We start from the raw sequence: 240,920 nt of genomic DNA, 5'->3' as shown, positions 1-240,920 counted from the left end.
CCTGGCCCGGCGAATGTGTGCTCGTCCGTCTCCCTGTGAATTACCTTCCTCCCCTTTCGAGTCCCAAACCCCCAACACCCTCTTTTGTCTTTGGTTGAAGATGGTGTGTTAAGGGAGGGTTTGGGCCATTTTGGTGAGCGACTCAGTTTTCCTGGGGGTCTCCCATGCATTCGTGTTATTAAAACTTGAATTTTCTCCTGTTAATCTGTCTCATGTCAGTTTAATTCTTAGACCAGCCAGAAGAACCTAGGAAGGCAGAGGGACACGTCTTCCTCCCTGGCAGGTGCTAAGGCGGGAAGTGCTCTGGAGCAGAGCGCCGTGCCCCCTCTCCCTGGGGCCCCGTGGTCACCCTGTTATCTGGGTCGGGCACATGTTGGCTGGAATGGAAGTGGACAGAGCCTGGCTGGCCACCATGCAAGTGTCATCAGCCCAGGTTCTCTTCCGCCGTCTGGCCCTGCGTGTCCTCTGTGCAGGGGGCCGGGTGAGAAGCACGGGGCCAGCCGCTCTCATAACCCTCCGGCGCCACCTCCTGGTACGCGGCGTCCACACACACTGCCTGCCGCTCCTGCCGGAGACCAGGTCTGGCTACTCAGCAGCCTGTGTTGGGCCCTGTACCCCTGAGTCACCAGTATCATGCAAACAGAGGCCAAATGACCTTTTGGGGGATGCTTGTCCCATGGCATACCCCAAATTCTTCTGTACTGCAGTTCACGGGAAAGCTCCGCCCCCTGGGCCTGGGGTCAAGGACATCCCCGGGCGCTTGGTGAACCACAGTAATGGTGACTGTATGACTGCGCCTGGCCGGCCTTTCAGACAAGAGAGGCTGTCACCTCCGGATACGGCAGGGGACATCCCACAAGTTCCGAGCCAACGTGGGGCTGAGCCTCGCGCGCGGCTTTCCTCCTTGTGCCTGCGGCTCCTCACGTGGGCTCAGAGCACTTCTTAGGCTGTAAGCAACTCCCCCCACCAGCTTCGGAGACTGGGGACAGACCATCCCTTCCGGCCCCAGGCCGGGTGGGCACAGTGACAAGTGTGAGTCCCGAGGCTCCAGAGGGGAGGGGCCCAGCCAACCCCGCTTCGAACACTTAGAGAGCATTTCTGCCTCCGCCCGAACTGGGACAGACGCTTCGCTCAGGGGCACAGGTCGCTGGCTTCCCCGGTCGGCTCACGGGACACGCCGTCTCCTCCCAGCGCCCCTGACCACACCCACTTCACCTGCCCCATTATCCTTTACTCACTCTTCTGCCTCATGTAGCTGGGCTGGGCGCCCCAGCTGCTCTGGCCACCCTGTCCCCCTGGAAACCTACCCAGCAGAGAGCAAAACAACCGGCTGTTTTGAAAGAGGAGCTTGGCCGGGAGGGGCGGCTCCGCCTGGACCCTGAGATGCTCCGGGGACGCTCGCCCTCGGGGGCCGAGTTATTCGGAGGTGCCGGCGCTTTCTCTCCGCAGCTCGTGGCAGAGTCGGGGAGGCACGGCTGCCCGCGGGCAGGTCAACTAACTGGGAGCTGGTGCCTCTGTGCCCATAGCGAAGCCACTGTCCCCCCACACGCGGATTTTCTCACGGGGACCCATTTTACACGGCAGGACGGCAGGACGCCCACGTCCCCAAACAGCCCTCGGTGTCTTCCCAAGACCACAGTGGGTCCCGGCCCTGCGCTCTGGGCCAACGCTCTTCTCCGCGGCCCCAGAGAAGGTCCTGGAGAGCAGACATCGTCCACCTGTGTCCTCGGTGCCTGGACTCCACTGAAACACCGGGTCCTGCTCAGGTGGCCCAGGATACCTTGGGGGTCCCTGGTCACAGGTGGGAGCCGAGGCCAGAGAAACCCATCCCCCCGGGCCCTGCCCAGCGTCTCCTACACCATGGGGTGCACGGGTTTTGGTGCTGCCTTTGGTCTGGTGAGGGGTCCCCTTCCCAGGCCAGGCACAGAAGACGGCCTGCTTCCCCAGCACGTCCAAGTGCAGCCATGTGGGTGGATATGGGCTGACCAGGCAGGAGGGGCTGTGACCACAGATGTGCTCAGACCAGCCGGTGACCCGGGGCCCAGGGGAGAGCAGAGGCCCAGAGTCCTGGGGAGGCCGTCCAGCTCCTGCCTCTCCCCAGGCAGGGCCCCTGCAGGAGGTGGCTGTGCTTCTAGGGCCCGGCCGGTCAACGTGAGAGCAGAACCGATGGAAGAGACGCCACCTCGTCCGGTGGGCACAGCCAACGGAGTCTCTGCCTCAGGTGAGCCCCTTCCCACACCCGCGGCCCAGAGCAGCTTGGGGGTGCCGGCCACGCAGCTCACGGCCCCGGGGAGGAAGGGCTCGGGGCTTCACAACCACCGAAAGTTGTACAGGGAGATTCACCCCAACTCCTGTGCCGAGAATTCTGAGGCCGGCTCCGGGGGCGATGAGAAGCCTACCTTCCACCCTCACAAAGGCTTATTGAGAACTGGCCGCGTCCCAGGTGCCGTGTAAGTACTAGAGATTCCGGGTGGACAATTTCAGCTCTTATTAGAGGATAACTATCAGACAAAAATATAGACAAAAACTATTTGTGGCAACTTTTCCTTTTTTCTTGCTGATTGATAGAGCGTCTAATTCCATAGGTAGCCATGTGCCCATCTGAAAACTGACACTTCTCAGCCCATGCTGCAGGCGGGAGCGGCCGTGAGCCACAGTGCTGGCCAGAGGTGGAAGTCGAGTCCTTGGGGGGGTTTCCGTGGAATGTCTTCAGGTGGGTCTAATCCAACCGGCAGCCTCCCATTTGCCCTTGGCCCTTGCTTCTTCCTGCTGCTCGGAACACGTGACAATGGCAGCAGCCCCAGTAGCCACTCTGAGCGCGTGAGGACAAGGGCCCCACGACGCGATGGCCAAGCAGAAAGGTGGGCCCTACACTGCCCACCGCCAGACGTCCTGATTTATGAGAGAAAAGCAAATTCCTGTCTCTTTGAAGTGACTCTTATGTAGGTTTTCTGCTGTCATAATCCACTCTCACTGGGAACCCAGCAGGTGGACTCCATCACCAAGGCAACACAAGAAAACAAATGAATCGGGGAGACGTTCAGGTCGACCTAAGTGCCCTGAAGAACACTGACAAGGAGACGAGGCCCAGTGGCAGGAGGAAGATGCTCTGGATCCAGAGGTCGGGGAGGGTCGAGCTGGGCTGCTCGGGACGCACAGGACCCGCCACACAGGCTGGCTTTCCAGGCAGAGGCTGCGGCACACCCGACATTTGAGTCGCAGAAGGCAGCCCGTCCAGCTGGAGGAGGCGGGGCGGGAGGCAGTGTGGACGGACGGCACTGAGGGGCCGGGGTGCGGCGCGTGGCGTTGGGAAGGGCAGGGGGTGAGCGAGAGCCCTGCAAGGCCGGGCTTCCAGATCACAGGGCAGAGCTCAGAGTGGAGCGCTCCCCGGAGGTCGCTGGACAGAGTTTGGGGCAGATCGGGGGATCTGCCCCGGGTCTCTGCCTTCTGCCCAGGACACTGGGGGCTGCTCTGGGCTGGGCAGTGTGGCCAGCAGCACCCTGCCCCCCCCAGATGCCCCTGTCGTCCCCAGGCATCGCCCGTGTTCCAAGGTTCAGAACCAGTGCTCTACTGTCCCGTACGGAGGGGACAGGGTGCAGGAGGGCAGAGTGGAAGGGGGAGACAGGAAAGGAGGGCATGAGGGTCCCCAGGATGCAGTGGGGACAGGCCACATGCCTGGAAAACCTCTGGCAGACATGCTGGTGGTTGAATGGCCCCCGCCGGGCACAAGAAGGACTCTGCTGGCCTGACTTGTGTATGTACCGGGACAATCGAATGTCCTGGACACACAGGACCCCAGCTCCACCCCATGGAGGGGCCAGGACCACGGGGAGGGCTTTCTGTGAGAGCTGCCAGACAGGACTCAGAGGACAGAGGACGGCACGGCTGGGGAGTGACCTCCGCCGGTGATATTGGTCTTTAATCTGCTGCTGTGGGTGCCGGACAAGGGCCCCAAGAGTGCAGAGCGTCACTTGTGGACTCAGGCCTGGAAAGAGGCTGCGGACAGTGGTACTGTCGCTGGGAAGGGGAAGCTGGGGGCACAGCGGGAGGATCCGATGCTTCCCGGGGACTGCTCTCAGATGTCCTGGTGGAGACCAGGCAGGCAGGCGACCTGAAGCCTGGGGATGGCTCTGAGCTCCAGAAACACTTGCAGGAGACTCGGGGGAGGTCAGATGTGTCTCCAGGAACTCTCACCTTCAAACAAGGAAACCTGTCTTGGCCGACACCGTGAGGGACCAAGGCTCTGTCCAGCTTGTTGGTTTTTCTGCTGCAGGTACTTTAGGACGTAGGGACACCGCACACGGGGGGAGAATCCAGCAAACGTTACCCCTGGCCCGACGGCCACTCTGTCCGAAGCAGAGTCTCTCGTGGCTCCCTGGCCTGGCAGCAGAAATTCCTGCTGACTCCTGCTGGATGAAGGCCTCAGGCTGGGAGAGAGTATGGACCAGAACCTTGGGGGGTGAGATGACAAAGCACCTGGAAAGGACCCGGCCCAGACAGCACACACCAGCGACTCTGGGATTGATTTTAAGCACCAATTGTTCCAGCTTTTGCCAAACACAAGGAGCCCTTCCAAGAGCCCTAGTGCACAGCCTCCCAACAGAAACAGCACTGCAGGTCCAGCCAACCCTGGCTGGAAGATTCTAGAAGACCTGGGTGGGACCAAAGCCATCCACTCCCAGTTTACGGACAATTCATATTGCTAACGTTTTCCTGAGCATCAGTAATTACAATAATTCCAGGAAACCAGAATTCCAGGAAGGCACTTAGGGCAAATCTGGGGGAAACATCTTAAGCTTTGTAAGAGTCACTGACAGTTGCCCTAAAAGACGGAAGAATACAAAAGGTGGAGGGAAGATAATAAACGGATGAAGTCTGAGTAGTTGTTACTTGTCCTGATAACAGACAACTGTTCACATGGTTACTTTCCTGTAAAGGACCTGTGCTCCCTTGGGGTTAAAGGTGCGACTGGCCCACGAGGGACCCTGACACAACTGTGATGGGGGACTTGCAGTCCTGGCTCCTCTGAGTGTGACTGGCATGCCCACCACCTTCCTGAAGACCCCGTCTTGCTGCGAGGGGGGCTCACCCTCCAGGAGGTGGTTTGGGCTTGAGCGGCCATGTCCTCACAGCCCACGGACACAGCCCCAGAGGTGGGCACTGCCCCAGACACCCGATCACCACTGTTCACCGGGCTGTGAATGGGGGTCCTTGTCTTTCTGGGGGTGAAGCAGCTGATGCGACCCTGGATGCCACCAAGATCCAGGTCTTCCACTGAAAGGTTACAGCAGCCTTGAGAGGGAAGTGGAGATAGGAGCTCACACGGGGGTCCTGCTTCCTTGGGGCGCAGGTACACCCACGTTACCATGTGCCTCGCCAGCAAAGCTCACATTCTCTCTGGGGGTTGAGCTACGTTTTTGTCATTGGCAACAAGAGTTCTGACGGATCTAAGTTGTAATTCTGGGACTCGGCGATTCATCTTTCGAATTTCAGCCAGAGGGTGTCAGCTCAGCCTTTGAAGATGTCTCCTCGGTGACAGCAAAACTCGGTGTCTGTCTCCAGGGCTGGAAGGAGAGAAGAAACCCACACCTAATGCTGTCTTACTTTATGAGGAAGGTGTTCTTTCTCCTGTCTTACATGAAGAGAAAGGGAACCCAGATAGGTCAGGCAACTTGTCAAAAGTCAGGCAGGTGGCACGTAGGTGTCAGGGGAACTCAAAGCACTGGTTTCCACCCCAGCACGCCGACTCGTACAGTGACCAAGAAGGAAAGCAAAGAGATCTCTTCGAGCCCAGAGATGAAAGGGTGGCCCTTACATCACCCTAACTGCAGCTACAGCAGGAAGACGTCCCCAAGAGCCGCTCTACGACCCCACGAGGCTGCAGCCATGCCAGCAGGCGGGTGAGTCATATGCGGGAGAAGGATCCAGAAGCCGACAGCACCTGGGCTCACACGGGCCCCTCGGGGCCCTGGGGCCTCATCCAGGGCCAGGAGGGGTGAGGGAGCGGGTCGCAGAGTCAGACGAGACCGAGACGTGGCCAGCTCAGCATTCAGTTCTCCCCACTCGCTGACCAGGGTCCAGCTGCTTCCCCAGATTCCACAGCTGTGGCAAGTCTGCACACCCGTGCTGCTCTGGACATCCGCTCAGGGCCTGGACTCTAGGACAGTGAGACCTGTGCCTGGTTGCCCACTGCGTAGATCGGAATTTAGAGTGGACTAATTAATTTATAGGGTATAGAACAGAAAATTGGGTTTATATGGCTTTTCCTAGGCCTGAGAACGGTATGTTTAAGAGGAAATAGATAACGGGGGGGGGGGCTGTTTTGACTCATTTTTATGAAAACCAGAGAAACCCCTGCATGACTTTCCTGGCGTTTCTCTCTTCTCCAGGGTTCTGTCTCCACCGCTGAGAGAAAGCAGGGGAGGAAGCCCATTCCCATCGGTTCAATAAAGGGCAGTGAGCCCCACCCATCTTGAGGAGGCCGGTGGCAGAATGGGGACAGAGGCGGAAGGTCACCATCACGCCCTCAGGACGGCGGCTGGTGGCCAGCAGCGAGGCTGCCCTGACCGTGCTGTGGTCACGCAGCAGCGGGCAGCCCTGTACCTGCTCCCCGCACCCCCAGACCCACGCCTCAAACGCTGTACCAGCGACTTCGCTGTCTCACCTGTCTCTTCAGATACGCTATCTGCAAAAATAAGATTATTACAATCAGCCTCCAAGTAAAGATCTCCACCTTGAAGAGCGACGGGGCTGCTGCCAATGAGACGTGAGCACCAGATCAGCAATTTTTATTTTATATAGGGGTGTAGTTGATTTACAGTAATAGTTTCAGATACAGCAGTGATTCAGTTTTATATATATATATATATATATATATATATGTATATATATACATCTCTTCTTTGCCCATATAGGTTATTACAGAATACTGAGTACAGTTCCCTGTGCTATACAGTAGGTCCCTGTTGGGTCTCTATTTTATATATGTTTTATATACTATATATTTTATATATAGTAGTGTGTATATGTTAACCCAAGACTTCTGATTTATCGCTCCCCCAACCTTTCTCCCCTTTGATAACCGTAAGTAAGTTTATTCTCTATGTCTGTGAGTCTGTTTTTGTTTTGTAAATGAGCTCATTTGTATCACAGTTTCGATTCCACACATAAGTGAGATCCTATGGTATTTGTCTTCCTCTTCCTGACTCACTTCACTCGGGATGACAATCTCTAGGTCCATCCATGTTGTTGCGAATGGCATTATTTCATTTTTTAATGGCTGAGTAATATTCTCTTGTATGTACGCACCAAGTAAGAATTCATGGAGATAAAGGTAAGAAGGGGTCACTAAGGAGTCTGTAACATGGCCAGGACGTAAGAGCTGAGCGCAGGAATGATAACGGGTGAGTCCGCAGAGCAGCTCAGGCCGACGGGCGCCCCGCTCCCACTGGTACTTTCTCGGAGGTCGGCCGCCAGGGGCTCAGGTGGTCAGCAGTGGGCAGCGGGTGCATGAGAATAGTTCACGTAAGGAGGATAAGGACAAGGGCAGACACAAAAGCAGGAAAGGGGCACGGGGCAGGGCGGCGGGCTTCAGTCACACGGGAAGGAGGCTGGGGGCTGAGGCTGTGTCCAGGTGTATCCCGGCCTCTGCAAGACCTTGGGTGTCAGCCGTCGGCCTCTCGTTTCACAATATTCTGAGTCCAGTGAGGGAGTTTCTCATGCAAACTCTGTTGCCTTTAAATTCACGCAGAGCGTATGAAGCATTTCAGCACCCTCTTCCTCCTTCCTGTCGGCATGAAAACACAAGTCACTGCTTATTGTTATTTTGAGAACTAAATGTGGAACCTGGGGGATCGGAGACGTCTCCAGGAGCACAGCTGTGCCCAAGTGGCCAGAAAGAGAACCGCACTCCTACGGCACTTGTGTTAGAGCCTGGTTCTGCGCTAGGCACTTGATATGAACCCCCCAGCCGTCTGCACAGCAGGAACAGGTGGTGTGAATTAAAGCGCACACACACACACACACGCACACAGCACACGCACACACGCGCACACACGCATACGCACACACAGTACGCACACGCGCACACACGCATACGCACACACAGTACGCACACGCACACACACGCACACACACACGCGCACGCACACACGCACGCGCAGCGCGCACACACACACACACACGTGCACGCACACACACACGCGCACGCACACACGCACGTGCGGCCCCGAGCACAGTGTCTTCGTAAGCGAATGAAAGCGTGGTTAGGCTTGTAGTTCAGCACCAACAGGAAATCATACTTCAAGCGTTCAGATTCCCAAAGTTACAGAATGTCGTCCCCCCATGTGAGGAACATTCAATGAATTAGGCATTTCTAGCAGCACCTTGGGTGAAGTATAGCATGAATCAAAGTGTTAATTCAACGTAGGTGTTCATTTTCTCTTAGTTTGGTGAAATGAGAAAAGTACTGGCCTCAGTCAGAAGAAGTGGGTTTGAGCCTTGGGGCCACGGGCAGCAGAGGCGAGACCCAGCCCGGCTGAGATGTTCCGCGGACACACGGCCAAGGCGGCGCCAGCATCCCGTCCCCTCTCACTTTACTCACGCTGAATCACGATTACAAGAAATGGTGACCGTGGCTATTCTCTGAGTTAATTTCTGGTGCCGTAATTTTTAAAGAACACAAACACCAATGTTTTCCAGGGACTTCCTGTGAGAACAGCTGCAAATTAAGTCATCCAGCAGAGGCTCTGTTTGTGTACCCTGATTTGTTTTGCTCAAAGATAAAACAACAGGAGAATTCGTCTGGGTGCCAGGAAGGATGAAGCTAATGGGAAAAGCATGTAACAATGACGTCATGCAGCTCCGAAGTTTAGGGCTTTCAATCGAGGGTTAATAACCATTACAGAGAGATTCGATTTTGATAAAACACATCAAAAATAACATTTTCCATGATACTTAAGATTATGCTCAATGTTGGAAAAGGAAAGAAGGTTATAATGAAAATCAGAAGATTCCTACCCTTCTCCTTCCCCAAACCTCCCGCACAGAAAAGCCACACCAGACTCACTGTTCTACCCTTGAACAGTCCCTGCAAGCGACAAAGGGACAGTCCCCTCCCTCCCCAGTAACACCAAAGTGTCCATAAAGAAGCTATTTCTGAAAAACGGGGCTTCCTGGCAGAACCGACGAGACCAGCATCAGGCTGATGTTCAGAGTTATAATGGGAAAAAAGCCTGACTTCGAGATCCCTCTGTTAAGTTAGGGAAACGTTTACGGCAGGAGGTAAGGCTGCCGTGGGAAAGACCACGGAGACGTTCTGGCGGGCTTCCTTCCTCTGGAGACCCCGTCTCTGGAGAAAGAAATCCAGACACTGAAAGAGCAAATGAGCCTGAGCTATTTTTCACAAATCCCACAAACATTGAAAGAGGCACCACTAGAGCCTCTGGAACCTTCCAACTTCAAACATGCTGCTTCCCTGTCAACGCCTCCAGGTTTTGGGTCTGAGAGTATCTGTTACCATTAGCATAAAAGGCGGCAAATCCACAACTAGAAGATTTCAAGCATGAAACCTTAACACTCAATACCTGAGGAAGCAGGAACGTGGTCTGCTCAGGGCCTTTGCCAAAGTAGCCGCTTAAAGAAAACAGGACGGCAGCCCAAAGGGCCGCACAGCGGGAAGGAGCCTTTTCAGAGGAGCCTACGGGACAGCACAGACACAGGCCTGGGATAAGCTGGCTGCAGGGGGCCCCAGGGCTGCCCTCCACTTGCGGGTGGCCTGGTGCAGGTACCCCGCCTCTGGGCCCATTTCCCCTCTTCTGCAATTACAGGACAACCCATTTAGCTGTTCAGGCCGAGACTCCCAACCGTCCATGGTGGGCATTTGGGACATGCAAGGCTCTGGTGGCTTCGGGGACAGAGGACTCCGCACCCCGATTGCTGACGTGCTCGTCCTGCTCCCCCATCTGTCTCCAAGGTTCTAGGGTCTCATGGCTACAGCTGCGGATGGTGATGCGGTGGTGAAACCAGAAGAAACACACTCAGGTGACTTCCTGAAACTGTCAGAAAAGACTTTTTTCTAAAAAATGCTTTTGGGTCATTCTCTAAGCACAAGGAAGAATCTTTCTTTTTTTTTAAAAACATCTTTATTGGAGTATAATTGCTTTACAATGGTGTGTTAGTTTCTGCTTTATGACAAAGTGAATCAGCTGTACACACACGTATAAGGAAGAACCTTTTGGCAAATCACTTGGCAAACAAAACACAACTATTTATGTCACTGAGCACATAATTTTGCCCACAGGAAACAGGTGTGAATATTTTAAGAAGGCACAAGGAATGTTTCCATACATTCTCCTCATTTTTCCTTTAAATAAGACTTTAGTTTTTTAAGGGCAGTTTTAGGCTTACAACAAAATTGAGAGGAAGGTACATATATCTCCCTGCTCCCCAACTGTTAAAACTGCTTAATTTTTAAATATCTTTCTAATGACTTCAGATTTTTATTATGAAATAAAATACACAAAAAATTACCTAAAAGTAAACTGGCAGCTTAATAAATTATTGTAAAGAAACTCATGAAAACCACCAAGATCAAGAAATTAGGTTTTACCATAATTATCTCAGAATCCCTCTCTTGATTGTTTTTATATCGATCTCTCTCATTTTCTTTTTTTCTGAAGTTTATTTTTTTATACACAACGTTCTTATTAGTTATCTATTTTATATCTAATAGCGTATACATGTCAATCCCAATCTCCCAGTTCATCCCCCCCCCCCCACTAGCCTCCCCCGCCCCGCTTTCTACCCTTGGTGTCCATGTTTGTTCTCTACATGCGTCTCTATTTCTGCCCTGCAAGCCGGTTCATCTGTACCATTTCTCCTCTCCTCATTTTCTAAAGCAAGACACAAACGCTTTTGCCAACTTTACATCGTCCACTTCGTTTCAATTGAAATGGCACAGGGTGCTGGGCGCTGTGTTGACCTGGGTCAACCTCTGACCAGGAAAGCGCCTCATTTAATTTGTCTTTTGTTGACCGAGGGGTGGAGAGCAGGTGAGCTGCAGGTGGGCCAGGTGAGATGAACCTCTGCACCTCGGGCCCCAGCCTCTGGCAGAGGCGGCCTCCAGCCGAGTGGGATGGACTGTGGACCCTGGGTCCCCTGGGGAGGGGGTCGGGGCACCGTGCCTGCTGAGAATCTGGCCGAAGGGGGACTGCTCTCTCCCACCCCCCACCTCAGACTGATGGTCCTTCCATGGGCCAGGGGGCCACCATCCATCCCAGGTGCGGTCAGCACGCCAGGTGTGGCCGGCACACAGCACAGGTGCTGGTCTTGGGGGAGGGAGAGGAAGTCCAGGCAGGCCTGTTTCCGGGTCCACAGCCTGGCCTCCACATCGTCCAGTCTTTCTATCAACCTGCGGCCCACACGCCCTTCTGCAGCCACTCTACCTGGGTACCTGCTTCCCGAGCTCCAGCTCATGGGGTCCTCAAGCACCCAACACTACGTGGAGAAGCTTATTCACGTTACACAAAAACGTACGTAACACGACATCTGTCACTCGAAGAAAAGACAGCTGCTCGAGTCGTTCCGCGCAATCCCTCACCTTCCCGTGACCAGGGCGAGCTCCCCAGGACAGCATCAGAGGACAGGCTCAGTATTGCCTGCAGTGAGGCAGGGTCGTGAAAGTTCAAGTGTCTCATCACAAAGTTTGAACTGATTTGGCAAATTCAAAAACTTCAGTACTGAATTTTTCCCTTTCAAGTTTCTTCTTGTGATAACTCCGTAACGAGCCACGATTTTTCCAGCTCCTGCAAAGACACCCTCACATCCCTCCAGGTCCCTCAGGACGGCATCCTCTCTCCTGCCTGGACCCAGGGCACCAGGGGCTGGAAAGCTGTCACACGGTCACATGTTTCTGGCCACAGAGCCAGAAACCTCGGGGGTGGGGTAGGGGCTGGAGGTTTCCCCTGGGAGCTCGCCCCCAACCTGCCCGAAATTCACAACACGGAGGTCAGCTCTGTCCACAGGACAGCATCCCAGCCACGGGGGAGGACAGCCTCCATTTAACTAATCCCCTTGTTTTTCTTCCTTTTTCACTTTTTTCTATGAATGGTGGTCCATGCAGAGACCCTGGGCTCCCCCGGGGACCCACCTCTGGGATCGGCTCATGAAAAGAAGAACACCCATTCTCCGTTTGAAAATGTGGCCCATTTATTGGAACTGAAAGGCGTCGTTACATAGTGCAAACGGCTCTTTGGTGACGGACTGATTACAATGAACAGAAGAAAGGCACTTGCTCCTGGCAAAGGGTTAGAAAAGTCAGGGAATATGTACACGCAGCTCCCCACGGGGCTGGAGGCGTGTCCAGGCCCCTCCCACCACCTCATCAAATGGCCGATTCTGCAGACGTTCCAACTGCAACCGCAACCGCAGAACTTCTCTGTGAATCACAGTCAGCCTCCCGTCGGGCTAGACAACGCCGTGCTAGGCTGCCTGTCTAAACCCACCCTCTGCGTGAAACCACAGATAACCCCCCCGGGCACCTTCAGACACCAAAACACTCCAGAAGGCGGGATTTTATACCTGAGCAACTTACACAGCCATCAACTTTCAGACAAAGTTATCCATTTTCTGCTTAGAGAGACTGGTTCCAAGATTTGGTTATTTATTCAGTGTGAGTTATTAGTTCAGAAGAAGTCCCGTGCCTGTGAAACACTGGAGTTTTTACTGATCACTTAGTGATGTGTGAGGACAGACTTCAAGCCGACCGTGTGTAAGCTGCTGTCGAGTCCTCGGGCTGGAATGTTAGCAGGGCAGGCACTGGGGTCTCCTGTGGCCGGGAAGGAGGCCTGTGCTGGGCCGAAACCAGGCTTTCAAACTGCCCACTACCTGCTGGATGCTGGCGGGAGCCCTGCCTCCCCTCCCCCACCCCGTGATGAGCTCCACACGGGCCACAGGCTTTGGCCCTCGGACCGAGACGGCCGGGGTCCTCGAGGGTCTCCTGTGGGAAGGGCAGGTGGGCGCTGTATCCGCGCCCAGCACAGGACCCGGTTCGCTGTGGACACTCAGGTCTGCGGAACTGAGCAGGACGTCCAGGGACATGTTTCTCAGAACACAGACCACTTTGTATTTGGAACAAGACGGGAGGTTTTTGGTCAGTTAAAAAGACGGAGACCATGAGGTATGGAAGTTGCTTTTCACTGAATCCTACGAGAACTTGTGCAGAGTGGAAATGGTTTTTCTGATGCATCTAAAACTAAGGCACGGGCGAAATTTCATCAAACATCACACGCTGTGAAAACGGAAACGAGGTATAGGGATTGGTCGTTTTTCTTCAATGCACTCACACAACCTGAAGTTAGAAAGGTCCCAACATTCGAACTCCTCCCGTTGGAAGAAGAATCTAGAGCACTGTGGCCCTCCCGTGGGCTCTGGTGGGACAGAGCACGCACTGGCCACGGCTAACGCTGGCCGCGCAGGTCAGTAGGTACCGTGGCGTGGAGCGGAGGGTTTTCACATCTGGTCCACACCAGCCAGCGTGCGTGCAAGTTACAGGTGAACGCAGACCTGTTCTAAACGCGGCTGAAAAACCTTCCAATCCCGGGCGAAGGAGTCGGGAGCCGCAGGATGGGCTGCTGCTCCAGGCGGCGGGGTCATCCGCCCTGTGGGTCCAGGTGATGCCCTGGGAGCTGCCAAGGGCCGGGGCTGGGGGGATGTGCTCACTGCCCAGACCAGTCACCCAACACGCTCCGCAGACACTGCTCCGTGTGCCAGAGACTGAGTTTCTTTCCAATCCCGTGTCCCTCCTCTGGCGGCTCCACTCTGCAAGCTCCTGGTACCAGAACCAGGCGGGACTAACTTTCAGTTGAGAAGAAACGGTGACATTAGGTGAAATCAAGTTAGGAGCCTCAATGATTTAATCGTGCAATTTAATAGTAGCACCAATTTTTCATTTAGAAAAAATTAAATAAAAACCTGAGAAGTCTAACATGAAGTTAGGACACGTGTCTGCTCCGTGGTCTGTTGGCGAGCACTCCGGCCTGAGCCCCCTGGGCGAGTTCCGACACGGCTCCATGCCGTGGCCCCGAGACGTCCCGGCCTCGCTGTGCCCTGTCCCCTGCACTGCCCGCTCCGGCCTCGCTCTCCAGGGGACGAGGGGGAAGCTCAGGGCTCAGAGGCACTCAGGGCTTCTTCCCCATGGAGTCTCCCGGGCAGACAGGACAGCAGGCCCCGCCGACCCTCACGGGTGCTGGACAATCGGCCGGCTGGCAAGTCTCCACGAAGCAGGTGACCTGCCCGTCCTGGAGGAGAGACGGCGCCCGAGCCCGTAAGTCCTGCGGACCCGGCCCCTGTATCTCACCCCACCCCCAGCTCTGACCTCCCACTGGGGACCCCGGGATCACATCCCTGGGTGTCAACCAGGAAGAGGTCCGGCTAGAGAGGAGCTGGGAGGACAGGGCTCTGCCCAAACCTGACAACCACCAGGGACACCGGACGGACCCCTGCTCCTCCAGGGCCAGGGGGCGAAGTGCCCTCCCCATGTGCACCGACCCGCCGCCGCCCTCCCGTCTCGGCTCCCAGCCCCGCCCCAAAACTCCCGCCCAGCCTGGGCAGCGGCCAGGCCCCTCTCCCCTGCGGCCACCACTGCCCCCTCGGTCCACTTGCTCCAGGACCGAGAACAGTGTGCACAGCCCCGCGCTGACCAGGGGCAGTGATGTCCGTGTCGACCTTCAGCAACGGCTCTGGGGGAAGGGCCCTGAGTTCTCAAGGGACGTGGGAGGGGACCCCACAGCTGAGCTCCCTGACGGCCCTGCTGCCTGCCCGGGTCCCCCGCGGCACCCACACTCACGCGGCATTCACAGACGGTGCAGGGATCCCGCTTCCATGTGGCGCCGTCCGCGCGCGAGCTGCCGTCTGCATCCACGCACTCGGTGCTGAGCCGGGACTCGAGTTTCTTTATCTGCGGCAAAGCAGAAGCGCTGGTCACCGGGACGCAGCGGGCAGCTTGGGTACCGCGCACCTGCTCCCTCACTTGAAACGATGCCTCACGACGAACGGGGACCGAGGTGAATGTCTAAAGCACTTTCCTGGAACCTCAGATTTACTCGTTAGGCAGCTGGTAGCTGTCTGTCCAAAAGCTCCATGACAACAGCCTGACCTCCGCCGTGTCTGAGGCCAGAAGTGCGGGGACTGTAAGGACGGTGAGTAGTCGGTAAAGAAGAGAAGAGAAACCTTAGAAAGAAGCAGAGAGAATGCCGACACAGGACTGGGTGACGGTGGACTGTAAGGACGGTGAGTAGTCGGTAAAGAAGAGAAGAGAAACCTTAGAAAGAAGCAGAGAGAACGCCGACACAGGACTGGGTGACGGTGGACTGTAAGGACGGTGAGTAGTCGGTAAAGAAGAGAAGAGAAACCTTAGAAAGAAGCAGAGAGAATGCCGACACAGGACTGGGTGACGAGAGCATTCTGCACCAGCTTCTCAAAGGAGCTCTGGGCTGTGACCGGCTGCTGACCCCGACGCACACCGGCCCCAGCTTGGGGCCACCCTCTTGCTGGGAGGGAGGCGCTGACGGGGTGGCGGGGGCTGGAAACGCTGGGGCCTCTGCACCGTGGAGGGTCCGGCAGCCCCGGCCCATTTCCCTCTGGGATACGTGAGAGGAAAGCAAACTTCCACCTCGTTTATTTAGCCCACCATCGTTCGGGTTTTCCGAGTCTCAGCTGACTCATGAACGAGGTGTGGGACGGGCACCGCCGGGCGTGGGGTGGCCAGCCTCTCACCGCCCCGTCCTGCATCCCCGTCTGGTCAGCCTGACCCATGTGTGCAGAGCGACCGGGCCTCTCTGCCGCTCCCTGTGGACTCTCAGGGATCAGGGGTCAGCCGTCTGGCCCTGGACACTCATCCGAGGGTGCAGCCCCACCCTGGGCACGCTGTGCGGCTAGCTCAGGGTCTGCTCGGGTTTTCTGTCTCCAGCTCCAGGCAAAGGGCTTCTTGTCCGGGCCCTGAACCCAGCGGGAGGCCAGCTGGGGCAGGCCAGTCCTCCCCCTGCCCAGCCCCCAACCGTGGCGAGTCTGTCAGCACCTGAGGCTGTCATCTCTGTCCCCAGACCCCTAGGCGGGAGGAGAAGCTACAGGGCAAGCGCAGAGCAGATGCAGGGCAGCCGGCGCGCTTCTCCCCGGAAGATACAAACGTCTTCCAAGCCCGCGGACTGAGACCCCCAGAAGCAGGACGTGGCCTGCACCACAGATCCCCCACTCGCAGGCCTGTCTCTGGAATGTTCCACAGCATGAGAAGCCCTTCTCACTGGGACCCTCTGCATGCATCCCATTAACCTGAGATCTCACTCTTCACTCCCACTTAGGTGACATCACGCTGAGACCCCCGCGCAGACACGGCAGGGGCGGGGTGCGGAGGTCTGCAAACCCTGCAGACCCCCAGGGAAGAGCCCCGGAGTACAGATGTGCCGGTGCCCTTCCGGCGCCCAAGGGGACCCGACCTCCACCAAAACCTCCTGATCCCCCCGGGAGCAGAGGCTTAACAGTCATCCCTGAAGAGGAGGCTTTGGGCAGGACTTGAGGTTTGAATTCTGCGTGGCCCTGACCCGGAGCCCCTCACAGCCAGTGTTCGGAGGGAACCCGCGCCCCTCACCCAACGCGCCAGTGGGCAGCCCACGGCCGAGGGTCCCCGGTCCCAGGAGGTCCAAGGGCAGCTCAATGCGGCCCAGCTGGAGCCAAGCCAGAAAGAAGGGCAGAGACAAAAGTGACCTCCCTGGAGGCTCCCGGGCCGAGGACCAGGGGTATGTGGGCAGCACCTTCCCTTCACCGTCACGGGAGAAACGCACACTGGGCCCAAGGGTGGAGAGGGGCCGGGCAGGCCGGGGAGGTGAGGATGGGGGCGCCCAACCTGCTTCCTGAGGTCCCTGATGGTCTTCTGCATCTCCAGGACAAACTCCCGGAAGTCGCTGGTCCCTGCTACTGGTGGGCGCTCAAAGGCGGTGGCCGAGGCGTTACTGGGCCTCGTCCCGGGCATCCCGGCGCTGCTTGGGAGAAGCAAGGGAGACTCAGGACACAGCCAAGGGTGTGCGGCTCCCAGGCCCGAGGGCGGGGCGCGTGGAGCGGCTGCATGGGTGCCCTTGAGGCACCCCCCCCACACCCAAGGGCCAGCTGGCAGGGTGCACGGTCCCAGGTCCCGGCGGGGCTCGGCCGTACCTTGGCATCTTCCCAGGCCCCGCATCCGTGGCTGGCTCGTCCTCCCGGTAGCTGAATTCAAGGGACCGCCTGCCTCGGAAGTGGTAGGAAAACGCGTTGAACTGTCCCCGGGTTCTGCAGTCTGCGGGCAAAGCGCAGACACGTTAGGGTCTCGAGTCCCACGAAGGGGACGTTAAGAACAGCTCGGCAAGTATCACTGTCCTTCCCGCAGGACACGCGGGGCGCTGAGGTCGGCAGCGCTGGAGGCACTGTCCCCACTCCCCTTCCCCTCCCCACCCCAGGTGAGCGGCCTGGAGCCCCCCGACCCCCAGTGCTGCCCCCCGACGACACCCTCCTCCGGGTGGGGCATGCGCCTGCTGTGCTGCCCACACGGGAGTGGTTGGCACTGTTTCAGTAACTTCTACAGTGATCTCAAAAGCGTGTGCATGTGTGTGTCTTCCTCTCCGTGACTCATCAGTCCTCACAGAGAGGCTGAAATTCCTAACTTTGGTCAAGAGAAAAAGACACGCATCCTCCCAAGGGCAGTTTCTTAGGTTTCTCACGTGTGCAGGTTTCGTACTTGGATTAAACAAATACACAATTAAGAGATGAAGGTTAAAGAAGTTTGGGTTAAGTGAGTCTTTTTTTTGCAGTACGCGGGCCTTTCACTGTTGTGGCCTCTCCCATCGCGGAGCACAGGCTCCGGACGCGCAGGCTCAGCGGCCATGGCTCACGGGCCCAGCCGCTCTGCGGCATGTGGGATCCTCCCGGACCGGGGCACGAACCCGTGTCCCCTGCATCGGCAGGCAGACTCTCAACCACTGCGCCACTGGGGAAGCCTGTAAGTGAGTCTTTTATAAACACTGAGGTGTCAATAACAGCTACCGACATTTGGTTCTGTCAAACCATAACTCTTTTTTTTCCACCACTTTTTAGATATGGCTTCTGGACTAAAATAAAAACAGATAAAGTTTATAGAGCATTCTTTAAGTTTTGTCAGCTGAGGGCTATGCCTGCTATTTCTAAGAGGAAAAGAATCCAGAAGAAAGGATGCTGGAAACTGTACCAGTGCCTAAGCCTCTGACTGTCCAGCGGAAGCAAGAAAAGGCTCTGGAATGAGGCACAGACGACGGAGCCTGGATCCAAGACTCAGGCTCTAGCTCTGGGCTGTGGCACACAGGACAGAGCCTGGATCCAAGACTCGGGCTCTCAGAGGACTTCGGGTTTCTGCAGCAAAACCCAGAAAACCTGTCTCTGTTCCTTTCTAAGCAGCTACAGGGAATCTATCTGGCAAAGTTATCAGAAAATGAAGATTCTGTATCTGAAAAGAAAGACTGGCTTTTTCCAATGATTTTCAAAGAGAACAACCGTCTGCAAACACAAGAATCAAATTCTCTGCCATGTGTGTGGAAAACTGTTGTGACCTTAATATACTAGTCAGAATATTTTTTTAAAAAAGCGAAAAAAAACACCAAGTTCCCAACAGCTATAAAAATCAGAAATTAATGCTTTGGAAACTTGGGCATGTAGCGAGCAAAATTTTAATTTTTATGTGAATTCTCCTACAACGTTGCAAATCGTATTCATTATATATATATATTTAACGTGTTATGTACCCCATGTATTAGTTACGTACATCATACGTACGCGCAGAGAGAAGCCACAGACACAGAATCACAGCAGACACACTCACTCACTCACAACGTGCATCGACCCAGATTTCAATACTTACTAACGAAAATAACAGCTCATTAAAATTAACTACTAGGGAGAACAACCTGGCCAGGGCTATTCCTGCGGAAGTAACGAGGTGCGAAAGAAAACCGGTTTCTGCACCTGGTGTCCATCGCCAGCCGAAGGCGGAGGGCCGGGGGCCGGGGCTCTGGGCCCTCCTTGCCCACCTCACCTGCAGGGGCTCTGTGGCCCGTGGTGTTGCCCCAGGCTCGGGGCCCCATTTCCTCACCACAAGAGCGGGGTTACCCAGAATGGGTCCTCAATGTTCCCCCCATTGCAATGTTCCCTGGGTCTCTGATCACAGTTGGAATGAAACCAAAATTATGTTCAAATGAGAACGTGCCGTCGAGGTTAGCTACGACCCGGCTCGGGAATGCTGCGTAGGAGCCGCCTGGACGGCGCATCCAGAAACAGCCGCGGCGGCAGGACAGGCAGCGCCGCCTTCACGGGCTCCCAGGTGCCTGGGTGAGGCCGCCACGCAGCTGCCTGTCACACTCTCCACTTCCTCAGGAGGGGATTTATGGCACGTTTCTCTGCTTACACAAGCTCTTCTGGACACTGAGAACACACAGCACGCAGTTTTAAAATTAAATTTGATGTCTGGCAAGCTTTGCGATCTGTTTCTTGTTCATATTTTATCTGCGGGGACAGACAGGCAGGCTATGAAATGCAGACGTGTGATAGGTTTTAAAGAAAAGCTGGGAGCTAAGCTCATTAAAGTTTTGCTGTCTGTTTCTTTTACTTAGTGGTTCTCATTGCTAACTCCTATCTCTTGGCATTACAAATTCTTCAAAACCATGACTTTAGTTATCCTCGGGTTCCACAGTACTGCTCGGTATGGACACTCCAGAATTTACAGTGACCCCTAGAGCCGCCCGTTTCGTGTTCTCACTGCTGTGCCGATTCCAGCCCGTGCGTTAGCGGGCATTAAGCTTCCACCCAAACTGTCGGTGAAGGAGGACGGACCCCGGTGAGCAGCAGGGCCCCGGGACGCCCACCTTCACAGCAGTCTTGCCACACGCGGAGGTCCAGCCGGGGGATCTCGTCACAGCTGCTGTACCCGTGGGGGAACTCGGCCACTCGGAACACGTCCCTCTGCACACGCGTGATGTTGTCTGAATTGTCGCACACGATCCGGGCCAGCGACGTCTGCTTGATCTGCGTGAGCTGGGCGGGGGTGAAGACCCCCGGGTTCTCATACCACAACCTGCGTTCCCCAGAACGAGAGCAAAGCTCAGGGAAAACACGACACGGAAAAGCCCAGGGGGCTGGTTAAAATATTCCCCACACTCAGTTTCGCCAGTGATGAGACGTAAGTGGCTCAATTAGGTTATCACTTAAAAATGGACTCAAACGTTACTGTGAGCCACTCAAAAAACGAAGACCAAGAAACCTGCACTAACGTCAGCAGGGGCAGCTCCTCTGATGGACCAGCACAGGCCACCTTCCAGAAACACTGCCGGCACACGGCCACCTACCGAATTACCTGGCGGCAGGTGCATCTGCATTTACCTGTCCCCGTCCCGTAGGCGCTTGAACTGCGTGCTCAGCAGACACATCAAGGTAGGCCCCAGGCGGCTGCCGGGGACCAGGTCCTCCACCATGAGGGCGGGAAACAGGTCGATGTTGAGCGGGGAGCCGTACAACCTACGAGACCAAGCAGAGCCTTCAATTCACTGAGCAAAGCCGTACCTGGTGAAGAGCACAGCAACTAGCGGAAGATAAAACCCTCGTGGCTTCTTTATCATTATTTGACGTTATTCAGGTCTTCACTTAGTAAAATCCACTTATTTCTTTAAAGCGTCTATCCATTATGTTTTAAAGAGGTGTTCCTATTTCCCGTTTATATACACATGATAAAATACACACACGGATATATTTATTATACAAACCTTAGAGAAGCCAAGAAAACACAAGGAAGGAAATTAAAACCACACCTTTCCTGCCTATTTAGAGACAACTTGACATTTACTGGAAACCCTTCCAGTGTTTTTGTCATTGATACATACGAAGAATAAGCTACATACACAGCTAAAGACACGTTTTCAAAACAATACTGGGATCCTGCCGTACACTGAAAACACACTTGCTGTGAAGAAACTACTCACTAAGTAGGAATCGCACAAAAGACTAAGACAGCAAGGTCTGAATGTCCAAGAACAAACTTTTTCATCAAATTCTTCCAATTCCTTAGAAATAAATGCTTCCAAGCAAAGAGCTGACAACTTCTCTAACATCATTCTTATCTGATCTCTCCCGACACCCTGGGCAGACGCTAATGGCTTCGTTCCAGCTGCCACCCAAAGCTCCACTGGGCCTTTTAAGTTCATCCTGTAACCGAGACGCCTTTTCCACCTGCTTGGACTAGGGGTGCTGACTGCGGACAGGGCCGTGCGGGCCGTCCTCAGCGCTCCCCCTCTCAGGAGCAGGGTGAGCGCGAAGCTGCCGGAAGGGCATTCAGTCCGAGGACACGCCATCCTCGCTCTCCCCAAGTTCAAGGATGTTCACACTGAACTTTATACAAGTTCGAGGACGTTCACACTGAACTTTAGTTCAGATGGAAACACAGTCAGAAAGAGCCTTGCGAGTTTGGTTCTCCGCCTGCAGGGGCTCTTCCCAAAGGAGACACCCCGTTCCTGGGCAGGGCCCCCTTCCGTCTGCCCCCCACCCCTGGGTGACTGGCCACACAGGTGGGCCCCGCAGACCCCAGACCGAAGCAGGGCACCCTCCTGCTCACAGCCCCCCAGCACAGGCCACACTTCCCCCTCGCTGTGCACCCAGAAATGGACAGATCTGATCAGATGCCACTAACACAGGTGCGAGCACACGCCCCCTTAAGCCCCGTCTAAAAGCCTCTCTTCCCTGACAGCGTCACTGTCCCACAGCTGGGACGCACTGTCCTGTGTTGTCACTCTGCCCGGGCACCTGTCTCATCCCCACTCGGTGAGTCAGGCCTGACGCAGAAGCGGGTAAGCGCGCGACTCTCCTGGGGGTGGATCACACTGACCACCTCCCCAGGGTCCCTGGAACTCGAGGTCCAGGGCCCCCAGCCCCCAGCAGCGCTGAGCTGGGGAGCAGATGGCTTTGACGGACGCTGGGCAAAGGAAAGGAACACCAGGAAAGTGATCTCGTCAGTCTGGACAAGAACAACGGAGGATATTCAAGCATAAAGAACACAGACAGTCCACACACCCTAGCTGAGCAGCCCGTGCCACAAAGGTCTCTGTACCGGGGCAGCGTGCGTTTACGTAGCGGGCAACCTGACACTGTTATGTAAACAAACACCGGAACATCTTCAACTGTAGAGCGTGACGCTCACTTAGTCACAACCTGCGATAAACTACGAGTAAGAGTCATTTTCTCCGGAAGGCGCAGGCCAGGCCCTAAAGAACACGCCTGAACCGCAGTGTCAAGCGTGTGACCGAAGCGTCAGCGATTTACCTCCTAGTGAGCAGGAGCGTCCAGAAAACGACCCACGTGGGCCTTTACAGAGAAGCATTTTTCCTTTTCAAAGCCGTTCTTTCAAATAGGAAAACATACTGTAAGTACACAGTGACCAGCGGGCTACAGGGAACCCTTGTGGGAAAACTCTAGTGAGTGGTTATTTCCATTAAAGACCCCCCCAGAGAGACTAGAACAATTAACGAGAAAAACAGGACTTAAGGAGCCAGGGCAGCCTGGACACGAGGGGCGGGGGCGGGGGAGTCGTGAGGACCCTGTCTGAGCAGCGATCTGGACGCAGAGATCCCGGGGAGGAGGCAGCCGCTACAGGCAGGAAGCCCCGTCCCGCCAGACGCCGGCCCCTCGTGGCCTGACAGGGCCGGCCCTGGCCTCTGCAGGCCCACGGAGGAGGGGCTGCCCGGGGGTCTCCAGGGGCCCTGCCCCGCGCGCTGGGCGTCCTCCACTTCCGTGCCCCCGGCCCAGTGAGCCCTCTCCCAGGAGCGGGGAGGCTGCTGCCTGTGACGGACGGGGGTGCAGGGGACGGGCGAGGGGCCCGGGTCTGGGGGATAGCGGGTTTAGGGAGAGGACTCCGGACAAAGCCTCATAGCTGGGGGCCCGCCCGTCCTGCGGCGCCAAGGGCTGGCGCTCCGGCTCCCAAGACTGCAGCAGGGTCTCTTCCCCGAAGCGCCCGCGGGCCAGTCTCGTCCTGCCCGACGATCTCATCCCTCCACACCCCTCCCATCAGGCCCGCCGGACAGGGCCCCTCATCTCTGAAGTCAAGCCTCAACCTGCCCCCTCCCCGTCTCCACGTGCCCCCCACCCCCAAGGCTGCACAGAGACTCAAATCCAGGGGCCACGACCCCCTTGGGCTGTCCCCCCACACCCACCGTTGCAGCTTCTCCCGAATCTCGGGGCTCCTGATCTCGTTCTTCAGGTCCTCGAAGGTGTGGGCGGCCGACAGGTTGCAGTAGACGCGGTAGTCGTGGTAGGGCGGGATGCCGTGGTCACGGCCGCGCTGGATGTTGATGGCGGCCAGGTCCAGCGCTACCGTGTGCGCCATGGAGAAGAGGCGCTCGGTGAGCTCCGTGTTGAGCAGCTGGGACGGCACGCGCATCTTGCCCGGCACGCCGAACAGGCCACGGAGCAGCGGGTCGATGCCGCCCTCGTTCACGATGCGGAACGGGGAGAAGAAGGCCTTGTGCAGCGGCACATGGCCGTGCGCCACGGGCTGGAAGTTCTCGTCCAGCCGCTGTAGCAGCGGGTTGACCAGCGTGTGCCCGAACCGGAAGGCGGCCGTGGCGAAGGCGTTGGAGATGCCGGCGTTGGCGCCCGGATCGTAACCACGGTACTCGCCCAGCATCTTCATGCCCACCTCGCCCAGCACCTTGGGCAGCCAGTGCCGGTAGGTGATGTGCTGCACCTGCGCCCCTACCACCTTGCGGGCCTCGTGGTAGACGGTGTCGCCGTCCCAGTGCGGGTTCAGCGCCAGCAGCTCGGTGGCCACGCGGTTGTGCTCGCGGAACCACAGCGTGTGCATGCTGGTCAGGCCGAGCTGCTCGTTGGCGCGGTGGTCGCCAGCCAGGAAGCAGGGGATGGGGCTCTCGTTCTCGTCGCGCATGCACTCGGTGGGCGGCCCGGCCGCGAAGGGCAGCAGCGGCTTGCCCGAGCGCTGCACGATGCCCTGGCGCAGCAGGCCCCGCTGGCTGGCCAGGTCGCGGATGGCGCGGGCCTCGTGCTCGGAGCTGCCGTAGACGTTGGAGGCGTCGATGTACGAGGTGAGCTGGTTGATCTGCTCGCGGGGGTACACGGAGTTCATGAGCAGCGACGTCATGCCGCTGCCGCACACCGGGCTGGAGCGCACGAAGAACATGCAGCGCGCCCCGCTGCGCGCGCGCGGGTCATCAGGGGGGATGGCCACCGAGAAGCAGGGCGGGTCGCTGCTACACGTGGAGCTGCAGTGCTGCCCGTCGGAGAAGCGGGCCTGGCTCAGGGCCACCACCGTGGAGTCCAGGTCGTGGTCCAGGAACTGGCCCCACTGCATGAGCATGTGGGTGAACTGCTCGTCCGGGGTGATGGCCTCGGTGCCGATGAGGGCCGTGGACACCAGGCGGGGCATGGGCAGCGGGTGCCCGTGGTAGTGCCGGCCCGGGTCGATGCCACGGGGCGTGTTGAAGCCGTTCTCGTACACGGCCTTGAGCAGGCGCTCGAAGGCGGTCAGCGAGGCGCCCCACATCGGGTGCTGCAGGTTGTTGCAGGTGCCGTCGTGCGTCCGGTACTTCTGGTGGAAGCACATATCCGAGCAGTTGTTGACACGCCTGTGGGCCGTGCAGCCCGACAGGTTGGCGATCAGGCTCAGGTACTGCGGGGACACGAGGTCGTTGTAGTGGTAACCTGGACAGAAGGTGGAGACACACCTCAGCAGCCCGGGCACCGGGCGAGCACGAGCGCTGTCCCGGGGCCCCTGCCAGCTGGGCCTGCCGGACCAAACAGCAGCGCCGGGACCCGGCAGAGAACAAGCAGGGAGGTGAGGAAGCTCCCACAGGGAAGCCTGGGAAGGACCTGGCACACCAGCTCCCGCTCCACGCTCCCCCAGACCCGGCGCCTGGGGCTCCACACGCAGGGCCCATGCTCCCCACATGGCCGCGGGGTGGTCACCACGCATCTCGCTTCTCCCTTCGGGACCCACGCCCATGTACGTTTAAAGAAGACAGGTGGCAGCTCGCCTCTGCAGAGGACAGCGTCCCAGGCACCCCCATAGGGAAGCAGTAAAGAGACGGAGGTGACATTTCCCAGGCTGGGGGAGCAGCAGTCAGACACGCAAGCGCTGGAGGCCTGCACGAGAGAGGAGCTTTGCAGGGACAGGACACTGGGCTGCCGTCGCCACCTGGCGGCGGGCTCAGACCCGAGAGCCTGGCATCTCCCGCTTCCCCAGAGAGAAGGGCGACGCTGGCACGCCTGCTCTGTCACAGCCACCCTGAGAAGTCCTGAACGGCTGAAGGGTCAGCAAGGAAAACGCTTCCTCCTAAACACTGTCTGGGCGCTAATCCCCCTCCGGCCCTGCAGAGGCTCGGGCGGGGCCCTGCAGCGGGCAGAGGAGCGGGTGGCTTCACCCTCGCCATCTGCGCGGCACCTGCTGGGGCTCCATCAGCGTCCTCTCTAACAGCCCCAACCTGGACCCACGGCCTCCGAGGGGCTCTCCTTGGTCCAGAGGCCCCGATGGTCAGAGCCCGGGGGCCAGGACAGCACGACCACCCGTGCTGAGCACATGTCAGGTCACCGCTGGGTCTCCCATCAGACCTGGGGAGCCACAGGACTGTCCCAGCTCAAGGCAACCCGCACGTGACCGTGATCATCACAGACCCCGGACCCGACAGGCTGGACGTCGTCATGGGGAAGGGATCTGCGGGGTGTGGACCCCGCCTGGGTACTGACTCGTTCCGTTCAGGTCCACCATCAGGCCGTGCTGCACGTGCTCCTGAATCAGCTGCAGCGCCCGCTCGAATATCTCCCCGGCCCGGGCCTGCTCCACAGTGTAGGGGTCCCGTGGGTACCGGAACAAGGCCAGCAGGTCGTTCGGGGAGCGGGGCCGGCTAGCGGGTGTTCGGGAAGAAAAGGGAAGAACGGAACAGATGACTGAGAACAAAGGTCACTCGCGCCCAAAGGAGAATTATCGCTCTTAAATATTTCTGTGGCTACGTTTCTACAGACACAAGGTATCGTACCTTACTCATCCCAAGCGGAAGGCAACAAAACAAACGAACAAAACCAAAAGACACTAAAAACAAATAATTAATTACGTCAGTAGAAAAAAACACCAATATACTATCTCAGTTCAAATGCAGAAAAAACACGCTAGAATTGCCAAGATGAACAAATGCACGAAGGGCTTAGGAAATACTTTGTTTTTGCCAAGTCACTGAGTAACAAGCCAAAATAATGAGTCAAAAAATGGTTTAAATGTTCTATTTGTGAATCATAGTTCAGTTTCTACTTGGAAAGGAGCATCTTTCTGTTATCTTAACCCCCAGCAAAGTTAACACCAACACTGTTTATTGATTTTCAAATTAAAACCGTGTTTTGTTCCCATCAAACCGGTGAAAACTGCGTCCGAGAATCACCCTCTGAAGCCCCGCCCGCCTTTGCAAATACCTGTCAAACAAGTGCGTCCGCGTGGAGTTTATGGCTCTGTCCACCGTCGCGATTGCTTCAACAATGGATGAGGCTACAAATGGGTCCCCGTTCCTACTGACATCGGGAACTAGGAAATGCGAGGTCGCAAGTCACCGGAAAACGTGCACACAAGTGAGTCAGAGAATAATGTCTAGCCTCTACGTCACTTAGACTGAGGCATACTTTTCTCCAATGTTATTTCTACGTTTCACACCGAACCTTAAGTTATGTCATCACAAATTCTACGAGAAGCTGTTTTCAAACTGTATGGAAGTTGCAGACGCTTAATTTTTTAAATCATGGGATGCCCCATAAAAGGACAAGGTAGTTGTAACTTAAAACACTGAAGTTCTTCTACCAAAGCATCGCCCAACAGGGGAGGCGCTGACTCAGGCCCACCCGCCAGAGCAGCTGCCCTGCTGGGCGGCGAGTGTGGTGCTTTAATTTCCGGTGGATTCTGTGTTCCTCCCATCAGAGGTCAACCTGCCTGGGTGCTGGATCTCTGCCCGCCCACCCTCCCGAGCCTCTGCTCTCCCTTCACCGTATCCCCCAAAGGAAGGATCAGACGTTCTTACACCCAGCATGTGTGCATGTGGGCACGCACACATGACCACATGTGCACACGCATACGTGGCCATATATGCACACACAACTATACACGCGTGCACGTATGTTCACGCGCACTCAGGCACACTCGGACACACCTGACACCTCTGAAGCTACGGCTCCCTTTCTACTTTCCTCTTTTCATTCCTTTTTCACTTAATACTGACATTTTTCTAGCGTTTAGAGTTGCTAAATAAAATAACCTTGTTCCAACCAATCTTTTATCTTTATTTTTCAAAATGTCTCATGCCAGGTCACCAACAGCATGCATTTTAATAAACGGTATCCTTTGCCTTCAAAATACTCGACCTTCTAGAAAACCTGACACGGCTGATAATGTCCTTATTGAAATGTTGCCTTCACTTGGTTCTGGGATACACACCCCTCCCTCCTGGAATACATCCCCCTCCAGACTGGGACATATGCCCTCCTGACACCGATCTCAAACAGAGCCCCAATTTACTAATTTTTAGAAGCTAGTATTTTTATGTCATGTGTTAGACAAACGGACAGAACAATCTTACGTAATTGTATTACCCTAATATTTCATTACTACCAATGATTTAAACTGACTTTGTTTTTCTTCAAGCAACGATCACAGAAAAATCATCCCAAAACACTTACTTATATGCCTTAGAAAAGGGGTAACGGAAATTCACTAAAATGTTCCGGGTGGTTATTTTTGGGGAGTGGGATTATGGGTGGGAGATTATTTTTAAACTTCATGTGTAACTAATTCATGTTAAAGTAACATTATTTTTCAAGTATAAAAATAAACATTAATTGAGAAAAACACTGTTTCTAAGTCAGGAGATTCACCGATTTAATTATAATCACTTCACACTCTAATATAATGGAAAATAAGGTCATTTAACATTTCCCCCCTCAAAAAAAAAGGTTTCCAGTTTCGCCTTTACTGCTGTCTGCAGGTGCCCACAGGCTCCAGGCACCGTGCAGGGAGTGTGGAGTATGGGGTGTGAGGCGTCGGCATATAAATTAACCAGACCCAGGCAGGTCTGAGGCTCACCAGTCCTCGGGGAAGGCAGATTAGGTGATTAAAGTGGAAAAGGCAAAAACGCACATGCAGGTGGAGGATGTTTCCTGCGGGAGGAACTGGGGGATCGTCCAGAGGAGGGGCCTGGGTGTGGAGGCTCTGTTACCCGAGAACTCAGGCTTTCTGTGCCGGGGGGTGGCAGGTGAAAGCGGGGCACAGAGAGAGCTGGAGACAAAGTGCAGGTCTGGGTCGAACTGTAAGACTTTATGCAGGGACTTCCCTGGTGGAGCGGTGGTTAAAAGACTCCACACTCCCAATGCAGGGGGCCCGGGTCCAATCCCTCGTCAGGGAACTAGATCCCACACGCACGCTGCAACTGAGAGTTCGCGTGCCGCAACTAAGGAGCGCGCGAGCTGCAACTAAGACCCAGCGCAACCAAATAAATGAATAAAATATTTTTTTAAAAAGACTTTATGCCAAGCTACAGGCTGTGCATTTTACCCTGTTGGCCCAGAACACATGGAGTGTCAGAAAGGTGGAGGTAACACCTGGATGGACCAGGTGGGGGGGCTGGAGGGGATGCCCTGGGTGAGCTCTGCAGGCCGGCACAGAGCCGGGGTCCACCTGGCTCTAGGGACACCAACCAGATCCAGGGAAGGGAACGGTCCTTGATTATCTGGGGGTTTAAAATGAAGACTCAATACACGCCAGGACCGCACAAGGCCACACACACCCAGAACAGAGAGAAACAGAGTGAAGGGGCCGGGATTCTTTCACAGCAGTGACTACGTCTGTGCTTTGCCACATGGTGACCGTAAATGACATGCTGTAGAATTTGAGGGGGTTTGGGTGACCACTAAACCAACCAGGAAACCCAGAGCGAGGCAAGATCGCCAAGGGCACGACCACATCGGCCTGCAGCGCCTACAGCAGCAGGAGGAAGGACGGCTGTGCCTCTCTGGACCCCGCCCACCTCCCTGCAAGGTTGGGCTGTGCTGTCTTCAGATAACGCCCAAACCCCCAAGCTCCCTGCTCTCCTCGGTCGCCTCCGACCGCGCGGGGAGCGTCGGTGCTGCGGGCTCACCGTGCACGCTGAGCACCGTGCTGACCGCCGCCTGCCCGATCGTGTTCCGGGCTGAGCACTCGTAGCGGCCGGCGTCCGCAGGCCCCACGTCGTGGATGGTCAGGAAGCCCTCGGGGCTAATGTGGAATTTCCCGCTTTCTGTCACCTGGACCCCATCCTGCAGCAAGATAAATGGAAGAAACGGTGGGGTCAGACTGCGGAGCAGAGGCATCTGCCCTGGAGAGGAGCACCACCTGCCAGGACCTCGCTCATGGGTCCATCACGGTGGCTGTGCTGAGACCCGCCGACGCTGGCAGGAGCTCACCCGACGCCAATTCAAGGGGATGAACTTCTCCCACCTGCTCGCAAAGGACCCAGAAGAACTTAAGACCTCACTCTGGGACGTCCCTGGACCTCTGGGGTGCGCGTGCCGGGGCGTGGCCACAGACAGCAACCTTCCTGGGCGTGTACGGCGGTGGGTGGTGCGGGAGAAGCCAGGATGCCTGAGCCACACCCAGCGAGGCCGAGGCTGCAGGGCCCTGCGACCCCGCACCTCCCTCGCGGGGCGCCACTGCACGACCTCCAGTGCACGACCTCCAGGGACAAGTTCCATATTAAAACGCTTGCTTGCAATGAAACACTGATATTCATTTCTTTACTGGGCTTAATAAGAACAACAGAGAGAAATGAAACAACAGGAACCTTCTCTAGTGATTACGGGACCAAGGATCCAACAAAAGGGTTTTCTTTGCTTTTGTCACCAAAAAGGACTCGTAAAGGAGCACGTCCAAAGTCTGTCTCATTTTGTTTACACCACGGCTGCCTTCCAGCTACGGGGGGTCTGGAGAAGCAGCGGGCAGGGGAGCCACACGCCGCAGCCCTTACCTTGTTCCAGGTGATGGCGGGCTCAGGCTCCCCCTGAGAGCTGCACGGCAGCTGCACGCTGCTGCCCACCTCCACCGTCGTGTCACTGGGGATGCTGGTGAACACCGGGGTGACTGCAAGGCAAGGGACACGGGCTGACACACGTGGAGAACCCGGGAGACTCCTGATTTGTTCCAAAAGCTTCAGGCGAGCAGAGGCCCCGCCTTCGGTCCGGGCAGGCCCAGGGCACGGAGCGCTCCCGCTGCAGCTGCCGGAGCCCAGGAGCCGGACGGGACCGAGGGACGGTCCAGGGCTGCCAGCCTCCACCTGCGCGGCAGCATCTGGTCTGTCCGCACGGCTCCGGTCTGCTTGGGGCGGCCTGGGGCTGCCAAGTCCAAGCCCCCCCCACCCTTCAAGAGCTGGTGACGGGAGAAAGCAGGGGACCAGCTGATGACCTCACCCACGGGCCGCCCACTGTCCTGCCTGCTCAGCACCGGAGCAGACCCAGGCCCCGACCCCCAGGGACCCTCTGCAGGCAGCCCCCCTCCGCGCCCACCCCCCAGGCCATCACCCCTCCTGCTTTCCTCTCCCGGCTCTCCACAGGGACCCGGGGCCAGCAGGAGGCAGAACCTCGCGTCCAGGAGGACATGGGGGCCTGTTCCCGGGTCAGCCGGTGCTGCTGGGTCCGGGGCCACCTTGCTCACCCCCAGGGAAGGCAGGGATGACACAGTGACATAACGTGACCCGTGTCCCACATGCTGCACTGTCCTCACTGTCGACACGGGAGAGACAGGCTACGACGACGGCCTCGGGATGCGCGTCTGGGGGACGGTCCGTCGCAGGGAGGGGTGCGGGACCACTGCCTACCTCGGGCCTGGACTGTCAGGTGCGCGGTGACACTCTGGGAGCCGATGATGTTGACGGCCTGGCACTCGTACTGGCCCTGGTCGTGCAGGGCGACGTCCGAGATCCGAAGGGTCCCTGACGACAGGACCAGGTGCCGTCTGTCCACCGACAGCTGGCTCCCTGCAAGGTGGGGATGCACTCTCAGTGCCAGGGATACACGGACACAAGCCTGGCCTTAGAGGTGGGAGACGGGAGCCTCAGGGTCAGGCAGAACCCTCGCTGAGGGACAAAGGGGTCGCAGAGCTCGTCTTCCCCAGATCTGGCCTGGAGTCACCGTCCCGGCCTTTGTCACACACCTGTGCGTGTGCGGCAGTTCAGGGACAAATAGCACACAGACCCGGCCCCCCCGAGACTCTCCAGAGAAGGAGCAAGGGGCAGGGACCAGGGGGTCGAGGGCTAAGTAAGCAAGAGCCGGGGTGGTGTGCAGACTTGGAGACAGGGGGAGGCCGGTCCCAGGCTGGGCACAGAGGGATGGGGGTGGAAAGGGGACGAGGGATGGGAAGGCGTCGCGGGCTGGGAAGGGGATGGGGCTGGAGCTGCTTGAAGACAAGCAGCCCCCCAAGTAGGAATGAGCCTCTCCTCCCGAAAACATGGAGCTCTCCTCTCGTCCAGGTTGCTCCCAGGATCCCTGGAAATGGCCCCTCAGGGGCGGAAGGGACGGTAGTGCCCTTTGGTCCAGCGCTAGTCACCCCCTCGATTCCAGAGCAGACCCTGATGGTCCACCACCGTGGGCACCTGCCTCTCCGCAGCCTTCCCGGCCAGGCTGCTGTCACCCCCCTGGGGTGACGGGCCGGGCCTTCCCCACATTGTGCGCCCAGCAGCTTCCCAGCTAGAGAAATCGGCTGGGGTCCCACCCAAGGAGTTAACGTGGTCAAGTCACAACACCTCTTGGGGAGCAGCAAGAGAACTCTGGGAATTCAAGTGAGAAAGTCATATATACGGCACATGTGTTCTACCACCAGTTTCTAGAAGGTTCTATCTGCACATTAGTAACTCTGCTCCAGAGGCTAATCCGGTGCACACTGAAGGCGGGACCCAGACTACTCGGGAGGAGACGGGCCCGACATCCAGGCCCTCGGTGCGGACAGGTCTCCTGTCCTGTGTGTGCGGGGGTGGCCCGTGACATGACGTGCCCGCAGCTCTGGGTCACGCCGGGTTCAGCCAGCGCCGGCCTGCCCGGGGGGTCCGAGTCCCAGGAAGGGAAGGACGGAGGGAGTGGGTCACCGTCCTGCCCGACACCTCACCTCCTTTCGTCCAGGCAATGACCGGCTGTGGGTAGCCCTTCGCCTCGCAGTGGAACTCAACTGTCTGACCCTCGATGACAGCTCTGTCTTGGGGCGTCACGGTGAACTGAGGAAGCGCTTCCGGAGGGAAAGACGTTGGAAACGCAACATTTAGGAGACAGCTTTGGGTGAAAACGCCATTTTGAAGGCACACCGCCCGCCCTCCAAGAGTCCCACCAGGACCCCGACTGTGGGTGCAGCACCCCGAGCAGAGGAAGATGCCGGAAAGTGAAAAGGAAGAAACCAAACGCTGGCGATTCTCAGCGTCACACTGACAAGCGTGCAGAAGACTCTTAATCTAACAGCACTGAGGCTACAACACAGAACACAGGTAACGACCCCCTTCAGCTCCTGGAAGGGGCCTGACCTGAAGAGATTCACCTCACTCCTCAACCTAAACTAGTATTTGCAAATGGTATAAAATGTCATCTAGTGCAACTGTGCATAGTGACAGGAGTTACTTTATTATTACTGGGTGGAAAAAATTACAGAGTAATATATGCAATATAATTCCATTTTTATAAAAGCAACCACCACAATCAAAAAAGGTAAAAACCAGTGACATGACTGCTTGGTCAGAGGTGCAAAGAAAGGGCCAGAGGACGGATTAAGGACCAACTTTTAGTGACGTGGCTTCCACTGGGGACAGAGGAAGCGGAGTGGGGGACAAAGGAAGCCAGTGGGGACAGAGGAGAAGACCTCATTCTCTGCATTTCACACTTCTGTGTTGTCCCAGCGCTTCTTAACCAAAGTCCCGCTGGGCAATTTATTTGAAAACTAATAAACTCATTACAGAGTCAATTAAGGAATTTGGAAACACACAGCATTAAGTCTTAAAACTATACATATTCTCAGACCCTATGTCCAAAAATTGACCCTAAGGAAATTCCAAGACGTGTGTAAGACATACTGATTCCGTACACGCAGGCCTTGGTGAATTGGCATGCGTGCCCACATTCGCGTGGGGAACACAGCAGAAAACTAAAGCTCTGACCACCTAAAGCCTGCACTTGGAAAATAAACATATCACCAAGTCCCACCGAAGGTCAGATGTGATGGGAGAGGATGAAGCAGGACCCGGGACTGGAAGACCAGGCGGAGCCCGCGGAGGGGCTGGCTTGAGGGCAAGCCAGGGAGGCTGCAGGGAGCCGGGGCCTCTGCGTGGACGCTCTCACCTTGGACGATGATGAAAGCCGTGGCGTGGATGCTGTCCACGGTGTTGGAGGCGAAGCAGGTGTACTCGCCACTGTCCTCCCGTTCCACGTTCTGGATGTAGAGGCCGCCGGACGGCGTGATGCTCACCCGCGGGTCAGCGGGCAGGGGGGTCCGGTCGCCTCTGGTCCAGGTGATCCTTGGCGGGGGGTGGCCCGTGGCGCTGCACTCCAGGGTCACACTTTCCCCCACCAGCACCTCCGTGTTCTGGGGTTGGATTACAAAAGCAGGGCGAGCTGTCACAGGAAACACAGATTCAGAATTAAAATCCTCCAGTGTAGCAAATGTTTTTGCTTGGCGTTTCTATTTTCATGCTATTCATTCTAGCTATTAAAGTCTAAAATAAGTAAAACAGAAACAACACAATTGCACACTTTGTCTCCTTTCCTTTTTCAAGAAATGTGCAGACCGCAAAGAGGGTCCGTGGCCTCAGGTCAAACCACCATCAGCAGCCCTGACTGACTGATTCCTTCTTCAGACATGGACCAAACTCTGCAGAAGTCTTACTTTTTTTAAATTCTAAATGTATATGTCAGTCTTTTCAGTAAACCTTGCTAGTAGTTCTTACTGGTTATAGAACATTGTTTTTAAAGGGTATTTAGAACATATAGAAATAACAAATTTCCCTCATTGAAAGAAAAATACAAATTAATACTCTAAAGAGATGGTTATAATGATGATTACAATGAGATGATTTTTCAACTCTAAATCCAGAAAAAAAACCCACACACTTATCACTGAGCTTCTGTGTCGAGCACGTGAAGAAACAGAACTCTCACACGGGGGTAGCACAAGTTGCCACGGTCCACCTGGACAGAAACATGGCCACATACATCAAAACTAAAAATGCCTTCACCCTTTTACCCAGAAATTACTCTGCTAGGAATGTACCCCACAGATACCTGGTTGGCCAAAAAGTTCGTTCGGGTCTTTCCATGTTACAGAAAAACCCAAACGAAATTTTTGGCCAACCCAATATTTTTTACTGGCTTGTAAAACAATATATGTACAAAAAGGGGTTTTTATTACTGTGTTGTTTCTTCAGGCTGACATCCTGACCCACAATTTTCCAATCCAAAAATAAAATATTTTTTCATAACTTCTTTCCTTGGTCTCTCTAGCACGAGGCTACTCACAATCTCCATTTATTCCGCTTACTGTGAACATCCGCTCAGTTTGCTACAGGATTTTATATACTGATTGGGTGGGGCATTGTCCAAGATTCTGTGATGGTTCAAGTCAGTAAATGGATTACGTACCATGTGGCCCTTCTGAAAAAAACCCCCAAGTTTCCACATTTCAAACCACCTCTGGCCCAAAGGGTTTTGGATAAAGAGAGGAGACCCGTGACATGTACCCCAAAGGGAACGGGTTACACAGATGTTTCGTCTGGATAATGGGATTCCATGCCACCACCCATAAAAAGGGCAAGAGTAAGGAAGTCCCTCATATGTTGAAATGAAAGGTCTCTAACATCCAGTAAGTAAGAAGTAGCCCTGGCCTTGCAGGCACTGGCAGTATTTTCTAGAAGGAGGGTGGATGGAGGTGGGAATTACGTGGACCAGGGAAGAAGACAGGAAAGAGACTTCTCTACATCTTTTCTTGTTTGTTCATTTTTATTTTTTATTTTTAAACTACTTTATTTTTTTCTTCCAGTTTTATTAAGATATAATTGACACACAGCACTGTATACGTTTAAGGTGTACAGCATAATGATTTGACCTACATCAGTGGTTTGAATTACAGTAGTTACCAAAAGAAGTTTAGTGAATATCCATCACCTCCTACAGATACAAAAGAAAAGAAGAAGGAAAAATATTTCTTCCTCGTGAGGAGAGCTCTTCGGATACTTTTGTTTATTTTTAAACCCCACTTATCACACATCTAAGTAACAGTGGATCATAGAAAACACAGAAGTGACATTTAATGTTAGCGTTTCCAGAGGATGGCAAACTGGAGATGTGGAGCCACGTACAGGGACAAGAACCAAAGGCGAAGCCCATCGTGAGGCATTGGCACGGCCCTGCAATTGTACATGTGGCTTGTAGGACCCTTAGGAGATGGAAAGATGAGGACACCCCAGGATGAGAGCCAGACAGAAAACTCTAGGACGGGTCCCCAAAATGCTCCACCATCAGTACGAGAAAGAGAAAGTCAGCTCCTACCCCCCAGCCCCCCGCAGGGACCTCTGCTGAGTAGAAGGGAGAAATAAACCTCATGTCAGCCTTTATCAACCCAAAGTGGGCCGTCATATAGGCCTGCTGTCTACTTCACACTACGTTAGGCAGAAGGAAAGTGACCTCAGTGGAAGAGCTGAGATGCAGGAAGAAATAAAAAGAACTGGAAGTGATAATTACACGGTACAGCTAGACAAACATTAACAGCACAACATAACAACCTTTTATACATTAAAAAAACAGAACTCAGCCTAGAAACTAAGGTGGGTAGTTATATTTGAGACAAACGTAAAGACAGTAACTGTAAACGTTGATAATTTAAGAATGCACTTGAAATTTCTCTAGAATAATCACTTACAGAAAAGAAATAAGGTATATAACTTCCAAACTAGAAGTAGGAAATAGAAGATGAAAAAAAAATATTTCAAAACAAGGCAAGAAACATAGAAAAGGTTGGATAAATTGTCCAAAATAAGAGGCAGAATTTATAAATCTGAATTGCTAACCACAATAAATGTATATGGACTCGTTTTTAAAGTCAGTGTGAGTTTTTTAAAAAAACTCTAGCTCTATGCTGTTTACAACAAACACCCAAAATATACTAATATAGAAAAAGCTTCAGAAATAGAGTCACAGGGCTTCCCTGGTGACGCAGTGGTTGAGAATCTGCCTGCCAATGCAGGGGACGCGGGTTCGAGCCCCGGTCTGGGAAGATCCCACATGCCGCGGAGCAACTGGGTCCGTGAGCCACAACTACTGAGCCTGCGCGTCTGGAGCCTGTGCTCCGCAACGAGAGGCCGCGATAGTGAGAGGCCCGCGCACTGCGATGAAGAGTGACCCCCCACTTGCCACAACTAGAGAAAGTCCTCGCACAGAAACGAAGACCCAACACAGCCATAAATAAATAAATAAATAAATAAAATAAACCCCAAAAACCTGTAGGTTATTAAAAAAAAAAGAAAGAAATAGAGTCACAGATATAAAAAACAAACTTGTGGTTACCAAGGGGGAAGGGAGGGGGAGGGATAAATTAGGACATTGGGACTGACATATACACACTACTATATATAAAACAGATAACTAATAAGAACCTGCTGTACAGCACAGGGAACTCTTTTCAATACTCTGTAATGACCTATATGGGAAAAAAAAATCTAAAAAAGAGTGGATATATGTATAGGTATAACTGATTCACTCTGCTGTACATCTGAAACTACTGCATTGTAAATCGACTATACTCCAGTAAAAATTTAAAAAAAAACGTAAAAAAGAAAGGTTCAGAGCAAAATGATGGGAAAAGTATAGTTGACAAACACTAATCAAAAGAAGTAGGTTGCATCCATATAAAATCAAACTAACCTTAAGGCAAAAAGCATTAATAATCAAAAGTTTAGTTCATGAGGAAGATTAAAAACTGCAAACTTATATGCCCCTAATAATAGCTTCAAAACAGATAGAGTACATTTAGCCCTTTGTGACTCATGGAGACTTACAAATGGGTCCATTATCATTACCTACGTCACGGTGTTGGCAAACCTCTGTAAAGGGCCACAGAGCATATTGTTTGGGCTTTTCAGGCCTAAATCTTTGCATGTGATTATGTTCCAATAAAAATTAAGACATTGAAATTTGAACTTCATATAATTATCATGTATTCTAAAATATTACTCTTAAGTTGTTCACATAAAAATGTAAGACTTTTTTTTTTTTGCGGTACACGGGCCTCTCTCTGTTGCGGCCTCTCCTGTTGCGGAGCACAGGCTCCGAACGTGCAGGCCCAGCAGCCATGGCTCACGGGCCCAGCCGCTCCGCCGCATGTGGGATCCTCCCGGACCGGGGCACGAACCCGTGTCCCCTGCATCGGCAGGCGGACCCTCAACCACTGCACCACCAGGGAAGCCCAAGACACATTTTTACTTCAAAGATCTTGGAAAAACAGGCAGTGGTCCAGGTTTGGCAGCCCCTAGTCTAGGCTGGCAGGCTGCCACTGGCTGACCCACTCACTCTGCAGTGACATTCCAGTCACGGACTGTAGGAGACCCTCCCTGTGCATTTTAGGGAGCAGTGCCGACATGCACAGACTAGTGCACTAAAGAAGGCTCTCGTGCCCGAGAGAGAAACAAAAATTCAGATCAAAAGGGGTTAGATTTGGAACTCTCCGGCCACAGAGAGATTTTAGTATTCCCAGCTAGGAATCAATTATTCTGCTAACACAGCAACTTTGCTAAGGATATGCACTGTTTATGCTCTATTACTCCCTTTTGTCCTCTGACATATACCTACAGAACTGCACCACTCTGTTCAGTATTTTGTGGGTTTCCCTGTGCCTGACAAATGAAGCGCAAGCCCCTCCTGTGACCGGGAGCTCCAACGTGTCTGTGGTAGGTTCACAGCCATGTGACTTTGCAAAGATGCTGGGCGCCGTGTCCCACTCGGGGAACATGGGGTTAAAGGGCTTTGATGTGGCTGCGATGTATGCGCTGCACTCCCCCGAAGGGAAACCCGACAGCTGGGAACTCTCACTCATCAGTAAACCTTGACTGTGCCTATGCTGGGGTGAACCAAGTGATACGAAGGTCTCGTACTAGGAATCTAATCAAAGAAACCCACAAACCACTTAGCTTGGGATTGAGGGTACTGCAATGCCCTGAACGATAAACCACGAGGGAAACACAGACCCTGGCCCACCTACACGACAATGACACAGGCCCATGGAGGCGGCCTGGCCACCTGTGCTCTTCCAGCAGCCACGGGGGATCAGGCCCACCCTGGGCTCTGCTCCAAGGGCCACAGCTCCTCTTCTGACCAAGGCTCCAAAAGTCAACACTTCGACAAGGGCGGGGTCTGTAACCTGGTGGGACCCAGGCCAATCAAGGCCACAGCCGTGCTGCCTTTGGCTCAAACAATCTTTTCAGTTCAGGTGCCAATATTTTAGACCTGGGAATTCTGCATACAAATTCAGATTTCTGGCTTCTTTTAAAACAGCCAAAGCCCTTAGCACAAGAGAGAGCCCACTGCCAACAAGTGAGAGGAGCCCCTGGGACCAGCGTGAGTGGGAGGTGTCGGGGGACGGGGCACGTGTCTGCCCAGGTGTCCACAGCTCCTCCGCACTGTGCTCCCAGCAGCGCCTGTCTCTACTGTCCACTCTGAGTGGCCGTCCTGGATCAGGGGTTGATGGTGGACCAGGGCAATGGTTGGGGGTCACCTATGACCCTGAGCCGACCCTGCTGCGGCAGCTTAAACGGGAGACCTTGGTGTTTGTCTTTTACCACCAGGTGCAAACAAAGAAGGGAGTGGACCGGGAAGAAGGTGGGCTCTAAGTGTCTGAGTGAGCACTCAACGTACCTGGAGACCCGAAGTACCTGAGGGTCACCTCCTGCGTCTTTACCTCTCCGGCCACGTTTTTCGCCATGCACTGGTAGATGCCCTGGTCTGTCTCCCGCGTGTTCTGGATCATCAGGGTCCCATCGTCCAACAGGTTCAAGCGGGAGTCCGTCTTCATGCTCAGCTCGTTACTGGAAAGACAGACCTGGCAGGCTCAGGCTCTGAAACAAGGAAACACCTGGTCCCCCGCGGCGGGCTTCTGTCCTGGCGCGGAGGCCCCAGCCTGGAGGCATGCAGCACCTGGAGATGCGGGGCCTTAACTCGCCTTCCTGGAAACTTTCCTTCCCAGCAGGCTGACTTACCGGCATTTCTGGAAAAAGTGTTTATGCACTGTGTTTATTTGCATCTGTGATTAACTCACATATTCACTTTTATTATTTACATGTTCAACCTACAAATGTTTCAAAGTGGTCCTCGTTCCAAAGGGAAAAAATGAACAGAGTGGAAAAAATTCGCAGGAAAACTTTCCCTTCGTTTCTGGCAAATCCATTCGAGGCAAAGGGGTAGAAACATTTAAGTTATTAAAAGTGGAAGATTACAAACGTCCCCAGAACAACACCGCCACTGTTCGAGGGATTTCCCAGGACCCCTCTCAGAATCCAGGTGCCCACAGGCTACAGACCCGGCCGCGGGAGGCGCTGTCCGGTTCCCCGCCCTCCTCCCTCGTGCTGTGCTCCACCTGCACCAACCACGCCGCCAAAACTGGCATCTCCGTCCTTCACGAGCACTTCCGGACGGAGGCAACAGGCCTCTCAGGCCCCATGCGTGAGGCTCTTCCTGACGTGGCCCAGTTTTCTCCCACAGACACCGTGAGCCCCGGGGGAGGCTGGGCTGCTGCAGATGGGCCCCGGGGCGCAGCCGTGCACCAGACGCCGGCCTGGGGCCTTGGGTCTCCCTCTGCCGTGACTGGCTCTGCGATGTTAACTCTTAGCATCAAAGTGTTGACTTACAAACGTGGGTGTGACCACTCACGAATGCAGGTGTGCTGGCCTTGAGCGAATCTGTGCTTCTCTGCCTTTTGAACGCACACTCCCCAAAGGAAGCTCTCCCGTGTTCGCTCTGTAATTTACCTCTTGCCACCCTCAGAGCTGTCCCAGATCCCAAGGCACCGGGGACAGGCCAGCATCTCACGTTCCCCACACAGCTCTGGCCCCGAGCCCAGCGTCAGCTGCGCTAGGTCGACGACGAAGTCAGGCCTAGAACCACTCCATGCCTCCGTGGCAGGTGCATCTCGGGTGACCCCCCAGGCTCGCTGCCCTGTTCTCCTGTGCAAACACCGCTGGACTCGAGAGCTGGTGTCAGGGGCCCATCTCCTCTCACCATCGCGACTAAACCCAGCCAGGGGCTCTACGGGCCACACTGAACCCACAGGAGGCTCTGTTGGTGAGTGAGCGCAGGCGGGGTGCTAGCGTTTACAGCAAGCACGGGGCAACGACGACAACGTGGCCTCCCGCGGAGGTTTCCTGCCCAGGACTCGGTTCAAAGCGGATGCGTGCAGGTGCCGCCCTTCAACCCAGACGACCCTTGGTGGTCTGACCCCCGGGCCCCGCGGGGATCTGACCACACCCCCCCATACCAAGATGCTTGTGGACAGAAGGCGAGGCCTGGTTTCCGGAGACTAATCAGGTGCACAGGAGCGAAGTGCATGCGTTCACCTCACAGGGTCTCCCTGAAGATGCCACCCGCAGGGAGGGCCCTCCCTCACCTCCTTGGGACGCAGGGACCTCAGCCCCGGTTCCGTCCCCTTCCTCTCCCCGGACGGGGGTAACTGCCCCTTCCGTGATGACCGGCCTCGCTGACCCGGACCAAGCCCGGCAGAGGGTGACTCGGGCCGTGCGCCTCGCAGAGGCCGGGATGTGCCTGGCGGCGACTTCAAAGCAGGAAGGTTGCCCAGAAAGCACTCCCTCCTCCTTGCCCTCCTTCCAGGGAGGAGGGTCAGGGCGGGCGGACTGGCCGTGGCTCACGGGCAGCTGCATGCAATGGGACCCGGCGCCCCCGGCGGCCCGTCCGGAGCCACTTACTTGTTTCGGAGCCAGATGATCTCGGGCTTGGGGTTGCCCTCAGCCCTGCAGGTGAAGAAGACGGTGTTGCCCAGGGTGACGTCTGCGTCCTGCGGCTCCGACGTGATCCGCGGCCTTTCTGCACCAAAAAGGAAAGCAGGCCTTCCTGGTCTTAAACCGTCACGTGACAAGAACCTAGAGCAAATCCCTTCTGTTCGAGACAAAACCACTCCCACGAGAACGGCGGGGGGCATCTCCACGGAGAAGATGGTGTTAGAGCCGAATTACACAGCATTGCCAGCATCTGAGGTCCACCCGCTGAGAACCCTGGCAACCGGTGGCGCTGAGCCTCTGACAGACAGAGCACCGGCTGACGACCTCAGTGGGCGCTCCCCCCGAGAGCCGGACACTCGTGAGCCAACAGTTTTAGGGAATGAAAGGACAGACAGTGGCACTTTTCAGCTGAAGCCGCCACGAAGGCAGAGGCTGTACAGGTGCGGCCAGGGGCTCCCAACCGCGGGACCATCTCAGTGTGGGGTTCCCACTGCAGTCCCTACGGCCACCCAGTCACTGAGCACAGAGAGGCATCCCTCCTGCACTCCAGCTGCTGGGTGACTGTCCTCTGTGTCCTCACAGCAGGCTGGACTGGTCACCTACTAACCAGGAAACTCAGACAGCTGACCCCTCTCAGCCCAGATGTATTCACTGACCTGCCACGTGCAAATGCGTGTGCTCCTGTGTGTGTACATGCGTGCACGTGCCTGCAAGTGTGTGCACAGTGCCTTCACAACACCTGGCATCTTAAACAGCCACAAAAGGCCGTCTGCGTGTCTATTACTGCACAGCGTCGACAGGAAACCCCTCGGACTCACCACCGGCCACATTAACCCCCCGAGGCCGCGCTGCTCCCGTTTCCACTCCCAGGCGCCCTGCTCCCCATGCCAGTCTGGACACTGCGGCTCCCTCTGCTGTAGCCGAAGGACCCCCAGCCCCACCGCTCATCCCTGGTGCCACACTCGCCCACTCGCCATCCTCTCTGACGTGCTGAATTCGGGAACGTGGAGAAAGCTCTGCTTCTCCATTCTGTCTCCAGGAAGAGGCAATGGTGCTGAAGGAGCTGGAGGAAGGACCACCCTCTTGAGCGCCCCCCAGTGACCCTGAGTGACCGGCAGCAACCGAGGACCTGCCAGGACACTGAGGGCAGAGGCATCGTCCCCAGGCGTCCCGCAAGGCCCCGGGAGTTCAGAAAGTTCAAGGCACCACCGCCTCGGTCACCCCAGCCTGGCCCCTGTTGACAAGGTCGGAGCTGGGCTGGGGTGGGGTTGAGGAAGGAAGGTCCGCTCCTCCCCCAGAAGAGAGGTGGGCAGAACCCAGGCCGACTCAGGAGGGCAGCCCCAAGGTGGGCACAGGGAAGTGAACCTGTCGTGACCCCCGAGCAGGTCCAGAGGGCAGAGGGCAGAGGGAGCAACCTCCCCCTCTCCACCCGTCCTTTGCCCAGGAAGCTGACCCTAAGGAGACAGTCTGGAGAACGGGGTGCACACAGCACAGCACTGCTGCCCACCCTGAGGGACCCCTGCCAGCAGAGCAGCCCTTACAAAGACGCGGGCACGACGCGCGGAGGCCACAGGGTGGCCCTGGGACTGAAGTCAGCCACCTGCACACACTAGAGGCAAAGGAGCCTGACTGTACGGGGATCGCTCGTAAAGTGTTACAAACAGCGACGAGTGAAGTTACATAACTGCGGGGGGGGGGGGTTACTGTGAAATGGAGTGACCTTCGAAGTAATTAATTTTGTTTTCAATATTTGAAAATAATAACGATGCTCTGGAGAACCTAATTTTAGCACCACCTCCCCCCACCCCCGCAAAAGTGCTAAACTTAAAAGAAAAGCTGGATTCCTTGGGCGTTTGTTTATCAGGAAGATGCGTCCGGCGAGATTTGGCTTCACTCCTTTTCTTGTGTTTCTTCGTGAGGCACTGCGTACGCGCAAGCGGTGCACAGGTGCGACAAGCCAGACAAACTCGGCCTACGGCCACTGGGCGTGGCCACCACCCAGATCCAGACCCAGGAGGCTGCCGGCTCCCAGCCAGCAGCCCTGCGCCCTCCCCCAGAAACCGCCCCCGCCCCCGCCCCCCAGCCCCCCGTGGGTCCTGCCGGCCAGGCAGCTGCAGCCTCTAAAGGCAGAGGCCTGGAAGGAGCAACAGGTAGTGGTGCATTTCAGGTGCCTATTTTTTTTGCAGGGAAACCTGAAAATTAAACCCAAGTTTATTACCAGACAGTTTCTTACAGGTACTACAGAGACGGGCTTTGTAAAGCAGGGTCCGGTCAGGCCCCACCCAGACCTGATCTGTGGGTCAGCCAGTGACAGCTGGAGACAGGGCTGCACACGCTATGCTCTCTGGACACCAATGCGGGCTTGGGTCCCGGGACTCACCACAGTCCAGCTCCTCCGGGGTGATGGCGGCCACCGACCGCCCCTGGATGCGCCTGGGGTATTCACAGGTGGCCGCTGCCTGCGCATTCCCCGACCGGGCGTAGCTCTTCAGCAAGTCCGCCAGCCACAGGATCTCACAGTCACAGTGAAGCGCGTTGGAGTCCAGACGCCTACGAGGAGGAAGCCGCCGCCAGTGAGACGGGGGATGGGCAAGGGCTGACCCGGGCCAGGGAGACCCGAACTGACCAGCAGGGACGGGGCCCGCAGACAACACAATCTGACCCGGTCCTGCCCGACCAAGGGACCCAGCAGAGATCCACACTCGGCAGAAGGAAAAGCCCGAGAGCGGGGGAAACCCGAGTAACGCAAATAAAGGGTGGGGAAAGGAGTAATCAAATACTGTCTATTTTAGGTTCAAGACCAAGGGACAGACACGTGCGGGACGAGTCCGGGAAGTTTCATGAAAAGCACAAGACAGGAGCCTTCGTAAAATCAGTAATGCAGAAATCCCCACCACCCGGAACTACTCCCGAACTCTCACCACCACTGGCGCTGCGCCATCATGTACTACCTCACTTAACCCTTAAATACGCCCTAAAGGACAGTCAGCCCACAGGGCGCAAACCTCAGCTGCTGAACTAAGTGCCGGGAGAAAGTGCCCCACGGGGCTGGACACATCCGTCCCAGCAAGCGGAACAGGCAGGGTGTCATCTCCTCCCTCGGAAACGATGACCATTTATGCAGCAAAGCACGAGGTAAGGAGTGTAACGGGGGGACGTGAACCAAGAGCGAGGAGGTGGCAGCAGGGCCGGCCCCGTTCAGAGGGAGCTCCCCGGGATCAGAGCCGAGGGGCTGCCCTCGGGCGTCCACTGAGCTCACACCTGCCGGCCAGTGCTCCCCAGGGAGGCGGGCCCGTGACGGCCCACCTCCCACTTGCATTTCTCCAGGATGCTGGCTCGGAGGGGGCAGCAGGCAGAACTGGCCCTCTGTCTGGACAGCCAGCTCCGATGAGCACGTCCCGCGGAATCCATAGGGTTCAACGCAGACATGACAGAACCTCCCCCCCGCCGATTCCTCAGGTCAGCAGGCCGTGGGGGACCTAGAACCTTTCCGGCACCCGCTGACCCCAGAGCCCCTCTGAATAAACGGCAGGACCTCTGTGCTCAGGACGGGCCCTAGTGACAGTGGATGAGCAGGTGTGTGACCCTGGCCAGCGGCCCCTGGGCCGAGCGGCCAGAGCAGGAAGCCCCCGACTGCACGCTCCCCTCTGCCGTCTGGTGGGGAGGGGGAGGTTCACTGGGGCCGAGAAACCTAGGGTTTCACAGGCCGAGCAGATGCAGAGGGCAGTGCTAGACCATGAAAAGGCCAAAAAGGAGGCAGAGACGGAGAAGGACCTTTCCAGCCTTCCGTAGACTCAGGTGACCCCTTCCAGCCTTCTGTAGACTCAGGTGACCCCTTCCAGCCTTCTGTAGACTCAGGTGACCCCTTCCAGCCTTCTGTAGACTCAGGTGACCCCTTCCAGCCTTCTGTAGACTCAGGTGACCCCTTCCAGCCTTCTGTAGACTCGGGTGACCCTTTCCAGCCTTCTGTAGACTCGGGTGACCCCTTCCAGCCTTCTGTAGACTCGGGTGACCCTTTCCAGCCTTCTGTAGACTCAGGTGACCCCTTCCAGCCTTCTGTAGACTCAGGTGACCGCTTCCAGCCTTCTGTAGACTCGGGTGACCCTTTCCAGCCTTCTGTAGACTCGGGTGACCCTTTCCAGCCTTCTGTAGACTCAGGTGACCCTTTCCAGCCTTCTGTAGACTCGGGTGACCCTTTCCAGCCTTCTGTAGACTCAGGTGACCCTTTCCAGCCTTCTGTAGACTCAGGTGACCCCTTCCAGCCTTCTGTAGACTCGGGTGACCCCCACGTGCCCTGAGCTCGTCTTGGCAACTCCTGGCAATTTCTTTCCTACCCTCTCTCATCTACCAAACAGGCAGTGTTTCTCACCTGCCACCCTAGAATGCAGTTTTTAGTTTGGCTAGGGATTTCTTTATCCTATAAAGAAAAAAATCGTAAATAGTGAGGAAACTGTGTCTTACTTAACTCAAGAGAGAAACAAAGGCCACTCTGGGCCCAGGCCTGGTAATCTGACTTTTCTATCTCTTTCTTAAGTCCAGTTCATTGTACACTCTCAGTAATACCTAACTGAAAAACAATGGCCTTGAAGAGCTCGGAGAAAAACACACAAAAGATGTCAGATAGCTTTCTCCATCAGCTATTATAAGAAATTACTCAGTGTAAAGATAAATTATTTTTGGAGATCTAAGAATGGACAGAATTCAGTTATGTGCATGCCTAAATAAAAGGAATGCAATACAGTTGGGATTAATTCTAGGCCAATTTTATTTCCACCAGTACAATGTGTAACATGGAATTAAAGATATATTTGAGGAATTTAAAATTGATTTTTAAAAACGTCTTCCTGTTGCCACATTCCTCCAAGCCAGCTCGGTCTTGGTTCGGCGTTCTGACGGCTTAATCCACCCTCCCTCCCTAATTCATATCCAGGCTGTGATGAACTCTGCTTTGAAATACCCAGTAAAAGGGGTCAGGTAAATGCATATGACGTGGAGAAATTATTAGTCTTTGCTGAAAAGACAGCATAAAGGGTTATTATACTTACAATCTTTTCATAGATTCCAAGTGATTAAATGTTCCCGGAACCAAATGTGTAATTCGGTTGTTATGTAAAAACCTGTTGAAAGAGGTGATAAACGACAGCAATGCTTTAAAATACTTTCCTAGACGTGCAGACAAGTGTACAAGCAGATAAATAACTCAGCTTTCAGAGAACATCCCCGTGACCGCCTTTGTTTCGTATACATGAATTTGAGAACAATGTTCTTTAGTACAGAAATAACTACATTGTTTTCTATTTTATCACTATTCCCACTTCTGCACTGTTAGAGGAGAGCACAGATTTCCTACTGAGACGTTTCCCGGTTGCTTGAACAGACAGAGGTGTTCTTTCTGTTACGGGAAATGGACAGAGCCACGGGCTCCAGGACCCGCAGGGAAAGAGGGGCAACCAACACCACTTACAGCCTCTCCAGCTTCGGCAAATGCTGAAATGACTCTGGGTCCAACGTTTCTATCTGATTAAAGTGCAGGTATCTAGAGGAGTTTTTAAACATGGGAAAAAGAAACAAATTTTAAACCATTTTATACTTTTTATAGATCTATAGGGTTTTGCGGAAAACATTTGTTCTCTAAGTCATTTCAAATACACACGTCAATAGATAACTCTCTAGATCTCCTACATTGTATGGAAAACAAACGCAGTCATCAAATAGGAAGATTAAAGACAACAGAAAACTGGGTGCAGACTTTAAATGATTGACTGGACAATACGACTAAGGGTCAAGCACACCGACCGGGCTTCCTCCCCACCCAGCGGGGAAAGCCAGGGACACTCAGCTCTCCAAATACATGGACCTTTCTAGAAAAAAATCAACATGATCTTCATTACACCACACACGCAGGTACGTGAATGCCTTCATTCCAATCTTTTAATTTACAAACGGATTCAGGAGACTTACACTTCAAGGTGACATTGGGTATATTGTTTTTCAGCTACAGAAACAGCAACTACAGAAGAAACCTGGCCCTGAGTTAAGCGAAATAATGTATTTCCTCAAACGTCCTTTAATTACATCGACCATCCAGAGCTTATACTTCCGTTTCTTTCCGCTTATACTTCTTTCTTGCCGTTAAGTTACACATTTTTTTGTAAAACTAATTTCTTCTCATTGTCTTGCATACCGCCTTTCCCACTTTGAAAATTGGTGGGCTTTTGCCTTAGAAATACACGGAAGCCCCCTCTAATCGGTGCCCGTGCACCTGCCACACAGGTGTGTGGAGCCCCTCCTGCCACACAGGGACCTGGCCCGACACGCCAGGCTGTGTCTTCACGAGACGCTGGGACCAGCAGGGTCACAGCACAAACCCACGCAAAGGAGAGCTCTCTCCACACTCCCTCCACCAGGTACAGCCTTTCACTGACTTTCTGAAATGATGGAACCTCAGGGTCCCTCGCCCTGTCCTGTCGGTGTCCGGCCTGCCCTGGGCCAGCTCGCCGGGAGAACCACCGTGGTGACCACGCGGCCTCAGAGCTGCCCACCGTCCTCCGCGGGCAGGCAGCCTGGTGGGGGCTGGGTCTGTGCCCACCGCCCTCCCTGCGAGGGTGGGGGCCTGAGGGCAGGATGGCGGGGGCAGAAACGCCCCGTCCTGACTCTGCAGGACATGCACTTCCAGCGGCCACCGTGGAGCAGCCTGGGGCCACCCCATCAAGCACAGACACGGGGAGCAGACGCGCTCAGCCGCGCTGCTCCGGAGACCGCGGGCCGGCCGGCCGGGTCTGGGGCGAAGCCAAGGGAGGGAGAGAAGGGAAGACACGCCGGTCCCAACCTGATGCTGCTTAAAAATCCACGTGCCGACAGCCAGGGGGAGGCTGACCGGACACGGGTGCTGCCTTGAGGGGCTCAGGGTTCACAGGCTCCCTGGGCTGTGGCCCCTCTACCGATGGTGGAGGAAAACGGGCTGAAGGCAGGAAGGGAGCCCCCAGCGCCGCCCACGGTCCCCGCCCCTGCCCGCGGCCAGCCTCTCAGGGAGCCCAGGTGAGCCTGCTGGACGGGGCGGGTCTCACGCGCGGCCTAAGGAGCCTGTCAGCGCCTCCGGGTTAGAGACCAGAGCTAAGGACACACTTTGGGCAGCCAGCCGGCCCAAGGCTGCAGCCCGTCACCAAGTGCCCTGCTCTGCATCTGCGCCTGTTCCAGGAGTCTTCCCCCAGCCCTGGGGCAGGGGGTGTCCACGCACGGCCGGTTGCTGAGGCTCTGTCCCAATCGATTTCGCTCAAATAAACTCTAAACATTTGTATAAGCCTCCGCTTATCTTTTAAGGCCTGTGAGAGCCGACGTGCTGGGCAGACACGGGGCTCGGGACCAGCCTCCCCACATGTGCCAGCTCTGGGCATGGGGGGTCCCGCAAGGATGGGGACCCGAAGCGCTCTGCACGCGGCGGGGGCAGATCTGAGCGCGCTCCTAGGGGAACGCTCCCCTCCCCCTCACAGTGCCTCCCTGAGGGGCGGGGACGGGTCCCAATCTCCCTTCATCCCTAAGTCTCAGCAGCAGAGACCCCTCCCTCCCAGCGCCTAATCCTGGGTTTGGAGGCAGCCTGTCTCAGGATGCTGTCCCGAACCCCTAGGACCTTGGTCACCAACTCCCACTCGGCGCTCCGTGGATGCCATTCCCCTTCCGTCCTCATTTCTCCCAGACTTTGCCTCTGTTTTCCTCAAAAATAACCCCGCTCACCCCCTCCCAAGGCTCGATGGGCCTCACTTAGTTCCACACCTGACAGCACGTGTAAATCCCAGCCCCAGATCCATTAAAACTGAGTCAGATGCAGAAACGTGTTCCGGGGACCCTCCCTCCACCTGGGGGCTCTCCAGATACTCCCACGGGTTTCTGTGATGATCTGATCCCTGTGTCATTCTCCCTGAAGCCGAGGTGCACAGCCCCTCATATACAGCTTCTTTCTAAATCCAGTCCACGGCGAGCACGGCAGGCTCGGGAAAGTGGCTCTCAGCTGGATAAACAAACGGGTATCTAAAAACAAGAGCCCTGCGTGTGCTTCGGAAGCTCCTGGTTCAGGTGAGGCCTCCCCAGCTCTGCCTCAAGGCCTCGGGAGATGTTTCCATGACCGGCCAACTGACAAAACACGAACCACATCCTCAGCTGCAGCACCCCCGTGAAAAGACTGCCTGACACGGGATGACTCCAGCCCATTGACGGACGGGTGACCGGCCAGGCAAACAGTCAGAAAATGCCTCTGACCAGGAATTCTACTTCAAATGGGCATGCTGACCTCACAGCAAAGTAGGACTTCCTTCACACGCAGCCCAAGAAACAACATCCAGCGTACTCTAACTGGAAACACATGGAAAAGTTTATTTTCTCCAAAATAATGACCTCGTGAATGACGCAAGTAAACCGGACGTGCAGATTCACAAACAGGAAATACTGTACGAGGAAAACAACTTCCTGGTCCCCGAAAGACCTCTACTTGCTCAGATCTGTTTACAAGTCTATCTTGTTAAACTGGAAGCACCATGGGGACAGGGGTCAACCGGTGTTACTGGTCCTTGCCCCAGGAATGCAGGGCACAGGGTGTGGGGTGGCTGCCCAGATGGGCGGGGTCAGAAGGAGGGAGGGACCACGGCTTTGTCATCTGCATGCACACAGCCCTACGCCCCCGGAGCACAGACATGCATCGTGCAAACAGCAGACTTGGCCTAGTTTTCCCTGCAAGAGGCAAAGGGCAGGTGAAATCTGAGACACCGCAGAGCAGAGGAGAGGCACTTACAGTTGCTCTAGGGAGGCAAGTCCCTTAAACGCTTGCCTGCCAACTGACTGGATCTCATTCTTGTACAGATAGCTGAAACAAGAAACACGGGAGGATTAGCACACGCACGCCAGGCCGTGACTCAGGGTGGAAGGAAGAATTCAGTTGGCACGTGGAGACAGTTTTCAAATTCATGATCGTATTAGGATACAAACAGAACGTTTACACAGTAGGTACGGTTCCTCCAAGGAGGCTCCCCTTCCCCTTTCTAAGGAAAACCTCCAACCGGAGATGATCAGACCACCGCCACGTCTTCAGGAAACTCACAGATTCTTGGAGGACAGCTTATGAGCAGCTGACAAAGCATTTGCTTCGAAGCCTGAAGAAAATAAAATCATTTCCCGAAAAACAGGTCAAATGCATTGAATATAGGCTCCTGTAACTGATAGTTTCAAAATGCCCAGAGATAATCTGGGGAACAGAAATTACGGACTAAATTACGAGGACTACATATTCTGTTTTCCACTCAGAATCCCGTTCTCCTGCAACAGAAGCAACCAAGGCTGAGCAGAAGGGGCACCCGAGGGGCCCACTGCCTGTTCCTCATGGCCTGTACGCTAATGGTGCTTATGTTTCTAAAGGGTTAAATATTTCGAAACTCATGAAAATCACGTGAAATTCACATTTCAGTGTCCGAAAATACAGTTCTGTTGGCACACGGCCGTGCCGACTCATTTACTGTGCTCTACGGCTGACTTTGTGCCCCATGGAAACACAGACGTATGGTCCTCAGAGCCTCACGCGTGTACTGCCCCGTCCTTTCCAGAAGAAGCTGGCCAGCTCCTGAAGGAACCCATCAAGGGTGAAGACTTTCACGCCAAAGTATCCAATTCCACCAGAAACACAAAACCACGTGTGTGGGGTCCACCCATCTGTCCTGGACTTCAGAACACATGTCTACCGCGGCCGTCTGGATCAGACGTGGAGACACCTGCCCCGGGCATTTCTCCATGGCTGATGTGGGCAGAGGGACGGATCGAAATCCACACCTTTCCTACAGTGTAACTCAGGCAGATCCTTCTCCACACACTGGATGCCCGGTGGCTGGGCTCTCACCTACCTACCCACTTAATAAACGACACCGCTTTGTCTCAACACTTGTAACGTCGCCTACTTCATTTCCAGGACATGCGTTTTACTTAATAATATTTGGTGCATGGCCCAGTCTAACAGGACCTGCTGTGCTGCCTTCAATCGCTGCAATCCTTCCAGGCGTTTTCCCTTCTCTCTCTGTGCAAATCTGCTGAGGCGATTTCAGCAAGAACTGCAGGCCTTAACACAAACCAGCCAGAATTCCCCCTGAAACTGAGGCCCAGTGCCTGAAAGAGGCCTGGCACAGACATTACTCCTCCAGGCTGCCGGGTCTGAGCCCTTGAACTGCCACCTACTAGCTGTGTGTCTTGAATAAGAATTAACGTTCTCTGCCTCAGTTTCTCCGCATGTAAGATGCAGTGAATAGCAGGACCTCACAGGATGACTGAAATTCAACAAATATATAGAGAGCTTTCGAACAGGGCCTCACACGTGCAACTCCTGTCCAGGTGTGAGCTGTTTCTCCTACTGCTAACCCTATAGGAGGGGAGTCTGAACAAAGGTTTCTGTGCCTGTCTCTTAAACACACACAAGCAAAACAAAGTATCAATACGGACATCACCTTGCATGCACTTCAAGAAGATGAGAGTAAAGGAATCCTGTCAAAGAGTACATGCAGTTGAACCAAGCTAGGACGTATGAATGCATGCTGGTAAGGACACTGGAGCGTAATCTGTTTTCCTAAGAATAACTCGGTATTGATCATGATCTAACAGTAAATCATACATAATTTTCTACTTCATCAGAGAGTTGACCCTTTGAATATAGTTCCAACTACCTGAAGGGTGAATTTTCATCATCCGGAAAGCTTAATGAAGGCAAAGGTATTCCTTACCAGAAGCCACTGGGGCTCCAACACGTAAGGACACTCCACCTCCAAAGATACACTTGGCACTGATTAGACACACACCAGGCTGCAATAATCAGTAAACTGTGGGAGCCTTCTTAAACATTGAAGATGCATACCGCACGGTCTCCTAAGTCAGTGCCTGTCAGGATGGACCCTCCCGACGTGGTCTGGGAAGTCGGAGGAGAAGGCTGGGTCACGGGACACCTTCCCACCACAGCTGCATCCCTGTCCTGGTGTCTGTTCTCACAGCGGTCCATCCCCCCCCCGCCCCCCCCACCACTGCTCAGCCCATCCCGGTGACCCTGGAACCTACCGCGTGGGTGTCTCGGATGAGTTCAGGTGCGAGGGGGAAGGGTTGGCACGTGGATGCCTTGACAGGAAGCCCGTCAACAGACGAGGTTTAAAAGTATTATTTTTGAAAACTGTCTTAAGTGAAAAATGAAGTATCCCTAACTACTAGGGTAAATGATAAGTTGCTCTTACGTAATTCAAACCAAAAAAATAAAAAATAAAGTAAAAAAATTTTTTCTTAGAAACAGACTAAACATGCACACACGCACTGCAAATACTGGCTCTCAGTTAACGGACTCTGCTTCTAAGAAATCCAGGCTTTCTTCTGGAGCTTACACAGCACTTAAAATCAAAAACCAAAACAAAACGTAAGTAAATAAATGAAAAGACCTTTCCCTCATTTCAAAAATGAGCAACAAAGCTTAGTGTGAACATTGTTAATGAAAAATTAATATACTGCATCAAAAGTGATGGAGAAAAGTGTGTAGACACGACACTTTCAGATTCTTTGTGGACGAAGATGTATTTAATAAAGAGTTAATGTTATCTCTTGCTCATAACCACTGTCTCACCTAAACTCAACAGGACTTGGAGACATCCAGGTTCGCTTAAGCCACACGTTTCCCCCCAAATCACTGATACCAATCCCTCATTAAAATGGGTCTAGCTGAACAGTCCTAAAATGAAGAGTAATTTCCTCAAAGCACATGATACTTACTTCTAATCTGTTAGAACCAGCAATGTATTCAGTGTTTTGTTAAAGTTTCCAACTTCAAAATAAGTGCCTGTGAAGGTATTGAACCAGGCGAGGTCACTTTCTAACTGCAAAAGTGACTTCAACAAGCAGATGTTTTAAATGCTAATAAACTCATTAATTCAAATCAATTTTTAAAGGTAGAATAAAATTTAACTACATAAAAATAAGAGGTGAAATCACTTGGCGGAAGATAGGGAAAATTAGCAGGAATTAGTGACATTCCAGAGGGATCTGTCATTCCCATCTCACATCTCGCCCACCCTGAAAGCTCAGATCCCACAAAGTATGTCAGCTGTTCACACTGGCGGCTGAACATAACTTACCACCTTCCATCTCAAGAAGCGTCATTATTACCCGAGGATGATTTTCAGGGGCTATAGTTTTTAATTTTATTCAACCTATTCTACTTAAGGCTTAGCAGATAAACACTAGAAATCACATAAGGTAGCACTTTATACTGATAACGACTCACTTTAAAAGTCCCAACCAAAGTTTCACTCACCTTTCGGAAATAAAACCTCTTTTTCACATGACTGTATTTACAATAATTCATGAACAGTACAATATTTAGCTCAGTGAGGAAACAGTCCGAATACAGGTAACAGACTCTGGTGTAAAGAACTGGTCATGACTTACAGGTATTTTAGATTCTCCAAGTCTTCAAATGACCCACCAGGTATACTCTTGATCTGATTATTGTTGAGAAGCCTGTGAAAGAAAGTCTCAGTAAGAATTTAAAAAACAACACGCTGCTGAATCGTGTTACGATTAAGCCACAGACCTAATACCGACGTTCGCTAAATGCAAATTAACACAAGCAAATTAACACAAATTAAATTGTGTGTGTTAACACAAATTAACACAATGCAAATTAACACAGCACTGCTGGTGCTGGATGCTCCCGGCTGCAGGTTTCCTCAGGGCGCTGGTCCATAGCAGCGCACACTGCTGCAGCTCTGCGTACAGCGGAGAAGCAATCCCCTCTCTCCTGCACAGAGACGTCTCTTCCGTCTCCCCACCAGCCAGCTGGGAGGCCCTCGCGGAGGTGCAGGGTGTCCCGGAGGTGGGTGTCTCACCGTGGAGCTTTCCTTTTCACAGGGAGGGAGCTGGGCCCGAGCCACCCGTGTCCCCCTCCCCCCCCCCACAAGGCTTACACAGCAGTGGTGAACGTTCCTGACCCCCAGGGCCTGCACAGAACAGTCACCTCCTGGGGCAGAAGGGCCAGAACCCGGCTCCGCCCACGGCATTCAGCACAGCCCATGGCAGCCTGGAGTTGGGGTCTAAACCCTGGGACACAGCTGGACAGCACCCCAACCCCACCAGGGCCCGTACTAGCTCAGAGGAGGGCCATCCCCTCGACCCTGCAGTGGAAGACGTGACCAGCACAGGCCTGGATCACACCCAGAGGATGGACAGGTTCACAGAGGTCAGATGAGACACACGGGGACAAAGGCCATGACGGCTGCCAATCCTGGGACCCAGTCCTGGCATCTTAACGAGCAAATCCCTCTGTCAGGCTCCACGGCAAAACTTCTCAGCCATGCCCACCCACAGCGGGCAATGGGGTCGACGTCCCTCAGCCTTCGGGATGTATCCCCAGGGGAAAGGTGTGATGATTTCTCAGAGCCCAGCCTCGGGATGTACCCACAGGGAAAGGTGTGATAATTTTTTTTTTTTTTTCGGTACGTGGGCCTCTCACTGCTGTGGCCTCTCCCGCTGCGGAGCACAGGCTCCGGACACGCAGGCTCAGCGGCCATGGCTCACGGGCCCAGCTGCTCCGCGGCATGTGGGATCTTCCCGGACCGGGGCACGAACCCGCGTCCCCTGCATCGGCAGGCAGACCCTTAACCACTGCGCCACCAGGGAAGCCCCTGGTGTGATAATTTTGATATCTCTTTTCTACCGGCTCCCAGTACAATGTTTGGACTTACAATGTGTTCAAGTTTCTCAGCCCCCTGAAGGCCCCCGGCTGGATCTCTCTGATTCTGTTAAAGCGAAGATCCCTGTGAAGAGACAAGAAATGCATTTACGGAGAGAAATCTGCAATTGTCACTAGTTGTGTGTCATCTTTAAACATTCAGTTTCCAAGCAGCAATAAGGCATTTAAGAAACTAAACCTCCCTGTTCATTCCTTGAATGCATCAACCCTGGGCCAAGGCTAACAAAGACATGAATATTTGTCTGAATGACAGGTGGACGCTCTCACCTCACAGAGTTTGTTTAAACAATAATTATGGGGAGGTAACAGGTTCCTTGGTCACCCATCCATCCGTCTCCGCCAGCCCACGGGAACGCTCAGGACTCAGTGTTAAGACAACACACAGGACGGATTTGCAGGGCCTCACGAAGGGAGTCACCCCTGGAGCAGGCGTGGAGACACTGGGGTTCCCTCCGGTAACCTCTGAGCTGGAACTCACTCCCCCAGTAAGGACATTTAGCCCGAACGCTCAGAGCCACAAAGCTCATTCAGCGTGCGAGCTGGAAAAACAAGGCTCTTTCACGTGTGCATCTTAACACGGTAGATAAAATTAAATGCACAAGTAGAAGAGTGGACGGAGGGAGGCCCTGAGCAGCCCAGGAGAGACCAGAGCCTGAGGCAGCAGGAGACGCGCGGACACGGTGCAGGCCTGCGGGGCTCAGGCCGGGGCCAGGAGTGCCGGGACAGAAGGTCTGCTGAGATGCCTGCTCCCACCCTCCCCCAGCTTGACTTAAAATCTATCAGTTGACCAAGTATGAAAGTCACTGACAACTAAACACAAAGACCCCTTTCTTGACCAAAGAATCTTAGAAAAATTAAAATTCCTTCCTCACAGGCTGAACCCCTTCCATCACAGCCCAACAGGGATCATGACGGGCTGAACTGTGTCCCCACCAGTTCACACGTTGAAGCCGGACTCCCAGGATCTCAGACCGTGATCTTATTTGGGGAGAGAGTCCTTCCCGAGGTGACCAAGTTCCAGTGAGGTCACAGGGGTGGCCCTGGTCCAAGACAGCCGGTGTCCTTGTAAAAAGGGGAGAATTGGAGACGGGCTCACGGGGGAAGGCCAAGGACCGCGGCAAACCTCCAGAGCCGGGCGGCGGACGGCGAGGCGGCACGGCCTGGCTCAGAATCCCCCTCGCGGCCACAGAAGGAGCCCGCCCTGCCAGCTGACCTTGGATGTCCAGCCTCTGGGACTCGGGGAGAACAGACTCCTGTCCTGTCAGTGGTGCTTCGATAGGGCGGCCACAGGAAACCCCCACGGGTATCCTGGTCCAGGTCACGCGTGGACAGCTCTCCTACGATACTTACTGAGCCCTTTCAGTGTTCATCACCTTTTCAGGAATCTGATTATGTTGACCTGATTCAACAGCTCTCACTGATGACAAAACTGGTCTGAGTTTGCGGTGGAGGCTTCTCGGAAAGCGCTTGTCCACCCTTGAGTGCAAGGCACGGCCTCCGGGCATTTGCTGCCTCGCTCTGGGTCAAGTCCTCGGGACCCAGGCAAACGGTCAGCACCTGACCCTCACCCGGGTTCACTCTCTTTCGAGACCCTGTTGCCCACCAGCATGCTCCCCCAGGACCCCTCTTCCCCTGCACAGACAGGCTTGTTTTCTAATAAAGAGTAATTTACATTCATATTCAGAACAGAGCGCGTGGCCCCCTTGGGGGGGAGCTGGGAAGGGGAGGGCAGATGGGGCCAGCGCCCCTGGGGACCCTAACACTGCCCGCACTTCCTGCTTTCTTCTCAACTTCAGAGGGCTAAGGTGGCCCCGTCAGCGTCTGGTTCTGTCCCCCAAGAGCTTAACCCTGGTCCTTCAAGCCCCCCTCATGCCCTGATCCTAGCGCACCGCCAGGCCCGTCCACGTTCCCCAGACAAGGTGCAACATCAAGTCCACCTCCTCTCCTCTACCACCAATGCTTGGCCAGGCCCGGCCATGTCTGCAAACCCGGCCTCACTCTTGGACTGGACGCCGTCCATGACTGCCCAGCCCACTGCTCCCATCACTGTAACAAAACTCCTGACCGGGACTGCGGCGGCCTTTCCGGTGGGCCCCGTCCACCCCTCCAAATGCTTCAGGCCCACGGGCAGCCTGCATGGAGGACCCAGGTCCCCCGACCAGGGATGCAGCCTGCAGACCTCTAAGTGGACCGTGTGCCCAACCCACTGCCAGCGCTGGGTGAGGGGCCTTTCAGGGCAGCCACGTGCACCTCCACGTGGCCCACACGGTGCATCATAGCCAGATAGAACTTTCGTTTCCATTTCCTGCAACACATAAACGGTTCCAAAGCGTTATCACTAATAAGTAATTAACTGTTCATCGAGGCGCGTCTGGAGGCCACATCCCTGCCCCTCACAGCTTCCCCTCCTCCCCGGTCGCTCTTCGGGGTTACTCTACCTCACCCTTCCACTGTTTCCTTTGGAAAATCTAAGCAAATAGAACGTGTGTCTATTTCCCTCCCTTTCTTGCACAAAAGGCAGCTCCCTGTGAACACGCTTCTCCTCCCGGGATAAACTGCAGAGCTTCCCGCAGCCGTGTGTGGACACGCCCGCACCTCCTTCCGGGCAGCGACCGTGGCCTGTGCTCGGGCCACCTGGAGGGCCGCTCCGAGCCGTCACGGGCAGTACCCGGGACTGGCTCTCTGGACCCATCAATTCACACTGTCGCTGAGGTATTCCCGGAATCGATTCCTAGAAAGGTGTGGCTGGGCCGAAGGATAAACAGGCGTCATGACAGCTGACATCTCTGGGCTTGCTAAGTGCCCATCACTTCCATAAACACACGCGGTCCACACACGCCACACGCTGTGGGAGCCCGGTGTCGCGCGGGAGCGGGTGACCTGCGGGAACCAGGCCCGGGCACTGCCTTTCATCCTCTGCTCCCAGCATGCGGCTGAGCAGTGAGGGCTCCAGGAGGACAAAGCAGCCCAAGGGCGACTGCACGTCCAGACCAGGCGGGCAGGCCCCCCAGAGCCCAGGGGCTGATGCAGCCCTCGAGCAGGCGGAGGCTAAGGGCAGGCTGTGCACAGCGGCAGGGAGGGGCACAGTCGGCGGGGGCGGCCCCAGGCCGAGAGGCGTGGCCACCGCTGATGGGAGGGGCCTGGAGGAGTAAAGTGACGGTAGGCGGTCCGGGGACAGGCCGAGGGCCCAGCGGCAGGCACACGCACCACGCTTCCGCGCTCACGTCCACCTGCCTAAGCACTGGGAGCCCTCGCCAACCACATCGCCAAGGGCTGACTCGGGTGCGTCCGTCAGAAACGCGCCCAAGCACGGGGTCTCCCAGGCCAGGTCTGAGCGGCGCGGATGTCAGTGGGACCGGACCTCACCCCGCCTATGCCTGCCAGCTATGCTAGGAAGGCAAGGCCGACGCCCCTCTTTCCGGGCAGACCCCAGAGCAGTGTCTGCAGGGAGCAGCCTTGAAGGATGGGTAATGCCACCTCCAGTCACCCTAATACTTGCCCACCGCTCCCCCTAAAAGGGTGGCCTCCCCAAGGTCAGTGCTTCTCTCCTCCGAGGGACGTGAGGGCTCAGGAACCAATGCCCTTGTCTTTGACCCCAGGCCCCAGGAAGGAGAGAGAGCCTGAACGTCACCCCCTCGACGGGAGCTGTGTCTCTAGGTGGTAAAGTGACGGGTCAGGCGTTTCTGGCATCACGTGCTTCACTGCAGAGTTGGGTTCACCTACGTTCATGACACTTATCCACAGGACCCACTTTTAGTCCCCCCCCAAAATCCTGTACTGATGCTGCTGATTTTTAAAATATAATTTAACTCAGGGCCTCCCTGGTGGCTCAGTGGTTAAGAATCCACCTGCCAATGCAGGAGACACGGGTTCGAGCCCTGGTCCGGGAAGATCCCACGTGCCACGGAGCAACTAAGTCCGTGCGCCACAACTACTGAGCCTGTGCTCTAGAGTCCGCGAGCCACAACTATTGAGCCTGCGAGCCACAACTACTGAAGGCCGTGCTCCGCCACAAGAGGAGCCACCGCAGTGAGAAGCCCGCGCACCGCAACGAAGAGTAGCCCCCGCTCGCCTCAACTAGAGAAAGCCCGCGCGCAGCAACAAAGACCCAACACAGCCAAAATAAATAAATAAATAAAATAAATTTAAATATATGTGTGTGTATATATATATAATTTAACTCAATTCAGTATTTACTGAGTAGCTTTGAAAAAACAGGGGTCATGGCTAGAAATCACAGAAGGTTGAGACACTATGATACATGTATTTTTATTGGTTTTCATCTCTTCCTCCTTTCACATAAAACAATAGAAGAAATAGCTAAAGGAAGGAGGGGGAAAGGAAACAGGACAGATGGAGAAGCAGACGCTGGCGGCGGGACACAGGTCTGGCTCAGAGTATCCCAGCCGCCAGTGCAGAGACAGCCTGATCAAGTACAGGATCATGAGCTCCAAAGAGCCCTCGGCACGCTGCCCGGGAGAAGTGAAGCTTTACCGACGCTAAGACACAGGCAAAGCTTCTCACAAACACTGGGCACGCAGGTGTACCTCCCAAGCACAAGCCTCGTGACTGGCTCTGCGTGTGTGCTGCCCCCTCCCCGTACGCACTGGCAGGACTTCAGCGTGTGATGCGGGCGAGCAGTTACAGAACTTCATCCTGTCCATCCAAGGGCATCCTTCCGGCCTCTGAGGCCTCCCTGGACCCTGATTTGTATCAAGGACTCACTAATCTTCCCAGGAGTGTGTCACCTACAGGTGTCATAGGCACACACTCTCCTTCTTCACTCAAATTACTGAAATTAAAAAACAAAACAAAACAGGGGCTTCCCTGGTGGTCCAGCCGTTAAGAATTCGCCTTCCAACGCAGGGGACGCGGGTTCGATCCATGATCGGGGAACTAAGATCCCACGTGCCGCGGGGCAACTAAGCCCGTGCGCCACAACTACTGAGCCCGCGTGCCACAGCTAGGGAGAAGCCCGCACGCTGCAACTAAGACTCGATGCAGCCAAATAAATATAAAAAATTAATTAATTAAAAAACGAAACAAAAAACCAAAACCAGAAATGTAGGTCAGCAAAGGAAAAAGCAGCGTCCGATGGTGAAGAGCACGTGGGTCCTGGTCAGTTGGGGAGAGGCCACACGGGGCCAGGTATCCTGGACGAGGGACAGTGACAGAACCTGCACTTGCACCCATCGCAGGGCGACAGCCCTGCTCCAGCGGGACCCAGGGCCTGGACACGCCATCTCTGCATGTGCAGGGTGCTCCCGGACACCGGACGGTCCAGCGTCCACTTCAACAACATGATAGCCCATCCCTCCCGAGGGCCCAGGGTGACCACGCGTCCTGGCTGCCCCTCAGCCCCACACCTGTTAAAAAGCGCTTTACTTTCAGGAGTGGAGCCGTCAGGGGCCAGGAAGTCCTCGCTGCCCAGGTTCCGCCCCTCGTCCTTCTTGTCGTGGCAAGAGGTGACCCACAGGCGGCCTGAAGGGACGAGCTCAGAAGAGTCACAGAGGCCAGCGGTTGACCCGCCACCGTGGCAAAAGGCCAGGTTGCTGGGTCTGCTTTTTCCTCCCACTGTGCTGTGGACTCTGTAAAACACAGAAAACGTTATGTCGTCCGACGTGGCAGCAGAGCCCAGTTGCCAGGAAAACGCCTGTACTTATCAGTGACAGAGCGGCCCTGTGCAGACGGCACTCCGGGCCTGGCTTCTTCGGATGACGTCCAGGGCACCAGAGAACAGGCGGGCCCTCCCCACACAGGAGACTCAGGGCGCAGGGAGAGGGGCCCCGGCGGAATCGTGCACCCCCCGAGGGCTGGCGCTCCCGTCGAGGGGAGCTGGCATCGGGGTCTGTAGAGAACTTCCCTCTGGAGCCCTCCCAGGAGGTGGGTAATGTGCAGGCCCCTGGGTGCCAGGGGTGCCGGGGGTGCCCGAGGGGCGAGTCCTTGATTCTCCAGAAACAGCTCTGAATTTCCTGCTGCGTCTGCTCTTCATCCAGAACCTCAGGTCCCAGAAAAAGGCCACACGGACAGAGGGACGTGGGTGCTTGCGACACAATTCGCTATGTGCTTCATCTTTTCGTCGTCTCCCCTTCCAGGATGTAAGCACGTGGAACCAGGGGCCCACCTCTTGGCTCGAGAGAACGGAACCTGCTTGGAGGGGTTCCCTCAGTGCTGCTGACGGATGGACCCGGGACGGGCCCTGAGCCGCTGCCGTCTCCGGGCCAACGGGTCCTCCTGCGCGGCCACCTCCCACTCCTGGGGAGGGGGACTAAAACACGGCTCGGGGGTCGGCAGCCCTTCACACGGGGCAGGGGACACACTCCGAGGGGCAGCAGCGTCCAAACTCTGCTCAGCGTCCTGAAGGTGGGGCCTGAATTAGGTCAACTCTTCCACAACCTTCTGATCAACTCGGTAAAGTCTGGTTCACTGAGTCATGTGTATGAATGAAGAGAAAATGGGAAGGCAAAAAAAAAAGCCATTGTTTTCTCCTGATAGAGAATTTTTAAAACACTGAATGGTTCAAAGCCCAGGACAGAAAACTACTTCAAAAGAAAATGGACTTTAGGAAATAAACCAAGGTATTGATTCATCCAAAGAAAGCACACATGGAAGAGCGTTTGCTCCGGTTTTGGTTTTACGTTTCGTACAGCTAAAAAGAGAGGCGAGGAAGAGCTCAGAGTGTTTTGCCAACTGGGAGTGAGAAGTGAGCTCCCACCTCGGAGAGGACCCTGGTTTCCACCTGATGGCCCGCACAGACCGCGGAACAGCCAACACGTCCGTCACCCTGAAAGCATCCCTGCGTCACTGCTGCTGACAACCGAGGGCAGTTCAGTGCTGGAGGGGGGAGCTCTGTGGACAGCCCTCAGCAAACAGCGTTCAAGAGATGCACTGCCCCTGCAACCTCTCCAGCCCGCCAGGAGTCAGCAGGGACGCTGCTCATTTGAGGACGATACGGTTCATCGCCTCGCCACTGCACTTGGACCGTTGGGTCATTTGTTAAGAACCTCCTTGGTGTCACCATCGCTGGGCCCCCAGGGAGCACTCGAGGGGCCCAACTCCAGCCCAGATCCCATCCCTCCCCTCCCAGAACCAGGGAAGGTCCCAGAGGAAGGCGCAGCTGGCTGTGCTCCAAGACTGGCCACGTGGGCCCAGGCAGTGACCCTGTCCCCTAAAAGGCCGGGCAGAAAGATGGTGGGATTCCATCCCACGCGGTCTCCATGGCAACCTCTCCACTCCGTTGTCACGGCTACGTAGCCGAAGGCGGTGCCACAGCAAGGGACCTGCTCTGATCATGCGCAGCTGTGATCACACCTGAGGTTTGAAACTCAAAAACCTACGACATCAGGAAGCACTACCTTCTGTTTTCAACTATTTAAAAATGTAAAATGCAGAGTTCACAGGCGCTGGCTGCTCCAGGTCTGGACAAGGGTAGGGTGAGGCAGGTGTCTGCCCACCGTCCCAGGAGATTGACTGTTCCTGGGCCTCCGTGTCAGGGGCATCATTCTGGGCCACGTGCAATGTAAAGCCTGCCCCCCACCGCCCCGCACCGCCTCACGAATGAACAAAATGTATCTACTGGTTCACGCACTGCAGGCTGCGTCCTCTGGGAAAAACGCCCAAACTTCTCCCATGGCTGTTTAAAAACTGAAATCAGCGTTTTTCTTGCTTTCCAGACCAAAAAATGGCCATAGCTGTGTACCAAAGACTTCTCTCTCCCAAGGCCCCTTCACGGCATCCCAGGACGCCCCCACACAGGGGGCGAAGCCGAAGACAGCAGTGCAATTAGGGCAAAAGGCCCCCCTCTGTCTCTCAAGCAAACGCAGAGCCGAAACAGCAGCCTGGACGAGCGTGAAATCCGTTCTGCCCAGCGCGGCGCGTCAGTGAAAACACGGTGGCCTGACGCCCTTCTAGAGAGCAACAGCCCAGGAAGCAGTGCGCACACACGCCAGCAGAACCCGGCCCAGGCGTGGGAAACGGAGCTCCGCTTCTGCCGGGGGACAGGAGCAGGTGCGGGTGAGCGCGTCTCCGCGTGGGCGGGGTCTCTGCAACACCGCAGCTCCCCTGTCCCCCGCAAGGGGTCTCGGGGTCTCTGCCAGGCCCGGCTTCGCGCTCCAGCCCGTGGAAGCCCGAGGGGCTGCAGGGGTGAAGACACGGGCCTGGGCCCTGGTCTCGCCCTGAGCGGCCACCGCGAGCCTTGCGCCCATCCAAGGGGCCCCGAAAGCCTTCTGTCCAGGTCTCACGTGGGACATGGGAGGAATCTGTGCATGTGTGCCCACGTGTGTCCACAGACACACCTCCTCCAGGACAGGGCGCCCCGAGAGCTGCTCTGCGTAGGTGGATCAGTTTCCGAGTCGGGCACCAGGCAGGTCCAGATTCAAATCCCTGCTCTGCTCTTCCCTGGCTGTGCAATCCTGGACAAATGCCTTGACTTCTCTGATCCTTCCTCAGTTTGCTCATCTGCAGGATAAGGGGATGATGTCCCTGCCTCTCCTGTGAGGACCACATGAACCGAGACCAGTGAAGCAGGAAATGGGCCGGGGACAGGACCAGAGAGGCGGCAGTGGGCGGGGGTGGTGGGCACAGGTCACAGGTGCACCGAGTGCGCGGCAGCCCGGAAAGGGATGGGCCACCTCCCGCTGGCGTGCGCGGTGAGCCTTCATCTTACACTCAGAGGAGAGGTTCAGAGAAGGCAGTTAACTGGCCTGAAACCACACAGCCCACCTGGGCAGCCTACAGGGGGGCCTGGGGCCTCATCCTCCGCGCCAAAAGCGTGTCCCCGAGACCCCCCTTCCCCAGGCACAGTCCCACCAGCCCCCATCAGTGTGACCTGAAGACATCAGAGCAGCACCCAGCTTCCACCTGGTGAAGATGCAGGTGCGGCTGGAAAGACTGGTGTGATTTCAGCACAGCATTTCTCTGGGGCGCCAAAGCCATCCCAAGTCCATGTCCAGAAACCCGGCCACGTGAGACTTCCCTCCCACTGCCCATCCCCCAGCAGGTCTCTACCCAGCGCGGAGTCCACAGCGCGTTCCCAGGTCCGACGCCCCCGGATCAGCACAAACACTTTCCGCCGCGGCAGGTGGATCCAACCAGTCTCAGCGGCTTTCCTGACTGGTAACCACACCAGCAAGAACAAGGGATGCTGGACACCACGGGGAAGACTCCACGGGCCAGCTCCGGAGACTCGCCTCATTTACCTGATGGTGAAACTGCTGACATGGGCAAGTCCTATTTGCAGCGGGGTCTCATGCAGAAGGAATCACAGAATTAGAACAGCAGCCCGGCTGGACAGGCAGGTCAGGAACCACCAGAAGAGACGCCAAAGCACCTGCTGACGGGCCTGGCCTCCCCCTGGCTCCGCACGCGCTCAAGGCACCATCCACGCGCATGGACCCCGACCCCGCGCCCTGCAGGGCTGGTCAGACTAAATGGACGGACACCGGCGGCCCAGCATGTCCACGGCTGCCACCTGCTGCCCGGTCCTGGCTCCGCCCCTGACCTGCCACCTGCCGGGCACAGACATCAGCCCACAGCCGTGCTGTGGCCTCACCTGGAAACCAGATGCTCAGTGAGTCAGGACGGAGACCGCGTGCCTGGAAGACGGCCACCTCGGGGTGAGCGGGGAGAGGCACACAGGGACCCACTGACACCACCCCTGGGTCACCAAGGTGATCCGGGCACAGAGGAAAGCTCACAGACGGAGAAGCAGATGGGACAGGTGGAGGGGGGGGCAGGGTGCACACAGGCACACAGGTGTTCTCCTCGCGGAGGGTCAGGAGATCAGTAATACAGAAGTAAGTCCACGGACGCCCTGGGAAGAGACAAAGTTTCTACGCCCCAAGGGTTACGGGATGCAGGATAGAAAGTATTTTTCTTTTCCTTACCGTGTTAAAAAATCTTAAATGAACGATCACGCTTATATAATAGCTCACAACTAAAAGATGGTTTTTCTCCTTTCCTTGTTAAATATAATTTTAAACAAAGTAATCAAGTTTTGGGCTCAAGCAATAAAAACTCATTCAACAACTTGCAGCCTCAACCAGGAACAGGGGCGCCACACCCACTGGCTCTTCTCTGAGTCTCTCTCCCGGGCCAGAGGTGCCTTCACAGGCGTCCAGCCACCCCCCTGCCCCACCTCCGCCCTCTCTGCTTCACTGGAGCTCTGAGCCTCTAATGGGCTTTCATGGCTGCCCTGGACCCTCACAGCACAGCCTGCCAGCCTCAGCTCCACCGCTGACTGTTTATTCCCTTAGTATTTTCTAGTTCCTGTTCCCCAGAGAGACATGTGTCTGAGCTAAGCCTGATCACAAGTAACCTGCCAGCACGTGGACTGACTGTCTTGGATCTGGTATCCACCTGGATCCAACCAGTTATGGCTGAGAGAACCAGGGTCACGCGACACTCGACACGGACCGGCATCAGTCAGGGTTCCCTGGAGAAACAGAACCAACAGGACGTGTGTGTGTGTGTGTGTGTGGGGGGGGGGGTGCGCTTGTACAGAGAGAGACTGAGATTGGTTTCTGTCAAGGAAAGACTTATTGTGGAGGCCGGCAGGTCCACAGTTTGCAGGTGAGCCTGCAGGATGGATCCCCAGGGAAGGGCCGCCATCTGCTCCCAGGGCCATGTCCTGCTTTTCTTCTCTTAAGTCTTTCCACTGATGGGGTGAGGCCCACCTGTGCCGTGGAGGGCCATCTGCTTACTTACTGACTTAAGTGTTCATCTCCTCTAAAAACACCTCCGCAGAAACCTCTAGAATAACGTTTGACCAAATATCTGGGCACTGTGTCCCAGCCAAGTTGACACATAAAACTAACCACCACAGACACCCAAGCGTGCTGAGATGTACCCTACTTGTTACAACAAATATTATAATTTACACAATTGAATGGGCTGAGTTTGTTCTTACAGAGACAGACAGAGCTTACTCTTTGAGTTCAGCAAAATAAACGGATAAATCATGTTATCCCACTGGGCGTTCGTCCAAGACTTAGCCAACTGGCAAGCGGACAGTCACAGAACCCAGCAGACACCAAGCCCAGGAAGTAGATTTCAGGCTCTACCAACAGATTGATTTTTGCCTGTTGCTTTTCTAACAGCCTCGAATCAGACTGCGCTGTAGTTACCACCACGGAGGAAATGGATCAAAAACAGAATCAACAAATACTGATTCCAAATAGTTACCCCCCACCAAGACGCTCCGGGAGCATCTAACCGAGGAGGCTTCCTACACACACAGATCTTGAGTTTTTAGGAAGACGGGACGTGCAAGCCAAGTTCATTACTGAATGAGAACACATTTCTAGGGTGTAAGTGATGTGGTTTCATCAACCAGGACGAAAGAAGTGGGGGGCAAATAATAAGCCCCAAGGAACTTAAAGCGGATGGTCAGAGGCGAGCCCTCAGGAAAGGTTCCGAGGGGAGGGGACACGAAACGGAGCCTTGTGACGGGAGGAAAGGTGGTCGAGGTGGTCCTTAGCCGACCACCTTAGCCGAGGTGGTCCCTCCTGAAAGTTCCCCTCCGCTTTCATTAAGGGGATCCCACGCTGCCAGCCTGACCCGCCTCGCCGGCCTCTCCTTGGCAGGGATGCTGGCGCAGTCCTCTCCCTGTGCCCTGATGTCCAGACTTCTTATGGTCTCACAGTCCTTCTCCAGTGAGAAATCGAGACGCCCTAATGCAGCGCCCACCGCATGTAATGCACTGGGTTCTCTCCAGCACCCAGGTACTAGTCCAGCAGGATCCTTGAAAGAACTGAGAAAGTAATCACTCTAATCATTTTCTGTTGGGCTTCCTTCTCTCACAACCCAGCTGAGAAAGGCTGCTAGACACGGAACTCTGAGAAACCACAGAAAAATGGGAAGAAGGCTTCTCTAAGACTAGGGAAAATTACTAGGAAGTTGGATTTTAAGCCAGTGCATTCTGAGTTTAGGAGGAAAGAGGCTTGGGTCTAAGAAAGTTCTTCCCAGGCGACCTCCTTTCTATAACCACCCCCTCCCCTTGCTGGGCTTCCGACCCCACCCCTGAACCACGGGGGTGGGACGGATTGGGGACAGGTCTGCATCAGGATAGAGGCGCACAGCCTACACCACAGACTCTGCCTCATGGCAGTGGGGTCTACGCATCTCAGCACCAGTGCCTGACACTTACCAAGGACACCAGAATGAGGGGGGGAGGGACAAACAGACAGGCAGATGGATGGATGGATGAATGGATGAAGCCGTAGGTGGTTATGGAAGGATAGATGCATGAATGGATGAATGGGTGGACAGATGGAAAGGCAGATGGATGGATGGATGGATAGATGGATGGACAGACAGATGGACGGACAGATGGAAGGGCAGATGGAAGGGCAGATGGATGGATGGATGGATAGATGGATGGACGGACAGATGGACGGACAGATGGAAGGGCAGATGGATGGATGGACGGACAGATGGACAGACAGATGGAAGGACAGATGGAAGGGCAGATGGATGGATGGATGGATAGATGGATGGACGGACAGATGGACGGACAGATGGAAGGGCAGATGGATGGATGGACGGACAGATGGACAGACAGATGGAAGGGCAGATGGATGGATGGATGGATAGATGGATGGACGGACAGATGGACGGACAGATGGAAGGGCAGATGGATGGATGGATGGGCGGAGAGATGCGTGGGTGAGTGGATGGAAGGGGTGACACAGGCATTGACCTAAGAAAATTACACATCAAAATAACACGCGCAAGGAAACAAATGCTCAGGATTAATATTTGGCCACCCGCTGCCATGCCAATACCAACATCCCGCGTGTCTGAATAAGTAACAACGATGACTAACTACACCCGCTTTAATTGCTATTTTTAAAAGCTGAAGTGCTGCTTAGCTGGTTATGGACTTTTAGAAATATTGTTTCACTCCAGGAAGTGACAAGCCTAATCTAGGCTCTTCCCCTAAAGGAAGCCGTGACCAGGAAAAGAAGCACAAATGTAACCAGCGCTGCAGATGGGTGCAGCCCGCATTCCTCGGGCGAACGTCTCCCTCTCTCGCACTCGTCTGCAATCTCATTTCTTTCTGAGTAAAGAAATCTCCCGCCTGAGGGCTGTGTTGGCCTCACTTTTCCCCACAGAAGGGAACATATCAATCCAAACGTTGCAGGGGCAAAATCTTCCCATCTTTACCAATCCCAGCCTTTCATTTATTTAGAGTGACTCTGAATTTCCACTCACATCCTTAATTCTTAGCAAATAATTAACATTAGATCTGGCAGGAACGGCATTTTAGAAAAGTTGGGAAAGGCAGGAACTCGATTACGGAGCGTTTCCTGGGTCCCATGAAAGGCACCTTCTGGGTGCAACATCACAAGGGGAGTTTAGACGCTTCTTGAACACTTGGGTTTGGCCTGGGAGAGAGAACGCACTGAAGAAGCACTGAAAACGAGCCTGGTGGTATTTCCTGTTTGCATCGCAAGTATCTGCTTCAATTAAAGGAGCCCCGGCGTCCTAGCTCTCTCCCGCTGCCTGTCTTCCCTCCCCTGGACTCCTCTGGTTCACGTCCGGGTCAATAAACCCAGGTGTGATGATAACAATAGCTTCCCCAGCAGAGCATCGACCAGGCAGGCTGTGTCAGGAGTTACACACGCATCCCCTTCCTCATGCCCGGGACGCCCCTGCAGGTGGGAAACCGAGGCTTCAAGGGGTGAGAACCCTGCCTAGGGGTGCACATCGGGAAAGCTGGGAACCAGCGCCCCGGCGGGGGCCGACCACACCCTGAGCTGCAGCCTGGCTGGACGAGCTCTCCTTCCCCCTCAGTGGGACGGGCATCTCCCACAAGGTCAGCCTCCGTCATCAACACCGTGGCTCTTACTGGCTCTGTCTCCGTGCCCAGGAGACCACAGCTTGGCCAAACCGAAGGCAGCCTTGTCCATTTCCACGCCCGGCACCTTGCCTGCAATATCTCCACGCAGGTTCCTCCTGGCATTTCGCAAATAATAATTAACGACTTTGAACTTGACAGAACCTCAAAGGCAAGATACTTTCTCCCCAGAGAAGATTAGGCAGAGACTGCTGAAGGTTAGAAGTGTCCTGCTGCTCTGGGGGGAACTGCCCGGCTCCTAACCAGCCACGTAAACCCTGAGACCCCACTCCGAGGAAGGTCTGGGGTGAGCGAGGGGAGACCTTGCGGGGCAGGCAGCGTGACGAGGCCCCTCCCCAGTCCCCACGCCCTGAGGTCACAGCGTCTCCACCTGGAAAACGGGAGGACGCCGTCCCGCCCCATCGCTCACGGATTCCGGATTCGAGAATTTTCCCAAAGTCGATCCTCGTGGTGTCTCTGTCACCATCGAGGACGGGCACAGAGATGACGATGATGTGTCCAGTGTCCTTTTCAGGGTCTATTTGGTGCCATGTTGCTCGCATTTTTGTGCCTTTTGTTGGTGACTCTGCTGTTTAAAACTGCCCCCGAGTGCGGTGCCGACGGGCGTCCGGTCACGGGGAAAACACGTGTGTGTGGGGTCGGCTTCCTCCCGGCACGAGTCTGTGCTGCCCTGAGCTCCACGTTGATGAACCAACAACAGACGTCAAGTAAGGTGTCTGTCAACAGAAGCTCACAAAGCCGGGTTGTGCCTCAATCGATGGATGACAACAGTGCCGTGACCTGCGCCGGGCTGGACGCTGACCCTGCGTCTCTTGGAAGCAAGGGTCCTGGGTCACTAACTCAGAATTCGCAGAGACTACGTAGAACACAGCCCTGCGAATAACGAGAATCAACCTTAAACTTCGCCTCCGCTGACAGAGATGGTGCTGAGCTGGGGCTCTCCCAGCCCCTCCCACCTCAGATCTCGGGGCCCGGCGGAGACATCCAACCACAGGGCAGAGACCACACAGGAAACTGGCCACAGACGGGGTGGCCGGGACCCAACATAAGCCAGGCTGCGCTGCAGCCTGGGGAGGGCCCACACAGGAGCTGGCACAGTCCTCAGGACGTGCTGGCATCAAAGCCCCCAGAGAGAAAACCCGGGACCACCATCGACGTGCGGCTGCCGAGGGAGGGCGCACAGGTGCGCGTGCCACGTCTCCACGGTCAGGTGCGAGGGGCGCCCTCGGGGCCGTGCGCCCGCATCCTGCAGACGATCCACAGAACGCAGCAGACGTAGACGGCCGACAGACAGATGGAGCGGCAGACACGGACAGACATGCAGACACCCCAGCATTCCGTGTCCACGTGCGCTCACATGACTGTTCGTGTATCTGAGGGAAAGCCCGGCAGGTTAACAGTTTCCTCTAATGATAGAAATGTGAGTCATTTATTATGGTGTTTTTATTTGTATTTTCACATTTTTCTGCCATGAACATGTACAGCTTGCATAAAAATATTTAAAAATATGTTGGAAAAGAAGAGTAAACAGGACAGGGCACTGGAGTGGGCGAGGGGCAGGCTCCACAACCTCCTGCTTGCAGCTGCTGGGGAGACGCTGCCCCCCACCTACCCCCCCCGGGGGCGGAAAGGCTGTCCCTCCAGCCAAACTCCACCCACGATGACCACCCCTCCAGGGCCTGAGAGAAGGCAGCCGGCAAATTTCCAAAAACCCAGCGTAAACCCAAATATGCCTCGTCCTGGCAGAAAATCTGGAGTCAAGCGCTTGGCTTCTAAGAAACCCGACTGTGATCTACGGGTTACCGCCACGGGCGGTTCAACACCTGCCACGATAATCACACGGCGCAGCTCTCTGTTGAGGAGGAATGAACAAAATTCTTGTTAGAAGAAGGAGCTTCTAGTTTTTAAGCTCTGTTTACCCATGATGGCCCCTGCTACAGCCCACAGTGGGACCCAAACTAACGGGGGGCTGGAGCAGGGGGCCGCCATATGGCACAGGACACGGGAAGCAGGGCCAACACTTCGCAGCCATCTCTGTTCTGCACATGAGGGGCCAGAGGTGCCCACGTGCAGCAGCAGCGCCTGGAGAGGACACAGTGAAGGCAGCTCGGCAGCCACGCACCGCCTGTCCAGCACGTCCGACACTCCCAGTGCAGTTTTCCTTCCCGGGAAGGCCCTAAACAACGTGCCAGAGACCGCCAGGCACCAGGTGGGGACAGGAGACCAGTGCCCCCCAGGCAATGTGCGCACAAGTGGTGTGTCCCCTCGGGGCCGTCGAAGCCCTGGACCCTCCTCTCGCTCACTCCCCCCTCCGCTTCCCTGACAGCCTGGAGGGCCAGGGACCAGGACAGCAGAGCTACAGGGTGGACAGAGCCTGGTCCCCAGGTCACTGGTAGAGCACCGTTACCTTAAAGGGCCAGACAGGAAAGGTACTGTCATGTCACAGCTACCCAGCTCTGCCTTGGCGTCAGAAGCAGCCGCAGCCACAGGTGGGTGAAGGGCGTGGCACCCAGGCCACGGCCCTGCTGGCCGGGGTCTGCAGGCCCCGGGCTGAGCGCAGAGCCTCCAGTGACAGCTGCCCAGCGAGGACATCTGCCCTGGGTTCTGTGTGAGGGAAGCAGGAGCTCACACTGCTTTAAGCCGCCGAGACCCTGCGACCATTTATCATGCAGCTGCAGTTGAACCCCCCCTGCCCGACACAACAGCCTTCCAAAGGCAAACGGGGAGCAGCGGGTTGGACGGTTTTTAGTTTGGGGCGTGTGAAAGCATTACGCTACTTGTTACTTTCTTCATAAGCCACACTGCTATAAAGCTGCAGAAGAATTTAATGAAGGTTTTACAGAATTACAAGAAGAGATGGGATAACAGGGGCCAGACCTCCTCCCGTCTGAAACAACCAAAAGCTGACAAAATACATGAAACAACTGTTTTCAAGATACCGCGCAGGGGTCAGCAATGGACAGGATCCCCGAGGGAGTGAAAACGAAGGAGGTGAGCACAGAACCGCCCCAGGTTGCTGCCCAAGGGACGGCGAGAACCCACAGGACGCAGACAGGACAGCTGGAGCTCCAGGGACAGAAACAGGACACCAGGGAGCCTGGAGCGTCAAGCGCTCAGCGCAGCCGTGCGTGTGAGGGCAATAAAGCTCAGAGCAGAGATCAGCAAAACAGAGAAAGGAAAAACCAAAGAGAAAGATCCATGCGTCCGAAAGCTGGGTTTCTGCAAAGGTCAATACAACGGAAAAACGTCTAGGCGACCGATCAGGAGAAAACGGGAGAGCAGACACGCGTTTCCGACACCAGGAACCAGAGAACGGACGTCCCTACACATCTTCAGACGTTCAGAGGGTAACGGGGAACTTCACGATGGACGGCTGTCCCAGGATCGTGCGACGTGGCCGAGCTCCCAGCTCCCAGGGCTCACTCAGGAAGAAACTGTCCCCAACAGCCCTGTGTTTACTGAAGAGTTTGAGATCACAGTTTAAAACCCTCGCAGGAAGCCCAGCCCAGCCCAGGGGCTTCCCTGGGAAGCTGGAGCAGACCTCTAAGCGGCACTAAGCCGCGTGCCCCCTGCTCTCCCCTCACACCCGCTCTGGGAGGCAAGGTCTGCCCTGATACGCAAAGCAGACAAAGACATTCCAGGACAGGAGAACAAAGCCCAGAGCCCCTGGTGAGCACAGATGCAGTCATGCCCAGTGAGGCAGAACTCGGGACGAAGGGCTGCCAGGGGCGCGGACCCCGTGGGTGAGGACGCTCCTGACTGTGGCGACGGCTGCACAGACCGGACACAGCACGGTCCCCCGAGCGCGCACCGCGAACACGAACTCCTGCTGTCCTGCCAGCGGAATCCCCACGAGGCTTCCGATTTTCCTCAGGGAAAATTCATCCAGACAGAGGTCGGAAAAGGGAATCGTCACTGGTTAAGCTTCCACCACGGACCTGACCGTAGAACAGAAGGGGACGAGCCTGCGGGCTGCCCGTGGGCCTCTGAGCTCCGTGGGCTGGGTGACAGCAGCCTGTACGCACCCAGCCGCCCTCCCGAGCTCCCCTGGGGCTGGGCATCCAGACGCCAGCAGGCACCATCCCTCTGCAATGAGCTGGTCATCCGGTGGGCACCCAGCTCCGAACAGACCACCCTTCAAGGGAGGCTGACGGAAACCAGACAAGGCCAAGGAGAGCCCTGGGGACACAGCGTCAGATCACTGCCCACCCAGGGTCTGCGGGGGAAGTTCTCTGCAGTCTGCGTCCCCTCGGAGAGAAAGGCAACAGTGTCCAGAAAAAAGAAACTGATCAAATCAGCAGGGGTAACTGACCCTGTACCCGAGCCAGGAAAAGGGGAGCTGAGAATTAAGTCCTGAAACAACTAACACGTTCTGACTTCAACTTTTTGCCAGTTTTGATTCAGTCACATGAGTCATCGTTGGACTGAGCGAGCCCGGGATTTGCTAAGTTTTCTGTGGGCTGGGAGCATCTGAAGAGAAACCAAGGGACCAGGAGAGGAACACGTGGGGTTTCTATTTTTCAAAATTAACTTCAAGGTAAAGAAAACATGAACCACTGGACTTACCAATTTAGAAAGATCCTAAGTTATCGAAGATGTTATTTTAAACACCAAAAGGCATCCCCTCACCCAGTGACACACGTGGGCTGAGTTTTGTGCAGGTGCTACATGAGACACGTAGTTACCAGTTCAAGTTCAAGGCCGACCCCAGGGAGCTGCCGGCCAGCAGAGACATATAGTAACACACGAAATGTCCCAATTGACTATTTAAGCATCAAATTCAGTGATGTTTAACTGCGTTTCAATTGAATTCACCCAAAACTGTATTTGCAAACAAACCATTTGCTCGTGTACCCCCAAAAGCACATGGAACTGTCACAATTCAAATGCTCGTTAAACCGGACGCTAAGCTGAGAGACCTGACGTCTCGGGCACTGAAGGCCGGCAGCGCCCCACCGGTGCACACTGGTGGAGGGAGACGGGAGGCTGGGCCCAACTCTAGCCCTGGGCGCTGCCCTCAGAGCTTGGCCGGGACCCCGAGGCCCCCATTCCCTCACCACGGCACCTACTCCAGTTTCTTCCTGTTGGCAAGTGCCCAGGAAAGAGCTCGGCATCTCCAGCCAACAAGACAGAACCTCCGACTCAGCCGGTGGGAACCAGCACAGGCGCACGGACCTTCCAGCGCTCACCCATTTGTCAAACAGATGACGGGCCCAGCTCCGGAGACTGGGATGCTGTCGCTGTTCTGTTGACACCTGACCGTGGCACCTGTCCAGCCTGCCCCCCTGCCACCTCTTCTAATAAAATGCCCGCCTTCCCCCAGGCAAGGAGCCCTCCCCCGCTTCCAGGCCACGCGTCCTCAGGCAGGGCAGGTCCTGTCCTTAGCTCCAGGGGCCGCCAGGCCCGGGCCTGGTGGGTATGACCGCCCGCTACCCAGGGTGTGCTGGGGACAGACAGCGGGTCTGTTCACACGATTCCCAGAACTCGGGCTTGTGACCGAGACTCACCTCCTGCACTTAGGCCATCGGAAGGGAAGCCGACGACAGCTGCCGGGCGTCACTAGCAGGGAAGCTGAGTCATAGCACTGAGGAGGCGGCCGGGGACGCACAGAGGGGAGGGGACCGCGTCCAGGCTGTGGTGTCCACACCCTGGACAAAGCGGAGCTGCCCCCGGATTCGCAGTCACAGGGCCCCATGTGCTTTCTTTTTACAATGACTTCCTTGACTCACTAATAACACAGTGAGGGGCGGGGGGTTGGGGGGGGCTTCTAGCTGCCCTGCTGCAGTTTCCAAGGAAGCTTTTCCAGATGCAGCTTCCAAAGGCATGTTTTCAAGAGTAAAGCTGTGTCCAAACTGAGCACGGCCCCAGGACCACTCCCTGATGGCTGACGTCACACACAGCATCCCAGGTGGCCTCTGGAAGCTTCCTCGGGTCACCGAGGTCTCCTCTCTGCGCACAGCACGCTGGGCGTTCTTAAAGCCGTGGGCTCGGGACGCCACCATTTTGGAAAAATAAATTACCAACATTCAGATACTTGAAAAATGTCCCTCTGGGCTGCTGTGAGAATGAAGACTTCGACTTCATCCCAACAGGGGTCTAAGAGCAGAACCTGCTCAGGTAAGCCACGGGCTGCAGCTTCAGGCCCGTTGTCACGGCCTGCACGGTGTCCTGCAGAGACCGACAGCCAGAGGCTGCTTTGCTGACCTCGTGAGGCCTCACCCAGGGGAGGAGAGGCCAGCCCTGCCTGGAGGCCGAACGCGTCCCCGCAGGACGGGTGGCGGGAGAGAGGGAACTCCCTGAACCCCAGGAAGACAGGGGAGGGGACGTGCAGCTGACAGCCTGCCCACCTCCCGGCCCAGGAACGCTCCCTTGCTCCAGCCACCTGGAGGCCATAGGCCTCACCTGGGCGCACAGGGAAGCGGTGGGAAGTTGGATCCTCCCGTCGGCCGGCTTCCAGGAGCTCCAGTGGAGGCTGGTAAGGGGAGACGCTGTGCCTTGGGGGGCTAGTCCCCAGGGAGCACCAAGACCTACTCCGAGTATGGGAATATGACCCCAAAGACGGGTGGTCACTCGCCCAGACCTCCAGAGGCACTGGCGCCCAGGGCTGGCCTCCTGCAGGCCCCCTCGGCCAGACACACCTGGATGGCCAGTTGCCCTCATCACAGGGCCGCAGGGCCTCCCTCCCTAGCACCCCAGGGGACCCGGGACCCTGAGCGGCGGGAACCGGAAGCTGGCCCAGGCCCAAACACACGGGTCAGCAGACGTCGAGGGATCTGAGGACAGCTGCCCGGCAGGCTGACCACGAGCCCAGGGGAGGAGCTCTCGCCAGCCCCCGGCCCCGGGCGCCCTCCGACGCCAGGGCTTCCTGTCACATGGACGGCGGCTTTGGAGCTGCCTGGACCGTGGGGTGGGAGCCAGCTTTAAGGAGGCGACCCCACGACCGCACAGACGAGGCCACGGAGAGAAGGACGGGGTCGGGGGTGGGGCGCGGAGGGCTCGCGAGGACTCATGAGGCGGGCGGTGTAGAACGTGTCCTCCCGAGAGGTCCCAGCGGAGGACGGAACCGGGCCAAGTAGACGGCACACTGCTTAGGTTTTAGCGCTAGCTGTTTCATCATCACCGTGACAAACGTCTCCCATAGTGCTGAGCAGAGTAAAATACTCAAAAACTAAACAAGTGTTTCTACAAAAGCTGAGCTGAGCTGAGTACCACACCCGCTGGGGAAGGGACCCGCTGCAGCCCCGGAGCCCGAGGACTCCAGATCCCAGGGCGGCTAGAACGCCGCTTTCTACTTTCCAGGGTCAAACCGGAATCCCAGGACACTCTCGGACCATGATTTCTGAAGCCCAACCACGCGGCAAAACAGTCCACTCTCGGGCCCCACCTGGACACACCCTAAAACGCCCCGAGCAGGACACAAGTCTGACATGCCCAGAGATTCCCACTCAGTCTTTCTGGGGGGGCCGAGGGGAGGGTCCCGAAAGCAAAGGGATGAAGTGATGGCTGGACGGCCCAGTTAAGTCTGGGGCCGGGTCTTCACTTACCCTCACATCTTTCAAGTCCCCAGTTGCCACCAAATCATTTTTTAAAAATAGAAAACGGCAGCAGATGCATGAGAGCAGAGACCTGGGAGAAAAGCTGCAAGTGAACACTGAATGTTCCTGCACAAGTGGAACTTGTGACATGACAGCACCCCAACGAGCAGCCCCCCAGGAACGCGCCAGACCGGACCCCGCAGCCCACAGGCGGCAACATGGCGCCCCCAAGCTGGTCTCTGTCTCATCATCACCGCCCCCCTGTGTCCCCAGCTCCGGGCCCCCAGTTGGGCCCCCTCCCACCAGGACTCAGCTCTTCCCCTGTCCCTGGTGCACACCGGCAGCGATGGGAGCTTCCTCCCCCTGCGCCCGTGTCTACGCAGCTGTCAGCTGGGTCTGTGTCCATGTCAGCGATAATCTGCTTGGTTCTGTGAGGGATCTGGTCAGCTTTGCACGCCCTGCCCCCTCACAGAATCAACGAGACCACGCAAGGTCATTTCAAAGCATCTTTAAAAACTATAAAACCCCGCGAAAGCATAAGGCACAGGAGGATTTCTGGAAATCTTGCCAGTTACCTATCACGTCACTTTCCCTGCCTACCCTCAGCTGTTTTACAAAACCCTATGAGGTTCTGTGGAGAATCTCACCGCCCGCAGGACGCTGGTGGCTCCATTTCTGTTCTACAACAACCACATTTTAAAATATTGTTCTTTTTAAAAAGCCATTAAGATGTGAGGGCAGAGCCCAGTACGAGTATTAGACTTCGGCCAGATGTGAAAAATGGCTTCAGGGCCCAGGTTTTTTCCACTGACTCACTGAAGAATTAAACGACTGCCTCCAGGACACCCTCACTTGGCCGGTTACGGGCCCCCTCCTCAGCGCCTGATGCCCTCCTGCTGGCCCGCCTCGGCTGGCTGGCCGGCCCTCCACACGGGAAGGAAGCCCGTGCCTGTCTCTCTCGGAGGAGCGGTTTCCAGGCTGCGAGGGGAGTCCCGCCGAGGACCCCGAAGGAAGCTGCCAGTATAGCCGGCGGCCGCTAGGAGAGTGGTCTGTCCGTGCACTTTGTTTTAAAAGTAGGAACACTGACCGCCCACTTCCTGAATAGTCCACTCAATATTTTACAACTTTCGCAGGCTCTTCGCGGTGCCAAAGTACTCTAGCTCAGCCGAGAAAAGTGGAAACTATTTTTGGCATTCAGAGGAGCAGCGGTAGGACGCTGAACACAGTCAGCGCCTGGAACGCAGGCTGCCTTTACAGATTTTGAAACTTTCTAATCAGAGGCGCAGCCAAATAGGCCTGCTGCACTCGGCGGCACCCGGGGCCGGGATCCTCTAGGGAGGGCGGGGGTCGGCCGGCGAGGGCGCGATGCGTCCTGCCAACCGGAGCGCCGGGTCTCCGACGGCACCACCAGGGCGCGCCCCGGCTGGAGATGAGGGCGGGGACGTGTCCCGGGAGCAAACCCGCTTGGACCCCGACTGTATCCACCCCCGGGCCGCCCGCGCTGCCCCGCAACTCGGGGACCCGCACCGCGGCGCCTCCCGGAACTCGGCCAGGCTAGCTCACGGCGCAGAGAAAGCCCCAGAGAACCGTGCGCCCCACGGGCCCCGGGACAACCCGGGCAGGAGGCTCTCGGCGCCCCGGCAGATGCGGGGACGTGAGGTCACGGAGGGTGCGCCACGGAGGGCCCCTCCCCGCCCCAGAGCCGGGAGAGGGGTGCCGCGCTCGGGGAGGAGGGGAAAACGGGGAGCGGGAACCGCCGAGTAGAAGGAGGGGGGAAGAGGGGGAGGGGAGAGGAAGGGGGAGGAGAGGAAGCCGGAGAAGGGGGAAGCCGGGCCCCAGGAGAAGAGGGGGCCGGAGAGGGACGGGAGGGGGAGGAAGGCGAGCGGAGGAGGGGAGCCAGCAGGACCGGGCCGGGCAGGGCGGAGGGCTTTCCCCGGCGGCTGCAGACAACTTTCCCGTCCCTCGGGGATGCCGAGCTCCGAACAAAGGCGGCTCCGGAGGCGGCGCGCGCTGCGCTCAGGTCCGCCCCCCTCCCGGCCACGGAGGACAAAGGCGCTGCCGCGCGACCCTCCCCCCGGCCCCCGGGACCCGGCCGCCCCGCGCGCCCACGTCCCCCGCGCCCCGCCGGACTCACAGGATGGAGGTCTGCGGCGCCACGGCGGGCACGGCCTCCAGCAGCAGATGCATGCAGCGCACCGTGGTGCGGAAGCACAGGCAGCGGCTCGGACACCCGTTGCCCTGCTTGGGGGCGACCGCGGCCAGTGCCCCCCAGCACGAGCACAGCACGAGCGCCAGCAAGCAGGGGCGCGCGGGGCGCGCGTCGCGCACGGCCATGGCCCACGGCGCGCAGGACGCTTGGACTCTGCGACCGACCGCGAGGGCCCGGCGTGTCCAGCGCCGCCGGCTGCGGCCCACGTCCCAGCTGCGCGCGGGGGGCGGGGGGCGCCAGCTGTGCACATGCGCGCGGCTCCTCCCCGCCCGCCCCCTCCTCCCCAAGGGCCGGGGCGGGGCGAGGACCTCCTGCCGGGCGTCGGGCCGCGGCGCTGCCCCGGGTGCGGAGCTCAGGTTGGGCCCCCGGGTTCCAGTCCCAGGTCTGCGCCCACGACCGGAGGCCTCGGCCAAGTTGCTCCGCCTCGCCTAGCCGCCGTTTCCACATGTGTGCAGTAGGGGTGGAGGTTGTTTTATAACACGCGTTCGCAGTGCTTAGCAAGCTGCAGTCAGGATTCCAAGCGCTTGCTGGAGCCCTCTCTCTGTCTCTCAGTCTCCCTCCCTCCCTCCCTCCCTCCCTCTCCCTCTCTCTCCCTCCCTCTCTCTCTCTCTCTCTCTCTCTCTCTCTCTCTCTCTCTCTCTCTCTCTCGCTCCCCCACCCCCCCCCCCCACCCCCGTCTCTCTCTCTCTGACTTGTACAAACACCCGCTGTAGCAGGATCGGAGCCAGGGGTCTGAGCCCGTGAGGCCCGTTAAGCACCCATGTCTTGGGCACTGCTGCCGCCAGGCCACTGTTGGGAGCGCAGAAGAAGTTTCCGTAGAGGCCTGGGCGCAGGGCTTGGCCAGGTGGACACTCAGTGTCCTTTAGTTTCCTCTTTTGTGGCCACACCCGGAAGAACCCCACCGGGCCTCCCCCAAGGGGGCCTTGCCTAGGGCCACCAGAAGACGCAGGGGTCGGTGGGAAGGAGGGGAGGCAGTCCCACGTTCTTCTGTCTGTCTGCAGCCCCATTCTGACACTTCACTCTCCAGGATCCAGGCTCTGCGTGTTACAGTTGAGGAAGTCCAGGCTGTCCTGTGTCCAAAGACACATGATCACAAAGTCCCAGCGTCAGAGAGAAGCCTGGGTCTGTCCTGACCTCCACACTGTCGTGTGACCAGTGGGGCGTTCTACCTCAGGTATGCTGCCGCAGGACTGGGGTGACAGGGCGCTTTCCTGCTGCTGTGTCAGTAAACTCCTGTACCTACACGGTGCCCCGCGTCTGCATCTGCGGGCAGCTGAGCTGGGGTCTGGCTCAGGCCCCTCCAGCGTCACGGACGCTGTCATCCCTGTTACCATAGGGAGAAGCCTTCCCAGTCCTCCAGCGACCCGGACCACGCCAGCCAGGGGTCCCGTGCTAACCAGTGACAAATCCCCCCAGGCCTCCACACTCCGTTACGAGTGCTGCCTGCTCGCCCCACAAGAATTTCAAACTTAAATGCAGAAACCCAAAACCTTACTTTCCCTGAGAGATGTCAGGTTTCTTCTGGATCGCTGATGTGATCCTCCAAACTGCTTTCTCAGACCCTCCAGCCCAGAAGTGGCCTGTTTGGTGCTCACCCACATGTAGGGAGTTGAGAAACCCTGTGGATTCCAGTTGTTCCTTGGGGCTCAGTCGATTTCTGTTCCTCCATTTTCCCTCTTATAACTGCTGACGGTCCTGGCCCTGCCCATCGCCCTGGACCACCGCCAAGACGCCACCCCACACCGGTCTACCAGGTCCATGCTCCCTGCAGCAGGCAGAGAAGGTGCCACTGCTTTGACCCTGCCCACCCCCCATCCGAATGTCTCTGGACCTCTCCTGTATAAGTGGGTAAATATCAAATTTCACCCACCACCTCGACCTCCGCCACCCCAGGTGCAGGCGTCCTGAGCAGCACACAGTCTTAGCCTCTCTTTTCAGTTCAGCACCAGCTGCGGCTAATTTGATGTGTCCAGTCTGCTGGGCTGTCACACCTCGTGATTTTCAACCACTAATCCAGGTGTTGTGCTGAAGGTATTTTGTAGATGAGATTGACATTGGTGAACTTGGACAAAGAGGAGTTCCCTCGTGAACCTCATCCCCTCAGTTGAAGTTCTTTAGAGTAGAAACTGAGGCTTCCTGGAGAAGAAGTTCTATTGCAAGATCTCAGCATCCACTCCTGCCTGAGTTTCTCATCTCCTGACCTGCCTGTAAAATGTAGGACCTGCCAGTGCCCACAAGTGCGTGAGCCACTTCCTTAAAATCTGTCTATCCCGCCCTCCTCCCACCTTTCCTCCTTCCATCCTTCCCACCTTCCCTCCCTCCCTCCCTCCCTTCCTTCCTTCCATCCCTCCATCCCTCCATCCCTCTATCCACCCATCCATCCACCCACCACCCTTCCATCCATCCCTCCATCCATCCGTGGTGCTGTCTCCCTGAACACGTGTGTCTGGTGCACAGCCCTCTGCAGAACTCCGGATGGAGGTGTGGCGGCAGCGGCCAGTGCAATGACTGATGCTCAGGCCTGAAGGAATTCATGTTTCAGGAACGAAGCTCTTACGTGGAGCTGAGTGTGCTTCCCGCACCTTTTGTGCAGCATCTCCTGCATCTGCCCTCTAGAGGCCCACGGAGGCCTCACACCTCCGGGAACGCAACCTTCCTGGGGAATCACGTGCAGACGTCAAAGCCACTCGAGTTTTCTGTTGCCCAGGGCCCTGATGACTCTTCCCATTTCTCTCTGATGACCACCCTCCATACCTCATTGTCTGCCCACAATCCTGTTATCTGTCCTACAGCAAACAGCCCTTTCAGGTGTGATTGTGCTGGTTGACAAGCTCTAGTTGTTCAGATGTGCAGACAAAGGAGCCAAGATTACCGCGATCGTCTGTTTTCTGTGAACAGTATCGCTGCGCTCTCCAGTGGATCAGGCAGACGTGGGGACATGAGATCCATCCTCCCGGTGTCTGAACACAGGCTCCGAGGCAGGGCCTGCTCACACCAAGGTGCACAGACACCTGAGCCTCGAGACGTTCCTGAGGAGGTGTTACTATCCTCATTTTGCAAATGAAAGCACCGATGCTCAGCAGAGAGAGTAACATGTCCCAGGACCTGTCACTCATCCAGGGAGGGAGGGAGAGGAGGGGACAGGAAGCTGACTGACCTGCGAGCCTCACCTGCTGCACTGGACGGGGCTGGGGACCCCCCCAGATGTCACTGGGCCCCTGCATGCCCCCCACCCCCCAGTGGCTGCCGACCTTCTCCGGAGACCTGCTAGGGCTGCGAGGGCTACGGGGCCGCGCTCCTGGAGATGCCGGGCACTCCGCCCCTCCTGAAGCCGCCTGCAGCTGCAGACACAAGTCAGCCCTCAGACTGCAGGGCTTCCTGGGCCTCAGGCGATCGATGGCCAGTGTCTCCCCTGCTCGGTAGCTGTCCTCACCCCGAGAGCCCCTTGTGCATCAGGCTTTGCTGAGAGGACACCTGCGTCTCCTCCGTAGTGCCACGGGGTCCCCCAAGGACAGGACGGTCGGCATTTTCTGCCGCTTCTTCTAGAGTGACGTTGCTCCTGTCTACCGGTCTGTCTCCCCATCTGCCTCTTCGAGGATTTATGAGGAAAAGAACGTGGGGTTTGGAACAAGGCAAGCTGGGAGGCAGCCTCCCCAGCTCTGTGACTCCTGGCGACTTTCTCGCCCTCTCTGGGCCTCGGTTTCCCGTCTGTAACAGGAGAAGACCAGTTCCTACTCGAAACGTAGGCTGTCGTGAGGACTGAGTGAGGGCTGTCGGATGTGCCTGCCTGGGAGCCGTCAGCCGCGCCAGGGTGAGCGTTCTCCTTGCTGGGAAGGCTTTCCGGGTCTGGGTGGCCCCCAGTCTGGAGGCCTAGGGGCCATTCCCAGACGGTGAGTCACCCCTGAGAACCTGGCTGTGCCTGAGGCAGCCCCCCTCCCCCCAGTCCCAAGGGCCTCTTCCTGCATCTCCCTGCCCTACGCCCGCCCTCTCGCTGGCAGCCCAGGGGAGCAGGGCCCCCGGCTGACCTGGGTGTAACTCCAAGAGCCCGTTTTGGGGCTGCTGCCACAAAGCATCACACTCGGGGGCCGTTGACCCGCAGAAACCTGTCCTCCCACAGTTCCAGAGGCCAAGGTTCCTTCTGGAGGCTCAGAGGGAACATCCGTCCCAGCCTCTCTCCGGCTTTGCCAGGAGGGCTGCAGACTGCCAGCCCGGCCCCGGTCCCATCGCCACAAGACCTTCCCCCAAACTTGTCCTCAGCCGGTGTTTCCCTCTCCTTATGAGGACGTGCTGGCTCAGGGCCACCTTAGTAATGCCGTCCTCCTGACTCTGGCTACGTCTGCAGCAGCCGCATTTCCAGAGATGTTCACATCCCGAGCTCGGGGCGGGACTTGGGTTCAGGGGGACAGAGACAGCAGGCAGCGGTGGTGATGAGCCCTGACCCTGTGGCCTGGGGTCCTGCTCACCTAGGCTGCTCCTGGCTGGCAGAAGGGAAGGGCCCGGACCTCTATTCAGCCAGATAAACTTGAAACTCTAGAATGCAGAGCTGGCTGTAAGGACCACAGGCAGACGCAGTGGCCCTCACACTCGTGCTCCGAGCCCTACCTCCAGATAAGCACGTCGGTGATGCTGGGTCCCCCTTCCTCCTTTCGCGACTGCCTGAAACCTCCATCCCAGGGATGAAAGCACAGCCGTGAAGACATGGTTTCATTTTATTGTCATGAACTCGGAGACAACTGCTCAGCCAAATGGGTCTGAGATCAGCTTTTCCCAAGTTAAAGCCGTTCCTGTTGACAAACGCCCCGTGTTTACTTGTAACCCCACATGCACCCTTTCCTGCCCCCACTTTATCTGCAGCTTCGATCAGCGGTTATACTGCTTCCCGTTAGATCAGCTAGAGCCTCTTTTTTTACATCTAAATTTTGAAAAGAAGGCAGATGACTAAATACACCCACTTAGAGCTGTTTTAGCCTGAAATCAACACAGCCGCGAGTGAGCTCAGCCCTGGTTCTCTGACCAGCCCTTTGGGTGCTGAAGTGGATGGAGGTACCATCCGGTAGGGCTGGGGCTCAGCCCTGAGCAGGCCACAGGGTGGCCTCTGTGGGTCCCGGCACCACGAGGCCCCGCCCACCGCAGCCCAGCCGGCCCCAGGCCCAGGTGAGCACCTGCCTGGCGGCGCATCCCCACTGCCCAGGGCTGAGCCAGGGCTGCTCAGAAGTGGGCCGAGGTCGGCTGCAGGTGAGCCTGCTGGGTCCTGGCTGCCTCCAGCCCAAAATAACCCACATGCCAAGGCGGCGCATTTTGGGGTGTCACGGTCTGCCCCCCTTCACTTGCTTAGGCAGGTCCTCCGACAGGAGCCACAGTATCTTGGGTCCCCTCCCCAAGGGTTTCAACGCCCAGGATGACTCCTGTCACAGGACTGGAGACGGGGCAGTGACCCCACACACAGACGAACAGTCACAAACCATCACCCCCCATCCCACCTCCTAAGATCATCTTTTCTTAAAGCTCTGCCCTCGGAGGCCTGCATCCTCTCCCCTCCTCAACGAAGACGTGCATAAACTCTCACGTCTCATTCGTGCTTATCCTGTGATGCCCCGTTCACGTTATATTAAAAGTTAACCGACGTCTGTGCCTCTCCTCCTGCTATAACCCGCCTGCGGTCCGTTCACTTCACAGACTGGCCATCAAAGCCAGAAGGGCAGAGGGCCTGGCTTTACTCCCTCCCCGGCTTTGAGCCAGGATGCGATGGCATCACAGGCAACCTGCTCAGAGGCCACAAAGCCGGGGAAACCTCAGCTCTGTGTGGCTGGCTGCGTACAACCCACTGCAGTCTGGAGTCTGGAGACCATAGGCCCATCTCCTCCCAAGGGTCTGGACAGCAGGTCTGGGCCCAGAGGGTCACAGTCAGAGAGACGCTCTCAGGACCTGGGGGAGCTGCCAGGAGGGCAGAGGCTTACTTTAGCCATTAGGAAGATGTACACACATCTGAAAAGGCCCGAGAAAGATTTCCGAAAGAAAAGGGAAGCGGGAAGTCGCTGTCTTCCACAAGGAGAATTTAGCCTCTGGTTCTGCCTCGGGTTCCCCTGACCCTGGAGCTATCACAGCACAGACTCCAGAGGGCTCAGCCCAGCGTCACTGGCACACCCAGGGGGGCAAGTGCAGCCTCCACCCCCTCGCCTACACTGAGTGGAAGCCCGATCTCTGGGTGGAAAGCATCATACTCCACCCTGCTGGTCACCTGAGGAATGTTCCAGAAGGAATGCCAGTGTGGCTGCACGGGGAAGGGTGGACGGAGAGCTCCCGCTGGAGAGCTGGTGGCAAGGGGACCAGGCCCAGGCCCGCGCAGAGCCCTGAGTGGGGCTGGAAGCCAGCCTGTCAGTCGGCCTTCGGGTCCTTCTGAGAAAACTCTGAACAGGGCTCAGCAGGGTCATCACCTGCTGCGAAGAGCCAGGGCTGGAGCAGAATTCCTCCGGCTTCGCCTTAGGCATCGCTTTCCCAGGCTCCCCTTCAGACTGCTGTTGACCCTGACTATTTCAAGGTCCCAAGCCACGGCTGTTCTTAGGACAATTCTCCCTCTGCCCTTCCGTTGCAGGTTCGTGTGCCTGACACACAGTGAGGCCAAACAAACTGAAATGTCGGAGTTCGGAGCCGAGAAAAAGGTTTCTGGCAGGACCACGCGAGGGGAACGGGTGGCTTGTGCTCGAAAACCCCAGACTCCCCAGTGGTTTTCGGGAAAGCGTTTTTATAGGCAGAATTCGGGGTGAGGACTGCAGGCTGTGTGACTTTCTTCTGACTCGCTGGTGGTGAGGTAGCAGGTGGGCCTCCAGGAATCTTGCGCTCAGCCTGAAGTTACCCTCCTCCACCTGGGTGGAGGCCTTAGTTCCTGCAGAAGAACTCAGAGGTACTGTTATGTATATTCCTTGTGGAGGGACCAGGACACTGCCCCAAGGCTGCACTATTGTTTGTTGACTGCCTTTCCGGTGTTTCTGCATCCCCTCCCTTCCTGGATTAGTAACTGTTGGAATCTACACTTTGGAACAAAGGGAAGGTCTGGGAGGCTGAAACCTTTTTCCTATTGTTACCGAGTCCAGGCTGCTCTGCTGGCCACACAACAGGCCAATAAATCAGGGGATGAGGTGTTGAGGCAAGGAATAGTGACTTTATTCAGAACGCTGGGCGTTCGAGAAGATGACAGATTAATGTCTTAGAGTACCATCTTATGGGGGGGGGGCTGGATGCCAGTTTCTTTGATAGAACAGAGAGGGCGAGGAGGTGAGAATGTAAAGTAAAAAGGCCTAAGTCTTGTAAAATATCTCCTGGCTTGGCCAGCCTCAGGGAGGGGATGTGTTAATTTCTTCTTTTCTGCAGCCATTCACAGGTGGGCAGGGTCGGGGTGTTTCCCTGTGAGCTGAACAAAGGCACTTTAGTTTAACATTCAGGCAGAGCGTCAGGGTTCTCCAAGGGAGGTCATTATGTGTGATTATAATAACAAAAGCAACGAGAAGCAAAGGTTAAAGTCAAAGAAACAGATCCAACATGGAGTCAGATTTTGTTCTTCCCTGTTACACTACAAAGAACTGGGGCACACGGAAAGGCTTTTGTACCCGGCGGGGCCCCACAGGGTCCTGCTTGGTTTTACTCCTGTGTTCTTGGCTGGGGGCCTAGTAATAAAAGACTAATGAACAAGAGAAAAAAAAATCAAAAGTTTATCCAAGGGTGTGCCTACTGTACTCAGGGGCGACACCCAGGGAAGTGAGCATCTCAAAGAGGTGGTTTAGAACTCAGGTTTAATCACCATCTTCAGCTACATCTGAGGAAGAAGCCTGTGGAGGCCAGTTACGGGAAGGGGACCCGAGCGGCAAACAGATAGGGCTGTCATGCAGACTTCAGTCAGGACTTCCCGGTGGATGAGGGTCTCTGGGGATATGGGATCATCCTTCTCCCCAAGCTCAGAGAGGAGACCCCCTTACAAATGGAGACTTCCCTTGTCAGTGAAAAACGTCACTGCCATATTAGTGAACAAAGGATGCTACAGCCATCCAGCCACTAAAGCTACCCCTATGCCCTTATGGTGGACCTTGAGGGAACTCAGGATGGAGACAAACGGACTAGGGATTATGGTTTATTGGGTGGACTTGCTGAGGACTTAAGCCCAGGACGCAGCCTCTCAGAGAGCGCTGAGGGACCGCTCACAAGAGGTCGGGGGGAGCCAGGATCTACAGGGGTTTTTGCCACAAAGTCCAGGCAGTCGGAACATCAAAGATGACTGTTCATTAAAGACAACCAGACATCTCAAGTTAAGGAACTTAGCACTTTTCTATGTATGGGAAGATGCAAGAGTCCAGGCTCATTGAAATCGTCCCTTCGATCTGCACGTCCGCTACCTGGGGCCAGTGTCCTGTGCTTTCCCAACCTGAGGCCCCGCAGGGGCACCGCAAGGGTGGCTGCAGCCCGTTTTGCCTCCATCCTGAGTCCTCTCAGGTCTCACCTTCAGGGCAGCCTGAGTGGCAGGATGGCTGCAGCGTCCTTTATTTACTGATACGGCAGCAACGTTTTTCATTCACAGCGCCACGAACATAGTTTTGTACCGGGGAGGTGAGATGCTGAGAACAAGAGCTGTGCTTCTGGAGCTGCTCCAGACCATTGCTCAAAGCCCGTCAACCCCCACCTTTAGATGGGGTGAACGTAAATCTTTAAGTTAAAGGGTCCAGAGACAAGAAAGGAAGCTACAAACAATTGAGAGAGAGAGAGAAAAAAAGCAGATGGAACTGTTGCAGAAAAGAGTGGGGTGTGAGAGGATGGTCATGTTCCAGGTCACGTCCTGGGTCTCCCGGGCACGGCCGCCAGGTGAGGGTCCTTGGCTCTGCGCAGGAAAGAATTCAAGAGCAGCCATGGTAAAGGGAAAGCAGGTTTCCTTAGAGAGACACACATTCCATGATAGAATGCAGCCCATCTCAGAAAGCCAGAGGCCCCCAAATATGGGGTGGTTAGTTTTTATGGGCTGGGTCATTTCATAGGCTAATGAGGAAGGAATATTCCAGCTATTTTGGAGAAGGGGCGGGGATTTCCAGGAACTGGGCCACCGCCCACTTTTTGGCCTTTTATGGTCAGTCTCAGAACTGTCATGGCACGTGGGGGGTGTCATTTAGCTGATATGCTGCAGTGAGCCTGTACTGAGGCTCGAGGGCCACGTCTTGGACTTGGTTGTTTCTAATCAGTTCATGTCGTGTCCTCAGTGGCTGTCATTCTTTTAAAGGTTGTGCCCTGCCCCCTTCCTGTCTCAGAACAAGGGCCCAGATGGCGAGGAGTCTGACCTCCAACAGAGCCCCAGTCTCCTTATACACTGATTTTACTACATTCGCATATAAATGACACACCTACAGGGTGGGACATGATCAGACAGAAAGGACCAGAAAAGGATAAAAAAGGGATGACGCCCCGCTCCCTTGTGTGTGGGGGAAGCCCCACCTCTTCCCCCGGTAGACTAATGCATGCACCTCCCCATCACCAGCCTCACTCCGCTTCCCTTTGTCTTTATTGGTTAAAGTGAATTCTCTGGCCAGGTGGGTGAGAAGCTTATCTGTGAATTTAGTTCCTCTTCTCCATATAGAGCTTGTGCTGTGTTGATCTCAACTTTGGTTTTGCCTCTCCATCCTGAAGGGAAAAAGAACCCTGTCCTGCTAAGGCAGGGAGCCTGGCTGTGGCCTGAGCAGGGTCCATGCAGATCAATTTGGTAACACATGGAGGACAGCTGCCAGAGGAAGGACCAGAGATTGGAGGAGAGGCAGCTTCCGGTGGGGCTAAGACACCAAACCCTTTCACGTATCAGAGAATGAGACAGATAAGATTCAAATCGAGACATCCAGAAAAGCTTTCTCATTCTGGAAAGCGAAAGGGATCCTCCCCTTATTCTGCAGGAATAAAAGAACTTTAAAAATGTGACCATGAGCTAATCTTTCATGCTTTGCATCAGATAAGCCTAAAGTATTTAGGAACATTTTCGAGTCAACACTTCATTGGGTTCCGGGAAAAATTTTTGGCAATACAGCAAATGATAAGATGTTAATTCACAAAGCAAGTGAACTGCAGAGAATTCCAGCTCTCCTAACACTCAAGATGGGAACGAGGAAGCCGGAGGTCTGGCTGCTTCTAGTGTAATCAACCAATCCGGTCACAGCAACGGGGAACCGGATGGAAAGCAGAGAGAGTCCAAAAGGGAGCTTCAGGGAGGTGCTCTGGGGGTCAGTACCGGCAGATACAGCTCCAAGGGAGCAGTAACACCTGCGGATATTAATGTGGAATAAAATTCGTATTTTATGGCAAGACAAGAAAAATTTAAACCTAACAAATGTTCTCTACCTTTTGGCCTCCTCTCTCCCCTGCCTGTGCACTGTGTTTCTGCATTAGGCGTCGACCAGACCTCGCCAGCGGGAGCAGTTCCTGCTCAGCCATAAAGAGCAGTGCTCTCCCAGCGTCACCTAGAGAATTCCTTGAAGATGGCATTTTTTCTTGATTTTATAAAGGGTCACATGACCCTCCTCGATGATGATGCTTAGATCTGATTATGTCGATCACACCTCAAGAAAACTGGGGAAAACAGAACCCTATAGAGAAGGAAATGAGCAAGGCTGGTAATCTGATCACATGGAGAGAATCTGTGTGATGGTTTTGGTGAATAAACTTCTGGATCTGGTGTAAATGCAAAAGAAAAAAGACAATGAATGAAGTTCGTTTTTCTTGATGTATATTTTAAATTGCTTAAGGCCCAAGGCTCTCCTGCTTCGCTCTGCATTGCTGAGGAGTCCACAGGGACTGGAGCTCAGGCTGTTGAAGGAGAGCTCTACTCATGGGAGCCCTGAGTGCAGCCAGGTCTCCCGCAGCAGAAATGGCCCCGGATTAACGGTGCAGGGACTTAGGACTTCGGGGAGCTGAGATGCTCTGGCCGTCAGTAAGGGCTTCTCCTGTTCCTGGAGAGACGACCTCCCGAGGAAGAGGGGCATCACTTTCCTTCCTGGAGACGGGGCTTCCCGGAGGAGACCGAGGACGGAACTGGACAGATCCCCCTTCCACAGGCTTGGGGGATGGCTGGACAGCGAGAATCGTGGGTCTCTCAGTCACTAACACAGGTGGACCTGGCCCAACCTTGCTGCCACTCAGCTGCTCCTTAGCGTGTTTTCTGTGCTGTTCACTGGCTTTATCACAAGCATCTTATCACTGAGTCTTCATAACCAGCATTTCTAGGAACACCATAGTGTTCCGTAAGGTCCATTTGTCATCAGCTGCTCAAACCTTCCTCGGAAATAGGACTTTATTTCAATGCATTTACAGTTGCTTTGGTGTTTTTAGGGGGACTTCTGGAATTACTGGGTCAAAAATATGAATTTTATAAGATCTTTGATACTATTGTTCAGCTGCTTTCCAAGATGTTTATCCCAATTCTCAGGCAAGGGCAAAACGGCTTTCGACAATCGAGTTGAAAGATTTCAGTCACTGCCAGCAGCTCCTTGACGCACCACCACCTGCTTTAACTGCGTTTGATCCTGAAGGCGGGGCTTTTCACAGAGGTGCACCCCAAGGTATGGAGAGACAGTTGGCAGGGTCCTAAAAGCATCCCTCCACCCTCCCCCTCCGTCAGCTCTGATGCAGCTGACCAAGCTGTTAGGTATAAAATAACAACAATGCTCGCTGGGAAGAGGGGCTCAGATGGCCTTGAATCAGCAGGAGACGCCACTGGGACTCTGTTTTGGATTTAACAAAGAGTATGGCGGGTCTCTTCCTCAAATTTTATATTTTGCAGGACCGTGTCTAGTACAGGTGAGTGTTTTTGGAGTTTTAGAGGGTTACTTTTACTAATGAAGGTGATGGGCAGCTGTGTAACTCATCGTTGTTAAATCATATTTGGAGGCTAATTTAAGGGTTGTGGGGGATCCTTGCTCATGGTGTGGAAGGAACAATGGTGACGATGCTCCCAGGGGACCAATCACAGGGCGAGTGGCCCCCGGAACCCCAGATGGGAGGTGCTGAGAAAGACACAGCGTCTTCCTTGGAACTGAACCATCAGACAAAGCTGACCACCTGGACACGTCTCAAACTTCTGTGTCCTGCAGACCCGGGAGGGCAGGGGAGTGAAGGGACCAGGGGTGGGAACGTGGTAACCGGAAGCAGCCTGTGAGCCCTCGTGACGCCAGATCTGGAAAAACCCGTAAAGGACGTTCTTGGCTCAAGTGGGAACTTGGGGACGCGGACGCGTGTTACGTAATGACGATGTCATATCTAGAGGGATAACTGTGGCAGTGAGGATGTCCCTGTTCTGGGGAGACGCCTGCGTGTGACGTGACCTTGGGGGAGAGAGTGGGGTGACGGCAGATGTGGCAGAGTGGCTTCCAGACAAGCTCCGCGCAGGCACCTCCTGAGCTGCTCACATCTACTCTCAGGGGCCTCGGAGTAGAGAACGAAACCTCCGGAAACGTTACAGTGAAAGCATCCGGCGTTGGGGAGAAACGTTCCCGGGGGTCCCGCTGGGGGCCCCAGACAGCAAGCACTTCCGGACTCCGGTGAAGATGCATACCCGGTTAGAGACCCATCGTGCTACAAATGTGGTAACACCTTTTTTATTTAGAGTAAGATGTGTTAACATCCAGCATGACAAAATTTGTACAAAGTTCACAATTTAAAAATGAATATCACTGCAACTTGTGATTCCACACATTTACAGCAAAATTAAAGTGTCAACAAACCCATGCCGTGTAGTACAAAAATAAATCAAACTTCAGTTCCACAGAGAGCACGATAAATATTTATACAAAATTCTGTCTTAATAAATGATTACTTAAATTAACTTAGAAATGAATATGAACAATAAGTTATAATAAATAAACTCTGATGACTCACAATAGTTCCATGTGAAAGGTCAGCATTCTAATATGTGACACTGTTGTGGTCCTTATATAATAGTCACGGGTAACTTTTGATCTGATAATTATGTACCAACGTTAGATGAGCAGCAGACTTGTGCTTAAAACCCCTTTCCATTGTACATAGGTGAGAACAATTAGAATCCCAAACTGATACTACCTATTACTCTACCAAAAGCATCACTATATTGGCCAAGAAGCTGCAGACACGACGGGGCGGGGAGATGCATGTGCCGATATGAACAACGGGGGCCCCCCCGCAAGGAGGCCGGGGCCCTGGATGGGACATATGGCCGCAGGTGACGCAGAGCACCTGGCTTCAGTTCTCAAAAAGGCAATTCTGAGCAGGGCAGCTACAACTAATCACACAACAGAAAAAGGGCTCTCCAGAGAAGGGGCTGCAGAGCCCAAGTCATGACGTAATCTTTTCCCAGCTAATTATTAAAGTCCTCCTGGAAAACTGTAAGCTTTTGTACAGTGAGCAGTCTAAAGTGCCGCTGGGATGTACATATATTTATACACATATATATATACCGAGGTTGAGTATTGTATCAGAGTATTTGCTGTGAGGTCCCTGTAATCTCCCTTAGCATCATCGGGTCAGCCGGGAGGCCTCCTCAGATTCCTCCAGGGTCAGTGTCACGAGGCTACTGACACGGGAATTGCACACCTCCGTACGGATATATAGGACAAGGTAAGTGCAAATAGTCGACTGGCACGTGTGGGGGCAATGACCCTGTAAGTCCTGTTCTGCTAAAAATATTTTTTTTTTATTTTTACAAAACCCATCTTTTTTTTTTCATAACAAAATTTTAAGTACTTTTGTACTTCCTGCATAACATCAAGACATGGAAGGAAGAATGCTATTACATGTAAATCAAGTCAACGGCAATCGGAAAACACGACACACGTCGTCCCAGGGACGAGCGAGCAGGGGAGAGCGCAGCCGTGGAAAGTGGTCTTATGCATCACGCAGTGCAGTCGTCGGGTAAAACAATCAATCTCCAGGGTGCAAATGAGTCTAAGATGATCTAGTGTAAAGCAAAAAAGTGCTGACGTATATTTAGTTACTCTCAACATCTGATTGCATTCATTCTTAGAGAAGGTCATGACAGATCAAACAAGGCTACGCAAACGTTCTATGGTCAACTGGTCTCCAGCGGACGGGACGGGACAGTGGAGCACACTCGTCCTGACTCTGAATAGGACCCGGGCTTATTCAAAGTCAGCGTGGGGTGAGGACACTTCTCGGAGCTGCTGGCCCGCGCAGGCCAGCAGACAGATCAGCCCAGTCGCTCGAGGACTCACAAATCATGGGCCTTCAACCCCGTACGTGACATCATAACAGCAACAACAACTGCAAGAATAATTCTGTTTAAGGTGGAGGGGGAAGTAAATAGTCTTAAGTGATCTTTTGAGCGTAAATGAAAACACACAGATTCTGTTAGACAGTTCAGAGGGGCACGGAACTCTCGGGGAGGTAAAAGAAGTTTGTTCCAAAGGGTACTGAGAATGGAAGAGGAAGTCTTCGGGTCATCCACCTCTAATAGGCCCCTGTCTTAACTGAAGGTCCCAGAGTCACACCATGTAATTAATGCTCAGGAGTTAGTTTAAAAAGTGCTGTTTAAGCTGCTTTGAATCTTCTGCCAAGTTTCCATGGCTTGGTGCTGTCTTACAATAAATTACTTATCTCATTTCTTACAGTTAATCCATATGCCATTTCCTTGGAATGCAAAAAACCTCATTTATTGCCCCACCATACACCATCCTCCTAAAACAAACAAACAAAAAAATCACATAATATTTCCAAGCATTGTTCAAAAATAAAGCATTTGTTTTTCACAACCAATTCTTGCTATGAAACAATATGCACACGAAATGTTTTTCTTAAATTCCGTAAGATCCTCCGACGTGAGGCGAAATGCTAACACCTAAAGAGTGGCGGCAGGACCACCAAATGTCATTCAAAGCTGTTGTTGTTTTTTGTCCATTTCGGTTCAAAATACTAAAACATTTGATCACTAAAGCATTAGAAAGAATTTACACTCTATTTATTTTGATCGGCTTACCTCTTCAGAAATATATATACCCTCCAATGTGCATACATGAGCAGCTATAAACATTACATGGCATATCACACTATGTCAGCTTATATGAAAACGTACAAAAATGTGAATGTATTCCAAAACTATTCTGTAGGTACTATCTTTAAAGCAAGACATGAAATCGTTATGAAGTCTTGTAAGCATAACACTGTTTCAAACAGAAATAAATATATAACACTTTCTGGTAAATTACAGCAGCAAAAAACAAGAGGCATCCTTTTTTTAAGCAAGATTCCATCACTACAGCAGCTGTTCAGACCTGAATTCCTCTCACAGCCTGCTTTATATTTTCCAGTAGAGCTTTATTTTCTGGGCTCTGATAACGATCTTGATTTGTATACATGTCCGTCAAAGTAGTCACGTATGCATCAAAATTTTGTTCATTGATTGGATCCTACGAGATATTAAATAGTAGTTCATATGCAACTTTTAGTTTCTTAATAGGATATTCACATCAGCATAAAATAGTATCATAGCATAACGCCACTGTCCTTATCATAGTTAAAAGGCCTTTTCAGAGAGACTTAATCTTAGGGGATCTACTGGTTCAGCCCCACCAGAGTCTCTAGCAATTAACGTTATGGTTTGGGGGAGGTAACCGCCAATATCCGAAGTTCGAAGAACGGTGAAAATAGAAAAGAAAAGCCATCTACTCTAGGATGCGCACCGCACGCGGCCTCCGGGGGCTGCTCCGCGCGGTCAGTCACTTACCATGTGCGGGAGCTGGATGTTGGCGAGACTGTGGATCAGGGACTGGCTCAGGTTGGCGAGTTCGTGGAGGAGGGACTCGTTCTGCTGCTCGATCACTTTGTTCTCCTCCTCGATGGTCTTCAGGCTGCTCTCCATGGTGGTGATCTGAAACGCACAGATGCGTGGGACATGTAACACGAGCCGGCCTGGGGAGCACGCGCCCGCTCCCACAGGGAGAGGCGTTAGCTCCCGAGGCAGAGGAAGAACCTCTCTGCTTAAATCAAGAGGCTTCCACGTGAAGCACAGGTCATTTTCAGGGTCATTGTCTTGTGTGCGTTGAGTCATCACACTTGAGCACGTGGCAACTGGACTCTAAGGGCTTGCCTTTCTGAAAAGGGATTCATGCCTTAGGGTGGGCTAGGCTCCTGGGCTGTGTCGACTTTCACTCAAGTTTTTAAAAAGTTCTGCTTGTCCTTGTGCATAGAGGATCACAGGAGGACTGTGTCCTTGTCCCGCCCTGGCCTTTCCGCTGGTGTGACGGGATTCTTTATCTGGATTAGTATCTTATGCACTGTGGCGACTAATACGTCTTCTTTTTAGCCCGAACTTAATTCTGCACAGATAAGTCTTGAAATATTGATTTATCTGTGAGGCACGTCACTGCCTCTCCTTAGGGTCGAGGCAGGTGTCTCTACCGGCATGTATGACATCTCTGCCTCCCTCCATTGGATAAAGGTCTACCGTGGCTTCCTGGGCAGCTCCTCCTTCCTCTAATATTCCAGAGAGAATTTAACAGTTGCCGTGGCACCTTCTGGCCTCCACCTGCCACCAGACAACCAGCACTTACTACACGGCCAGGCAGGAGAGCTGCCCCCATCTGCGTGGGCTGCAGGGACACAGTCGTGGAAGCGAATAGGCAGCTTGGATGCTGTAGTCAAGGCTGGTTACACAGGTACGGGGGCTCCTGGCAGCCACAGAGCATGTGCCAGGCTCTGTGGGTCCCCCGCACCTGTGTAGCTTGGCAGCCGCAGGCCAGCATCACAGGGGATGCGTAGAAACAAGACAGAGTTGCCGGACGTGCACCGAGCTCACAGCCTTAGCGCCTTCACGCTGTAACCCCGGCTGCCCCCAGTCACCTGAATCTCTGCTTCATAAGCTCTAAACTCCGGTGTCTCAGGTAGGGTTTCCCCGCTCACAGCCAGGGGGAGGGTGGGGCACGCGGCTGGTTCTGTGCCCCCGGCCCTGGCTCAGCGTCCTCCGCCTGGGGATGGGGACCTTCCTCCCCTCCCTGCCACTGGCAGCGTGTCCTCCGACTACGTGTCTGAGGGACATCTCGTTTCCTGCAGTGCAGGGAGGAGGCCGCTAGGATGGTGTGTGCGTGTTTATAGGAAAGCTAGACCTGGCTCAGGATAAAGGTAAGATTTATAAGAGACAAACATGGAGCTTAGCAACCACTGATTTGATGATATGAAAAAACTATATAATCCTTCATACGGTTCTGAGCGTTTTGTTTTATTTTTTTATTGTTTTGGCCATGCTGTGCGCCTTGTGGGATCTTAGCTCCCCAATCAGGTATCGAACCCCTGCCCCCTGCCATGGAAGCGCAGAGTTCTAACTACTGGACCACCAGGGAAGGGCCCAGTTCTGAGCATTTTCAATGGAGAGACCGTGAACTCTGTCCAGGCTCTGGACCTGGGACCCTGCGAGGACCCTGGTCTCCCTCAGTTTCTGCAGTTGTAAAATGAGAGAGGTGCGGGTCAGACTGACCATTCAGTGCCTTTGAAGCAGCAGAATCAGAAGCTATTCTCACACTGAAGGCTCACTGGAGCCCTCAGGTAACACAGGTAAGAGTGGGGCTCTGACAGCTGGGGCTTGGGCTCCGGGGCTATCAGGCGTGGTGACCGTCGCTCCCTAACTATCCCAGCGGCCGTGCCACGGGGCTTCTGGGGGCCGTGCGTGTGCCCTGTGTGGCCAGGGTGTGCGGCCTGGAGAGCTCTGTCTTCACCTCCAGTCGCTGGACAAAACGCAGCAGCATGGTCCTCTCCCTCCCGGTGTCACTGACCCGGCTGGAGGTGAGGGGTACCAGAAAGCCCAGCGGCACGGCCTCCACCCCTCCCGCTTTGGTTTTGGATTAAAGGTAAGGAAAACCCTTGCCTGTCTCAGGCACGCCTTGGGCTGCAGCACAGCCGGAGGTGAGGCCATGGTCAGCAGGTGGGCTGGTGTCCGAACAAGTGGACACAACGGCCAGGCAGAGAACCTCAGCCTCACATCCGCCCGAGGGCACGAAAGGGTAGCCCTGGAGTCCCTGTTGTGACCCTGGTGGGGGCATAGCTGGAGGGCTCCCCTCCCTGGAGAGGCTGTGCCCGCGGGGACGGGGACCAGCAGGGACCTGTCCTTGCCCCCTAAGCCCATGGGCAAGAATCCCAGTAAGGCTGTGATGCCCCGAGGGGATGGCTGGGGAGGGGCAGGTCCAGGCCACAGAGGGCGTGGGTTCGAACAGGACAGGAATCCCTGGCCTCGCCTGTGAGTGGCTGCAGTGCTTCCCCATTCCCAGAGCCGCGGCGGGGAAGGCCTGTGGAGAGGCAAACTGGGCGCGCTGGGCCCACGGCTCTGCGGCCCTGGCTGAGCAGTCAGGGGCAGCGGGAGTTGTGGACACTCACCATGTGGACCGCTGTGGGCACCTGGGCTATAGGACCAAAGCCCCTGGGATGGGGCATCTAGTAGGTGCTCAATAAAGGCTCCACCCCTCCCCTCCCAGCAGGCTCGTGAGGCCACGGATAGCAGCGGCCCCGGGGAACCCAAGCAACAAGCTCCCTGTTCCTGTTTACCGCGTGATGACCTTAGGGCCTTTGCATCCCGGGGCCGGGGGGGGTGGGGGGTGGGGGGAAGAGCTCACCCGCTGCAGGAGCCGCGCTCCTCGGGACCGTCTACTCATAACCACGTGTCGTTAAAAATACCAACACAAGAGGGAAAACTAGCCGGCCGGCGGCCCCTCTGTCACAGCAAGTTTTGCCACTGAAATGATCTCAGCAGGACACTGAGAAGAAAGGTGAATAAGTAAAGGGAAAACCGGGCAAGGAAACAGGCAATGGCGGCAGCCCTCGGCTCCGCGGCGTCAGCGCAGGCGGCGGCTCGATTGAGGCGTCAGAAACTGTTACCTGAGTCCGGAGCTTGATCATGTCGGCTTCCATCTGGGAGTTGGATTCGTTCAGCTCCTTGATTTCCTCATCCAGCTGCTTGATCTCCTCATCGTTCTCTACGCCTGAAAGGGCGGAGGGGAGGGGCTTAGAGACGCTGCGCCTGGGAACACTACAGGTAGAACCTGGCGGCGTCGCTCTTTCTAGATTTGGAACCGAACTTGCTGGGGGAGGGTACTCTTCAATTAAAAACTATAGTCACAGTTTGTGTGTCTTCTATCCCCACTGCCACCCTCCTTACAATTAAGGCACCTAAAAACAGAAAAAAATCAGCTGGGGGGACACAGGCCCCCCAAACTGAAAGGCTCCGTCTCCCTGGGACGATTAACCAGAGCCTCAGGGTGTGACCCCCCCGACTCCAGCCGAAACCATCTTGTCCTGGACGTGGATTTACGCGGTGCAGCCCCTGAATTGTCTCCTCTGTTTATTCCCTGTCTCTGTCTGCATCTCTGTCTCGCTCCCTCTTTCTCCCCCATCACTCTGGGAAGGAGCCTGCTGACATATCTGAAAATGAGGCCAACAGGGTCCCTGCCCTCCACAAGCCTAGGTTTTGGGTAGGAAAACTGATAACAGACCGGGAACCAAAAACCCGACTCGGTGGGTGCTGAGGTAGCTGTCCCCCGTGGGAGGATGAGGCAGCAGTGACAGCCTTCAGGCGGGTGGTCACAGAGGCTCTCTGAACATTGACAGCTAACCAATAAACACGTCCCCCCATCTGAATGGCCAGGGCGTGAAGCTTGGCTGGGCCGCGTCCTGGGGGAGCGGGGCTGTGCAGCCACCAGCGGGGCCCTGGCTGGGCTGCAGGGGCAATTGTCAGGGTTTACAAGGGGCGTTTTCGAGGCCAGCTCGCCTGGCTGGCTGCTGGCCACCGGGCCTCGCCAGTGTCAGAAAGATCCCGATACTTCTGGCGTTTGACGCTGGTGTCCCACGGCTGAGCGTCCCTAGGGGACGAGCAGGAACCCGGCAAGTGAAGCTACGGGACGACCACACCTGTCCCTCGCATGGCACCTGGGGGAGCTTGGGGGGGCGCTGTCCAGCTCTGTAGAGAGAGGGGTCCAGTTCGCCTGGGACGGAAGGCCCCAGACCACCTGGAATGCTGCAGACCTCCACGGAGGGTTCCTCGCCTCCCAGGGGTCGAGAAGGCAAAGCAAAGGGAGACTGGGGGTCTGAGTCTCAGCTGCTGTTTTTAGCGAAATGAAAAAAAAAAAAAAAAAAAGATCGGCAAGAGTAAAGCATCTTCCTGCGAAGAACCACATTTCTCCCACGGCGTTATGTTTCCTCATAAAAGCAGTCAGGACGAACGCGTCATCGTGTTCAATTTAATTTCCCCTTTAATAATCCCTCCTTCTGAATCGTTTCTCCCCATGGACCTGTCTTAGGTGTGAAGTGAGGCTCACGGACGAGCTGGTCTTGAGCACCTGCCCAAGTCTTCCCTCTTCCCCCTGCTGTGCTCCCACCGTCACCCAGGGGGACGGGGGGTGACCTTAACCAGAGTGATGGCTCTCTCGTCCACGACCCCTGATCAGCGTCTTAGGTCCTCAAGGTGCTTCTCTGCCAGCGTCTTACAAGGTCCAGAACATCAACAACAAAGTCTTCCTTTTTATCAAATGCACCCGGAAAGCATGTCCTAAAGGATATAATAACAAATACTGCCAGGAATGAAACGAGGTTCACCCTTTCTCAGGTGGAGGCCGCTATTCCCCCACGTTTTATATGTGACCAAGTCTTTATGGCAATCTCTCAAAATTAGGGCTTAGGATTGACTGAGTTAGGGTATATAAAAACCTGGCACACGGGAGGTCTCCGCCAAGGCTGTGGCCAACGTAATTATTCTTCCGTAGTTGAAGTTCAGGTATAGCTCAAGATAAGAATGCATAAAAATAATCACGATAAATGCATAAAAATCCTGACTTGTAAAACAACTAAATCATGAGGCAGTTCATCATTTAACGAGGATTCGCCACACATTCCTCTAAATTGCTGGTCTTCCAGCCGCACGGAGAACATCTCTCGTGAAAACTGAATCCTCGGGCTGTGATGGTCGTCAGATTTTCCAAGTGAATTTCTGTTATGATTTCTGGACAAGCTCTTCATGTCATATTTCTTCAGCTTTTCAGATTTGAACAGTTTAAAACCTTCTCTTTTCCCGGGTGTGTTTTGCAGTTGGTGTTGAGGACCAGCCGTGTGAAGAGAGGGTTATCGCATTTTCCTAAGAGGCCCAGAGGATGTCCCTTTGCTCTCGGACCCTGAGGTGCAGCTGCCTTTTAAGATTTCCCGAGCGTTGCTTGCATTCAGGCTCTTTCTGAAGCCACTGTTACCGGTTCTAAAGTTCTGCCCCGCGAGCACTTGCTGAGACAGGGGGCGCGTCTCCACAAGGCCCCTCAGGCAATGGCTCTGAGCCTCTCTGTAGTGTGAGAATACATTGTGCAAAGGAAACGCGTCGGTTAATACAGGAGCAGTCTTCTCTCACATATTAAATAAAATGTCTCATTTTTACTCACATATGACACTGAAAGTGTCAGAGAGCAGACACGACTGCGTGTCATGAAGGTACCTCCTGCCAGAGTCTGTATGTGAGGCTGGGGCAGCTCTTCCTGGGGAGCTACCCCCTGTGCACCCCAGAGCTATTTGATCGAGAGATTTGATTCTGGATAATCGTGATAGGAAGCGTGAAAGATGTGCTACGCAGCTGCCTGTTTCCAACACCGAGATTTCATGTTTCCCTTGAGAAGTGAGTGGAGCTGTAAGCAAAGCAATCCATGTCAGGGCTGGCGGTTTGCAGATCGCTCCCCTATTATAAAACCCAGAGAACGGTGGGAGAGAATAGCATGCCTCGAATTTCCAATTAAACCCCCTTAATTCGCTTGTCAGGAGCACCCCATCAGCGGTACCTAATATACAGCGAAGTATATAAAATACACCATCATGTCAGCATCTTTGTCTTGAGGCTAGATTCCAGCAAACTTAGAAGAATTTTGATAAAATTATGAGACAAGAATGTGGTCTTTCTGGAATATAGGTGAAATCTTGGGAGCCCATTTCACTGGTTTGAATTTTCATGAAAGAGTTTCCAACAATTATTATGTTCTGTTTAATTTTTGTGGAAAACCAACGTCTAAGCAGGGGACAGAGATCACGGTGCTGGGAGACTTCCTGAAGTCTGGTGGCATTGCTTTCCTTTCCTTTCTTTTCTTTTTTTTGTTTTAACATCTTTACTGGATTATAATTGCTTTACAATGTTGTGTTAGTTTCTGCTGTACAACAAAGCGAATCAGCTATACGTATACATATATCCCCATATCTCCTCCCTCTTGCGTCTCCCTCCCACCCTCCCTATCCCACCCCTCTAGGTGGTCACAAAGCACCGAGCTGGAAGCATTTCTGAACTGCCTTGATGAGGGGTTTTAGAGGTCTGGGGTTTAGAGCCGGGTTTTGAAACATGACAGACCTGGAATCTGAATCCATATCTTGCTACTTAAGAATCCTGTGGTGAGTACTTTCCTTAATCCCTAGACACCTCAAATCCCTCCATTTAAAAAGTCCCTATCTGTCACAGTGGCTGTAAGAAATAAGCTCACTATATAAGATACCTGAGCTATAGCGAGACTCGCCAAACAGGGGCCAAAGGAAAATGTTAAATGCTGTGTTGTCTGAGCAGCCCCACAGCACCAGGGTGTCTGCAGGCTCGTCTCTGCTCTGACCAGAAAGTAGCACAGATTGGTTTTGTCCTGCTGACCCCGTCGATGTGACTGACAAACAGTTAAAAGAAAAGAAAAAATACCGTATGTGGTCTAGTGCAGCGGGCTTCGATACTTGCTGAATTAAAGAATTTAAAGAAGACACACCTCTCCCTCACAAGTCCTAAAACTGCCAGCTGATGGTTTTTCCTGTGACTTTAGTTGCCAAAAATGTATATATTTCTAGAAAATTGTATGTTGCAGAGTGCTTTCAGTATATTTTCATCAAAGCCTTGGACTGAGTGTTTAATTTATTAAAAAAAAATCTACTGTGTAAACTAAGTGGCAAATCAGGCTTCATTATCAAAACAATCTGCAGAGCAGATCAACCGTCCAACAGAGGTCACCGTAAATCCAATAAAGCACTAGCCAGGGCCCCCACGGTGACCTTTCCGTCTCTAAATTTTATTCTAGGAGATGGACGGATGGACGGATGGATGGAGGGATGAAGATGTGATGAACTAAGGAGCACCGGCTGCAGCACTGTTTCCTCCTGAAGCTCTTGGACCTGCCCTCCTGCCCGCTGGGGGGCGCCCTCAGGAGCCCAGCATTCGTGAGTGGTTCCTCGTTCAGTGTCTGCACGTGTGTGAGCCCAGGACTCGGGAGCAGCCTTTCTTCTGTGACGGTGGGGAAGCTGGGGAAGACCCGGCAGGTGACAGATGGATTCTCAGACTGTCGGATTCTAGTGAGTCACGTGGAATTCGAGGGCCTGGAATTAAAGCCATCCATGTGGACGTGCCCCCAGGTCACCCTCGAGAGCCCCAGGGCACAAGTGCCTGGCTGTGAAGCCCGCTTCTGGAGAGGGGAGAGCGCCAGGTGGGCTCACTGGCCCGTCGGCGGCACTGGGGCAAGGCGGGCAGGTAGGCTCACTGGCCCGTCGGCGGCACTGGGGCACGGCGGGGCCCTGGCTGCGGGTGTGCCCTCACAGGTCTCCTGGTACCGCTTTCACCTCTTCACCGCTTTGAGTTTCCTCTTCCTTCTTGGTAAAGGGGAGCGTCAGTACCCACGCTTGGGGCTGCTGGGAATATAAATGAATAAGTGCATGAAATCCCCGGACAGAGCTGCAGGCAGGGGAGGGGGCCTTCCCTCAGCTCACCATCCCAGACAGTAGATGAGAAGGGCAGAAAAACGTTATTTCTTTTCCTTCTCTCCTGAAGGCTTGGCCAAAAACTAAAACCAAAAAAGCAAAACCCCAAAGCCGCCTGCAGCCCAACTCCGGAGAGATGCTCACAGGCCCGGAGTGACCGTGTGCAGAGGGTCCCGGAGGAGACCCCTGGTAACTCCGCAGAGCCCCAGCTGCTCGGAGAGCTGACCGACGACGTGGGAGAGACACAGAGCAGTGAGAGTCTTTGCGGGGAAGAGATGGGAACAGACTCTTCTCTAAGCTTCAGAAAGAAAAAGAAAGAGCCTTGGATTTTAGAGCCGGAAGGAAACCTCAGAGACTTTTAGATGCACTCCTCCCTCTTCAGATAGACACTCGGGAGAAAAAGCCGGAACCCAGGACGGGAGCGGCCCGGCCCGAGTCAGCCCTAGGGCTCGAGGTGGTCCCTTGGCCGCGGTGCTCAGTCACCGCTTAGAGGACACATTGCACGTGGAGGGTGAGTGACCTCGGGTAAGGTCTGCACTCAGCATGTTCAAGAGATGAGAGGGCGAGAGATGGGCTCTCCCTCACACGGAGTGAGGGCCACGCCTTTGACCGTGAAGGTCGGGCACAGCTGCAGGGTCAGTGACCGCTGAGCTCCCGTCCCCCAAAGAGCAGAAGTGAACTTCCCACAGTCCTGCCCTTTGGTCAGACACACACAGGGATGAGGCCATTTATCCACGGGATGACGTGTGCTCTGGGTTTACTAGGAAGTGCCCTGTTCTTGGCAGAAAAGGTGCCCCGACAGGTGAGAAGCAAGGGGACCACCAGCCCTGGGCTCCAGCATGGACTGGGCTTGGGAAGACCTGGGTTTGCCCCTCTTCTGCTGCTTCATCTCCAGGTGACCTGGGCTTCCCCGGGTCCTCGTCTGTGGACAAGCAAGTGACCGAACCTACAGCAGGAAGAAACATTCCGAAGACTAAAATCAGGAAGCTGAGCTCAGGTGCAGAGAGGTGGGTGGATGGCGACCCCGCGGGCGACCCCACTGACCAGGGTGGAGCCGGGAGCCGGGTGCCCAGCCTGGATGAAGGCTGGGGTTGGTTCCTCTCCCAGATGCCATGAGTCCTTTCTGGTTAACAGCTGTGACTAGCAGTTACAGAAGGAGGACTCTGAGTGTCGGATGCCCCCATGAGAGGTGCCGGCCCGGGGGACTCCCCACTCTCCCTGGCCGTCCCGCCCGCTGGGAAGCCTCCTCCTCTGGGTGTGCAGACCTGCCCTCTCCACCTCTCTCCCCGCTGGGTCTGCACTGCGCTCGGTCTATCCGGAGGCATGAGCTGGCGCAGACTCACATCGGTTTGCAGAAGGAGTTTTGCTTTAGCCCCGGGGATGTTGTGTGGGTGAAATGTCGGCTAAATATTTTGCAAAGAGCTCAGTGGATGTTGTTTTCTCTCTGGCAACGCGCCCTGCCCTCGATGGCTGAGTGAGAAGGGACATTGGTGACCCTGGCGTCTCGGGATGGGCTCCTCACGCTGGCAGGTGAGTCTGAGAACTTCCGTCTAACTGGTGCCCGTCCCCCATCTCCAGCCCCCGAGCCGCCTTGAGCAGAGGTGGGGCTCACGGGGCTTGAACCTTCAGGTGGAAGCGTCGTGGCCCTGACTGTCTTCCTGGTAAGTGACGGGGAGCAGGATGAGGCATGTTTCCTGCTGAACCCCTCGTGCTGTCCTCAGGACCGAGAATAGTGCCTGGTGAGCCATGGAGGCCTCAGGACCGCGGCCGGGCCCCAGGTGTCTCCAGGCTAGGAGCGCATCAGGGCTGGTCCTTGTCTGCGTGGATCCTGGGTGCGGGGCAGCCCGGGAAGCGGAGGGGGAGGGTCGGCCCCTCCGCCACCCAGTCCTGGGGCCCGAGCTACCTGCGGCGCGTCCAGGCGTCCAGCACGGGGGTGACCCGCGTTCCTCGGCACTTGGTTCCTTTGGGGAGCACGGAGCTCAGGAGGCGCCTTGCCAGGCTTCAGCACGTTCACCGTAGGCCCCGCTCCGCCCGAGCCCCGTCCCTCACAAAGTCCCCTGAGGGGCTGGGAGGGGGAGCTTCTCGCAGGCCACTCTGCTGAGGGATTACAATTGCACTGGTCTCCCGATCGCTGCAAACACTGCACTAGGGACCGCTGGACCTCAGCTCCCAGGGACACACGCGGTCACGCCCCCGCGAGCATCTGGTGGCAGTACAGGCATTAGCGCATCAGCGTGTGTGTTTCTGTGAAAGACACGTCCTCATGTAATGTGTGCACTGATTCACTGACACTGGGGTCTCGGCCAGCAGCCCGTCTGACGCGGGTTTCCTCCCTAAGGCGTGTCACGGCCTCCTTACGCCCAGGACACCAGACGGCACCCCTGTCCTGCTCTGGGGGCCTTTTCAACAGTGGCGTCTCCAACGGGAAAACACAAAAATTCAGCAAACGCAGCGCCCCACAGACTGTGAAGAGGACCCTTATTTATGGCTGAGCCACGAGGAGAAGGCGGAAAGGACGGGCCTCGCGGGAAAGTGGCCGAGATTCAGGCTCTCCACCCCTCCCCGTGGCCCTGAAAGCACTGCGAGCGCTGCTCTGGGGTCACAAACTGACGGTAGCGTGGACCCGGGGCCCCGAGGCCGGGCTGGGACGGGCTCCGAGGCCCGAGCCCCCCGCGTGCGCTCCGCCCGCATCTTTGCGCGCCTCCTGCGGCGGGCCAGGGAGCGTCTGGAAGGAGGGCTGCACAGACAGACAGACGCCAGCTCCTGCCCCAGAGTGAGGGTGAGAAAGACAGCCGTGGGCTGCGTGTGGCCCGAGGACCCCTGACTCAGCGCCCGGCGCAGAAGGCCGTGGGGAGGCCGCCTCCCCCCGCGTGGACCGGCTTTGTCCGGGCGGGAGTGACCGCTGCCCCCTCCCGAAGGGACGAGGCTATGCTGGGGCTCCACTGGGGCCGCGAGGACGGCCGGGCTGTGGCCGTGGCCCCGACGCGCTGGGCGCACGCGGTTACCGTTGCTGGCCCGCTGCCGGATGGTCAGCATCTGCTCTCCCGACAGCTTCGCCTTCTTCATGGCCGACGTGGCCCGCGGGCATCCTGACAAGCTGGGGACGAGACGGGAGGTGGAGTTAGTCGCAGGTTCAGGGTGGGGGGTGGGGACGGCCCGGGCCTGCAGGGAAAACTGCCTCGAGCTGCAGGTCCCCACATCGCCCGACTGGGCTGGTTGCTGGCAAAGGGCCACCTGCACATGGGGAACCAGAGCGGAAGGTGGGCAGGGCCGGCTGTGCCCACAGGCTGGTGTCTGTGGATGGCGGACTTCGGGGCGGACACGCAGCACAGGGCCACAGTGTGGCCTGGGGCGAGGTCTGACCGCTGGGGCTCGGGCGGGAGGGAGATGAGCCCTCTGAGGGCCCCTGGGACTTTTAGGAAGCGCCCATCTCACTTTAACAAACTTCCTTATTGGGACTGCCCTGGCGGTCCAGTGGATAGGGCTCCTCCGTTCCACTGCAGGGGGCTCAGGTGCGATCCCTGGTCGGGGAACTAAGATCCCACACGCCGCGCTGCGCGGCCAAAAGTAAATAAAAATATAAAAAACTTCCTTATTGTGGAAAGTCTCAAACTCACAGAAGGGTTGGATTCAAAACTTAACGTCAAACGTGCCAAAGTAGAAGGGGCAGAGTGATGGGCTACCACCCGGTCTCCATCCTGACTCGCCAGGGCCCCTTCCCCACAGTTACTTGGGAGAAACCCCCAAACACAGCCTCAGCATCAGTGTCTCACCTGAGGGTCTGAAACGTGTGCCAACACCCTCACCTGTCGGGGTCCACATGCCCCCATCTGCCTCCTAACCTTGTGAACGGCCGTCCGCCCGGGTCCGCGTGTGCTCTGCGCCCTGAGCTGGGACCTGGTCTGGGCGGCGTCTCTGCAGGACGCCTCCCTCCCTCTTACTTTCTTTCTGGGTCTGTGTTGAGGACAGCGATCTGAGCACCTTCCGCAGGGGCCAAGCCTGGGCCTCCGCACCCCTCGCCCCTCGCCTGGCTACACCTCCAGGGGCCGCACAGGAGGACCCCCTGCACCGCTGTCAGGGCCCCTCTAGGCGCTTCATACGCAGGTGGAATGTGAGCCAGTGTATATTATAGTATTTTACGTATATGCAAACCACGTGTATCATTTTGTATTTCGTCTGCATTTTCAGGGCTAGACGGACCCTGTCCTCAGAGAGTGACACTTACACGGTCACTAGGCAACATCCTTGGGACATCTGCGTTTATACAGGGAGGCCTTCAGAATGTCTCTTCAGACACATTTTCTAATACTTTTTCTGATGGGGATTTTAGCAGGTGTTTTGGGGGAGGACACCTTCGTACAACAAATGTTCTTACGAGGAAGCTCTGAGGTGCTGGTTCGAGGAGACGTTCGCGTCTGACAACTGTGCAGGACTCTCCCCGAGAGGCCGAGTGACCGCCGTGCCCACTGCTCTTCCCAGAACCTCACCGGGCCATGCGCTCGCTCACGGAGCTTCTAGATTTACAGGGGAAGGGGCAGTGGGACGTCACCCCAGAGGGTGACACAGCGTCCTGTTAGTGGTCGTTGGGGCCATCATCCCTGGGGCCTGTTGCTCGGAGGCAGCACGTCGCCAGGCGTGCCCGGGGCTCCCGGTTGCTTGCGGATTGGAAGCCGTGCACAGCGGGTGGCTGCCCACCCCGATTCTCCTACCTGAACAGAAGTGGGAGCGGGGGCTACAGGACAGAGTGAGGGCGGAAAGTAACGAGAAGGAAGCCCAGCGCGCGGAAGCCAGCGGAGTGAGGGACTCGGGTGTCTCCACGCGTCCATCCCCAGCTGGCGGGGCCCAAACCCAGATGTGCAGCGGCAGGATGGCCTGGAAACGGTTTCACACACAGACTCCTGGACCCACGTTGAGGGTCGGAACCAGATTTCAGTCTCCAGTTGCTTCTCCTAGCTTCCAGTTAGCTGAACTGCCAGCCGGGAACGACAAATAACGGTGTCCTTCAGCCAGAGCTGGGAACTAAATTAGGAGACACAGACAGGCCCGCAGAAGGATGTGTTCTGTGCAAACACGCCTGCACCGTGTTCCTCCCATTCCGATCCAGTGACTGCATCCCAGCCTGGGTCAAATTTGGAAGTGTCCGGAGCAGGCCGGGCGCCGGTGCCGGGTGGCGGGTGCCAGGCGAGGGCGCAGTGCCATCTAGTGGCGGCCCCAGCCAACTGCACCGGGTGCCCTGGGTCTGCGCTGGGCCAGGATCTCAGGGCAAAGGCCCCTGCCCGAGTCCTGCCAGGGAGCGACCCCGGGGGGATCTCGGTGTGGTGAGAGGAGAGTCCTGAAGCGGAGACCCAGCGGCCTTTATGGAGACGCTTCTAATTAAAACCAGGCTCCAGGCTCCAGGCAGCAAAGAGTTAACGCGTGTCTGCACCAGCACCCACCTCTGGGGCCCCAGACGTCTGGCCCAGGCTCCACCAGGAATTCCTGGGAGGCTCCGGGCAGACACTGCCCAGGGCTTCAGAAAGGGACAGGGAGACGGAGGCCCAGCGTTTTATGAGGGCATCCCCCGAGTGGAACTTCCTTCAGGAGAACGTCACCCCTGAAAACAGCTCAATAAGTAGAACTTTCGGGGAGGGGGGTGGTTAGAAGGACTCGGGAGTCCACGGGAGGAAAGTGAGAAATTCGAGAGCGCGTGGGGTGTGTTGCTCACAGCCCAGAGTGGCTCGGGAACCGAGAATACGGGACCCCGACGTGAAAGGCCCCTGTGACTCAGGCTGTCCCCCACGACGTGCAGGTGGGCTGTTATGTACCTTGTTTTTTCACTGTTTACGATTTCACCATTGATGTTAAAATCCTCTAGTAAGGACGTGATACCTCCCTGTACAGCACAGATTCCCATGCTAATGCCACCCTCTGTATCGTAGCACTGAGGACGTGTCTCCAGCTGATTCCTGGTGACGGGCACTGCACTACTGTTACCCTCTGCGTCGTAACATTGGGGACTCTCGGGGGCGGGCCGTGCAGGCAGGCGCGGAGCGAGGGAACCGGCGCTAACCCCGAGGGCGCACGTCGCGCTCACCGGAGCTGCCACTTTTGAATGTGCTTCCTGAGACCACAGGGGATGTGTTGGGGGCACAGGGTGTCCTCTGACCCCCATGGAATCTCTGCCCCAGATTACTTGTCTGAACTGCTCCCATCTCAGCGCGAAGGGGTGTCCCTGTGGTTCCTTCTCAGCCCAAGATGTGGATTTGGAGTTTACCCCCAGCAACGTTCTGAGTTTCTCCGAAAACGTATTTGGTGTCGAGAGCATGCCCTGAGCCGTGGAGGGAGGCAAGCGTTAGGGCAGGAGCCTCTGCGCCCACCTGGGCCTTAGGACAGACGGGGTCTCCCAGTCGCAGGCGTTCATTTGCAGGGGCTGTGGGTCAGACGGGAGAGTAGCAGGCTTTGCAATCGCTTTATTTCTCCTGCTCGATCCCCCTCCATCCATGCATTTTGATGGCATCACGGGGGAATTAGGCTTCTGCGAGCACCCGGGTCCCAGCTGGCAGGTATCACAGGATCGCTGGGGTCTCCCCGCCGAGGCTGGGGGGCTGAGTGGCTCCTACTCTTCTGACCCCCTTTCTTGCCTGGAATTACTGCTGAGCCCGAGGGCGCTCAGCACCATTGGGGGCAGGTGAAAGCAGGTGTGGAGTCGGACGACCTAGAGGGACGGCCCTTAGGAGGCTCTTTCCTCAGGTGTTCTTTTCCTGACAGTGTTGCGACCGACACTGCTGGATCGAGGGGGCTCCAAAGTTCATCTCTGGGGCGAGTGTCCCGCTGGTGTGGCTGAGAAGGACGTTTGTTTATACAGCAAGGCTGGTACTTCGGGCGGGGAGGCCTGGGTGCGGGGGAGGGGTGGTCCTGCACTGCCCAGGGAGCCCCCAGGCTTCTCCTGTGGCCGTTCCTCTGGGGGCAGCTCGGCCGATGGGGCGCCTTCCCTTCACTGCACTGGTTACTCGCGAGGTCTTTCTCAAAACTCAAAAACCCAAGATCTTCTCAAAACTCAAAACTCTCAAGCTCTCAGAAACTCAAGACTCTGGGTCCTGGACGTTTTCCTGGTTTCCTTCTTTGATCGTTTTCTTTCTTCCATTTTCTCTCGTCTCTCTACTTTTTCAGAAACTCCTATAGCTGTTGGTTATTAAATCACATGAATTGTTTCTCTATTTTTAAAATACTGTCTTCTTTTCTCACCTCTTTATCATTTAAGGGAGCGTTCCTCAGCTTTGTATTCTAACTTTCTATGTGGAGTTTTAAGTCTTACTCGCCTTTTTTATTTTAGAAGATCTTTCTTGTTCTCTGAATGTTTTTTGAGTTATGAATATCATAACTTATAATATCCTTTCTATCCTTTTCTGTCTGATGACAAATTACAGTTGTTTTTGTTTTAAAGTCTTCTTCTTCCAGAAATGTCTGTTTTCTCTGAGCTTTTTTTCCTTTTCTGTCTTCTTCCAAGTGTGTTTATTTTGTTTTCTGTCCTGTTACCTGGCGCATCCCTTAAATAGCTGGAAACCCTAGGCTGCTCATTCCCGTTCTCCAGACATCACACATTTCTCTGGGACCCACTGGTTTCGGGGGTGGAACACCGTCCCGTCTGGATGGGCTCGAGTGGCCCCAGCGGCTCTGAGACAAGCTGGGGGGTGGCGGGGCCTCCACATTTCACTTAATGTTCCTGAGTCCAGCACAAGGGCCACCCCTGTGTCCAGTCGCTCCTGGGGTCCCAGGCCAGAGCTTCCCACTCCACTGGGGTGATGGGGGCTGGGCTGGACATCTAGGGGTCAGGCTGCTTCTTATGGAGACTTTGAACTAGTCCTCTGTTTTCAAGCCTTCTCTGAACCCCCCACAAGGGGCCCACTGGTCTGTGGGTTCTGTGGGATCCGCAGCCCCCTGAGCTCCCCCTTCACCCATGTCCCCCGCCACCCCTTCCTCTCCCGGAGATGCAGGTCTGAGTCATTTGTCCGTCAGCTTTGCAGCTCCCAGGACTTGGTGGATGAGATAGAATTCACTTCTCTTTTAACAATATTTTACCGTTTAAAAGCTTTCTGGGTTTATAACCTGAGAGTAGGTCACTTCAGTGGAGGTTTGAGACTGAGCGGAGATGACTGTGTTCTCAGCCTGTGGCGTCTGACAGGACTTTCTGTAGAGATGCCCACCGAGGTCTGGGGTCCACGGGCACTTGGCTGTAATGTGCGTGCTCTTTCCGCCCCTCTCCTGGGGGCCAGTGTGGCGGTCTCTCTCTCCTGGAGTGACGGTGGTCCTGGTGGCCAGATCCTAGGCACACCTGGTCCAGGGGACGGAAGCTTAAGTGTTGCCATGACACCCAGGGGAGCATCCTCAAAGACAGACCCGTCCTCCATCCAGCGACAGAAACAGCCTAGAGACGAAGCTTCCAGGGTGGGCGGGGTGGGGGTGGGGGTCAGAGGGCAGAGCCACGGGGGATGGAGCCGGCAGCCGGGTCGGCCCTGCTGGCCCGGGCCTAGTGACGCGGGATCACACCTAGCGACCTAGTGTCCCCACCGCCCTGAGCCCCACTCGTTCTCCTGCCGCATCCTAGCAGACGGCGGGGAACCTGCTTCTCTCTGTGTTTCTCCTTTTGCTTGTCTCTAGGAAGCCCGGGGCTCACATTCCTGTAAATCATTGCTGGGGGCTGATCGTGTCCCCAAAGGAATGCTGACACCTTAACATCCAGAACCTGTGACAGGACCTCATGGGAAATGGGGCCTTTGCAGAGTCAAGATGAAGTCGTGCTGGGGTGGAGGCCTTGTCCCGTGACTGGGTCCTTGCGAGAGAGACACAGAGGAAGGCCGGGGACGACGGCGCACAGACTTCGGGTGACACCCAGGATTGCCGTCCCCTCACACCCCTGCCCGTGTCGTGACCTCTGTCTTCCGATGTCAAGAGGATAAATTCTGTTGTTTTAAGCCGCCAGTTTGTGGTGTGTGTCAGGCAGCCTAGGAAACTGATCCCATCAGACTTGTTAATTAACTTTGAACTCCTAATCCAGGTGTTTCCCCATCTCCTATGATATTTCTATCAGTTTTTGGATATGCGGACATAACTGTTCTGTAAATATGAGTTTTTGCCATGAGCTCAGGCGGCATTGACGCGTTGGGGGGTGACAGATGATAACAGAGGAGACACCCCCGGCATTAAGAGCTCAGGGTAAAGGCGCCGCAGGAGGGGGGACGCAGGGCCCGGTCCCCTGGCCAGCGGTGAGAAGTGTGGCCGGGCGTGTCCTCACCCAGCTGGGCCCCTGGCTGCACAGGGGGACTGCTCGGGGCACGTTCTGGGAGGGGGGACCCAGTGTGAGGATGGCAGAGGGGGACCCCAAGGGACACGGAGCCATGGAGCTTTGGGAGGGGAACCGGGTGCAGTGGGTCTGGGCCTGCAGGGCATCCAGGGTGGGAGCACCCAGCCCGTGTGCGTCACATTTCAGCTTGTATTAACTGAAATCAAACAACGTTAAGTGTCATGGGGACTGGACGTCAGCCGTGGGCCCGGCAGCCTCGCACGTCTGGTGATGACAGAGCCGCTGGCGGGACACGGCGGCCGGTCACGCGTTCTGTGCCCGGGGCGGCATCGACCTTCAGAGGGGCTGGCGGGAGAGCCCGGAGTGTGTCATCGGTCCTTCAGCGGAAGAGAGCCTCCTCTGGGGGCTCAGGCAGATTTTTGGAGACAGAGTCTTCTTGCAAAGGGAATTTGAGGAGAAGCGGGTGACCGTGGGCAGACGTGTTAAACTCACCTTACGTCTAAGACTCTGTAGCTCGTGCAGCAAGGACTGGAGTGGCCCCGCTGACTCTCTCAGGCATGTGAGGTCACGGGGGCATTTTCTCCCCATTTCTCTAGAGTCACGGAGGCTCATGACCTGCCAGCGACACCACCCGCGGGGCCAGTGCCCAGGGCTCTGGCCTCTTGTGCTATTTGGTTCCCAGGACGTTTCTTCCAACTCCACGCTGCTCAGGGGGACGAACAGAGGACCAAAGGTGTTGGGTCCACGCAGGCCTGGACAGAGCGCCTGGGCGGCCGCGGCAGCTCGCAGGGGGGATGCTGCCTTTAGAGGGAGGAAGACGTGATGGGCTCGGGGCCAGCGCTGCCTCCCAGCAAACCTCGGCAGGAACACACCAGCGAAGACGGTCTTAGTGTGAGCGTTTCTCAAACCGTCATGAGGACCAGAGCACGGGGGTCACAAGATGCGTCCAGGGGAACGGGGCCAGGAAGGAGGTGGGGGGCTCGGGGGGGTCCGGCCCAGCTGCCTGGCCCTCCTGCCATCAGGACGTGGAGGGGACGCTCCCTCTGCCGGGTGTGGGCCTGGTGACTCATCCCAGCCTCATCTTTGTGCCCTCACGGCCCTGTGGCCCTAGTGTCTGGACCTCAGGGGTGCGGGGAGGCCCCCGAACGCTACCCTGCTGACCGGGTGGGGCTGCACGGCACCCACAGGCTGGGGGCTGGGGTCAGCGCGGGGAGCCGTGGGTGGGAACCAGCGTTCCTTAGCTGATGCGTTTTTTCGTTCTTCCTCTTTATTTCACCACCGGCTTTGCTAGAAGGAGAAGCATGTGCTGCCTTAGAGCTGGAAGCAGAGAAAGGGCTTGTGAATTTCAAAGTCTCAGTGTTTTGGAGATGCCGGATCCCAGAGTCAGAAAGAAGTCAGCACACAGGCTGTGGTTCTGGAAGAATTCATCCTGGCGAGATAAAGATTCCTAGAGAAGGGGAAGGAGAAGAGATGGAGGTGCGAAGAGAGCTGAGATGCTGCTGGTCCGGAGAGGAGACCCACGCCCGGCAAGAGACGGGGCTGCAGCAGAGACCCGGCTGCCGGCGACAGACTCCCCGCCCCCTCCCCCAGAGCAGCCTGGCTGGGAGAGCCCCCAGAGGCCCCACCGCCTCTGCCCTTCAGAGGCCTGGGAGGCAGATGCTGGGGGGAGGCTGGCTGGAGAGGCCTGGCGGTGCCAGGAACACCGAGGGCCAGCCACGGGGGCTGACGGCCAGACGAGACGACCTGGGAGGCCCCAGGCTGCCCACTGATCGGGAGGGACACCCTTGGTGGATGCAGGGGGCACAGGTGCTGGAGGCCCCAGGCTAGGCTCTCGTCCCACAGTGAGGACAGGATGGAGAAAGTCACAGAAAATGGGTGGACATGTGGACTTCGGATTTCTTACAACACGATCACAGTTTAGAAACTGCTGAGTTCCTGAAAACCTACTTCAGGTTCGCTTAAGAGTTGAGGGCGATGTTGTCCTGATCGGAAATGATCGGAAGAGTCAAACGTCCCACGTGTGTGTGTGTGTAACTGAGATTGAATCACATTCTGGACCTGAAAGCTTTGAAGACTTCAGTTTCTCCATCTGTTTGTTGGAGAGAAAAATGACCTTGTGTGTTCATGTTGTTAATTTTTTGTTTGTACATTGCTTTTCCCTATAAAATTGTGACAGGCCAAGCTTCTTGGGGCAGGACTGTATTAAGAGATTTATTTCTCCACAGACCCCTGCACTGTGGCCAAAGCAACAAGCCTATGGGAGGCCGAGTTCTAAACCAGCCCTTGGGTCCCTGCGAGGTGCCCAGGCCAGGTTAGCCCCATCCTGGAGATAGAGGTGCTGGCGATGGGGTGGCCCTTCCCGTGGCCCGGCGATGATGCATACATAGCCCTGGGCGGCTGGAGGGGCCTGTGCCCCTGCCGTATTGAGGGCCACGTGGCCAGCACCCGAGGGAGCCTCCGGCACTGACAGCCACCCTGGTCAGGAGCCAGCAGGAGGATGGGGCCTCGGTCCTGGAGCCTCGAGGAGCTGAATTCTGCCAAGACCCGGATGAGCTCTGGGGTGGGCCCTGGGCTGTGGGCTGGGTGGGGACGCACCTGCAGGCACTTTGGTTCCAGCTGGTGAGGCCCGAGCCGGGGCCCACGGAGGCCAGGCTGGACTCCACCCTGCAGAATCCGACGGAGCGGCCGCAGGGTGTGGCTTTGAGCCCCTGCGTTTGTGGTTCTCTAGAGAACTGGTGAGAAAACGTCCAGAAATCTGTGGGGGAAGCAGCCTGGGCGTGTGTGCCACGGCGAGCCCAGATCCAGGTGAGGTGGATGCTTGCGTGTGTTCGTCCAGTCTTTGTTGGATGCGTCCCAGGCCCGGGAGAGACAGGCGAGTGGACGTGGATGCACTCCGGGAGGAGGAGTCTGAGAACATCGAACGAGGTGGTGCTTCCCCAGCAAAGCCCCTGCCCCAGGGCCGCCTGTGGTCTTGGGCCCAGGACGCTGGCAGCTGTGACCCCGGCTCCTAACTTTCATGGGCCCTTTGGGATTCACGGTTTGGAACAGATGTTGGACCTGAGCTCTCCCCTCCTTGGTGCTTTCCGTCAAATATTGGAATGCGGAGATTATGCAGTCGGGACGCCTGAGCTGCTTTCGGGGCCAGTGGTCGGCGCAGGGTGGTGCCCAGGGGACGGGCTGAGCTGCCTGATGTGGGGCCTTTCCCAAGGGGGCACCTGGACCAGGGACCCGGCGGGAAGCTGGGCTTTTAAGGGCAGTGGATTCAAATCCCCCGAAGACTTTCCCATGCAGTTGTGGGACCAGTAAGGCCAGTGGTCCAAGGAGCAGCTCCAAGGAAGCGGGTGAAACGGGGGCAGTGAGGCACGTGGCCGTGACGACCGTGGTTTCTTGGTGCCGGCGGCTCATCATCGTGGCGCCCGTGAACCCTGCGTCCCTCCTCTGGGGGCGCTGGCTCCGTCAGGGCAGGAGGCCCGCAGCCCCGGGAGCCTCCCCACGGAAAGCACTAGTCCCTCTGCGGGGCCTCACTGCACCCCTCCGCTTGGGGGCCCCACCCCCGCGCAGAGCAGAGGGCAGCCCGCCGCGGGGTGCAGGTTGCCACGTGCCCGGCCTCTTCCCGCATCCGAAGCAAAGCAGAGAACAGTGCTGCCCAGCATCCCTCTGTCCTCCTGATGGGCAGCCTGGTCGGACGACTCAGGCTTGCGGAGTGAAATGGGGGCCCAGCTGGCTGAGTCCTGCAAACGCGCCAGAGCAGCACGAGGTCTGCTCTGCATGCAAACGTTCTCCACCTCCGACAGCATCTACTCCTCGGGAGGGGCCACCTCGACCCTCCACCCTCCTCACCTACTGCAGCTCACAGAGAAATCCAAAATGGAGACGTTTCCTCTCGTCACAGAGTGAAGTATGATGTTTCCAATATGCTTTTGTCAAACAGAAGACCACCCGCGGTTCCGGGGGACCCTGGCCATGCCTCCTGTCCCCCCGGCTCCGGCCAGGAGTCAGTAGGAGCAGGAGGTTGGGGTTCAGAGAGGGCGGGAAAGGGTGCATGACAGCCCCGGGGGCTGGACGAGAGCCCAGGAGGCAGCAGGGGCAGGGCTGGTCTGCAGCCGGATCGCAGCTCCTGGGCTGCGACGCTGTGGAATCTGGATTTACCATCAGCGGGTCTTGAGTGAGGAACTCTGGGGCTGCTTCAGTGTCCTCCATCCCCACGTGTGTCTTGGGCGAGCATGGCCCTGGTCTCAGCCTGAGAGGGAACAGAAGGCCCACCTCCGTGCTCCTGGGCAGACAGGGACCCGTCCTCAGAGGCCAAAGGCAGTGGGCTTTCCTCCTGGCGGGATGGCTGGGCGGAACGGAGAGGTCAGCCCTCTTCACTCCCTCTCCCTGGGCTCCAGCCCACGAGACCTGGTTTCTTCAGTACCTGCCCTGCGGCAGCCCTGTGTTTGGTCTTGCAGATGCACAGACAGACAGACAGACAGGGATACAGATGGTCCACGGATGAAGCCCCCAGACAGTCCTTGGCTGGGTCCAGCTTTCTCCTTCCTGGCAGTAGTGTTCTCATGTCTAAAATGGGAACTATGCAGACCTCAGGGCGCTGCGGTTGCCTGCTTACGTAGGTTTTGGTAAAAGCTATGGCTTCTCCGCATTACAGAGAGGCAGGTGCCTAAAGGCTCGCTCTTCTCCTTGGGCTCACAAGGACTACGTTCCCCAGCATCCCATGCAGCCTACATTTCCCAGCATCCCAGGTAGACTACATTTCCCAGCATCCCTTGCACTAGGTGATTCTATGGACCTGGTTCCACCTGTGGGATGTAAAGGAAGTGATCCGTGCTCCCACATCTCCCGGGTGGATCCTGCATGTTCTTTCCCTCTCTGGCTGTGGAATGAAGACCACCCTTGGAGAATGTGCTGAAGGTGGCTGAGCCCTTTTCTCCTGTTCCCTCATCCAGTTCTGTCATGTGGGCAAGAGGTAAACTTCCACTCTTTGGAGCCAGTTTGGGTGTATCTGTTAAGGCAGGTAGCCTATCCCGCTCATATTTACATTAAACAGGATGGTTGGTTGCAAAAAACCCTCACAGTAAGTACACAATATGGTGACTCGTTTTTATCACAATTCTCTTGGAAAGTGTCAAGCACAATAAACATCCTAAAGAAGCCTATCTACTCATTTATAAGAACCGTAGAGGAACTGAAAATGAACAAACCACGTCATGTGGTTCAGGTGGAAGAGGTTTAAGGGGGTCTGGGAGGGAATTAAAAAAAATAATTTGGTCAAGCTCAGTGAGAGATGACTTGCTTCTAAGATTATTTATTTGTTTGTTAGGGTTAGAATTGTGGCTTTAATTTTGGAGAATCTTCCGAATCTACACAAAGTGCTAAGATTGGGGTGATAGCACGGTATGGCCAGCACACCCGCACACAGAGAGGCGGGTCCACAGGTAGGCCCCCTGCCCCTGCCCTCCCTCCTGCCCAGCCCCTCCCTCCAGCCTGCCTCCCTCCTGCATCACCGGCCCCATAGTGCACACAGTCCTGACACCCGCACCCAGGCTTGGGGGGTCTTCCCGGCCAGCTGAGCCATTGCCCCCCAAGCCAGCTGAGACCCTGGAAGAGCATCCTCTCTCCTGCCCTTGCTCCTGACAGCTCTAACCCTGATCCTGGAATCCCGAGGTACCCTTTCAGGCCCCTCATCGTGCCTCTGATGAGATCCCAGTGCCTCCGTCTGCCTCTCAAGATCTGGCCCCGTCAAGTCCCCATGACTGCTCTGTGCCTTTAATTCTTTTCACCCGTTGGTTTCATTCCTTCAGGTAAATCTCGTATCCAGATTCACCCCTCCTAGAAAACCCTCCCTTGCTCCCGAGCCCCTACGAGCTACTCCCAGGTGTTGTCTCCCATCCCACCCGCCGTTTTTGACGCAGCCAATCCTAACCATAGAGTAAGCCAATCCCTAGTCCTTTAGAGCAGCTCTGCCCGGGAAACAGGGACCGGGAGGAGGTCCTCCCACCCATCCTTACACGGAAGAAATGAGTGGAAATGATTTTGCAGCCAACAGGGACTGTGGGAGCTCAGGGCACGTGTCACCTGTCAATGTCCTTTCCCCAGAATATCCATGTGGTCACCTCCCAAAGAGGAAAGCGGGGCGAGTGGGCTTCCTGGGACCCGGAAGCCAGGGCGGGTGCTCCCCCTTCATCCACGCACCTTAGGAAGTGATCCTTTATCATCTTGCTGGGTGGTCACAACTTGGAGGGAAAAGAGCAATAAAACAGGAATTTCTGTTTCCTTCTACTCTTTTTCTGATTCTAAAAGCTGCTTTGCTTTCATGGCACATGGGTTGTACAAGGAACCCTGCATCTCAGGGTACCACCCATGTCTTTCTGGGAGGCCCCTCCTCACTGAGGCCTTAAAGGTCTGAGGAACCAGACAGCTGACGGGCCCCGGGCCTCTGGGGGAAGAGGCATATGGAAACCCTACCAAGCCTGTGTTTGTGCCCAAGCCATGTTCCTGCTCAGGATTTCGGTTCTTACACCTCCAGGGAACAACGTTTCATCTAAAATAAATGAAAACTTGTTCAACAGTTGAAAACTGCAGGCTGACGTGCGACAGGACACGATTCAGCCTTAAAAGCCGGGTGATTCTGACACAGGCCACAATGTGCAGGGACCCCAGGACGCTATGCTGTGCGAGATAAGCGATCACGGGTCAGACACCATGTGATTCCACTTAGGTGAGGACCAGAGAGTCAGATCCGCTGGAGAGTGGGTGCCAGGGGCCGGGGCGGGGGCCGGGAGTGCGTGTCTAGCGGGGGCAGGGTTTTCCTGGGAAGGTGAGGGGCTCCAGAGGCGACAGTGGCAGTGGCTGCGCAGCAGTGAGACTGTGCTTACAGCCCCTGAACTGGACACTCAAAAATGGGTGAGACGGTAAATTTTGTGTTATGTGCTTCACAGCACAATTTGCAAAATGCGGGTCAGCTCTCGCAGGGTCCTGATCGTCTCCCTAACCACTCCACCCCACGCCCGCGCCCTGCCAGACAGATTCACACCCGGAGGGAGGGCGCCCGCCTATCACCCGACACCCCTGGGTTCCCAACCCTTTCCACGCAGCATCTACATAACCTTCGTCCTCAGAGGTGACAGGTAGCAGGTCGGACTGTTCTGATTAAGCTTCACAGTGAAATAAAGTATCAAAGTCTCTGCGCGGCTCTGCCCACCACAAGCAGGGCCCCACGGAGCTGCTTCTGAGATGCTCTGAGGGTCCACCCTCCAGCTCCATCTCACGGTGGAGCCGCGGTGCCCTGGACCAGAGGTTCGGCTCCCAGCGTAGGCTGGGCAGACCAGGCTGGTTGCTTGTTCCCTGGACTCGGGGAGCTCCTCCCGGGACCCTCCTTGGGGCTCTGGGTGAGCTGTCTGCAGACCCCAGGGCGCGTCACGGGGAATTCTAGGTGAGAGACATTCTGCCCAAGTCACAGGAGTCACCGGCTGTGCCCATCTTCACTAGACCTGTCCAGAGATTCCCTCCATCTGCTCAAGGCAAAGGCACCTTTGAATCAACATCCCCCTCCTGGCCAGAGGCCCTGGGGAGATGTGTCTCTTGGCGGAAAAGAAACAGGGAAGGCCAGGAACCAGGAGAGCCTGGGCATCTTTACGAGGTCACCTCCGTCCTGGCACCTGGGTGTGAATCTGGAGGGTGATCAGGTGTGTGGGGTGAGCCCAGCAGCATGTGGGGAGGGGTGAGCCCCGAGGGTCCTGCCTGGTGGTAGCGACTCGGAGTCTGGGGCCCTCGAGTCGTTCTCCCTGCGAGCCCTGAGGACGCGCTGAGTAACCAGCCTGCGAAAGCGAGTAGGATCTGCTGGGTGGCTCTGAACAAAGGGTTATTCTTCCGACTCTAAGGCAACTATCCTACCAAAGGTTTGGAAACGAGCAAACGCCACACAGGTAGCAGTTACGCCTACGCCCCCCTCTTCTGCTGTAGTTTCTGGAAACTGAGTGCTTACATTTAATCAGAGAAGTGGAGCTTGTCGTCATTTGTGTCAGATTAGCCGACCACGTATACCCTCATTCACAGGTCATGTGGGCAGGATTCTTAAATTTTTAAAATTTATTGATTGCCCAGAACTTAAGGAAGTAGAGGCAGTTTTTGGAGGGCATTTCGGCACTTCCTATCAACATGTAAAAACCAGCATTTTTGCTTCTAGGACGGTACCCTGAAGACACTCTGGCACAGGGATGTACAGAAGTCAGCAGAAGGGAGTTCCCTGCCGGGTAACATCCCGTCTAGAGTGGAGACTGGGGCCCGCAGGCCGAGCCCTCCCTCTGGAAAGGAGGGGGCCGCTCTGAGCAGGAGTGAGATGTTCGCCGGCCAAGGACACGCCTGCTACCAGCTGGGCCCGGGGGCTGTTCTGGTGAAAGGCCAGCCCTCGTTCCATGCAGACGCCCAGGAAACACTGTGATCTATTTCTATCAAAAAGAAGAAGGCGGTGTGCCATGGGGGTCAGGGGTCTCTGTGCCCCTGGGCACGTTAAGCCGGGCTGCGTGCCTCTTTGCTCAAGGGTGCTTTCTGAAGGGGGACGCGGGGACTTCCCACCTTGGGGAGAGTCAGGGAAAGACACTCGTGTCTCTCTTTAGGCCCCTTCGTCCCGTCTGAGTCTCTACCTGAGCAGGAATTTCTTTTACAATAAAATCACTTCCTAAAACCGTTCAGGCGCATCGTCACGCATCACTCCGTTTGGCTCATTGCATGTTCCATGCAGTGCTGCAGATGGAGGCAAGGCGCACGGGGCTTGTGGTCGGAGAGGCCGGGGGAGCCCCGTGGCTTTATGTCGTATGTGTGATGCCGTGTCCCCCCACCTGGATCCTGGGAAGCTGGGGCACGCCTGGGATTTGCCCACGTCAGTCATTCCTCCTGACTTCTACAGGGAGCCACTTGCTTCAACAGAGCAAGCCTCTTCTTCTAAGGCAACGTAATCGCATATATAGATATTTCACCATTAAGCAAATAACAATCAATGGTGATGATCGGCCCTTCTGTAGGTTTCCTGATGTATCTGATGAGGCCTTTGTAACCAGGTGCCACCCACTTTCCTCGAGTGGGACCTGCCTGCAATATTCAGCCAAAACGAATAAGTAAATCCACGGATACTCCTGTGAGTGTGCGCGCGCGTGTAAAATGACAGCCTATTTCTTTCTGCGGATACTGATCGAAGACATCTGGAAACCTCTACGTACATGCGGACGCGGTAGGACGAGTCTGTGCTTTTCAAAACAAATTTGTTTGTTTCTTCCTCTCCCGAGCCTCAGAATGTCATGAGTTGGTAGCATAGTGTTCGGGGTCTCCTCTCAGCCTGAGGGGTGGGCGTGGCACCATCGCGGGCCAAGCGGCGCCCCCGGCCTCCCCGCTGCCCGCGGCACAGAGCCTGGGCGGGTGCACTCACCTGCGGTGCGTGAGGAAGCTGCCACTGACGTGCCCGGAGCCGTCACAGCCCGGCGTGGGGCAGGACATGCCCTCCGTCTTCACGGACTTCCAGGAGAACTGGGAGCCATTGAGGTACCCGTCCTTCTGCCTCTTGGCCGCCAAGGGGCACCCGGACGCACTTCGGTGGGAGGCGTACTTGCCGGTGATGTGGCCCTGGCCATCGCACCCGGGCACGGGGCACCTGGGGGACAGAGGGGCAAGCTTGGCTGTCTCGCCACCCTACGCCTGGTGGCCCCCCAGCAAGGTCAAGTTAACCTGACGCGAGAGACAAACCAGCATCCTCTACTGCAGCAGAAGGAAAGAAAAAGGAAAGTCACGAAAAGACACCACCTAGCGGAGCCGTGAAGTAGTTCACCCTCCTGGAAACTGGTCCAGGCCAGGTGGGAAGAAGGTTTACCTGGAACAACAGAAAGTCCAGGCTTAGTGAGGGATGCAGATGCCGTGGGTGAAAAGGAAGAACAAGTTTGTTGGAGCAAGTGAGATGCGGGCATCTGTTCGAGAGGCGAGTCACAGCTTTTATGGTGGAGATGTGCAAAGTCAATGGGAAACTGCAGGATAATTTTTAAGATTGTCGTATAAACCTGTGTTCTTCTCAGGAGCTAGAGAATATTCATTTGTTTGGCTATGTTTTCTGAGATCACAGGATGCCCTTCCAGCTAGATAGGTTTTGAGCAGCAGAGGTGGTATTTAGTTAAGTTTCCTGGCATAGCTTTGGCACGAGGTACCCAGGAGCACTTTTTTTTTTTTTTTTTAATAAACAGGAAAATCATTGGTTGGAGCTAAGGTTCAGCAACAGGGTAATTAAATCGTGCTTCTGAAACTTCTCTATTGCAGGTTATGGCAAAGGGCTGAGGACTCACAGCCAAACCGCAAACACATTTTAATTTTAATCAAAACTTTTCTCTAAAGACACTGAATGAATGAGATTAAAATTTCAGGGAGATGGCAACAGGTTTATCTCACAGACTTTTGAGACCCAGGCTCACCGGGCAGCAGTTCGGGGCAAATGCCTGTGGGGAGGGGTAGGGGGCTAGCCTTCTACCCACCGTGCTCTCCATCCCGCCTTAGTGAGAAGCAGAGTACAGACAGCTAAGCGACCTTCCTAAGCTGGAAGTCAGCCAAATGTTCTCTTTGGCTGCTGTAGTTAATAACTTCCTATGCTCTCACGGACCTGCCTTTCCCAGTAAATTACACTGCTTTTCCCATCCAAGGTAGAGGGGCTTTCTTATGCTTAGGTTACTCAGAGCATCGGATGGATGGGTGTTTGGTTATCACCTCACCTGTCATTTAGAGGATGTTTTTGGTCAGTTAGCAGGTGTGCATGGTCTGGTTTCAATGCTGTGACCTCACACTTGACCGACCTCTCCAAGCCTGGCCTCCCCGCCAGCCCCCAGCTTCCACTGACCTGCCCCCCGGCCCCCAGCTCCCCCCACCCCGCCCCACGGCCCCCAGCTCCCCCCGACCCCGCCCCACGGCCCCCAGCTTCCCCTGACCCCGCCCCCCGGCCCCCTGACCCCACCCCCCAGCCCCCGACCGGCTCCCCGGCCCACACACCTGATGGGCTCCTGGTCTTCCTTGTCCTCTTTGCTCTGTGCTATCCTGATGCCGCTCTTCTTGGCTCTCGGGCAACCTGAAAGGCTAAGGAAGAAGCGAGACTTCAGGAAGCGCCTAAGCTGTTCACCCCGCAAGCCCCTTTCACTGTCGATGGGGCTTTGACGCAGTTTCCTCCAGCAGTTGATGCTTCTTGGCACGAAAACGATATCCTGGGGGCAGCTCCTCTGTGCTCCCCCTAGGCCTTCAGACACTGTCAGGCCCCCGCGAGGGCGCCCAGAGCCTGGGTGGGAGAAGCTGGTGTCAGGAGTCGCCAGGAGAGGCCGGACTGACTTGCCAGAGGGGGACGAGCCTTCTGCACAGAAGAGGCCACAGGGAAGAAGAAACACACGCCTCCCCATTCCTTTCTGGTGGCGTTCCTGTGGCCGGATTCCAGAGCCCTTCGTCTTGGGAGGGGGCGTGTCCTGGGCATCCGTCCCCATTTACCTGATTAGGCTGGCTTCCCATGGCATCTGCAGAAGATGCAGTGCAAGTTGACCAAGCTTATTCTATTTAATGTTGGAATTTTGGAAATAGCGGCTCACGTTGTCTAAAGGAACTAAAGGAATGTCTATATATGAGTTTTTTTCTGTTCAACAACAGCTAACTGTAGGCTATTAGGCTATTAGATGTGAGATTATATAGAATAAGCAGGAATTTTTGCAGAGAACTGGAGAAGCAGGCACTGGACCGTTTCTGGAGCCCCCGGGGAAGTGTGGAGGCAGAGGCCCCAGGGCTGAGCCAGGGCGGGATGTGCCGTCCACTGGATCGTCCTGACCTCAGTACATGCTTTTCTGCCGGGTCTGGCTTCTGTCTGAGCACGCTGGCCCTCAGGCAAGGGCCCGGCTGTCTTGGGGGGCACCCCCATCACCCCGTCACCCCATCACGGCCGTCTCCTTGGTTCTGTTCCACGTTTATGCAGGCGCCTGGCTCCTCTCTGTAAAGTTGCAGCTCCGGAGCCCCCCGCCCCTCGCGTCCCCATTTTCAAGCGCTCCAACTCCCCTGGCACGCGGCCTCCCTCCCTCCGCCGTTTCACCTGTCACCCTCTACAGGACAGCAAAAGAGACAGGGTGCGTGCGCCTTGATTCACTCTCTCCCGCTCCCTCCATCTCTCTCCTCCTTTTTTGGATAAAAATTTAGAAAGTGTTTTCACGCCTCTGGCCCCCCCGGGGTCTTCTGTGAGAGCTGCTCTTATCCTGGTGGGTCACGGTGGCCCGCGGGAACTGGGACGCCGCCTTCGCACTGCAGGACCGGCTGCAGCTCCTGCCGCCCTGCTGGGGCCCGTGTCCGGCCTCGGCTCTGAGGCTCCGCGATCTGCAAACTCCGTGGTCCGCTTGGCTTGCTCTGCCTGTGCTGAGCCGATCCCCCCGCCAGACCCTCCTCTGTCCTCATTTTGCCACGGCTCCTTGGTCTCCAGGTACCAGGCGGCGATGACTCCCAGCTGCCCCTCTGCAAACCGTGCTGCCCGCGGGGACTGGGACACCTTCGCTGCTGCTGCTGCCGGAAAACTCACCGTCCTCCCTGGCCGAGCCCACACCACTCCCGTCTGCTCCTGTCAGGGGCCAGAGGCCGGGTCACCCGTGGCCATTCCCGGGTTTTCTCTCCCACAAGTCCTGTGGCTCTTCCGTCCTGAATGCCTTCCGAGTCGATGTCACTCCTGCCTGTAGGATGGGGTGTCAGAGCCGCAGGGCTCAGCTGCACGCGTGTGTGGTCTGCTTAGCCTCTGCCCGCTTCCGACTCACCTCAGGATGGACCCACACCCCTGCACGCAGCACCCAAGGCTCCTGGTTTGGGCGCCGCCAGCCCTGCTGTCCCTGCCCCACGCGGTCCTCTTGGAGGCTTCCGGCACGTCCTGGTCCCGGACAAGCCATCCTCGGGCCTCACATCCCTCCCCATCTGCTTGGCCTCAGCCTGGACGGTCTTCCTCCAGGCAGTCTTCTCTGCCCACCTGCCATCCTGACAGCAGCCCTGGGGCTCTCACGGCCCTCGGTCCCCGTGGTGTTTCTCACTCCATCCTGGTGACTGTCCATTCGCTCGTCCACACGAGTGTCAGTTCCCTGTGTGTTTATTCTCCCTTCTTCCTCTGATTCCCAGGCCAATGCCTTGCACAGAGTAGGTCATAGTTAGATGTTTGTCGTGAGTTAATCAGTGAATGACGAGGAGGGGTGGGTGGGACTCGCGGATCCTGCCTGGGAGCCCGTCTTTCCTGCCTGTCTCCACACGGGGACCTTAGTGGTGAAGGGAAGCCACAGGCCAGGATGCTGGCCAGGGAGCCTGGCTCTGTCCGGCCCCCGCCTCCTTCACTCTGAACTTGGGAGAGAGGTGAGGCTCTGCGTCCTCGCCGACACGGGGCTGGGAGTGAAAATAAACTGGAACAGAACCAAAACAGAACAAATAGCGCAGCAGGGAACTTAGTCTGGACCCGACCCTGACTCCGAGGAAACCCTGGCTCTGACACGGGCTGGCCTGGAATCCCGGCATCCTTGTCTAGGTGAGGGAGTCCACAGCCAGCTCTTGCAGGCCGGTCTGGGGTCACTGTCACCTCTGAGCGTGGGTCCCGTGCGCTGGCCCCTCACACGCCCTTAGGAGAAGAGCCACGCTCGGAGAGTGAGATGATACACGCACGTGTTCTTGGTACGTAGCGAGTGCTCAGTACAGCTCGTCTTTCGCTGTCAGAGAACATTCTGGAGCCCGAGGGGTGCCACTGCTCTACGAGAGGGGGAGGGGTCCCGGGGGAGTCAGATTCGTGCCGCATCACCGCTTGTGAAAAACCTGGGCGCCTGTGGCTGCCTGGTAGCCTGGCACAACTTAGCAGAAGGCTGAGGAATCGGTCCCTGAGCGGAGTTTCCCTGTGGTTTGCATGTAGGTAACATCGCCTCATGTTCCTGGGAATGGATCAAGTAAGAGTAACCCCGAAAGGCGTGTATCTATGTGTACTTACGACCTTCAAGGGTCGTCGGGCCTGGGGGGCTGCTTCTGTCTTTCCGCAGCATCCAGTGTGCACAGGACTGTTACCCTGGCCCCACGTCTGCTCCGCCAGCAGCTCAGGCCCACTCTAACTTCTACGCCTGGAAGGTGTCCTCGGATAAACGATACTGAGGAATGTGCTCTGCTTTTAATCGGCCCCCCCTGTAGGGCTGGATGTAGCCCTGAAATGTGCTGGAAGCCACATCAAATTGACTTTCCAGATGTACAGAGCAAGCCTGGTGCTACTTAGTCCAGGCACAGAGGGGAGCTTAAATCCAAGCTTGAATTACGTTTCATTCACGAGTTTACGCTCTACGGACATACCCACCATTCTAAAGTATACGTTAAATGCATGCGCGTGTTCAAATTATGAATAAATTTACATGATGTCAAACCAAAAAAAGTAGTAAAATAGACGCTTGGATATGAAATGACCAGTAAATGTTCACTTTTAGTTTGCAGGCATTATTCAGTGCTGGGAATTCTGGCCTTGTGAGGACTGAGGTAAATTCTAAGATAAATTAACATAAAGAGTAGCATAGAGTGTGCTTGACTTAGAAACTTAACTAGAGCTTTATTTTATTTTATTTCATTTTCTCTAAACCGGTGATCCTACGCTGGGGATCCCTTTTGGAATGTATTCACCCTTGTTCTACATTCACAATACAGCAGCTGGCTCTGGGCCGCCGGGTAAAACCAGCAAGACAACCTGGCAAGGCTCCTCTCGACCCTGTGGCGCATGGCAGTGGCCCTGGGAGCATTCGGACATGTCTGCAGACACCTAGTTGTCACGAATGGGGATGACGGTGCCACCGGCATCTAGTGGGTGGAGCCAGGGATGCTCCCAACATCCTCCAATGCATGGGACGGCCCCCAGAGCAAAGAACGATCTCACCCCGAGTGCCCACACTGCCCAGGTGGACAGCCCTGGTCTAGAGAATGAGGTGTTCTTATCAAGTCAGTGTGAAGAATCCACCCATAAATTGAGGAATTCAGTTCTCCTTGTTGGTCATCATAATTCCTACTTTTCCCAGACCTGAGCCATAGAAACGATGCTCCCAAACGGCTGGAAAGTGAACACAGAAGCCTGTGGCCTTAAGAAGGAAACAGCCCACCCTGCCAGCTCCATCTCTAAGCCACGCTGAGCCAGCCAGCCCGGGAGCGCCCCCTGCTCTGAACGCCGGGATCTGGTCACTCGGGCGGCCACACGGTGTGGACCCCCGTGACCCACACAGTCCGCTCTGCTTGTGGACGGTGCACGGGCTGTGGGGTGACCCACACCAACTGTCCTGACTCCCTCCCTCCCTCTCTCCTCCCCCCTCCTTTCTCTTTTCTCTTCATTTTTGTTGCTGTTTTTGTTGGGGAAGCATTTAAAGCTGAAGGGCTCGTCCACATTCCGACTGCCCACTTTATGATCTGATTTTAGAGGGTGGCAAGGCGGCGGCTACGTCGTAACATGGTTTGTTTATCTGTCAGACGCAGCTCCCCTTCCTGCATTGGAGACTTCGGGTTACGAGGGTCTCCGTTCAGAAAGGCTCTTGTCCTGACCTTGGCTTGTCGATCCTGACTGAACACGACAAGGAATTCTTGCTCCTGCCCACGGGGTCTAGACCCACCTTTGTGCAGGTGTTGTACCAACAGGCTCTTTCAATCCACTTCTAACATAGGGCCTGGTGTAAGACAGAGGTTTGTAAACTATTCAGCGACCGTGGGCCTCTTGCTGCCTCATACGACTGACTCTTCACGCTGTACTTAGATGCTCCCTGCTCTCTGGGACCGGCGGGGCCTGGGATTTGTAAGGTCAAGCCTTTCTGTGTGTTCAGCTCTGCTGATCCCTGCTTATAATAACCGCACAGCTTCGGGGCTCAAATCTCAATATTTAAGAGATCCGCTCTCAGGGGAATTAGCATGCTTGTCTCTCAATGGCTGTTCTCTGGCATCTTATAACCTCCTGGCTCTTTTTCTCGTCCCTTTTCGATTTAGAAAGACGCCCTGGGTGACTTGAGAAACGTTTCTTGCGGATGGAGCCAGCGGCACCATGAGGGGGACGTCAGAGGGGGGCCGTGGTCCCGAGAGCTGGTGTTCTAAGTGAGGCCCCTGGGGGCAGCCCCGTTTTGTGGGCGAGGGTCTCTAGACCCTTAATTCACCAGTGGAGGCAACCCGAGCCCCCGTTAGGGGTCCCGCGCATGGAGGGGGTGTTTGCGGGAGCGAGCCGTGCATACCTCCGATGGGAAGCGTAGTTGCCGGTGATGTGCCCGGAGCCGTCGCAGCCAGGGGTGGGGCACCTGCAATTACAAAGGCACACGGAAAGGCATCAAACCCCTGAGCAAGTCACCTTCTTACTTATACTGTTCCAAAGTCTCTTTAATGCTGAGCCTCCCTGGGTGAGGAGGTGAGACGGAGCTGGAGGGTCCCCGCCGGGCTCGTGGGGCGTCCCCATCCTCGTCCACCACCAGGTGCGGCTCGGACCCCTTCTTCCCTCCGCGCACAGAGGTGCCGTCCAGGGACCAGCGATCTCGGGGCGGCAGCTGCCCCTCCTCCACAGCCGTGCGGCACCTTGGTCCCCAGGTGTTCACCCCATGTTCCCACCCCTTCCATCATTACTTCAAGTCCAGTGGACCCAGTCACAGCAGGACCTGTTGCTGCACCATCCGAACACGATGCGTGACTGTTCACCAAAAGGCACACACGGCGGCCCAAGACCGCTCCGCGTCTAAACTCGAAACGGCGGCGTTGCAACAGGCCCGTCACAGCGGCCCCTCCCAGCCCTGCCCCTGGTTGGCCCCAGAGGCTGGTGCGGGCAGCCTCCTGTGCCAGCCCTGGGAGTTAGACTAGCTGTCTTTCAGACCGTCATCGGGCACTCAGGTAGCTTTGATTTACCTTAAAACACTTCTTACTTTTAACTGACGTGAGTAGGGAGTAGGGCACAGATCTGTCTCGGTCAGCAAGCCAAGTCAGCTGAGACGCTGAGATTAGTTTGGGCACCTATGCTGCCTGTGTTTAAACATTTCCAGGAAACTCCGTGCAGTCTCTTAACTACCACATTGCCACTGTGCTAATGGGAGGGGATGTTTTTAAAGAGAGTTTTATGGTCATTGCCCTCCGTGGAACTTCTCAAATACGCCATCTCAGGAATAAGCAGTCCTACAAAGACACTTTCACTTCAACCTACATCAGCTGCATTTGCGCCCACCAGGAATGTAAGAATTAAGGACAAAAATTAAGAAAAAAATGTTTTTCTTTTCACTAAATTTTAACTCTCAAGAGACAAGGATGAGATGATTTAGTAACAATATTACCACCCAGTAGTAACCCTCAGATCATGCCCTGTGCTCCCCCCACCCCCCTACTCAATGAGCATCTGAATTCCTGGCAGGGACAAAAATCACAAATTAAAAATGGTTCATAAAGGTAAATGCTTCTAAGAGATTTCAATTTGCTTTCCACTCAGAAAGCCACCCTGGATGTTGGATGTTGGGTTAAGGCCAGCAGATTACTTGCTTACAGACAGACTTTCTCAAAATCAGTGAGAGTGTCAGGGAGTGTGGTGGGCCTTCATGCAGCTGGGCTGAGTTCAAGGGTGTGAATGTCCCAGTTTACAGCTAGATGCACAATCAATTGTTGGTATTTAGAATCTGCCAGTTCCCCTTTAGTCCTGAGAAAAGGAACGTGATTACAGATCTCAGGTGTACAGCTGATACTTGGCATAGCCTATAAAGGGTTAAAGTTTAGAGACTGCTGTGGGAGAAGAAAAAGGCACTGAGGGAAAAGGGGTCGAGAAATTGTCGGTGTGTGTAAGTGGAATCAGGGTTTAAAAATAGGAGTTTGGGGCAGAAGGAGTTTAACGCTGTCCTTCCATCAAAACAATACCCTGAATCAGATTGTTGGCCTGACTGTCATTAAAGTAACAGCTGTTCATGAACTGAACGTTTGATCTCAAGACTATTCCGTCAATAATGATCTGAATGACTGAATCTAACTGATTTCCCAACTGGCAGCTCATGTGGAGACACCCCCAACCCCAGAGGGAGGAGATTCTCAAAGCAATAAAAATCATTCGAAGAGAAGCTAATCTGCTGCACATTTCGTTTCGAAAATGTATCAAGAAACAGTAATGTTTCCTACCAGCCAATAATAGACATGTGGCCTTGCTTTTTGGTCAAAAGAAAAAAATCCTTAAAGTCTTCCTAATTCAAGCGCCTAGTGCAAATTTATTTAAAATTTTTTCATTTAAACATGAGTAGAAATTTTTTAATGTCTCTTTTTTGATAGAGGCAGGAGGAGGTTGACATTCTGTTCAAATTTAAGTAGGCATTTTAATCAAAATCATGCAAATGAAAACGAGAATTTACTAATTATAAAAAAAAAGAGAAAAGGATTTTGGAGTAGTTTTTGTGTGTTTAAGCCATTTACAAATGCATCATCTGATAAAAAAGAGGCATGTAAACTGTCCTTTGTCACCATGAAAGCAAAGAAAATGTTACTGGCTCATTTTCAGACCTTTCACAGTGTCAAGAAAGAATAAACATTCCCAGAAAGAGGCCTGGCTTTCTTGAAAGGTTTGTTATTATTTTCAGGGTTTCAAGTTCGGCCGCTGGAGTCCAATCCCTGGCCTTCCACTTGCTGGCTGTGAGAATGTGGGGAAATTAAACCTCCAAGGTCACGCCCCTCAACGGGGGAAGAGGACGGAGGAGGGGGCTTGTCTATGCGTGTTGGGAGCCTGCCGTCCCCTGGAGCTGCAGGACCACAGGGCTCCGTGCAGGCTGTGAACGCACGCTCACAGCACCCACCCATGAAAGAGCCAGCTCTGGTTTCTCGAGGGTGCTAAGTCGGCCTTGTCCTCTTTAGGTGGTGCTCCTGGAGCACACGAGGCAGCCCTGGATGGGCCCTCAAATATTCTTTCTTCTGCCAGCTCTATGGCACTCATTTTCATGTTCCTGTTCAAGACTTTAAGGCTTTTGGAAACTCTGAGATGTACATACAAATTTTCTCGTTTTAATAAATCTCATCATTCAAAAACACACAGCTTTCTGAAGGCGGTGGATGTGACAATTCATGCATCAAAAGGGGTCTTTGCTCCAGGACGCTTGGTAACAGGTGCTGTAGAATCGATGTGCAGAAATTCGATTCGCATCTCCTCAGCTAAGAGCATCTCCCCATCTAAGAGCACCTCCCCATCTAAGAGCACCTCCCCATCTAAGAGCACCTCCTCATCTAAGAGCACCTCCCCATCGAAGAGCACCTCCCCATCTAAGGGCACCTCCTCATCTAAGGGCACCTCCCCATCTAAGAGCACCTCCCCATCCAAGAGCACCTCCCCATCCAAGAGCATCTCCCCATCTAAGGGCACCTCCTCATCTAAGAGCACCTCCTCATCTAAGAGCACCTCCCCATCTAAGGGCATCTCCCCATCTAAGAGCATCTCCTCATCTAAGAGCACCTCCTCATCTAAGGGCACCTCCTCATCTAAGAGCACCTCCTCATCTAAGAGCATCTCCCCATCTAAGAGCACCTCCCCATCTAAGAGCACCTCCCCATCTAAGGGCATCTCCCCATCTAAGAGCATCTCCCCATCTAAGAGCACCTCCTCATCTAAGAGCACCTCCCCATCTAAGAGCACCTCCCCATCTAAGAGCACCTCCCCATCTAAGAGCACCTCCCCATCTAAGGGCACCTCCTCATCTAAGAGCACCTCCCCATCTAAGAGCACCTCCCCATCTAAGAGCACCTCCCCATCCAAGAGCACGTCTTTTCCACGAAAGGAGGCCCCTGTGGCATCATGCAGATCCCCCGTGGATAAAATCAGAGAGCAGCATGTGCTGCACAGCTTGGGTTTAGAAATGGCAGCAGAGATTGACTGGGTTTCCATGGAAACTCCCGACAAGGCAGGCGCTGTGCTTGGCGCTCGGCGCCTGGCGCCTCGGGGAGGCCACCCAAGCCGATGGTCCACCCTGCTCCCTGCCAGTTGTCGCCGATACTCGCACTGGGTCTATTTTAAGTTCCTATGGTTAGAGATGTAAAGTTGTGATAAATAAAACCCTTGCTTCTTCATTTTTTCCTCTCCACTCCAAAGGTAGTATTGGTAAAAACACTCTGAGACAGGGAATGATGAATACATAGTCTTAGAATCTCTGTAAATTCCGGACAAAAATACTGGTGATCCTTTGCCTTGTCTGTGATCTTGCATTTGCCTTGGAATTTAAGCAATATCGAGAGAAAGTAATTTGGGTGTAGTTCATGTTACTATCTGGCTGAAAAAAATGGTCTTGTATAGATGTTTAAGAATATCGATGGAAAAATCATAATAAAATGCTTTAAGCCATTTTTGCAGAATCCAGGCAAAAATCTACAAAAAAGAAATCAGGACCACTCACAAACTTCTGGATTTCTGATTTCCTGGAACTAGCCCTTCTCAGTAGGAACGGACTAGATTTCTGTGGCTTTTGTAGGTCTAGGACGTCAGAAACATCTCTGAGCCCGAACATCCTGGAGGCCCTTTGTGCTCATGACTTACTTAACCACCTACCCCCAAGAGAATCATTGCGGCTCACACCTCCACGGGGTCTGAGACACATCATCAAAGGAGAACTGACTATCTGTGCATTACAGCACGTATCGTGGAAATCCTCTGATTTGCACAGGTGCACGTCACAAAATGTGGCCACAGACCAGCTTCTCCCCTGTGCCTCTGATTCGTCCTCCTGCAAGACAGATAACCCCTTCTTGTGATTTTTTCTCCCGTTTACAAAACCACGACCCTGACACAGGGTAGCAGAAATGGAAACAGTTCAATCTACTGACTGAAGTCGTGTGATCACCTAATTATCATGTTCCATCATCCTCTCTCTCTTTTGAAATGAAATGAGGATTTGATAAGTAGTTGTATTAAGGCATTTAAAGTGCAGCTTTTTCTTTGCAAGAGGAGGGCCTCTCCTTAAACGATGCACACACTGTGCCCTTGCCGCTGCCTGTCCTGGGCTGAGACAGGTGGGCTGTCACATCGGCCTGTCGACAGGGAGGCAGCGGACTCCCCAGGAAGGCGTCCAGGGCAGCCTCAGATGCACGTCCGTTTGTTCTCAGCAATCAGGGCTGCCGGACATGACGTGGGCAAGGACCCAGAGCCGGGCAGTCTCTCTCCATCCACCTGGAGGCCAGCGTCGCCGGCCACGCAGCAGGACCCCTGAGGGTGTTCGGGCCTGGGAATGGTTGTGGTCCGGTGTAGTCCCGTCTGCCCCGGCGCCTGCTACACCGGCAGGACGGGGCAAGGGCGGCCGGTCTCCCCCAGAGCCGGTTTGCAGGGAAAAATGTTTTGAGGAGACTCATCGTCTTTCATCTTGATAAAGTCAATTGCATATTTTTAAAAATCTTACAAATAAAGGCTGAAAGCACTGCCGCAGGTTTGAACTCTCCCTGGGGCTCACCTCGCACGTTTGAACCCACCCTACGAGGTCGGCCTGCAAACGTGCCCCGATTCTGAGTGTAGTAGCTGAAACAGACAGAACAATGCTCACTGAACATGTGGGATAATAATTTAAAAGGTGAGACTGAGATTCTGGGAGTTCTTTGAAGAATTTCATGGTGTGCTGCTTTAATAGCCTTTTTTGTCCCTTTCTTTCATGACCACTCTAACAGGAGAACTCGTTAAATAAAACACAAAATACTCTCAATTTTAAAAGAAACCATGAAAATGTAAGATTAGGCCTCGTCTAGAGCAGGAAAATATATTTGTAATATGATTCAGGTCACCTACGTAAAAGACTTGCCCCGTTTATATAAAAAGTTCAATTCAAAAACATTGTTTTGGCTTAAAGAGATGTGGTTCTAAAAATTTATATCTTTATTTTGAATTTTTTGTCATATAAACGGGAAACAGTAAAGAAATGCAGAGGATTGCAAAATAAAGTATTTTAAAATAGAAAACTGATATATACTGATTCTAACGCTGCCCCTCTGCAATTTCCTCTCCAAGCAGAAGGGAACCGGGTCACTTAAAAGCAATATACATCACTTCTGTCCAATCTCCTAGGTATATTACCAGAAACTCTGAGGAAAGCCAAGATCTCCTAAATCACTTTTCACTTCGTGCAACATGCAGTTAGCGTCTCTTTTTTTGGAATTCGGTATTGAGTATGCAAATTGTGGCCTTTCTCCCCCTCTGACCCCTGCCAAGCACATCTCACTGGGAGCCTCCCGCTGTCCCCACCCCCCCCAGGACCCATGTTTCACCCGGTCCCTTTTCCCACCTCCCGTTAAAAGTAGCAGGTGACACAGGAGCACCGAAGACACGCACTGAGGGCGTGGGCGCAAACCCACGACGCCACTGCGGGTTTCTGGGATGGGGGCTTGGAGGGGGCAGGGGTCCTGGCCACTGTTACGCCACCTGCACGGCCACCGCTCGCCTGCAGAGGGGGCTGGCGGGTGCCCCTCCCTCCCCGGCCCTTGGGAGAGGTCTGGGGGAGGCTTCTGCAGACTGGCCTCCCACCTTCCTCCCCAAGACGCACCCCAAAGTTTCTCCTGTTCCCAAGAGTCATGTGAGGGCCTTTACCCGGGATGCTTGCCACCTCCCAGGATTTTGAATTTCTACACATTTCAAGTTCTGACATTCGTAGACTTTGGGTGAAAGCCTTGATTTCAATAGGACATGTAAACCAAAACCACCTTTTTCTTTTGGTTCCAAGCACTTTTCTTTTTAAGCAACACTCAAATACAAACAAATAAATGAAAAGGAATTATAAAAGTACCCTTGATAATTTGTTTTTAAATTTCATTTTGGTGATTCAGATTCCATTTGGGATGGGTTGGGCCTCAGGTTACTAAGAGAACGGAGCGTCCTCCTGCAGATAAAGTTCAAAGTTGTGGTTATAGGAGACCCAGGGCTGCTAGAATGCCCACGGAGCCGTGGGGTGGGCATGGGTGGTGGCTTGGTGGGTGCAGGGGTTTCACCAGAGCCACGATGCCCGCTGCCTGCACCCACCGGAGCACAGGCTCCGTTCTGCAAAGACCGTTTGGGTGATACGCTTACCATACAAGCCGCTGATAAACGGTGTTTACTAGTAGGTTTAAGTTCTGACTTAGAGGCTCACACGCCTGCCATCAGCCTTGGGTCACCTCTAACGGAGCCGTGAGTGCCCTCTTCTGCCCATCCCCCCACTCAGGCCCCCAGGATGCCCTTGGAGGTGGATGCCGCCCAGGCCCTGGCTGTCAAAGCTGGACCGTAAGGGCTCTGGGGTGCTGGCCCCGGCCAGAGCGGGGGCTGGGCCTGGCCCTCTCCTGGGTCCATTTCCGGGGGACACTCGAGGTGCAGGTTTGCCTGTTTGGGCAGCAGGCGGGGAGCTGCGACGCCGGTTCTGTTGTCCATGCTGCATGCAGGTCTGCACTTTCCGTTCATGCACCAGTGTGGCTCATGCCTCCGTGTCGGGGCGGGAGCTAACTCGGACCCGGGGGCACCACACTGAACCACTCGCTGCCCGCTGCCCGGCGTCCCAGGTACATCCAGGGACAGGCTCCTGTCCAGGGCGGCCAACGTACCTAGCAATCCTGACGTCCCTCTCAATAACGGGATGTGTCCATGGGGCACTGCTGCCGGAGCACATGCACGTCCAGCAGCAGGGGAGCGGCTAGACCAGAGCTGGGGCAGCCGTGGTCAGAATTGGAATTGGACGCGGAGGACCCATGCAAAAAAGAACATACAAAAGGTGACTGTTGGAGAAACCGCCGCTCCACCCCGCCAGCCGTCCACGCACCTCGGGGCCGCCGCGCTCGCCGTGACTGTGCCGCGGCTGGGGCTTCGCGACGGGCATGCAGGGGCCTGGGGGGCCGGGTGCGGGCTGGGCCGCCAGGGGTTACTCACCTTCCTCGGTTACACTGAGCGCTAGGGCAGTCACACCGTTTACATGGGGTGGAAACCGGGCGTTTAGAGACTCGTGTGCCCTCGGGACAGGGGCTCCTTCTGGCCCCAGAGCGGCATGGGGATGTGTGAGGGTCCCCTCCGCTGCCCTCACAGCGTCCTCACCCACGTCCCCCACCTCTCGGGCGAGAAAGTCTGTGACCATATCCAACTGGTCTTTAGTGGTAAGAAGTCGACCCTGGACTGGTGAGCGGCCGGTGGTGAAGCCCACCGACCAGGATGGGGTCAGGGGGAGCTGCTGGCTCATCCAGGATAATCTTCTCAACACCACGAACCAATGGGATGGCACCTGAGACGGAGACGGACGGCCACTGCACCCGGGGAGGCTCCAGGCTTCATGCACAGGCCACGCCCCACTGCCCGAGGCCACGGGGACAGGAGGGGCGGCTCAGGACGCCAAGGCCACGTGTGGGGCCCAGCGTCACTGGCCAGGTGGACACGGACTTCAGTGGGAGCATGCCACAGGGCCACGTGGCTGTTACTTCCGGACGGTCAGAGCCACGGTGACTCTGTGGCCTCCGTCAGCTCACTTCCCTGTCCACAGACGGTTTAGAACTCCTCTCAAGGTATTGGAGGAAGCAGGCTGATGTAATTTAAAAGCAGGCCCGTTTCCTAAGCTGTTGGTGGCAGCAAGCATTTGGGAGGCAGGTCGTGCGGGGCAGAAGAAAGGACAGATTCCGGGGCCACGGAGCCACGTGGCCCGGCCACGTGGTCCCTTGAAACTGCAATCTTGTGCCTACTTTCTGTGTTCTCACTTTTTTATGTTTGTCATGGTTATAGATCTTTTGCTTTTTGAAGCCTCTATCTCATCTCATAGAGAAAGTGTTTTTATTCTAAGCAGGAGAGATTTAAAAAGATTCCATGCTCCATCTGCTACCTGAGTAATCCTGGGATTCTCCGTAATTTCTCACGTTTTATGTTTTCTCTTTTCCTGTCTGTGAGCCTCGCCTCCTGCCCTGTCCTCTTGCTTACAGCTATCCGGTTTTAAACCCTTTTCAGTTTATTTTCTCCTCTCTTGGTCTCTCTGGCATGTCCTCCCTTCCTCTGTGGAATCTGCCTTTTCTCCTGTCTCACATCTTATTTTTGGTCAAATTTTAAATGATTTAATAGACGCTTAGTTTCGCATAAGTTTTTAGAAATAGATTCATCAGACATCCTTGCTCTAAAGGTAAGAAGACAAATCCAAACAGGTGAATTATATGTTTAAGGTCACGCGAAGAGGGACACAGCTGAGATTAGAACAGAAATCTCTCCTCATATGGTGCTTTGTACTCAAATAGACTCTTTTTAAATGTCCTGTTTGTATCAATAATTCCCAGCCTACAACTGTAGCGTATGGTATAGTGCTTATTTGGGGGGAAGTTCATTTGACTGTAAAGACACAGGAGTTCACTTGTTCCCCTGTCTGCAGTTCACTGACCCACATGGACCTCTCAGTGTCTCATAAACGGGGCAGAGTGGAGAGTGGAAGCACATTTCTATGATTTCCGTATCAAGGGCACAGTCACAAGTGGGATCTAAAAGTCACCGATTGTCCTGATTTCCCTCCGATTACGAGGAGGGACAAGAGAGCAGAAGGGGCCTCAGAACACTGACAACCCGTGTGGTCCCGACGTGGTGACCCCGTGTGCAGGTCTGGAATCGGAAAGGTTTGTCCCTCTGAGGAAGAGCCCAGAATAAGTCAGAATGTTCCTGGGAAAGTCCAGAAGGAGAGGCCTGACACGGTGGGGATGGGCAGACAGAGGAAGAGAGAGGAGGGCGGAGGTGGGGAGGAGATGCTATGCAGGGTACGAACGGCCCGGGATCCCGGACACGCCTGTGTCCAGCCCAGGGCTGCCGTGGGTGGTCAGGTAGGGGGCCCGGGGGGCCAGGCGGACACTGTCCTCTCTCTGACCTCCGCACGTCTGGGCGCGGCGCACTGTTCGCGGGGGGGAGCACGGAAGGGAGCCTCTGCTTCCTTAGGGCCACTGAGCCCATGAGCAGGTGTCCGCACCAGGCACCTGCTAGAAAAGGTGTCTGAAGGGCAAGTAGGGAGAAGCGGCCGGAGTGAAGGGAGAGAGAGATGCCGAGAAGGACTGAGTGAGAAGCGGACTGAGGTGAGCCGATGGCGTGAGTGAGACGCGGCCGCCCCGTGACCCGCCACGCTGATGGGCCGCCTCCCCTGAGGCCAGGCTGTGGGCCCAGCCATGGACCCCTGCGTCCCGAAGACGCTGGCACTGCACAGCCTCCTGGAGGGAAGGTCCTCCAAGTGTTCTGAGGGCGACGAGGTCATGAGGCCTCGAGCCTGGTCACCTGGGAAAAAGGACGAGCACTTGGAAACATCTAGCTTGGAGAAGACTCTAGGAAAACAGTCCTGCACTAGAAAACCCAAGAGGCTTTCTTGAGAAGCATGGACCTCTGGCTCCGAACTTGCAAGAAGAGCTTTCTCAGGGGGCTGCTGTAAGCACAGGCGCTCCTGGGGGCCGGAGTGGCCACGGGGAGCAGAGGGACCCTCTGGGCGGGCTAGGCTGGGCCTGCCCGTGACCGTCCTGAAGGCCCCAGGGCCGAGGTCCCAGGCTTCCTCCACGGCCTGGGACGGCCCAGAGGGGCTGCGAGTGTCCACCCCTCAGGGAGGCCAGGGCCCCTCTGCAGGGGTTTCCAGGGGGCCAGCCTCTCTCCAGGTGATTGCACACTCAGGGGAGCTCTTCTCCAAGCCCCTGGCAGGAGGACACAGGTCTGGGTCTCCTGGAACCCCTGCCCCGGGCTGCCCGTCTCCACCCACTCCTCTACACCATCTCCTCTGTCTGCCTGAGCCACGGTCTCGCCCCCGTGGGAGCCTGCGCTCCCTAGCACACCCCCCAGGTGCGGACCCTTCAGTCCTCCCGGGCGTCACGGGGTCTTCCCGGGGTCTGCCAGGGGTCTTCCCGGCCACCCCTCCCGAGAGCTGCCCCCTCCTCTGCCCCCGGGTGCCCTCAGCATGCGGAAGCAGGGCGCTGTCCTCTGTGCTCCTGTCTCTTGCCGGTCTAAGGGCCCAGCAGCCGGCGCCCGCCCTCTTGGGCTCCGCGTGCGTGGCTCAGGTGGACGTGGCGAGGGGGCCCTCGGCGGCCGGTCCGTGCGGTGCTGCTGTCCTGCTCGAGTTTCTGATTAGCAGACCAGGTGCTGGGCGTCCCGGCGCTGGTGTGGATGCTTCGGGGTGCGGGCGTGTGGGCTCGCGGGGCCTGTCCCAAAGGCCCTTCCTGGTCTCAGAGGGTCTCAGTAGCCAGGGGGCCATTCAGCCGTGGCTCAGGAAGCGAGCCCGTCCTCCGCCTAAGCGCCGGCTTTCCTTCCAGCCAGAGCTGGCGAGCTGCCTGATCCTGTCCTCGGCCTGGGGCCCTGGCACTGCCCACCCGGCTACTCTCGTGGGGGAGGAGGGCTGAGGATGCTTTCTGGGGGGCGTCAGCCTGCTGACCAGTGAGGCTGTGGCACTGACCAGGTCACAGGTCGTGAGCATCTTTGTGTGCGGCGCTGGGTGGGGGACTCTGTGCCGAGGATAGGTGAGCCCAGCACCCGGCACCCGGTCCCTCCCTGACCCCGGCCCTGAGGTCCAGCTCTGAGGCAGAGGAGGGACAGATGGACGGTGCCCAGCAGCACTCAGGACCCTCGTCAGGAGGAAAGAACCGAAGTAGCACAACTTAGCTGGTGTTTTTAAAGGTGGGCTGGGCCACAGAGACCCTGCGTCTCTGGGGGGCTGCTGGCCTTTTGCCCTGGCGCGGAGGGCAGGCCTGGAAGCCACTTAAGCTTCAGTGCAGTGTGGTTGGTAAGAATGGCCACTCTCGCTGACCCCCGTAGTCCCAGGCCATTGCAGGGCGAGTGCCAGCGGCCACTGAGGCCTGCATGGAGCAGCGGATGGTCCAGCTGCTCGCCTAGGTGCCCCAGCAGCCCTGGGTGCTGGGCTCTGCTACCTGCACCCAGTCTCACAGACGACGCAGGCACAGGGTGCCAGGATCGGCCCCAGGCTGGGCTTGGGTGCCAGCTGCTGGCTCGAGGGCCAGGGGGTTTAACCTGCAGCTGGGCTGATGGGATGGGCTTATGGGACCAGCTGCTGGCTCGAGGGCCAGGGGTTTAACCTGCAGCTGGGCTGATGGGATGGGCTTATGGGACCAGCTGCTGGCTCGAGGGCCAGGGGTTTAACCTGCAGCTGGGCTGATGGGATGGGCTTATGGGACCGTGGCAGCAGGCGCCGACGGAAAGGTAAGAAAGGACACACTTGAGGGATGCTTGGAGTGAGCCTGGGAGGGCAGCCTGGGGTCATGTGGGGATGAGCACCCATGGGGCCACAGGAGGGGGAGGGGAAGCAGGGAGGGTTGGGACCTGGTGGGCGACGGGGAGGGACCCCTCACAGCAGGCACAGTCATGTCCCCTGGACCAGGCACTGGGTGAGAGAAACGGAGGTGCAGGTACAGGCCCCGCCCTCCAGGCCTGGGCAGGCTCATGGGAGGTGTGGGCAGCAGCCCCGGAGAGTCCACACGCACGGCCACCAGTGCGAGCTCGGTCCGGACGCCCCTCTGCTCGGCTTACAATCTCTGTGCCTGTTTCCTCCTATCACAGGGTCTGGTTCAGACGCGTCGGGTCCTCCTGAGCGCTGATCACAGCGGGGACAGGGGTCCTTGTCCTGGGGTGTGGCATTCTGCCCAGGGCGCGTCCCAGGTGGCGCCTGGCTGTCCTGGGAGCGGGCCGCAGGCTGCAGGGGGCTCCGTGGACAGTTCCGCTCTCACACCCAGGACGCCGCACGGAGCTGTGGGCAGGGAGCTGAGCTCAGAGGCACAGGTGCTCGTGAGGGAGATGAACAGACCCCAGATCCGGGTCACTGTGGACGCATCGCTACTGCAGATTCTCCATTATTACGTGCACGGAAAACTCTTCCAAATGAAACCATGTTGTGCCGTCTGCCGATTGTGGAAAAAGTAAATGTCAACAATATCGATGTGTGTGTAACGGAAGGCAACCTGGATCTGATTTTTAAGAAAATCATTTAAAAATATGGATGTTCCAGAGCATATTTTAATGGAAACGTCACTTGCCCAAAACCAAAAATGTGTTTCATAGGAAATGAATCACATTTAAAAATGATTTTTGTTATGTAAGCTGTAAAGAAAGAATCAGAATTATTTTTTGGAAAAAGGAAGGAAGGAAAAAGAGAAAGAAGGAAAGGAGAGGACATTTTTAACTGGGAACATTTAGAGGACCAGAGGACTGCAGTAATTTTTAATTTTCCCATTTCATCAGCAATTGCGTGGGGAGATCTCTCGGGGGCGGGGGGGGGGCATCCTTCAGCACAGAAGTCAGGGCGAGTGTCACCAAGCTGGGAAGAAGGCTCTCTGGAGGACAGTCCGTCCCCCCTGCAGCACTGCCCTTCCCCACGCCGCGGCACTACAGGGCTGCCCGACACTGGGAGGGACCTCAGGATGAGGGAGGGAGTTGCTATGGCAACTCCCTCCCTCAGCCATCCGCATGGTGCCACAGGTTCTCTGTGTGCAGGAGAATTGGGAAAACCTGGTTCTGAGCAGAGAGAGCCGAGGGGGAGGCTGCCCCAGTGGCTGGGGAGAGGTGGGGATGCCGGGGAGGCAGGGAAGGCCTTTCACAGGGTAGGGCTCAGCTCAGCCAGCCTCTCGCCCGGATGCCCACATGGCCAGAGCCAGGACTGCTGGGACCCACACACTGGCCTTCAGAGCTTCAGGACCCAGGGCTCTGAGGGCCTGGAGGGCCGGGGGCCCCCCTGCAGCCGGCACCCCTCGGGGCCACCTGAGTGACAGTGACTCAGAGCTCGGTTAGCGCTTCTGTGTCCCAGGACATAGATCAGAGTCCTGTGCGGCTACCATCCCTTCCCTTCAGGCTACGAAGGACGACACGTTGGGCTGGGTGCGCACGAGTGTGTGCGCCACACCCACAGGCTCACGGAGGACCAGCTCGCGTGGGGCTGAGGGGAAGCGTCTTCTCCGCAGATGGGAGGACCACGGCGTCCCCGGGCTCTGCGGCCTCTGTGCTCCACAGCGGGGACCTGCGCCTACCAGGCTCTGACAGGTCCCTCCTCTTGTCAGCCCTCCCCAGACTTACCCCATGGCTGCTGTCTACCCGGGTCTAGAGATAAAAGATCTAGGGTCAAAAAAAGCCACGTGACTAGTCCAGGATGCCCGGCTAGTAAGTGGCCAAAGAGGGCTGTGACTCTAATTTCCATGGACCCGGAGCCTGTGTTTGCCTCGTTATGTGGCAAGGACACTCATTTCTTATACCAGGAAAAGAGCTCTCGACCTAATAAGCTGTTTAAATTTAAAGGACATGAAAAATAAACGAATGTCATCCTTTGCTTGTCGAAGTAAAAATAAACGAACGTCATCCTTTGCTTGTCGAAGTAAAAATAAACGAGCTTCATCCTTTGCTTGTGGAAGAGGCCGTGGGGGGCCTGGCACATTCTCGCCTCACATGCTTCCAGGCCGAGGTGTCAAGCACGGGGGTTGTTTCCTCCACCTGCAGGACGCCAGTTCTTACAGAGGCTCCCGGACATACTGAAGCCCAGTCATAAGACTTTGTTCATTGAGGTGATTCACTGAAATTATTTCCTGGCCCAGAGAAGGCTGGCTCCCTTGCCAGAAAAGCGCCGTGAATTCCAGGAAGTCCTCTCCCTCTGTCACCATTGGCTGCCTGGGGACTGGCCTTTCTCGAGCTGTTCTCAGCTCCACTCCCCTCTGTTGGACGAGGGACATGGAGAGGTCATGGCCTTTCCACCTCCTGGGGGTCCCCAGAGAGAAGCAGCCTCCCAGCTCCACGGGGCCCCTCCCGGGCTGCGCCAGGAGCCTGCTGTCCGCTTGGCGGTGGTGGGGGGGGGAGGGCTCTACCTCCGCAGAGGGTTGCCGAAGCATCCCAGCCCTCACCTCTGCCGCCCGCAGCGCTCCAGCTGTCTTTGGACCAGACCAGCCACGGGTAGGAGACAATGAAAGCAGTTTTCTTCTCCTGGACCTGGGCGCCAGCCTTGCCTCGGACGCAAGCCCACCGTCAACTCTGAATCACCTGCTCTGGTGGGATGCTGACAGGGGCACTTTCCATGACTTTTATCTTTCATTTGTGCAATTTATCAGCGCCTACCACACACCAGAGACGCCAGTCACGTGGTTTTCTCCTCTAGTTTATGGGCGATTGGGCTGAAATCCTGTGTGTGCCAAGAGCGGCTTGGAAATTTCAGCTGAAGCGCGATGCTCCAAGTCGCACAGTCTTGGAACTGTTTCCTGTTGGTGGAATAGTTTCCAGCGTGTGGAAACCCATTCCCCCAAGCTATCGCTGGGTTTCAGATGGTCGTTTCTCCTCCTCTGGTCTTACCATTTTATTCACCGTGCCCTCTGCTAGAGCTGTTTGTTGGTGAAATGGATACATTTGGCATTTTGAGTCTGCACTGAAGGGCAAGGAAAGGGCAGCAAATGGCTATTAGAGGAAACCAGCAGGTGAGGAGGTACCAGGTACAAGGTGGCCCCTCGTTAATCCTGCAGCCCTTCTGGTTTCTGGAGTCAGTGAACCTGCTTCCCAAAGAGTGTAATTTAGCCTCACCCAAACTCGTTATTTTGATGAACTGAAAACCACATGCCTTGGAGTCTCAATGGGACCCTCCTCTATTAGGTGACTTCCTTAACCCCGAAGGCCGACCTCTTAAAGCGATTTGGAAATCTGGACGTGCCCCGATGGAGGGGCTGCTGGGGGGCTGCTGGAGGGGACACCGGCTGGGCCGACGGGTCCTGGTCCGATAGCTGAGTCTCTTTGTGATGCTGGGAAGGTCGCTCAGCCTCCCTGCCCCCACGCCCTGCCCTGTAGGAGGGTCGTGAGCACCCCTCCTCTGCTGAGCTCAGCACCCCCCAGCCTTGCACCAGGCCCAGACGCAGCATGACCTCGGGGGGCCCACGCACACCTCCTGTGAGGTCGGCGGAAGACGTCACCCTCACTTTTTCTAGATAAGAGAACTGAATGTCAGAAGTCTAATCAACTCACTGAAGACCACGCAGCCAGACAGAATAAAGGATCTGAACCGACGTTCTGTGGCCCCAAGTCCTGCTCCCCCCGCCTCCATCTCACCTGGCCCAGACGCACCGCCGGCCTTGCACCCTGGAAGCAGCTGCCTTCCCTGTCTGTCTTCAGCTTCCCAGGGCCGCCATGGATGCCGAGATCATCGGTTGTGCAGATGAAACGACAGCAGAGCATTTGGAAAGAACTCAAGGGCCAGAAAGTATAAGACGCCATGAAGTATATGAGGACTTGAGATTTAAAGCAAGGCCATCACTTCTGATACCAGGAATTAACATCAAAGGCTCCCTGAAGATCACGCCCGAGACAGAAGTTCAAGAAGAGTCAAAATGGGTTTGCATGAGGCGAGGTATTTGTGGAAAAGCTACAGCACGGTCCGTGATACACTGGCTGATAACTAGTCCAGGGGACGTGGGTGCGGCCTCACCCCGGTGGCGCCGGCACGTAACTAGGAAAGTGGAAATGCTATCTGTTGTAGACTAGACTGCCTAGGACAGCGGGATCTAGTCTGCTTCAGATCTACGAAACGGGGAGAGAAAAAAGAGAGGGTTTCTCAATATCTCTGGCACTGTTCTGACCCACAACGATGCCCAGGGAATAACAATGCCTCTGTTTCCACCACGTGCTCATCTTAAAACACATGTCATCCAAAAAAGGCAAGGGAACTGCAGCAAGTATTCAAGGCACATTGGAAAGTAAAGAAATGACAGAGAAAAAGATGATCAAAATATGCCAGTTGGGAAAATGTTTTAGAATTCAGAAAGTGGGGAGAAGAGAGCGAAATTAGTAAGGGGGTGAGATCTGATGTGAGTTTGATGGGCTGATGGACATTTTTATTTGATGATTTTAAACCTGATTTGCAAGTCTGATATGAGCATTTTAAAATAACACCATATTAGACAAGAGAGAGAAAAAGACATATTAGGAAAATGCAATCCTTTTATCTTTGAAATATTTTGATCTTGGTTGTTGGAGTTTCAAACATAAGAGGCTGCGTTTCATTCATTTGTTGCTGGAATTGGGTCAGACCTTGGGGGTTGATTATCTTTGTCTTTCTTCCCCTGACCTCCCTCACCCCCAACCCAGCTGGTCTCACGTCTGCGGAGGCACCTTGGCCTGGCCCACCAGGCCCCCATGGGCCGCTCCTGCTTTCCTGTTTCCTCTCAGGCCTCAGTCCTTCATGAAGAAACTCTTCTCTGGGAGCCGGCGCTGTCCTGAGACCTCTGCAGACAGAAGCCCGTCTCGTCCTTACCGTGAACCATCAGGTGGCTGTCCGCATTGCCCGGCTCTGGACGTAGACGGGAGAGGGCGGCCGGACTGGGCCCTGGAGCCAGGAGGCCGGCTGGGGGTCCTCACCGCTAAGCCCTGGCCCTGCTCCTGAGTCCCCGGAAGGGTGCCCGGGACCACCCAGAGGTGGGAGGAGGTCACCTCTTGACGCTTACTGCCCTTCCTAGGTCGCACTTGTGCAAACCCGAAGGTGTGAGAATGTCTCCTGGTATCTGAGGGGCCTTTATCAGTGCAACTCGAATGTCCCGCCTGGACTTTTAAAAGGGTTTTTACAAAGAAAGCAGTTAATCGACAGACCTCAAATACTCACAATGAAGCAATAAACAGGATTTTAAATTACTTCCACTTAACTTAAAAACTGGCTCCATTTGATAGCCCCGAGGAACTTAAAGCCAGAGACAGGCAAGTACACGGCGTACACGGCGACCCCAAGTACACGGCGACAGCGTGACCGAGTCACTGCGGGATGATTCCGGCAGGAAGGTGTGGCTCAGACCTCCCTTTGGAAAGAGGCCAGAAGTAGCAACAATGATTGGAGTCCACTTCACTTCACCAGGAACGTGTCCAGTGCCGAGCGTGACCCAGGCCCCGGGCCAGGTGCTGCGCGTGCCCCCAGCCCAGCCCTTCTGAGCCCACCTGCCCGTGGCCCCCAGGGAGCCCTGACCCCATGCGGCGAGAGGGCTAATCTGAAAACACAGCCCATTCCACTTTAAAACAAACAAACCTAAACGGAAAGTCCAACGAATAGGTACACATCCCTTGGGAGTCAAAAACTTTGGAGAAGAGAGCACACGCAAAGTTAGATGGCCGAAAAACGTACGAGCTGAAAGTCTCGGAAAGGACACATCTCTTCAATCTAACACACGTCACAGGTGCTGGAGAGAGACCGCCAGGGACGGCCAGAGATGGCACAGGGGGTGGGGTCTATGGGGGGGCTTTGCAGGAAGAGAGAAGCTACAGTCAGGAGGGAGGGGGTGGGGGGGACCACGGGAGGCGCCCCGATTCCCCCGGCGAGAGGAGAAGCATCTCACTGCCTTCCACAAGCAGCCATGTCTTGAAAACAGGTAAAACTCACTTTCTTTTTTTAGACAAGTTTTAAACGTGGGGTGGGTAGACGTGGAACGATGCAAGCTGTCCCTTCCCATAAATCTTAGGTCCCCAGCTGTAAAGGGGTTGTCTGTGACCCTCCGCGCTGCAGACTAAGTGGCCTGGCGGTCGGGAGAGAGAAGTGCTTCTTCTTCCCCTTTTCAGAGTTGTGCTCAGGCCCTCCAGCTCCACTGACCTGTGGCAGTGCTGGCCGGGCCTGGCTTTCATCCTCCGCACCCACCCCTGCCCCCCGCCCAGCAAGGATGCTGCGAGTCTGCGCAGGGCTCAGGGCACAGCTGACGGGCAGCTTGGCCTCCCACTGGACGGTGATTCTGTTTCCTCCCCGGCTTCCCATCCAGCGACCAAGAAGGTATGTCTTTCCTCCATTACTCACTCGGAAATCACCGTCCTGGTGCAGGAGACGCCGCGTGCGTCCGGCAGAACGCGTCCAGGGCCGCACCATGCATGCGCCACCAGGCTTTCACCTCCACACGGCCCTGTCACTGATGCCGCCCACGTGCAGCTCTGTCGTCTGTACAGAGGTGACGTCATAGAGTCACCACTCCTCTATGAGTCTCCTCATAGAGCTCGCCCGCCACCACTGCCTCCTTTGCACCCAGGGCAACAGTGTTTCCGAATTCACCGGAACCTTCCAGGTCATCTGGCCGAATCCCCTCCCTCCACAGTGGAGGCCTGGGGCTCAGAGACGTGGCCGCATCTGCCCAAGGTCACCTGGCTGACCTGTCTGCAGACCCCACTGCTTTCCCTCCGCAGTTCTCCCTGCAGAATTCCTGGGCTCTTTACCAGGCTGTGTTGTACAAGTCATCTTGTTCTGATTTGTTGACTGATTTACTCAACGGCTTGGGGTCCCAGCGCAGTGCAAAGTGCTGTTGAGAAGGAGCTGGACGCTGAAGGCCCGAGGGGTGCCCTCAGGAACCTCTGCTCTGTGTCCGGTCCAGGTGACCACACAGCCACAGCGTAAGATGGGACATGATGTCTGCAGAAAGAAGCCAGGGCGCTGGCATCGTGGCTGTGGGATCTAAGCCCAGGTGAGGGGATTAGCCAGCTCAGCGAAGGGCTGACCTGGCTCCATGGCTGGGCTCCTGTAGACGGTGGATTTGGATCAAGAGGAGGGTCAAGGAAGGTCACCTCAAGGGGATGTGTCTGCTTTGCAAAGGGCCAAGGGGGGAGGGCACCAGAAAGTTCTTGCACCATGAAGTATGCATACATTGTAGACAGTTACTTGAAGAGTTAAGAAATACGCATCGCAGGATCTCTCAAGCCATCTTTAAGCCTCAAGGTGACACAGTCTCTGCAAATCTACGCTCAAGGTGAAACCAAAGCTAGTCTCCCATGAAAGTACATCCAGCTTCACCGTCCTCCCTCCCTGCCCGACGCAGAGCTGGGGGTCACCCGCCTTAAGTGTGGATGTGATCCTCACGGCCAGAGTGGAAGCAGCACCATTTGATAATCAGATCATAGCCGGAAACAGCTGCTCCGAAAGGCCCTCGTTTTCACACTTCCCCAACATTTTCCCAGTGCGTCCTTTCAGCCTCAGCCTGACTTATGCAAGGAGCCCGGCAAGAAGAGTGAGCGTCGGGGAAAGTGGGCAGGTGAGGCCCTACCCCGATGGATGGAGGTCCTGTCGCTGTGACAATGTGTTAAGGAAAAAACGCCTCACCACAGTCACATTTAAATGGTCCCCAGTGGTTACACTATCTTCACAAGTCAGATATTCTATTTCCTTTTTGAAACGTCGTCCCGTCCAAGCACAGCCCATGGTGCGATCTGTGGGCTGGCTGCCACGGTCAGTGAGCGGGAAATCCTAGGTGCTGCCCCATTCTGCTGGGAGGAAAGGGGCCTGCCAGATGTCGGAGGGAACGTATTTGTGACGGACTTGGAAGTTTTGTGATCATTTCCGTTTCCAGGAAGTGATCAGGTTACCCCGGGGCTCCTCCCACTGGAGACCCGGAGGCTGGGCTGTGGCCTCGGTCCCTGTCTTCTCCGCCAACACGCACTCCCAGTGATTCATTCTGCTATTCGAGCAGCTTTCATCGCCGTGTGTATGTTGGCGACCTCCACCTCCACATTCCAGCCCCCGTCTCTCGCGAACTCTGCGGGTGCTCACACGACCCTCTCCTGACCGCCTAGGACATTCGACCCTCCACAGCCTGGCCCACTCCCCCCCCACCAACCCCCGACTCCCCCGCAGGCTCCTCCTGTTTTCGGAAACTGCAGGTGCTGGGGGCACCTTTGGGTGGCGCGGATGCTCTCACACTCACGCCACATCGCGTTCCTCGGGCAGAGCCCCCAGGTTCTGACCGCTCCTGCAGCTGCTGTGCTCCTGACCTCGCCTGTGGGATCATCTCCAACCCGGAGGGTCGCCATGGCCTCCCAATGGGCCTTCCTGACCTCCTCTTGGCAGGAACTGGAGCGATGAGTGGAAGACGTCAGGTGATGTCTCTGCTGTGCCAAAACCCAGCCCCCTCAGAGTGGAGATCAGAGTCCTGCCAGGTCCTGCAGGCCTGATGGGATCTGATCCCTGACGCTCTGCTTCACGTTCTGGAACCTTCCCCTGGCTGTCCCTCCTCGGACCCCCAGGCGTCCCTGCCAGCATGCGGGGGCCGTGTTCCTGCTGTTTCCCCACACACGGGGTTTTACACGCGGACCCCAGGAAGAACACACGCCCTTAGCCTGTGGTCCTTGTTTCAGGCTCAGCTGTGGGAGCTGTCGGGTCTGTAAAGTGAGCTGTATACGCGCAGAGCTCGTCACCTCACTTCACAGGGTACCGTCCCGTCCCGTCTGTGGTCCACCTGAGATCCTAACTGGGCGGAGACGCCCTTGTCGGCTCGCGGGGCCGAGGCCCCGGGGGACCGTGCACGCGCCAGCCGCCCGCGTTCCCGGGGCTTGGGTCTGTGTCTGCTTGTCGTTCCAGGCCAAGAGGGAAGCTACAGAAACATCCCCTCCCACCCCAGGAATATTATGCAGCTATTAAAGATTCCATAACCTACACAGTACACAAAGAAGCAAGCTTCAAGATCCTCGAGGGATATGATTAATAATATAATTAATAATAATTAATTAATATTTATCAGAGAGATGAGATTATACATAATTTTTCTTCCCCCACTTTCTCAAGTTTTGGAGCGTATAGTAGCTTTGTTTCCAAAAATGTCATTTAAAAATGCCCTGGTCTTGTCAAAATCACACTCTCCCCCTCTGCGCCAAGAGCCCCCTTACACGTGCCAGTGACGGGCGATTGCACATCACAGTGCAATTCACCTCAACAGAGGGCAGGCGCGTAGAAAGGCACCGCCACTACCTGACCACAGGAGGACAAGAGCGGAGGGGATGCGAAGCCGCCATCCACGCGCCCGTGGCGGGGGCGTGGAGCAGGGAGGTGCGTGGCCCTGTCCCGCCAAGGCCAAAACGGAGCTGCTCTCTGTGGCCCTGGGGTTGAAAGCGAGCTAAAAGAAGCCACCAATTTGAGCCCCGGACTGTGCGCCGTACGCTGTGGTGGCTTCGTCAGGATCCGGCCGCTAACGCTACCTGGGATGGGGAGGGCCTGAAGGTCACTTCCGTGGGGCGGCGTTCCCCACAGGTAGAGGATAATTAAGGGCAGAAGCCAGCCTGAAAGAGAAGTATTCCAGCTCCTAGTGGAGAGCAGGCTTCTAACAACCTCGTTGCCCCAAGTATTAATAACGCATATGCTAATTATAAGCCAGGATTACTTAGTCCCTAGGGGGCTAAGCAGCTCTCTTTGGTGACACCTGCTTAACTAGACTGGAATCTCTGTACAAGTTGGAAAGTAATAAAGTCAAACATATTTTTAAAATAACATAACAGAGGCTCTCCACTACCTTGTATTGAATACTGCCCGAATGGTCCGAAACAATGAGGTTTTGGTGTAACATGCAAATATTCTATTCTGAAAACACACTGTGAAGCTTATATAATATTTAGTTTTAATCTGTCTATAAATGGCATTAAATTAAAAAGAGGACCGCATGTAAATATACAAGGGCTAACCTCTCCATCAATGGCTTAATAATATAACAAAAATGTTGAGGACACAGACGCTAAACAAATCATAAACTTTTCAGTTGTAGGACTAAGATATTCCTGAATGTGTATTAAAATGTAGTAAGACTACATATGACGAACAGTGTCCGTGAAGTCTAAGGTTCCATGTGGCACCGTCCACTAAGGATGTCCGCTTGACAGTGTGGCTACTTAAATCTGAGTTCAGAAACGAAGTGCAATTAGAAATGCACTCCTCAGCCCCAGGGGCCTCGCGCGCTCCGCGGCCACGTGGGGCTGAGGCTGTCCTCCGGGCATCCCCATCCCCCCACAGAGTGCTGCTGGACAGTCGTGTACGTTAGAAACTCATTTTGTAAAGCCAGATCACATTTTCATTTTGATTATTAAGAAAGTATTTGCACTTAAGTTTTTGTTTCCTTAAAAAGGTCAGGTGAGAGTGGGAGTTCTCGTCTCTCTCTACTATCCCAATATTCTCCAATTCTCTTTGAAGGTAGCAGGATTATTGTGGACAGAGAACAGGATTAAGCACACGGACCACCTGTAGACAGCTAAGCAGAATCCACAGGTGTCTAGAACACGTCTCTCTTTGTACAAATGCAAAAAAGAGAGAATGGAATAGAAGGGCTGTGATTTTCCTTGAATTGTGGCTCCTGGAAGATCAGGGATCACGTTTAGGGACAAGTACACAGGTACGTCACATACACAGACGGGTCAAACGCGCAGACAGGTGGGATCACTCCCTGCAAGCATCCAGGCTCCCCGGCCGGCCTCGGCCCATCAAACGCCCCCTTCACCCGCTCAGAGCCGGTCTTTCCAATCGAGAAAGAAACCCAGAGAGGATGGTTCTCTTTCCTGAAATCGCTAGCAAAAAATGCCCTCCGAAATCCTCGCTGGTAACTTCCCAACGGGAACGTCTACTTTATTTCCAGATTCGCTCATTTTGCTCGAGGAAACTATAAATTAGTGAAGTGTTTACGGGAATAAAACCTCAAATTTACAATTAAAGGCCAACGTAACTTGCTCCTGGCTGGTCAGACCCTCATTTCCTTCCCAGAAGCAGCTTCTCCGGTAGCTCAGGGCTGGGGTGGTGACCAGCCGCTGAGCTTGAAGGAAGACCGTTTGTCAGAACTGCCCCAGAGGAGCCCAGAATGAAGTGAAAACGGGACCAGATTCCCAATAATCGGGAGAGGCCAAATTTAACTGGATGTAATGCATGGAGAGGACTCAGCCAATCCAACACGTTTTATGAAGGGCCAGGTGTCTGGCTTTGAATCCTGGCCTGACAACACAGGCAGCAAAATCCATGTATTCACATAAGTGTGTGTTTACACATTGACACGCAGCATATCTAAATACATATGTACATACATTTAAAGTACCTTTAAAATGGCATATTTAAAATCGTCAGGAAAACATTTTTTCCTTCTGTTCACGTGCAGCAAATATGCTGTATGGTTTAGATTCTCAACTGTATAAAGAAAGGAATTCTGCAGTTAAACAATAAACTAATTCAAAGAGTCATTTTCAAATAGTTTGTAGTAGGTGGATTATTTTAGTTTGGATTAGATGACAAATTGGGTTCTCTTTATTTAGAAATAGTATCATTCAGTACTGTCTGGTATCTATTAAAATTTCACCATTTCAAAACGGAGGAATGGAATGCTAAGAAATATTTTGTAAGGAAGGCCTTTTTTGTGGCCTTGTTCTGGATTTAAAACCTTCCCCAAGTTTTTCACAGTAAAAAACATGAAAATCTCAGGGCCAGCTTTAAGTTAGAAATCCAGCCCCATCCCCGGGAGGGCTTCCTCTCAGGTCAGACACAGTGGCCACTGCCAGCTGGTCTTTAAATGGCCAGTGTATGGACTGTTCAGGTGACAGGACAGATTGGTTTAGCCCAGAAGACAGCAAGTAAGGCAGGTTGAAGGTGAAATGAAACACGGATGCCAGCTGAATCCACACTTGAGGTAACAAAAAAGGACGCTGCCCCTCCAGGGCCGGGGAGCAGGGGTTGCCGCAGTGAAAGCCCTGGACCAGGAGCCCCAGGAGGATGGTTCAGACCGACAGAGCTTTCACACAAGACTTCAGTTAGTTTGTGACTTGGCTGATCGGGGATCTGGTCCACATTCATCGTGTTTCATTTAGTTTCAATGAAAATGGGTGACGAGGCACCAACGAACGACTTAAAAATTCAGTTTCTACGAGCCGACGAAGCCCAGATTTTCCGGCAGCCTTTCGGCCCACCCAGCAAATCCCTCATTTCGAGGAGAGAAGGGATCCCTGAGAGCGCAGGGGCCAAGTCAAGGCGCCTTCCCGTGGGGCGGTGCTCAGTACGACAGACCGCCTGCAATGAGCCTTGCTTCGGCCTGGACGGCTGACCCCCCTCTGCTTCCACCCCCAACCGGGCTGAGCGGCGCTCGGGGCTCCAGTCCCCTGCCCGGACCATGCTCCCCGCAGCCGGCTCTGCCCGGCCCCTCGCTGGCCCCTCCGCGGCCCCGACAGCACGGCCTCCTCCCGGCCTCAGTGTGTCCGTCTGCTGCCCGCGCCTGGACCAGCTGAGCTCAGGCACTGGCCCACGACCTCTGCTCCCCAGCCCCCCCCCAACCCCGACGGTCGCCTCCCAGGATGCCCTGCACGGGACTGGCCATGGTGTCTTGAGGGCAGAAATGGTGTCTTATCTCTGGGTGCGGATTACAAGTTTTTAAAACGAAAGAATGAAACAGCTCTGTCTATGGTTTTCCGGGAGATGCCCTCTCCCGGTTTTTGCTTCCGACTCGAGGCTCAGGGACTTTGCAGAACATCCCTCTTTACTGAGGGGATGTGAGCACAGAGGGGCGGAAATGATTCCCGGGGCAGCAGAATGCCGCCCACACGCTGATGGCGACAACCAGATGTGAGAACACCTGTGCTGGCCCGCAGATGAACACGTGCACACCTGCATACACTCACACATACGTGCACACACGCACACACATACACACAGGCACTGCAGAAACATGGCAGGGAGAGCCCAGCACACAGGCACCCCTTTCTGCAATCATCGCCCACCCCCAGGGTTCCAACGGATGTAACTGCCGCAGTGTCTTTCTTCTCTTATTTTTCTTTCTAAATTAAAGGACTTGCTGTAAAGTCCTCCAAAGCCAGAGGCTCAGAAGATTTTGGAGTGAATTAAAGTTCTCCTTATTTCAGGGAGGTCACAGAAGTCATTAAGTAAACGTTAAACTAACGCTTACATTTTCCTCCTTTGAATTCTGCTTAATGTTGTCACAAAACCCAGCAGTTTAACACGAGCTGTGGGACTTGCGTGTGTTGCCGTGGTGACGGTGACGATAACTGGACGTCTACAGTGAGCCGGGTACCAGGATTCTCCCATTTCGCAGATGAGGACTTGACGCCCCTGACGGGAGAGGCCGGTTTCTGTGTTTTGTTTTGCACAAAGAGTTTATTGGTACAAAGCTGTGTCTTGATTAGTCAGCTTCCCTCCTACACCTGTGCCTTTCTTTGACGACTGAAGTCTGGTTTTTCCCTCTGCAGACTTCCTCATAACCTGCACCCAAACCTGGAAGATGTGGAGAATAAACAAGCCAAAGACAAACACACCTGGACTGCATGCAAATACTGCCAGAGAACTCTGCAGATGCTTTCGTAAAGCACAGGGCCCTTTATAAAATAAATTAAATATCAACGTTTTTCTGTGTTTTTTGCTTTGTTTTGTTTTTCGTTGATTTGCATGTGAAAATGGTTAAAGGTGATTAAAACATAACCCCAAACTCAAACCCCTGGAACTCTCCCTTAATAACCTGGGTCTAGGGACTTCCCTGGTGGCGCAGTGGTTAAGACTCCATGCTCCCAATGCAGGGGGTCCGGGTTTGATCCCTGGTCAGGGAACTAGATCCCATGTGCCACAACTAAGAGTTCACACGCCACAACTAAGGAGCCCGCAAGCCGCAGTGAAGGAGCCCTGGAGTCGCAACTAAGGAGCATGCCTGTGGCAACTAAGACCCAGCACGACCAAATAAATAAATAAATACATATTAAAAGAAGGGATTTAAATAATGTGAGTCTAATGTCGGCTGTTAGAAAGAGAAGTAGCAGGAAGGGAGATTCCTGGCGGATCCAGTCACAACAGCAAACTACCCAATGACACTTGGCAGCTGGGCCAGCATCCAGGGAGGGGGCCCTATGACGCTACATGGCTAAGTCCGCCTGTTCCAGAAACAGAGAGAAGAGCCCAGGCGTTCCCCCAGAACCCTCCCTTAATAAGAAACTCAGTGAACCCAGGCCTGAGCCACACTGCATTGCTTTATTTACTATATGTTTGTGTGTTCATTCGTGGGAGTGGGAGTGTGTGTGAGTGTGAGAGCTTGTGCGTGTGTGTTCATGAGTGTGAGTGCGCGTGCATGTGTGAGAGTGTATGTGAGTGTGAGAATGTACACACGTGTAAGAGTGTGTCAGCATGTGTGTGAGTGGGTGTGTATGTGATTGTGTGTGCGTGAGTGTGTGTCCGTGTGAGAGTGTGTCAGTGTGCCTGTGTTTGTGCGAGCATGTGTGTATTTGTGTGTGTGAGTGCGTGAGCATGTGTGTGTGCACTGTGTGTGTGTGTGTCTGTGGGTGAGTGTGTGTGTGTGTGTGTGTGTGTGTGTAACTGGAGTCATCCTCAAACATCCTTATTGTAGAAGTTTTCCTATATTGTGCTCCCCTGAATTTCCTATATGGGACTTATTTTAAATTGACCTTACTTATGGTTAAATAAAAATCTATCTGCCGCAAGCTGTATTTCTTAGAGTATTTTTAGAAAAATGCTGCAGCACAAACTTTATCAACATTTTACAGATGTTGAAATAGAAATTGTGGGACGAGGTTCTTCCTGGGGATGACAAAACCCCTGTGAACAGTTTTCCACGACTGCTGGTCACGTCCCACCTGGAAGTTTATCTTCACAGGACCCAATCCCCTGTTTAGTCCCCCGTGTGGGTTATGAGAAAACACTGCATGAGACCTAAAGCTAAAAGCTTCAGAGAAAGAAACTCAGAATTTGTATTTTTATGTAGTTAAGTATAAACCTTTAATTCTCCATCGAAAACCAACACCCCTAAAGGGATACTAATTTTGAAACGGTAGCATGAAGTGTGGAAAAGGCGCTTGGGCCAAGTTTGGTGACGGCCACTTACTGACTGAGCTGCCCAACTGCCCGGACTCAGTTTCCACATCTGAGAGGTGGGTCCAAGCCCCCCACCTTCCCAAGGGCCAGGCGCGCAGAGAAGGCCCCGAGCCTCGTCTAAATCTCAGGCGTGCGTTGCTCACCGGGTCCCAGCAGGTCGTGTCTATGGTGTCACATGAGCCCCAGATGCCCGAGGCTGGCGCCCTCCTCCCCCACAGACACTCACACGTATGCACCAGGTGTGCTCAGGTGGCCCTGCTGCTGCAGAAGAAAATGATTTTCTAACTGAAAGGAGGGCATCTGAGGGGCACTCCTTGAAGTGAAAGATCACGTATCACACGCCTCCCCCAACGTGAGGGCCAGAACCTCAGCGTAACTTCTACTGTAAGGAGTTAACTGTACAGAGAGGTCCACACATCCTTCCACGCAGAGACATGTCCTCTGTGAAGGCCACAGTCCTCAGTCCACGGCAGTTGTAATTCACAAAGTCCCCTGGATTTACTACTGTGAACCGGGAAGGCGGAAGATGATAGAAATGAGAATTAGTCCTCAGAACCTGGTATGCACTGAAAGTGGGTGAACTTCCTGCACCCGAAAGAGTGGAAGCTGTGGGCGGAGCGAGGCTCTATTAGACCCTGGTAAATAATCCTCCCGACGCCGGCACGACGTGCATCGCTGAAGAAATAAGCCCTCGGAAATTCTAGAAATAAGGAGCCCTCAGAGAAAAGTCATGTCTTGGCCTAAGTTCAAAATTTTAATTCTTTTATTTAAATATAGGTAACCAGGTTTTAAACAAGGTTTTTTTTTTTTTTTTTGAGTATGTGGTTAAAATTCCTCTATGTCTAATGTGAAAATACCTGGGAGACATGCCTTGGAAAGACAGAACACACAAGAACGATTTAAATGTCAGAGAACCCAAAGGAGGACCCCACCCACCCCACGAGGATTAAATCAAAGTTCAAAGGTGAAGAAGTAAAGAGAAGCAGGGACGGACAATTCCTTCTCCTGCAAGGGCCCTCATTAACCACAGGGATTCTGGTTCTATGACAAAGACAGGAATAACAAGGGAGAATCTAAATGTGGCCAACTGAGCATGAATGGAAGCCAATTTGGGGGCCTGTTTTTAGAGCTAATTGCCTCTGATTTAAGTCAGTTTTTAACCGGTTTAAACCGGTCATGGAGGTGGCTAAAACACCTACATCACGCCCGTGTCTGTGCTGATCTCGCATCTGGAAGTAGGAAAAAGGATTTCTGGCTGGGAGGGTGTGGTTTCTTAAAAAAAATATAGGCTGAGGATGATGTGATGTGATTTGCAAGTTCTTTCAGGTTGCTACTTCCAGGGGATCTTAGCCAAGGAAACTTTTAGAGAAGAAACTTCCCTCTTGTTGGGCAGAGTCCTCACCAAAAAAATCACATTCATTTGGACAATTTCATTCTTTTGTTTTCTTCCTGGCCTGGGGTCTCAGTGAACGTCACAGTCAGGAGTCCTCTGGGGGGGTGGCTGTTCATGGGCGTCTGTGTAGCAGAGACCTCAGCCTGAGAGTCTCTGCTAGTCTCGGGGCCCTGGGTCGCGGTCATCTCGGGTCCCCTCGCCTGCCTCTGGGGCTCCCTCCGCCAGTGCTGTCACCTGCCTCTGACCCAGCCACCAACCTGTTTTCTACGCCAGACGGACCAGGGACAAGAAAGCAATAGTTGCAGAGACTGAATGATATTCACGAACACATTACATTTTAATACAGGTTCAGTTTACATATTGTACATAATTCGACAACACGATCGGCTTCTTTTTAAGACTATCCCACATGTGCTGTTCTAGATGAGAATGGAGCAAGGTCTTATCTCAGGAAGTTTAAGAGGATGGAGGACCCAAGACCCAGAGTGTATCTGGCAAAACTCGTGTGTCTGAGATCAAGAATGTCCTGTTAACGGCCAACTAACAAAATTCAACCTCAGAAGTGACAAGGGGAACATTCCCAGGAGGTTCTATTTCTTAGCTGATGCAGAAGCGAGAAACATTTTTGAGGCAATTGGGACCCACTTCCTAAGGTGTCTCTATGAAGAAGTGGAGATCACTGCATCACACAAGGACTCTCAATCAGGCAAGAGGCTGTGCAGCGGAAATTGACCAAAGCTTTTAAAATACATATGTAAAGAATAAGCTATTGAGAAGAGCACATGCATGAATTATTCGAGAGAAAGCAGTTGCAAATCCTAAAGGGATTCATCTCTGCTCCTGCGCACAGGAAAGGCTTTGTGACTCGCATGAAAAAGCCATGGATGGAGGGCTGTCATCAGTTAAAAGATTAAAGGAAAAAAACCACATTAAAATATATGGTTCCCTCAGCTGAGAAAGACTTATCATCAAGTAAAAGATGGTCATTTAAACATCAGACTATTTATAGTAGACACGTAAGTGAAACCCCTAGTTTTGAAGATCCAGTCTTAAAAACAAATCATTTCAGAAAATTGGTCAAGTTTGGATTTTCCAGAAAAAGGGTCAATTGAAGTGGGATTCACTTGCTGCAAAGACAAGTTACAGGTGACTGTGGCCTTTAGATCAGCGTAAATCAGGAGAAGCCATCGCCCTCTGGAAGATACTCACCTCCCACCCCGGCCCCCAGGCGGAGGGAGGGAGGGAGGAGGGAACAGACAGCCCGACACCGCCCCGGAGGATGTGAAGAGAACGCGGACACCACTCTGAAGATGCAGATGGTGCGGACCATCACGCCATCTTCCAAGAAGACAGGACAGGAAGAAAGAGTCAGCAGCGGAGGAGAAGCAGGTCTGCCTGGGACTTCATATCAACACAACCTTCCAAGCCCAAAGTCAGAGGATGCAAAGCCATGAAAACCAGACCCATCAGAAGCCTACTCTGGTCTCTGGGGTCTGGAGACCACCAAGGAGAAGCCACACCAGATGCAAGTCGTCCACAGGCTGTTTCCCTGTTTACAGCAGGCCTGTTGGAACTGGAGATGGCAAAGCATTCCTCAGCAAGAGAGTCAAAGGGAAGTTGCCACGTTCTGATGTTAGCCAAGTTCCAAGTGCAGTTAACCACGTTTTGATCGTTAGGGGAATATGGTTTCAAGCCGTGGAAAAAGGAGGTCTTAACACAGCGGCCTGGGAGGTTCTTGCTAATTCTGTCCATTTGAGGTTCTAAAAGCTATTTGTCCGTCAGGCACCGCGAGGACGGCTACAGACTTTACAGCTGTTAAGTAAGAGGACGACCTCCTGGTGTTTACACGCCATGAAGAGAACTCCCAGGGTCTCGTGCCGGAAGGGCTAGTTCAGTAGGTCACTGAACATGAGCAGGTGATCTATGGCGCTAGGGCCCTGGGCAGGGATCCTGCAAAAAACGACACGGTGTGAAACAGAACCCGCACTCTGCGGATGCCCTGGTCCGTCTCGAGGGAGTGGGAGCACGGGGTGGGGTCCTTGGGAAAGGAATCCAACAGGGTCTGAAAACAGAATCTTCTCTGCGTTGGAAATAAAGCCATTTCCAAACAAAATGGAAGCTGAGCAATTTGACGTGATGATTTTTATAACAGGCCAGGTGATTAAAAACAATGATTTGGGAATCTCGATTCTCATTATGTTGCGGAATGTTCAAGTCTTGCCCTTCTTTCCTTATAGACACCTGAATATCCCTTCTAACTAGATGACCAAAGGTCTTAATCTGCTGTCAATGGCTTGGACTGACTTCTTCCAAAACCTGTCTAGTAACTGAATATGGATGTGTATATGTGCATATGCATGTGTGTGTGTGTGTGTGTGTGTGTGTGTGTGTGTGTGTGTATGTGTGTGTGTGTGTATACACACACACACACACATACACACACACACACACACACAGAAGAAAACCCTTAGTCTGGTGGTGTAAATGTAGCTGACCAGATTCATGATGAAAAGATAGAGACAATCACAGGCTCAGAGGAGCGAGAGGCCGTGCTGTCTGTGCACGGGTAAAAGCCTTAGTTACCTGAGTTATCACTGCCCTAAGGAGTCTCGATAGCTACAACCACAGTGTACTCTGAAGGAATTAGCTACGGTCATGGTGGGCTTTTGTCATTCGTGCTATTTAAATGTCCGTTTTTAAAGCGATCGTATTAACTACTGGCTTTTAAGAACTCAATTTTTGACTTTCTACATTACAATCAATCACTCCCTAAAAGTTTGAGTAACTGTAAAACTTCCCTTCCACGTGCATGCACATCTGGAGAGAAAATATCTATACTTTAGAAAATTCAAGATAGAAGAAGGATACGATATGGAAAAGCTGGAGGTAAATGAGAGGGAAAAGGCAGATGGATTGTCCAGAGAAGTGACTGACATCCTGAAGCCCAGTCATGTGTGCCGAACTGAGGCGCTGACGCACACAGGTGGCTTTTTAAAGACATTTGTTTCTTTTCAAACGACACGTCCTTTTTGTTACCACCAAGTGAATAGATTTTAGAAAGAGAAGGATTTTCGTTAAATCTTACTTGAGTTCTTGTGAGCTGGTGGCCAGCATACTTCGAATGCTTTTGTCAGCCAGCGGGCAGCCCGACAGACTGTAAGACAGGGCGGAAGAGTCAGGTGAGTAGCCCCGAGGCCCAGCTTACGTTCCCGAACAAACACAACATAAAACTGAAATTAAAAAGTTGGATGCAGAAAAGCGATGGGGCAAGTGCTGTATATTGAATTTTGTTGGTATAATTAACTAATTCATGTTTACATAGAAATTGAAGGAAACACGTCTTTCCAGAAACTTGAAAAAATAAGACTCAAATATTTGTGCCCTTTGGTCTCAATGTTTGTAAGTCATTTTCCAAATTTAGGTAGTTTGTTTCAAAATAAAAGACATTATACAACACGTCAATTAGCATGCTTTTGAGGGTCAACATATAGCACTTAAAGGGGTGACACAGAATTCAACGTTTGTACTTGGACAGCATTGTTGAGGTAAGCTGAAAACAATAAATTGAAAAGACAGAATCCACCATGAGAAAAATGAAGGCACACCTTCTATGTGAGGCGTAATTACCAGTCACATGACCACTCCCATCACACCTTGGTGTTGGACATCTGCCACCAAACAAAAACAAAACAGCCAAAATAGTGAGTATGTTTGAAAAAAAAGCTTGGAAAAGTTTCATTGTTTCCAGTTTAGCTGCAATGTCTGCACAGGGATTTAAGCGCCCTGAAGAAAAGCTGCAAAACGCACAGGATTACATGGAAATGGTGTCTCCAGAGCACAGAGCATCGCTCAGAACAAGCGCGTCCACGGCTGGCCTCTCGCTCCACCCGACTGGCAGTTGGGGACATTTGTACGCTGCGCATGTCGCATGCTCAAACGGCAAGGCATATACAGACCCGGTTTAGAGATAAGCCAAAGAAAGGGAAGGTTCAGAAGAGTGATAATTTCACCTCCTGTCATGCTTACGTTATCAAGTCCTTCTTGCTCTCCTTGCACTGGGGGTACTTGGGCTTGGGGCTCGGGATGGTCACCTCCCCCGGGTACCTTCTTTCTTCTAGAGCCTCCTGGAAGGGGTCCAAGTCTTCCGGCTGCGGGCAGAACACAGCTTCAGGGCCACACCCATGACGCTGGACACACAGACCAGAGGCTGCATCCCCCCAGGGGATGGCTGCCCCGCATTGCCCACCTGTCCCCACCCTACCCTCAAAGTCACGATGCACCCTCACCCTGAGCATGCAAACCCAACTTCGCTGAAAGAGTATCTCTCTCCTTGGGCGACTTTAATTTCTCATCACTTGCTCTAAATTCCGAAACTTAGGGTAACCTGTCAGTGGGCAAATTCAAATTCCTTATTCAAATTCCTGAAGCTGTACCGACAGGAGGGACAGATGAGCGGCCTGGCAGGCAGAGAGGCTGCGCGGTGGACCTTGCCCACCCGGGTTTAAGACCTACGGCACTTTATCCAACATCACGGGGCGGAGCTTAAGCATTTTTACCCAAAGATATTTTAGACTCTGGGGCTTCTAACAACCTCTGGTGAGTATCCTACACTACAGAAGTATTGTATGTGCTTTAAGTCCCAAGGCAAGGGAAGCCCAGTTTAGACTGACGCTGTGATTTCACAATACTCTTAGGCAACATTTTTTTTCTTTTTCTTTTTCTTTTTTTTTTTTTTAATAGAATGTACCTACTTTGGCTAACTGGGGCCTTTGCAGTAACCTCGAAGTTCCTACAGGTGGCGATGTTCAGCAAACGTGTTTCTGGAGTGCAAGGGTTTTCACTTGTGTCACACCTTATGATGGAAATACTGCTGTCCTTTTATGGGGGCTTAATTTTAATTAAAATAAATTCGAAGATTCAACTACCATGCCTTATTTGGTAGTAACGATTTAACACTGTAGGAGAAAAAAAATACTTTGGAATTTAGCTTGCCACTCAGATTCTATTCTCCTTTAAGATGCCTGGATACTTAAATCAGTTTGAAATAAGCGTAATAAGCTTTTGATGTAATGCCTTATAAACAGGCGCCTTCCCTGCCATTTCCTACAAATAGCTAATGTTTCCCTTTTCTCCACCTCCCTCCTGCTTCTGTAAAGACGCTACTGCTCGGATGGCGGTCTCCCTATTGTGTTCAAAAAGAATTTTCATTTTTCAGAGAATAAAGATGTCATAATTTTCAGAGTTGAACACTGGAGGAAAAGTCAGTCTAATAAAGAACATTTATTTTCATTTATTTTCTCAGCCTAAAGGATAGCTATTTTAATGATCTGAATTTGAAAATTGTAACTACCTCAAAAACATGTTCTTGACATAGGTGTTTTGGTAATATTATAGTCAACAAAGATTTAGGTGACGGTACTAAAATGGTTTGTTCTAGGCTGGGGTAGGTAGGCTCTTCTGCGTATTCTAGGTTTCTTAGAGAACAGACCCTGTCCTGCGCTTCGATGAGGCAGCTAATTAACCGCACAGAACTCATCATTTTCAGTATTTAAGAGTCTCATTATAATTCCCTCCCTGCAAGGAGAACCCTGCATTCTATCAATTTATCACCCAGAAAAAATGAACTAGTAAGCTGTTTACACATTTTCCTACAGAAATCGTCTGCAACAAAACACACTTGTTAGAAAATAAAATTCATCATTTAAAGGAGGCAATGGTTTGTTCCACTCTGATCAGTGTTAGTGCCAAATCTCTGCTGGGTCAACCGAAAATGTCTTCTAAGCCCTAGTCAGCTAAAGGTCATTTTTCAAGAGGAAAGACATTTTCTGTTAAGGCGTGTGCCAAGGGCATTTTCCCTCAGTCGTGCCAACTTTACATGCTGAGTGGACGGGGTAGGGGGACAGTCAGTGAAAAGGACATACAGTAATCTCTTTGGGCTCGTCCTCGTCTATCCTCCGGGGCTTCATTTTGGTGTAGTCCACGGGCAAGTCCCAGCAGTCTCCCTCGCTCAGCTGGAAACACCGGCTGTTCATCACCGCCTGCTGCTGGGGGGACATGGGCTCCAGGGGTGTCAGGATGGGGCAGCAGCCCTCTCGCGGCCGCTGCTTGTTCATGCTCAGGTCCAGGGTCCCGTTCTCATCCACCTCCATGTCAGGGTTCTGCGGGACAGGAGGACACAGGGACTGTGAGAATCCATCCCCCAGACCACAGCCCTGCCTTCCGCCAGTACGCAGTTCAAACTGGAAACTGCTCACTGCAGTCTCACGTGTATAAGAGCCCAAGGCGAGAGCACGTGGCCCCCCATATGCCTTGCTCCGCACGCGCGGCTGGGAAATTGGCTGCCAGAGGCACGCACGCATCCGCCTCTCTCTTATCTACTAATCACCCATCAGTCTCTCGCCCTCTTGTCTCTTATCGACTATCTATCATCTCTCTATCACTTACCTATCAGAGATCTATATGTTTTCTTCCTAATACATTTTTGCCTTTAGAAATAAGCCGGGCCAGAAGAAAAACAAGCGCCTAATTTCAATTCTATTCCAGTTCAAAGACCTCTTAAGAGCTCAGAACGTACGTGTGTGTACAGATTACACATAAATGCCTAGAAATGTATATATGCTTAAAATTCTCCTTTAGTTTCACTGAGGCTAATACTCCAAGACTTGGAGTGGAGGAAAACACAAGAATTTAGAAGAATGGAGGAGAGGAACTAGAATTTACTTTTTTTTTTTTCTTCCATTTTTTGGACAGATATTTATTGAGTCCTATCAGGCACAGGCTCTGGGTATATAGTAGGAAACCAAAGAAACAAAACAAAAATCCCCACATAAAATGTACTTTCTAATACAAAACCTATGGTGGAGAGAGACTTTCGCATTTTGAGCAGGGAGATGGGCAATCTCAGTTCAACACGGCACCGCTGCAGCGATCACGGGCTGACCTGCTCTACGGCTCAGCAAACCTGCAGTTTAGTCAACCAGCTTAGAAAAAACGAAGAGGTACAGGGTGTTTTTTTTTTTTTTAATTTTTTTTATTTTATGGTGCTTTAAACAGATCAAGAATTCCTCAGAGCCTGCCTCTCAGGAGGAGGGAGAGAAGGAAGGGCAGATGGAGGACAGAGAAGAAAAATCAAGATACCCCTGACGATCCTCCATTTTTTTTTTTTTTTTCCCCAGAGAGTTACACTCCCTTGAGCAATTTGATTTCAGAGCTGGCGTGAAACGTGCTGCCTACTCAGATGTCTAGCAGCTCTTTCCCCTGAATGTAATAGCTGAGGGGAGATGCTTGGAATGAAAACCCCATCCTTTGGGCTGTTACCTTGATAGATTATAGCATATTATTCTGCCTGAACTCTTCTTGTCAAAGTGCACTCCTGGTTTCCAGCTCTCATACTAACTTAGCCTTCATCGTGTTGGATTATAATTCTGTCTGTCTCAGTTTAAATTTAACAAAGAGAAAAAAACTGGAAGGGGTTACTGTCTTTTTTCCCCCTTAAACAGAATCTCCTCCATGCCAGCCTCGCATTTTAGCAGCCCTGATCTCCACGGAAACTGCATGCCCCGACACTCCTCCAAAATCTAGGAATAAAAATACTAATAGAGAAGAAAGCATTTGCAAAACATAAAATTACTGACCTCTCTCCATTCATACAAATTACACTTATTTCTAACAACTACGGTCAGCGTTGTGCGCTCAGGCGCACGCCCAGCGCACTTGGCGATGGAGGGACCCCTTTGTTCTGGAGAGGAGGTGCGGGCCGGCGTGCCGGCTCACCGGCCGGGAGCACGAGGCGCCCGCGCCGCCTGCGTCCCCGGCCCCCTAGTGGTCTCGCCAGACAGCCCTGCGCGCTGCGGCGGCCGCACGGCTTCCTCCCAATGCCGGGAGCCCATCGACGAGGAGCCGCCCTAAGTATCGCTCACCGATTTGGCATCTATGCTGTTTTGAACTAATGGAAGCCGGCTGTAATTGCCTGGCTGGGAACCCGTGGGGAAACGGGATTTCTGCACTGTCTTTGTTCCCCAGGGCTGGGCGGGAGGGAGCAGTCCTGCGTTTCTCCTGACCGCGGCGCTGCCCACCCTCCTCTGCTTAAGGTCCAGGGCGCACGTCTCCTGGAGCTTCCTATTCTCTGTGCGGCTCTCGGAACCGTCAGGAGTGCGCGTGGTGTCCTTCTGTTTCCAGAAGTGACTCTGGGTCCTAAAGAGGAGGGTCCCAAATGGACACGTTCATCTAAAAGACCTGACGATTTCTCCTGGTCTGGAAAGTGCGTCCCCAGGACCCCACGCTGTCAGGCCTCCTCCGAGCAGAGCCCGGCGGGCGCACGGTCTGCGCCGGCCTCTGGGAGGGAGGCGCCTGCGGGACCGCTGGGCCGAGACCGCCGGGGCGGGGAGGTGGAGGTGGGGATGCGCCGCGGCCCCGCCCCCGCCCGCGGCCCCGCCTCCGGCCCCCGCCAGGTGCGCCGCCGGGCCCGTACCCGCGCGGCGCACAGGTCCTGCGGCTTGGTGGACAGGTTCTGCGGCATCTCGCGGCAGCGCGTGGACAGGTTGAGGATGGCCGTGGCCGCCATGTGCGCCGCCTCCATGTCGTGCGTGTAGTCGAAGCTGCTCTTGCTGCACGTGCTGCTGGCGCTGCTGCCGCCGCCGCAGCTCAGGTTGCTGCTGCTGGGCGCGTAGGTGCTGGCGGCACTGCTGCTGGGGCTGGCGTCCTTGCAGTACCGCTTCGCTGGGGAGACAGGGGACAGGGATGACTCGGGGCCCCCGCCCGGGGCCACGGCAACAGAAGAGCCGCCCGCGCCGCCCGCCCGCCCTGGGCGCCCACGCCAGAGCGCAGGTACCAAGGGGGACGCGGCACCCGCCGACCCGCTGATTCCCGAACGAAAAAGTCTGGCTTTTCCCCCTTTTTTCCTTTTTTCACATGGTGTATATTTGGACGGGCAGAGCTGGGGACCAGCGGGAAGAGCGCGTATGGCTCTCAAGCGGGAGGCAGGGGGCCCACTGAGTAACCATCAAGGGCGCGCTCCCGGTCAGGGAGCGGCCACCAAGATGCGGGGAGCGACTGGCCGCAGCAGCCTGATCACCGCCGGAGGGAGGTTCCCCTTATGACCGCTCATCTGCTCGCCGGGGTGACAGGGACCCTGTAGACCCCTCATCCCGCTAGAGACCGGATGAGCCGTCTGGCCACGAGGGGCCACAGTGGCCATTTGGGGCTCACTGTCCTGTGCAGGTGACCCAGCTGAACAGGTAGGGCCTCTGCGGGCCTGCGGGAACCTGCGCTTTGGGGAGTGGCATTCCAGTCAGGGTGCAGGCGAGACCCCGACAGAAACCCCTTCCCTCTGTGATTCTAAAAAGAGCCACTGGGGGGGACGGCCAGTGACGGGGAGAGAACCGCACACACGTGCGGACTCACATAAGCAAGGCAAGTGCTCAGGCGTTCGGGGCTTCGGGGACGGGCAGACGCCCGTGTGCGCCCGCAGCCCCGCCCTTCGTGCGGGAACGACCGTCCTCCACACGCCCCAGCTGCGCTTCCCCGGTCCTTCTGAACAGCCAGCCTCCCCAGCAGTCCAACAGGTCCTCAAGAGCAAGTGTGGTTGCTAGAGCTGTTCACAACCTCCTTTGACGCAAGGATGGGAAGATGATTGCTGGATGATAGATTAGGATGGGCCCTGGTCGTTAAAGGCACAGGATGCCCTTTGCTTAGGGGTCAGCAGCTCACCTGACCCTGCAGAGGGAGGAATTGCTCTGAGGGGAGAGCCTGCAGGGAGCCAGGAGACCCTTCTGCAGCACCGGGACCCCTCCGGCAAGCCACCCTTTCGTGCGGCACAGGCGTCTCAGCACCTCCTTCCTGCCCACTCAGGTATGGTCTGGAAGTGACCACAACCTCACAGACATCACGGGTGGTCATCACAGCACCACCAAGAACTGCCCCAAAGCACCCTATTCCTATACAAGTGAGAGAAGAGCTAAGCTTTCACTATTGGTACCTTTTGACCTTGGACGGAAGACTGAGCTTTCCTGACATCAAGGACGTGGCTTGGCAATGTCTGGGCGCATGGCAGCCTCAGGGAAGCTGTCGCCTTGTCGCTGCCACTCGCGCGGACCCGGAGGTCACTTCCCCACCGTCAAACCCGCCCAACGCGGAGATTAACTCGTCAGGGAGTTACTTCTGTTCTGCTAATCAGAGTCAGCTGAGCCCTGAGGGCCAGTCCTCACACTGTCCGTGTGTCTGTCCTTCCCTCCTCTCTCCTCCGTGAAAGCATCACGTCGAAGCAGCAGCCAGGGCAGTGGGGGGACGGGGGTCTCACGTCTGAGCAGAGACCGGGGGCCGGGGGCGGCGTGCAGGGGGACCTGCCCACTGGGTTCTGTAAACCGACCGGGGCAGCGAGGCCGCTCCACAGCTCACAAGACTCCAAACTGACTGAAGTCTGTGGCCTTACAGCGTTTACGATTCTGTTATAAAAATAGGAAAATAAAAACCGGGAGAAATGATCTAACACTTATGAGGGATTTTGTCCCCTAGTGAGGGCTAGACACTGGGTCGGTAAAAGAAATGTGGTCCACGTAAATGAGGAAAAAGTTTTGTTCTGAAATGAAGGAATTTCAGTTCCTAAAGCAAAGTAAACAGGACACGTGTGTCTACGCAACAAATTGCAGCAAAGTTCTGGAAAGTGCCTCGACTTTACCAGACATTTAAATCAAAAGATTCTACTTCTCCTGGATTACGCTGAGTTGATGGGACTCGTCCAGAATTTTAGCAGGTGATGGAGCCGTGGACAATTTATTGATGGGCCTGTCAGCTCACGCGACCCAGGAGGAAAGTGAGGACAGCATTCATTTCACAAGCATCCTTTCACTAAGGGCCATCAATCATGTACTACTTTGTTCCAAAAGAAAATGAGTCTCTATACTTCAACTCTCTCGGGCAATGAAGGTCTTTGGTTTTAATAATTATCGCCTGTTGGTAAGATATTTACGAAACCGTTAGTGTCAGTAATTTTTACGACCAGTCACAGTTTCTGGGGCTCGTTGCATGGACACCATGGGGCGCCGCAGAGCAGGGGGGCACTGGAAGGCCGTCACGGCTCTTGCCGTCTCCTGCCCAGAACTGAGGAAGCCCCCCACCCTTTAACAAAGTCAAAACGCACATTCTTTTTCTTTCCACACACAGAGCTATTTTCAATCAAAACTTTTCCCAATGAATCCGCAGACAAAATGTGTTACTGTCCCTCTAGGCACCAGCACATCACTGAGCTCATGCGATGGAACTGCCTTCCTTTAGAATGACACCCTTGCATCTACAGCATCAGAGGTCCTCCCGACCTTACACCGTACTGACAGATACCTCTTCAGGTACCCTGCCCTCTCGTGCAGGAAAACGAAAAACGACATGGGATTCATAGTGATGAAATATGACAAATGAGAAAAACAGAACGACCACCTTCCACCTTATTAATCTACTCTGCCTGTAAGAGTCTTACTAAGTGGGGGCGTCTCACTTTCTTCTGAAATAACATTTCCTGTAGGGAATAGATAATTGTGTCCTTCCAATCTGACTTTCCACGAAAAGCAGACAAAACCGAATACGGCCCAGAGGCGCGCCTCCTGAATATCTGCGCTGCCGGAAGGGGCCTGGCCCCGTCAGGTCTGGCTGGACTCAGGGGTCCACGCCGCGTAACTTGTAGCAGCGACTCCTAGTCTTTACATGGGTCCATGGCTGTGCTTTCCCGTAAGTAAACTGAGATACAGATGCAGAGTCCTAAGGGGCATAAAAGCTGCTTCTTCGCGAGGACGTCCTGTTCGGTGGCCTCTGAAAGCGGTTTGCGCACGCGGTTTATCGCGTCTAATCAGAGTCGGATCCTTGGCTGGGCTCGCGCGCGCTCGCTGGCTGCGTGTTCTCTGCGCTCGCCTGTCTGCCCTGCTGGCGCCGGCCGGTGGGGTTCGGCGCTGAGCCTCAGAAGCGTGCGCATGCGCCCCTCATTCTGCACAAGCAGCTCTAAGGAGGTTGGGAGGAGGCCGCTGAGTGCAGGTGGGCGTCTGTCCGAGAGATCTGGCTGCGGGAGAAGCTTCTGGAAGCAGAGGTGAATGTGGGAGAGCATGGGGGCAGGAGAACGGGGTGGGAGGGCAGGTATTCCCAGGAGAAGCTGGCCTGGTGGCAGGAGGTGGGGAGGGCAGGAGGCCCAGCCCAGAGGATGGGTCCTGGGGCCCCGGAGGGCCAGCCCGGGCCACCTGGTGTTGAGGCCTGGACCGGGGGAGGGCCGACAACGGTGGGCACGGTGGGCATATCAGAGACAAGGTTTGGAGGAGCAGAGGGGGCTTCAAAGATGATCAAGGAGTGTTGAGCTCAGGAGAATTTAGAAGCTGGGAATAACCAAGAGGGGGCTCGTGAGAGGGGCCCATTCAGGGCTTGGAAACAAAGCCTGAGGGTGGTGATAAATTGCCCAGAGACACAGCGGAGATGGCTTAGACCAGCTCGGAAAATTCTTCTGTGAAGGGCCTGGCAGTGGTCGAGCCTTGGCGGCCACGGGGTCTCTGCTGGGACCGCACACCCGGCTGTTGTCCTGGGAAACAGCCACCGGCCTTACGGGTGATGTGGCCTTCAGCCAGTAAAACTGCTCTGAACGCTGAGATTCTAATTCTCCTTCTTTTGTTGTTTTCCATCTGTTTTAAAATGGAACGGCCATTCTTAGCTCACCATAAAACACAGGCATGGGGGGAGAGGCGGGGGAGATGCCGGCTTGGGGCTCCCGGGGGCAGGGTCTCCCGGCTTCCCTTGGACGTCACCTCCTGCACACGGTGTCTGTGTCTTCCTCCCCGAGGCAGGCGACCCAAAGCTGTCTCCACAGCGCCTCAGGGTCAACCTGTCCCTCCTCTCATGCATCTGAAGTTCAGCCTCACCAGCCTGCTGGCAGCTCCCACTCACCTGTGGGTTTCCTGCCCTCTAGTAATTTCCACTCAAGCTTCATGACCAAGTTTAAAATGTGCCACTTTGGTAAAGCTCACGCTAATTCCTCCAGGCAGAATGGACGCCTTGCTTCACTGTGCCTGAGTACGTGTTTCACTGTCTTCTCTTTATCCACAATCTCTTCCTTGAAACTTGTTATAGAGAAAGAAAGAATAGAGAGAGATGATGGATAGATGGATGATGGATAGATAGGTGGGCCCATGGATGGATGGATGGAGGGAGGGAGGGATGGAGGGATGGGTAGTGGATGGATGGAGAGAGGGATGGTGGATGGAGGGATGGAGGGATGGAGGGATGGAGGGATGGATGGTGGATGGAGGGATGGAGGGATGGATAGGTGGGCGGGTGGAAGGATGAAGGGATAGATCTATAGACAGGTGGATAGACAGGTAGATGAGCCAGACAGATAGCAACTATTGAGTGTCTGGAAGAATGCAGGTGGATAAATCAATGTTTGCTGAGTGTTTCTGATCACAGTTGGTGGAAGCCGAGGGATGACGTGCAGAGCCTGAGGCAAGGGTCCTGCTTCTCTATCCCACTGTGCACGTCCAGGCCCTGCTCCTTGCTCCCAGGCATTATGCTCCCCTGCCCCACAGGAGGCTCACTTCACTGTTTTTCTTTGGGAGCAATGGCCCAGTTCACTGTGTACCTGAGGCAAACCTTGGGGACAGCCCTCTGGGGGGTGACTGCAGACGCTGGTCACTCTGCGGTGTACACTGCCTGTCGCCCGGGCACAGGGATGGCCCTCCTCAGCTCACACCCCTCAAGAACCCTAAGCCTACCCATCTCATCCTCAGTGGGCACCTCCCTTGTTGTTTTGACTGTGGATCTTGTGGAAGAGGAATGGAGTTGTCTGTTTTCTTCTCAGTAGATTGTTGTAAAGGCCAACTTCGCCTTTTTCTTAGCTTCTCGAAGATCTAGCATTGAAGTTTCTGTTCTGTGTTCTTGTTTATCTGTGGGTCACCTGAAGAGCAGGGCTCTGCCCATTTCCAACAACAGGTGTTTTTCCGGGGGTGAGAATAGATGCCAGTGACACTAACAGGCGTGAGTTCCCCTCTCTAGCCTCGTCTGCTGAACTTTGCTGCAGCCGCACGTGGCCAGCAGGCGGGGAGCGATCGCTACCTCTGCTCTTGAGGAAACTGCCACACAGGAAGATTAATGTATCTAATACCACATGGCTCCTAAATGGAAGAGCTGAGGAAGCCGCTGTGACCAGACATGTGCCTCCTGGTCACGACTTCGCCCAGATCCAGCCACAACAATGGGCTGAAGGAAATCAGGTCTCACAGGACAACAGCAACAAGACGTATGTAGCAATGACCACCTGGCGCAAGTGCCCATCAGATCGCTACAAAATGTCAGTGAACTGGGAATCCTACAAGCAACCCTTAATTACGTGCATTCAGATTCTTTTGGTCCCTCATTTGCAATCAGATGAATGAAGTTGTAACAAAGCCTGAAACTGGCAAATCGTTATTACAAAAAACCCAGATTGTTTTCTGTTATACCCTAAGCCACTCCCTTTTCCCACTGCCATCTTTGTCCCTATATACTTAGAATTGATACATGCAAGGGTAATCAATCTGAGATACATCAAAGAAATATTACATTTCATTCACCATACAAATTAATTGTTATTAAGGCAAAGAATGACTAAAATAATGTAGAATTGTAAAAAGGTTTTGGAACTCCCCAAGCATTCAATTTAAATGTTTTTTTTTTTTTTGAGTGTTGTGATTTTCATTAAATATCTTTTTCAGAGAGCAGCTCTGAGATCTTTCAAACCCTCTCTCCTCACCTCTGCTGGTGAACACCAAGAGACTCCTGAATCACCCAGCTCATGCAACCCACATCCCCACTGGTAAACTCTGCCAACTAAGTCCACACATCCTAGAATTTGAAGTAGAAGCGAGGTTAGATAAGTAAAGTCACAGAAATGCAGCCTTCCCCTCTGTGCTTCAACTACTTACCAAGTTAGCTCTGTGATGAAAGGAGAACTAGTCTGTTTAGAGTTTACACCCCAGTAGTGGGTTCACATATGCATGAGTTAAAATAAACGATCTTGTCCTGTGAAGCACGCAGTGTTTATCTGTTTCATGGGTTCTATTTTCGTAGTGGCAGCTACAAGTGAGGCCAGTGACAAAGTTACAAAGCCAGGACAGGGGGCTCCCCAGGGCCCACACCTGGGTCCGAGCCCGCTGGAAGGGGGCCGGCGGGACCCGCAGGAGTTGTGCGCCCCTGGCTGCGTGTTAGAATCACTGGCTGACTTTTTAAAAATGCTGCACACAGGGAATACCTCCAGGGAGTCTGATTTACTTGGTCTGGGGTGCAGCCCTGGGCATGAGAATTTAAAAAGTCTCCCCAGATGAATGCGACGTGCATCCCAGCTTGAGAACAGGGAGGGAACACAGAGCTTCTCACGAGATCCAAGAGCTCTGGGCAGCTGTCCCCGGCTCTCCTGGTTTTGTCTGTTGGGGCATCTATTAAAGGAAGTCAGTAAAGATGAGGACACCGTCTCAGCAGCAGCATGAAGCAGACGAGCCCACGGCTGTCTGCCTCTACGTCCTGCCAGCAGCCGGTTGCTCTGCTCTGGGGATAACGGGGGAAGGGCATCGCCCTCCCTCCCCCGGGGCCTGCTCTCCCACACCTGGGGCTGAAGGAACCCGCCTAGGCTGCCCGCGTGCTTTCCTTGCTGCCCCTCGAGTGACCCCATGCTCCAGCAGTTTGTAGGAAATGGATATACACAATAACAACATTAGCAACGGCAAGCGTGACTCTCATGTATAAGAGGGTGCACCTCCTACCATCATATCCTTTGGGGGATATATCCCTGGTTTGCACCTTGGGAGCTATGGCCCGCTTGCCATAAGTATGGCTGTCGTAACTGTTGTATTCAAACGAGGTCTTGGAATATTTCTCCAGCTCTTTGGCCAAGTTGGAGCGAGGCGTGGTGGTGGGGACGCTGTTTCTGTAGCCGTAGTGAGGGATCTCGAGCTGCTTTACGAAGCACATGGGCCTGGAAGCAAAAAGAGACAGTGCACAGCTGGCTTTCTCACGGCTGCGCATGAGACGTGGCTGGTCTTAAAATTAGAGCACCTTTGCTTAGCTGTGCTAAGGAACCAGACCTCTCACTAAAACCCCAATTCTACTTTCCTGAGCAGCAGCCCAGCGTGCTGGAATGATATAACCTCGAATCAGCAATCTGCCTAGATGCCAACTTTGGAAATAAAAAGAACAGAAAATGAAATACTTAACCTTTTGCCCTTTTTTCTTTTTCTTTTCAGAGTCTGGGGAGGTACGATGAAGATATGAGATGTGAACGTGGGAAAGAATCTCACATCCGTGCGTTTTCTTTTGCAGGGTTTGCAGAGAGTAAGCGTTACACACGGTGAAGTGAGCTAATAAGAAACTCCCTTAACGAAATACGAGGAAATGAAAGAAATGCTCTTAAGGACGTGGAGATGAAGCTAGATAAAAACATATCCTGCTGGACGATAAAATGGAGCACGTAGTGATGTATTTTGACAAATATTAACATGCACTCTCAAGATTGCCTAGTAGTCATTCATTTTTCTATACTTTGGAATTAAATATTTAAATGAAAGAACTCTCAATTACATATGCATTAATATCCTATCTTGTTTCTTCTGTGTGTCCATCTATCTATCCCATAGGCAGAATTTTTTAACTTTTTTTGAAATAATTTTAGATTTACAGAAAGTAGTGCAGAGATTCCTTTAGAGTTTTTACCTAAAACTTCCCCTTACGTTAACAACTTTATCAAGTTACCAACACGTTTACTTTGATTTCATTAATTTAGCCTCTTTACTTCTCAAATCAACCAAATGATGTAACGATCAGTTAAACGTCTATTACTTGAGGCATTTTGCCAGGCAATGGGCAGGGCGGTGGGGGGGCTCATAAATGAATGAAGCTGTAGGCCTTGCCTTCAAAGGTCACCTGGAATGTGATCTTGTTTTAGGAGCCCGAGCTTCTGAGAATCCTGGCGAGTGGAGGACACTCCCGGCCGTGAGATTCCATTCAGTTTTAAGGGAGAAGGTGGCATTTGTCAAGGTTAAGATCCAGGGTGGTGTAGGAAACACGCCAGGAAAGTCAAACAATGGGGAACGTCTCTGGGGGAACAGCAGGGACGGGCTGGGTGGGACCAGATTGGGACTCTGTCCATTTGTCCAGCAGGCAAGGCCAAGGGACTTGGGCCGGGGAAGGCCCGACCCCTGAGCCTCCAGGAGGTCGGGACCGGCTCCAATGGAGGCTGCGCTGGAGCAGAGGCATCGGGAAGGGACACTTGATGACAAAACGGAGCAGGTGATGGAGGCCGGGAGCTGGGAGGCTGCAGAGCGGGTGCGGCCTTGGGCAGGCCCGTAGCCCTCACCTAAGTCTCAGCGTCCCGTTAGACAATCTGCCTAAAGACTCTTAAAATCTTAAGTAATTGAACTGTTGGTTGAAATTATTTTTTTCTTCCTTCCTTCCTGTCTTACCGCCTTGAATGAGCGTCCCCTGCGTGGAGACATCCCGGGGAATGTGAAGGTGACGGGGATGGACACCAGGTCCTCCAGACCTGGCTTACGGCCGGGACGTCAGTGCCTGAGCTGAGCCCTCGGAGGCTGCAGAGCCCAGCCCCACGCCTCCCCTGCGGTGGGAGGGGTCCTTCTCTCCCTCCGGGCCTGTCCCCATGCTGCTTCCCCACCACGCAGCCGGAGGCTCGGGAAGAAAACTGTTTGCAGCTGCGCAAATTCTGGCCCACGATCTTCTGTTCTGTTGTCACTTGGCAGAAGGTTTCCCACTGCGTGACACGAAGAAAGGGTTCCAGGCTGTGAAGCACAGGCTCGGGATCAGAGCGGAGGCTCCGTCTGAACAAGGTGATGTTTGCCACTTCAGATGTATCTTGTCCGTGTCAAGCGGCCAGCGGAGCTCCTCAGTGGAAAGTAAGCTTGACACTGATCCCAGGACAGGCGTTAGTCACTTCGCGGCCACCCGACATCAGAAGGATGTGGGCACGGGGAGCCTTCCAGCTCTCGGGGGTCTGGCCCCAGTGGGGGAGGGAAATTAACAGAAGTCCTCAACTCTCTCTCCCTTTGCTCAAACTTTCCTTTGGTTAATAACTATTCCTTCTCACATGCACACAGCCCCGGGGGCCTGGCAGGGAGGTTGTCATGCTCCCAGTAACCAAGAGTGGCCTGAGGGGCCCTCGGGGAGAGCCTGTCAGGTATTTGGTGTCAGCGCACCTGTAAGATGAGCGAGTTACAGGCACCCTGGGGGCAGGTGAGGTCGGCAACGCCCACGCATAAAAATAGCTAGAGGAGCGCACCCCCGACTTTATCGGGGGTTTAGGCTCCTAGGGGGCTTTTATTTTTGTCTAGGGAAATATTTCTCATTTTCTATAAAGATTTGAACTTTTCTGTTGCGAGATAAAAAGGAGTTTAATGACAGTGGTGAATTCCTTTCAGAAAGATGGGAAATAATACAGGAAAAAACCAAAGAAGTGTTCGTATCGTTTGCCTAGTGGTTTTTTCCAAGTGATTTATGCCAAAGAAATAACAGGAGCAAAGTTGTGCGTGCGTGTGTGCGTGTGCGTGTGCGTGTTTACTGCTCTCCTTTTAATAGTAAAGTTGGAATCACACTAAGTGCCTCAGGGCCAGAACCCAGTCCCAGCACAGGTGCTGCCTCCCCCAGTGGGTACCAGCAGCTATGAGGATGACAGGTACGATTCTTACACAGACGAGGAAGCGGCTGGTGTGACACTGACTAAACAGGCAGGATGCACAGAGGTCGTCACGGTTTGCACGTGGATGAGGGTTTGAAGGGGACACGCGAAATGAGCGCTGAGGGAAGAGAGCTCCTCTCCCACTTGTGCTCCTGATGTAATCACCCTAACTGTCCAGGGGGCGAGCAGGCAGCGTCTGCGGCGTCCCCGGCTGCGCCACTGGGGACCGAGAGGTTTCCGGGAAGGCCTCTCACCCCTCTGCGCCCTGGTCTCCTCGCTCGTCAAGAGGGGGTAATGACACCATGCCGCCCGCCTGCCGGGAGCATCTGAGGACGAGGTTTCTCTGCGCGCAGGGGACGGGATGCTGTTACCCCGACGTCCTCGAGAACACGAAGCCCACCCCGCGCCTCCAAACTGAGGTGAAACTACTGGGGGCACCTCGTGAACTCTCTAAGCCTCCCTTTCAGCCAGCCTTTACAGAATCGTGAAGCGTCAGGGCCAGAAAGAAAGCCAGACACAGCTCTGTCTGCTTCTCTTGTGCAAACGGCCACACGGGGTCAGGGAGACCCGGGGGTGACGAGCCCTGCCCCCGCACAGCCCCCAGGATGGAGCCGCAGGGGAGGGTCGTGACCCCGGCGAGGTCTTCCAGCTGCACCAGCTCCCCTCCACTCCCACTGAGGACGGCCGCCCCTCATGAAGCAACCGGGTGCCTGGCCCGTGGGGACGGCCGTGGACGGACCCCGAATGTGTGTCTGGTACCTTAGCACTCGGTCCGAGGCCTGGTTGGACTTGGACACGTCACAGCTCTGGTGCTTTTCTTGGGCCTTTGCCAATTTCTCCGCTGCGGCAATAGGGCATCCGGAGAGGCTGCAATGACAGGAGGGATCTGAGTGTGTCCTCCGAGGCACTCCGACAGCAACCCCATCGCCGCCCCCCTCCTCTGCCTTGGGCGGCACCAGGCTCCCAAGCCTGTCAGGGGACATCACGGTGTTTGCCCCTGGCCTCCGGCAGACCATGCCGATGGCCGTGCCGTGTGTGCAGGACACGTGGTCCTTTCCAATGACAGCAACACAAAGGCTGTATCGTTAAAGGGAACATGAGATGTTAGACACCACTGCCGTTCTGGGATGCTTGCGGTTTCTGGAGCTGGGGAATTAGCCGCTTGGGTAGGATGGTTTCTAAAACGCCCGAGAACAGGGCTCTCTGGCGGCTGCTGACCGCAGCACGTGGGATGCAGCGTGACCAGCCGGTCTACATCCTCCCCAGGAAGAGACACAGAAGGGAAGGAAAGCAGAGGAATCTCGAGGCTGCAGGAAAATGCTTTTCTGCCACTAAATATTTACGGGAAGAGACAACAGATGTGCTCCTTGGTGTTTAAGCTGACTCTTCATGAAACCCTGGTGTCTGCTCTTTGTGTATCCGTGTGGGTGTCTGCTCTTTGTGTATCCGTGTGTGTCTCTGCACACAGTGCAGAGACTTAATCCGCATACACACAGCGTCTGGAAGCTGCGATTCTGCGGAGGTGTGATGGACGAGCTGACGCTGTGAACCCCCTGAACAGGGCTCAGGAGGCACCCCGCCAACCCATCCGTCATGCCCCCTTCTCCAGAGGACGCCCAGGAGCACCTCTGAAGGGCGCAGGTTGGCGACCTCATTCATTATAAACTTAACACAAGCAACCAAATTTACCGGAGAAGCAAAAGTTACGGTGAAACTTATAAGAGTTTCCTCCGTTTAGATATACTTTTATGCCACTTTGTGAAGCTGAAGCTATAGGCAGTTAAAGAAAAATCTGACAGAATCACTTTCAGGCCACTGGAAAAAAAAGGGAACTGATAGGAACTGAGTATTAGAAGGAACTTAGCGAAACTCAGAATAAGATAGGAAAAGGGAACTGGAATTTGTCCAGAGCAAAAGTGTGACTGCAGCCGTAGCCCAGGAGGGACGGGTCTGCCTCCTTAGCCCCCTCTCCTGCGGTGTGCTCTCCCACCAGCACCTTTGCACCCCTGCCCGCACTTTGGTGATGCCCACGCTGATGACCAGTGTTTCAGCGGGGATCACGGGGGCGGCCGGCTGGGGTCACACACGGCCCAGCCTCATGGGCTCTAGTCGCCGACCTGTCTGAGGCAGACAGGAAGGGCCCCTCGATCCCTGGAAGGTAACGGAGCTCTTACTGCCTTCCTTGGAGTCGCTGCAGACGGTTATGGTTCCGCCTGGGATCTGACCTCAAGGAGGACACCTGCCGGGGGACTGTCACCCCATCACAGCAAGGTGGGGGGAGACAGCTGAGAAATTCCAGTCTGCAAACGAGGGATCTAAGCGTCGGGCTTCGCCGCGCGCCCCGGGCCGGCTCAGCTCGGCTCTCCCCGCCCCCTGGCTCCCTGAGAGAAGTGCCCAGGTCTCCTGTCCCCTGGGGCAGGTCGTGCAGGGGCCGCGCCCCTCCGGAGGGCGCGGGAACATGGCCGCCGGGGATCTGCCCCCCTGCAGCCCAGGACGCAGGAGCTCTGCTTACCTTCTGTGCGAGTTCCTGTTGCTATTTACATGCCCTCGCCCTGTGCAGCCCGGAGTAGGACACTTGAGAACATTTTCATGCATGGCAAGAACTTGACAAGGAGAGGCAGAGAAAACAGCCCAGCGTTAAAACACAGAAATGGTCCCAACACAAGAATATGCAATCATTTTAACAAAGGCTGGGTTAGTTCACAACAGACAGTCCTACACACGTCTGTGATGGGCATGGGCAGGGAAACACATGTAGGAAGAAAAAGAAGGTTGTCTCCACCTGACTCTGACTGGCATGCAAAGCAGGGTGTGCTGGGCGGGAGCTGTGGACCCGGGAAGCGGGAGCACGAACTGCTCCCAGTGGGCTAGGAAAGCAAGGGCCTCCCCGCGGAACTCCCAGCCGTGAGCGCGGAACAGTGATTAGCCGTGTAACAGCACGTCGACCGGTGGTTTTAAAGACAGGCCTCTGCTTCGGAAGCACGCGGTGTTAGGAAGGTGTGGTGGTCATGGGCAAACAGACAGCCCGAACCTGATTTTTAGATGAAGATAATTAGATGATGACTCTCCGTCTAGGAACTGGGTACCTTCTGATTTATTCTATGAGGGAGGGAGGGAGGAAGTGCTCTGCGGGCCCCCACGTAAGACCCGGTGGGAGACGGAAGGCGTGGTCCGTAGGGCAGGGAAGCTACTGCCCACTGCCCGGAGACCGCATTCAAATTTCCCCGCCATGGTCATGGGCCTGGACTGTCTCCTGTCTTTCCCTTTCTGGTCCTCAGCGACCACTCGCTGCTCTGGACTGTGGGGACAGCTGGGGGGTGAGCAGTGCTGCTGGGTCAAGAGAGCCGACCCCCAGCACGGGCCCCAGCCCAGCGGTCTCCGAGCTCCACAGCACAAGCTGTAGCGAGGCTGCTGGACCTTCCCTGCGGCGAGGGTCACCTGGCAGCAGGTGACCACGATCTGCCCGAGCTCGTTATGTAATCGTTATTTCCTACAGTTTCTCTCATCTCCAGAACAACCTCCCTCTTTCCCCTGAAACCTCCCTCCTATTTCCTCCCCATGTGGCCCTTACACCTGCTCTCCTCAGCCCTGGCCAGGTTCATTTTGGTTTCATCTTTTCAGCGGTCACAGCTGCATCGTCCGTGCAGGTGATCGATGCCCCATCTGTGGAGAGCTGATCCGGGGCTCGCTCTGTGCTGGGATCCGGCTGGAGCGGGCTTGGGGTCTCCTCTCTGGGGGACCCTCCCTCCCCTCCTCAGTCTGCGCTCTGACCTGCCCACCCTCTTCCTTCAGGGAATGACCCTTCCTTCCCCATCCTTTCCTGACACGTTATCATCTTATCACACCACACAGCCCTCCCCTCAAATTAACATACATCGTTCCTTTCCTTTTATGCTAAACTCGTCAACTATTAAGATTCCCCCGGGGATGGCACGCGGCTTCCGTGCTCGCCTGCGGCGTGGACCGCCCTGTCCTGCCGACTCCCACTCGGTCCTCACCCTGGCCGGCCCTGGGACGGGATCTGTGCTGCTCTGTGCCTACACGCTTCCAGCTTCCTCTGCGGCTCACGCCTCTCTCTCAGGTGTCAGCTGTCAGCTTTTCCCAGCAAACCCGCCGCCCTCTGCACCTCCCCCAGTCTGGGCTGCTGCTCAGCCTCCGTCGAGGTCTCCCCTCCAGGCAGTTTCATCCCGTTTCTACTAACACTGCGGAGGACAGACACGGCCACCTGTATGCCTGGCCTCCTCCAGGTGTCCAGGCCGGCCCTCCAGCACCCTGCGGGAATCACACACAACTTCCAGCTTCAGTCGGAAAAATCCAAGCGTTCGTTTCCCTATTGGACGTGGCCCTGGCTTGATGCCCGGTTTATCGCCCTTGCCATGGACCAGGGAGACACCTAGACGTCTTCTCAATCTCCCTCCCTTTCTCCTTCTCATGGCCTGTCCTGCCAGCCTGTCTCTGTCCCTCTGCCACTGCCTCCTTTCTGCCCTGGTCTCCCGCGTGGACCGTTACGACGGCTTTTAGAAAATGCCGTGGGTTTTCTCTCTCACGCAGGACCGGCACAAGCGTCGCCCCAGTGAAGTCTGCGGGAGACCACGGTCCCTGATGCCCACAGCAGGGGCTGGAGCTCAGTTACGCTGTGGCCATACTGTCTCACGCCCCCTCCTCGGCTGGGTCGGGAGTTCCGGGGGGAGGCCAGAGCTGTGTCTCATCTGTGGTGTGTCCTCTGTGTGTCTAACACAGTATGTTTCAAACTGGGTGCAGGCTACTTTGTGGAATTCAAGTGAACGGAAATGTGAGTAGGGGACAGTAGCCCAGAAAAAGCTAAAAAATAAAAAGTAGAAAAAGAGAGACGTATCTTCTATGGAGTCCTTTAATTCTTTTACATGTTTATGGTCCTATAAAAAATTGCGTATGAGTAAATCTTTAGAAGCGATTTTCTGTGGGTGCTCTGGGAGGTGTCTGTAACTCTGGTGTCAGAGCTGAGTCCCCACGTCACGTGAGCAAAGGTGAGGCGAGGTGTGATCTGACCGGGTCTGCGTGAGCAGGTTCGGGTGCAGCTGGTCAGGACACAGGCCTCGTCTGACTGCATTTAGACGCTTCTTGTGAAAATATGGAGTCAGGAGGATTGCTCAGATGAGAAGGCGCTGATGTTCTACTTTGATGTCTCAGAGAGACAGCGCACAAAGAAGCCCTCTCTTCTTCAAACATTACTGCTCGGCCCTGACGCCCTCTTTGTAGATGAGGACAAGAAGTACAGAGCGCGTCACCCGCCCCGCGACACACAGCTTGTTAAGACTGAACTCGAAACGTCAAACCCAGGTCTCCGTGGAGACAGAGGAGCTCAGGGTTGGGACAGAGGTGGGTTTAGGTCTGAGCTCAGTTCTCTGCTCGGACCAGCTCAGAAAGCTCTGAGCATCTTCAGGGCGCTGGGTGCTGTGCTGCTTCCCGGGAGAGGCGGTGACCCTCTGGCCTTCATGTCCCTCATCTGACAACAGGGCCAATACCCCCTGCAGGGTTTATTGGGATTAGATGGGTGCCAGCCAGCGGGGTGCCCGGCCGCAGGGGGTGCTGGGGCAGAAGCTGCTGTGGGTGAAGCGAGCTACCCCTGCTCATGTAACACACGGGCGCGGCCCCTCTCCAATCCGCTGTGGCCGCAACGCTGCGCCTTTGCCCACAAGGTGGTTCTGAGAAACATGGCTTTACTGTGGCCAGGGGCCACTTGCAAACCTGGAGCCACAGTAGCTTCTACAAATACGTCACCTGAAAGCACTCTGCTAAAGCTGTTTTCTAAGCTACGAGCTTTTCTCTGTACTTCCAAGGCTGACCGTTGTGATGGGGAAGCAACGTCACCACTCAGCTGGTCATTGTCACAAACAAGCCGAGCTATGACATATCCCCCCCATAGAAACCGTGTCTCACGGAATGAGGAAAATCCCTACCGCCTTAGACTTGAAGTCAGGATCCGACACAGAGCCATTTCTGAAAATGTGCCTTTCTTCTGAGCCATCCATCCTAACTCTACCTAAATAGTTGGCATACCTTATATGCCGAGAGAAAGATAAACAAGAAAAAGGGCTCATCATTTCAGTTCTGAAAGAAATTTAGTTGTCTCCATAGGTCAAGTGCATATTCTCAGAACTTAACTAATTAAAACGGGTGTGTAAGGTCCGAACCCACCCAAGTTAAACCCTCTTACTTAAGATCTTATTGTGTAGAAATGTCGGGACAACATGAAATAGATTTTACGAGTAAAATGCAGTAACACGTAAGTACTGGTTCGCGGAAGTGGAGAAATTCAGATAACTGTGGGCAAGAGACGTCTCGAGGCCATTTGCCTCAGGGATTCAAAGCCGTGTAGTGCTGCATGGATGGCTCAGAGGCTATCTAAATTCAGTTCTACAATTTGTGAGGAGAAAAGGAGAGAAGTGACTGGCTTGGGGGGTCACAGAGCAAGTTAGAAATGAAGTAAGGACCAGAGCCCCGGCCGGCTGCTCGGGGCCCGAGCTGCAGAAAGCAACACTGGATGGTGAGCCTGGGTCCTGGGGCAGGTCTACGGGGACCACGCCGAGGAAATGCTGGAGGCTGCGGGGTGGGTAGAGCCCTGGTCCTGGCTGAGCTGCCCTCCCGGACAAGGAGGGGACACCTAAGTCAGGTTGCACTGACCAGAGATGGAAATGACAGAGGCGAGGATGCAGAAACGAGTCACAGGTGTGTGCGCTCCAGGGCGCTGGTGAAACACGGACTTACTTTCTGGAGGGACCCTATCTTTGTGCGGGCATCCAGACAGACTGCGGTGATGTGGATAAAGCCCGGTTACGTGGCCCGTTCCATCGCACCCGGGGGTGGGGCACTTGCTCTCTTTCTTTTCTGCTCTCGAGGGATCTAAAAGCGACAACAGGTGTCAATAGAATGAATTTTTTACCAGCTGAAGACAAATGTGAAAATTTAACAACCGAAGAGACCTCGATCAATAAAGAAACAAAGCAGGTGTCGGGGACAGACTGTGACATCCGTGGGTAGTTCTTTGGTTTGGGGTGAATTTTTAACCTTAAACGATGTAATCATGAATCATAACATATTTTACTTTCGACACTAAAGAGAAAAAGGCTCTCCCTACCTGAACTCTTGATTAATTGTTTCCCGTGTGTTACATGATAAGCCGTTGCTCAAAGAAATCAACATAAATAATGATGAGACAGTGACCTTCTCAGAGAACAAAATGTTTCCGTGATCCTTCAGCAACTGCTTCGTGACATCCAACCAGGAAACGTAATGCCATTTAAGCTCTTGAGCAGAGCTTCTTTCTTCCTGAGCGCTCTGATTGCATGTGCCACTAGTCGCACAGTTTTACCTGTGCTGACACTTCTCCTGCAACACTGTCCTTAGCACGCCAATTCAGCGCTTTTCTCAAGACCAGCTGAACTCTCAGAAGGCACTGCAAGCAAATGACCGAAATGGTGGAAGTCCCACCTGACAGAGGTGATGGGCAATCAAAAATGTTTCAGAAGCTGCTGGAGCAATAATTTGTTTTGATCTCCTCGTCTGTACTTGGAACCAGAGGCAGGCTCTGACAGCTGTGCATGCATGCACAAAACTAAGAGGCGATGCTTCTAGGCAGCCCGTGGGCTCTGCAGTGCCAGTCGGGGAGGAGCAGAGCAGACGTCTGGTCAAAACTCGAATGGCACATGCCAGAAATGCAATGGCCTTGCTAACAAAATTATTTCTACATCCAGAACTGACCACAGTTCATAAATGTGCAGAAAATAACTCCCCAAACCCAGACCAAATAGTCCCAGGAGTGTGTGCAACACTAGTTTTGAGCCCGTTTTCAAAACCAGGTGCACAGATGATCGATAGATGGCAGTTCCTAGGAGTTTGGCCCAGGGATGCTATGGTTAAAATTTCTTTAAGGCTTTAATATTTTTATAGTGATATCTCATTAATCAGGCCAATCATGATCACTGGAAAATAGATGTTTTACTTTTGGCGAAGAATTCATTTTATATCAAGAAAAAAGATTGGTTTAAAAATTTTGGAACTTTTATGGGCTTTTTTCTCAAGTCATTCATGTGAACTTGAAACAGACAAAGGACTCACAGGCATATATAAAGACTTTTATGTTTATATAAAAACCCCTCCTTTTATTTTTAGCTAACATTCTATTCTCTGAAATGTGTCTTTAAGGTCCTGGAACCTCTTAAACCGGTGATGGCGTTGAGGGTAGTGTCCTAGATATAACAATGGGCTGCTTCCCACCATTATTTATAGATAATCATCTCTGAAGACAAATCTAAACCTATGCTGTGGTGACTTCATTTCTAAATATCTTATTGGAGCTTCTCTTACACGTGCAACCGAAAAGCTCAGCATCTTATTGCCTTTTGAGTAATTTCATAATAATAGCGGTACAACTGAATGAAGGCAAATGTAAAGTAGTAAGTGCGCAGTAACAGTTCCAAGGAAAATATTAGTTAAGGTCATAAACTAGAGATATAATTTAAAACCACAGACTAGATATAAAGGACTTTTAAAGGATAAACGTAAGCTCTACTAGTGACCATTAAGCGACTCTTTTTCACGAGTATGTTTACAGTTTCCTAACAAATTATATTATTTCACGATTTCGAAAGTGTTCTGAAGTTAAGCGCAGATTTGTGCAAACGCCGTGTGGCTCCGTCTACTGCAGTTTTGGAAACACCAAGTGTGTACTCTCCTCTCCATGCCTGCGTCCTGGTGGAGGCGTGTCTCCTCTGCCTTCACCAACACCCCCAACCCCCTTGCTTTCTCCCTTCTTGCAATCCCAGTTCATCTTGAAAGCAAATCTTGGAACAAACGTTAAACAACCAAGCAAGCAAACAGGCCAATGATTCAACCAAAAACCCTGCAACGATGTCTAGAGAAAACTGTGTGCTGTGTTTAGGCTGCGCCCTTCCTCCCTTTCCGTCAGCTGCTTGAGGAGAAGAAAGACAGAGGACGTTGTGTGATGAACTTGTTTTTTTTAAATATCTTTGGGTCGCTCCACGCAGCATGTGGGATCTTTGTTCCCTGACCAGGGATTGAACCTGCACCCTCTGCACTGGAAGCTCAGATTCTTAACCACTGGACCGCCAGGGAAGTCCCTGTGATGAACTTCTTTTGTTTCAGCTCAAGCTTTTGGAAAGGTTACTCATTTATAATTTAAATCAGTTTGAGAAGATTGTGTATGAATGAGAATTGGTGTGAGTGTTCTCTCCACGTTTAATAAAATACCAGAGAAGCTGACAATAGATTGGTGATGTGCTATGTGCCTGTGTTGGTAAGAGAGCACATAGCTTTTTTTTTTTTTTTTTTAATAAGGAGGGCATTCAGCTCTTTGCCCCATTTTGCTGTCCTTGCTTGGCTTTATTTATTTGGTTTTGAATATAACTACGGACGTCTTCAAAAGAAATTTGGAAGTGATGTGGACCACACTGATAAGACATGGTGACTCACTTTGATCAGAGGAGGAAGATCTGGAAAAACTGGGGAGAGGCAGAAATCAGTGCTTTCCGACTCATCTGGAAAGTCCAAATCCCCAACCCTTCCCCCATTTCGGGGGAAAGAAGCACATCCTGGTTTGGGGCTTTTACTGTTTGTTGCTATGCTGTCCCCATTTATTCAGGGGAAGCAAGTGATTTGAATTCCACTTCTTGCCAAAAACAGAATAAAAGAAAATAACAAGAATAACAAAACAAAATGGGTCAAAATCTACAGCAAGCTGGTGGGTTGAAAGGAACCACAGAGACCAAAGAAGGCACGGCAGCGTCGGGTCCACGTGAGCCCGCATGTTTCCTCAGTAAGTAAAGCGCTGCTTTCTCATGCCCAGACTCAGTCCTGAAATGCACCCTTCAGAATCCCAAACAGAACGCTACCACATTTGTCCACCTGAGCCAGCCCATGAGAAAGGACACTATTTCTTCCTAAAAGTGTCTAGTTCCTATGTGAGTCTCCAATATCCAGCTAAAGATTTCTAAGAGATTGCACTCTAGTTATAGACACACAAGCTGCGTCTCCTGGTCTCGGCAACACCCAAAGCAAGCTTGATGCCTCACTCCGTGGCCTTTAACACATGAGCCTTCCTCAGTCTGGCCTGCACCTGCTTTACTGAAACGATGGCCAGCACCCACGCACCGGCCACATCCAGAACCCGACGGGCCTCTGGCTAAGGTTCATCTCCACCTGGGGTTTGGTTAGAGCGAAGCCCAAGGTGCCCCTGGAGGCATGTGCACACATGGAGAGGAGAATACACACCTGTGTAACCGCAGAAGAAGGAGGTTCTGATCCTTTGATGTTTCCGTAGCAACGGATTCTCAAACCAGATTCTTGAACCTCATTCTAAGGAAACTCAATATTAATCAGAAATGGAACAATATACAAAACAGAAAAACATTTTGGTACTAATATGGAAGAATTTAGGGAATCACCAATTTCACCCTTGAAGGTGCTTCTCACTTAGTTCTGAGAGTCTCGTAATTGAAATATTCACAAGGTCCTACATGAGGTCAAATTATCATCCACCTCGTATTGAAAGAGGATGCAGCTGTTACTGGAAGCATGAAGTCAATCATTCAGGGTGGAAACATACGTATTAGGTGTAGGGGCTCCGTATGCATGTGGTTGAATTTACAGATCTATGCAAACACGTGCCCACAAAGTTCACAGGTGGAAACCTGGTTGGAACTATCACAGTGCCTGGTTTCGAGTGTCTCCCAATAAAGCAAGCACCATAACTGTTTCCATGATGGAATGGCACAGTGAGGGGGTGAATACACTAAAGGGGTGGTGACTGATCTGCGCCTGGGACACACCAGGCCGTGCGTAGCAAACGGTTCCCATCCTCACTACCTTAAGGTAATGAACATGCCGTCACTGCCCTTGTCTTACGCTATCAGTCATCCTGTTACTGTTCAATTTCTGTCAGGGGTGTTTTCTGTGGGGGAGGTTTCATCGATAACTGACATTTGATGATCATTTTATAAATCACGATGCCACCTATTCAATGCAATTTACCCAATACGTGCTTCATCCCTGATGGACTTTTTGTCACATAAACCCCCGCCACTCCACACGGATTGCAGGTCATCTGTAAGAACACAGGCTCACCCTAATGTTTTCCCTCACGTGATGGGCTTGTGCTCTGACCCTATCTTTCCAAGGCATGCGTTTTCCACTGAAACGTCATGTTATCCAGCTGCTTTGTGTATTTCTCAGACAGATATTTCATTTGCTCTTCAGAGACGTAATCACAAAATATAACTCTGGAATCAACTCCAAGAAACATGCGTGCATGATGTAATGGAGTGGGATGCGCCCCCTGCATTGTAGCCCCTAATACCCCTGACAGCTTTACCCTAGCGCACGCTTTCATGAGGCAACTTACGTTAGGTAGAAATATTACCTTTACCATAGTATGGCTTTTTGACATGGCTGTCACCGGACTTAGACTTCCTCTCCTCCCCGGGGAGCGGTCGCGGTGACTGGTCCTCGTAGGACCTCAGACTGTCCCTCCTTCCCGCCTCCACCGCCATCTTCTCCCTCATGGCCTTGGCCCGCTCGGTTTCCAGGGCAATGGCTTTCTCCAGGAGGGTCAGGTTGCCCTTGGTCATGTCGAACACCTCCTCCGACCTGTCCGAGTTCACAGAGGTGGCGTCGTCCTCCCTCTCGCGGTACCCATCCTCCTTGACGCAGCTGGAGAAAGTTCTGGGTCTGGGGCTCAGCTGCTCCTCCAGCCTCATCAGATTCATCATGTCCGAGTAGCTGCGGTCGGGCGTCCTTCCTGGGAAGTCGTCGTCCTGGCGGCCGTGTGGGCGGGGGCCGGCACCGGGCTGCGGAGGCCGCTCCTGGGGGCTGCCCTCGCTCAGCTTGCGCGCCAGGTCGAAGCACTGGTTGCGCAGGCACTCCAGGCTGCTCAGACACACCTCCTCGTCGCTCTCCTCCACCAGCTTCTCCGCCAGCCCGTTGTTGGCGGCCTTGCCCAGCGTCGTGTAGTTCAGGCTCCTGCTCTCGGGCGGCGCCAGCGCATCTGCGTAGCCGCGCTCGCCCGCGTGGTCCCCCAGCACCGCGCCGTGGCCCTGGGCCAGCAGCTTCAGCGAGTCCACCGTCTCCCTGACCACGTCGCTGTCCAGGTCCAGGCTGAGCTCGCCCTTCCGGCCGGGGGTCTCGTTCTTGTCGCTGTCGTCCTCCAGGCTGTGGGACGTGTTGCTGTTCATCTCTGACTCGGTCCGCGCCCGGTACGCCGCGTCCTCGGCGATCTTGCCCAGGTTCAGCAGGGACTTGGCCACCAGCTCATCGTAGTTGTCGTACTCGTCGTTATTGTTGTCATCCTTCTCCGCGTCCTGCATTATGCGAGCGCTGTGACAGTTCAGCTGATGGCCTTCTGCAAAGAAAATGAAAAAAAAAAAAAAAAGGACAAAGAAGAAAAGAAGAGGAAAAAGTGGCTAGAACTTGTAGCTGCAACAGTGCGGACGGCGAGCTCAGGGCACGTGTTACGCCCGGCCCGTCACGTCACAGGACCCGGAGGCCCACCTGCAGGTCCAAGGACAGTGGCAGCAGAAAGAAAACGCGGTGCGCTCACAGCACGGTAGGCCATTAAAACACCTGCTGCAAATGACGAATTTCCTGAATTAATATTCAAAGCAACCACTCTATAGGATAAGTATAATTTTAAAATATTACTTTTCCATTACTTCTAAATGTTCAGCATCACTTCTTTTATTGGCCTTCTTTATTGACAGCCCAACCAGACGCATAATAATTATGCTCATCGTATGACTAGGCTTTCTAAGAGTTCGTGAACTCGTCGCCGACTTGGAAGCAGATGTGCACACCGATCGCTTTTAAACTGTTTTCACGGTGATGCTCTGGTTCTGGAGGGTCCTGCAGGGATGCGCCGACACTGACTCTGGGCGGTCAGTATCAGGAACACACGTTGGGGCTGGGAGTGGTTTTGAATTTTCTACCTTAGTGACAACTTATCGAGATACATTGTGAAGCAAGAGGAATGCCCCAGCCAAAGCTTAGAAGGGAACTCTGATGCGCTGAGGTATCTCAGCAGGTTGGAGAGGGTGGGTGGGGAAAGTACGCAGTGACCAGATGCCCACGAAAAGCAGGACTCTGATGACTCGGTGCCACTGTGACACACTACCCAGCACCCACCCCACAGCCTCGGGAAAACTGTGGTGAGCTGGCGGAAACAACCTGTGAACAAGTGTCATATCCAATCTCAAAAAAGATTTAGGAAAACTCAGTAAAAAAAAGGCCAAGTTAAAAATGACAGGAAACCCCCATGTTTCATCTGAAATGTATTCCGTTCAACACTAAAGGCATAGCTGGGACGATCTCTCTCCCTTACGTTATGTGACCGCTACCACGTATATTGCAAAATATAGACAATACTAAATGGAGTCTCAGATGGACCCCTCCCCTACTTTAGTTTGCATTTGGTTAACTGCCTGCAATTTTCAAATATACTCTTTGTTTCTATGATTAAATCAACCAAAGTAAGAAGAACTTTTAAAGCTTATTAATGAGGAAATGAGGCGTATTGATTCGTAGAAGGTGCCAGCTGGCTCAGAGCTGACTCAGAGCTGACTCAGAGCTGACTCAGAGCTGGCTCAGGGCTGGCTCAGGGCTGGCTCAGGGCTGACTCAGGGCTGGCTCAGGGCTGGCTCAGGGCTGGCTCAGAGCTGACTCAGGGCTGGCTCAGGGCTGGCTCAGGGCTGGCTCAGGGCTGACTCAGGGCTGGCTCAGGGCTGGCTCAGGGCTGACTCAGGGCTGGCTCAGGGCTGGCTCAGGGCTGGCTCAGGGCTGACTCAGGGCTGGCTCAGGGCTGGCTCAGGGCTGACTCAGGGCTGGCTCAGGGCTGACTCAGGGCTGGCTCAGGTCTGACTCAGGTCTGGCTCAGGGCTGACTCAGGGCTGACTCAGGGTTGGCTCAGGGCTGACTCAGGGCTGACTCAGAGCTGACTCAGGGCTGGCTCAGGGCTGGCTCAGGTCTGACTCAGGGCTGACTCAGGGCTGACTCAGGGCTGGCTCAGGGCTGACTCAGAGCTGGCTCAGGGCTGGCTCAGGGCTGACTCAGGGCTGACTCAGGGCTGGCTCAGGGACCCCGAGTGTTTTCTTCATGGATTTTGTGCTGTCTCCTCGAACAGGCTTTTGTTGGTGAACCGGGTTTGGACATCGGCACATCAATAACAGAGAACAGCGTCCTTGCAACCCACACACAGAACCAGCACAGTTTTGAAATCTAACACATCTCTCCAAACCTCAGCAAGTCAAATGTGCCGTGTATAAGTCAGAGAGCACCACTAATTGCACCAAACAAATATTGTATCTCTTCTGGATAATTCCTAGGAATCAATCTCCTTAGAATAAGGATACGCGTTTTCTCAAAGACCGTCAAGAGGGAGGAAAACAAAACCAGCGAACGCATCAGAAATCCCAGGGAAGTGTTCACCCAACATGCACACCCGACACAGCTCAGGGCTAAGCTCTCAAGACTCAAAGGCACCCCTGCCTTCAGGGGCCCTTGAAAGTGTGACTTGTATTCTCCTCTCAATTTATGCACTTTTGTCTTTACATTCGTGGGCTGATCAGAGAAGCGGCCTCTAGATAACCAGGCTGCGTCACCTCTGCACGAAACTGGCGTTTTGGGGGAACCAGCGCCACTGCACCCACCAAGAACCCACCACCAGATGAACCTACATGTTGTGGTTGAAAACAAGGCACCACGTGCAACCGCTGGAAGCATTTTGCAAGTTGATTCTAGGCAGAAGCCGAGTCAGGTAAGAGGTGGCATTGTCCTGGTTTCCTCCTCGCTCTCTCCCATCACGTGAAGAGCTTGGAGTAGGAGCGGGTCAGGGCAGAGAGGCTATGCCCTGCACCCCGACATCTAAACCACCGTGAAGGCTGCACGGGAGGCTGATGCTGACGGGGCCCACAGTTTCTGAAGCTCCCCACCTTCTACCACACTGTCATGTGCATGATTTTCATTAATTCTCCAAATTCAGAATCTCAGGATGAGCTTCCACTCATTTGCCCCAAAGAGGAAGTGGTTTCCCCTCAGCGTCACACAGAACAGGGACGTGGCTCAGCTTTCCAATCATACACTGTTCATGTCTCCACTCCTTGCCAGGTGACCTTATCGCTTTACAAGGAGATTAAAGGAAGGTGGACACGCTTCTTCACACGGCCTCCCGGCCACACAGGCGAGGGAGCCTGTGAACAAGCTGGGGGGTCCTTTCCCTTCTGAAGACCTGGACCCTGCAGGCCGCCCCTTGCTGCGTAGCCACATCAGGGTGACAGTCACGGGGGAACTTACACCTCCTGGTCCAGGCCGGGCCTTTGCTGTTACTGGCTGGGTGACGCTGGCGGCCCGAGCCAGGCCTGAGCCCTCACTGGAACCACGAGAATTCTGTGCCGCATAAAGACCCGCACAGTGAACGAGCCCTGCACGCCTGGTGGCAGGTCTCCGGGGAGGCCGGGCCCACACAGCAGACGTGGAGGACTTTGCGTACTTGTAGGAGAGATCTGGGGACAAGGGACACTGGGTTAGCGTCGGCGGAGCAAGGCTCAGCTCTCCCTCCTGGTCACCAGCTTCCATGCCCCCCGAGGCTGCCGGGCCCCCAGAAGGGAGACTGGGGATGTCTGGAGAGACTGCACGAGAGGCTGAAAATCCTGGCAGGTTAATGGACGTTTTCAAGTTATTGGTATTTAACTCTTCCAAAACGCATGTGAGATAAAGTCCAGCCTTAATGATGTGGGCGGATGGAAGGGATCCACCAGGCAGCCTGTCAGCAAGAAGCGTCTAAGCTGCGGCCTCCAGAATTCAAGTCATTCACCGCGAGCTTCTGGAACCCCTCTCCGGTCTTGTGCTTTCAGGCAGTTTACCCCTCTAGCTGTGCCTTTCCTGCGGCTCAGAATGAAATGGCCCGCGTGTGGAAGTTGGCTGCGGGAAACAGGCCAGAGTGTTCTGGGCCAGCCAGGCATTAACAACATAGAACCGACAGTCCACGAACTCAATTGCCAACCCAAAGAGATTCAGGAGTCAGTGGAGGAGTTCTTCCTGTGATCGGTGATCCAGGAAACAGGGAGACTGCACTTGTGATGAGAAAAGGCATTTTACCAGGAAGTTATTTTAAAGTTCAGGCCCACATTCTAAATAAAAGAACACGGCTACTCAGACAGAGGTTTAAGGAGAAGGCCAAGGTGTCTCAGTGTCCTTTTGTTGGTTTTCTATCTCGAGCCTCTTCTCTGGCAAAGCTGTGCGGTAACAGGAGGGAAAGGCACCTGCCGGTGGGGGCCGGCCCAGGGGTCTGCCTTTGGGAGGGGCTCATAGGATGGCCGCACCTGGGTGGAACTTGGAGGAGACCCGGCCCGCCCCTCCGAGGGGAGGAACCTGTGCCCAGAAGCGCAGGCGGTTCAGTGGCTCAGGGTCTCCCTAGTGTTTCCTCATCAAACAAGAACCTTGTTTTTACTGTAATTACATGCATTTTTGGATTCCTGTGTGAGTGCTGTAAAACGTCGTAGGTCTGAATTTTATCTCCTTTGAATCAGATTGTTATAAACAATTTAGGCTCAGTAGCTACAATTAGAAAACCAAAAGCATTTCTTTCAAAAAATGGAGCCGTGTATGGTATTTTGTCTCCATCTTCACGACCGGAATTTGCTGTGGTCAGAACTCTGTGGATTATAACTTTATAAATACAAGCACTGGCTTCGTTTAGTATTTTGTCTCTAAAAAATATGTCTGACGCACCTTTTAATTCTTTCAGTGTCTAGTCCTAAACCTGATTGTGTTACTACTGTTCTTTCTAGCCATTAAAATAGGCCGTAGGCCAGCAAATAGAAAACTGACTAAAAAAAATAAATAAATAAAATACAAGCATACAAATACAGAAAGAAGAGACACTTCTTCAAAGCAGAAACTGCTCTAGGTTTACCAGGTCAGAGAAGACGTGGTCTAAGAGTCCACCCTCGTGGGTTTCAAATCACCAAAGGCCACAGTTTCTTACGGCATTAATAGGTGTTTCCTTTTTGATTACAGAAATAAATATCAACATTCACTTTTGACTTGTAACTACAGAAATGTGATGATATATTAGATCCTAATGAGAAGATGATGGTGTTTTAATAGCCGCAGCAAATGCAGGAGAGAAGCAAAAGTGGTGGTCACTGCACACACCCCATCGAGTGAACACAGAATAACAGCCCCGGTGGCCAGTCTCGTGGCCTGCGGCTGTCAGTCCTCATTTCATGCCCACAGGGGCCCTGTGAGAAGGAGGTGTCACCTACTGTCCTTCCGAAGGTGACACCACGGAGCCCCAGAGAGGCTGGTGTTTCCTCCCCATCATCTTGTTGCTAGGTGACAGGGCGGGACGCCATCCCAGGATGCTGGGCCAGCACGGCCTCCTTCCGCAGCAGCCAGACCTGCCCGTCCTCGCCGCCACGGCCCGTTCTAGACCAGCCCCAGCCGGGCGTCCAGCTCTGCACCCACCACGGTTGCTGCCTGACAGCCACTTGGAGCTGCTGTTGCTGTTTGGAGCCTCCCTCCTCTGCGCTGGTTTGCTGAGGCTTGAGGGCTCGTTATAGCACCAGGTGTTGAAATGTCTGCCGGAATTGCCAGCTTCGTTGGCCTGTCACCTACGAGGGTCCTGAATGGCGGAGTTGAAGTCCATTCTGATGCGGAGAAAAGGTTTGGAAATTAGGAACATCTTGGACTGGGTTCATAGGACCAGCGTCCTGGGCAGCGTGAGGGGACCGAGTGGGTAGGAAGGTGGGAGGGTCAGGGACACCCAGGCATGAGGTTGTGCAGAGACGGGGGAGGGAAGGACCAGAGGACAGACCGACCCCCTCAGTGATCCATGGACTTGGACCCTCTGAAGACACGTAACTCCTGCAGCCCTGTCCCCAAGACCAGACGGAGCAAATTCTGCAAATACCCCCGACCCTCTTTGACACGTTGTGGACCCTTTCCCTCTGTGGTAGGAGGGGCCGTCCCACTTGCCCAGGCACTGCTCGCACTACAGCTTCTGCCGGGGGGGCGCCAGCCTCGGCCGCCTGAGGGGGTGAATCCTGGTCACAGCCCTTCTCCCGTGGCCAGCACCGGGGCCCTGGCAGCCCTTCCTCCTCAAGCTCCCTGTCGCCATCTGAGCAGCGGGGAGCGGAGCTGGAGACCCCCAGGACCCCTTCACACTAACCCCCCAGGTTCAGTGTGGACGAGAGGGGAATCTCGAAGGTGAGGGTGGAACAGATGGGTGACCTGGCTGGAAGATTCAAGGTTTGTCACCTCTCTAGACTTACCTGTCACATTTGCTAGTTCCAACTTACTTAACAGTGTTGTTGTTTGTCTTGTTTTCACTTTGGCGGGGAATTTCAGACTACCCCCCTCTATTTTCACAGTTTTAACAGTGGTTTCTGGGTGATTAGAGGTAGTTGCTTTGCTCTCAACGGTGCGCGTCGTGGGGGGAGATGATGTGGGTGAAGTGTATGCAGTCCCCAGACCTTTTTTCTGAGCTGTGCCTGTTTCCAGGCTGCGGCCTCATCCCCACGCCTGCCCGCACTTGGAGCGGCTGGACCTACCTCTCCCCAGAGGAGCGGGCTTACTAGGCAGGGATTTGCTCCTGTCTGTGTAAATCAGCTGATCCCGTGCAGCAGGACACAGGGTCCCCTCCAGCCCCTGCTGTCCCCGGGCCCGGGAAGGATGCGCCCCAGCACAGGGTCGCTTCAGGAACCCGCCGGCTCCCCTCTGAGCCGTGCGCTTCTAACGTGTTCCCGATCTCAGCTCCCGGCCTGGCCTGAAAGCCTTCCTTAGCCCGAGATGAGCCACGTGGGAGAGACCCGCGCATCACGTCCTGCGTCTGAGGCAGAGCAACCCTCGGGGGCAGGCCGGGGCCGGGGAAGGGGCGGCCGATTCACTGCGGCCGCGTGGCTCTCACGCGGTACACGGAGGCCTGGGGACGTAGGCCTGAGGAGCTCCATCCGTCGGCATTTACTGGGTCAAGTATCGGCTTTTCGAGATATCTTCCTCCAGCTTCAAGATGCCAAAACTTCAGAGAGGACGACATAGGACAAGTCTTTACCAGATCACGGACAGACGTTCTAATGGCCACAGTGTTGCTTAGGCCACTTCTGACAGGCCTGTGGGACACGAACAAATGCAGCTTCTTTATTCACTTCACCGCTGTTCGGACCAGAAGGATGAGCCCAGGAGGCGGGGACGCCACCGCCTAGGGGCCGGAAGAGAAACACACGGCAAATAGCTGTAATCAGTGATGTCAGCTGGTGGCCAGTGCTGTGAGGGGCCAGGCGGTCAGGACAGGGGTCACTTCAGGTGCAGCTGGGCCAGGCTTGCCAAGAAGGTGGCCTCTGGGCAGAGACCTGAGAGATGAGGGGACCACATGCCGGGAGGAGGGGCTGCAGTGCAAAGGCTGCTGGGCCTGAGGGTGTGGAGTTTCAACACTATGTGATTTTAATTAATTTAAGTTAAATTCAAACTCAACAAATATATATTTAAACAACCCCGTGTGGCCAGGGGCTACCATGTTGGCCCACGCAGGGCCAGCACATGGAAATTCAGTGGGAGCTGAGCTCTGATTTTGACTTTTATAAATATATATATATATGTAATTTATATGTGGACTTAAGTAACACAGATTTGATATAAACCACCCCCCACCAGATCACTGTGCGGTCGAGGAACAGCTTTGTGGCGTCTGGGGCCCCACGGCGGTGCCTGGCTTGGAAGGTGACAGTCTGGTCCCGACCCGACTCCCGAGAGCTGCGTCTGCAGTGCAGGAAGGATGCCGCAAGCACAGAAGGTGGTCCCAGCACATCTGTTGCATCGTCTCCAGGGGAAAGCCCGCTGTCTGGGCTTGTGGTGGAGGAGGGTGGCCCGTGTCCGCACGCAGCCCCTGTGCATCTCTAGTCCAACCCTTCCTGTCACCTGCCCTGTCAGCACAGCTGAAGGTCACGGCCATGCATCCCCTTTCACGCCCCGAGTCAGACCTCACGCGTGTACAGTCAGCTTCCCGGGCCCAGAGCGAGGCATGGGGGCCCGGGCAGAATTCTGCCAGCTCGACGGCATCCAAAGCACAGGCTAACGTCACTACAACAGCTCAGAAGAGGATTGTTGGCTTCTTTGTTTTATTTATTTATTTATTTTTGCAGTACGCGGGCCTCTCACTGTTGTGGCCTCTCCCGTTGCGGAGCACAGGCTCCGGACGCGCAGGCTCAGCGGCCGTGGCTCACGGGCCCAGCCGCTCCGCGGCATTGTGGGATCCTCCCGGACCGGGGCACGAACCCGTGTCCCCTGCATCGGCAGGCGGACTCTCAACCACTGTGCCACCAGGGAAGCCCAACTGTTGGCTTCTTGATTCTAGAAGTTGTCCATTTCATAAGCTGAAACATGATGTAAAAATGTCCTTTGAGCTAAATGAGATAAACTGAAGGAAAAAATAATGGTTTTCACAAGGGATCCAAGTTGCATAATAATTTTTAATGTAGAACGTGTAAGTTATGCTTCTTGAAGTTTTTATTCATTAGGGATCTTAATTAACGGAATGCGAGTGAATAAAGTTTTATTTGTTCACTAAGTTTTGAGGACCTTTCTACTTGATGACATTTTAGGTATGTGGTTTATCTAAGTTTGGAGACTAAGAAATAGGATAGTCATACCCCCCAATCCAGACAAGAGCTATTTGAAATCAGTAGTTTTCAGACTGAGACGGACTGAAACACACTAACCAACTGCATCCCTCTCTCTCTCTCTCTCTCTGTCTCTCTCTCTCTAATCACACACGCACACATGCGCGTGCACGCACACACAGCTCGGAGACTTTCCAAATGAACTGGACGACCTTGAACATCCCTGGCCCAGCAGAACAAGGTTGCTTTTGCTACTGCTGTTGCTGTAAACCAGGGAGTAGAAATGAGTCTGCGCAAACTTTGGTCCTCCTGTTTTACATACTGGTGTGATGTGGTCATTCCAATGAGTATGTTTGATTGGGAGGAAGTTGGGAGGCGCGGGGCCCCCGTTCTTCTCTTCGACCGTATTCAATCCCCATCAGACAGAAAAGGCCTTTCAGAAACACTACCACGTTCTTTGGTAACCTAATCTAAAGCTCAACAATCTTCAAATCTGAAAACTTTTGTTCTTGTTTTCAACTCAAACCTTTAAAGCCTCCATCTCGGCTTATGGCTTCTAATTCTGCCCTTTGTGAGGCACGATTGCGTATGTGTTTTCATGTACACACTCCTCGTTCGTGCTCTATTATGTGTGTTTCTTTTTGGCAAAGCGTGGTATCTGTTTAGCTTTTGTGTCCCCGTGGAACCCAGTGCACTTCTGTGTACACAGAAAACACATTCCGTTGTTTTGAAGTGAGCTTTCACCAGGCCCTGAGTCTTTTAAATTAACGCAGCTTTGATGTACATAATATATTTGCTTGGTATCGCCATGGACCTTGGGTTCCATGAATTACAGACAAGCTTGAGTTTGTGCCTGAGAGAGGAGAACCGTGCAAAAACCACCTGAGTTACGGTTGCCACTTTGCAGCTCTGGATGGCTCGCCTCTCCCCAGCATCTCTCTGGACCACACCTGCTTTAAAGCTTAGTAACCAAGCAGTGAGGTGAGCGAAAGGCAAGAGTTGTCATCCTAATCTCTGGATGCCAAACTGAAATCCAGGGAGAGTGAGGGAAGCAGGGCTACGAGACATGCCTTCCCACCTTTATCCCACCCTCTGCCACGCTAGCATTTGGAATAAAAATCAAATTAAGGGGCTTCCCTGGTGGCACAGTGGTTGAGAGTCCGCCTGCTGATGCAGGGGACACGGGTTTGTGCCCCGGTCCGGGAAGATCCCACATGCCGCGGAGCGGCTGGGCCCGTGAGCCATGGCCGCTGAGCCTGCGCGTCCGGGGCCTGTGCTCCGCAACGGGAGAGGCCGCAACAGTGAGAGGCCCACGTACCGCAAAAAAAAAAAAAAAAAAGAAATCAAATTAACACAAAGAAATAAGCTGGTCATCCCTTCAAGTGGACCTTAAAAACAAATGGAATAAAGAGCATTTACTGGACAAAGTCCTGTTACCGTAGTGGTTGCCTGCTTGTGCGTTGCCACACTGTGTTATAATTTGCTCCATTGCCTTGCTATTTGAGACACAGTGTGCATTTCTCTGTCACTGTAATGGTTGTGATGACAATTTTCATCTTACTGCACAATCAAAATGGCATTGATAGGCATGAACTCCAGAGGCCGGGCCTGAGCAGGGAGGTGGTCAACCAGGCCCGGTGCTCAGTCGTGTGACCTGTGCCTCTCGACTTGTGCCCTATCTGTTAAGTATATGTGATGTCATTAGAAGCTTTTAAATAAAAAAAAAAAAATTGAATAAAAATGTGTTAGATCTACTCTCTTACATCTATTCCTTATGATTATGTGAAAAGAGACTCTTCCCCGTACTTTATGCACGTTGCTTGCGTCTCAAATGTACATGAAGTCACCTCGTTAGCAAGTTTTCTGGTTTGTATTGAAGAGTCTGAAAATTTACGAAACATAACATATAATTATATTTTCTAATTACGCAAAATTAGTTTGCAAGAAGAAAGTTTAATTTTTATCATAAACTGATACCTAGAAACGCCTCGTTCTGCCTTTACTCATTTCTGAGTAGCAGAAGCATCCACTCAATGTATTCGCCTACCAAACTGCCTAAAATAACGCTTTCATGGATGGAGGGAGAGATTAATTTTTAGGATGATAAAAAGTCATCATATTCTTTCTCCCGACGGTGCACAGTTGAGACCTTGCCTACTAAACACACCTTGGTTTCTCCGCTGGTCACAGAACTCACTGCGTTTTCTGCTGACTGCAGGAGAAAGCTGGGGGGCTAATTTTGATGCACAGTCTGTCCGTATCTCAACTTGCTTCCTGCATCAGGGCCGTTTCCTGAGAATGAGGTAAGAGGTAACTGGCTGATCAGTGCGAGTGCCTCATCGAAAGGGAGTCTGGGGAGCTAGGAGGCCACAGTGAGAGACCCTCACCCTCCTCATTCTGTCCTGGCTTATGGAAGTTCAAGCCCATTGCTTGCAAGTTGTCATGATGCTTTAATAACATGGCACCCAGGGCATCATCCTGTGTGGAATAAAAAACACCCTGGAAACGTGGTAATTAAAACAAGAGTTGTGTCTGTGAGGGAGGGTTTTGTCTTGAGTTCCCTTCAAAGACAGGTGAGTTTCTGCAGAGAAGCTGGATTACGTATGGATTTGCTCGCTGGGGAGGCAGTGCAAACAGAGCCCATAGTCAGAATGTGACAGGCACTGACCACACCATTGTGAAGGTATCCACGGATGGGAGGAGAGGCGAGCTGCAGTGACCTGACCAGAGTCTGCTGGGCTCCACGTCTCACAGGCCACTCAGCCTCTGGTCAGCTCACTAAACCCTGCCCAGAGCAGCTTTGCCGTACACTGTACATTCTCAACGTAAGTATTCACATTGCCCTTCAAACCCCCCAGTTCCTTCTTAGATGTGACCTTCCAAGGAGGCCACCACACATCTGTGGCTAATTCACACACAGAACAGCATGAAGCCAGAAAACCTCTAGAAAAGGAAGGTGTTTGCATTTCTACCTAATTTAACCCAATGGCCAAGTCAATTGTCTTCAAAGTTGAATTGTCCAGAAAGTCCCAAGATTCAATAAAGAGTAAGCAAAGAAAGGACCTTACTTATTTACAAATGTATTTCAGAAACAGAATATATTAATAAACAGTTATGCAAACTTATGGTTACTGGGGGTAAGGGGGGATAAACTGGGAGATTGGGATGGACATATACACACTACTATATATAAAATAAATGACTAATAAGGACCTGCTGTAGAGCACGGGGAATTCTACTCAATACTCTGCAATGGCCTATATGGGAAAAGAATTTTAAAAAGAGTGGATATATGTATATGTATAACTGACTCACTTTGCTGTACACCTGAAACTAACACAACATTGTAAATCGACTATACTCCAATGAACATTAAAAAAAAATAAAGTTATAACCAGAGCAAATCACACAAAAAAGAAACAGTTATGTGTTAATAAAGGCAGTGGACATGAACATTTCTGTCATCTGGACAGCAAATTGCTATGCTCTTCCTCACAGAATTTTCTTTCCTGTCAGTGGGCAGATACAATATATACTCATAAGGAGATTTAAATACATACACTTACTTTATACACACATATGTGAGTCTATCTATTATTTAAAGATGTATTCTTTTTAGTGGGCTGTAGTATGAAAATAAGTGTAACTTACTAGGCATTAAATAACCATTGAATCTATATTTCTCAAATTATAAGACTCTGAAAAGGTACTTCCTATATACCATGTAAAAAAATCTGCTATTAGAAAAAGCTATGACCCCTGAATAATAACTTTCTCAACTTTAGGATAACGAGGGAACTTTAAGCTCATAATTACACCTTAGACCATCACATGCATCTTGAAAATAAAATTCTTCATGCAAAAGACCAGCCTATGATAGGTCAACTGGACAAAATATAATTCTGATTAATTAGTGATGCATTTAATGTAATCTGAAATGAGTTACTCAGATAGCAATTCCTGTTCTTCAGATGAGCAGAGAGTGATAAAGAGAACATGAGCTCTGAGGTAAGAGAAACCACCGACAGAGCTCGACCATATATCTGTCACCTGCTGAAAATAACCTTATCTTTCTGAGCCTCAGTTTCTAATTAGCACAATGAGAGTGAAGTAATTTCTACCCTGCCGTGTCTTACACAATCACCGTGAAGATCAAACACAGTGTGTACATGACTATACTGACTGGAAATGTACATTATTAGTAATATTTTGGTTCACGTGTAACTACAACGCCAGAGGACTCTTGGAATTGGAATAAACACCTAATTTGCAAGTTATCAATAATAGTCCTTCTGTACTCCGTGGGCTCCTGTGTAATAATTTGGTGGTTTATAAGCATTTGTTTTCTCTGTAACAAGACCTCTCAATAAACTTCACATTCCAGTTTATAACAGAGGTGGAGGATGGTAGAAGTAGTCTGAGACTTTATAGCGACTAGGGAGGCTGAGGGCAGCTTAAGCTTCGTCCGTGCGACTCCATCTGCTGCCCTGGTTTCCCCGGGTGGCCATCAGCTGCGGTGACAGGCCCTATGAGCCGGCCCTCGGCGCCCGAGATGCCTCCGCGCTCCGAGTCCTGCCTGCCTCGCTTCTCACTCTGTTAACTGTCAGTCACCGTCTGTGCTTCAGTTTACTAAGAAAGAGGCACAGTCCCCCTTGGAGAGGATCTGCTGCTGGCTCAGCAACGCGACAACCGCCGAGAGTGTCAACAAGGGACACGCAAGACCGACTTCGAGATGCTGACCCAGAACTCTGGTCACCAGACACAGAAAGTACCTTCCCCAGTTTTTCAGAAACAGTTTCTGCCAATACAAGGAGGGGACAAAGACATACAACGTGGGGTTTCTCATGTTACAGACACGGCTATGGGGCAGACACTCACACAGACTGATAGTGATTTTGGCACTAAACGTAGCCGTCAGGTAAAATAAAACGCATTTGGGAGGACGTGAACATGGGAGATGGATGGATAATCGAAGCCTGATTGTCGTAAGTCACACACAGCCAGGAGTTTGATCATGTAAAATGAGCACTTCATCAGCAGATGTGTCTCCTTGATCTAGAACCTTCCTGAAGATTCCTGACCCTGGGGGTTATGAAATAACCCACTGGATAAGCCACCTGGCATATCTTTGTGTGATATTGGCTACATGGGGTCTTGGAACACCTGTCCGTGGGCTCCTCCAGGGGAGATTTCTCCCTGTAACAGAAGAACTCGGTGAAACCTTCTCCGGGAATCAGGCCTCGGAAATGGTTTCTGCTTAGGGGGGATGCTTTTGTTTGACTTGGAAATCAAGCAAGGCTTTGGGCCTTCCTGCACAGAACTTAGAGCGATCAGAGCCACAGTTCAGGGTCCATCACATGGGCTACCTTTGATCCAACGACTCCTTGGGACTTAGGGCTTGATGAGAGGCTGTCTACGAGGGAGTAGCTTATTACACCTTACTGCCCAAGTATTTGGTAAAATGGACATATTTGCCTTGCAGCAGAAGAGGTAGCCTGATGATCCATAAATGGCCACCACGGCGGAACCTCTCTTTAGTAGTTTTAGTTGATTCCTTTAAAGTTCACAGAATAGATGATTCTAGAAGGTGCTTAGCTGGAGAATCCAGAGCTGAATATGAATTCTGCCACCAGGGACCAAGGGTTGATCATTCATCCTCCTACTGGGCACTTTCTTTCTGGACCCAACTTCCTTACATGCCTCCGACTTGGGCTTCATGTTTGCAGAACACTGAGTGCTGGTCACCAGGCAGGGTGGGTCACATAGTCAGACATTCTGGGGCCGATGTTATAATTATGCAATTGTTTCATGGCTCTATCATGCCCCCTTGATTATGCCCACTTGCATGAATTTTCCTAGAAAAATGTCTTTATCTTTGGTTTGCTTTCTCACTTTTTTTTTTTTTTTTTACGGTATGTGGGTCTCTCCCTGTTGTGGCCTCTCCCTTTGCGGAGCACAGGCTCCGGATGCGCAGGCTCAGCGTCCATGGAAATGGAAAGTTTAATTCTAGCAAATGGAGAGCAGAGCCTAGACTCTGGTTAAGGCACTTGGTTAAATGATGCATATGTGCAAATATCTCCGACCCTAATTCCCCCACAAACATCCATAACTTCAAATATTAATGTCTGCCGCTCTCTAAACATAGAACGAGAATATGAAGGATCAGTATTTTATACTATCTTCATAAGAAGCCATGGTTAAGGTACGAATCATGAGTCAGCCTCAACAACGAACGATCTCACCCAGAGCTACGCACATGAAATACAGGGTCCAGAAACAATTTGCCAAATTGGTCGATTCTCCAACTTTCCACATATTTTATTACCCAGAGCTGCTGTTTTTAATACTCAGCATGAAAGAGCCATCGTCTCATTAATGACACCACGGTCTGCTTAGCAGAGCGAACGGTATGTCTGTGGGTGTGTGCTATTGCTACTCCTTAGGCTGTCTCCGCGCCACGGCCTATAATAACAAGACAAGAAAAGTAACCTGGGGAGACCAGATTTTAATGCATGAAGTTTATGCATGTGTGTGTGCGTGCGTGCGTGTGTATGCATTTATATACAGATACGTTTGTATTATCCATGTAAGTTAAGCAGTCAGTTGTTTTCATAAGGACCCTAAACTACAGTAACAATCGAGTATTCTTTCATAAAAGCCAGGTTTCCTGGAACAAACTAGTGTAACCCCTGAAGGAGGAAAGTTGATTCATGCCCACTCCACGGGATTAGCAACAACCAATTCACACCCGCCTAATCTAAAAACTCTCTCTCCATCGGCTGAAACCATTGTCCTTTGTGTTGAGGAATTAGCCTTTCTCAGAATTCAGATTCTTGGAGAGCTTTGAGACCAAGGAAGAAGTGTAAGGGAAAAATATTCCCTCCACTTTTTCAACCTGCTTTGCCATTTCTCTGGGGCAAGCTCTACACCAGAGAAGCCTAGAACTAGGCTCTTCAGCGACCTCCCACGTCCTTCTAGAAAAGAAAGGACTCCTGTGAAGGGACTGGCTTTGAAGTCCTATTTCTGAGTCTGGCACTAACAGTAAGCTGGATGTAAACACACAACCACCTGAAATTTTTGCCCAAAGATGCCACTACCCTGCGCAACGTGCCCTTCATGTGTCTGTCTCCCCGGATCGGAAAACACAGCTCTTGAGCATGGAAGCAGATGACGGGTTGATTCATTGCTTCCTTACAGCCGGCTTCCTCCTCGGACCCATACCTGACGGCCCCTAAAGGAAAGCCTTGGCTACTGACGGACAGACCTACTTCAGCAGCTCCTGCAGCAGGGCTCACACAGGCTTCCGGCTCCCGGGAGGCACGTGGGCTGCCCGTGCCAACACCACAGCCACCGGAGCGGCTCATGACGGGGGTCTCTCGGGTGGAGCCTCCGAGAACAGGCAAACTGAACTCTTTGGGTAAAAGTTGCCAAGCTAAGCAGACGTGCACACCACAGATATTTCAGCAGACTCTGGGGATGACCAGTCTGAGTGACAACGTGACCGAAGCAACATCTAATGTCTGACGGATGATTTAAAGAATTTCTCTAAAAGGAAAGGGAAAGACACTCGCACAGCCGCGCCTCCCAGCGCTGCCCCGGCCGCCTAATCCCGTGGGCATCAAGCACGCATGCGCCACGGCCGCCGGCCCGGACCATCCTCCCGGAAGCGGCCCCGCCCACCGCTCGGTCCCCGCCACCGCGCTGCAGATTACCGTTCTCCTCGTCGTCGTCCTCGTCGTCGTCGTCCTCCTCGTCGTCCTCCTCGTCGTCGTCGTCGTCGTCGTCCTCGCCGTCCTCGCCGTCCTCATCCTCGTCCTCGATGTCCTCGTCCCGGCCCCCCTCGTCGTCGTCGTCGTCGTCGTCCCGCGGCTCGTCGTCCTCGTCTGAGCCGTCCTCCTCCTCGGCCTCGTCCTTCTCGTCCCCATCCTCCGTGCCGTCGCTGTCGTAACACTCATCCACCGACGAGCTGTCCGCTTTCACCGCAAACGGTTTTCGCTTGGGAGCCGGTTCTTGGGGCTGTTTGTCTTGTGTTTTTCTTTTTTTAGCCAAGGGGCAGCCATACACGCTGTTAGAAAAGAGAGAGAAGATCTGAGTTACTGCCTTTGAGGATCAGGGCGACGGAGCCCCGGATGAAGAGGCAGAGGTTCGGCACGAACGCAGAAAGGATGTGAGCACACGGACTCCCACGAGTGCGCCGGCACCTGTGCACAGAGCGACATTCCACAGAGACACAGCTGGCTGGTGTCTGGGGCTGCTAAACTTTTCTCTCCTCTCCTCGTCCCTTATCACTGCCGTCCACGTGATCACACAGGGATCTTACAGCACCCCCGGGGATGGTTTAGGAAGCACGTGCACAGCAACATCATGTAATCGACAGCACAAGTTCACTAAACATCTTACCGAACGCACATGGTGTGCAACGCACATTTAAAAAAAAGAATTAGTTCATTCATACTATATTAACATATATGCATTTTTGTGAAATATGAAAATATAGAAGTTGCAAAAAAGCTTTGGATATATTTGGATTTTTGTACATTCTCTAGATAAAATTATATCTGTAGACAGAATGACCACTCAAAGGAGGTGGACCGTCCATGCCTTTGATGGGAGCAAGGTGCAGGCTCCGTAGAAGGTGTCAGTCCTGCCCTGGCGTCACAGAGAGCAGACTTGGTGTATTTGGCAGTCAGCGCTAATCTCGCTAAAACTGGCCCAAGCTTGGGTGAGACCCTTACAGCAAGAGCTCATAACCTTTCCTTGAAAAGGGGCAATTTTCCAAAGCATTGTTGCTAATTGGAGTCTTTTTCTTCCTGGAAACTCTATATGTATATATACTGCAAGGAATGGGGAGAAAAGACATCCGGGAAAATGCTGTTGGCAATTGTTCTGTGTGTCTAAAATGAGATGTGTGATCTTCATCACTAAGTGAACACTTCGATAGGGGATTCCTGCAGACTATGGCTGGCTCACTTTGGGACCTAGGAATGGCAAAATGTTCATTCAGTCATGAACCCACCCAGTGTGTATTTATTTTGGGAGCCTCCTCTTTGCTGGGCCCCGTGCTGTGCAGGAGACTCAGAGGTGAAAGGCACAGATCCACCCTTCAAGTCACTTATGGCCCAGTAGGGACTCAGACATGGCAGTAATTCTGCTTTAGAACCTCTGGCCACTGTTTACCACCGTGGACCAAATGCCCGGGGAGTCATGGGCACTCATCCAATAGTTGTTGAGTGAATAGAGCGTGTGACAGACACTATGGTAAAAGTATAGAGAGGGCACTACATCATAAAATAGAGGGGCAGCCAGCGAAGGGAGCTGGGGCGTCCCCAGGAAGAGGCTACGCTGGAGACAGGCCTCAGATGTCTGGGAGGAGGTGTGAGGATGGTACGAAGCCCTGAGAGCTCTTCGGGGTCAGACCATCCTTGTAGGCTAATGATGGGAGTTATTTGAGTTCCTTCACGCAATCGATGATGCGATCACAGTTGCATGTTGGGAAGCTGACAGCAGGTGCAGTGAGGACAGATTGAGAGCATGAGAGACGAGATAGGGTCGGGGGGGAAGCAGGCAGAGCTCCCACCCGTGAAACACAGAGTGATTAGTTTTCTGCCTTTTGACTGTTCTCATATTGTAAAAATACAATAATCAAAACAGATAATGCTTATTATAATCAGAAAAAACTGAAGGAAACAAATTTTGGTCTAGAGAGTGTTTCTCATAGGAAATAAACAGGTATCTGAGATTTCTTTTATGTGAACATTTACATGGATTTGGGGAGAATCTGAGTCAACGATCTCAGCCAAACATTCCATAGCCCCTCCCTGCCTCCATCCATGACGACGGGTCAAGTCCAACTTCCATTCCAGCGAATCTTCTCGAGACGTGGTCCTGGATCTGTGGACTTGTTAGTGTATTCACTCTGCGTTTATCCGAATAAATTAGTAAGTGTAACGATAAGTATTCTTCTTCTTCGGGCTCTGTCTGTGAACCGGCAGCTCATGAGGACTATTGTTACCTTCCCCAAACTCTTCTCTCTTGTCTTAGTTCATCAACAAGTTGTTGGATGTGTCTGCTCGGCATCAACGCTACCTGCACACCAGGTGTTCACGGAGACAGACAGGCCTGCTTTCACTATCAGATTCATTCAGATGCTGGGAAATGATGGGAAAACAGTTGACCTTGTGCTATTCAGTCATGTTACTCAAAACGGCCCCACCTCCACTTGGCAATGGAATGTCTGTGGATGGCGTAAACCCAGCACTGCGGTGGGCTTCTTGTTGATTCTGTCCCCTCTCAGCAGCCCCACATCGCAAGATGCTAACGGGAGCTCAGACCTTACACGGTAGGGTTGCAAAATTCAGAGTAGGAGAATGGAGACTGCCCTTCTATCGTTACCTGAATTGGTTTTACTTCCTTATCCTACATTTTGTAAACCATTTGGATTCATTTTTTCCAACTTTCTGGAATTAGCTGGCCTCAAGCTTCCAGCGTCTTCTGCCAGTTCCCATGGTTTGATGCTCACGCTTTTTTCTACAGCTACTAATGTAAACTGGAACTAAAATTGCGCTCTTCCTACAAACAGATTCATTTTGTCCCGTCTCTATTTGACCCACTGACGCTGACTGTGAGTTCCTGGTATCTACCTTAAACACGACAACCGAATTCAAGCCCACAGGACAGACTTCACTTTACGTGTGCCAAACAGCTCCCGGATGAAGAACCCACTCCCATAGACAGACGCTTTCCGGTCTATGAAACCCAGTGGTTTGGAATGTTTCAAAGTGAAGCCTTGGGAAGTGACTCTGGGACCTGTGTTGGGGAGTGTGGAGCCTCCCAAAGCCATGTGTGGACCTCACATCTGCTGATGGGGTGGCCAGCGGGACAGAATTTGCACAGCTGAGGAAGAGCGGGTGTTGCTCTTCTCCCACCTAGCAGGTGCCGCGGGTCCAAGTGCTGGAAAAGCCAGACTGCTTTCCAGCTGCAACCTCCTTCAGATTCATCCAGGCTCATGTCTATCGACGCACACGAGTCTTTCTAAAAATCCAACAACCCCCCACAGTTCTGGAATGTCCCTAGCATGACAGAACAAATGGCAGAGTCTTAGGAAAAATTGGGAATCTGGTGCCAACATGAAACCCCAGGTAGAGAACTTGGCAGGCGCCATGGCTGGCCCTTCACCTGCGCAGGAGGGTCCAAGCTTCACTTAGGGCTTGGAATCCATGGTCGGTGTTGCACGCCTCCGTTCTGCTTCTCAGCACTGTCGTCAGGCCTCCACCATGGGAACAGCCGCCTGTTTCCCACAGCAGCGAATGGAACCTTGTGTTTGACGGCTACTCCATGAATATTGTTGAATGAACAAACCATAGTTTTCTCCACTTATTAGTAATGAAAGCTCTTATCACATCCTAGTGTGATTATCGGTTGACGTACTGTCTTTCTCCTTCATGAGACAGAGAAAATGGCCCATGTTTAAGGGATTGTTCTATCTTTAGAGCTGCAGTACCCAATACAGTAGCCACTAGTCATGTGTAGCCAATTAATAAAATTAAAGGAGATTTTTAAATGAATTCCTCAGATGCACTAGTCACGTTTCAAGAGTCCAATAGCCACACGTGGCTAGTGGCTACCGTACTGGACATAGTAGGTTCTCAGTAAATATCTGCTGAGTGAGAAACCGATGGGAAGGCCTCTCACTGGACACGCGGGAAGCTGAGTAGGGGACAGGGAGGGAGGGGCCGAGCTTTGGGAGGCAGCTCACAGAACTGTGATGCAGGGAAGCCCAGCCCCTCAAGGGAATGCATGCTGTATACTTACAGCAGACTCAGACCCAGCCACCTCTGAAGGACAAGGGTGCCGCTGGGGTGAATGTCTCTGCTGATCCCTGTAGCTGAGCCGCTTCCGGCGTAAGTAGCTGTGATACCTGTCGGGCCTACCCGCCTCCGAGCTGAGAGGTGAGCCCGGAGGCCAGGTCGGCGTACTGACAACTCCTTCACACACCCTCTCCTGTATCCTTATCACCCTATATAATACGCAGCATTCGAAGATGACAATAAACGCGTTTATATGTTTCTCACACGGTGGAAACTTCACAGTGTCAGTATGATGACTCATAAGATCGCGACAGCGCAGGCTTTAACCTCCTTGAGTTACTTAAAGCTGCGAATCAGCCTCCAGGCTTTGCTGTTCTGCAGCTACTCTGCTCGTTTGGGTGTCTTGGTAGGTCATCTAGTTGCTGTAGCTTTTACAGTCCTTTTGATGTTAACTTGATTTAAACAACGTTTAGTCTTTTGTGTCAGGTTGTTCTAGAAAATTGGTTACTGCCACGGAGTTTCCGGAGTTTCTGCAGCAAACGCATATATAAAATATTGTGTATTACATGCTCTCGAGGCCAATTTCCATGTTACTTTTAATGGTCTTTTGCTTGACATTTTCACGTCTCCGATTTTAATACAAACAGGGGACAGGGTCTCAGGAACTGAAAAACACGTGTGGCCGAGTGTGCCCTGCTCAGAGCCCTCTCGTTACAGCTGCTGACAGGAGACAAGGATGTAGGATGAGATGGTCTTGGCGCTGGCCTCTCCCCGCTGAGGACGATGCTCGTGCAGCCTAGAAAGGCCGCGGTCGCTTCCGAGGCCCATGAGGGTTCTTTGTGGCCTCTGCCCTTACGGGTGATCTTCTTCTTGTGTTGCTTGGAGAGCCTCAATGTGTCAAGGATAAATAATTAGTTTGGAATAATAGAAATCCTATGTGAACATGATCCTGGAGTCCTGGCTTCTCCTGGCAGCTCGGCTAATGCCAACACCACTCACAGATCACTTATTATGTGCCTGGTGTTTCCTAAAATCTCTACATATACGGATCCATTAAACTCTACGATGACCCTGTGAGACAGGTGCTATTATAATTCCCATGTTGAGGGGCAGATCCTGAGCTCCTTGCTGAGAATCTCAAGGCTGAGTAACACTAAGCAGGTGTTGACACCCACGCCGCGCCCCCCGTCTTCGCTTCTGATCTCTAAAGAGGGAGAGACGCTGTGCTCCTCCCTCATTGGGCTCTACTGAGGATCCATTGACACATTTGCTTCTCTGACATCGTCATGTGGTAGGTACGCTCGCCATAAATGCTGCTGAATGGATAGATTGATTCTTTTGTTCAGGAAACGTTCCCTTGAGCAGTGCAGACGCAGCCCTCACCTCACAGGACAGGAGCAGAGAGAGTCACCCTCGTGGACAGGACGGAGGGTCAGGAAAGCTTCACAGAGGAACCGATACGGGTGGGGCAGGACAGAAAGACACAGAGAGAGACAGAGACAGAGAGTGGTGTGACTGCATCCGTGGGATGGCGAGGGACAGCCCTGGAGACGGAGGTGCCCATCACAAGGTGGTCAGTGGGAGGAGTCCTACAGGGCGTCGTTTGCGCACTGTCAACACCCTTCCTGTGGCTGCAGTGTGGTGAAGAGGCTGGAGGAGCCCGGCTCACGCCCACTGATTGGAGGGTGCGGAAGGCTCCGGGTCTTGTTGGGATTTTTGGTGGTAGAGGGGCAGGAAGGTCAGGCTGACTCGGGTGGGCTAAACGTGCGCGGTCCCAGTTCCCACAGCAGCAAGAGGGGTGGACTCAGGAGAGAAGTCTGGCTGGCAACACTGGTTTGGGGCCATCAGTGCACAGTGGGATGGGGCTGGCTTCCTGGGGAAGAGTGGAGACCCCTAGGAAGACGGGCATTTGAGGAAAGGGAGGGGGGCTGACGGAAGGAGATGCAGAGGACAGAGGACTGTCCAAGTGCCCCGAGGGCTCCGAGGAGGCCTGAGCTGCTCTGCTCCCCCGGGGCTCCCTGTCTGGCTGGAGGGGGTGGGAGCAGAGAAACCTGCAACCCCGGGACAGCACTCGGAGCCCCTGGGAGGCCACAGGAGCGGGAGAAGAGTGACCTGGGCCAGGATGGATGTCACAGCAGGAGGTGGGTTTTGAACCTGCCCTGGAAGGCTGGGCCGTATCTACGCAGACGTTAGAGGGTCCAGGTCATCACACATGCGGAGAGTCTGTGAACAGCATCAGAGCTACATAAACACAAAAGCGACTCTGCTGAGAACATATACTTAAGTAACTTGCTCAAGATTACACAACTGTTCAACCTTGGGCAGCTTATTTAATCCCTACCAGCCTCAATTTCTCCATCTGTAAGATGGGCACAGTAATACCTAATTCAGACTCTTAGCAGCAAATGAAAAACATAAAAAAATACATGAAACACCTTCTGACTCTGTGGAAGGAGCTCCGGAAATCTGAGCTCTCTTTCTGTTATTTTCTCCCTCCTCTTGTCTTGTGTACAGTTGACATCCCTCTTTACCACTGAACTTTTAAAGGGGTATTCCTACATGTCTTTACAATATATAAGGGTATTTAAAAATACTGCAGAAGTAACTTAATTCACTGAATTATTCAATTAAATGGCTGGCATTCCAGACATCCTCCTGATATCTTTTCAACAACATATACATTAATAAAACCAATTCAGTTTTGACTACATATTGACATATTTCCTTAATTTTGTTCTTTTATTCTCTGTATAGTATTGTAAACGAGAGACAGACTGATTTGAATAGTACATATTTTTAAGTTAAATGTGACATAAATGTTCTAGGCATTGTAAGACATTCAATGAATAAATTTTCAAAATATTTACTTGACGTTATGGCTTTAGAGAATTAAAAAAATTCTGTTTCTGCAAGGCAGAGACTCGCTTTATGGGTTTTTCTTTTATCATTTTAAATGATGTAGCCTGTTATGAAATACTTATTGCCTTGAATGGCAGTTTAAAGATTCAAATAAAACAAAAAAATCACTGTATAATTTATTTTGACTCAAGAAGAACACTTCCCCAGGGGAAGGCAGCAGCCTGGTGGGTCCGTGGTCCACAGGGCTGAAGTCCACCAGGGAGGATGGGTGGAGACATAGAGAAACCAGCACCCTTTCCCCAAACCCGCTTTCCAGGAGATTTGGTTAAGTGGCTGCTGGGACTGTTTCTTGTATTTTAAAAGAAATCTTGAAATCCTTACAGGATCCCCCTCCCGTTTTTCTTTTCACCTGAAATAACCTGTGTTTCTCTGTTCTTCCAAAGTCAAAAGAATTCAACTAAAGCAGCCGTGGTGTGAGCATAGCGCCTGCAGCACCAGCTTCCCCCTCCTCCCTCTCCCCCTTCCTCCCCTCCTTCCTTCCAGCCCTACTTCTCTATTTCCTCTCACGCTGACCCTCCCAGACCATGTCAAGTTCTGCTTTTTCCATAAAGTCACCACTGGTCAGTCTGGAATTCAGGGTCCTCTGTCTTTAAAAACTCTGCACCATCAGATACTTAGCATCCTTTTTGAAACTATATTGTTACTGACTTTTTCACGTGTGTTCATTTTATCCTCCTTGGCATTAGGGTGTGCTATAGAATTAATTATTCTAAGCTGCCGCTGTGCCAGTGAAGGAGTGGGTGTTCAATACATTGCTTTCTATTGATTGATGTTTTACTGATGATTTTGCTATGAGTCTCCTGGTCTTCAGGTTGGTTCCACCAGCACCGGGCTTTCAATGACATGCTTGCCCTCGCCTTTCCATCTGCAAAACAGCATTTACTACACCTGCCACTTATAAGACTGCAAGGGGGAGAATGTTGAGAATGTCGGATAAAATCACCCCAACAGCCAGTGTACTCCTTGGCAGTGAGATCGACAAATTAAACTGCTCTGTAAATTCACTTTGACTCTTCCTATTTCAGCTAAAAATCTCGGATGGTTAAAAGGGTTCCTGAAGTGGCCAGTTCATGATGGCCTGGGGAGCCACATGCTGGGATACTCCTAAGACAACACTCTCAGAACAGCAGAGTCTGGAGGAGAGAGGACCCCAGCAATCATTCCATCTACCCCTTCACCTAGAAAAGGAAGAAGCTAAGGCCAGAGAGAGTCAGTGACAGGCACTAGGTCAGAATATGACCGGACTTTTCACCTGCTACGTGAGCACAACTCTGCCAGGTCAGGAGAGAAGCCTCTTAAGCATCCTACTTACATCAGCTTAGAGAACACGTCCAGGGAGGAAACTGCTGCAAATGAACACCGTGCGCGCTTAGGCTGTCAGCTGCATACACTGCTTTCAACTTTATCGGTCTTGATATTTACAAGTTGACAAGAGTGCTCTAGGTCACATTTAACAACAGCACAGCAACACGGACGTTTCGGTCTGCATTTAGTCCAGACGAATTGAACACTGGAGGCAGCAACTGTGACATCATTAGCAAGTGATTGTTCCACTTTGTGCTAGCGCAGGTCCTAGACGCTGCAGCAGTACTTAATACCAGAGCAGCAGCTGATGCTGCAGGTATACTTAGTACTGCAGTCCCGCTTAATACTACTGTGATACTCCTCAACACTGCTGGGATGCTCAATATTACAGGGATATTCAATGCTGCTGTGACACTCAGTACTGAAGGGATACTGTGGAGCTCCTGAAGTTGCACCAGTGCTGATACCTTGAATTACAGTAGTTAAGACTGATGGGGAGAACTGAAAAGACAAACCCAGAATGGGAGAAAATATTTGCAAATGATGCAACCGACAAGGGATTAATCTCCAAAAGATACAAACAGCTCACAGAACTCAATATCAAAAAAACAAACAACCCAATCAGAAAACGGGCAGAAGACCTAAATAGACACTTCTCCAAAGAAGACATCCAGATGGCCAAGAGGCACATGAAAAGACGCTCAACATCACTAATCACTAGAGAAATGCAAATCACAACTACAACGAGGTGTCATCTCACACCGGTCAGAATGGCCATCATCAAAAAATCTACAAGTAATAAATGCTGAAGAGGGTGTGGAGAAAAGGGAACCCTTCTACACTGTTGGTGGGAATGTAAATTGGTGTGTAGCCACTATGGAGAGCAGTATGGAGGTTCCTTAAAAAACTAAAAATAGAGTTGTCATATGATCCAGCAATCCCACTCCTGGGCAAATATCCTGAAAAAACTATAACTCAAAAAGATACATGCCCCCCTTCGGGGCTTCCCTGGTGGCACAGTGGTTAAGAGTCTGCCTGCCAGTGCAGGGGACACGGGTTCAAGCCCTGGTCTGGGAAGATTCCACATGCTGTGGAGCAACTAGGCCCATGAGCCACAACTACTGAGCCTGCGCATGTGGGGCCTGTGCTCCGCAACAAGAGGCCATGATAGTGAGAGGCCTGCGCACCGCGATGAAGAGTGGCCCCCGCTTGCCGCAACTAGAGAAAGCCCTCGTGCAGAACCGGGGACCCAACACAGCCAAAAATAAATAAATAAATAAATAAATAAATAAATTTAAATTAAAGATACATGCACCCCAATATTCAGCACTATTTACAATAGCCAGGACATGGAAGCAACCTACATGTCCATTGACAGATGAATGGATAAAGGAGATGTGGTACATATATACAATGGAATATTACTCAGCCATGAAAAAGAATGGAATACTGCCAGTTGCAGCAACATGGATGGACCTCGAGGTTATCATACTCTTTCCGGTTCTCATAAGTGAAGTAAGCCAAAGACAAATATCATATGATATCTCGCTCATATGTGGAATCTTAAAAAAAAGAGACAAAATGAACTTATTTCCAAAACAGAAAGAGATTCACAGACATAGAAAACAAACTCCTGGTTACCAAAGGGGAAAGATGGGGGAGAGGGATAAATTGGGAGTGTGGGATTAACATATATACACTACTGTATACAAAACGGGTAACCAACAAGGACCTACTGTATAGCACAGGGAACCACACTCAATGTCTCGTAATAACCTATAATGGAAAAGAATATGAAAAAGAATATATATGTATAACTGAATCACTTTGCTGTACAGCAGAAATTAACACAACATTGTAAGAAAGCTATACTTCAATAAAAAAAGATTGATGGGAAGAACTGAGAATCAAACTACATAAGAATTTATGATTTTGCCATTTACATCTTTGCCTCAGGGACCAATATATAAGAAAATACATGCAAATGAAAAATTAAAGATTTCTTACTCTTCCTCAAGTACTAGAGTCCTCATTTTCGGATGCTCTAGGACAGAGTACTTTGTCTTTCTATGGCTGGTAAGAAATTATTCAATTGTGGAATATTTAAAATACAGGCAGTTGAAGCATTGAGATGTTTATATGTACGGCTCGGTTCAGGTCGTGCAGGAGGTCCACGAGGGGCCTGGGAAAAAGAGCCAGCCGTGCTCGTCCAGCCTCAGCGAGGGCTTCCCAGCTTAGGGGTTAAACCACTGCCTTCAGCTCAGCCATTGGTCGGATGTAAATGATGCTGCTGTTTTATTTGTCTCCATATCTAATAACACTAAATAGATGAGAACTTTTCTTCTTTTCTCTCAGTTTTCTCAGGCAGTGCCCACCTCCCCTCCCTGTGAGTAGACAGATAATTCTCAGTCCTGCAGGTGCAAAGGTTCTCAGACATCCTGGTTGGGAACTGAATACGGGTCTGGACTAGAAGAGCTGGATTTGACGCCTCCTATTAATTGTGTGACCTTGAGGGGGTCGCTCCATCCCTGTGCGTCACAGGTCCTCGTCTGTAGGAGGAAGGGGTTGGTCAGATCCCCAGGGGTCTTTAAGGGCGTGTTCTGGAACCTGGGCTAGAGACCAGGTGTCTCGGGCCTCTGTTGTCTGGGGCCTCCCTGTCCGAGGAAGGCTTCTGTGGGCGGGGCCGGGGGCGCTCAGCTGCTCGCCTAATTGCTAAGGGCTCTCGATCCAGGATTCCGCGCTGTTTCCATTCATGGTTCCTATTGCAATTGGGTTCCTCACATCTTTCTTTTTTTTTTTTTTTTGCGGTACGCGGGCCTCTCACTGTTGTGGCCTCTCCCGTTGCGGAGCACAGGCTCCGGACGTGCAGGCTCAATGGCCATGGCTCACGGGCCCAGCTGCCCCGCGGCATGTGGGATCCTCCCAGACCGGGGCACGAACCCGTGTCCCCTGCATCGACAGGCGGACTCTCAACCACTGCGCCACCAGGGAAGCCCCCTCACATCTTTTTTAATAGGTCATTCTCATTAATTAAAAGCTATCGGGTACCACAAAGACGTGAGTGAGGATCCGTGTACAGAGTGTGGAGCCGCTTGAGAGCATTAGCTTCTCAGGGTTTGAAGGATGCTGACATGACAATCGATGACAAGAAAAGTCAGAGGTTGTCAAATGGCCCCATTGCTGGAAAACAGCAACAACAACAGAACCTGAAACAAAAGGCTGCATACAGGTCCCTTCAAATGAATGCATGGTGCTTCCCAGGACCACATGCCCTGCGATGCGGCTGGAACTAACGTCAGCCCCCTTCGGCAATGACCACCTTGCTCAGACCACCCCGTTCCTGCCCCCTCTCTGTCTGAATCTGGGCTGCACGTCCCTCACTGAAGTGAACTCCAGCACAGAGGGCTTATCTCAGCCTGGAAAGCGGTCCAAAGGCCGGCGGCATCGTGGAAAGTGGGCAGGGCTGGGGATGGGAGGCCTGGCTTGCCGGCCAGTGACCAGCCCATCACCTGGACCCCAACAGGTCACTCGGCCTCTGGGGTCCGGTTCTCACCACACAGCATGGGGCTGACAGAATGTTCTCGCACGCAGTAAGGTACACGCAAGCTGCTCGCGCGTGGAGTCCGCCTCAGACCACAGGGGACTGGAGATGAGCGTGAAATTGTCGGGTGCAACGTAAACCGCATGGAGCACGTCCTAACGTGTTGTCCGCTCCCGGCTCCTCTTTGTCTGAACCTTGGGCCCGAGGACGCGGGACCTGAGTCTCCCGGACCCTCTTCCTCCTGGTTCAGCGCCCCCGGCGGCTCTGAGTCCTGCTGTGTCCACGCCCTGAATGTCTCCAGTGTGTCCTCCTCTCCCTCCACTCTGCCCCCGCCTCAGGCCAGGCTGGCTTCTGGCCCCCTGGTCACCAAGAGCTTTCACTCCTATCTCCTCCAATGCACTGACTTCCTGCCTTCCCCCCTCCATCCCTCCCTCCCACCCTGTCTCTCTCTCTCTCCCTCCTGAGGACAAAACCTGACCCTGCCCGTGCACATACGGTCCTCTGTGGCCACTGGGCCACATCCTGAGGCCACGGCTTCCACATCTCCTTGTCCTCATGGGGCACCTTCTATGACCGGGATCTTCTTATGGCCACAGCCTCCTTCCTGGCTGTGCTTTTCTCCCCCCGCCCCCGCTGGGGGCGGCCACAGTCCCACTGAGGACCCTGCCTCCTCTTCTGGCCTCCCTGGGCCCCCTCCACCACCCGGCCTCCTCAGGCTGGCGCCCCGAGGCCTGAGCTTCCCACGGGCTGGAGCTCCATGTCTGGGTCTGGTGCTTCTTTGTTCAGGCTCCGAGCCCATCCGATGCCAGGGACCCGGTCTGTTACTGTGGGACTCGGTCTGTTACTGCGGGGACCCGGTCTGTTCCTACGCGGATCTGGGCACTTGGCACAGTGCTGCTTAACAAAGAGCTCAGACTCACCAAGTGAAAGGGTGACTGAACACGTGAGCCCTCCCGCCGTGCCCTCCCCTGAGCGCCCCCTTTCCCCCACTGGCCAGGTGGAGAATCTCCCCCTTGGGAAGGCTGGCCAGCCCGGGGGGATGGAGCTCCTTCCTTCTCTGTTCCCTGGTCCCCAAACAGGACTCCGAGGGCCCTTGGGACATTCTGTCATATATGTGTATCCACGGGACAGCTGGCCTCCTCAGGGGAGGAGTCGCTTCCTTCCCGTGATGCCTCCGTGTCCGACCATGGTCCTGACTCACGGTGTGGAGGTGACAGATGTCAGATGATAATCAAGGAGACTTCCTCCAAGGAGAAGACAGTAAGATCCTACTGGCTATAAATTTAGGTAGAACCGAGCGTAACCCCATCTCTTTACTTGTAGAAATTGTTCTTCTATCTTTCCAATCATTTTCCATCTTCAGCATCCTTCCATTACGTCAGTAGCAACATCTTCCAGCAGGTACTACATGAACGGCCACCGTGAGCCGAAGAAAGGATGCCTTGGGGAGAGAAAGAGAGAAGTTTCCTCTGTCTTCTGAGGAGCTGATGACAATCCATTTAGGAAGAAAATTTTACATCTGGGCAGAAACTGTGCGGTGGTGACAAGTGTCTGAGAAAGTTTGTGCGGATCGAAGATCCTGCTTCAGATGTTGTGTTTCGACTGTGGGAAAGAGATCTACTCTTTAAAGGAAGGTTGTGATGAATCCTTGTGTAAATAACACAGGATGTAGACGAAACACGGGTGAAATCTGAGGTCCTGCCCGGCTGGAGCCAAAGCTGGGACTCAGCAAAACTCTTCCAACTTCCATTTTCCAAGATGTTGCAAATTGGGAACGTTTGTGTCCGTGCCGTTCCTTGGATAAAGGTGGGCATGCATAGTGCCCAGGAAGGCAGTGAGGTGATTTGTCCCTCTGGCCCCGTCTCCTGCTCGGTGTTTGGGGGCACAGGGCAGAGGGCTCAGAGGAGGAAGCCCCTCATGGGCGTCGTGTATCCAGTGCTTCTCCCAGGACCCTTCCTTCTGTCTCCCTGGTCATACCCTCCCCTGCATCCTGCATGTCTGGACGCGTCGCTGGCATGGGCCACACATCTTAGGTCAAAGGGCAGGGTGTCCCTTTGTCCCCCAATATTCCTTCTGCTCAACGGCTGTGTGTGCAGCGAACACTCAGTAATTAGCCAAACAGAGCATCTTTGAAGCAGTCTGTAGGGTCCTGTTCTACCTGGCCACAGAGGCGACCACTTCTCTCTTGCCTCTGCGTATTTCCCTAAACAGCACTGTACTTTCTGAAAAAAGGCAACTGGGCGAGTTTCCCCAGCGGGGTGGAATCCAGCCCCTCCACCTGCTTGCTCCTTCCTGGTCTCGGGGCACTGTCTACACGCCTACGGTCCCCCTGTGTACGGTAAATGGTAACCGTCCGACCGTCCGTTTGCCTTTTGTGCCGTCGGCGTGTGTGTCTAGGGGTGGTTGCTAAGGGCAGGGCTGTGCCAGACGCCACCCTCGGTTGGACTCCAGGGCCTTTGCGCGGCGGCAGCCCCGGAAATGTGTGCTCGCCCACTCCCGGCTTGGGGCACCCACACTCAGGTGGAGCTCTCGACGGCCACAGCCGAAGCCCCTGGCTGGGCTGGAGGAGCGCAGGGCAGTGAAGACCCTCAGGCCCTGCTGCAGAACCTCTGCTGCTCTTTGCTGGCCTAGATTTTTATCGTTCTAAAATCTAAAGACACTTTTATATAACGTTCAGGCACAGTTTCCTCCTCAGGGGCTCTGTCCCCGCCCTGACGCACTTGGCTGTGGCTCTGGTGACCGGACACTGGCTTCTCTTCTGCTCCTGGGCTTGGAATGTTGAGGCTGGTGGGTGGCGAGAGGAGGGACCAGGTGACCGAGACAGAGAAAGAGAGCCTTTCGCCTTCCACCTGGCACGAAGCGTCGCCCCTCTGCCCGGAAGCCTCTTCCTTACTCAGCTCTGGAGGGTCTCACCCCAGGGTTAGTCTTGGGGGGTGGCAGCTGGGGTCCAGCTCACCTGAACACTGACAAGTGAGACCATTTAAGAAGGAAAAAGTGTGGCTTAAATTTCAAACCATGTCTTTTTCTAGAATTTTCTGGCATTAGCATTGTTTGAAAAATGACCAGTCCTTTAAAAGTTTATCCTTTCACAAAAACATTTTTTTTTTAGTAAGAAGGAAGTGTTTTAAAAACAATTATTCCATATTATTTGCAGAAGGAAACAGGGACACCTTCCCTTCTGCTGCTGGGAATGCAAACAGGTCCCGTCTTCCTGGAAAGAAACTCTTAAAACCATTCCTGTCCTCACGTCCTTCAAGCCAAGGCTCCTCCTTGTGACAAACTGCCCCAAAGAAGGAGCCAAAAGCCACAAAAGCTGTCTGCAAAGACACTTATCACACATGATCTGTAACATGGAAAAGTTAAAAAAAACCTAAATAAATAATTTCCAATAATAAGAGTTGCATAAGTTACAATATCACCATAGGATGGAAGTTAGCCGTGAAAATTAAAATATTTAGTGACATCAGAAAAGGTTCATGTTATAAAGTTAAATAAAAATTTAAAAAATACAAATTTACACCTATAACATGAGACTAAGTAAAATGCATTAAAAATCCAGGGGAAAAGTCTGATGTTCTGGGCAAAGGTCACCTTCCCTGAACGGAGCACAGTGACAAGAACGAGACAGATGTTCATGAAAATCTGCCCCCACTTCCGCTATGCTTTCGTTTGTGATCCCACTTTTAGTCCTTATTTGAGAAAATGAGCATTTCCCACCTTTAATGCTAAGTCACCTTTGTGCGCATGCAGTGTTTCTTCTGGTTTCTGTTGTCAATAAAAACTCCCTGGGAGGATCCGTTAAGACAATTTGAAAAGCAAACTCCTTTTCATTTTTTCAAGTCCTGAAGTTTCAAAGCTGCAAGTCCCAGGCCTTCTCGCCCCATTTCAGGGAGAGGCCGCGGCCGGGCTGTGCGTGGGCTCCGGGGCAGCATGCACGGGCAGCCCAGCCCAGGGTCATGCGGGCTGGGTGGTGCTGACGCCTGGCAGACAGGGCTCCAGTGAGAGCCTCGGCCCCCGACCCCCCCCCCCCTTTGCCTACACCATCACTTATTAGAAATCTCTTTGCGTTAATTTAAGAAGCATCTCTGGCAAAACCGTGCTGCCTCAGGGAAAGCTCAGTCCATTAGTCATTCAAGGCGGTGACTTTGTCGTAAGCATCTGATTAGTGTCTCCTGAGATGGGGGCAGGCGAGGGGCTGTGGTCCAGAGAGTCTGTTACTACAGGAGCGGTGGGGGGGCCCTCTGCCCCCTCCTGAGGGGGGGTCTGCTCCTGTATGCAGCACCAAGAAGCCACTCCGTAGTTCGCTCCCTGACACGTGGGTTAACCACGGTGAGGCCACCCGGTCGCCTGCACCAGAGACCCCGGCTCCAGGATCTGGGTCTGCACGATCCTCCCGGTGGCCCTGCTGCCTCCCTGCCCTCCTGGCTGTCAGGCCCGCCCTGGCGCGGGGAGCCAGAGGGTTCTCAGGGGGCGCAGACAGCTCATTCAGAAGCACAACCGCTATGGGATGGGCTGGGGGCTGGCGGAGCGAGTCGGGAGCGTCACTGCGGAATCGAATTTTTTCCGAGCTGCTCACGGCCTACTCTCCTCCCCAGAGTTTTAGGAGATGCGTCCACTCCTGTGGGAAGCATATCTCTGGCCACGGCAGATACAGCATTAGGTCGTATTCACGGCCCGCTCAGCGGCCACTAAATTACAATGAGTGGAGCTTTTAAAATCTGCTGAATTATACAGGGGGAGCTCAGAGCTTTCCCTTAACAGGAAAGGGAAGGTGCGTTTATCTTCCTGCTCCCAGGTCCGCAGGGCCTCGCGGAGGCTCACGGGGCCCAGGTGGCCCAGTCTGAACGAGGGAAGTAAGCCCTCCACGGGTCGTGCACCATCTCCAGGGCGCGTCCAGCTGAGGCACTCTGGACTTTTACTGCCCGTGTGCTCCTGGCCACCAGGCTCTGCTCAGGCCAACATGCAGGGCAGAAACGGCCGGTGACCACAGAGCCTCGCTGGCCCAAGGGACAGGCAGAGCAGCTGAGGTTCTGAGCAGCCAGGAACCTCTGCCCCCACCACCTCGCACACGTGACCTGAAGTCCATGTTGGGTCTGGGAGGGGGTCTCCTCACGGGACAAGGCTGAGCCTCTGCAGCCCTGACCTGTCCACACCAGGCCATCCAGTCCTTCCCCAGACAGACGGCCACTAAGTATTTCCTCGACTGCCAGCTTCACACACTCTGGATTTGTTTGCTGGTTGCTCGCCCAGGACACAGCCTCTCTTTGCATTACCTGAAAACCCCGCTAGAGCAGGTGGCTGCCCTCGGCACACACAGGCCTGTGCCTTGGGAGCCGTGACCTCACACTCGGGGGGCATCTGAATCCCCTGGGAGGGGGAGGGAAACAGACAGCGGGGCCCCTGCCACATCCTCTGAGTTGGCAGGTTTGGGGTGGGGCGTGTAGCCAGGATGCTTCCTTTCCAAGAAGTTCTCAGGTGATACTGACGTTCCGGGCTTCGGGGAGGACGCCCTGCCTGAGTGGAGCTGAATCGGCCTTCAGCCCAGGGATGGCTTGGCGGTCAGAGGGCTCAGGCCCGGCTGTGGACCCACTGCAGCACCAGAACTATGAGGACGGTGTCGGTGGCTCATCCAGAGCCCCTCTTCACTGGACCTGACCCCTCCGGCCTCCTCTGGACTTTGGGGCCCCGGCAGGCAGCCCTGGGATGAGGTGAGAGCCAGGCGTGGGGGTGATTGCCGGGAGATGCCGGACGATGGGGCAGAAGTGAATTGACCTCAATTCCCAGTTTACGTGGACAATTCATTCTGCACTGTTTAAGCCAGTTTGCAGTGGGGTTTTCATTTTTTTGTAGCTGGAAATGGTCTAAGTCACACAGAAACTTTTTCAGACGAAAACACTGCAATCTCATCAAATTAACTTTACAGCTAAGAGGGCAGAGCTTCCTTCCTCTAACTCTGTCACCAGTTTTAGCAGGAAGAAGGTTCTGGAGTTTGGGGGTTCAGTCATTTCTTGGTGTCTCATCTTGGAAGCCCTGTTTTCTCTTCAGGACAGAAGATCCAAGAAGGAGGAGAAGCAACCACTTTGCAGAAGGACAAAGGTCATCCTCGTGACTCCTTGGGCTTCTCAAAGCGTGGGTATAAGTAATGATACTAACGACGTGATTGCTCTCAAGTATGGGTTTGAAGAGCTGGTCGCAAGGCTGACTTCTCCGGAATCGCTGGTTCTGACTGCAGACTCCAGGTACCTGGAGCTGCGGCCTGGACTTGTCATCTGGACACACTGGACTCAGCGTGAGGGGCTCACACATCCGTCCCGTCCACCCTCCCCCACCATTCACACCTCTCTGAGGACCATCCAGCAGCCACTGACTCTGGGCGTCGCCTCTCCTGTCCCTGGTGGTGCGGACGCGCAGGGAGCCCGCACACAGGACGCGGAAGACCAGCTCGGGGCTGCGCAGCCAGCCGTCGGCAGGTGCGCGGGGCTCCCGGTTCACGATCGCCCAGCGGGCCAGCGCCCCCCCCCACGTCAGGACCCCCTCTCCGCCCACTAGTTCTTAAACGTGGTGGCTGCGTACCTGCTAGAATCCCAGCACAGACGGTGGACGTCGGAACCGGTAAACCCTGACGGTAGCCGTACCACACACCGATTTCTGCTGTGTGTTCTGGAGATGTTTCAAAACCATGTTTATATATCTTTAATCACTAGTTAATAAATCACACCGAGATTATAATTCCTGTGTTTAGTTCTTAACCAATACAGATTGTAATGTTAGAGACTCTCTAAGTATACTTATGTTTTAGTTCCTACCTGAAAATACCTATATTCCTCCTCTATGAATGTGGAGTTATTTTCAAAGTATCCTGAATTTTATAAAATGTCAAAAATCCACCCTGAAATGCATGACCTGTTTTATTTGCAGCTTTAAATACACTGAATCAGTCACACTGTCTTCTGAAATATGTAACAGACTCGGCCGGGGCCAGAGATCTGTCCGTTTGGGCGGACGTGCTCGAGACGAGCAGCAGGCACACTGTTTTCTTGGGATAATGGCCAGGAAGCTTTTTTTTTTTTTTTTAAATAGAGGATTTACTGTGACAATGAAGGTTAACTGCCACCACAGTCTGGAAAGACCAATGCCTGAATTTTGTGTTTGCACACATACAATTCACAATAAGGCAATGGTGAGTCTGGGAAACCCACTCGCTTTGAATCTCCACTTCAGACACATAAGTCCCGAGATCACAACATTTTTGCTCTCTCTGCAACCGGGCAAGCTATCAAATTAACGTTAAAATAGGTGTGCGCTAACTTCTGATTCATAATATTAGTGACAAATAGTAAAAAGGACAGGCACGCTATAAAGTTTATGCACGGGGTGATGCACAGCGATGTCTCATAAAGAATGAAGGGGGAGTTGTTGACGCTCGTGGCTCCTGGCTGGGTGGCTGCGTGCTCAGAATTCTTCATAAACGCCCCAGAGTGTGCCCTGCTGCACGGCAGCCATACATTAATTAGAGCATAAAGCCGACACTGCAGTGTTTCCATGCACCCAAGTGGATCTTCATTTTTCACATGCGGGACCCTACTAATTAAAATCAGCTTTGCAATTAAATGTGGAAAATTGTGTTAAACTTTCAAGCGTGGTTAGAAAAAAATGCAATTATTTTTAGGGTTTTTTATTGTAATGCAAATGGAAATTCTACCCATGTGAAACCAGTAAAAGGGAAGTAGAGGGATCCCTATTTCTCTTTCTTCCTCTCTGTCTCTTTCTTTCTTTCCTTTTTGATTATCGATTCTCCTCTCAGTTGCACGTTGAAATGCTCCACCATCGCTCCCAGTGCCTGGCTCTCTTCCAAGGCTTTTAGTGAGAGCTCTTTGTCAAGGCATGAATAATACAGCCCCCAGGCTGCTGGCAGCATCCAAATGAGGCGTGCATACATCAGGAAGCAAGCCCTCAGCTCCAGGTCCAGAACAAGCTCCCGGGAAGACAAGCAATTATTCACCCGTGGCTGCCGCCATGGCAATCACACTGGTAGGTGCAAAGGTATATGAGATGGAAAAAAATCTGAAGAAGGAACGTGCACCATAAGCCAGAGAGAATTTAATGATTTCCTAATAAAAAATAAATCTACCATTTGGAGCTTTTAATTTTAAAGTTTCAAGATAAATTGATTTGACTCTGAATTTTCTGAACAGGGAAGGATTTAAATATAATACCAAAGCCATCCCCTGGCTTTTGGGGCATCGTTGCTTGTACGAGTCTCTCAAGCTAGATTTTGGATCAAATATCTCACCAGAACCCTATGCTCAACAAAGAGTAACTTAAAAACAGCTGTGAGGGGCAAACGTAAATAAAATCTATTAAGTTTCAGAAGTAAATTCAGAGGGTTCACAAAACCAATGACGTGAAGAATGAATTCACATTAAGGGTTCTCTTTCCCTCTCCCTCTCTCTCTCTCCCTCTCTCATTGGAGGCTTATACAAAAATCACCATTCAGAAAGAAAGAAGTAAATCCAATTAATTCCAAATGGTCCAGGATGTATATAACTATTATAAGGAAGGCTAAAATTCAAATTCCTCTACAGTGTTTAATGTTTATTAATCTGAAATAGAAACTAATATTTTTTATGATTCCTATTTCTAAGTTTTATTGGGACTTTGATGATGAATTTAGTGTCTATATATTCATCCCTTTGTAACATCAAGTTGCACCGTATCTTTAACACAAGCGGTATTTTATATCAACGTGGGGAGGAAACGTTGTGAATATATGGCATAGAATGTTCAATCTTACTCAAATGCTTAGGAGTAGATTTTTGCAGAAATGTTTTGACGTTCCATATTTTGGCTCCTATCTTAATATCCGTTCATCTAATTCTCTGGATTAATAACCAATCTCTTTTTCAGGTCCTTGAACCAAACAAAAACAATTATAGATAGAGTGACTTGTGGTCTCCTGTCCATCTGTCTCCATCCCTAAGACGTTCATCTTCAGTAGAGGGGGGCATCACCAGGACATGCAGAGGGCCCAGTCCCCCAAGACGCCCCCTCAGCTCGGGGTCTGGTGTCGTCGGGAAGCTCTTCCTGCCCTCGGAGCCCCAGGCCAAGGGTTGGGTCTGCATCCTTCACACCTTGCCTGCCTGCAGCCTCTAGCCAACCAACCAACAGCCCAGCAACTTCCTAAACTCCAAGTGCATGGCCTCCACGTATTCCATTTTTTTTCTGCTGCCCAGGCTGCAGGCATGCGGAAAAACGCTCTTTTTTTCACCCATAGGTGTTTTAAATGCTTACAGGTCACGAGTCTGCCTGAACACTGGGAAGGAGGTGGCCCAGGGAGGAGAGTGGGGCATCCAGGACGCTCCCTTCCCTGAATTTAGGCGTCTAAGAACCAAACCCTGGAAAACTCACTTAGGATGGCAGAGGGGTAGTTCTGCACCTGCACAGAAAGACTGGGATGGGCCCCTGCGTTTGAGATGCGAACTTCAGCTACTCATAAATACCAGTTTAGAAAAGACGTGTGCACTGGACTGTGTGCGGTCAGGTGTGCGAAAGATGTGAGATGTGAGTGGGAAAGCAGAGGTCGGATTTGCTGTGTACAGAAAAGACTGTGTCGGTATTTTGCTTCACGACAGGAGACTTACTTCTGGCCCTGACTGCAAATCCATGATGGTTTGTCATACTTATGTGCTAATAATATAAAACCTAAAAAAGTCAGAGTCATGTGTCTAGATACTAATGATGTTTCTGAAGATAACGGCTGGTAATCTTGTCCTCTGCCTGGAGGCCTGGCCCTGTTCACATGCATCAGGGCAAAAAATATTGACTGAGCTCGGATCCCTGCTGGTCAGTGTGCAGGGATTCAAAGAAATGGACCTTCAGTGCCAGGCGTAACCCCTCTGAGGAACTGCTGGGCTGCCTGCATCAGATAACGAGGCTCTGTCATTCGTCTTCCTCTTTTTTACCTTGACTGCCCGGAGACTCAGCACTGAATGGAGTACTGTATCAGAACTCCTGATACACCCTGGGTTTCTGGTAAAATTATGTTTTCATTTCCCTTATGTTTTTCCTAATTTATCTCTTTGATTCAACCTTTAACTGTGCAGTTGTGCATGTGTTTATCAGGCACCTCAAATTGATGGTGAACTATTAACACAAATAAACACCCATGAATAGATTATCTTTAGTTCAAGGACATAATTTTTGAATAAGGCAGACCAACGAATAAAGTAAGTATTATAACTTTAATTCCTACCTCTCCATTTTTAACCAGGATCTTAAATTGTGAATGCCTCGTGAATTCAGATTACTGTTAAATTTCACAGGTCCTATCTGATGACTGATCCTCCTCTATCACCTATTCCCCATTTCTTACAAATCCACAACCCTACCTCTACCACGCAGGAGAAAAGCCATCAGTCTTAGAAGCTGTCACGAAAAGCCAAACCCCCGTTGAAGCAGCAAAGGCCACCCCCGACGTGCATGCCCTCCAAAGCGATAAGAAGGCACGCTGAGACTGCGATCAATACTTGACTTCCTTAGAAATTTTCTTGTGTTCAAACTAAAGATGAACTGAGAGGCATCATTTTACCACTTGTTACCAAATTTCCTAAAAATTGTATGTTTTATTTTTTACACTGTTGATTCCCCTCACCTGCCTCCAATTAATTTTTGCGTGTTCAAATAAATAGATACTTCAATATACTAAAAGAATGCCTTTTTATTTGGCTATGAACTGGCGTGATATGTGGGTAAAATGAAATTGTAGCCTTAACGGGAATATATTCATTGGAAAATGTATCTTTAAAAGACTGAAGTAACGGGCAGTTTCATCAAGACCAGAACTGAGGCTGCTGCCCTTGTCCTATTTGCAGGGGCCTCATGTGCTCCAAGCATCAGCGGGGACAGGGCAGCGGGCAAGGTGACACCTGTGTCGGTGGGTGGGTAGTGCAGGTGTTCACGTGCATGAGCACAGCTGTCAGGGGGGAGAAACTTGCATTTAGGAAATCTTTTAAAAATAGAAAAAAGCAAAGCCAGATATAATTGAAGAGTCTCACAAATTTGAAATAGCACCAGTCAAAAGATGTTGATGTATACGCGAATCTTATCCACTACAAGGAGCCCCTTTTCAGTCTGAGCAATTCAAGTGTCGCCCCTTAGTTGAGAACTGCTGATATGCAGACACGGAAAAATAAAATTTAGAAAAAGCCCCACTTGATAACCCAGCGAGATTCCTCGGAGAGAAGTCTTATCTGTGACGTAAGTTTTGAATGGTAATTAGTTTTACATAACAAAGTCTGCAACTTTCTCATTATAAAACCGAGGAAATTTGAAGTCAATACATGTTAAATAATTCACCCAAAGCCCCTTGGGTAATCAGTGGCAAAGGGGAAACGGGGCCCAGTGTCTGTGTACTGGGTTCCCACAGTATGCCTCCTCACTCACTATTTCTATTAAAACAGTGGGAATTCCAATAATTGCAAACACTATGACTCATGGTGAAAAATAACATTTTAAATTTAAAAAATTGAGATTATTTTTGCTGTAAAATTGTCCAATTTGGCTGTTCCTGTGACTCCTCTCTAAAATTCCGCCTACTTCGCTCCTGAAAAATTCAGGGTGTTCTGAGCTCTCAGCAGCATCGGGTCTCAGAGGAGGGTGGAGCCCAGCTGTCTTCGCATTGTTCCCAGCCTAAGGCTGAGCATCATTTCTGAGCAGTGGAGGAGATCCCAGGGAGAGCTGTGCACACACACTGCATCCCACAGGGCCCATCAGCCCACAGCTCTAGGGGATGCACCTTGGGTAGGAACACAAACGCTTGAAACAATTCTTTGGGAGCTTCATGACTTTTACAGCAAAAGTGTGGTTATGACGCCCAATTAAAACTAGCTGACACCTAATTAAAACTTTTTAGTCAAATTTAACCATTCTTTCTAATAGCAAAACTATTGTCTAGCGAAGAGATGATTAGGCGAAAAAATCCACTCATGCTTGGCTAACTTGTTTTCCATCGTAAGCACAAACAATCCAGTTTTTAAAAACTGGATTTTTAAAAAGGAATTTACATGTATACTCCTTCATAAAATAACATGTAGTTAAAAAACCACATATTTAAATTACATAGTTCAATAAGTTTTCACAATCAAATAATAATATAATAAATTAAATATAATAATTTAAGTCACAAAATTCTCTTAACCATGGCCTGTCGTTCCTTTGGGATGAATCCATTTCATCAGGGATGCCCACTGAAAATTCCCTGCCTCCTTAAACGCTAGCATGGGTGTTTTGGAGTAATTTGAAATTTTCCCCTTGTTGTTGCTAAAGGACAATCATAATAATTGCTTGACTTCATCCGTAAATTAGTGTTCAGCTGAAAAGGAAATAAAGTGGAAAGCAGCGAAGGACGGTCACCCTGGGGTGCTCAGGGCACCTGCTCTAGCTCCCGAGCTTTGGGTACCTGGGCCCGGCCCCTGATGGCCGCTTGGGCTGAATGGCCTCAGAAGGGAATCTCAAGACTGAGCAAGCTGCACGTGACTCGCAGTCTTGGTGTGAAGGATGCGATTCCGCTGTGGCGCATTTTAGCAGCCGTCACCTGCCTATCCCGTGCTCCAGGTGCTTCCACCTCTGTCACGGACATGAAATCCCGGTGTCTACGAGCATCATCTCTAAGCCCCAAAGCCTCCGAGCGTGATCTGTCCGGACTTTCCCCTCCTGCTCTGCATTTCCCCTGCAGCTGCCCGGCGCCAGGCCTGGACCCCCTTTCCCAGGACGAGCCGAGCGCCCACAGGAAGGAAGTTCACGCTTTACTTTACCACCGGATGTTTACCATCCTGAGCTACGGAAGGAGAAAACGGGGAGGAGAGATATGGCTCCCAGTGACTTGGGGGAGGATCCCAGGGAGCAAGTGGGGAGAGGTGCAAGGCTGGTCCTCAGTCGCCACCCCTGGTGTGGGGTAAACGCTGCCCCAGAAGGTGGTCAGAACATCTCACAAGAGCCCCACGTCCGAGGAGGACAGGAAAGCTTCCCCAAGATGGTCCCCATTCATTGTGCCCACAAGTCACTCAGCGTGGCGTGAAAAACTGAGGCCTTACCTTCTGTGTCTCGCATATTTTCCGCTGACGTGGCCACTGCCGTCACAGCCAGGGGTGGGACAGCTGAAAGAGGAAAGGATGGGTCACTCAGGTGCCACCTGGACGGGAGGGAAGCGGGGGACGCAGACAGACAGGGAGGCATGGAAACTGGGAGGAGGGCTGGGGTGCAGGCCCTGGGTCCCCCGGGCGCGCAAAAGCCCTGTCTGCTACGACGCACAGTCTCTGACCGCCGCTGGGGTGCATTCTGCCCGCTATCTGAACAGGATACCTGCCCGTCCTGTTCACTGACCTGAACAGCTCCTGTATGGCCGGCTCCACAGGAACTGCAGAGAGAGGAAAAGACACAAATTGACGATCGATCCCAAGAAGCCCCTTCCACAGACAGCTACCGAGAGGGTGGTGTCCAGGCCGGGTCTGAGGGCTTCGGCAGGACAAATGGGACCCCAGCAGGGCCCCCAGGGACCTGGAAGCAGGGACGTACCTCGGAGCCCTTTGGACCGCGTGCGGTGCCGCCTTTCCTCGGTATCCACCTCCATCTGGGGAGAGAGGAAGGCAGTCAGCGTGCTTTCCTGCTGGCAACTCAGGGACAGGTTCCCTCTGGAAGGGGTGCTGCTGGGGAAGGACCAGGCAATCTAAACGTGTTGTTTAAAGGTAACAAAGCAGACCTCGTCTTGCAGGGCCCCCGCAGTGGAAGACTTTGATTAGGACACACCTGGGTCGGTCAGTCTGAGTTGTACTTTGTGCCAAGAATATAATGGATAGGGCTGAAGTTTGCAGGAAGGAAAAAAGTACATATATTAATGTCTAGATTCTCCCTGTAGCTGAAGTGGAGTCGTGGTGGGGAGGAGGTGGGTGTCACAGAAGGACACGTTTTAGCGTGCCGGCTACTCTCGCCATGGTCTAGTCCTGGGGGACAATTGCCTCTACCTTGATCTAAATCATCAGGACGCTTTCCAGGGTCACAGCAAGGCTCACACTTGGAGATGACAGTGTTTCCATCTATTACCTTGCAGGGTCCTCACACGATTCTGTAAGGAGGTGTCTTTCTTACACTTCCTTTACAGCTGTGATTTGCCCAAGATCATTCAAGGGGCAGCTTTGGTGCAGGGTCCTGAAACCAGCCACTGTCTACACGTCCTCTTTAAGCCACGGGAACATACTGCCAGCTGGGTGAATGTGAGTAATTTATACACAGCAAAACCGCATCATGGGAGAATTCCACTCAACGCATCAGAGGGGCTGACAAGAGATGAGCAGTAAAGACGGCAGCTCCTCTGACCAGATTCCAACCTGGACTGTGTCATTTTTCACCCCGCCCATTGTGGCCAGAACTGCATTCTGGGCAGAAGATGGGGACGTCGTAAAATGTCAGGTACTGGGGGGTGTGTGTGGGAGAGATGGATTGGGAGTATGGGGTCAGCAGATGCAAACTAGTATATATAGGATGGATAGACAACAAGGTCCTACTGTAGAGCACAGGGAACTATATTCAATATACTGGGACAAACCGTAATGGAAAACAATACGAAAAAGAATATATATATATCTATAACTGACGACAGCAGGAATTAACACAACATTGTAAATCAACTATAACTGTACTCAAACAGCAACAAAAAGTCACGTATGCACAGTTCACCTCCTTCACAGTTTATGACAAGAAACGTCAGAATTTGGGAAAGAAGACTCTAGTTGGACACTTGCGGCTGTGCCAGGTGACAGTATAGAAGAGACCTGGGTGGATCGGCTCTTGAAATAAACCATCAGCAAGGTGAGGTCCTGCACAGAGTCTGATTAATGTTCATGCCAGCTGACCAACAAATAGGTATTTATTACTCTTGTGTGTGGGATAATAAAAATACCTATAATAAAAAATGTAAGTTCATTTAATGAGCTTAATATCTTAATGGGAGAGGCATCTGCACAGACATAAGATTTGGCAGATTTAATAAAATAAGAAGAATTTCAGGAAAGGAGGAGCCCATGCGAGGTGAATCACGGAGGGGGAATTTCTCAGGGAAAGCTGAGATACTTCAGGACGATTAGTTTAGGTGTAGAAGGAAGAAAGGACTTACACGCCCATCGTGTGTATAGACACCTGCAGAGGCTCAGCTGACATGCAGATGCTAGAAACGCGTACTTGGATGGACGCGCCAGTGAATGAGCTGGCGAGTCCGTTTGCTGGGGAGATGGTGGGTCAAGGAGACGGCAGGAACAAGGTGGAACCTCGGGGTGATGGGCGTGGCGGAGCAGGAAGCGCTCGGCCACAGGGAGAGTGGGAAGGGCACCCTGGGGGCCTGGACAGACCTGGCGGGTCACTAGTGACCCAGCGGACGGACAGCTGTTGTTGGTTCTTGAGCGCAGGAGGAATCCCTCACCAGCATATTTATAAAGAAATGAATTTAGCAGCAGTTCGAGAGAGCGCAGAGGGGACCAGAGTGGGCCAAGAGGAGACGACCTGCCCGGGGGGAAGGGCCTCCACCACATCGGCCTGCGTCCTGAGATGCAGCTGACCCTGCAGGGAGGACAGGCGCAGGGAGACGGAGAGGAGCTGGGAAACGTTTCAAGGAGGGTCGACGTGGCGCGCGGTGCCGAGCCTCCTTGGGTGGCCGCCCTTCCTCTGCTGCATCAGCCCCGCTCAGGGTGTGGAAGCCTGGAAGGCAGACGCAGTCTGGGTCAGCGGTACCCCGGGTGGCACGTCACAGCTCTGAGGCGGCTACTGCACCTGGAAATCCTCTCCAACGCTCACAGTTTAGCAAAACGCGCAAACAGGGCCCACACGCCCTGGGGCGACGGGTGACGGAGGAAATGCTGGGTCCTGTTCTGTGCAAGTGGAGCATCTCCTAACACTGCACACCTGTCGTAGGACCAGGGACGCAGAGACGACGGGATGGAAGCCTGTTCTTTAAGGAACTCAAAGCCGAGGGGAGACGTTGTGTCAGGGCCCTGAAAACATAACAGAACACAGACGAGCTGAAGGTAACCCTTCTGGAGGTGGACAGAGGCTCCCGGGGGAATCAAAATATGCGCCGTTTTCAAGGAAAATTGCAGGTTTCAGATTAAAAAAGGGTTGGGGCGGATGTTCCAGGCAGAGGGAGCAGGACGCGCAAAGGCCCTGGGGCACAGGCACGTGGGGAGTTCCGGGGGCCTGGGGGTGCTTAGGGTTCACTGGGGGGCCGCCTTCAGGGGGCGCGGGCTCCTCAGAGCTTCAGAGGGACATGGCCAGTCACGCTCGGGAAGCCCGCACCCTTGTCACGGACGCTTGTGCAGCATCTGAAATGAACTCCAGCCGTCGCCCGGGAGAGGGCTTGTCACCAAAAGGGCACTGAGGCCATCGCTCTGTGGGTGTGAAGTCGAAAACCTTGGCTTACCAGCTAATCGCTCATATGGTTGCCTAAGAATTGTTTGATTTTTTACATTTAAGTTTTAATCCATTTTTTTTACATATGGGGACAAACTTATTTTCTTCTAGATGGACAGTTAATTCTGCCACTAATCCTTCAATTAATAAATACTAGCTCCACCCCCGCCCCAGCTAAAATACACGCTCTTGCTGTGCTAATTTCCCACCGCAGCTGGGCCCCTCTGTGGACCGTTCTGTGCCACTGCTCTGTTTATAGCAGGGCCAATCCTGTTTGAATTCCAGGCTCCGTAGTGGGTTTTGCTCTCTTGTAAATAAACCTTTAAGGGTGGGATTAACATACGCACACTACTGTATATAAAACAGATAACCAACAAGGACCTACTGTACAGCACAGGGAACTATACTCAGCATTTTGTAAGAACCCATAAGGGAAAAGAATCTGAAAAGGCAAAGTAGCAAAATAGATTCAAACTTCCTTTTCACACTCACGTATCAATGTCCGGAAACGGCCGGCGAGGTTCAGATTAGGCCGAAAGCGTACAGTTCACAGTGGGAGATACGTGAGGAGGTTCTTTCATTTTCCAAGCCTACACCTGCGAGTGTCCTGCAGGGCCCCCTGCCTGCGTCCCCACTCCTGCCTGTTTTCACCCACCCTTTCCCACCTGACGGCGTCTTCCTCGGAAGCATCAGGGGAGCTGTGTGTTTGAATTTGCTCTTCCAAGGGGTCTGAGACCTGAGTTGCAGAAGCTTCACTGGTGATGCCTGAGCAGGTCGTCAGCAGCGCTTTCTAACCTGCGGGCTCTGGTCCTGCCTGGGCCTGGACAGAAGCAACCTGGTTACCTCTGCCCGGGTTTGGGTTTCTGATTCCCACTCTAGTGATTCACAGTTAGAAAAATCACCCTTCAGGAACTACTACAGCACTAATTCTTTTATTTTTAAGCCCACTGCTTATTTTAAAAATGAAGAGAGGTTTTCTTAGGAGCTTAAAATGGTTTTATACTTAAAGTCTAGAATTTAAAAGTTTACTTTTGAACCAACAGAAGCCATCAGAAGGACTCACTGAAGAGAGGGCAGTGAATTATGCTGTAACATGTAAACTTGAATCTGGAAGCAGGACTTATCTTACTATTTGATTTCCCCCATCCTCCCCACCAGTAAAATGCACACTCTGGCCAGGTTGAGCCTTAGTGAAGGTAAGGGAGTATCAACTATACCAAAAACCGCACATTCGTAGATTCCTTCAAGCCTTTGGAGGCCGAACAGGCTCCAGGCCACAGCAATGCCCCCGGGAGGGGCTGGAAGTGGAGTCCTGGGACCGCGAGGGCCATCGGTGTCCTAACCCATGTCTCCACGCACCGTCACAGGCGCTCCCTCTGCAGGGACGGGGCAGGGGGGCCTCGGGCCGCGGTCTCCGCGGTGGGCGCAGCTGGGGCTCCACGCAGAGCCGGAGCTCCCTCCTCCTCCCCAGCCGCTCCCCAGTCACTGGGGAAGTAGCAGTCACTTTGTCATCAGCCCGGCCCTACCTTTCACCTGCTGCCACCCAACCTGCGGTCGCTCACTGTTCATTAGCATCACCGAGGAGGGAGGGCTGCAGGCAGGCGGCAGCCCGAGTGGTGTGACAGTGAGAAAGTCGGGGAAGGTATAATGAAGGGAAAACTAGAAGCTCTGGCAAAACCAAGGGTGCAGATCAAACTGCCTGCAGCTGTTTCCCGAGAGCTTTCATGCCCGGGGTCACCGTCTCCTAGGTGACCGAGGTCTCCCAGGTAAACGAGACCGGCTCCACGCAGCTCCACGTGATGGAAGCTGCTTCCTCGTCTCAGTTCAGACGCAGGGAAGTTTGGGTTCATAAAGAAATCCACCGGGAAAGATCAGCGAGAATCGGAGATTACGTATCGTGTCATCCTTGAGTAGAGTTAAAAAAATACTGTAACAATTTAAAGTGTTCTCCAAAATATGACATTTTCTGTGAATTTAACGTATGTTGAGATGGAGGATTCCTATCCAATATTTATATTAAGACAAAGGATAGCGTTATTGTCCAAAGGTTACAAAATTAGAAGAAATAAAGGGGTTTATGGTCCACGGTTTATAATTTTTAGTTATCCCACCTCTTAGGATGGAAATAAGGAAAAATTAGACAAATAAAACACAGGCAAAGCCTTGGGTTTTCCGCTCCTAACTTTTCCTTTGCTCCCTCCTCTCCTTTTCCCGGTCATGGAGGAGGGGTTACCCAGTCAACTCCCCTCAAAGGACAGAGACTGCGGCTCCCACCGCTTCACCCCAGAAGCCCCTGTTTGCAGAGGCATGGTTGGTGCCAACAGAGGCAAGAGAGACTGAGACGAGAAACCAGGAATTCTCTGGGGAAACACGAGAAGGAAGCCGCTGGCCGCTGGCTGCCTCCTGGCCCTGACTGCGGTGTGAGCGGGGCCTTGCCCACCTGACCCCCACGTGAGCTGCTGCCTCCGTGCTCGGGGACCAGAGGGAAAGCCGCATACGCTCCTCGCTCTTGGACGATTCTGTGAGTAGCAGTTTTGGAGGAAATCTAGGATAACAGAGGAAGTAGCATATCTGAAGTTCATTGGAATGAGGAGGTTTGGAGGCTGATTAGTTTATGAACTGGTCAATAAGTACTTAGTAAACGGCAAGCAACTCTTTGTGGCCTACAGAGAATTCCTAAAGTCATTGTAAAACACGGCATTAGACAGTGACCCGCACTGGAGCAGGAAGCAACGCCCCTTCCTTGAGGCTGTTCATACGTAACCCATCGGACCCACACCTAAAACTCTGGAGATTTCATATCCAAATCTGAATTCCTGACTTTTTTTCTGGAAAAACCAGGGGATCTGGAAGCATTACTCTCTTGGCAACAGTTGGCTGGCGTGGCTGCGTTCCACGTGGCAGCCCCATGTCCATCCCATACCTTGTGTGTGACCCCCGCCCAGCCCTGGGGTGTTTGACTGTGTTGCTCTTGATCTGGTTCCAGTTGTCTCAGAAGAGGGGCTCCGACAATGCTGACAGCTGTGTCCAGGCTGCCCGGGGCTGGGTCTCCCTGGGGGTCCCTGCTCCCGCCCAGGTCTCTCTGCCCTTGAGGATAACTGCGATATCCTCAGAACAAAGCAGACGTCTAAGTTCCAGGGCCTCTCAGGAGTCAAGGAGAAGCCAGACCTAAAACACATGAACGTTGTGGGATTTTGTGTAATTTTATAGGAATAGTATCCCATCGTAGCTCCAGACCCCGTTTCTGTCATCAGGACTTCCGTGGGCAGCGGGGGCCTGAGGTGTAGGTCTCAGAGGGCTGGATGGATTTGCTGAAGGTTCAGAACATGGCAGCCTCTCCAAAAGCCACCTGAGTCTCTGGCCAGGAGCTTTGGCTCAGTGTTTAATGATGTATTTAAATTCCTCTCCATCCTTCTTCTTGGAGTAGTTGTTCTTTAATTTCCCAGAAAGTTCCTGCAGATAAGTTTGCAGAGACTTTGTACTTGTCTTCAAAGGAATTACACTCTTGTCTTAAGGTGCTTGTTTAGGCTTCCATCTTCCCCAGAGACACCTGCACCTCCTGCCCCTCCCAGGGTGCCGGCACTCAGCAGGGGCCCACCAAGAGGGTGGATGTGGGCTGGGCGCAAGGTCCCGTGCGGCTCCTGAACACCTCCGGGCCCTGCAGACAGTGGGGTCATCTTCTAACTGTTGGCTCTCCTGACGGAGGGGCTGGGATCCTGGGGCTCCTCTGCGTCAGCAGCGATCCGCCCCCATCTCTGTGGATGCCCATCCACCTGTGTGTGCGGTGAGGCAGGTGCAGCTCAGAAGCAGGTGGCCCGGGGGTGACTGTGGCTCCACGTTTACTAACAAAGTGAATCTCAGTTCCGTCATGTGTAAAATCCCTACTTATCCCACTGGGTGGTCAAGAGACGTGGATGGAATGATTTTATGGGAGAGCCTGGCCTGGCGCCTGGTACTCGAGAGATGCTTAAGATGTCTGTGCATCCTTCCCAGCCTGGTTTTCTAGGTGTTGTGTTTTCCCAAAGGCACGGAAACAGAAATGCTCATAATACCCAAGTTAAGGACATACACAGCTCTTGTGATGTAGGGTAAGGTGATGCCATCTGTGCATCTTTAACTAGCTTTTCCTAATACCAAACATTTTACTGGCCGTTGAGTATCTGAACCAGCACCACGGTGCACAGCTTCAGAGTTCAGTCTCCATAATGACTTCTAGAGCCCCAATTTGGCTATATTTACAAAACTTAAAACGTGTGTGGGTGTGTGTGAAGAGGTGGGGAACACAACTTTCTTTTCTAGTTGCGAGTATTTCTCTTGCCCTTTTGACAATCTTCCTTAATCCAGGTATTTTAATAGTTTCTAGACTCCTGCGTTCCCTGGATCAGGCTGGAGAACTGCTATAGTCCTGGCACCTGGGGACATGGGGGCATCTCAGACCCACCTGTGCTCGAGTGGACCTGGCCCCAGTGAGCGGTGCTAGGCAGGCTGGGACAGAGCAGGCGTGTTGGTCTCTGGTTCCTTAGCTCCTGGCACAGAGCAGTTGCTCGGTGATAAATATTTGCTGAGTTGTACTCAATAAAAATACATGAGCTCCCTTAAAGATTGTGTGGACATTGGGCAAACCTTCTTGGCAACGTAGGGATGGAGAGAAATTATTTAAGGGGCTTGGATGTTCTACACAGTAAAGGAAAGGAGGGAAAAAAAGTGAATCATTTCCCAGAACTCAATATCCCTCCATAGGAAGGGAAGGCTTCAAAAAAGTATAGAATGAATATTCAAAAAAGGCTGCAGATGGTTTCAGGGACGCCTCACAGGGTCCCCACGGGGACTCTGGCTTCTGCCTGGAAGCAGCATCACATGGTGGGTCAAGATTACAAAGTACAGCACTTTCAGAGGGTCAGTCAGTGACTTGGGCCAAGGTCAGGCAACTAGAAAAGACAGCGGAGCTGGAGGTCACGGCCGAGTCCGATGCTCAGGCGCTTGACCACCGCCACCTGCCCCCACCTTCAGGGCTGCGAGGCCCCTTCCCGGGGGTCCTGGGCTTCTCCCTGCCCACCCCCGCCCCAGCGAGTTTAACCTGTTCCTCTCACAGGCCCTCCTGCTTCCCTTCGGCTCAGGACCCCCACCCGGCCTGCTGACTTTGGTGACGGTCCCATCTCTCCTTCGCTGTGAAACTTCTTCAGCAGTGGCCTTTCTCCCAGCCACCGGAGGATGTCACTTCTGGAACCCGCTTCTGAGGTCACTGGGGCCTGTTCCCTGACTCCCCAAAGCCGATCTGTCTCATCCCTCAGCAGACACTCACGCTACGGTCCCCCTTCCCCAGATCACTGGCTTCTGTCCGGTCCCTCAGGTCCACACGCGCCCAGGGCGGAGGTGTCCACTGCCCAGCTGCCACAGCTCAAGCCAGCATCTCTAGTCCTGACCTCTCGTTTCAACCTCGAGTCCACGCTCTGGCTGCTTCCAGGGTATGGTCAGCTCACCGCGGATTCATCTGAAAAGCAGCCTCATGCACCCTCAGCATCGCGTACATGTCCTCATTGGAGGTTTGTTTCTCTGCACCATGGTCAGAAGGCGTTCCTGCCTGTCTTGTAAGGTCTTGGGAGGAGGGAGCCTGCGAAAGCCTAGAATCGGTCCACGTTCTCAGTGGTTGTTTACGGACCAAAGGAAGGGGTCATTCTTTCAGTCTGAAACCTTAAGATCATATTCGGCCTTTTCCTCGTCTTCGTTTCTCCATCAATCGTTTATCACGTTCCACTCTTTGCCATTGTATTTTTTTCCCACTTCTTTCCATCTCCCTGGATACCGCACCTGTTTAAGTCCTTACCTTTTAAGACCGACTCACTGCCATCCTCTCCTAGAGGCCTGTCCCCTTGTCAACCTGTTACATGCACAGCTGTGATGCTACCCTATTTCCATCATGGAATTCTCTGGCTTAGGAACGCAGAAAAGTTCCTGTTGACTTCCTTAAGTCTGAGCAACAATGCCTGCCTTCCTTTTCTTCCCTTCTTCTACATTACTGGGTTGAAAAAAATCAAAAGAAGTACAGCGACACATCAGCTCTGCGGTGGGGATACAGCAACAGCTATAGTCCCTTCATCCAACTTCCTCATCCCAAGATTACGAACCTTCTCTCTACTCTGGAAACATAATGAATGAATAGAGCAGCTTTCCCTTCGTGTGCTTATCGTTTATAAAAGGCGGCTCCATTTGCACACACTTTTCTGTGCGTTGCTATTCTTCACTTATTAAAAATCACAGCTATCTCACCAGGTCAATGCCTGTGGTTTACACTCAATATTTTTTTAACTGAAATATAGTTGCTTTACAATGTTGTGTTAATTTCTGCTGTATAGCAAAGTGATTCAGTTATGCATATATATATTTATAGTCTTTTCTTTTTTTAATAGTCTTTTCCTTTATGGTTTATCATAGGATACTGAATATAGTTCCCTGTGCTATGCAGTAGGACCTTGGTGTTTATCTATAGTATATATAATAACTTACCTCTGCTCACCCCAACCTCCCACTCCATCCCTCCCCCAACTCCCCACACTACCCTTGGCAACCACAAGTCTGTTCTCTATGTCCGTGATTTTGTTTCTGTTTTATAGATAGGTTCATTTGTGTCATATTTAAGATTTCACTTGTAAGTGATAGCATGTGATATTTGTCTTTCTCTGTCTGGCTTACTTCACTTAGTATGATAATCTCGAGGTCCATCCATGTTGCTGCAAATGGCATTATTTCATTCATTTTTATGGCTGAGTAATATTCCATTGTATATATGTACCTCATCTTTTTTATCCATTCCTCTGTTGATGAACATTTAGGTTGTTTCCATGTCTTGGCTATTGTGAATAGTGCTGCAATGAACACAGGGGTGAATGTATCTTTTTAATTATAGTTTTGTCCAGACATAAGCCCAGGAGTGGGATTGCGGGATCATGTGGTGACTCTATTTTTAGTTTTCTGAGGAACCTCCATACTGTTTTCCACAGTGGCTACACCAACTTACGTTCCCACCAACAGTGTAGGAGGGTTCCCTTTTCTCCACACCCTGTCCAGCATCTGTTATTTGTAGACTGTTGAATGATGGCCATTCTGACTGGTGTGAGGTGATACCTCATTGTAGTTTTGATCTGCATCTCTCTAGTAATTAGCAATGTCGAGCATCTTTTCATATGCCTATTGACTTCTTTGTAGAAATGTCTGTTTAGGTCTTCTGCCTATTTTTGGATTGGGTTGTTTGTTTTTTGGTTGTTGAGTTGTATGAGATGTTCTGTTTGTATATTTTGGAAATTAAGCCCTTGTCAGTTACATTGTTTGCAAATATTTTCTCCCATTCTGTAGGTTGTCTTTTCCTTTTTTTTTTTTTTTTATGGTTTCCTTTGCTGTGCAAAACTTTGTAAGTTTGATTGGGTCCCATTTATTTATTTTTGTTTTTATCTCTATTGCCTTGGGAAACTGACCTAAGAAAACATCGGTACAATTTATGTCAGAGAATGTTTTGCCTATGATCTCTTCTAGGAATTTTATGGTGTCATGTCTTATGTTTGTCTTTAAGCCATTCTGAGTTTATTTTTGTTACACTCATTTTTTGAATGGCTACATAATATTCTGCAGCCCAAAATGTATCCAATCATCTCTGTAAATTCCCCTACCAACGGATAGTTAGGTTGTTGTATTTCATTTATTTGTTTTATTCCACTATAAAAAGGTGCAATAAATATCACACACATCTCTGTACGCATTTCCACAATATGGTTTTCTTAAAAGATATTGTCGGTACTGTTAGAAAATGTAAAACTCCATGTACTCGTTAGTAAAGTATGATTATGCCCATTATCTAAGTGCTTATCTCCAATGGGTCCCACCAGTCTGTTATTTTTACTGAGTGAAGTTACCTGTCACGTGGTTGCTTACATTTTTCCTTCTCCAACCAAGAATGAGGGTCAGTATTAGCCAGATTTAGCCTCCTAAGTTTCCCCTGCTAGGAAGTTCTTCTTCTCACCCTTTGCCTATTTTTCTTCTTTTAAAAATTTTCACATCAATTCATAATAGCTCTTTGTATGTTTAAGGTGTTAACCCCTTTGCCCATCTTATCTGTTGCAAGTATTTTCTTTTTTTTCCTTGCTGGTGGTGTTTTTCCCAAACAGAAGCACACAACGCAGGCCATCCCACGGTCATGTGGACAGAGTCCCAGCGCTCTATGGCCGGCGTGCCTTCCCCACTCAGCCCCGTCTCCTGGATGTCCTCAGCCTGCCCACCAGTGGACCCCAGTCCCCTGGGCCTTCTCCGGGCTCAGCCCCTCATGACGTCGATGGGCACAGGCTGCTCCCGCCTGGCATGTCTGGCCCACTTCTGGGGTCTGTTCTATACCCTGGGCTCTGTGTTTGTGAACTGGCCAAGAAGGATGCTCCTTTGTCTAATTAACGCCTGCCTCAGCCAGACAGGCCCCTTGGGTGGGAGCAAAAAAGAAGAGAGAGACGACACATCCCTTTCTGACAGTGACAAAACCACCAATGTGATGAGAAAACTGCCTTGAACAAATAGTCAATAATGTTCTGTATTCACAAGCAGATCTAAGTCTGCTTCTGAGACTATATATCTGGTCTATATTCAACATTTCCCAACTTTCTTCCCAATTTAAATTTTGATGAAGTGGCACAAAAAATAAAATTCAAAGATTCAAACATGTTATGACATCATAACAATTAATAAAAATGTTCATTTATATAAAGATTTGAAACTACCTGAGTGATTTTTTAGTTTATAAATTTTTTTAAAATCCAGTTTTTATAAAATTATTTTACTCTTTTTTTGGGGGGGAACACTACTAAATGGATAAAGAACAGAAAAATTAGAGAAGCTTACATCTACAAGTGAGAGAAGGTGTAATCTGTGAACCAAGTTTGTGTTCAGGGGAGACGAAATACACAATTCATTGAAAATTTCCAGAAATTAAAATACCTTGGAAATTATTGAATAGGCAAGATATATGAATTTTAGAGGGAAAGGGCTGGGCTTGGCACTTAGTTTCTCCCACTTACTGCACAGTTTCACCCTTCAAGACTCAGCTGGTCGTCTGTACAAACTGCGCAGTGAGAGGAGTGTCTTCCTGCGAGCTCAGTGCAGGGTCGGATGGGTGTGAAAACTCAGGATCGCCTGGGGCTCTTTAAACTGTGGAGTGCTGTGCCCACGTGCCCACGTAAGGAG

General features: G+C 53.3%; 2 protein-coding genes and 1 long non-coding RNA gene across 16 annotated transcripts; 1 reads left to right on the top strand and 2 right to left on the bottom strand.

Moving 5' to 3' along the window:
• Positions 1–12,182: 12,182 nt before the first annotated feature.
• Positions 12,183–78,546, bottom strand: PXDN (peroxidasin). 7 transcript variants are annotated; one of them, XR_004521699.2, is made up of 25 exons: positions 78,347–78,546; positions 60,186–60,407; positions 54,812–54,883; positions 53,517–53,588; positions 49,852–49,923; positions 46,534–46,605; positions 46,115–46,186; positions 43,450–43,619; positions 41,037–41,154; positions 38,977–39,146; positions 33,418–33,690; positions 32,204–32,320; positions 30,921–31,079; positions 30,075–30,187; positions 29,211–29,367; positions 26,506–26,614; positions 25,789–25,946; positions 23,244–24,747; positions 20,428–20,562; positions 19,914–20,122; positions 17,203–17,323; positions 16,898–17,030; positions 14,846–14,956; positions 13,972–14,297; positions 12,183–13,854 (listed from the first exon to the last, which is right to left on the bottom strand). XR_004521699.2 is itself a non-coding variant. In XM_033838063.2 (24 exons), the coding sequence occupies exons 1-24, from the start codon at positions 78,544–78,546 to the stop codon at positions 14,178–14,180; spliced, it is 4,659 nt and encodes a 1,552-aa protein (XP_033693954.1). In that variant the 3' UTR covers positions 13,909–14,177. The 7 variants fall into 7 exon arrangements, 6 of the variants coding, with proteins under 6 accessions (XP_033693954.1, XP_033693955.1, XP_033693956.1 ...); XM_033838063.2 differs by lacking the exon at positions 12,183–13,854 and having other exon boundaries at positions 13,909–14,297; XM_033838064.2 differs by lacking the exons at positions 12,183–13,854; positions 49,852–49,923 and having other exon boundaries at positions 13,909–14,297.
• Positions 76,549–84,048, top strand: LOC141276365 (uncharacterized). 6 transcript variants are annotated; one of them, XR_012325835.1, is made up of 3 exons: positions 76,549–77,881; positions 79,449–80,658; positions 80,879–84,048. It is a non-coding gene; the product is annotated as an uncharacterized lncRNA (long non-coding RNA). The 6 variants fall into 6 exon arrangements; XR_012325839.1 differs by lacking the exon at positions 76,549–77,881 and having other exon boundaries at positions 78,723–79,595; positions 80,151–80,658; XR_012325836.1 differs by lacking the exon at positions 76,549–77,881 and having other exon boundaries at positions 78,723–79,595; positions 79,758–80,658.
• A 9,645-nt stretch (positions 84,049–93,693) lies between these two features.
• MYT1L (myelin transcription factor 1 like) lies at positions 93,694–228,879 on the bottom strand. Of its 3 annotated transcripts, none has more exons than XM_019942539.2 (21): positions 228,825–228,879; positions 228,633–228,666; positions 228,344–228,406; positions 203,393–203,745; positions 186,437–187,414; positions 181,768–181,902; positions 177,533–177,623; positions 175,780–175,887; positions 172,100–172,311; positions 171,808–171,810; positions 164,812–165,059; positions 162,263–162,499; positions 160,368–160,489; positions 159,427–159,495; positions 127,670–127,732; positions 122,445–122,528; positions 120,850–121,071; positions 105,157–105,248; positions 97,289–97,392; positions 94,152–94,295; positions 93,694–93,834 (listed from the first exon to the last, which is right to left on the bottom strand). In XM_019942539.2, exons 1-21 carry the CDS (start codon positions 228,877–228,879, stop codon positions 93,694–93,696), a joined length of 3,558 nt encoding a protein of 1,185 aa, XP_019798098.2. The 3 variants fall into 3 exon arrangements, with proteins under 3 accessions (XP_019798098.2, XP_019798099.2, XP_019798100.2); XM_019942540.2 differs by having other exon boundaries at positions 186,443–187,414; XM_019942541.2 differs by lacking the exon at positions 93,694–93,834 and having other exon boundaries at positions 94,140–94,295; positions 97,283–97,392; positions 186,443–187,414.
• Positions 228,880–240,920: the final 12,041 nt, after the last annotated feature.

Source organism: Tursiops truncatus, chromosome 14 (assembly GCF_011762595.2).
Source record: "Tursiops truncatus isolate mTurTru1 chromosome 14, mTurTru1.mat.Y, whole genome shotgun sequence".
Lineage (NCBI taxonomy): Eukaryota > Metazoa > Chordata > Mammalia > Artiodactyla > Delphinidae > Tursiops > Tursiops truncatus.
Note: the sequence above shows the minus strand (reverse complement) of the source record. Positions and strands in the feature narration are given on the sequence as shown.

Bases quoted from the DNA above. Each gene is read 5' to 3' on its own strand.
- MYT1L (XM_019942539.2), bottom strand. From the start codon at position 228,879: ATGGAGGTGGATACCGAGGAAAGGCGGCACCGCACGCGGTCCAAAGGG. The intron at 162,500-164,811 runs GTACGGGCCCGG...CCTGTCCCGCAG, and splicing joins AGGACCTGTGCGCCGCGCGG to AACCCTGACATGGAGGTGGA. The intron at 122,529-127,669 runs GTATGCACGGCT...CTTCTTCCTTAG, and splicing joins AACTACGCTTCCCATCGGAG to CCTTTCAGGTTGCCCGAGAG.
- PXDN (XM_033838063.2), bottom strand. From the start codon at position 78,546: ATGGCCGTGCGCGACGCGCGCCCCGCGCGCCCCTGCTTGCTGGCGCTC. The intron at 30,188-30,920 runs GTAGGCAGTGGT...CTTGCCTTGCAG, and splicing joins CCTGACAGTCCAGGCCCGAG to TCACCCCGGTGTTCACCAGC. The intron at 17,324-19,913 runs GTGGGCGTCCCG...CTTTGCCCGCAG, and splicing joins GTGGCAAGACTGCTGTGAAG to ACTGCAGAACCCGGGGACAG.